This window comes from Rhipicephalus microplus, chromosome 6 (assembly GCF_043290135.1).
Source record: "Rhipicephalus microplus isolate Deutch F79 chromosome 6, USDA_Rmic, whole genome shotgun sequence".
NCBI lineage: Eukaryota > Metazoa > Arthropoda > Arachnida > Ixodida > Ixodidae > Rhipicephalus > Rhipicephalus microplus.
In genome coordinates, this window is record NC_134705.1 from 89,915,734 (window position 1) to 90,183,889 (window position 268,156).

Here is a 268,156-nt window from a genome sequence, read left to right on the forward strand (position 1 = left end):
TAATCATGTTGTTACATGGCACGCATGTCATGATTTTCATGTTGGAGTATGTCGCTTAATTATGTTCACCATGCAATCATGCTATGGTCCCGCCGCGGTGGTATAGTGGCTAACTCGGCTGCTGACTTGCAGGTCACGGGATCGAATCCCGGCTGCGGCGACTGCATTTCCGCTGGAGGCGGAAATCTTGTAGGCCCGTGTGTTCAGATTTGGGCACGCGTTAAAGAACCCCCTGTGGTCAAAATTATCAGCGCCCTCTACTACGACGTCTTTCATAATCATATGGTGGTTTTGGGACGTCAAACCTCACATATCAATGAATGAATCAATCAATCGAATTATGTTACACCATACCAGTTTAGCAACATGCCCTGTGAACGAAATCACCGCAAGAGCTGCAGGACCATGAAATGTAACTCATGACATTTATGACATACATTTCATGTTTTTCATGTTATGATTAGTCAAATATGTTCTTCATGGAGTCATGGTATGCCATACAAAGTTTGACATCGATACCATTATCTAAACAGTCAGGAAACCTGAAGTCGTAAGCGGCTAGATATAGATAGATACGCTTAAAATCGCCGAAGTTCGCTAAGAAATGCTTCGCAGTTAAAAAGTCTGTTGTCGGTCTCTTTAAGAATTGAAGTGCATATTTTATGCGATATTAATTTTTCAATGTAGTGGAACTGTATACGGCCAGATAAACGCGATTAAGGCTCCTCGCGTGATCGATAAACTACAGTGCCGTGGTTGTACGCCTACCAAGAGCGCAAGTGCGTGGCCTAGAGCCTCTTATTTGTTTACAACCGAGTCGCTATAAAATGCTGCATTCCGACATCATTCAATGGTCCTCATGTTTGGGAGGATGCCAAGAGCATTTTACGATCTGCTTAAAACGGAAAGTGGCACCCGACCGGAAAGTATCCAGTTAAATGGAGGTACGACGACGTCAATCTGAAAAGTTTCACTCGCAATCCTACTACAATGCATTAGCAGCCGAGCAAGGCCAAATGCTCTCGTACGTCGTTTCAGCCATACGTACAAGCAGGTATACACTCGCGCTGACATCACCCGACAAATTAAATTTTGAGAATGTGCGCACATAGAAACGTGACGTGGCTAGCAGACGACGCATTGAGCAATACACACCACGGCCGCCTTAGAGTGCCTTGATGCCCGCGCTCCCCCGAGGGCGCTCGCATCGAGGCACCCTAGGCCGCCTGGATCGGGCCAATGCCACCTAAAAAAAAAAAGTTCCGTTCAAGAAGGCGCTGATAGGCGCGCGCCAGGCGGCCGCGTCCACTATGCGGCGAACAGCACCCCACTCGAGACGGTTGAGCCTCTTGATGAAACATGGACAAATATCATCATTTAAATAATCAGAGTTCCAGCGAATATTCATGCACTCCGAGCTGAATTATCGAATCAAAAGCATTTTCAGATGGAAAATTTTCGGTTCAATAATCTAGCTCCATGGAAATGCAACTTTTTTCATGCGGGGCTGGGGGGTCGCCAATGAACTGACAAACACGATCTGTCAGTACGTTTCTTCACTTCGTCCCCGTACTCTTTGCGCCGTGTCTTTTTTTTTCCCCTCCCATATAGTAATGAGCAAACTGTAGCTTAACAAGCCGTGTTGATTGTTTGCTTATTTTTCCTTCAGAAACAATGGCAGTGCGTGCCCTTGTGACATGAACTTGAGCACTTTCCTTTCTTTCTTTCCCGAACGCGTCGCTTACTTTCAGAATGAACGCGAGCGTGCGCGCGGGTACGTGGCGGCCTCTGGCGGCGGCCGCAGTGACCATGCAGCTTAGGATGCTCAAGTAGCCGAAGGCCGTGAACCTTGAGTTTACAACACTTACATATGGTCTTGGGTACATGGCATCATTTGTTGTTGAGAAAAGAGGGGTCATTTCATTCTATCTTTGTGAAATAATTGTAATTATTAGGCCACGTGCTACGCTACCATTTCTGGCTCGCATGTTTTCAGGAGCTTCGACTGCCGATCAGCATCATTTCACGATTATTCTGAAAAAGTGTTACGGGGCCCCTTTCCCTTTAGGATGAGCTCTAACCGTGACTTGCCCATTAGCATGCATGTTCTACTGCAACTTATCCTACTTGGTTTAATACACTCCCTTACTTTAGATGAAATATTCCTCCTGCTTAGATCAGATTTAAATGTATGTAACTTATTTTATTTGTGGGCTTTGTAGTTTGAACACAGCAAGGGGAATGTTGCCGATACATTGCAGACGCTTCTTAAAGCGGAAAAGATGAATTTCCAAAAAACTACCCAGTTCTTGGCCAACTTCCAGATGTGAGTGGGTGCCACAAGATTAGGATGATGCAGATCTCAACCATGCATTACTTTATACATAACCTCCAAAATCGCTTTGGCAGTGCAACAAAACAACGAAATAAACCAGAGTGCAGGACATTGAGGTGAGTGTGCCATCATTCAACAACGAAGTTAAGGGTTAGGGCTTTTGGTGTGTGTGTGATCAGAAGAAAATGGTCCACCAGCCTATGTTGGAAAGGTGTACAGAAAGAGAAAGAAAAGTTTGCCATCTCACTGTTGCTTTTACTGTCAAGAGCCTGAAAGCATCGATCATTTTTTACTCACTTGCAGACATTTCGCAAGCCACAGGAAGAAACATTTAGAAACTATCTTCAGAAAATTAAGCATAATTATTAATTCTGAGTATATCCTTTCTCTTGGGGCTTCTTTTCTGGGCCACAGCAACAGAAGCATCTGCATAGCAATTTGCAAATTTCTTAGAGACACAAGGTTTGCTTGTTAGGTTTTTACTAATAAATTTCTATATGTTAGTCATTTATTTATTTCAGTTAATAGTTCTTCACCTACTTTATTCATAGGTAATCTTATGATTGTCCAATTTTATATTCCCTAGATAACTAAGCAATTCTTTCTTTCTTCATCAAAATTTCAAATTCCCTTTCCCCCATTACATTAACCGCCGGTTTAATGGCCAAGTGAGGAGCTAGCTAGTCTGGGATGGTGCTAGAAGTCGAATACTCTCAGCACTGTTATGGGACCTCTGGACTGTCCCAAATGGCAGTTCGTACTTGTAGCTTCTGACAGTTTCGTCCCAGCTCGCTTGAGATTTCAGCTTCACCAAAACGTTGGCCGGACACAGCATGTGTTCAATGTTATTGAATTCATATGCATAGAAAGGGTATATATAGGCAGTACGTCAGGGTTGATCCTCTGCATGACTGTAGGCGTCGTGTAGGTGCGTGTCAATAGCTGGACGACTGCGATTCACTGTGTTCTCTCAAGATGTACAAAAGAGCGCGTGTATGTGTTCTGCGAATGTCTTATTTTCTTCGTATCCACGGTGGCCCGAGCCCGCAATAGCAAGGCTAACATTACGAGACTAGATTACTGAGGAAAAAAATAATAGGTATGTCGTGCCATCTCATCAAAGAAAGGTACAAATGAAAACACGCTACGCAGAGCACAACATCCATGCTACGGGCTAAATGGGTTTATATTGTGAGAACTGTGTGAAGGTCACTCAAATTGCATCACTGATTACGTGAGGGACGTACATATAGGTATTCAGTTAGTCCAGGTTGCGCATTACTGCAAGTGCGAATGCAAGCAGCTGATTGGGTGGTGTAAAGCTTCCGACCAGACAGGAGCTTCTAATGCAACTATACTCAAACCTATACATAACGAACATGTATATAACAAAATATAGGTTATAACGAAGTAAATGAAAAAAGCTCTCCAATACAGTGCTAGGAATAATCTTTATAATGAATGAACCTAAAGAAGACATGACGCTCTTCAGTCACATCATAACTCTTATTTACATGCAATCAGTGCGGAGAAAGTCGGCTCAGTGAATTGAGTGAACTGCCCCAACAAATGCAGAGTTTGTGCCAAAACAGCATTTTATTTGACGAGAACCAGAACACAGGGAACAGGAACACGACCATCAGCCTTCTGTACTGATACTGCCACATTCAATGCTTTAGTTCAACTTGAACAATCTCGAGTCAATGGGACACTGCGAGCCCCCCACTTCCCACACGATCCCAACCGCGACAGATACCTTAAAGTTGATTAAGAGAAAAATAATGCTGTGAAAAATGGGGCACGCGTATATGTTCCGTACACATTGAAAAAATACCACTTTTTTTTCTTTCAGCAACAAACAGATGTGAGCAACAAACCAACGCCATTATTGATTTGTATTAAGGACGAAGGAGTGGTCCAGAGGATTGGTTAGCCAAGCATGATTTGCTGTTCATCTATGGGCGAAACGAAATAGACTTTGACGAGTGCAATCTTTCTTAAGCAAGGCCTAGTAGGAGTTAACCCGACAGATGAAGCCATGATGCACTGTCACTTTTAACCCTTCCCACTCTGCGAAACAGCCAACGAGCACAATGTGCCTTTCTTGTGAGAGTTCATTGTCGTTTGCCGCAAATGAGATTTGGTGCCTCAGCTAGCGCACGGTTCTGCACTGCATGATGCAGAGAAGGGTAATGTCATCTGTGCAGAATGACAATGCTGCGACAAACACACCAAAAGTAAAACCTGGCCATGCTAGCACACAACATTTAAAACACACTATTTCAGATCTTAGTACTAATCGTCCAAAACATTTTCTCTAATTTAGTGCCAAGTCAAAACAAGGCCCAAAGCCAACATTCATGGCTCACGAGGTGGATTGCTAAAGATGTATTAATGCTGCACAAAAAGAGCTGTAAGAGCATTGCAGTAAATAAAATAACAATAAACTTCTAAAACTTTAACAATCACAATCACACGTTGCGATAATTGCGACCAATCGTGAATTTTTTAATGGTGACCGCTGTTTAGCAGTATATATGTGCGTTCGATCAACATAAATTATATGAAAATCAGAGAGTCGGTACACATGAAAGGAATGAATTAAAGAAATTCCTTAAACTCGTACAATCGCAAACGATGCTTTCGCATAAAGATGCTAAAATCTTCCTGCGCAGCAGGTACCTAACTAAAAACGCAACACGCGAATACCATTCTGTACAAGTGACATTGAATTTTCCTCGCATAATAGGGAGCGTAGGACCGGCTACGAAATACTAATGAGATTTCACGAGGGGCACAACAGTCTTCACGTTACGGGACGGAAAAGCTTTTTGTCCCACCCCTTGCGCAGCTAAAAGCCCGGCTACAACCTAAGGAATTCGAGAGCCTACGTGAAGGTACAAGGAGGCCTAACTTTGGTTTTTTTTCGAGTTGTAGCCCTGACTCGCACCCGGGAGCAGGAAGGAGTGTGCGTTCTGCTAAATTGAAAAGGACCGCTGTGACGTTTATGCACATTGAAATGATGTGAGGGTGTTTTAGCGAAGTTAATGAGGCTTGGTCTTTTTGTATGTTGCAAGGTATGACTGTCAGGGATGGGCACAGCGCCAGAACTTTTTTCACTGGATGGGCAGCTACGATGAGAAAAGTTATTCGGGAGGTACGTGTGAGGGGGGACGGGCACTGCCCCAGAGGGAACTAGCTATAAGGGCCAGCATTCTGGTGCTCAAGGGAAGGAGGACATTAAAACTTCAAATTTTTTACCCCCCCCCACCGCACACCGCCTTGGACAAAGAAGAGACAGAGTGCTTTAGAGCCAGGCGACGACGGCCGAGCAAATAGTTCGTTTCCATCACCTCCCTTATCTCTTTTTCACTTTCTTATCTCGCTCTCTGTCTTCAGTCCTGTGTGAGGAGGCATCCTAGCTACCAACAAGAGCTCTTTTTCTTTTCCTGCGTTCACTTGATTTTGATTTTATGCAGCTTCAGCTTGAAGCCGAACAGCTCGGTGAGTGCCGCTGAGAATGCCGAGAGGCAGACTACTTTGGTGATGTTGTACAGGTAGGGGTTGGCACAGAGACCCGATATCTTGAACGGACTCTCCAGCTCCTGCGAAAAAAAAAAAAAAAAAAAAACGCAACATGCTTCTTTACATTTGTTTTTCCAAAACGTAACGCTATATATACCACTGAACTGTGCTAATCGGATAGAAATTACAGGTATGATTCTGATAAGCTATCACCATGTCGTTTCATACATGTAATATACACGTTATACAACTCAATAAACAGACAAACAGAGGTTGATCAATATGTACCGTATTTACTCATGTAATAAATGCACTCGCATAATTAACGCACCCCTAACTTCAGTTGTGAAAAATGAGTTTTTTTCTTTTCCCGCGTAATAAACGCACCACTTACATTCGTTCGCTGTAGTACTGCTAACCAACGCCTGGTGCCTCTTTGCCTGTTGGATTTCTTCAGTTTTTCATCATTATGCTGACCCCCCTCAGCCACCTCGGCTCAATCCTCTTTCCCTGCTGCCGCACACCGTATAGTTTTTCTTTTTATCTGTGGGCCGCATGTATCCAGTCTTTCTTAAATATCTATGTGCCACAGCGGGGTTCATGAGCGATGCGAGTGTAGAGACATCGCAGGTGATAAGTACACAGTGACCAAAGGTGACGAAACTTGCTGCGCCAACCCACGGTTGCTTCCTGCAAATACGAAACTTTATCGCCAAACCACATGCACGCAATTTTCGAGTGACGACGACACGATTTCCTGTCACCACGGCTGTTGCGAAGGGCCAGTCATCACCATTGCGTCGCAGGTTTCTAGAAAGCCAGAAAGAAATACCTTGTAGTTCAGAAAAGATTGTGACTATTTCCACAACAAGGTCCCCGATTCTCACTCCAGTGGCAAACGAGGCAGCCGCCATATTCTGTCGTTAATCTTGTTATCGACGTTTTTTTTTATGCTTTGGTGGTAGCTTGCTGCAATGTTGGTTGCTTGCTACAATGTCAACGGTATCGTGCAAGGTCACCACAATGTTGGTCAATTGCGCCGTGGCGTCGCACGCTTCTGGGTGCCCCTCGAGATCACAGTAAATACCACTGCTGCGGTTAAACGATTGCGAGAAAAGATAGCCGCGAGACACTTTTATAGCTTACACGGGCGGCACGGAACAGCTTGCAGAAGACAGCACCTTCAACCCCCGAAGATGAGTAAAGCGCAACAAAGAAGCTGAGCGACCTAACTTTCTTCTTGATTTGCCGCATTTTTTGCTCATATCAAAAAAGTTTTCATAAAATTTTCCCCGCACAATAAACGCCCCACCAACTTTGCAAAGTGCACTCATTACGCGAGTAAATATGGTAAATATACAAAATGCAAGAGATTGCACAGAACACGTTCACAGTCACAAAGTAAACAGGAGGAGTGGCCGTAGAGCCAATTTTTTAACCGTGTTAGTGCACCTGGTACAAGTACACTTGCGATGCAGCCACCAAATCCATCATCCCTTAAAGATGTGGCAAAGTACCCACTGGGTGAATGTAAGGTAATGTGTACACCTGCACAGCTGCACGCTTTTTGCATACAAAATTATGCATCTGTTATTGTGACTCCTTGCGCGGCATGACGACTGTACGGGGTATTATTCTGAAAAACTTTCAAGCACTGATATGGCTCCATGGTAGGATACTTGACTGCTGTGCGCAATTTAACTCAACCCCTTCCCCCTGTTTTTTTTTTTTTTTTCTCTCGTTGAGTGCAACAGTTGCGACAGACACTGGAAGTGGTGGAAAGCCAGCAAAATGTGCCGCTGTCACGAGCTCATAACAGCATACGTCATAACAAATATTTCGAGACAGCCACACTTGAACTTGGGGCCTTCAGCAGAGATGCGTGATGCTCAAACTGCTGAATCACAGGCCCATGCTTCAACAGGCTGTATGGGGGACCCTTTTAAAGAGTCTTGCTTGCAAGCAAGCATGTTCAAACATTTCACATACAGTATAATCTCAGTAAGCTAAAGTCTCTGAAACGAAACTGCACCTTATGTGGAACAAGCACTTCCGACAATATTGATTTTGTACTTGTATTCTGCTCCTTGGTTCATCTCTCAGCGAATGAAGCTCCTATTAAATGAAACATATTCTCCTGGTCCCTCGAGATTCTAATAAACGAATCCGCAGTATTTCCAACAACGCCAAAGGTTTCTCGTCAGCCTCATTTTGTGCCTGCGCTTCGAGCATATCCCGAGTGATCTACTGATTGCAGTGGAGTCGCAAGACATTTCACAGCAGCCACGGCATCATTCCTTCAACACAGCAAGAGTTGCCTCACATTCTAACATCATGCCAGCATGTCACCATACCTCGCTGTCAATGTGGACGTCTTGCCCTCTGCGTAAAACTGTCAGCAATTCTATTGGAAGGCCTAGTTGTCCTTTTGTTATATTCGTAGTTGGGTCGAAAAAGTAACTATCTTCCACCTCTTCTTCAAAGTACTCTGGTGCACCACTGCAGTATAACGAGACACGAGAAAAATGAAACCTGACCTTGAGTAGATCGGCGGCCAGTTTCAGAACGTTGTTGGCAAGCATCAGCTCTTCCTTCTTATGTGGCTTTTGCTCCATGTGCAGATAGAGGTTGATCTGGAAGAGATTTGAAAAGTAAAGAAATAAATGAGAGCGGCAAAATTAAGAGGGGTGCAAAAAGCCCATAATTCGAGGAAGTGTGTACAAATATAAAAAAGTGCATTCACACGCTCATCCAAACGTGTGCCATTATCAGGCTTAATTATCTAGAACGTGTAGACACGACATCCAAATCATTATTGACATGTCCTAGAATGCGCAGCAGAGAAACTCAGAACTTCACGATTAAGCTCAAACTCCATTATAACTAAATCACATCTGCCTCGAAAACACTCCATTATATCCAATAATTAGTTATAAACAATCATTTGTAATGCTTTATATATTACAAAGCTATCCGTCACTTACTTTGTTATAAGAAATGTTTTGTTATATCTGAATTCATTATATCGACATTTGAGTAACTGCTTAATTCTAGAATAACCCTCCCCTTAATACTCCTACTTGAGTTGAAGTAGTCAAAGGCAGCATTATTGCGGCCACTGCCTCTGAGCCTAGTAGGCAGCGATTCTTGAGAAACGGGTCGTTTTTTTCAGTCGAGTGATGTGATGAACTTCAACTTAAAGCCAGCTACAGAGAACCTGCGGCTAAGTCCACCTATCCACTTCTGCTTCCTGTCTATACCACAACCTAGCTTTGCAGTTGAGCTAAGCGAGACAACTTAATGGCAGGAAGATGTATATTTAAACTGTTCAATGATGCTAGCAGAGCCAGGCCGTTACAGAGCATCATAGCTCATAAAAGTAACTGCTACATGAAACTCCCACGTGTAAATGCACATATATACCCCATGAAGTGCACGGTGGGACGACCGCCGCCATAGCTCAGTAGTAGAGCATCGGACGCGTTATACGAAGGTCGTAGGTTCGGTTCCTGCCAGTGGCAAATTATCTTTTCGTCCACTTTTCTTTCTTCACATTCACATTCCAATTACATCTAAAAAATCGCCTATACTTTCTTTGGAATCACTGTCAGTTAGTTCTCATTATATTATGTCTAACGCAAAAAAAAACAAGCCCTTAAATATCCACTTTCCTTCGCTACACTGCAAAACACACATATACAAAGGGGGAGAGAAGGCTTGCATGCCTTTTTTTTAGTCTGCCCATAGAACATGCTTTTTGTGAAAAACAGACCCTTTTTTACAATTGGCTATAATGCAAGCTAAGTTGTGGCAGGCATGAAAGCCCATAAAATGACCAGTAATGCAATATACAACATCACAGTAACTTTTCCAGTAGTTTTACATTCGCAAACTTGGCCTGATAAGGAAACATGTCCAAATAACCTTCCTCCGATCAGCTACCTTTCGGATGTTATTCCATTAACACAATCGATTCTACATGTCTCTGTTTTCAAAATACTGTAGTGGAATCAATGAACAACGACAAAACAAGACAACAAGGGCAGCCACTTAAATGCTCGTCCTGATCGTCTCGTTTTGCTCTTGTCTGCTTATTTTGCTGCGGTATTTTGAAGTTATACACCAACTCACCAATTCAACTAAGGTTGCATGACGGGCTTGTTGGTTATTTATGTTGTTCGAGGTATAGTGCATCCAGGATGGGACAGAGAAGAAGACACAGAAAGAGGGGCAGGTGCTAACTTCTCTTTAATCGCACCAACATAATCGGAAGAAGCACTAACCAAATGACAAGGCTCATTATAGAAGCGAAATTCATTGCTAAGTTTGGCGACGCTTGTATAAGCAAGCCATCGGTATCATTATCATTGAAAGAATCGCATTATTTGGATGTCGCATGAGTTGCAGTAGATCACAATTTTCTGGTTCTAGCACGTGGTTGTGACGCGCCATGTTTGGGTATAAGTATTGCTGTTTCTCGGATTAAACCACATTGTTGAAAGTTAGTGGCGTGTATGTGTTCTGTGTCTTCTTCTCTGTCCCGCCCTGGATGCGCTATACCTCGAACAACATCCCCAATTCAATTTTACCGGTCATACATACTGTCAGGTAAAATTCTTCCCTAAGATAGAATCTATCGAAAAACTCGACACAGCAGTTAGCTGTAGAAACAAAGATAGAGTACACATTTACTAGACAGCCGAAAAAAATTTACAAGAGACAGTCACGAATCACTCTCGGCCATGCAACAAATATCGCTTTTCTGCACGAAGAGCGTGAATGCCTGACCTGTTCGGTGATGAGCACCGAGAGGTTGCGGTACTTCTTGTTGATTTTGGAGCCGAGGATCATGAAGCGCATGAGGAAGATGCCGAGTGCCATGCTCCAGCATACCATCTCCCAGCAGTAGAGACGCTCGGCAAACTGCTCGTTCTCCTTAAGCCACTGCATTGGGGGCCGAGGAACACAAGAACATTCATCTTGTAACACAGCGTGAACAACTCGAGAACACAAGAAAGAACAGCCAGAAGAGTGCTGACTCGCAGCTGGTCTTTTATTCCAGATGAATAACATATGTAAGTGTCCAGAAGAAATCGTGAACTACTTTGATTTTTTTTTATTGTTTATTCAAGACAAAAGTGTTAAAAAATTGCCTTAGGGGACACGACTAAAGGCTGAATTAGTCATGCCAACCAGGTAGCAAGGTAGCTACGGGAAACAGACTATGTTGTATTTACGTGATTATAAGTCAATTCGACTGTACGTTGACCTCCCCCCCCCCCCCCATAATGTGTCCCCAAAGAGAAAAAAAAAAATGCACAAGTGACAAGAACATGTGGCGACGCGGCTGCTTGAAAACTACTATCACAAAGAGAAGCTGTTCCTTAGATCTTTTGTCGATTACCAATACCCTCAATTCGGCGAGCCGTGATCATATGGCGTTGTGGCGTTGTTCAGTACACTTCCAGACGCAACGGTGGGAGCATTATCGCTTCAAGTACGGTGGCACAACTTCTTTTAAAGTCGGCATCACCTTTATTGGAGTCAAAATGTATGCCATACGGTGAATCAATACGCTATGCATTTACCGTAACAATGGAAACGTAGGTGTGAAGTTGTAACCGCGGCTTAGCACCCCTGATTTCTCATTTCTTTTGCTGTTACTAGCCGTACACGGTTCCGTTTTGATTCTAAGTAGACCCCCCAACATTGGATTGTCAAATTTGAAAAAGTGGGTCTACCTACAACCGTGTAAATACGGTAGTGTAAGCACTATAAGCAGAGAATACAATACTACGTATTATTCTGCACAGGTTTTAAGATCAAACAGAGCTGCAACTAAAGCACACAAAAATATAAACACAGCGTTAGAGTGGTGACAATACTAACAAATGTGTGCTTGCAATAAAACTAATAAAGATAAAAATGCCAGAATAGTATACAAGGCATCAAACTTCCTACGATATTTATTATTGGGAGCTACTGTACTGCAATTGTTCAGCCATCATGGGAATCATGGGCAGTACATGGATTTGCCTAGTCTTCATGCTAGTGATTTCGAACGCACTTGTGCCTTCATTTATAGCCGATTTCCCTCTGATGCACAATTGTAGAACTATGATAGAAGGTAGAATGAAATTTAAGATGCAGAGTTTTCATGCTGTAACTACACGCCATCTAAATACCAAGCCTCCCCCACAACAAATTCAATGGTTGCTGGCTAACACATGCACTACCTCCTTTACTGCTACACTATGCAGCACTTCAACAATTTCACAGGTCGGATATGAAACGAAAGAGCATTAGCTCATCAAGTATCCGTGGCTGAGCTACAAGGCAACAAACATGACACATAGAACAACCACAAGTCTGGTTGTGAATAACACTTCCAAAACTTTTCGCTATGTTGCGAGACATAGCAAACAGTAAACTTGGTCACGTGGTAAGTTGTCCGTGTTCGCGTAGCTGTAAATTGACGCGGAACAAAAGAGAGATGCAGTATGTGTGATGACTAAGCGATCTATCTAGTTTTGCCAGTGCAGGTAGCAAGAAGCGAGTGGTGTAGGTTTCACTGCAAAACAATTCCTTCACCTTACAAGTATGTTTCGCTGCATAACGTACCTGCTTTACGGCAAAGTTCACCAACGCAAATCTGTCAATGAGCAATGTCAGTGAGACGCTTATTCCACAAGCCATTGATATTTTCAAACGCTCGCCTCGCTACTGTTCTTGCACAACACCAAGAAATATTTTTTTCGCTGTCAGTTAAACGTTTTGGTGGAAAAGCCAACTGATTGATAATTTAGCGCTGCACTCTGGTAACAAGTGTAAAACATGTAAAGATCAAATAAATCCACAAGAAATAAAAAAACTGTACATAACTGAGTTGATGGGGTATGTTAATGACACACAGCTGATGGAAACAAAGCTCCAAAATTTTTCTATGCAATCAATACAGGCTGTTGCGATGCAATGCTTTGAAACGCACCTGCACACAGAGGAAGGACAGGATGCAAACACCGATGATGAACGCTGTGGACACGATCACGTCCACCGATCTCTGGGGGCCGTGTTTCTGGAACGATCAGAAATGCAAAAAGATCAATAACACACATGAGTTGACAACAACGGCGCTGCGCCCACAGAAGCGGGGGCTGAGGACAACAAAGAATGCAAGACCCTTTCCTACCAATTAATAAGTAAGCATCCGCTAGTTGGCTGTGGATATTTCAATGTGCAACGGGTGCCATCAATATGGACAACAGTTTGGGCACGTTCAAAAACACAGCACAGTCCACCGGGAAACAAAATGATTTAATTAAAACGAAGCATGAAATATACCGGAGCGTGTCACCAGCAGCAATAAATGACATGCAAACTGAAAGGTTTGCACTAGTGCCAGGTTGCACGTATAAATATCAGAATATGAAATGGTAACCTTGCTCAGTCATCGTTTTTCAGATGACTAGGTGCATTCTTTATTGTAAAGCACTGCTGCATGTGCAGTAATCTATTTTCCTTTCTACGTATCTTTTTATGAACTTTCATTATGCCCCGCGTCCGCTGATTTCAATGTCTCATTAGCCCAGCCCCTGCATTGGGACTGGCGACTGCACTTCTCACGGTGGAGATCCAAGTGGCCACACAAAGCGTTCGATATGATGCAAGGGCGTTCTCAAAGCCTCCTTTCCACCGGCCGCCTAGCCACCGTGAGTTCTCCCACAAGGATTGTTTTCTTTGAAGAGACACTAAAGAGCGAAACTACTTTTTGCGTATTAGTAATGTACAATTTCCCAGTCTCGAAAACACCATTCTTACTACGACACGACACTTAGTAAGTGAGAAAGCGCGCAAAAAGAAAATGCAGGAGGACGCGCCACTCTGAGTTTGCCGCACTGAATGTCGCGACGTAGAAGATTGTGACGGCATCTGCTGGGTCCTACGTTGCTTCTAATCAGTAAAAATCAAGTACTACATAATCATCTTTGGGTGCCAAGACCTAGCATACGAAGTTTCACAAAGTTTCATCAAGCCACTGCCGCGAAAATACAACAGATACATTTTGAATTTTTTGATGGCACACGCGAAAATTTCAGCATGAAATGTAAAAATGAAACTTTAACCTTGATTTTCCATGCTAATAATTAACTTATGATAGAGAAATGTATGGCATTACAGTTCTCTAAGTGCACTTCATTAATATAAACCAAGCCACCTTTTCTCTTTCATGCCTATCTAAACATTCCGTGCCCATTTGCAGCAGTGTTGCCCGTCGAAATTCCCACTTTTCATCCACAATTTAATGGCCTATTCGGTTGGGCATTTTTTAGCGCTCTGGAGCACTCTGAAAAGTCGCTGCGCCTTCGGTTGGTAAAATTTGGGCACTCGGACTGCCATCGGTTGGTTCTTTCATAGTGTCAGCCTCTGACTCAGAGCGCTCCCAACCGCTCTGACTTCCAAGTGAGAGCGTGGCGCGATCTGACCGGGAGGACAGACCACATGACACAAGCCAGCCAATCACATGGCTGCCGGCAGGTGAAAGAGGTGAGGAGTGCGAGCGTGCATTCAGGAAGGGGGTATCGCCGGGCGCGTAATACTTCGTGTACATATGTGCGTTGTTAATGCCGTTCTCGCGCACGTGTGAGGCGAATTCACATCTACATAGAGATAAATTCACCATGCCAATAACGAGGTGGCTAGCGAAGGCAAAAGATACGTCAATGCTGTCATTACAGCAGCTGGCAGTCAACCTCGTGATTTGACTTGAAGATAGCAGCTCAGACGAGGACGATCGCCAGATGTGCTGAGCTCAGAAGGCTTTCGCTACATCCAGACATGTCAGAGAGAGAGAAAGAATATAACAAAGACCAGACATGTCAGAGATGTACACTGAATTGATCGGCACCATTTATTGATGTGGTGCAGCAATGTTTACCACGGCCGCCTGGATCCACCCGATCCAGGCGGCCGTGAGTTTACTGGGCAGCTTACCGCGGTAGCTGCATGGTGGCGCTACAGGCCCACTGCTCGGTTCGGACTGTCTCTGTGGATGGACGTGTTTTTTTAGCGCTCCCGATCCACTGCGCAGATAAGTTGTTTTGCATGTTTTGAGCTTGTTTTTATAAGTATAGGGCAGCAGTTAAAATCCCTGTAGCACTTATTTTATTGTACGGCTTTTTTGGGGGTCAGTCACCAGGTATTTATTAGTTTGTGTGTGTGTTTGATTTTTTGTTTTTTTTGTTGTTGTTGTTTTTGCCACCCCGTGGGGGAGGTGCACTTACATAGAACACGCAATTTTTTTGTAGTAGAGCTTAGACTTTCTCTTTTTCGTAGGGCAGGGCTCGAGTTTTGTAATTATCGAGTGAGACAAGTCATAGAACAATTGGTGTCAGAAACACATGGTTAAAAAGACTGTCAAGTGTTCAGGATGTGGGGTTGGTTTGAAAGTGGACCCAAGTGTAGAAGCGGAAGGAGAAGAGGCTGATGCGAAGTGTAGGCAATGTGAGGTCGAGGAAAAAATGGAGAAAATGATGGTTACCCAGAGTGACATGCTGGTGAGAATCACCGAGCTTGAGACTGCGTTGGTGACAGAGCAAGAGAAAACGAGGGCTATGGGAGAAATGCTGAAGTCCGCCGAGGAAGCACTAGCCAAGGTAAACAGAGGAGCGGCCTAGGGAGAGAACAGTAGGGAACCGGCAACCAGAACTGCGGAGAAGAAAGAGCAAGCAAGCTTGGAAAAAACAGGTTCAGCCGGTTCATTTGTCCCAAGGCCCAGCTTCAGCGAAGTAGTGGTGGGGCTGGGAGGGGACAAAGCAGCCGGCGCAACAGGTGTAAGTAACCCGCAGGGGCAGGACGCTCCAGCTGAAAAGTCACAGCATGTGATAATCGCCGGGGACTTGAACTTAAATCGATGCACAGAAGCCACCAAAGAGAGGGTAAGAGGTGGCAAGAGGGTTGCAGTAGGGGCATTCCGAGGACGCAAGCTGGAAGCAGTCATGAGGCAAGCGAGCTCAAAACTAAAAACTACAGCTGATAGACGAAACCTCGTGATAATTTCAGGCTGTTTAAACGATGTCTTAAATGAAGATACAGCAGGACTAGCAACTACACTGGCGAAAGGCGTCGATGACATGCGCGCCACTTCTCCTGAGGTACAGGTAGCGATATGCACGATACCGGAGGTACCGGTGCGTGATAACAACCTACAAAGAGCGGTTTTCAACGCAAACCAAGAGATATGGCGGATGAGTCGAGAGAAAGGCTGTGAGGTGGTAGAAATAAACAGAGAGGTGCATGGGTGGGGTGGTTTTTAACGAGACAGAATTCACTTCGATGGGCGGCTAGGTCATGAGGTGGGTTGGCGACTTGCAGGACGCGCAGTAGCTTTTTTTGGGGACAAGCGGGCCCTTAAGAGTGCAGGATAGCTAGTAACGAGGAAAACAACCAGGGAGACTCTTTGACAGATGGAATGGACAGATACGATTTCAAAGTGGCACCAGTATCTAAGATAGGTAGAGTCCGGGGCAGAAATAATTGTAGCCACGAGCGCCGAGCCAATTCAGACATAGGGTATATTAACATGCAGGGCGGTAGGAACAGGCTGAAGTGGGAAGAGATAGAAGAACAGCTAAGGGAGGAGAGGCCGATGGTATACGGTTTTGTAGAAACACATTTCAGGGACATGGAACAACCTCCTGACAATGCGGACTACACGTGGGAATATTGTAATAGAACAGAAGGCAGCAGAAAGGGGGGCGGTATTGGGGCATTCATTCATAAAAGTACAGACTGGCAAAGGCTCAAGCAGGAATGCAAGGAACATTTATGGCTAAAAGGGAAAGTGGCAGGTCAAATGACACTCCTTGGTTTCGTGTACTTGTGGATGGGAGCAAAGGCTAGAGAGGAAAACCAGGCAATGATAGAGTGTATATCAAAGGACATTCAGGAGTTAGGAGGAGAGTGCGAGATAATTATACTAGGAGATATGAATGCACACATAGGAGATATAGATGGGTATACCAACCCGACAGGCAAAATGATCATGGATATGTGTGAAAGGCTGGATTTGATCATTTGCAACAGTACCAAGAAGTGTGAAGGGCAAATAACATGGGAGGTAGGAAGGCTGCAGTCGATGATAGATTACGCACTGATGTCACATAGGATGTATGATAAGCCCAGGGGAATGCACATAGATGAAGGTGGCTCCAGAAATCTGGGTAGTGTTCACAAACGTATCAAGCTAAGTTTTGGAAGAGCAGTGAAAGTGGGAAGGAGCCAAGATGAGCAGCTAAAGGAAAATTTTTATTCAGAAAGGCAAATTGAAATAGCCACTAAACAAATTGAGAAAGTAATCACTGAGGATAATAAAACAGCGTGGACATACACGAATCTAATTAGACTGCATGAGCTAGAGCTTGCTAAGGCACGTGACAAGTCACCCCGAAAAAGAAGACACAAACCCAAAAGTTGGTGGGATGAGGAAGTTAAGAGAGCCAGAGCAAAACGTCAGGAAACCTCTAGGGAACACAGACATGCTAAGCAGCGGGGTGAACTGACAGATGATGTTGAAAGAAAATTGGGAAATCTTTCTAAACTGTAGAAGGGATGCCTCCCTTCTGATCAATGAAAATATTAGAAGAAAGGGAGCCCAGTGGCCGGCAGAAGTACATAAAAATAGAAAGGCAGCTGCGAAATTTTGGAACCTTATACACACCCTAAGAAACGAGACGAGCCTAGAGCAGAGGTTCATAACTACAGCTCAAGGTGCTAGGCTAGAAGGGGACAAAGCTATTAAATATATAAGAACAAGGATGACAGAAAAAGTTCAACAAGGAAGTGCCTTATGCACAACAATAGACAAGGATGGATCAAGTGTAGTAATGGCTCCATTTTCACAACGAGAGTGGGAAAGGGCTGAGAAGAGAGTTCCAAGTGGTACATCAACAGGACCAGATGGCATCCCAATTATGCTGATAAAGACATTGGGTCCGAAGTCTAAACAGACTTTGAGAGAGGCAGTGAGCAGAACAATAATTGATGGTGAAGTCCCCGATGGATGGAAACTTAGCACGATGAGCTTAATCTATAAAGAAAGGGGGACAAAGCTGACATAAACAACTACCGTCCTATAACAGTGACATCAGTGGTCTACTGGCTGGCGATGCATTTTATAAAGAAAAGACTGCAGGAATGAACAGAGGATGAGGGGGTGCTAGGGGAACTGCAGAATGGGTTTCGGAAACACAGGAGGTTGGAAGACAATCTGTTCTCACTGACGCAGTGCATCGAAATAGCAGAAAAGGAACACAGGCCCCTGTGGCTAGCATTTTTGGATATCAAGGGAGTGTACGCGTGGTTCAAGAGGAATCGTAGGGAATACTGGACACACTCGGCGTGGAAGATGTAAGTACTAATTTTTGAAAGGAGATCTATAAAAGTAACAAGGTAGTTACAAAGTGGGAAAAACAGGTATCTAAGCCCACAGAGGTGAAACGGGGGCTTAGGCAGGGGTGTCCTCTGTCACCATTGTTATTCATAATGTACCTACAACGATTAGAGGCCAAATTAGAGGGAAGTGGACTGGGCTTCAACGTCTCTTTCGTCAAACAAGGAAAACTCATTCAACAAGTACTACTAGCGTTGATGTACGCAGATGATATAGTGGTAATGGCCGACAACAAGGAAGATTTGCAGAGATTGATAGACATTTGCGGTAATGAGGGAGATAGGTTAGATTTCATATTCAGTAACGAAAAATCAGCAGTCATGATTTTTAATGACAATGAAGGTAGTGAGCTTAGAATACAGGAGGTCACGCTAGAGATAACAGATAAATACAAATATCTGGGCGTATGGATAAGCAATGGGGCCGAGTACCTAAGGGAACACGAAATATACGTGTCGTCTAAAGGTAACAGGAATGCAGCGGTAATGAAAAACAGGGCACTGTGGAATTACAATAGGTATGATGTTGTGAGAGGAATATGAAAAGGGGTCATGGTTCCTGGTCTGACGTTCGGCAATGCGGTCTTGTGCATGGGATCAGAAGTTCAATCAAGATTAGAAATTAAGCAACGTGGAATAGGTAGGCTTGCCTTAGGAGCTCACGGGAATACACCAAATCAGGGAGTACAAGGTGATATGGGATGGACATCACTTGAGGGCAGGAAAGCTAGCAGCAAGATAAAATTTGAGAAGTAATTGAGAGAAATGGGGGAGGAGCGTTGGGCTAGGAAGGTATTCAGCTACTTGTACATGAAGAATGTTGATACAAAATGGCAGAAGCGAACCAGAAAATTTACCGGTAAATACTTAGAAAACAGCAGGGGGCCAAACCAAAAAGAATTATCGGTTAAGAAGAAGGTGAAGGAAGCTGAGACCGATATGTGGAGAATCGGTATGATTAAGAAGTCCGCACTAGAGATCTATCTAACTTTTAAGCAGGAATTTTTTTTTTATTTTTTATTTATTTATGAGATACTGCCGGCTGCCTTTTGGAAGCCATGGCAGGAGTGGGTACATCACATTACAATGTTACACATTGCATCGTTTCAGTCGACAACCGAAATAAAAAAAAAAAAGAAAAACAGAACAAATGCACATATGTCTAATGATAACGACACATGCGGCCGAATGTGAACTCAAGACGCGAACATAAAAAACAAGCCCAACAGCATTTGCAATAATACACTGAGGTAGGACACGGGAGCAAGAGCACGTACAGGATCGAGTGATTGAACACCCGAAAGACGCATACAACATTTCAGAACATGAGTGAAACGGCCAACGAAACTAGCACAGCCATGGTGTGCGCATAGCAGCGCCGGACCAGCAATGTATCAACGTAGTCAGCAGAATGAAAAGAACGTTTATTCAAAAGTGTATAACGTATTTATAGGCAGCGTAGTGTTAGCCAGATAACGATGTGCATGTGGTAGTAGCAAAAGTCCGATGTGGTGCAGGCGGCCAGCTGAGGCGTCAACAGGTGCGCGCGCACACACACACAGAAACCGCGAAGACACAACATTCTTTCCCCCTTAGAATTGAAAGCGTTGCACTGTCTTGCGTTCTCTTGTTGAACGTCTGAGGGCCTGTTGGGCGACACCGGTACTCATCGGGATGGCCGTGATCTTCGGTGATGCACGTTGTGCAGAACCAGCATCATTAGGGATGAGCCGAGAAGACATGCCTGCATTCGAGCTTACCGCTTCCGGAGGCGATGGTTCCGTTGCTTGGTCCGACTTGCTGGGACTTGTGGCAGTTGTTACTGGTGGCGAGTCCTGTCGCAGGCGAAGTTGATCAACATGCCACTGGACGACCCCATCCAGAGTGTTCACGGTCACCATTCTCGCTCCAGACGTCGCCTTCACATTGCCAGGCGTCCATTTGCTCCCCGCACCATAATTGCGGGCGTATACGTCACTTCCTGGTAGCGGCAGCCAGTCCTCTCGGTCTTCTTTTGATCCTGTAAGGGCTGGAGGAAAACATGTGTCCAGCCGTGAGCGTATTTGGTAACCCAAGAGCAACTCTGCTGGGGATTTACCGCACTTTTGTGGCGTCCTCCGATAGTTAAACAGCAAGCGTATCAGATTCTCCTCTAGCTTTCCTCTCCTCATTTTTCAAAGGCCAACTTTTATAGTACGCACTGCCCTTTCCGCTGCACCATTAGACTGGGGGTGGTAGGGCGCACATCGGAGGTGCACTATGTTGTTGTTTGCTACGAATTCCTCAAAATCATGGCTGGAAAACTGAGTCCCGTTGTCGGACACGATTGCGCGTGGTACCCCAAACCTGCTGAAAATGGCACGTAAGCAGTTAATGGAGGTTTCCGTTGAAGCATGTGACAGAGGTACGGCTTCGAGCCATTTCGTGTGGGCGTCAGCTATGACGAGTATCATTTTTCCGCCGATCGGCCCCGCGTAGTCAATGTGAATGCGGGACCACCTTTCGCCGGTTTCCGGCCACTTGACAACGGGCGCCGCAGTTGGCATCGGCAAATTTTGAACACAGTTCTGGCACTGAGTAGACACCTCTTCAATATTTCTGTCTAGGCCTGGCCACCAAAACAAAGAGCGCACGACAGATTTCATTGCCAGCGAACCCTGGTGAGTCTCATGTAAAAGCTGCAGCACTTGCACTCTTGCTTCGGCTGATATTATGACCCTATTGCCCCAATAAACAAGGTCATGTGCAACGGATAGCTCTAGCTTACGGTAAAAAAATGGCAGTATGTCCCTTGCCAGCCCGTTGGCGTGTCTGGGCCACTTATGTAATATGTACCGTTTGACTTCTGCCAGGACAGGATCCAAAGCGGTGAAAGCCTTCAGCTCACGCGTTGTCACGACACCGTTGTTCAGCTGGTTTAGCGAGAGTACATATTCGGGTGGCTCACCGTCTTCGTCAGTTTCCGTAGTTTGCAGCGGCAGGCGGCTTAAGGCATCAGCATTCAGCATCTGTCGTCCTGAGGCGTACTGCAGCTGGTACCGGTAGACCCCCAGCTGAAGCGCCCAACGTTGGATCTGGGCAGCGGCCATTGTGGGCGTCTGCCTGTCTGACCTCAACAGGCCCAGCAACGGTTGGTGGTCAGTCACCAAGGTAAATTGCCGACCTAGAAGGTAGTCGCGGAATTTAGTTACGCCAAATACCAGTGCCAGTCCCTCTCGCTCGAGCTGTGAATAGTTGCGCTCCGCCTGTGTTAACGTACGCGAGCGAAAGCCGATCGGCCTGTGGACGTTTCCTATCGTGTGAAACAAGACCGCGCCCACTCCGTATGGCGACGCGTCGCACTCAAGTTTTAGTTCCTTCGAAGGGTCGAAATGGACGAGAACCTTGGCTGCTTTGAGGCTTTGCTTAGCAACCTTAAACGCAAGCTCTTGAGGCTGTTCGCAGTGCCAGCGCGCATTCTTTTCCAGCAGCTGATACAAAGGAAAAAGTGTGGTCGACATGTTAGGCAGAAACCTCGCGTAGAACGTGATCATTCCCAAAAAAGACCGCAGTTCGCTGACATTACGGGGGCTCTGGGCCTGCATGATAGCATCAAGGTTTTTTCTCTGTCGGATGAAGCCCATCGCGATCGATACGATGCCCGAGATAGGTAACTGCTGGGCTGCGCAGCTTGCACTTATCGTGTCTCAACTTTACGCCTCTCTCTCGAAACCGTTCCAAAACGTTTTTCAGCCTTTCACCACTGTCGCTTGATTTTTCAGAAATGAGCACGTCGTCAAGGTAAGCTTGTGCACCCACCAGACCAGCTAGAACCTCATCCATTTTTCTTTGGAATATCGCGGGTGCAGAGGCTATTCCGAAAGGCAGTCGGTTGTAGCAAAAAAGCCCTTTTGGTGTGTTAATGACGCAAATTTTCTTTGCCGACTCATCCAGTGCCACTTGATTGTATGCGTCCCGTAAATCCAGTGTGCTGAAACAATCCCCATCGTGTAGTTGCGCAAACATATCTTCAATGATAGGCAAGGGATATTGTTCAGTGGCGCATGCGGGATTCACTGTGGCCTTGAAATCACCGCAGATTCTCACTGCGCCGTCTTTCTTAAGAACTACGACTATAGGTGACGCCCATTCCGAGTGTGCCACCGGTGATAACACGCCTAAGGACACTAACCGATCAAGTTCAAGTGACACGCGGTCGCGTAGCGCATATGGAATGGGTCTGGACTTACAGAACTTAGGTACGGCGCCTTCTTTTAGGTGCAGACTGACCGGAGGGCCTGTGATGAGCCCCAGTTCCTCGGAAAACACGTCGTTGAAGTCGTTGAATATGCTATTCACACTGGACTTGCCCGTTTGTTCTGTGGGCTCAGAGTCTCCTGCAACGCGAACCACCGGAGCACCAGCGGCGTTCAGCAGCTGAATTAAATCTCGACCACAGAGGCTTGGTCCCGCACAGTCTAACACGGTCAGCGCACACTCCGCCGTCACTCCCTTATGAGAAATACTGAGCGCAAGCTCCCCAAGCACTGGAAGTCGTCCTGTGTAGCAGGATAATTTCACACTGGATGGTCTCAGTTTCGGCCATTGGTCGCCGTGCTTCTCGTACAGTTGACGTGGGATAACACAAACGGGCGACCCAGTATCAACTTCCATGGTAAGCTGCACACCACACCAAGAGAATGTTCGGCGAATTGGTGGCAGCAGACAACTCTTCCGTTCCGAGGCCAAGGCCCAGATGTGCGCTGCTGCATGTTCGTCGTCTGTCGAACTTTCCGTCCCCGTGAGAATGTTGGTTTGTGCCCTGCTTGCTGTTCCTTGCTCGTGAGGACCGCAGCTTCGGCATTTCCTCGCAAGGTGACCACGTCCTCCACAGCGATAACAGCGAGCGTTAGACCAGGTGCAACCGCTCTCATTGTGCTTTGCACTACCGCACCTTGAGCATTTTCGACGTGTAGCCCTCCGTCTCTCGTCTTGCGGTGTTTTCTGCTGATACGCTTGTACTTTTAACACTGGTGTCAATCCAGATCCGTTCATGTTTTTCACGCCCCTATCTGCAGCTTCAGCTGAAAGGACCATCGCTTCAGCGTCTTCTAATGTTAATTCCCGCTTCGCAAGTAGCTGCTTCTGTAGTGCACTTGACCGGACACCACACACAATGCGATCTCGTAGCATGCGATTTAATGCACTGCCAAAATTGCAATTATCAGCTATTCGGCAAATGTCGACCAGGAATTCATTAATGGGCTTACCCTCCGCTTGACACCGACTGAAAAACTTGTAACTTTTTGTGATTTCGTGTCGCTTGTGGTCGTAGTGCTCACTCAACACTGCCACGACTTCTTCATAAGTCAGCGCATTCGGCTTGCGTGGAGCCACCTTCCCTGCCAGCACTTGTATCGTGTGCGTGCTTAAGGCAGCAACCAGCAATGCTCTTTTCTTAGTCGAGTCTTCAGTGGCATTCGCTTCAAATTATGCTTCGACATTGATAAGGTATGGCGTTCACTTATCTTTGCTCTCTTCGAAGTCCGGAAGCTGGTGGTGAGCCATGATCGCCTTGGTTGCTCGATTTTTCGTAGTGTCAGGTTCAGGGTCGTCTTTCACTGCATGGGTGGTGAACATCCTCGTCGCCACTGTAGCATAGCCATGGTGTGCGCATAGCAGCGCCGGACCAGCAATGTATCAACGTAGTCAGCAGAATGAAAAGAACGTTTATTCAAAAGTGTATAACGTATTTATAGGCAGCGTAGTGTTAGCCAGATAACGATGCGCACGTGGTAGTAACAAAAGTCCGATGTGGTGCAGGCGGCCAGCTGAGGCGTCAACAGGTGCGCGCGCACACACACACAGAAACCGCGAAGACACAACAGAAACAAATAAGCATGTGAACCGAAGAACAGCTTACGTCAACAGAAGAATATCGCGAAATAAATGGTTACCCGCATACATTTCAAGCTGTAAAAGAGAAAGAATGACAAGAACAGCGCATAACATCAGAGATAATCTTGCACGGCATTTGTGAACGCATGAACTGATGATAGGCCGACTATGTCACATGGAAGCTCGTTCCATTCTGCTATCGTTCGAGGAAAAAACGAAAATTGATATACCTTCGTTTTAACTCGTGGCCTTACAATCGTCTTACTGTGCTTCCATCTTGTTGGCCTTGCGCTGTTATACTGCATGTAATCAGTGAAGCCCATTCTAATGTTACCGTTTACAATATTGTAAAACATTTGCAGTCGATGCAGTTTCCTGCGTGATTCTAGTGTTGGAAGTTTGCTTAAATGTCTAAGGTTAGTAATGGACACATGCCGGCCATAAGAGTTGAAGATGAATCTTAGCGCTTTTTTTTTAACGCGTTCAATGCAATCGATGTCACATTTGGTGTGCGGGTCCCAAACTACGTCCGCATATTCTAATAGCGGTCTCACTAATGTCGTGTAGGCCACAAGCTTAGTTTTAGTAGTGCAATGCATCATGCAATTTCTTAGCATGTAAAGTTTTCTCAAAGCCTCGGAAACAATGAATTGCACATGACCACTCCAGCTTAGCACAGAACTGATATGCAAACCCAAGTATTTACCGTAAATTGGTCTACTGAAGCTAATGGAACATTATTGATGCTATAGGTGCAAACCAGGGGCTCCTTCTTGCGTGTAACACTCATCTAAACACACTTGGAAACGTTTAAGCGCATCTGCCATGTTGAGCACCAGTTGCTAACAGCTGCTAAGAAGTTGTTTAGTATTTGTTGATCTTTCACTGACTGAATGTGCATGTATGCAACGCAGTCGTCTGCAAATAAACGGCAACATACTGGTGATGTAATCTGTGAATCATTAATATAGATTAAAAAGAGTAACAGGCCGAGCTCCGAACCCTGAGGAACGCCTGAAAGAACAGATGCGAATTCTGAGTCCGAATTGCCTATGTGAACAAACTGCCTACGCCGTGTAAGATATGAGTCGAGCCACTGTACTATCCGAGGATTGTCGAAAAGGCATCGGATCTTTAACATTAAATGTCGGTGTGACACACAGTCGAAGGCTTTTTCAAAATCAAGAAAAACCATGTCAATCTGTCCGCCCTTGTCAATAGCAAAGGAAATAGCAAAGTAAAGGATCTATGATAACACTCGGGGTAGTTCTCTACTGTTTGAGGCCAGGACGAGAGTATTGTGAACAAAGAAATATCCGGCCAAATACGAAGGGGCAGACACAGTATGCAGTGCGTGTGGAGAGGAAGAAGAAACTGCTGAACACTTGATAATGTTCTGTAAAGCGCTTCACCCTGTAGTTCAGGTTGATGGCGCAGAGTTTTTCGAAGCACTGGGGTTTAGGGACAGTGAGGGCAAAATAGACATTAAGCGGGTAGAATTAACTAGAAGGAGGTTATCTGATTGGTGGCTAAAGTCAAGGCACGAGTGAAAATTGAACCCTTCGCTGCAAAGTACGAATCCTCAACCTCACTATTTAAGGGAAAAAAAAATCTAGTTTTTGGTTCATTAAGTATTACGGCTTGGTGGTGTTAGCCACTGCCCGATCTAAAGGATACAGCCATATCCATCCATCCATCCATCCATCTAAGCGCTCTAAGATCGCCGGTGTATTCAGTTGGTACGCTGCCTCTCACGCTCTGATTTCTAGCTGCCTCTGCATCTGGTGACTCTGAGCCAGAGGACCAGAGCGGCCACCCAAATACGCCGTAACTAGATTTAAGAGAAATGACATGCAATCGAATTGGTTTTGAACCTTTTAAATGTTGCCCTGTCAACTGCCGAATTTTGCACACTGTTCATTTACTATAGTACTTATCAGGCAGCAAGTTATCTTTCCTTTTCAAATGATATTTTTCGATAGAGCACTATTTCATTTAGGGATGTGTTAAAAACACATCGAACGCTGCCAAATAATTTTTAACACAAAAGTGTTTTAAGCTGGGGCTTGAGGTGGGCGCTGCAAGTTTCGAGCCGCTGCTGCTTGCCGTTCCTTGCGTGACATCGCAATTTGCTTCTGTAGCATTCATTCCTTTATCCTTGTGCTGGAAGCATGCACAATGAATGCTTAACTACATTTGTGAAGGCACGTTTCAATTTCATGTTGTACCGATTCCTAAAAAGAGGGATGAGCGGAATTTTTATATTCCATCTCTACCCTTCCACTAATTTCTATTTATCTTTTACGTATTTTCTTCTTTGTTTCTATTTTTTACGTTGCCTTAGATTTATGTATGTACACATCTCATGCGTCCCTTCTTTTTTACTTCTTCTGCATTTACCAGCTTAACACTACACCAACGCCATTCACGGCACCTTGAAAATTCCTGGACTTATCTAAATTCACTCTTGTGCACCCCCATAATTCTTTTTTTCTTTCCTGAGCCAGTTGTTCAGGGCAACCCTTAATTGATCAATGTCATAGGTCCTATCATGGTAGTATAAACAAAGGTTGACAGTCGCATTTGCTTCTCCATGTTATGAGAGATCAAAAGAATTGTTAATGAAGTACAGAGACAAATTTTTGAGTCTTGTGCTTTTTTTTTGCTGCGATACGTTTCTCAGGGCCTGTTAGCCATAACACGACAAATCATTTCCTGCAGTGCGTGACAGATAATTATTACACAGTCGTCATCACCGATCAGTGTCAGTTTCGATTTCAAAAATGACAAGCTTCCGAGTGCAACTATCACCACCTACCGTAGCACATGCAACACTCAACCGTGTCAGCACACAAAACTGTGACGTACTTTTGCACAGTCCACATCAAGAAGTATTTTCGGACAGGAAACGGGACAGCAGTGTTGCCAAACTCAAAACTTCCAACGCGTGTGCCGCGGCCACGGACTCGCAAGAGGTTGCCAAGTAATAGCCTGCCAGTCCGAACGTGGCAAAAGAAAAATGGCAGCTATGACGTCGTCATAACTTGATGCAGCATGGTCGCGTGAGCAAAGTAGTGGGGAGTCACCAAGGGTCACCTTTGAGGGTGTCGATTATGAAAGAGAGTCGATGGCTCATGCAAACATCAAAATTAATTTTAAATAGTTTCCAAGGTATATTGACTGTTGATAATTCACAGATGATATACACATGTTATCGGGGATCAATACCGCAGGCTATATTGACCGTGAAATTTCGTCAATATAACGAACACAGATATAGCCAAATGGTATCAGCTTATAACGAGGTAAATCAAAGATGGTCTTGCAATGAATATACTGTTAGAAATAACCTTAGTAAAGAATTTTCGGATATAACAAACTTCTTTTCTTGTAAGATGCGACCTTGTTATAATGAGGTTTGAGTGCACCGGTAGACTTTACCTTGAGGTAGGAGCGCACCGACAACCAGGTTTTTATGTTGCGCACTTTGTTCAGCCGGAAATGAGGAAGATCCGAACGCAGTGCCCTTCTTGCTGAAGTAAGATGGCAGAAATACTTGGCATAGAGAAACCTCTGCAAGGTGAGAAAGAAGAGTGCAAGCCACAATTACAACCACAGTGACAGTCAGCAACAAGTGTGCTAAAATTGCAAGCACCGAGTGCTCGAGTTACTAAAACAATATTTACCTATTTACAGAATACCTGCATCATGGGTAGGACAATTTCCTAACAATGCATTACAGTGTTTACATTAATATAAGCAATAAAACAAATGAAAACAAAGCTAACATTCTCAAAGGCAGCTAGAAAGGTCCCACAAAGTTAAAACAATAATACACAAACACATCATCATCAGCCTAAATATGCCCACTGCAGGGCAAACCACCAATCAACCCAGTCTTGTGCTTTCTGCTGCCGCGTTACACCTGCCAACTTTTTAATCTCATTGGGCCCCCTAACTTTCTGTCTCTACTTCGTGCATTTGCCTGCTTGGGAATACAGTCAGTTATCTTGTCTACCAGCTACGTGCCCGGCCCATGTCCATTTTTTCTTGACTTCAACTATGATATCCATAACCCCCATTTATTCCCTGACCCACTCTTCTATCTTCTTGTCTTAAGGTTACACGTACCATTTTACTTTACATTGCTCGCTGCGTCATCCTCAATTTAAGCTGAACCCTCTTTGTAAGCTTCTAGGTTCCTGCTCCGTTAGTAAGTACCGGCAAGATGCAGCTGTTATATACTTTCCTCTTGAGGGTTAGTGGCAGATTACCATTCATGATTTGAGAATGCTTGCCAAATGAGATTTACCCCATCCTTATTCTTCTAGTTATTTATCTTTCATGGTTCAGCTCCACGGTTACCACCTGTCCTAACATATTCCTTGATAACTTCCAGCGTCTCTCCACCTATCGCAAAGCACTGTTTTCTGCCAAGACCATTTCACGTTACTTAATATTTATGTATATTTATTTTCAGACCTACTCTTCTGCTTTCCGTGCCCAGTTCAGTAATCATGAACTGTAATTCTCCTCCCCCGAGTTACTCATCAAGGCAATGTCATCAGTGAATCACAGGTTACTAAGATACTCTCCATTAACTCTTAGCCCTAACGCTTCCCAATCTAGGGCCCTGGAAACCTTCTGTAAACACACGGTGAATAGCATTGGAGAGATCGTGTTTCCCTGCCTTACACTCTTCCCTATTGGTATTCTGTCGCTTTCTTCATGAAGAACTATGGTGGCTGTGGATACACTGTGGATTTCTTAGAGTATGTTTATGTAGGGCACAGAAAAGTATCCTTTGTAAAAAGTTCCACTCTCTTACAGTTTTGACAGGATAGATTTGGAAAAACTGTTTCTAGTGCAACTGATTGATATGTTACGTAACTTTACCAAAAATTATCAGATGCCACTATTAAGGAACATTAGTGCAAGACTGTTATTATTGTTCGAAACATACTTCCTTATATCATCCCGTGTCAGTGGCTAACACTGGTACAAATGTGAATCAAGAACCATTTTTTTAAAAGGGGGGGGGGGGGGGAGAGCTTAAGCAGCAATCAAATCATAACAACCACAGCAAGCATGGCCGCTGATTGTCGAATCTAAACTTGCCATTCAAGTCCATTTCCTATTTATTCCCATCTACCTGTATGTTCCAGAGCAACTGCCTATGCTCAGACATATTTCGGAATTTAGAATGCTGTTTGAGACATACGTGCGATTTCATAAGACAAGTATCTACAATTTTACAGAAAACTGAAAAAAAAATTGCAAATTTTTCAATCTCTATAAGTGCGTCTTACACCGAACGACAGCATGGCTACCAATAATCTGGCGTCTTCAGCTCTCAGAACCTCATTGAATTCTGTTTTTGTTCCTTGTGCTTTTTTGCTGATGGGAAATTCTTGTTGTTACTTGAAGCCCCTTCTTGTCATTTGTGCAACCACTGTTATTAGTTCTAATGTTATTGCCTTGTATTGTTATTAGTTATTAGTTGCTCTGTAGTTGCTTTTTGTAGTTGCTTTGTATTGTGGCAGAAGTATCACCTACTAGCATTCTTTCCTATGTACCCCCCTTAGTCTATGCTCCGTAATAGAGCCTGTAAGGTACTTTAAATAAATAAATAAATAATTAAATAAATAAATAAATAAATAAATAAACAGGTGTCGATCCTAAATACATGTAGTTCTACTGCAAGGCCTATTTCCACAATCATTCACAACAACTGGAAAGATGGCTTGTCCCATGGTTTTATTTGCATTTTTCTGAGAACACAGTGTTAAGACATGTTCTTATCCTCCCCTCCCTTCCTTACTTTTTTTCAAGAAAGCTGCTGACTGTAAGTGAACGAAGCCTCATTAATGATTCAGCCAGAGTACGATGTTCTCAAGTGACCATACAAATAGGTTTCAAGTAGGGATGGACAAACAGCAAAACTAAGATTCGAAGCGAAATCGAAGTTACTAGTGATTTGATGAAATACTATCGAATAATGTATATCACATACTGGAATGAAAAATGAGCATCTTGGCTCATGACTCACCTAACTTGCACAACATATTATAAATATTGGAACTGGGTATGTGTGAATGATCACTCTTTTGGTCCGAAGTAAAGAGGGAGCAACTTCGAATGGTACTAGCATTTGAAGAGCAGTAGGGTACAAGTAACAGGCAGTAGAATAGATTGTCTGAAAGTTTACTATGCTTGATCTATAAAAGCCTGTACAACAAGATTTTAAAGTTCAAAAGTAATTAATCGAGGTGAAGGTAATATGTACATTTAAACTTGAAGTGTAATAGAACACAGTGTGGATTTTTCGTGGGCAGGTGGTTTCACAGCATAGCCTTTCTTATCGCAGCAAAACTGCCTTTACAGTGAGGGGGGGGGCAAATGCAGTCAAGTATACAAATACAGTATTGCCATTCACTTTCAGTATCTTAAAACGACATCAAAGCGAATTCGAATGATTGAATGATTTATGTGAAGGGTTTAACGTCGCAAAACTACCATACAATTATGAGAGACGCTGTAGTGGAGGGCTCGGGAAATTTTGACCACCTGGGGTTCTTTAACGTGCACCCAAATCTGATCACACGGGCCTACAGCATTTCTGTCTCCATAAGAAATACAGCCGCCACAGACGGGATTCGATCCCACAACCTGCGGGTCAGCAGCTGAGTACCTTAGCCACTAGACCACCGCGGCGGGGCGCGAATTCAAATGCAGTAACATTAGTTTGAATGTTCTAAGCACTTGAATCTTCACGTATGTCTAGTTCCGACGAGCATTCAATTTAACCAGCCATATTTGAATTGCAAGAGTAACACGAGCAGGATAATCAAGAAATCAATGTATCAAATTAAATGCTGTTGAAAGTACATGTCATACCTGTTTAAAGGTTCTCTCAGCAACTGACAGCAGGAAGAAAAACACGGCTCCGAGAAAGAAGCGCTCGATGAGTGAGATTGTCAGAAGCGTGGACGAAACACTGCAAAAAGGGAGAGAAATTGAAAATAAGCGTTTGCCTTGGTAGCATGAATACGTGTACAAGTGTATGCAAGTACTACCATACTTACTCACAAAAGGCCTGCTTATTATCATCAGCATCATATCAATATGAACGTTTTGCATGTACCCAAAGACTGCTCATTAGTGTGAAGGTAAGTACCGAACCGGTGATTCAAGGGTGCTCCGAAATGCACATCTGCCGCCCTCTGAGGGGGCATTCTAGAACCTCACCCCAACGGTAAGCTTAGGACGGCACCTCATGGACTGCTTCGGCAAAATCGTATACCGTGGCAAAATAACACGGTATCTGAGGAGCTGAGAGAAGTTTTGTACGTCAGAATACTATCCGCGTGTGATAAATTTGGAAGTGGAAATGACCGGCAAGAACACACACTATGTATCTTCACAAAGGAGCGCAAGATGTGAAGACTACGCAGCTGGCATGTGGGTATGCAGTGTTCTTGAGCGTACATTTGGCCATACGAATTGGGCGACTGTTACGAGTACAGGCCGGAAACAAAAGATTCCAACTTGAAGTATCTGGTTATCGAGCCTTCTAAACTACTTTACACTGGCAATAACGCATGTTGAGCGCGGCCAAAACGTTTCCGCAGGCCAAATGAAAGCTGTGCGTGCAACCGGAACGACGACAGAGACAAAATGACGACTGCCCATGCTCACCTCCACCGGGACTGGTTGAGAACATCTTGTATCACCTCGGGAATCTTGCGCACTTCCAACGGAAGGCCCAACACCAAACTGTCTGCGTCCAGCTGGACGTTTTCCAAAGCCGACGAACTCTGCAGCCTGAAGAGCAGGGGCAACGTGGCAGTCACTGTCGTCAGCACCAGGCCTAGCAGGACGTACTCTCCGCTGTGTATCATGCAGTCCACCTTTAAAAAAAAAAAAAAATGTGTGTGAGGCGAGTACCCTTTCAGACGCTTTGTACAAATTTGTGTACATCACTTTTTTTTTAGTAACTCTGCTGAATAGTGACATAGAAATGAATTAAGAATCCTGCATAGTAAGTGTGCCTTCAATTAACTTCATTTCAAAGGGCACTCATGCATATGATCTTCTATCTGAAGGCACTAGCTTGTTCAATGAGTCTGAAGGCACTAGCTTGTTCAATGAGTCCATCAATGGGCCACTTTCTACAAGACAAGCCGAAGTGTAGTTTTTCTTTGTTCAAAATGGACATTGCTGAATATTAGGTTGCACAATACTCCTACCCTGAGAATTTGTTCTCCTTATGAGAACACAAATGACTTCCGGGGTATGGTATATATAATCATCAATTATTAGTTATTCTAATACACATAAATCAAAGTATCGACATTATTTTTGTTGCAATAAAATATAGAGTGCCTCAAAATAGCACAGTGCAAACTTGATGTATTTTTACAGACAGTTTTTAATAGTTCCTGGAAAGGTTAATGAGATCAAAATAGCTCGCCAGAGTTTCAACAGGGCTGAAAATTGGTCTAGGCCGATACTGAGGAAGCGACTTGCGCAAGAGAGCTATTAATTGCGATTCATAAATTTCAAACATTAAGGCTCAATTCTCATAGAAAATACCCGTGTGACAGAGATATACTACCATGACTGCCCCTTTTGACTGTGATCAATCTGCTCGGTAATTACAGCAACTTTTAGATACCACGGCAATTGAAGTTGGCAGAAATTAACCACACTGAAGAGAGCACTAAAGGTAAATAACATTTTATATCAAGAGTAAAGGTCAATGCTTGAACACACCTAAAACTAAGTAAAGGTAAATCTTGGCAAAATTTGCACCATGAGTGGGACATTTTAGAACCCAGGCCTAACGACATAGTAGGGTCTCAGTACAATTATTTGCAAGTGCTCAAACTATATACGACAAGAAGGAACATTTTGATGCATTATAAGACGGAAACTAAACAGAAGTTGACGTTACCCTAGTGAATGATGCAGGATCCGTCTTCGCACGGCTGTGGTCCCCTATGCCACAGTGCCGGCTGTTGAGCAGTTTGGCCAAGGCGAGTGCGACGTCAGAAGGTTGTTCTAAGATGCAAGCGGTTCGAATTGTGCTAGCAGTTTGAGGTCTACTTATTCCCAATTTTTTTTTTTTCTTAAACTAAACGTTTACTTAGTACGAAGCCAGCATAAAGAGGTTTCTCGAACACTTTAAACAGACCACATCGACTGAGCATTGGCCTTTAGTGTCCCTTTGATAATGACCGTTTCCAACTAGCCCTCTAAATACAACCGATACACTTTAAAACAGGCCGTTGCCATCACACCCAAATGCACTGACACCTCACAATAACCTGCTACAAAAGTGCAGGCATGAAAATGGAGTTTGAGTAATTAGTACCTTGTGAACTATGGCAGATGCAATGTCCATCACAGACAGGTCAACCTTCTTGCACTCTCCGTTTTCCCATATCGTGCAGCTCACTGCAAAAAAAAAAAAGCATTTGAGGTCTTCACACACTTCATCCCGCTTACCTGTAGGACCATTTCAGACTTGCACGAGACCATTAGAGACCATTGGTTTAACTTGCTGCATAAAGGAGTGCTGATATGTTTGTAGACAGAGAAGAAGCCTTATCAAACGCCATTTAAGCACTACACTGCTTAAATTTGATGTGCCAAAATGTTGCAGGGCTCACTTACTGGGTTCACTTTTCATTTTTCATGACACCGACGAGTAGAATTCAGTCGAACACATACTGTTTTGTAACATTCTCAAAACACAAGTGAGAGATAAGAACTGATCAGGAAAGCCGTCATGTCTCAGGAGATATATAGGTCTTGGCTGCATATCAACTAGCTACAATGCTATAATCTAAAGTGCATGAGGTAAAAAAGATAAAAGCTGAGCTTGGTAACTTGACAACATTTTCAGACAGCACTCGTCAGAGCTTTCTCTTTGATTTTGTGATCAGAAGGCAGTCAAAACATGCATGCCTGCTCACCTTTGTCAAGGCTGGCCTGTCCCCCAGCTAATGGACCAGAATTCTATAACCAGAAGGAGGAAGAAACAAAAAAATGAGACAGATTTAAAATTCCCACAACAATGCCAGAGTCATATCAGAATGACCGGTTAACATTATAAGGTACATCAAATATAGCATTTGTTAACAACGGTCTCCAAAGGTTAGTAAAAAGAAAGGAGATAAGCATAATGAGGGTGATATTTTGATTTTTTAACCTCAAAATTTGAAAAACTCACAGAGTCCCTTAAATACTCGTTTAGGATTACTCGAAGGAAAAAGCCATCATCTTTTTCTTCTAAGCGTTTTTCTTCTAAGCCAGTGGTTCTCAAATGGGGGTCTGCGAAGACATTTTCATGATCCGCGAGAGCCTCACCCGCATTTTTCTTTTAGCGTGACTGTGCCGTATTGATGAACTGTCGAAAAAAAAAAAGTGATGTGGCACATTTTTTTGGTGCCTTTGGTAGCAATAAAAGGCACCTGTTTTATGCTCCAGTTGTGTTAATTTACCTATGTACCCCCCCCCCTCCCTTCCCTTCGCTGCAAGGGGTCCCGCATCACTTCTGCCAGTCTACAAGGGGTGCCCAACACATCCATGGCTGAGATCCACTGTTCTAAGGCATCGCACTACACCTCCCCCATCCACCTTCAAAAGTGTTCTGCATTTAACCATAGTTGACATTGCCTTTAGGATTGGAGGCATTGCAAACTGTCTGCATCTTACCTGGCTTTGCAAGACCTCCGTAATTGGCCAAAAAAGCGACGATGTCATGTAACACCATCTCGACGTCACAAATATTAGTGATGTATTTTAACGATATGTGAATATTCAATATGTGTCACCATATGACTTGACTACGTCAAACGGTGACATCATTAGGATTTCTCGCCTTGTGTTGGCGCCGACGCCGATGGCCAATTTTTACTCTTGATAAGGCATCTAAGGTTTTTCTGCCTTAATAATCAAACTGACTGCTCACCTCTGCATTGTCCAACCCAAATGAATCCTCAGGAACATCTTCCTCGTCCCCGTCGAGCCCTTCGGAACTTGAGGTGTAGCCATTGCAGTCGGTGTTTGAAAGCAGGGGCCATTCAATATCCGATGCAGGAGGCTGCAGTATATAAATAACCAAATTCCAACGTTTTATGCACAAAACCACATTATGATAAGGAATTGGAGAAGAGGGATTGATTGAGATACCGATTTTCGTTATACCATGTGAAGCCAAATGATAATGAAGCCCGGGAACCGAAACTTGGCGCAAAGCAACACGAGGACAGAGAGGGAGGATGCAACATGTGTATCATCCATCAACCTAGGCCAACCAAGTTTCACACAAGTTGAAAGTGAGTGTAATGTTGTGCCCTTTCTTTCTGTGCTTGCGTTGCTCTGAACTAAATATCCTTTCATGCCTTACCAACAAGGCCAAATCTCTCCCCTTGTGCGAGCCAAGGAAGGTATGTGGGACATTAGCTGAAGCTATTAACCAAAGTGTACAATCGTATGTTGCGAATCATAAGTCGACTGCGATTATAGAACGGCCCCCCAGCTTGCAACCCCTTCTAAGGGCAAAAAAGAAAAGGTGACTTCAAACACAGCCTCACGCTGCAGCCATAGCACACCAGTAGGTCTTTCAAAAGAGCGAGTGATGCAAAAAAACATTTATTTGACCGTGAACCATCGCTTACGACTCTTCATGGCTTGAGAAAAGGATGCAGCAGTCACGGTCATTGCCATCGCGTGAGGAACTGCTGCTCGCCGCCGGAATGCTGGTGGTACCGAGATGCAGCACGTGGAAAACGCAGGAATGAGTGCTTTGCCTTTAGGTCACTCAAGTAGTGAAGAAACGTGCCATGATTTTTTCCGTAGGCTTCGGGCAACCTTTTCCATACAGTTGTGTGTTGTTTCTTAGGCTCAGGCCGTTCTGTTTCAAAAATTTCATGAACCATTTCTTCGATACTTTGAACTTGGTTAGCAGGATGTACATATCCTTCGCAACAGCACGTACTTTTGCTTCTCTGGTCGTGAACAGAATCTCGAAGTGCCTTCTCAATGGCAGGGTATCGTGCACACTTCGGTCCACAAAAGTAACAGTGTGTCACAATGCACGTGAAGATCTTCGTCCATTGTTTTCTCCTTTTCCTAACACACTCTTGCCCCCTTTTCCAACATCTCAAACTTCCACCCTGCTTCAACGCTGATTTCTGACTCTACATAGAGGATTGCTTATCGCTTCAAAGCAGCGCTATACTGTTGTCAGTGTAGCGGTGGCATATTGGCAGCTTAGCAAATGGTGCACACCACTGTTCGTGAGCGAGGCGAAATGCAGAAAGGGCGAACACGCTTGAGTGCAAAAAGAAATGCAGACACTTGCGGGCGTATGTGACTGGTCGTGTGGTTTAGTTACCCCCGAGGTGTTGCCAGCCCACACGTTGCTGCCAGCTTTTCTCTAGAAAGCCGATGGTGCTTCGTGGGAAATTTTTTTAAATGCCTAGTCGGCAAGCACTGTGAGGGCACGCTGTCCATTAAAACGAGAAACGTATATCACGTCTTTCGCAAGATATTGCCACAAGACAGTAGTGGGATTTGGGCATAAAGCGGTAGAGGGTTCCTGGCTGAAAGAAAAAACTACGAAGTGGATAGAGACTGGTTCCAGCCCGCCAGTGCGCCAGGCATTGTCATCGCGTGTAATCGTTGTAAATATCTGTAAATATACGTTTTCTTGTAAGATTATTGGTGGAGGTGCCGGGGTACGCCTACCTGGCTTTTCCGGCAAACCAACACGGAACTTCGGAGTGGTCGCCACCTTCATTTTTCTGCAATGGCTCAACAGGCTCACCCACAAGAGCAACAGCAGCCGCAGCTGCAGCTGCAGCAGCAGCAGCATCAGCAGCACCAGCACCAGCACCAGCAGCACCAGCACCAGCAGCACCAGCAGCAGCAGCTGCCTCCTCTGATTCTCCTGCCTCCACGAGACCCCGGAACCTTCTCGGGCACAGGCAAGGACAAGGTGAATGTTGAAGATTGGGTCGCTTTGCACGAGCGCGTGAGCGAATACTATAGGTGGGACCCTACGTTGATGCTGGCCAACGTTGTATTTTACTTGCGGGATACGGCGCTCACCTGGTATGAGACGCATGAGTCGGAGTTGACCAGCTGGGACGTTTGCAAATTGAAGCTTCTCGAGTTATTCAGCAGGCCATTTGGGCGACAGCAGGCCGCGAGGAAAGACCTGGAATGTCGCGTGCAGACATCGACAGAATCTTATGTATCTTACATACAGGACGTATTGGGCCTCTGTCGAAAGGTGGACGAGAACATGAGCGAAACTGACAAAATCGCTCACATATTGAAGGGAATTGCCGATGACGCCTTCAATCTGTTGATCGTTAAAGATTGCGCCACCGTCGACGCGGTTGTGAAGGAGTGTCAGCTCTTCGAGCACGCCAAGAACCGTCGCATAACCCGCCAGTTTGCGCGTCTGCCTGATACTGCAGCCACTTCGACCTGTGAAGACAGCCCCAAGTTCACGCAAGCTACATCGTCCGAAAATGTCACCCGAATCGTTCGTCGCGAACTCGAAGCAATGGCTCCTGCAGCCATCGCCTATGATGGTCCTCAAGACAACGCATCCACCGTCTCCCTCATCCAAGCCGTCGTTCACCAAGAAATAGCAAATCTCGGCATCACACCTGTTTGCGCTGTTCGCACCACTGAGAGCTCGACTTCTGTTAACCAGATTCCGGTGTACCCTTCCCGCTACCGGAACCCTGCTGAATGGAGAACGTCGGATGATAGACCGATCTGTTTTCGTTGCTCTCGCGCCGGCCACATTGCACGCTACTGTCGCAATCGTTGGTCATCCAATTCATCCACAGCCTGCTCCACAGCCTGCTCCTACTAACGTTCAGGGCCGAAGGTTCAGCCTGTCACCATCACCCCAAGGCCGCCGATCTCTCTCGCCGATGATTTCTCGATCCAGGTCCCCTGCACAACCTGGGCCCTCAACCTCGGGAAACTAGACCATGCAGCTCCTAAAGGTGACGCTGCATTAACGACCTATTCTGCAAATCCTCTGTTGACGATTCCTACACGCCGCAATATTTTGGACCTTTTGGTGGATGACGTTACCGTTACAGCCCTCATAGACACTGGTGCACAAATTTCAGTCATGAGCGCTGCTCTCTGTATTAAACTGCGAAAAGTGATCACGCCTCCTAATAAGCGTGCAGTAATGCTTGCCGATGGGAGCACATCTGCCGTTCTCGGCATGTGTACCTCTCGCGTGTGTATTGCTGGGCGCCAGACCGTCGTATTGTTCACCGTGCTTGAGAAGTGCCCACATGACGTGATTCTTGGCCTTGACTTTCTCTCTGCGCACTCCGCCCTTATCGACTGCTGGACGGGTCTTCTTCAGTTGGAACTGCCTTTTGACGCCGCTGTTGCCCATGACGCTCAAAGTCGCCTTTGTGCCACCGAGTTCCTGCATCTTCCGCCGCAAGCCACTACCTACGTGCAGCTCGTGTGTGATCCGCCTGTGCGCGATGGTGAATATGTCGTTTCACCTATTACCGACGTTGTGCTAAAGCACTCCATTGCTGTCCCGCACACCGTGGTGAGAGTATGCCACAATCAGACCCATCTGTCTCTTTTGAACTTTGGTTTCTCCACGCATGTGCTGCCTGCTGGTATTAAACTAGGCATCATGTCGTCGTTGCAAGAGTGTGATATTTCTGAACTGTCGGCTCAGCAACCTACTCCGCACGTCAACTTGCTCACTGCGCCCAACCTGTCAAGCATTGACATTGCCAAAATGATAGCGCCAGATCTTTCGCCCTCCGAAGCACAAGACCTCCACCGTCTGTTGACATCCTATGCGGACATATTCGATCTTGACAACCGCCCTTTAGGCCAGACATCAGTTGTGACCCATCACATCAACACCGGCGATGCCAACCCAATTCATCGCCGCCCTTACCGCGTCTCCGCTACCGAAATCTCTGTCATCCAGAAAGAGGTCGAGAAAATGCTCGCCAAAGGCGTCGTCGAACACTCATCTAGTCCGTGGGCATCCCCGGTCGTGCTTGTCAAGAAGAAGGACAACACATGGCGGTTTCGCGTCGACTATAGACATCTCAACAAGGTCACTAAGAAGGACGTTTACCCTTTACCAAGAATAGATGACGCCCTTGACTGCCTTCATGGCGCAAAGTTTTTCTCGTCCATTGACCTTCGATCTGGTTATTGGCAGATCGCTGCTGACCCACGGGACCGAAAAAAAACAGCATTTGTAACCCCCGATGGGTTATACCAATTTAAAGTAATGCCGTTTGGGCTTTGTAATGCGCCGGCCACCTTTGAGCGCATGATGGACTCCCTTCTGCGCGGCTTCAAATGGTCGACTTGCTTATGCTACTTAGATGATATAATTGTTTTTTCACCGACGTTCGCAAGCCATCTAGAGCGACTGTCCAGTATTCTCCAAGTATTTCGCAATGCTGGTCTCCAGCTGAACTCCTCCAAATGCCGTTTCGGCCGTCGCGAAATAACTGTACTTGGTCACCTCGTTAAAGCATCTGGGGTACAGCCCGATCCGGACAAAATTCGCGCATTGACTCAATTTCCCGTGCCCTCTTCTCATAAGGATGTCCGGAGCTTCCTTGGTTTGTGCTCCTATTTTCGCCGCTTCATCCGAAATTTCGCCGATATTGCGCGGCCTCTCACCGAGCTTCTTAAAAAAGACGTCCCATTTACTTGGAATTCGCCTCAGAGTGCTGCATTTTCGGCGCTCATTGCAGCCCTCACGACTACGCCAATATTAGCCCACTTCGATCAGACTGCCCCGACAGAAGTTCGTACGGACGCGAGTGGCCACGGAATTGGTGCTGTTTTAGCTTAGCGTCAGCATGGACGTGACTGTGTCATCGCCTACGCCAGCCGCCTTTTATCCCCTGCCGAGAGGAACTATTCCATCACCGAAAGAGAGTGTCTTGCTCTTGTTTGGGCTGTCGCTAAATTTCGCCCGTACCTCTTCGGCTGCAGTTTTACTGTTGTAACTGATCATCATGCACTCTGCTGGCTTTCCTCGCTAAAGGATCTCACGGGACGTCTCGGTCGTTGGTCTCTCCGCCTCCAAGAATACACCTTCTCGGTCGTGTATAAATCTGGTCACCTCCATCAAGACGCCAACTGCCTGTCACGGTATCCAGTGGATCCACCAGACGCCACAGAGAGAGCTACGGAGGCTTGCGTCTTATCAATATCAGACTTTCTTGATATCGCTTCTGAGCAACGCCGCGACCCGGATTTACTTCCCATCATAGAAAGCCTGAGTTCCGCTACTCCACCCACTTCTCTGAACTTGTATTTCCTTCATGAAGAAGTTCTCTACCGCCACAACATGCGCCCTAATGGTCCTGACCGTCTTCTCGTCGTGCCTTCCCATTTGCGTGTAGATGTTCTCCGACAGCTTCACGATGAACCTGCCGCTGGTCACCTGGGAGTCACCCGCACTTATGATCGCGTCCGGCGCCGTTTTTTCTGGCCACGCCTATATCGCTCTGTGCAAAAGTATGTCGCCAGCTGCGACCTTTGTCAACGTCGAAAACGACCAACATCGCTTCCAGCTGGCCTTCTTAACCCTGTTGAGATCCCTGCTGAACCATTCTACCGCGTAGGGCTCGACCTTTTCGGGCCATTTCCCACTTCTGCATCCGGGAACAAATGGGTTGCCGTGGCGACCGACTACGCGACACGTTACGCGATCACCCGCGCTCTTCCAACCAGCTGCGCTACCGATGTCGCGGACTTTATGCTACATGACATCATATTGCATCATGGCGCTCCTCGACAGCTCGTTACTGACCAAGGCCGATACTTTTTATCTCGCGTCGTCCAGGATATCGTACGTTCCTGTTCCACGAACCACAAGTTCACAACGGCATACCATCCACAAACTAATGGACTTACAGAGCGCCTGAATCGCACTATCACGGACATGTTGTCAATGTATGTTTCTCCAGACCACCGTGACTGGGACGCAACTTTACCCTACGTCACCTTCGTTTACAACTCCTCCAGACATGACACCGCAGGCTATTCCCCGTTCTACCTTCTTTATGGACGGGAACCCTCTCTGCCTCTTGATACACTCCTTCCTGCTGGTTCAAGCTCCCCTGTCACATACGTCCGCGATGCAATAGAGCGAGCCGAGGCAGCACGACAGATTGCCCGAGAACGACTCATGCTTTCTCAAGTCTCTCAGAAATATCGATACGATCGTCACCACCGCGAAGTTTCGTATGCACCAGGTTCTCTCGTACTCTTGTGGACCCCATGTCGTCACATCGGACTCTCAGAAAAACTTTTATTTCGCTATGACGGACCATACAAACTCCTTCGCAAGATCACCAACCTCACCTACGAGATACAGCGAGTCGTCGATGAAGCGCACTCAATGCCACCACCATCCACTGTTGTGCATGTCGTAAGAATGAAGGCTTATGTGTCACCCAACACTTCCCTTTCATGACAAGCGCCGGGTCGGCACTTTAACGCCGCGGGGTAGTGCCACAAGACAGTAGTGGGATTTGGGCATAAAGCGGTAGAGGGTTCCTGGCTGAAAGAAAAGACTACGAAGTGGATAGAGACTGGTTCCAGCCCGCCAGTGCGCCAGGCATTGTCATCGTGTGTAATCGTTGTAAATATCTGTAAATATACGTTTTCTTGTAAGAATATAAGCATCACCTTTTGCGAGTGAGAGATGCATGTTGAGTTTTTCATGACAGTTAAACGTATGTCAGGTTGTTAGCCCTTCTTCGCCCTTCTTGGCAAGCAATATTCACGGTCATACCCATATGAGGCGAGTGCCGGTCTTGTTGCCGATCTCGCCCGACAGACATGCCGATGACGTGGCGCTACCATTGAAACCGTGATGCCTTTGACGATGCATCATGAAAAGATGCTGTATCTCCAACGTGCCAATGCTGACACCTCCTCGTCTAGCCACCATAGCTATACATGGCATGCACATGACCTCACTGGTTGTGAAAGGAACTGGGACTCCCTGGTGGCGGCTTTGATGAAAAACATGTTGCATCTTTAAAAAAAATGGTTCGGAAGGAATGTCTCTGTGCATGAATAATCAAAGAACCTGCATATGATGTTTCAATGGTATTAATTTGATATCAAAAATGTCTCGCCCATACTTGCTGTTTCTACAACATGGTGGTTTCAGTGACATCAGTGCAAGCCATCTATGCTGTAGTTTCGTGATCGTCGCAGTAGATTGTAAAAATGTCCGGCTCCTAAAGTCGTGCACACGCATTGAGAGATAGCAGTTCCCGCCACTCCATTACTTCTGCAGCTAATGCTATCGATACGTCAAATAGCAGTAAATCTGAGGACAATGAATGTTCATCGGGCCCCTCAGAAAAGTCAACTTCGTGATTCCAAGTCCACTTTCATTCTGCATATGGGTTGTCTCTAATTATAAGTTGACCCTTGAACTTTAGAAGGCCATTTTATAAAAAAAAAAAGTCGACTTATAATCGGAAATATACGATAACTCTGAAGCAAATTGAAATGACAGTGAAGGAAAAAAGACTAGCCAACAGTGGGAGTCAAACCCAAAACATTTGTATTACGTGAGAGAACAAGGATTCAATCCTACCTAATTATAAAATTGTATAAAGAAAACTTTATAGAAAAGTTATGCAAAAAGTTCTATACGGCACTACATATACAGTCGAGCCCGCTTATAACCCACCTGAGCGTGAGGCGGCATTCATTCGCTGTATCCCGAAGTTCGTAGTAAATGAAACACAGCTTTTAAAAAATGTTCCGAGTGAAAACACCAATTTTTTTTGCCCCAAAGAGTCCGTGATGCGCGTGTTTCGAAGAGCAAAAGCAATAAGGGCGGTCTCGAGTCCATTTAAAACGGCAGAGTGCTTGTTCACCGAGGTCCGTGGCATAAGTTGCATAAGGCACTGGCTCCAAAGTTTCGTCGTTCTCGCAATCCAATTCCTCCATATCGCTCTTGCCACGTACTTCATTCAGCCCCGCCGTGGTGGTCTAATGGCTAAGGTTTTCGGCTGCTGACCCGCAGGTCGCGGGTTCGAATCCCGGCTGCGGCGGCTGCACTTTCGATGGAGGGGGAAATGTTGTAGGCCCGTGTGCTTAGATTTGGGTGCACGTTAAAGAACCCCAGGTGGTCGAAATTTCCGGAGCCCTCCACTACGGCGTCTCTCATAATCATATGGTAGTTTTTGGACGTTAAACCCCATGTATCAATCAATCATCACGTACTTCATTCACAATGCCCCAATCCGAGCACGGTTCCGCAGTGTCGGCATCATCATCGGCCGTAATTAAACCATCACAACAGATGTCCCACCCGCTCTCCCAGGTCAGAGTCAACGACACGCTGCCAAAAATCGCCGCCACAGTTCGGAAGCTTCAGGCTCAGCATCGAGCCCAACGCCGACGAAGTCAGCCTCGCGAAAGCAGTTTCGCGTGCATGTAGTCGTCACCGCCGCCCACTAAATATTCACCATCTCCACAGCTGAATACCGGGACGCCCGAAGCGGCAAGTAGGCTGCCAAGTGGTCAACAGCTATGAGCGAGCACTCTGCAACGCGGCATCTAACACGCGGTTTACGTTCAAGCCAAGCGGTCACACTTTCGACGTTTTGTTGAGCGGCAGGAAAAAAGCATGCTAGTCTTCCCGTCGGCCATCATGACCACACACGCACACCAAAAGCGAGCAAGACGCGCACACGCGACACACATCCCAGAACGCATGGAACAGCTCTGGGCCCGTTTGCAGTCAGAAAACGAAACTAATTCGAGCCAGCGTGGCGGGCACCGCAGAGCTGTGAAGAAGGGGGAAGGGGTTGTGATCAAGAGAGGAGAGCAGACTTGCGAGAGAAGGGCAAGGAGTTGAGATAAAGAGAGGGGAGAATGCAGCAGGAGGGCGACCTTGAAAACCAAAACACACGAGAATGAGGCAGGTTGGGTAGCTTGCTTGAAAGGTCCACGAAACTCTCACGTAGAAAAACTTGGAAAGAGTGCCTGCGCGTGCAGAAGTCAAAGCATAGTCGCCTAGACTAGTGCCCACGGCGGTGTTCGAAGAATTGGCGGCCGTGGTAAAAACATCGTTTTGTTGCGCCGGCGGGTTTGCGTGGCCTCACGAACTTTGATATTTTGCGATTCGTTTTGTACAAATTAACAGCTATTTTCGCGCTTCTGCACGCACACGGAAGGCATGCTGAGCCGAGTGCGAAGTGAGTGAGAACAAGTCCTCAACACGAAACAAATCGCAAATTATCAGAGTCGGTGGGGTAGCGTACGCGCGTGCACTATATGCAGACTATCAGATACAGTCGGTGGCCGACGATGTTGGCAAATGGTCTGGTCACTCCAGGCCGGCAACGCCAACGACAGTACCAGCGATCAAAAACAAGCTAGATGGCCGACCGGTCTTTGAAAGATCGGTGGCACTGTGAAAACACGAGCCTCGTCTGGCGATGCGGGGTGCTCAGAGTAGCGGGGAGACAAAGGATGGAGAGGTGCGTAACAAAAAGCAGTCAAGGCATGGAAGAAGGAAACAACTTTCCTTCCTCCATGGATCCAGGAGAGCGGCAACTAGAGGGTCACAAAGACAGGGTTGGCGTTTAACAATAAGAATGTATGGGCACCTCGCGGTTGCCTGATCCGTGGTCGAAATCGGTTTCCCGGAAAGTCATTAGAGCTCCGACTTCATTCGCTGTAACCGATCAGCGGCGCTCGGTGACGTTCATTGTAAGTGCGATTTTGTGCCATTGAACCAATGTATATTTTCACGGTCACGCGGATATTGTTCGTTTTAAGCGAAAGTTCGTTTTAAGCGGGGCCGTTATATGTGGGCTCGACTGTATATGTAAACAATGTTTAACTCTGTAACCAAAATTATATAATATATAGTTATTTGAAACGTTGGCAATGCAATCTGGCAGCACCTGGCAAAATGATAACGTTCCAACTTCACAGCCATGGCCACGAGTAATGCTGTCTAACACTACCATTGTTTCACATAGTATGAATACCCAAGAATGTTAATGTGGGTGCGATTGCTGTCATAGCACATGTGGTTATGCATCGCATTCGTGGTATACAAAACATCATGGGTTTTGGTTCTCTGTTACAAGTTGTCTTTTGGTGCACTTTTATTTCACTCGTTTTTGTACAAGCTTTCCTTCAAAAACCTCGAATATTGCCCTCTTGCATGCACAGTTGAATCTCACTATGTGAGGCACGCTCCTGGCAGCCATTCTTGTCTTTTATATGAGACGTCTCTTATAAGCAGGGTACCTGGTACGCATTTTCTCATCAATACGTATTATACTGTAGGGACAACAGTGTCTCTTATCTTATATCAGAGTCTCTTATAAAGGGGTTCGACTGTATTGTAGCATCATTGTGAAGTAGCACCGTTATAAAGCATAATGTCCGCATTGAATAGGCAACAATCTGGACGCACAGTGCAGCCGTTCATTGCTGCTTTCTCGTGTGGAGCATATAGATGATGCACAGCACACACAAATGCCATAAGTAAATTAGTCGGAAATGGCATTTAAGTGCATAAGAGACACCCTAACTACACTGCCAGCCACATACTTATTTGAAACAGGCACACAGAGCACACTCAGGCTCGGTGAAGGAATATATTTTGCGCTTAGGGCTAACTCAGACTCGCAGCTTGATCCAAGTCTGACAGTGAACCAACTCATGAGTGCGTTTGCTGACCTGTGCACACACATAACAGGAAATGCAACCTTCTGGACACGTCATCCGAAGACTGCAGTTGTGGTCTCTCCACTTGAATTTCTTCACATTTATACCATAGATACTACAATACAGTCAAATTACTACAAACCACATCCTCTACACCTTCCTTGACTTTACCGTCTGCTGGTTGTCACAATGGTTTCGTCGAAACAGTGGCTTCAGCTACGCAGCTCATCCAATAACTTCCAATGATGTTGCCTCAGTACGTACCTTGGTGGGAGTGTTGGGGACGGTGGTGTCTTTGTCGGAGTCGCAGGAGCTGTTGTAGTCGCACTGTGCCAGGCTGATGGTCGGCAGCGTGGGGAAGATGCTCGCCGACATGCGACGGTTCCGGAGGCTTGGCTTTAACGTCTTCTTGGGAGGGAGGTCGGGCGGAGACGAGCGGCGCCGCTGCGGTGCCAGCTTGTCCTCGTCTTCCTCGTCGTCTTCCACGCACATCCGGCTCACCAGACCGAGGCCCATCGCCTCCTTGCTGACACCGCCGTGGAGAGGGCTGGTGTCGATCGGTGCTGTAGCCGAGCACCACTGAGTGGGGTAGCCGCGTGCGTCGCTGGCCTCCTGGCAAACTGCAAATAAAACGTTGGACCGATGAGTTTAATTCTTTCCCTGCCACGGGGAAAAAAAGGTTTTCTGTGAGTTACACTAGATCTAGGAACTACAGCACCTAATGTTTTACAGTTACACCCCTTTATTAGAGATGTGCTCTGGGCAGCAGTTCTTGTCTTTTATATGAGGTGCCTCTTTAAGTTTACACAAGTAAGGACTACAGCATTTTCCGTCTTACTGACCCTCTTCTCTTAGCAAGAGCTGAGTTTTACCCAACAAAGAAATCAATACACCCATCGAAGTTTATGTCACTTTTTCGTTCAGCCTCCCTTCAAGTTGAAAAACAATGAGAGTGTCGCTTACTGTCGTGGCTTCGGGAACGCTGCTTTCTGGCAACAAAGAACTCTTCGTCGTCAGAGCTGGGCTCTCTCTTGGCGGACACAGCTTGGCCATTGGCTTCCAAAACTGCGGAGTGGGCGCAGCCGCCACTCGGCTCGACGAAGGTGGACAGCTTGTCCTGGACTTCCTGGGGCACGTATTGTTCCTCGGGACCATTGTGGTTGGAGAGACTCTCGAGACCGCTCTCCTCGTCCGAGTTCTTTCGGTCTTCCACGTGATGAAACACTGCGAACAGAAAAAAACACGGTTGATCCCTCTGTCATAGTGGTATGACACGAAAGAGTGAACCGTGTCTTCACAGGAGTAGTTGATTGTTCATTATACATTGGTGCACAATGGCTTGCATAAAGTCTGTTGGTGTTAGGCAGCTACAGCATCGTTTGTCATGAATGCACCCGCGTTGACGCCTCGTGACCCATATCCGTCTGGACGACTAACGCCAAAGACCATGATTCAACTCCAGCGGTTAATGGAGCTGTTAACAAACACCAGGAAAAAGCATATGCTGAATCACATGAACAAGCACATAACACTAGTACTCGATATGCACTGACTGGAAAGTGTCGCCATTTGCGGACAGAAACGACAGGGTGTGCACCCTCCAGTAATGCATAACCCAGTGCACTACCTTGTAAGCCATGAACACGAGAAGGCGTTCCGCTTTTCACTGGAGTATCTCTCGCTGCATTAAGAGCTGAAACTACCGAAGCGACAGCTGTCAGCGGTGTCGTGATACAGTACTTCACTTGCCCGATCCCTCACGGCATGCACGAGCGTCGGTAGCACAGTTTTTAGAGCGCTCAGCACCCATCGTTGTCAGTTCATCTCCTAGGTCCTACAAATGTACCAAACTTTTTTCTCTGGTTTTTCTGTCATTCATGCTCCACTGACCAATTTGCATGAGGCAAACACGACAGTGAAGTCTTGGTAAACTCCAGCATAAACGCTTTTGTGTTAAGAAACGGGAACGAGGATTCATCACCGCACATCATCACAACGACAACCACTAGCTCTGCACAATGAATGGCGAAACAGTGGAGCAAAAACAACTCAAAAGACAAAACAAACGCTCGTTTGGCCATCCCAAAAAAGTCTCAGTGCCAACACGCCCTGTGGCCGGTGTTATTGTAGCATGTGTGCTACACCATATAAAGCATATATTGTAACACATTTCAAGAATTGTCTTCTTCAACCAGACTGCAACAGAATCTGTTTGATGCCACTAAATAATTCTCATGGTTGCAAAGATAAGAAATGAGTCGTAATCATCAGACTCAAAGGAACACTAGTGGCAAATGTTTAAGTTGGCATTGATTGTTTAAATAGCCGCCCGGAAACATCATACTGCTACTTTTGTGCCAAGGAAGTGCTTATTTTTATATTACATTATGTTTTAGTAGTCGGCACTGCGCTAGTGCACTTCAAATCACCCACCTGAAAGCCGTCTTTTTGATGTCACTGTTACAATGCCCAATGTTGCCTGCCTTTACTCTGATGTAAATTGATATTTGCCTTTAGTGTCCCTTTAATGAGGATCAAATTATAGATCTTTGACTACATATGCATGGTACATTGCACAATAAATGCACTAGAAGGGGCTGTACAATGACGCCCACATTGTTCAATTAAAATTTATTCAGTTCCATGTTTAATTAGTTTAAAACAAATCTTATGTTCTAAACCGAATTCTTCAGGAGTATCCGACAGCCCAGGCCTCTCACTTACCGTCTCTGTCGGGCTGATTATTCTGGATGTTGGATCCACCGACAACGGAGATTCGACTTGAGTTTCTGACTGGACGTTTCATGTTTTCAGTGGCGGAGCCACAGGACGCCCTGTTGGCTTGGAACTCCGACCACAAGCTGTCGGGTTTGTCTTCTGACGCCGTCCCAGGAGAGGACTTTCCTCCATAGTTGCTCCGCGAGCGGACCTTGCGCTTTGGCCTCTTCCTTCTGCAACATTCAATCAATGTCGTGCAGGCACTGTAAAACATATATGGAGTGGTGGGAAGGAAAAGACAACATTCAATAGATGCAGAAGAACCAGCATGCAAGGAATTGCTTTCGGCACGAGTAATACATCAATTGCCATACAGATTCAAACATTGGCCGCACCGAGAAATCTGTTACAGAGTCCCCAAAAATGCATATTTAAGGACTACCTGTGCATCAGCCACAACCTTAATTTTTTTAGATCGTTAGCAGTGGTATCTGTTGCACAGTATGAGAATTCTAGGATGGAGGCGAAATTGAGAACAATATGATTAACAAGGAGGCAGATGAAGGTGAGGAATAACATTTTTGCCACTGCATGAAAGTGAAAAAGGTGACAACGGCCAAGCTACTAACCATGATTAAGTAACAGTCCTTCGTTTGTTCATGTTCATATGATCATTCATGTAGCTAGAGTTGGGTAAACTGCAAAGTCCATTAATGCATGCTGGCATAAGCGCCAATCGGTAGCTCGATTAACGGCTTCATTCGCAAGCTTCGAGCACAAGTGGCATACACGAGAAAATCATGATAGAGAGGAACGCAGCAGATAACAGTGGAGAGGATGCTCAAGATTAGCGTTAATCTTCACAACAATGCCAAATTTTACAGCATTCTTTATGCCTTTTAGAAAACTTGAAAGCGGAAGCCACCTATTTTTTCTTTTCAGTTGATGCATTCATACTGCTTCCGCCAACCTTCGAAAGCTTTTTGTGCCTACCATGGCATTCTTTCCATTGCCTTCCAGATCGGAGACACCTTACCTGCTTTCGCATGGCCTCCGTCATCGTACCCTCTTTCATAAAGTTACGATGTCGTGTGACGATGTCTTTATGTGATGCTACGTCATGTGACATTGATCACCATGTTAAGATGACTTTTTAAACCACTCGAACCCGAGGGTCAAATTGTGAACTTGATGATGCATCTAAGATGAGAGACACGCACGCTTTGGTCCTCTGCATGGGTTTCAGCTGCCCATTGGTGGTGTATGTGGCCACAACTTGAGCATGCATAATCCCCAGCACCAGCATCATGGCTATGGGCGTCAGCACCTCCGTCAGCGTATTCTCCTGCATGCACACATAGCATATAATATGAACAGCATATAGAAAATAAGATCAGTTGAAAGTTGCGCTTTATCCCTCTGATCCTTTTTGTGTGTCAGTATTTGTGGTAATCCAAAAAGCATACATTCTCGCTCAACATGTACCATGAGATCGTTGGTTGTTGACGCAGAGTGAGGGACAGGCAAACCCTGTACCAAACAACAAAAAAGTTCTGCCGGCATCTATCTGGGAGGAGATTACGGGTACAAGGTTCAGAGGAGCGCATTCCTCTGGTCTCTTTAGGTTCCATTTATTAGAACCTGAAGCGTGGAAGAAGGTCAAAAGTTTGTTCTACCTGACGCACAGAAATACACATTGAAAGAAAGGAAAGTAAAAAGAAAACCTGACTTGGGAGGACTTGATCCCATGCACTCGGCGCCACAAGTGTAATGCTCTGCTCATAAACCAACACAGATAGCTGCTGCACTTATCTCTCCCCACCCCAACTTCCATCGATTGCGTTGACAAGTTAACTTCTGTCTTTCCCATCCTCCACCCCATCAGTATTCCATTCGCCCACGTAGCAATGTAACATTACAATAGCCTGCCAGACCGCAGCATTTCGTGACAATGGTACAGGCTGTGCTAAACATAATCTGTCTTGCACCATGGATTGACAGTGTCAATCCACAGCATGTGCATCTTGACACCTAATAAAGAAGGCAGCAAAAAGTGCTGAAATTTCTACACATCATAGGATTATCTAACAAATCAGCAGTACTCTAACGCTTAAATGTACTACAGTTGAACCCCCTTATAACAACAATGATCCAGGCAGCGATTCTTGTCTCTTATATGAGATGTCTTATAAGCAGGGTACCACATATGCCCTTTCTTATTAACCCGTATTTTACTGTAGGCACACTGATGTCTCTTATACCCATTTGTCTTTTATATCGGTGTCTCTTACAAAGCAATTCGACTGTATCAGACAAAATGATTAATTATCTCTAGATTTGAACACTGCATATTTATGGACTAGGCGGGACGTATGCATAAGGCTTTGCCATTCCCCCTCGCTTTGTTACTTCCCCATCCAAAGAAGTGTCTATATTTGTGACTGTGCATGAATGTACTCATGTTGTCAGCCAGCCCCAAATTCTGTCTGTCTTGTCCCATTTACCAGCACCGTTTCTCGATATGAAGCCATGCCAATAGGCTAATGTTCAAACCCTTTTTAAACAACAGATGTGTTTACAGTAGCGATTTCAGTGTTCACAGCAGCATTTGGAACATGAGGTCATAAATGCGGTGTCTCTGATCTTGTCTTTTGACTGGTGCTGTTGAAGGCCTTCACTCCCAATGGTGCGCCAACGTGTTCATATCGCCATGATCGCGAAGAGCGCGACAAAAACAGGGAGGCAGCGCTTACCGCGATGAGAGCATCATCTTGCGATGAGTGCAGGCAGAGCGAGCCCAGTTGTAAAAAGTAAAGGACGAGAAGAAATACGCAGATGCCGGTGCTTGTCTGCTGTTTCCACCTGGAAAGTAGACAAGGGCCAAATAACTTTGTCAACACATCCTTCAGTGGTTCAGTCTCGTCACCAACATACACACAACAGACACATGGTGAAACGCTGTGCCACAGAGAGATCTTTCTGATACGATTCTCAAATGAAGCCAAGAAATTGAATGCACCATCCTGAAATTGTATTATATAACAAGGGAACCAAGTTCGTGAAGTGAGACACGTAGAAACATGTCCATGTTCCTTCTTGATGCGGAACAAGTGCTGGATCTATGTATTACCTTTAATTTGGCATTGTCCGGAGTTGAAGTCCAGGCTTGAAGTTCAGCTCGGAAGTTATATGACTGGTGCACAACGAGGCTGTGTTGTTCGGTGGCTTGCAGTAACGTTTCGGTTACCGGTCAGAATGTGTACAGGAAATTGAGAAACGATGGCTGCCACGCTACAGGTATCTGGTAATATGCATCTTAAAAAGATTAATTTTGTCCCCTCTAGGTGCTTTGACATAAGCTGCTTGCAGAAATGTGATCCCATTCCTAGCCAATTTACGATCGTAAAAGCTTTTTTTAATTTTAGGATTTGCAGCAATTTCAGCTCACAAGGAACAGTCTGGCGGTTCAAAATAAGAGAACCCTGCTTTTTGATATCGGTGGATTCTATAGTAGCCTTTAAATTAAATGGGACAAAGCACATTGAAATCAGTGCTACGGATGTTGAGCAAAATATATTATCGATTGCAGTGTAGTAAGGTACATGGAAGCCCATGACGCGCTCAACCAGGAGTGGTATGGGTCAAGGGGACACCCACTAAGAGGGGCAGCTGGCCCCCTTTCCCCCACAGGTTAACCCCTGGTGAGAGAGATATTAAATTAGCATTACAGCAACAGCTCCATCCCTAACAACCTCAGCACAACAATTACAGATACATTTTTCCAGAATGCCTCTGTGCACACTCTTGCCCTTTTAATCCCCTTATGTTCCCCTCCCCCCTCCCAAAAAAAGAGACTTTTTTCACTGCATCTGCCCTGCCAAGGGAAAGATCCTGGCAACACTCCTGCAATAAACTTCTTCACAGAAAACAATACGCCCAAGTTTTTTTATAACAGCAATTAGTCTCCACGGTGTAATAGCACAATCTCTACTTCACAAAAAAATGTAGTCAGGAAGAGTTAACATGCCACTTCCCACTTCCATCATGATAAGCATTTAATCTGCCTAGAGAGAATATGCTACGGGTGTCGACACAGCATGACAAGGCTGTAAGTTGCGCCCTTGCTTGCCCCTGCACATTGTCGAGTATCTGATAACAGATAACCGCAAGGCCACACAATGGAAGGTGCCTCGTCTGCTGCGGCACAGCTGTACCTTTGGCCGACACGCTGCTGGTGCAAGATATTAGTACCAGACGGCACATTCTAAGGCGAACAATGATGAAATCCCATTGGAGATCAATCCATTAAAAAAAAAGGCAGCAGATATCACGAAACTGCAGTACCACCAGGAATGTGCTGATGTGCCATATAAAGCTAATTTCCTGACCAGCGTATTGGCAAGTATTTTTTTTATGCGAAGGAGCACACCTTTGACAATGTAGGAGCTGGGCAGGCAAATTTCACGTGGTGATGGTAGCATGTTGTCACATTTGACATCCTGTCATACACAAATTTTTATAGGTGCAAGTGGACAGCGAGTGAATAGCCAGATTAAAATCCCAACCCTGTTTAATTAATAAAAAATTACTCCATAGATGCTCAGTGTGGTAACTCGTTGCCTCATTAAGCTCAAGAACTAGGGTTCCACTTTCAGCCATAGTAGCGAGATTTTGATGAAAAAGTGCAAAAACAACTGCGTGCTTAGATTTAGAACAACACTAGGTGGGCTCTAAATGAAACGTAACCAAATCACAGTTTGCTGTCATTTCAGCCATGACACTGGACTTTGCTTCTCTTTAGAAGGTACAACCCACACACAAAAACATGAGCAAGGGACGTAGCTTCTTTCTATATGCTTTTATAGATTCAAACACGAACACATAAAACCTGAAGGTAATCGCAAAAGAGTTCGGTAGATATTAAATTTGATATATAACATATTTTACATATTGGAACTATATTCATGGGTGTTTTGACTGTTGAATATGCATACTAATTCATTATATGTGGGTTCAATAATGTGCGGGTTTTACCATATATACATACATATATACAGTACAAGCTCATTTATTTGAATTCAATGAGACCAGAATAAATGTCTGAATCAACTGAATTCCGAATTATTGAAAATATCAATAAAACAATACACAAATGTCTACTAAGTCAATACACTTATTTTTTTTTAGTAATACGTAAAACTTGTGCTTATTTGTGTAAGAGCACGTAAATAAATGCAATTTTCGCGACACGTGACTTCGTTCCCATGGCGACAGTGGCTCAAGACCTTCCTGTCTTAACATGGAGCACGCTAGCCTAAAATTAACCAGAAATACTATTACTGTGTGGTTTGTGTTGTTGCAGACTGTGCAACCTCGTACTAGATTGTCTGTGAATGCCGTTTTCGCTCTTTGTGTCAAATATTTGCAGTGCTTCGCGCTCTGTGAGAACAGTCTGAATGAGCCAGGTGGCCACCGAATGCGACCAATGAGAACTTGACAGCATTAAACAGTACATATGTTTGCTGGGACAAGAGAACATGTTCGAATTATCCAATTTTTTCAAATTAATTGGTGTCGAATTAATGAGCATTTTACTGTACCGTGACAAATCCAAGAGGGTGATGGAGTAAATATTTATGAGTTTATTTCAGCAAATAGAAGAGGTGAGTTCTTTAAAAAAATAACAGCATATCCACAGGGTGTATGATGGAGAGTGTGGCGAAGCATCTGCCCTTCATGCGTCCGTCTGTGTGACTGTCCGTGCGCCCATCCACCCGTCTATACGTGCGTCTGTTCGTGCATCCGCTCGTCCATCCTTGTGTTTGTCCATGCATCCGCCCCTGCATCCATCCATGCGTCCATCCGTCCATGCAGCCATCCACGTGTTCTTCCATGCATCTGTCTGTGTGTCCGTTCGTCCATCTATTCAACACTCCAAGTACCACCATCTCGCAACTTTTCATCACATATTTTGAATATAGAACAACCGCCATCCAGCAAACATTCCAAGGACTAAACGAGAGGTGGCACATGTACACTTTCTTACGGCTTGCGCTTTGTGTCTACTTCCCACCTTTAACCACCTCGAGTTCATGATATATACTAGTTCACTGTAATCATGGCACTGTGGCTCAACGCTCGCTAAACCTTTCTAAAACTAAGGAGGTTCCGCCCAGGGAGTATGATGTAGCAACCTTTTCCTGCCAGATAGTGCTCAATGTACATGCCAATGGCTGCTGATGGGGAATGAGAGACAGGAGAATTCGGCTTTTACTTTCTTACGGCTTGCGCTTCGTATCTACTTCCCACCTTTAATCACCTCGAGTTCATGGTATATACTAGTTCATTGTATTCATGGCACTGCGGCGCAACGCTCGCTAAACCTTTCTAAAGCTAAGGAAGTTACACCCAGCGAGTATAACGTAGAAACCCTTTCTTGTCACACAGTGCTCAATGTACATGCCCATGGCTGCTAATGGGGAATGAGAGACAGGAGAATTCGGCTTTTAGGTAACACGCACGCTGCGAATTATTTATTGTTCAGCAACGCACAGAAGAAATCTCCCACTGGCACCACCTTGCTGGTCAAAGCGCAAGACATGTTACGCACTACAACGAGGGACGAACAGGTGCCGCTTTAAAAAGCTTCGCCCCTGAAAACCATGATTATAATAAATTCGACTGGATGGTGTACACAGATCTGCAAGCACGAAGAACTGCACTGTACATTAGAATCTTCAGTGGCACACACTTACCAGCTGTAGTAGAGAGGGAATAATAAAACTCTGACGACTCCATTTGTTGCTAAAGCGAGCCAACTGTTTTGCGGCTTCGACTTCTTGAATGTAGAACCTAGAACGAAAGAAATTCCATGGTTAAGTGACGCGCTCGTCAATCAACAACCACTACAACCGGCAGGAGATTCACGAACCCTGCGTAAAAAAGGTTGGTTTCTTAGAAATAGAATTTCAACGTGATAGCATTACAGAGCCCGGTCCACAGTAATTAAAGTGGCAGCAGTGGCGTCTTTGGTTGTGAGCGGAAAAGCAGCGCATTGTACATGATCGAAAGTTCGAGGCATACAGAATGAACATATAGGCCAAAGGGCTTCCGCACTATGAATTTTTTTTTGCAGCGCGGCTTGGGTTTCCACCAAGAAGCGAATTTCAGGCTAGCGATAGGAAAGGCAATACAAACAAAGCCTTATTACCCTACGGCATTCTCCTGCCCTGCGCACTGCACCCAAGACAAGTAGGAGCATGATGTGGTCACACTATATTTTGGAGGCGTAGAAATGGTACCCCATGGTTCTGTAAGCTTTCTTCATTGTTGGTAGCCCATCGTTATACATGTGCTGCTACGATCCATAATCCACTGAAGTACCAATCAAGGTCAGAGCGCAATTCAATCGATTTCCACTCTATTCCCAACAGTCCCCTTCTCCCGTACCTTCAACTGGCGAGTGTCGCGGCAAGCAACTTTCGTGGCTTTTGGTGGGGCCACTCCCAAGTGCACATTTAAAACTGGAAGCAAAAAGGAAAATATAAGGTTACCTACCTCGAACTAAATCAATGTCAATAAGCTCTGCCTTAATCCTGGCAGTCTTTTTAGGTATCGCATTGACACCCTGAAAAGGCAATTTAAATAACAGCAATAAGCATGAGCATAATAGAGTGAACTGAGAGACACGCTAAAAATATAATGCTGTCAGTACAAACAAAGACAAGGCAATGGCAAGGTACACTTACTCTTAGGATGCGCTGCTCTAAATTTCTGCCCCATATGTCCTTGTCGTACGCACCAATCTGGGTGAAAAATCACAGCAATGCGATGGGAAAGCAGTTGGCACATGTCAGACCTATTCCGGTCATTGTATCAATTAGAACTTGGCAAGCATGATCAAAATAGCAGTACATCTTTCAGGCGAGCACCAGCAGATCTTCACTATGGCTAACTTGGTTGCACGTACACTCAAACCTCATTGTAACAAAGTTGTATAACACACGAAAATAAGCTCATTACATCCACAATTCATTGTGAGGTTAAATTCTTAGCACTATAGCTATCGCAAGACTATCTTTCATTTACTTTGTTATATAACTGATATTTGGTTATAACCGTGTTCGTTATATCGAGGTTTAAGTGTAGTATAAAGCACAACCACACCAATATTGGCGAATCCACAGGGCTATTAATAGGACCGCATTCTCATTAGCAGCTTTCAAAAAGTGCTCCTCTGCAAGACTAATGCAGGAACCAGGTTCTTCAACAGTGAGAAAAAGGGAGGGGGGCGCCCACAAAAATTGAGTTTCTTATATGAAGATGGAGGTGGGAAACTTTTTCCTGCACTTGGGGGCATAGAGATTCCTAGTACACTAGAGGGAGCTCTGGCACTAGTGTCTATGAGAACTGCAACACACGACACTTCAGTGAGCATGGCAATGACGGGTAGTACACGAACTTGTCTCATTTTCGTACTTTCGGTTCTGGTTAGTTTTGCATGACTTGAAGTTGCTTTGTCACGAAACGGCAATCAGCAATAGTTTATCAGTTATGCTTCACCACCTTAATCTTTCTGGCTCACCGATTCAAAACAGATTGCAAAGTTCAAAACAGTGAGTTCTTTCATTTGAAAAAAAAAAAACAGCAATAAACGAAGCCGAAATTTCATTTCAAACCTGCAAGCCCATTGGCTAGACAAATTCGTGTACTACCTTTCATTCCCCTCGAGCGCCAAATTCCCCTCTAGTTTATTTTAGGAAACTCCATGCTTAGGGGAGGAGGAAAAAAAATCTCGAAGAGGGGGGAGGGGGTCACCACTATGTGCCCCTCCCAATGCCACACCTGTCGCAGATGACGAATTCGCCTGGCGATTGTCACAACAACATATGTCTAGGCGTTTCATTTCAGATTTTTCAGCACTACCTTCTCCCAGAAGTCACACCAAGGACCCATGCATTTCATGTCATGCCAAAAATGTATTGAACAACTCTGGTCACATGCTTGCCATGCATCGCTTTTCGTAAGCCGTAGTGTTTGTGTTCAATTATCATCAGTTTGGGTATCAAAAACAGCTAGATTTGCCAACTCTCTGCAATGCTTCTGCTCTTGTTTCGAATATGAGACTCTACATGACTGGCTTTCCATTTCTAAGCAATCTGACAATAGGCCCTTGGTGCAGTCTCAAATTTAGTTACAGTTAGTGTAGTTGATAAAGAGTGTTATTATATCTATAAACATTTTACCAATATTGACTGGTTTACTGGAGAAATCAAACAGCAGCAACAACACTGCCAGTGACATCTGACGATGTTCGCTTGAATCAGAAACATACAAACCTAATCCTGAAGTGGTTTATGTTCTATAGATAACTCCATAGTACAATGAATTGATAGCAAAATAACTGTTACCCTAGATAACTCTCAAGCCTGTCAATCAAGAACACCAAAGTGACACAAAAAAAAAACACAACACACTGTGGTTTGTTAAATGCCACAAGGTGTAGCTGCCAGCCTTGTCAGTGCTGTTAGCAAATTTGGTAGTACCATAAAACAAAAAAGTTAAGAGATTTAGAGTCAAAATACAGGCCCCTGAAGTAAAAATAAATCTCACACCAACATCACAGAGACGCATTACATTGGACAGTCATCATTATGCTCACGCATACTGTGTTTGCGACTGCAGTGCTGACGCCCTTAAATGAAATGCCGAGATACAATTAGGCCAACCACCGCTACAGACAGTGGTACTCTGTAGCAAGGCGAACACTGTTTGGAGGTTAGGGACACCTCTACAACAAAAAAGGGCCCTATTGCATCATTCACAGCTCCCATCAGCGTTAACATTTGCTTGTCTTATTGCTGTTATGACTTCTGTGCACGTGTGGTTATGAGCGATAGAATGGTAACAGTACGAGGTGCCTATGCTTGCCAGAGTAATTTATAGTTTAAGCAATTGACTGCCGCTAGCAAGTGGATCTATTTGTTGACAACAGTAAGTCTAGTATAGCTTTGATAATAAAGAGCTAGGCTATTAAACATTGAGCGAAATGTCGTTGCTCAAATTGCAAACTGTTGTGGAATGGCCACGAAAAATGCCCAGTATTCTACGGCAAGGCCTTGAAGAAACAAGCACATTTCTTGCATGAACTAAAAGAATTAAAATACGAAAAATAAGTCCACCAGCATCGGTTTTTCGCACACTGAACACTTGGAGGTAACTGAGATAATACTTAGTAAATTTGGCATTTGTAAAATAAATGCAATATATTTTTGTTTTCTTTTGAGCTTCGTTCGAATGGAGCTTTCCAAACCAATTACTCGAAAAAAAGATGTTGACATACAAACGTGCAGCAGCGATCTAGTATGTGTAATCGTTTAGTACTGCTCACTAGTCAAATCGCAGATGGCTGCAGTTTGCTTTACGATTCTGCAATTGAATCTTGGGGGGAAAATTGAGATATGATTAGACAAACTTGTTTTTCATAGAAGGATACACATTTATTTTTCTCTTCTAGCTTTTTTTGTTGGTTCTGGATTAATTGAAACACTTCAGTTCGGTAAGTTGAGCGGGCTAGAAAGCGTCAAGCTAAGTGAGCCAGTTAATTAACTACTGTCACATACACAGATCACGCGGGTGTAGTGTGAGCCAATGTTAAGAAGTCCCCCATATAATTTAGAAAGCTCGTCTTCTGAGAAACAACACAGCTTTCACTGTAATATTTTAATCTTCTTCTTAATACCTTGGTCCTCACCTTTTTCTGATACCATACCAGCGTGTCATCGAGCCCCATATCATTATCCGGCTCTCAGCATTGAACCCACCTGCGCGAAAGATAAGGAAGTGATGCAGAATTAACACAGTTTTATCAGCTCTTCATTACAAGGCGGGCACTTCGCCACGACTAGGAGAACGTGGCTCGCTTAGAACTTTCGCAACGCTCACTTCGCAACGGCGCCGTGTGACCCCCACGCCGCCCCTTCTCCTTTCTTCTAAAATCGTTCCGCGAACAATCGCGCTCCCTTGAAGCGCAGCAACATCATTGCGCAATGCCCGAGTGTACGAGCCCGCACGGCTTCTTTCTTGGCGTGAACTTCACAACGTCTCGACTACGTCACTGGGTTAATTTCCTCTCGTCCCCGAAAGGAGACGTGAAGCCGAAGGCGCTTTCGGCCAGTTCGACAGCACCGCGAGTATGACCCGGATCCGACGACTTTGAAACTACACAGTGTCGAAGCTCTGTCGAGCGACAGCTGAGCGACGCATCGTCGTGTGCAGTTACAGCTGTGGACTCGGCGCAGCTGGTCTCTATAAGTGGGTCTTTTGCGCAACGACCGCGTGAAAAAAAAAAAAAAACGCATAACTTTCCCTGCAGAGCTCCGAATCAATATTAAACGCGTGGGAGAATTCCGTTACCTAGATACTAGCATACGCGCTAGCTTTTAGGAGGTGGTGTGTTGCTACCTGACCGGGAACCGATGCTTGAAGACCGCACAGCAAGGAAAAAAGAAACTGCGTCTTTTGCGGAATAAAAAGCTGTCACTCGTTCCTACAGAAGAAACATGTACGTGTATGAAAGGAGGAAGACATGCCGCGAGAGATCAATCAGCGAAATGCGGTCGCGTTTTTCTTATTATTCTTTATTTCCTGCCGCGGGAACGATTCCTCGGTGCAGTTCTTTCTCACTAGATCGTCCATAAGTTCACCTGTCCTAAATTGCAACTGTGATCACAAAACACGTAATAACGGAAACATTCTCTAATATCTTTAAAGTGGAGCGGTTTAACGATTCAGCACGCGTCAATCGAAGCTGTGATCACTTTCATTTTCCCACAGATGAAAATTCTCGATCGCCGCATGCGACGCGTCACATGCGATCGGCAAATATCTTCGATCGGATCCAACCATCGCGACTTGAACGCAACGGCCGCGATATCGAAGGCAACATTCGCAACCTCGATCGTGTCATCCGGTAGTGATTGACCGCTCTCCCGATCACTCACCTCGGTCGAAACCGCAGTCTCCCAGTGATCACAGATGTAACACCGAAGCAGGCAATGCACAATCTTCTATCGACGAAAGCAATTTCAGGTAGACGGCGTCGTACTGTCTCTCAGCTGTTCAGCTGACTGGCGATGAAGACCCCGGCGGCTGCCTTCGTGCTCTAGTCGATCCTGCCGCACTGAACCGCGGCGCTGTGCCGCCGTCGTGCATCAAAATAGGCGCAATAGAGCGCGCAAGACACGCCGTACGAAACCAGGAGACGGGAGGGTTGCGGGAGGGGAAGACCGGTTGCCAAGCCAACCAGGCCGCCTGGCCGAAGTCAGCCGGCGAGGCGCCTCCTCGCCATTATAGTGCCCTTTCTCACGCACGACTTTAGACATGTTGAAGAATAGTAAAACCACTACTAGCCGCCGCAGTACAAATTTACAATCATGAAATCCGCTGCACCTTACATTAGCGCTGCAGTCGTATCCGCACTTTGCAAAGCCAAAAATGAATTCTACGATTTTTGGCTGTAATAAGATGCGTTTGTGCGTGAACGCTGTTTTGCGAAAAAGAGAGCCTTCGTTGGTCGTAAGAAATGCTGTACTCGTCGCCGGTGTTTAAACGTTTACGTTACAGTTGTGAATTTCAAATGCTGCCCTTTTTCATGATGGAGATCTATTCTTGATCTATATAAATGATATCTCGGAAAAACTCCCTAGTGACGTGCATGTAAATTTATTTGCGGATGACTGTGTCATATTTAAAGAAGTTACCTCGCAGAATGATCACCAAAGCTTGCAGCAATCAGTCACAAGTATTTCAGAGTGGTGTAGACTTTGGGGAATGAAAATAAATGTACAGAAAAAAAAAACAGTTTCGACGCGAGTAACAAGAAAAAAAGAACCTGGCATATTTTCTTACGTTCTCAACGACACCATAATAACGAAGGTTGACCAGTATAAATACTTAGGCGTCACGTTTAATAACAAACTTACTTGGTCAGATCATATATCTCTAACATGCTCTTCGGCCTTGCGCAAATTGTGGTTTTTGAAAAGAAAGCTTAGCAAAGCTCCGGCGAGTACAAAACTTTTGACATACAACGCAATTGCGCGCTCAAAACTTGAATATGCAGCGGTTGTATGAGATCCTCACACCAAAAAAAGACATCATGAATTTGGAGCGTGTGCAGAGGAAGGCTGTTAGATTTATTTTCGGAAAATACAAAAGAGAACATTCCCCTTCACTTCTAATGCTTACCAATAAAATAGGTTCACCAGAACATCGCCGTAAACTTAGTCGCCTACAGTTCCTGCACATCACAATAAAAGGGAAAATTGACCTTCAGAAGCCTCACTTTTTAGTACCCCTAAACACAGTTGACTAGACACAAGACACAGCTTTTCTGTCACGCCTATATTCGCCAAAACCAAATCTCACATGAACAGTTTTTTTCCGCGCACCATAAAAGAATGGAACTCTTTACCTGTTCACGTCATACAATCGTAAAACTTTACAAAAGAATTGGAAAACCACTTCTCTTAATGTTTAGTATAAATATGATCAGTGTTAAATATTTCTTACAATTGTGTCGTGAATCCCAAGCTCTGTGTAGAGCTCTGTTATTGTCTTAAGATTTTTTTTCGTTGCTATCACTTGTGGAAATTGTTTTGCGAAGCAAGCGTCTTGCACTGTATGTTTTCTTCTTGCATTGTTAGTCTTTTTGTGAATGCCTTGTTATTGTATTTTGTATTTCCCCCTCCTGCATGGGCCAGCATATTGGCCTGCAGTATCAATAAATAAAAATAAAATAATAAAAGACGCACAATATTTCAGACGCCGGAAACAAGTCCTAGCAGATCAAACTTTTATGTAACTCTATGACACGTAAATTTTTGGAGCTCTTCAAAGAGACAATGACTTCAAAAATGAAAATTGTGATACCCGAAACTTGTCGCATCGCGGGTACCACGCCCAAGTGCACCGATGAGCCTTTTCTGTTTTATTTCAACATTGTTCCTACTGCATTGATAGGAACACGCTTACCACGATCATTTTTCACGTGTTTCCAAAGTGTCAGATTTCAAATACTTCAAGTTCGCCTGTACTAGCAACAAGTAGTTGTTTTATTTATAATGCAGCAAACAAAGTTTGCACTTCTTGCATTGCTGCTCTTACAAAACAAAGGCGGTCAGTCAACTGGAATGCCTTAATGACAAAAGCTAGGGCTATTTTCTAATCACACTCTGAGAGCCGTTAATAAATGTTAGCCCTACAAATTTGTGCTCAAGCACATCATACCCTATGACTATTTTTCAGTATTTTTTTTGTTCTAACACAATGGAGGTTAAATGCCTATTCTGTTGAGCCTTCCCATCAAGTAAAGCAATCAGTAATAAATATTAAGCCAGCAGATTTGACAAGTAATATGCATTAGCGACACAAATTACAATGTTAAATCACACAAGACTGCCAAATCTTTCTTGGAAAGACAAAAATACAGCCTGATAGTCATCCCATCGCGCGCACATATCAACATTGCTTATTCCCTTGCTTTGCAATTACATTGACCAAATGCCATTCTGCTCCCCTACAACCATTTTACCCCATTTACCCCGCTGTTTCCTTTTATCTGCCTGTAATTTTAGCCAGTCAGGTTGTTCACTGCATTGAGAACTACATGCATGTCGCAGATATAATAAACACTTTGTACTGAATGGTAAAGTTCAGTTTCAGTAACATATCACGTCAAAACATGGCGATTTTGGCGCTGCAAAAGACGCACACATGTGAGAGACAGACGTGCGCCAATGCTCCGTCTCTCACGTGCATATGTCTAAGGTAGCACTAAAAACACCACGTTATGTAATCACCGACTTGCCCAACAAGTAGTCCTTATTACGTCAGGAGTTGCATGGGTACCTGCGCTTCTTACTTTGTGTTCTGTACCTATGACATTTTGCTTCTACACGATGCTATCAGTACAACCGTTCGCAAAGAACTTTGTCTCCCGGAGAATTATGGAGGTGTGCGATATGTGAATCAGAGAACAGCATGGACATTGAACCCTTCAAACATGCATGCATGAACTTGAACGTTAGTTTTGAAAAATTAAAAAATGGTGCAGCTGCAAAGCTGGGTCACAGCAGAGCTGGTGAGCATGTAGCCGGCCCACAGAACACTGGCTTGGCTAGGTTTTTACCCTCTCACCTGCTTTTTTCCCAACACTTGCTATACTATACTATGACTACGCATGCACTTAAAAAAAAATTCTTTGAGCCTTTGTCTTTCTATCTCTTTATGTTCATTTGTTTCTTTGCTCTTTCTATTTTTTTCTATCTTTCTATAGTACCTCTCCGGCCTTCTATTTTTTTCACACCTCGATAATAACAGGTCTGTTGTAAAGCTCCTATAGTGCATATGCCAGAATTTTGGCAATACGACAACTCGCAACACCGGTCAATTAAACATCAACAAGGGAACAAACAGGCAGCAAACAAAGATTAGAGGCCACATGTTTACGCTTCTCTTAGACTGTGCTAATTAAGTGCTTCAGCAGTGATTGAGCTCATTAGAAGATAATACCAGTTTCCGTCATGAAGGCATTCCAGCTGACTGACCGCCTTTGTTTTGTGAGAGTAGCAAAGAAGTGTGACCGTTCATGATAACTTTCTCTCAGCAACACGCGACAAACATCAACCTTTACAGCTCTGCTGTAGACTGCTAACTGCAAGATCATCGTCAACCTGTGTTATCTCCAAGTGCTGCAAGAAGGCCCTTTCCAAATCATTCCAACCCAGCAGTATTCTGCCTCACAAAACTAGTAACCATAAAATATATGGGAATGCTATTATCTTCCAACTAAATATGGGGCACACATGCAGATAAGCTGGTTGCAAAAGCCAAAGGTTGCTGGGTTTAATTGAGTGGTGCCTCTAAATCCAAGAGTTCTGCCTTTTAGAATATTGTACTATATATTCAAAGTATATGATGCTTAGACTTAAATATGTTCCCTAAAGGGTCCATTGATAGTCTCTTTCACTGACCGTTTGAACAAATTAAGGTTTGAAAACATAGTGGCTCTGTTTGCTTCAGGGCGATGCAGAAGCGGGCAGAGTATGACTGCAGTGTAGCATAAGACTGAATGCCTGCAGCCGGTTTTCCTTGAAGAGACAAAGGAGAAAGACTCAAAGATAAATGAAAGACTGAGAGGTTAACCAGAGGAAGGCTTCTGTTTGCTACCCTGTACTTAGGAAAGGAAAAAAGGGGTGTAAGAGAATGAGAGTGAAGAAGAGGAGTTTGTGACAGAGCAAAAAAAAGTGTGCGTCTGTGGGGGGAGAAGGACCAGAGCATCGTATCAGTATTCATAGCAACATTGTTCACACACAGCGTCTTGCTCGGTCCGGTTGCTTGCAGCAACCATAACACCCTCAGAGCGTCTTGTGTTGCAGACCGGGCGGGCCAGGACCCCAGGAGTTTGTTCTCCGAGAGGAGGCAGTTGCGCAGCTGGCCCAGTCAGGCCAAGGGACCTGCTCTTTCACAGTTGAAGCCGCTGCAGTGACAGAGAAGGTGCGCGGCTGTTTTGATACACCCGCATACTTCACATGATGGGCTGCCAGCAATTCCTACCACAATTGAACAGCAATTTGAGAACGCCACTTCGAGCCATACATGGGCCAGCAAGGTACTGTCCCGTTGCGATAAGCTGGGCTAAATACCAGGCTGTAAAGTATGCAGCTGTGCCCTTGTGAATGTCAGTGAATACCAGAAATCCAACGTTAGATGATGAGCCAGCACACAAACTTCTTTTGCAGCGTCGAATTTTGAAAGGGCTGACACCATCGTGGGCAGATGCATCTGCTTAATCGGTTATTTCCCTAAATGCCACAGTGACTCAGCAGTCTCTAGATGATTACTTAGTACCCTTTTTAATTATTCACTGGTGGACTTGCCTGATTTTGCAACGAGCTGCTCATGAAAGCCGTGACATAAACTGGAGGGTAGACTTTGGAGGGCGCTGCTTTACTATCCCAAAGGATAGCCCAGGAATTAGGTGCCTGCTCTATAACAAACTGAAGAGCAGCACGAATGGCTATTAGTTCAGCAACTGTAATTGAGGTAGTGTGAAACATTTTGAGCTGTATTGTGATCTTGCTAGAATTATTACGGCAGCAGTTGAGCCTGTAGCCACAACTGAACCATCAGTGTAAAAGCACTCTACACCTCATGCAAACACAGTAGTGCAGCCTGTTTAAGTGCAATTGATGGCATAAAGACGTTCTTGTTTTCTTTATAACTTTATGTAGGTTGAGGTACACCTCAGGTCAATATAGGCACCATAAAGCAAGGAAGGTCTGGCTGCAGACATACGTAGTTTGAGGGCAGAGAAATACTACGGGCAGCAATAATGCGACTGAATGTTGTCCGCGGCTTTTCTGCAGGTAAGGATGCCAGATGGTGAGAAAGTACCAGGCCAAGGTGTCGAATATGTGCCTAGAAAAAATCAGCGGTTATGTATGTGGTACTAGGACAATCTCCACCAATGGCAATTGTTGCCATTGTAAATGCACATTACGGAAAACCGAGGCACGCCCTTGGAGCTTGAGCTGGCCGCCCACGGAGTACACGCAGGTTAGTTCAACAGCTATTCAGCACAAAGCTGAAAAATGACGCGTTGTAGAGCCGCGGCATTGACTGTACTGAAGTATCCTAACTTCCCACCCAGGAACTCCAGCAGGTGCCCTATGGTAATCAGCGGTCTCTTCAAGAGTACAAAATGTGTGGCGTCCATAATAATAAATCTCAGTAGATGATTATGCTTAAAAAGCAGCGCTTTCAGTCATATGAGTAACTTAGTCGTTATTTCGTACTGCCGCATTGTCTTGCGTGTAATTGCGACAAGGCAGCACTTCTCTGGTGACAGCTCTAAACTGATTTTTCAAGACCAACGCGGTCAGCGTAGCTGCCTTTTGTATCCTGGCTTATATTCGTAGGCGTGTCATGGCAAACGCCCAGATGTCGTCCGCATATAGACACATGGACCAGGGCCAAACCCAGGAGTTTTTTCCAGGGAATGTTTTTGTGTAGAACGGCGAACTCTGGCAACTGGTGGCGGATGTCAAGGCGTGTACATACTTCGGTATCACTCGAGAAGTTAACCCATTAAAAAATTTCGGGGGTGTCGGAACCCTCTCAACCCCTTTCTAGTTCCAGCCCTGACGTGGACTGTCTTAGGCAGACATTTGATGAGGCCAACAAGCAGAAGATGGAATAACATCGGACTTCACAGACCAAATTCTGTTTGATGGTAAAACGTGGCATCGTCCTCAGTGACCGTGAAAAAAATTCTACCAATCAAACAGCTGCATATCCACTTAAATGAGCGGCTGCCAATGTTGACTTCAGTCATAGTGTCCATAACTGCGTCATGTTACATTGTCGTAGGCGCATTTAAAATAACATACAACTGATCTTTCTCGACCCATTTCTTTACAGTGTGATCAAAAGCTTACCCTTCACAATGTTTGTAGTTGCTAGTTAATCCCAAAAGCACTTGGTTATTTCATGAGCAGTATTTTTCTACCTGAAAGGCTCTCACTAATGAACCTTTCCTCGAGCAACGCTGAGAATTGATAGCGATGTCACCAGCCCTTCTGGCGATGTGTGAAAGCTGTCATCGTTTTGCTTTCGCAAGAGTGCCTGTAACTATGCTTAACGAAATTTAGATTAAGCTTTTCAACAATATTTTTCAAAATAAGCTGTGACAGTGAGATGATGTGGCCCAATACATCTTCTCTGTATTTATACTGCACTTTGTGCACCTGCGCCCAAGGCTGCCTGCACCTGTGTCATGGGTGGCTTGTCCTGGTGTTGTTACTCTCTCGATACGCAAGCCAAGCCAAGTCACCGAAAATGTAACTATGCATATGCATGGCCGCGCCGAGTGGCACTGCATGTCGCTTCCGAGACGAGGTGTACGCAGCAAAATTATGTTGCTCCAAAATCTTAGCAACTTAGAAACTAGGCACACGGTTGCATGAGCAGGCTGAAAATTTGTTCAAGACGCCCTGACGAGGATGGGAGGAGAAGGTAGAAGGAAAGGCAGGAAGGTCAACTAGGTCAGTGTCCGGTTTGCTATCCTACATCAAGGGGGAAGGGAATTGAGGAATGAAAAGAGAGAGATAGAAAGAAGAGACCATAAAAACAAAACAGGCGAGCTTAAACTAGACTGCTGTGTAGCTTGACTGTAGTGGATGCAAATTTCAGGTGTATTACGTTCCACCGTAGGTAGTTGGTTCGTCGTGCCTACTGAAAGCTTGCAAGCACTGGACAGAGAATGTCCAGTACCTGTTGTACGGCCTCAGTGTGTGGCCATTTCAGCCTGCCGATGAAAACTTGAAGTGTGTCTAGCAGTGATTGAAGAACAATTAGTATAGGTCTGTCTTCTGGCAAGGCCGACGTGCGATGTGAATTAGTATGTCGCTGCAACTTCGGTAACGGAAGCCAAACTGTGTCGGTTGTGTCCTTGTTGGTGTCGACCATCGCTGATCTATGTGACTGCGGCTTTGGCAATGTGATCATTACATCACCTGAAGGCCGTGCCACTTGCATACAACTAACGCAGGTCTATACGTACACTTTAAAGAAGTAATATAGTTTAATATAACAAAACAAACAATACTTCAATTGTAACAAAAATATTGTCAATCAGGTACAGCAATCAACGGTCTTGTGGTCGGGTAAATTGGATATTTTATCTTTCTGCCCCCAGATGCACCACAGGTCATTTTTCGAGACATCTACAGACCAATTACAGGAGACCTGCTAATGCGTCTTGTTTAGCCAATTCAGTTGCCCTAGAAAAAATATATAGGATATACGATGTCCCAGAATGGTCAACAATTGATGTGCTTGAAGGCATGCATACCTCATCGATGTTCTGTGACTATTTCACCAACACTGGATACAGCATTGCCACGCACCAAATAAAGCGAGTTTAAGTGAAAGTCGCTGATAGACAGAGTGCGGACTGCAGTGAGTAGAATTGAATGTTTGTGACTGAGCATCAATGGAAGCAAGGAGAAGAAAGTCGGTGATGGCAGGAGCACCATTTGGAAAAAGTACAAGCAACAATCGGTTACTGCGAGAGCATCGTCTAAAGCGAATACAAGGGTACATTGGCGACGGCGAGAGCACTGAACGAAGTGGAAGTGAAAGTCAGTAACGCATGAAAGAGCCACTCGAATGAGTAAAAGCAATAGTCTGCATCAGCAACAGCACCGACTGGAGTGCGACTACACGAAACATGGCGATTGTTGGAACACCGAATGAAGTGAGCAGAAGTAAAAGTCTGTGAGTTATAGTGAGCACGAGTTAGTGCCAGCGAGTCGACGTTATCATAAACAAGAGTGGCAGCAAACTGAAGAAACAATGAACTTGTTTGAGTTTAAAAAGTACTTAATTACTGAAATACGATGAAGAGAAAGCCTAGTTGGTGCTGCATTAGAAGAGCACACGTACTGTCCCTTCTTTTTACGCGTCTTTCTCATGCTGTTCGGTTTTTCTAACAAATAGTTCAGTTATAAGTTATGACTGTGAGGCCTTCCGCAGCTGGGAGTATGTGGACCGATTCTGGCCGCCTTGGAGTTCTTCGATGTGCACCTGAATCAAGGTACGCAGGAGCTGCTGCCCTTCACATCCGTCTAATACACACCCCATGGCCGGGAGTCGAACCAGCATCCTCGATCCTTGAAGCATGTTACCATATTCACCAATCTACCATGGCAGGAGACAAATGTAAGTAGGCATGACTATGAACATGAACAAGAGTGGAGGCTTGGAAGCATGTATACTTGGACTGTGAAATTACTTGCGAGCAAATACACACTTGTACAGGCAAACTAAGACACGTAGCATACAGCAGAGCAGGGCCGGGTGAACGGACAACAATAAAGCTAGAGAACACGCAGAAGCTCAGTTTAGTATAAATTAAGCGTGTTGCTTTCACTACTTCTTTACAAACTGTGCAGTGCACTGACATTGCTGTGCATGTGGCAACTCCCAAAACGAAGAAATCGTAATTTTTATGTTAAGGAGAAACCACACCGTTTTCAGACTAGAGCGATGCACCGTAGCTATTTTTGCGATCGGAAGTGAAGCTTCGCCACATGGGAGTGAAGACACAGGCCATGCGTTTTGATTGATTTTAGGTGACAACTCGTTCCCAATACTCGTACAGTCGTGGACAGGCTACACTATTGTGCACTAAATATTATAAAGGCACTCTTTACATTTCCTTACATAGAAAATGATTTCCGCTTAAAAATATGAAAATATAAAGACATGAAAACAACGCTAGAAGTGCTGCATAACAGTGACCACGAGATGAGTCGTCCGGTACATCTCTGTAAGAGGCACGTGGTAATTGGAAATGGCTTTTGCAAGTCAGTGGGAGAGTGAAATGCCATAAAATGTTTCTCCTCCTCATTTACCGACGTTTTGAAAATGGAAGACTAGTAACTTCCATTACCATGTACCGATTTCCATTATTCTTTCTGCATTTATCTCTGTGTTCGGCACAACATGAATTCCAGTGCTGTAGAATGCAGACAAGAAAGTGCCACAGGGTACCCTTTGAGAGGAACCACTTTATGCAGTCCAGCTCTAGCTAACACACACCGATGACGACATCTACAAATGATTTGTCCAGGTGACGTGGAGGAGTTACCTACTGCCCTTACAGAGACATTATTAGTTATTTTTATAAAAGTAATATACACGGTTTTACATCCCAAAATCACGGTATGATTATGGGGGATGTCGTATTAAAGAGCACTGTAAATTCCGACCATCTGGGGTTCTTTTTATGGCCCCCAATACCAACTTTAGAAACTCGAGGTGCTTGAGTTGTTTGATAGCCCCTCAAGCAGGGCCACCACTGACCGATTTTGAGCGGCGAGCATAGCCTGGAAAATATCTTAATTGGTTTTTAAAGTAAAGGTGCATGCTGCTCCGAGTATTCTGGTACTATCAAGATTTTCTGTAGTTTCTTGCAGACCAGGAATCCCCTTGTGATGCTTCAGAAGTCAAAAACATTTGGAGAGTGCGCACAATACTCCGACTGGCACCCGTTGAGGAGTATTGTTCATCGCCCCTCTCGCTCTGTTGTCAGGCTACTACAAGGTGGTTTGGGCTGCTTAGGCAAGGAAATCTATTTTCTGAGAGGGACATGCTCAAAGCCCCCACATCGTTTCATTTTTCATCGCCCGCTGGTGATCCTATTTGAAAACAGCACGTTTCAGTGTCACCGAAGCTTCAGCACAAGTAGTCTCAAGCGCAGCTCTGCTGTGGGGCACCAGTTTCTCATGGCATTTAGGAAAGTGTTTCGTATAATGCGAAATCCATCTTGAATTAACGTTGCTAGGATTAATTATACGATGCATTAGAGCATTTACGATATAATATCTGCATTAACAGATGCAAAGCTACAAATTACTGTAAAAAACTCGCAAACAAAACTTGCGCTGTCGGAGGTTTTCAACATGGACTGACATTGCACTGTACATGTGCCCCTACCATTTCAACTCCACCGAAATGTGACCGCGCGTTCGAACCCGCAACCTTCGAGTCAGCAGCTAAGCCCCGTAACCACTGATACACTGTGGCAGACAGCTAGTTATTTGATGCATTACATTGCACCATATTTCACGCGATGGTTTGGTTACAAGAGTTATTTGCAGCTGATTTATGTAGTGTTCTTGGTATACGTTTTAGTGCCAGGTGCACATGTAAGGAAAAACACGTGCCACAAAGCGCCTACTTAAGCAACTTTTCTTACAATAAGCATTCGCATGAAGTTCAGTGCTGGCGTACGGCCTTTCATTTTCATGTCCTTTCACCTAAAGTGCGCTGCCATTCATTACGATGAGTCAGTCAGCCAACCTGTACATCTTAAGCTAAGAAACCTGCACTGTAGATTTCGAGAGACACTGCAGTTAATTGTTAAAAATTGTTTGGAACATGCATTCAAGAATGTCGGGTTCTCCATTAACTTAAAAGTAGATATTCCTTGAGCATATTAATGCAGCAACAGCAAAACTGTAGGCAAAGGGAAACAAAATGACGCAACTTCACAGTTTTGTCATCTTTTTCCTTCGTCATTCTCTGAGCGCTGTACACGTTACAGTTAAACCGTACCAAAAAGCTCGCTGCACCATTTTCTCAAAGCCGAAAGGTTCCCATGCAAATAACTGCAAAACAACAACGTGCCACAGGTCACCACCACACAATCACTTTCTTTTTTTTATTTTTGAAAGATGAAACTTTTGTATTATGGGTTGAAAAGCCCCGCATTTGCTTCTTTTGGGCAACTTTCTGTACAAGTTCAAGTTTGCATTTTTTTTTCTTCTGCATTGTCCTGCAACTTAACTTTCTTCACATTACTTTCATGGCAATTCATATTTTTTTTAGAGTTTGCACACATTCAAAACAATACAATATAGTGAAAAACAAAATAAGTGAAAAATAAAAAAGAGCACCTTAATCTATCCCAAGAGAATGGAAAAACACACACACACAAAAGATGACAGCAGGAATCGATAGAGGCCCTTCTTTTTTTTCTTCCCCCTTTATCATTCACCATCAACAAAAAGAAACTGGCGACACACCACTCTCGTTTCGCAAATGCCGATGAGAAAATTCTCTGCAATCACTGCCGCGTGCGACGTCCCCAACCTGACTTGCCAGGTCATATTAGTTTTGTCATTGCCTGTTGTCTCTACAAAAGACCGCAAAGACTAAGCCATAGGTTCGTTTTACGCGATGGTGACTGCATTTTTGTATGTAACTTCACAGCCTCTCTCATACTCCACTGTATGTTGTGATGATGCTTTTTTTTTTCTTGCTGAAGTGATGGGGCAATGACTTTACAAGCAAAGTGAACACAATGACAATAAAGTTTTCCGCTCTAAGCTTCTCTCACCAGTTTCAGAGTCGAAGATGACGATCGCACATCAATAGCACGAAACCAAGCAGCACAAAGTAAAAAAAAAGCAATGGTAGTAGTTGTAGGAAAGAAAGATGCAAGGGAAGATGACAAACTGAACCAAAATGACAAACAACACATAGCGTGATGCGACAACAAACAAGTGGCGTGAAACACCCACCACAAAACGAGTTGATAACTCTGGCGCACAGTCTGCCTGTCGAAACTGAGGCGCTTTCAGAAGGGATACGAACGAGATGGATTGTTTGTTGCGCTGTGGCTAAATCAACCAGGGCGCGCTGGCACGCAGCGATACACGCTTCCCTTTTAGCGATGAAAAAATTCATTAACAAAAAACTTACGACGCGGTTCACATGGCCACTTACAACGGCCACGCAATCCTGTATATCAAAGGAAGGCGACTGCTTAGACAAGGGGAGTCGCTAGGCAGGTGCTTTATTGGAGGGTGACGAGTCACCTAACGATCCCCTATGCAGTTTCCTCTCAAGCAGAAAATATGATGTCTGGAACACCAACCTTAAGTTACAAAGCTGTTGAGGGCATACGTCGTGCACTAGAGATACTCTTTGATTTATACAATTTAAAGCCAATTTTCTCTTTGAAGGTCCGACTACGCACTTGTCTCACCTGTGCTAATGTCTCCAACAAAACCCGTCCCTCCCCACAGATTTAGACGCTGAACTATTTAGCTAATTTATTGCAGCCCATTGCAACTACCTAATGCACCCATTACAACATGGAAAATGAAACCTTAAAGTGTCGCCTGATCACTAGCGTTCATTCTAAATGCGTCGCTGCTTGCGACTGTGCACAACTGCCGCTTTACACGGTGCTCCCCCCCCCCCCCCCCATCAGTAAGTTTTCGACAAGTGCCACTGCGACTGCCCGGATTGTGACCGGACTTTTTCAAGAGCTTCCTACGCCGCATTAAGAGTGCAAACGCAGTTTCGGCCCGCAAGAAACCGACGGCGCTGCAGGCCCCAAATCCATAACATTTCTACAAGTTAACGCTGCAGAACGAGGCAGCGGCGATTGTTCCCTCACAAGAAGAATCATAAGCCTAGATAGACAAAAGCCCACCTGCACTTAACAAACCACACAAATGTGCAACACTTCCGAGCGGTGCCACTGGAGAGACAAGTGTGTTCCGGGTGGTACGTTTGGCGGGAAGAGGGTGCTTTTTACCAACTGACAGAATAAAGGAACGGCCGGTCAAAAAAAGGGGGGGGGGGGGGGTGTAACGAAGCAAATAGACAGAAAATGGGGGGGTAGTAGAACAAGCACACTGCACGGCCCAATCTCTAAACCTGTGTATCCTAGTAGGGATAGAACCACGACGCCCTACGCGGTCGGTAGGCGCGTCGCGGAAAGCGGTAACCACCGCCGCCACCGCCTCCGTAGTACGTTCCGCGTCCGGGCCTGCGGAAACGACCACGCGGCGGCCTGTTAGTCGTGCTGATTCCCGGTCGGTTGGTGCGCTTGGTCATCACCTTGATCTGCCGGCCGCGGAACAGGGATTCATCAAGGGCCATGGCCGTCTGTATCGAGTCCTTGTCCGTGAATTCGATGTAGGCGAACCCTTTCGGGTGGCCCGAGAACTTGTCGCACAGGATGGTGACCCGGTTGATGGAGCCGCAACCGTGGAAGTGCTGCTCCAGTTCCTCGGCCGTCGCGCCGTAGTCGACGTTGCCGACGTAGATGGAGCGAGCGTCAACCTCGATCTTCTCTTCGAGCGTTAGGCCTAGCGAGCCGCCGCCGGCCGGGCTGATGCTCATCTGTTTTTCGACCTCGCTCTGCATCTGCTTGAGCTTCTCGGCCTCTTCCTCCATCTCGCGAACGCGAGCCTTGATCGCTTCTAGCTCAGGGTCGTCGAGGCTGTGCTCGTCGCCCAGGGTTTCGTCCAACAACTCACCGCCAGTCGAGTCGTGCTGAGGATCGCCGTTTTCTTGCGCCTCCGAGTCACCGTTCTCCAATGGATTGTCGGCCATGCTTGCGCGAAGTGTCTTTTTTTGTTGACTTCTGTTCCTTTCCGGGAGCACAATTAAAAACACACGTTCGCTGACTTCACGGGTGCTTCTTCGTTGGCGTCGCGCAGGCGTTCACTACTGCAGTTCACATGAAACACGTTTTTTATATTACTTTTTTTAGACGCTGTCCACGATCACACTCCAAATGCAACACAACCTTTGTCTTGTTGGTGGCAGAAAAAGCTTGTAGCGATGGCGATGCGGCTTGCCCGGCGTTTACCGCTCTTTTTTTTTCTTCGTCTGTGCAGCGCGGTTCTGCTTTTCTAAATTGCTACACAGTTTCTGTCGGGTAATCTTGAAAGTGTTACCATAATAAAGAGATAACTAGAAGCAAACTTGTTATTCAGAAAACGTTTAAAAACTCTGCACAAACTTTACTTTATGTTTTTTTTTTCACGCTTACGCTGGCTTGTTTTCACAAAGCCCACAGGAAAACTCATTGGCGAGTGCGTTTACAATACTCTTGGGCTTTAAATCTTTGTAATTTATTTATGTGAACACTGAATGATTCGAAAATTTCTGAACTAATCTAAAAAGACGCATAATATCATTGCACTGCTTGCCATACTTACCGATTGCAGCGCCACAAGCACAGAGTGGTTACGGTTTTACACCCAACGCTCGCAGGTGTTCTCTACGCGCAGCACAGCACTACTATTTATTTCATTCCACCGGTTGCAATCGAGGGGATTTCGGGATGTGGACTATGTGAACGCTGTGCAGTGCTGCATTGTTTGGCGTATGACTGCAACACGGCGCGTCAACTCGTGCCTGGAACCGCTCGTTACACCCCTAGAAGGCTTCATGGAGAATCGGCCTGCAAGTACAAGTCGACGCTGAACGAAGGGTGAGTAGCTGTGACTCTCACGTCTAGGAATATGTAGCTGGATGTAGTATGAGAACAGCTGACTTGATTCATTTTCGGAACGTACCCGAGTTTGCGTGTATTCTGGCGTAAGCGTCAAGTAATGTTACCTTAGAGGACACCTTATATGTTTGTTCTTTCTGTCGTTCTTAACATAAAACGTTGCGGCGCACCAGCTTGCCACCGCGTGTCAGTGAAGGATCCGTCGATGCGCCAATCTTTAAAAACGAGAAGTGTTTTTCACTTCATGTTTTCATGTTATTAATGAGTCCAGGCCGGATAGTCGCTCTAGACTCAACATCGCGTTGTTTTAACCCGTTATTATGTAAACACGAGCAACGATTTCAGCACTCAATTGAAACCTTGTGCTGATACGAGGCGGATAGGTCCAAATGAACAGATTGCTCTGCCTTGCCGCGTGCTTTTCTGCATCGTTCGTGATATCATGATACACTTAGTATTTTTGAAACTGTTTTATATCATCACACACGCTTCCGAGAGCAATGTCTTATACCGCTTGGCGTTGACGCAATCGGTTTCATTTACAACGCGATCGTACAAGCCGTGCGTCTGAGTAACGTTGTTTGTTTAATTTTTCTCGAAAGCGCGTTCTACCCCTCTTCAGCTCAGTCGTACACGCGTGTGATTGATTGACTTCCCCTACCAACTGCGCAGCAGGGATTTAAGGGTTATCGTTGATTTGTTCTACCAGCCCTCAACTTTCTGCTGCTCCTGACTATCTACTTTCGTGCAGTGCAAATACGCTGTGGATGACCTTGTGTGCGCGATCGTTTGGCAATCATCTCGTCGGTAATAGCCGTTCGCATCTTCATTTCACTCATACATTACGCGTCGAGGAAATGAATGGTAATCATGGAAAATTGCCGTACGTAGTCGGGTCGTCGTTAAGTAAAACTTTCCATTTGGCAACCTCGTAGGGATGTTCCTGGTACGTCAGTAAATGCTGACGTGATTATAACATGCACGCTATGTCAGCGTGCATGTTATAATCGTGAAATTTATATCATGCCGTACGGCTCTGTCGCCCTGTACTATTATTCCAGTGATACGTGTTCGGAGCAGTTATCGTCGTGAAACTGCGGGAGTTCCGTGATCAGGTCATGAAGAAAATATACTAAATAATTGTAGGCAATATTTAGCTCCTAAAACCCCAATATGATTATGAAGGGCGCCGTAGTGGAGAGTTCCGCAGGTTTTGATCATCTGGTGTTTTTTAACGCGCACTAACATCTAAATAATTGTACATACCCGGGCGTCTACCACTTCGCCTTCGTCGAAATGCAGTCGGGACTCGAACCCGCAACCTTCTGGTCAGCATTCGAGCTCCCTAACCAGACCACCGTGGCGGGTAATGTAAAGCTTAAGTACATAATCGTTAAGTATATCCGATAACGTTGGCTGAACATCCTTGAAGTTAATTTAGCTCAGGCAGTTTTTCCACAGTGTGTACGCAGCAGCTGTGCGGTGCGAGACCCTGCTTTGTTTTTTTTTTTTTCTCTTATTTCCCCACTACACATCTGTGTGGACGCTCGGTCGGTGGAATTATTGAAACTGTAGTTTTCATCTTCAGTTGATGCCTGTCAGTTCGGAGCGTATGATTTCCACGGCCAGCGAATGACAACGATAAAAAGAAAAAAAAAACACGAAAAAGACATTCGGAGCTGCGCTGACATGAAAAGGATGTGAAGAAGTTCCTCGCCACGCTTCTTTAAGGCACGGGTATCTGCACTGCTGTGCAAACAAGTACACATTGTAATACAAAGTGGCCTGCGCTCCGCTACCCTTTATTACTTTCTTATTTTTGCTATCATTTTGACTGTTCGTGACTACTGCCGCCAGATGGCTTCCTCACGCTTTTACCTAGTTTTCTGTTGTCTTATGTTTTTGCCTTTGCCAGATCTAACCCCGCTCCCCCTTTCTCTCAAGACAGGGGCGCCGAGTGATGTGTGATCTAGCACACGACAAAAATATAAAAAAAAACATGGAAACTGCATTTGTCTTTTTTCTTTGCTTTTACTCGCTCGCTGATAGAAACGCTGCCTTCGAGGTGTTATTTTTTGTGCTTCTAATGGCGCTTCGTGAATCACGTTTGCTCAAAAAAAAAAAAAAAAAACCCACAGTGCTCCACTTACTTGTACGCTGTTTGCTTTGCATTTGTACCGAGTTGTCACAGTCACATAGCTTCGAGGCTCGCTTGGTTTTTCGGTTAACCTCGTGGATGTGGGGTTTCGATGACGCGATGGTTGGTGCGCAGCGTGGATGATGGTGTGCAGAGGATACTCGAGATTGTGGTAACTCTCCGCAAAGTGACCGTGAGCTCCATGCGTCGCGACCGGCCTTGGACGCGGCTGAGTGGCTGCTGCGGAAGGCTTTCCGGAAAGTTTTCATTCGGAGTGATGCGAGTAACTTGTGTGATTCAGCGACCTCCGCGGCGTAGCGGCTTCTTCGAGGTAAAAGGATAACAAATTAAAAATATTAATAATTCTCTTAGGGGGTAAACCACCGCTGCAGCTTTTGGCGCGCTGAGCTGCCAATCCCGAGTGCGCGGGTTCGAATCCCTCCAATGTCGGTGGCATTTAGATGAGTGCGAAATGAAAAACAAAATAATAGTAATAAATTGCGTGTTCTTATGCGCACGTTAAAAAGCCCAAGTTGTCAAAATTTATTGTTTACCTCTTCCCCACTTTGGCGTACTCGTAATCGTAACATACAATAAAAAAAAAGGGGGGGGGGGACACTGCTTTTTTGACCTATCTACAATTTAAACATTGCTCCGAAACAAAGAAAGAATTGTTTCATTAACCATTGTACCCTATGAATTCTCACGCGTGCAGTAACGCGAAGTGAGAACGTATAAATACAAAAAAAAGTTACAAATATTTCACTGGTGTGCTCTGCCTCCCGTCTAAAATGGCTATACACGCAGAAAAAATACGGAATGGTCATCATTTCTTATTTAAAAAAACTTAGACGCAATCGGGGGACTACGTTCATTAGCGATAGGATACGGGCGATTTGGCTCGCTAGAGCCGTTGCTTCAATGCCAAGAAAAGCTTTCCGCGACTCGCTTTCTGTCATGTCCGGCTGGGCGTATATATACGCCCAGCCGGATAAAGCGACAAGTACGCGCTTGTCGCTTTATTCGCGCTAATTTATGCTCCCGTTGTTAATTCGTCGTGGCAAAGTTCCGCTGTATCGCGCTTTTTTTTTTTTTTTGTTCGGCTGCGTACACTTCATGCCACTCCTGAACGTTGCGTGTCACTGCGCGCGAACGTTTAAATGCCTTGTCACAAGTTGTCCATCCGTCGTCGTGGATCTTAACGAAACTGGCAAAGGCCTCGGAGGTATGGGTGGTGGGCGCAGTGTATACAGTCTCGTTGTCACTTGTCTATAGCGCCAAGGCGAAGGGCGAGGAATAGTAGGAAGTCCAGGTGTTCGTGAAGGTGAAAGCATTGCTTATCTTTCGAAGCATCCGCCGATGTTGTCAGCACGAATAGTTTGCCTGCCTATGATTGGGAGTACAAGCGGAAGTAAAATTACGGTGTTAGAAGTGTTTTTTTTTTTTTCTGGCCAGGCGGTACATTATGCGAAAGAAAGGGTTCGAGTGCGAGCACACGGAAGAGAGTAACCCGCAAGGCAGGAATGGTCCTGTCAACCTTGTGTGTTACTTCTTTTCTCTCATGCTCGCTTTTGCAACTTGCTGACACCGTTCCCTTCGCATATATAGTGAATCCACGTGCATTAAAGTGATTTGATTGCTGGGGGTTTAACGTGCCAAAACCACCGTACGATTATGAGAGGCGCCGTAGTGGAGGGCTCCGGATATTTCGATCACCTGGGGTTCTTTAACGTGCACCCAAATCTGAGCACACGGGCCTACAGCATTTTCGTCGTGCATCGAAGTGAATCGACATTGAACATTAAATGTAAAGAAATATGAAAGTTTATCAACGTCTCTGAAGTTAAGTGTGTATCAAAAAATGAAGGGATTTACTTGAGTGCAAATCAACAAGGAATCCAGAAGCATTGGGTATATCGTAGAAGTGGAGGGGGCAGGAGGAGCTATTCTATCGCTGGTTTTAGGGTCGCAGAGGGTATTCGCATTGTCACGGCCTATAGGTGACGCGCCGTGCAATTCAAGATTAGAGATACTTTAGAAAGGAGCATATACAGTAACTATATCCAAGATGACAGTGGGAGGATGATCAACCTGTGAACTCGCATCGAAATTGATAAGGCGCACGGACGTACGCCCCTGGCCGCTTTCACCGGATTTTATTTATTTATGCTTTAATGATTACCCCGCTTGGCCCGAAGGCGCTATAGCAGGGTGGTTAACAATGTTAAGAAAATACATCTTCATTTATAAGAATGGAGCCACTTGTTCATTACATAAGTGACTCCATTCTCTAATCGAACGAACAAAAAATGAATTAACATAAAGATTAGATCTGGTACGGTACTCTAGATTTTAGAAACAATGATCATTTCGCGAAGAAATATATTGAGGACTGTGAAGGTAATTTTCTTTTCGAATGCCGGTTTTACCATGAAATATTTGGTACAAGAGCTTTAGCCGTAGTTATTGACGCGATGAGAGTAATTCCCATCTTAACTAATTTTTCATATTGGTGCAGCTATCATTTATTGAGTGCCGACTTAGGACAAACCTTGCAGCTCTATTTTGTATTGTTTCAAGTTTGTCACTTAAAGTACTTTGCCAGGCGTCCCAGACGGCACAAGCGTATTCAAGCGTAGGTCGAATGTAAGTTGAATTCGCCGTTGATTTTAAACATGCCGGTACATTTCTCAGGCTGCGCTATATAAAATTTTGTGAGTTGGCAGCCTTTGCAACAACTGAATCAACGTGTGCATTCCATGAACAGACGGCTGAAAAAGTTACACCTTAATATTTATAATGTGGTTTTTGTGTTACTATACTATTGAAGATTACATACTCGGAAGGTAACTTGGATTTTTTTTTACGCGTGAAAGTAACATGAATGTATTTATTGGCATTTAGTGTCATTTTCCACCTTGAACATCATTCTTGAATGCGCGATAAGTCACTTTTGAAGCAGGGTGACGTCACTCTCATTTCTAATTTTCCTGTACATGACACAGTCATCTGCAAACAACTGTATGTTAAGAATCAATGAACTTTTGATCGTCGAATGAGCGTATATTGGACCAACGTACCTTTCAAAACGATAGGAACTGCTAAATGTTCGCTACCTCATTTCTTGCCGCAGTGGGGGGGGGGGGGGGGGGGGTCAGCTGATCGACCGTAGATCGACAATGATTTGCGCAATCCTGTGTGTGCTACAGAAAACTGCGCCAACTATAATTCACGTATGAACTGAACGACACTCTGAGATAATTTGTGCCGAGCCTGTCTGGCGGATTCGCCGCAGTATAGTATATAGGCCACTAGCGAATAGCTCGCCGTCGCGGCTGCACAAGACCTAATGTTTACCGCAGCGATGGTTTGCAAACATATTACGCCGTCGTCATTACTTGCGCTGTAAGCATCATGCAGCTGCTGCTTGGACGGAATACAAGCATTTAACTTCCCATTCAGTAGCGCTTGTGTCACAGCCATGATAAGACTCCGTCAGTGCGCAATTCGCTGCACTCGGATGTTGCAGGCTCTGTTAGCGTGATCGAAACAAGGATGTCGAAACGAATACACGCGTACGCTTTTCACAATGTCAAAAACGTGAAAATTCGTCGAACAACAACGTCTTTCGGACAGCACCTGTGAAGTGCAGGAGAAGTTAGCGTGGACTATAGTCGTAAATGCATATTTCATTGCGCTAAATATTTCGCTTCGCTGGTCAAGCTCGAGCGTCTTGGCGGCATGCGGCGCTTTGTAATTAATAGGCACTCTAATTGGGCTAAATTCAATGCACAAGAAAAAGTATGCTTCTATTTTGAGCTCGCTGATCGTTTTCATGAAATAAATACAACCGAAGTGACTTTGACTTACGAGCGTGAAAAAAAAAAAACATTAACGCACGACGGGACATGAGAGAGAGAGAGAGAGAGATTAATGAAAGAGGAAGAGACAAAAAGGACGCTATTTTCTGCCTCCCGTCGCGGGGGCACGGCTCAGCGCCTTTAGGGATCGGGGAAGGGGAAGTAAAGATGATAGGAAGAAGAGAGGAGGGAAAGAAAAAGTGAATGTCATGGCAAGAGAACGTCTTGTCAGTACAGTCAGTAGTGCGAGTGAAAAGAGTCCGTCTATAAGGCGGCGAGGTCCGCGCAAGCACAGAACTCGAGGAAGGCTCGAAGGGCTTTCGTCTTCGAGCGCGCGGGAAAAAGTATGTCTTCCATTGTTTCGGCAGGTAGTCCAAGCAGACGATAGCGGCTTACCAGTGCGCAACGCTCAGTGGCCAGGTCAGGGCAGGAGCAAACAATATGCTGCAGCGTTTCGTCATCACCGCACCTTCGGCACGCTGGCGATGAAGAGCGACCCGCGGAATACATGCGTGCCGCAGGCCAGACGCTGCCAGTACGCAGGCGAAGGACATGAAGTTGCATGTCGCTGCTCGAGAGTTAGCAGCTGATCGTTCACCGTCGCTGTATACTCTCAGCGTGTTGACAATCATCTATACGTCCAGTGAAAAATTCTTGGCATGAAGGCGGTTTCTTTGAACATCGCTGCTGAAAGTAATCTGTAGAATTCTTTCCGCCGAACGACTTCGATAGCACCAACAACGCATCGTTCACCGCGCACAACACCAGCATAGCGTCACTCACCACGTTAACTGGGGGTGCGGTGAACATTTTGCTCCGATACCCGGCAAGAAAAGAATCGCTTGCAGTGTGCTGCCATCTATTTGGAAGCGCATCTATGTGGAAGGTTTGTAAGCGCAAATCGCGTGCCTGCACTGCTTTCTGCGTACAATGGATATTATGGGATTCATGCACTACAAAAGCGCTGACGGATGCTACGTACCTAAAACAAGGCGAGTTTGGACTGCGAAGGTCAGACGTTAACATTTAACCGTCCAAAGTGGCCGCAGAAATTCTCGCGAAGCTGATATGTGTACTCAGCGGGCTATAAAAGCGTGATTTGCCATGCATTTTCAGGAGAACGTTGCGTCTCGCAAAACAAATCAGATTTATCGTGTCACGGGCGGTCCGGTATATATTGACTGATGCACTAAACACACAAAGTGGTTTGTGTTCGTTTCTTGCTGACGCGTCAACATGGAGGCTAGCGCCGCCGAACAAGGGAGCGTCTGCCTACTGATCATCCTTGACGCGCCGTAATTACAGATAAAAAACGACTTTTCGTACATTAGCAACGTCCATATCAGCTGCCCTGTGTGGCTCGACCGTCCCGAAAACGCCGTTCTCACCCGCGAGACGGCGCCTTGTAAGCGATAAAATGCCTGAGAAGAAAATGCGGGTGGAGCACCGAGGAAGGTTTTTTTCCTTCCTCCATGGAACTCCACCTCGAGATTCCCGCACCGTGACGTCATCATAGATTTTGAAGGCGCCGTACGTAATTTCTAATCGGTGAAGTTGAAGCGCGGTGTCATCGGTGGGTACGACTGTACATACGAAGTTTCCGGAAATTTTATGGAGTCCGAGTAACGAAGTATGAAAAATACTTTTAGAAAGTCGTGACGCCACCTGTGGAGCTCTCGGCGCGAAATTAAAAAAAAAAAATCGCCCTTCATTTTCTCCGCTAATAAGGAATTTACGATAGTGAAGCATGACATTTGACTCTTCAGATTACAGTTTATTGACCTAAACCAAGTCGTTGTTTCCGTTTAGCGTCCTTTTAAGGTTCGTTCAGCCTGTGGTGGAAATAAATTAGCAGGTTATAGCCGCTGCTCCTCTCTCTCTCTCTCAGCTGTGCAAAACGGAAAGGCGTGTTGTTTCAGAGGAACGCCTATACTGCTTCTTGTGTTGGCAACTTGGCGTGGGTTTGGAGTTTTGGCCGCTGCCGACGCCTGCTCGCGCGCTTGTTTCCACTGTTGCCGCTCGGAAGGAACGAAGACGGCCGCGGTCGGTGCCGTTGACCCCGCTGCCCTGTGTGGCGAAAGTGGCAGCAGCCCGCGGCCTTAGAGCTCTCTGTCGAGAAGGCGACGGCGCGGGCCCCTAGCGACAGCGGCCCTCCGTTGTTGCTGCGGTGGCCCCGTAGGGTGGCTTCACCCTTTCACGTCTCGCTGCTGGGTTTGCTCCGAGTCGTACTCCTTTGAAATCAACCTTCTCGTTTCTATTTCTCTTTTTTAAGCCCCTCCCGCTGTTCTTTTATTTTGAATCTCTCTCTCTCTCACCCCATTGGTGGCTTTGTCGCGAGGCTCGACCAGCAGAAAATAGGTCACAGAGCGTGGTTTTATGCAACGTACATTTATAAGAAAAAAATTTATAAGAAAAAAAAAGGTGGACGACAGCTCGTCGCGTGTGTTGTATGCACAGCTTATGCTATGGCCTTTTTAGACAATGTCCTGTGTAGGGCTGGTCCCGTTGTCAGCTCTGTATATACGCATATAGGGCTTTTTATAAGGGCCCTATATAGGGCCCCGTCCATATATATATATATATATATATATATATATATATATATATATATATATATATATAATATACGTGGTTGTAGGTCCGGTTCTTGATCTTAATGAGGGCAGTAGAATATCTCGCCCTGTAGTTAGAGCTTAACCGTAATCCTCATACGAAAACCCTCGTTTAACGTGGCATTTTATCAGCCGTGCACACTGGGGTATTTTCGGGGCGTTCCCTTTCTAGAATACTTTTCTCTTGCATTTTCAATGAAGAACGGGTAATGGGGGTGGGGGGAGGGGGGAGCGGGGATTGCGTAGATGTTGCGGCGGGTAATGGTCACACGAATGCGTATTTAGCATGCGTGCTCTAGTGAAAGAGAGAGAGAGAAAGAATGAGAGGGAGCTAGGTGGTAGCATGTGCAAGTATCAAGCGATGCGTTCGTCAGTCCATCCGGCGAATATTCAAATAACTATTTTTTTGCCCGCACCTGGCGTGCTTTTCGAAATGCACGGATGTTTGAGCGCCAGTCGTGCGCACATCCTCGCCGCATTCGTCCCGAGAAGTGCTAGTGTGTGCGTCGTATTCCTGCGTGCATATGCTTAGTTTTATTATTTCTCGTTTTATCGTGGCGAAGCAAGAAAGGTCTTTTGCTATAAATGTGCGCACCTGCCAGCGCTCTATAGCCATGTCCAGTTATTGTGGTCTTCTTTATTTGCTTCGTTATAAATATATTTTTTTCCCTATACGACCCAGCGCCAGTTCGCACAAGTTCGCAGTCGGTCGTCACTTATATATCGTGTGCTGGTGGGCAACGGGCGTTGTTTTACTAGTGCGCATGTACGTGATACGGTTACTTGGAGCTCGAGGGCTTATATTCATGCGCATGAGGGTGTGTTTAGCATACATACATACATACATACATACATACATACATACATACATACATACATACATACATACATACATACATACATACATACATACATACATACATACATACATACATACATACATACATTCGAACATACATACAGCCCCGCCGCGGTGGTCTAGTGGCTAAGGTAGTCGGCTGCAGACCCGCAAGTCGCGGGTTCAAATCCCGACTGCGGCGGCTGCATTTCCGATGGAGGCGGAAATGTTGTAGGCCCGTGTGCTCAGATTTGGGTACACGTTAAAGAACCCCAGGTGGTCAAAATTTTCGGAGCTCTCCACTACGGCGTCTCTCATAATAAAATGGTGGTTTTGGGACGTTAAACCCCACAAATCAATCAATACATACATACACACATACATACACAGATACACGCATGCATGCATAAACATACAGAGAGAGACAGTGAATGTTATTATAGTCCTGAGCAATGACTCGGAAAGTCCCTTTAATGGGAAGGGGCCGCCGCGGGCTCTTTCCCAGTTAAGAAAAAAATATTTTTTTTTTTATTTTAAAGGAGCACTGACATCAACTTTCAAGATCTAGATGTGCCCATCATTCGATCGCTTGGTATGCATAAGTCTTCTTGGATCAATTTGAATGACATTCGTCGCGTGGAAGTTAATTTAATTCGATGTCAAACAGCGTAGAGAAGCTACGGAGAAAAAAAAAAACGGAAAACAGACTGCCCTGCGACATCGACAATAGTGCTACGTGTTCGGTGTGATACATTCCACGAATACCATCCTGAGTGACGATACGCTAGTAACAATGACGTCGACGATCTGAGTGTGTTTGGAGCCGACTCCCGGCCATACCTTCACTAATGGCTTTCCTTTCTGTGTTAAAGCGTGCGCGCGATTGATCGTGTCGCATCGACTGATTTGACATGTGCTGAACAGCGTGAGTAAGATCATTCAGAGTGACAACTCGAGCCGCAATGTCGGAGAACCGCTGCGCAGTGGGAACCTGCACGTCGATCGAGGCGCGGAATGAGCGGAAATTGCGTGGCGTTTCATGCCTTTGCAAGCCACAAACCTCAACGCAGCCAGGGGCGATAGTTGTAGCGCGAGAACAAAACGACGACACAGAGACAAGAAGGACACGAATGACACTGTCTCTGTGTCGTCGTTTTGTTCTCGCGCTATAACTATCGTCATGCCATAGCAACTAGCCCAAGCTGCCACACTTCGCAGCCAGTGGGTTGACTTCGTACGCGTCGATGGACAGAGGGACTGCACGCCCAAGAACAGCCGCATTTGCTCGCTTCACTTTGTGCCGAGCTGCTTCCGGGGTAAATCTTGTGTTGGCGAACGATTTGGGTTTCACTGGCAGTGCGTGCGAGGCTCCTTCTCGAGGCTGGGGCTAAAGGTAGAGGGGAAGAACGAGTTGGCCCTACTTCACCTATAGCCGGTGGAAAACGCATGGGGGGGCTTTAGTCTACATGTAAACACACATGTAAATCATCTGATCACCGCATTAGCGCGAATAGTTGGTTTTTTTTTTTTAGAACAATTCACTTAATCCCATTGAGGTTAAAAATAAGTATGTACTATGCACTCTTCTATTCTAAAGTAACTTATGGGATGTTAGTCTGGGGAACGACATCACAAGGGAATTACCATAAGTTAATAACTATACAAAAGAAAATATTGCGCTGCTTTGAAAAATACAGGTGGAATCTACAAGACTTGCGCACTGCTCCACTATTCATTAAACATTCCATACTCAGAATCGATCAATTATATCATTTTAAATTGCTCCAGTTAATACAAAAGACTAAGCTATATGAAGAAAGTTGCACCGAAAGACCACACTCCAGTCTGCGAGAACAAAAGAAACGAGCTCCTAGAACAAGAACCAAGTTTGGAAAACAAAGTGTTGCTTACCAAGTACCTCAGGTTTTAAATACCCTTGCAGATCAATTGAACTTTAAGGCTAGTAGTGCGACTTTCAAGAAACAAATAAAGAACTTATTCATAACCACCGGTCTACACTATCGAAACTACGTAATGGAGTCTCATGCCTCTGCAAATGATTATTTGTTCATAAATTTCTATGTCAATTATACGAGTGTATACAGCGCAATTCATCGTATCCGCATGCATTTTGTGACTGTTTTTGAGTTGTTTCATTGATATCGTTTAGTTGTGAATTTTTACGAGAGTGACCTCTAATTCTTAAATTGTGTTATGTAAACTTCTTATGCTATGTATGTTTGAATTTTGTGTGTACAATTGCAGGTTGCTTGAAACCAATCTATTTAATATATATATATTGTTTGCCAGTGCTGATGTCTAAGCTTTGCACTGTCACGGACTGCGGAGGGACAAGGGCCTTTGTCAGGCTGTTCGCCTTTAGCCCTTTGCCCCTGCAGTGAGCTCTGTATCCGGCTTACTGTAAATAAAAGTACTACTACTGCTACTACTACTACTACTACTACTACTACTACGATTACTACTACTACTACTACTACTACTACTACTAACTACATCATCAAAGACGCAGCTCGACTGACTGCACGTGCGCTCCTAACAGACCAAATGCCAGTGTGCGTGACGTCACCATTTTTTGTGAAGGCTGAATCAGCTGTGCAGCGGCCTCGACGTGGCCGCGAGGTAGCGCCGACAGCACTACAATTTTGCAGGAAATCGCCAAGCAGGAAATTGCCAAGGAAATGATCTATGATAATACTCGGGGTAGTTCCCTACTGTTTGAGGCCAGGACCGGAGTATCGTGAACCAAGACATATCATGCCAAATACGAAGGGGTAGACATGGTATGCAGAGCGTGTGGAGAGAAGGAGGAAACTGCCGAACACTTGATAATGTTATAATGTTCTGTAAAGGGCTTCACCTTATAGTTCAGGATGATGGCGCAGAGGTTTTCAAAGCACTGGGGTTTACGGACCGGGAGGGCAAAATAGACTTTAAGCGGGTAGACTTAACTAGAAGGAGGTTATCTGATTGGCAGCTAAAGTCAAGGCACGATTGAAAAACCATTCACTGCAAAGTACTTAAAGAGGAAAGAGGAAAAAAAAAAAGATAAATCTGGTTGCTGGTTCACTAAGTAGTACGGCTAGGTGGCGTTAGCCGCCGCCCGATCTAAAGGGTATACAGCCACATCAATCCATCCATTTGGCGGGCTTCCGATCCATTTTGAACCACGTTCGATAGCAATGTATTAATCAATATTACCGATATTCATTCGTACCTCAGATGCGTTTCAGGTCGCGAATCGCTACTAGGGGGGGGGGGGGTCGATAGCTACTCGTTGGCGCAAAAATCTTGACATGAGTAAATTTGATGTCAGTGCTCCTTTAAGAGAAAAATTGAGCACAGAACTAATTAAGGCATCTTCGCCCAAATGGTGCCAAGTGGACAGCGCACTTCCTTGGGCAGCCTTCTTTGTCTTTGTGTGTTTTCTTTTCCAGTTCCTTCTCAGTTCACATCGTTATGTAAGGCGCGTGTACGCCATGTGTTACACGCGTACAGAGTCTTATTTATAGGCCTTGGCCAACCGCCCGTCTATTGCGTCGATGAATGTCGGGACACTTTTTTTTCTTCTTTTAGCGCTACGTTTCTTTGGCGGGGGACTTAAGAACATGCAGACTCACATCCCTCCCTCTCTGTGTGTGTGGCTCTGTCGCACGCAGTAATGTACAAAGCGGTCTATAAGCACGACGCCTCGTGCAGCAAGGCCCGAAGATAAGCCCGGAATGCGAACGCTCAAGTTCACACATTTGAAGTGGGTACGGCTCGATATAGCGCGCTGTCCCGTTGCAGTGCTTAGATGTTGGGAAACATACCGTTCCTTTCAGGGCCGTACCCAGTAATATATATACTTCTTTCTTTTTTTTTGGGGGGGGGGGGGGGGCATTTATGAGTAGAAAGGCTAACCTAGGCAACCATGGTAGTTTATCTAAAGGCATTTATCAGACCTGTGAAACGTTAGTATCACACCAAAAGTTGAAGCATAAAATTCGGGGTTGTCGGAACACCCTCATCACCAACCTATAGTTACGGCCCTGGTTTGTTCTGCTTTTTTTTAAAGACGATAGTCTTTCTTAAAGACCTTCCACGCAAAAAAAAAAAAAAATGGTCTGTCTGTCTGTACATTTGTCTGTTTGTCCACTCTTAACGGCTTATAGGGTACTTGAAACGGCCGACCCGATCCGCAGCGCCCAGCAATGTTGCTCAAAGTTGAGCGTTCATGCTTGTGGAATTGTCAAATAAGAAGCAATTATTGCGCATGTCTGGGGCACCATAACGACACGTGTATACTCTGCATGTGCGTATTTCACTAGAAAAGGCATACATAAGTAAAGTTAATACCGTAGTGCTTATCACCCTGCGCTGAGCATGCAACGCTTGCACGAAAAGTCTAGTGTTTCCAACGCTTTGCAAAGACGAGACGGTGGTGGCACCTACCGTCGCCTTGCGTTCTACACCTTATCACCTCTGAGATGGGCACGCACACCCGTCTCAGAGCCACTCGCTTTAATTTCTACGAAAACTGCCAGGTAGCACTCATGTCTCACGTGTGACGTGACCTGATGCGCTCGTTCACCTCCGCTGCACGCTCGAGGCACTCTAACGCAGCGCCTCCAGAATGCCATTCACCGATTTTCTTGCGGAGAACATCAAATAAACGTTTTGTTCACTCTCTCCACACGAAAGACTATCGTCTTCCGACGACGTTTGCAGATTGACATGCAGATACGGGGCCATTTTTTTTGTGTGTGTGTGTGGTCAATACAGAGTGCTTTATAAAAATGGTATGAAGGTCGCGCATCTGCCTTGTGATGTTGAGTCACGGATCTGTCTGCGCCAAAGTAAAAGTAATGTGCTGCACTTGGAGTTACACTGGAGGGATTAATTTACAAGGACCAGCTAATTAGCTGTTTGATTGTCGGCGTGAGAGTGGTCGTTACGAGTGTTACGCTGTAAGTGTGGCGTCGTCAGCTGCACCGAGACCGCCATTCTTGCTCCTCTGTTCGCCTTAAATGCAACGCTCGGTTCTCTATAGACTTAGTATGATTTGTGGCCGTAATCAATTACTTCATTGAACCTTGTGTTGTGTGCACTAAACTATGTTTGAATGTCGCAAGTATGCGTGTATATAGTGCACGGAGTAATCTTACTGTGCTGTAAAATTTGTGAGACCATTGTCAAGCGTTTCTCGCTTTTAGTCGCACACCTTCTGTGAAACTCTAATGTATAGATGGGAAATAAGTTATTATTATTATTATTATTATTATTATTATTATTATTATTATTATTATTATTATTACACGTGAGCCGCAGACCTCGGGCAAAGATGGCTGCCTCCTACACCAACGGTGAAGCGGTAGATACAAATAAGTAGGAGTGTGTGAACATTCGAAAGTTTTGTTATTATTCAACGAGTGTGAACAATGCTCGAAGGATTGAAACGTGGCAACAGCGAGGGGTAACGTTTCTCGTTAACAATATCCAATTATTATAAGATGCATGCGGCCCATACTTACGGCACTATATTCACACAGCATGAAAGCATTTGGCTTGAACCTCCAGTGTCTCCGCAACAAGGCTCGGCGATCAACTATCCTGACTGTGAAATTTATGATGATGTTAACCCATGAAAGTTGCTCAACATCCAAGTGTCAGTTTCATTTAAAAGCCGTTGACAAAATCCCACCTTCAATGCCGTTTTTGCGTCTCTATATCAGCCTGCAGTTAAGAAAACATTTCGAAGGTTGTAATTGCTTCTCAAATTAAAGTAATTGTAGTATTTTTTGCTGGTTCGAAATAATCGTACTGTTCCTTTGTCAGAGCTTGTGAATATTTCTTTAAAATGAAATGTTCTAGAATTTTCGGACTGTTTCGAAAATTTTGACCTTATACCCGTCTATAAAGCTGCTTTGCAAACGATTGCCTAAGCAATCGAATGCTACTCGAATCGTATTCGATTTTGTTTTAAAATTTATTATTCGCACCCCGTTAACGGTTGAGAATGTACTATCGTGAGCAATATGAGCCTGAAAACACGAGTGCATGGCGAGTATCCTCGAAGCCTACATCTCAGAATCAAAGTGGAAAGGGTGGCGCACTTCTTGCTGTTGACTCTCCCGCCTCGATATTGTTGCTGAAAAAATTCAGCTTATAGGACGTCTGTGGCTGCTAGCGGTGGCGTGGCCTCACTTCAACGCACACAGCCACAACCAATCGGGCTGTGCAGCCAGGAAAATTTTGGCTGTGACGTAGCCAGCCGTGATGCACAGGCCAAACTTCGCTGAACATTTTGATGCGCATCCATGCACATCTTTCACTTTTGTTTTCAGTGCATTTTTTTTTAGTGTTATCATTGCTAGCGGCCGACGGCACGCGATCAGCTGCCGTTTCGGAGCAACAATCATGCGGGAGTGCGAACAGTCAGTGGAAGAGCGCCCTCCTCAGTGTTTCGGCAGCGCCATCCACGCATCGCGTATCTCGGTTTCGAAGTCATTTTCCACGCGCTCGCGTGTTCGAGCTCATATTGCTCGCGAGAGTACTTTATCAGTTTACCTCTATACTATAACATCCTCTGCTCGATTTGCGATGACTTTTTCTTTCCATTCTCACACTCTGGAGCGTTCGTCAAAGTTATAATAATAATTGTTGGGATTACGTTCCAAAATAACGACACGATATTCAGGGACGCCACGGGTTTCGTTTTTGCTAAAACGAGTACACGGGCCTGGGCCGCCAAGGCCGGGTTTCGATCCCGCGACCTTCTCGTCAACGGTCCATAACCAATGGGTCACCGTGGCGTCTGAAGGAAGTGCTTGGCAATTTCGTTAACGCAAGGTGGAACAACGAAAGCGTATACCAGCAGCGTGGCGTTGACCGCCTCTTGCTTTTAGCAAGATTGACCGCGGATGATTATATAGAAACTGCCACGTGGGCTCGGAACGCGAACTCCTTTTCTTTTTTCTGTCTACAATATGCACGGCCGCGCCGCTGTGTACTATCTCTTTTGACACGCTCCGCCGGCTTGGAGCGATTGTTTTTATCGTATCGCCACCCAAAAGTGCGCGCATGTATACCGTATTCAAAGCATGCGTACATGCATCTGTGGTCCTCGCGTACGTGTACATGTCTGGGAGGGGTGATTCATGCCTGGGCCGGTGTTGATGCGCTATCCTCTTTCATTTTGTGCTATAGTCTTATCATTCAACGCTCGCGGCCGGTTGATTTCGTTGATAAGGCGGGCGCGTACCTCGTGTTAATCGCTGGCGAGGAGGAGGAAAGAACTTTATTCAGAGTCTGGAGAGTTGGTGGGGTGGGCCAAAAGCGCGAGTGAGTGAGTGAAACAACTTTATTCGGTCCACAATAGACGCGAGTAAACTCAGCGTCACCTGGCTAGGCCCACTCGGGGACCATCAGGTTAAACCTGACGGCCCTCGCGCGGGCCCTCTGGACGGCCAGGATTTGAGAGGTCTGGTCCTGGGCCTTAATGAGTCGCTTCATTTCCTCTTGGGTGAAAGGGGGACCGGCAGAGGCGCAGCCCCACAGTACATGCTCGAAGTCCGCATAACCGCCACACAGGGGGCAGTCCGGGCTTGGAAACCGTTCAGGGTACATTGTGTGCAGTGCCGCAGGGCTCGGGTAAGTGTTTGTTTGTAGCAGTCGGAGAGTAACAGCTTGGGGCCCTGCACAGCGAGGAGTGTGGCAGAGGCAGCAGTCTTCTTGACAGATAGTGGTGCTTGCATATCTCGTTGTACGAGCAGAGAGGCTCAGGTCGCCCAGGAGATGACGCATTACCCGGCACACGGTCAGTCAAACCTCGTGCAGCCGAGTGCGCCTCCTCGTTGGGATTGAGCGAGGCACCCTCAATGGTTCCAAGGTGCGCAGGAAACCAGACCAATGAGTGATCTTTGAGGTCCTTGACTTTTAGATGCGGAGCATCTTATACTCGCGCCTTGTAGTGCGCCGTCCGCGCCGTCCGCACCGCTTCTCAAACATTCGACAGCTGACGCGCGCGCATGCGCCGTCGCCCACTCTTCCACCATCTGTGCATCCCTTCCTCCTCTACACACCGCGCGCGCTTCACTCCTCCACCATCTGTGCACCATTCCTCCTCTACACACCGCGTTCGACATCTACAATTCTCCTGATTCTCCAGTGGACGCGCATGTGGCGTCGCGCTTCGAGAACATTCAACAGCTGACAGTGCATGCGCCGTCGTGCTGTATATATACTCAAGGTCGGCGCTCGCTCGCTCAGTTGCCGCTCGTCGGTTGGTTTGTACGGCGCGTCGACGTCCAAGGTCGCGGTGAAATGAATTCCAACGAATCCACAAACACAATGATCGACGTCCCTTCGACCAGCGCCGCCCTTTCGCATACGTGTGTACGTGTTCACTCATTTAACACCCCCTCCTACTACCACGTTAACCAATTTAGCCATCGACCCAAGTAAGTCGCAATTTAACACCCCATTTCACAACCACGTTAACCAATTTAGCCATCGACCCAAGTAAGTCGCACTTTAACACCCCGTTAACCAATTATATGGTCCGCATCCTCCTCAGTGTTCCCCCGAGGGAAGCTGCGGGCAATTTTTTGAATAATCTGTAAGACCTGGGGAGCCACCATGCCCATCTGGAAGGCCTTGATAGCGGCCTTGGAGTCTGAATAAATTGTGTCATGTACACCGTCCGTCAATGCAAGATCAATGGCAACCTGCTCTGCAACGCTGGAACTAAAAGTGCGGATGGTAGCGCAGCTGATGACTCTGCAATCACAGTCGACGACCACTGAGGAGAAGGCTTCTTCTTGAATGTACGAAGCAGCATCGACGAAGCAGGCTCGATCCTTGTCGAGCAGAGATTTACCCCTGGCTCGTCTTCGTGCTTCGTTGTAGGTTGGATGCATATTGCGCGGCATCCGCGCAATCTGGATCTTGGATCTTACGTCGTTGGGCAGCTTCACAGCGTCAGGACCGACAACCGTGGGGTTTCGTCCCAGCATGCCGAGTATGGCTCTACCCGCTGGGGTGCCAGACAGTCTGACAAACTGTGCAAACTCTTGGGCTTCGACAATTTCTTCGAACGTGTTGTGGATTCCCAACTTCAGGAGGTCTTCCGTGTGCGTTCGAACAGGAATGCCAAGGGCCAGCTTGAAGACTCTTCTGATTAGGGCATTGATTTTGTTGCGCTCCGACACGAGCCAGTTGTGCATAGCCGCCGAATAAGCGAGGTGGCATAGCACGAATGCGTGGATAATCCGGATCAGATTGTCCTCCCTGATTCCGCGGTGCCTGTTAGCGATTCTTCGAATCAGTCCGAGGGCGCTTTCAGTCTTGGAACAAATACGTTTGATGGCGGCTCCATTGGCTCCATTAGACTCGATAAACATTCCAAGGACCCTGATAGTGTCCACCCGCGGAACTGGGGAGCCGTTACCGGTGAATAACGTAATGTGGCTTTCCATTGCTGGCTTCCAGGACCGGTGAGAACCGCCTCTGGGCCTCTTCTTATACAGTAAGAGCTCGGACTTAGCGGGCGAGCACCTTAGCCCGGTGGGGATGAGATAGCGCTCCGTCACATCGATGGCCTCTTGCAAAGCACTCTCGACCTGACCCTCACATCCGCTGAGGCACCAGATGGTGATGTCGTCTGCGTAGATCGTGTGGTTAATGTTCGGGATTTTGTTCAAGGCCCTCGACAGGTTGATCATGCAGATATTGAACAGCGTCGGGGAGATCACCGCCCCCTGAGGTGTCCCTTTTGGCCCAAGGGTAATTTCGTGGGTCAAAAAATCGTCAATCTTCAGTCTTGTGGACCGCGACGAAAGGAAGGAGCGCACAAAATTGTACGCCCGCTTGCCGACGTGAAACTCAGACAAGCTCTTGAGAATAAAGGCGTGTGATATGTTGTCAAAAGCCTTTTCCAAATCCAATCCAAGAATCGCCTTGGTGTCGGTGGAGCCGGAGTCAATGACCTGGTGCTTGATCAGCTTCATGGCGTCCTGAGTCGAGAGCCCCGACCGAAAGCTAATCATGTTGTGGGTATAGCATTTGTTAGACTCGAGGTGGTCAGTGAGGCGGTTGAGCATGGCGTGCTCGGCCACCTTCCCGACGCACGACGTCAACGAGATTGGCCTAAGATTCTCGATGCTCGGTGCCTTACCCGGCTTGGGTATCAGTACTGTGCAGGCCGCTTTCCAGCTCTTGGGAATGAGACCGCTGCGCCAGATTTCGTTGATCTTGTCTGTAAGAAACTCGATCGAGTCGTCGTCGAGGTGCTTGAGCATTTTGTTGGTTACCCCATCTGGCCCAGGGGCGGATCTGCTATTGAGGGATGCGAGAACCCGCTTGACCTCAGCCACGGTGAAGTCCTCGTCCATCGATGGCGCGTCGCGCCCCTCGTAGTCGGGAAACTGGGGAGGTACCGGATCGTCCGTGGCCGCCAGGTACTTGTCTATGAGCTTCTCCGTGATCGCCTCATCTGGAGTTGAGTCGGTGGCCAAATGGACAGCTTTTGTCAAAGCTCTCTTCTGATTGGACTTGGTGTTGCCGTCGTGCAGTAGGTGTTTGAGGAGTCTCCAGCTTTTACCGGTCTTGAGTTGGCCCTCCATAGAATCACAGAGCTCATCCCATTGCTGCTTGCATAAGACCTTGCAATGATCTCCTACCGTTTTGTTGATTTCGGACATTTTCTTGCGCAGTCTTCTGTTATGGCGCTGAGTCTTCCATCTCGCGAGCAGTGCCTGCTTGGCTTCCAACAGATGCGCGAGCCCACTGTCCATCCTGTCCACCTCCAGATCGGTTATCACCTCTTTGGTGGCGCTGGCCACATCTTCTTTTAACCCGTCGCACCAAGAGTCTAGGTCCGCATCCGGGGAATGGGCGCGCTCGGAGCGGTTGGCTCGGAACAAGTCCCAGTCGATGAACTTAAAGGTCCTCGTCTTGTTGCGGGCAACCTCTATGAGCACTTCGATGATGCAATGATCGCTACCGAGGTCGATAGCCGTGTTGGTCCATTTGACGTTTTCCAGACTCTTGACAAAGGTGAGATCCGGGGTTGTATCTCGGCACACCGAGTTCCCTCTCCTGGTTGGGAAGTCCTTATTGGTTACCAGTGTCAGATCTTCCTCCGTTGCCGTGAGCCATATGTCTCTACCCTTCTTCGTATTGGTGAGGTAACCCCACGCCTGATGCTGGGCATTGAAGTCCCCCATGACGACAAGAGGTTGACAGCCGGCAAAATGCACGGCCTTCTTCAGAAGACCACCAGCCCTGGCTCTGTGTACGCTGGGCCTGCAGTAGACATTTAATATGAAAATACTGTTCCTTCGTAAGCACCGCTTAGGGGGGTCGACTAGGAGTTCCGTCATGACGTACTCGACCCCATTGTCCGCTGGACCGAGGTCTCGCTGAATGCACGTGAACCTTTTACTGACCAGAGTGGCCACCCCCCTTCCCCCTTCAGTGGAAGCCACAGTGACGAAACCAGGGAGCCTGATGTGTGATGATGTGATCGTTTCTTGCAAGGTGATAACTTGGGGTTTATCCTTTATGCCTTTTAGGTATTGTCGCAGGGTCGCCCGTTTGCTGACGAACCCTGCGCAATTCCACTGCCACATTGTTATGACGTTAGTTTCGTTATCCATGTTTGGGCTTGGGGATGGGTTTCGAGAGGGCCGCCTGCAGGATGGCACCCTCTGTCGGCGGGGCAATGACACTGTTCAAGTTTGGGACTGGTGTTGTCGATGTGCTTGGCAAAAATCCGTGGTGGGTCCCCTCCAGTCTAAGTATTCTCTCGCTGAGGGCGACCAGACCCAGCTGGGGGTGCGCGATCATTTCTTGTACTTGAGAGAGGCCTGACTGTATGTTGGAGATGGCCTTCTTGAGCTCCGAAAGGAGCTCCAGAGTCTCGTCTTCCCTTGAGCTATCCAGGGCGCGACGCTTCACTTCACCCGCCTTGGGGGGAGCCTCCGCCGTGTCCATGGCCGACGAACTCGTGGCGGCCGGAGGAGCCGGCGGTTTGAGCGCCAATTTTCGTATTTCGGCTATCTCGGTGGCTAGCCGACTGATTTCCTGCTTGAACTGGGCGTTTTCTTTCCTAAGACTATCATTGGCACGCCTAAGCTCTTTGAGCTCGTTCGTGAGACGCGGGTCGTGCGAGTCCTGGGAGTTGGACGCCTGCGCTTGGTTGCCACGGGCCCTATCGGCCCACGTTAGATAGGACTTGCCTTTACCACCGGAGGGGGTGTTGGATCTTGGCCTGTTGGACGAGCCGCTCCGGGTGCGGGACGTGGAGCGGCCTCTGGAGCCGGAGCGCGCTGGAGAAGGCGATGATGGTCGTGATCTTGGGGCAGAGCGGCTTTTGGAGCCCCGTCGGCTCATGGAGCGACCTCGCGAGCGCGAGCGTCGTTTTCCCCTAGGGCTAGGGATACATGAGGCTTGAGAATAGGAGGATCGAAGGATCGACTGCGGGGGGAGCTCCTCTTGCTGTCTGGCGCGCTCGAAGCGTCGTCGGCGAACAATGTACGGAGTCTTGAATCTATGCGCACATTCTTTACTGGCAGTAAGGTGCGGACCGCCACAGAACTTGCATATTGGGGTGCATTGGTGCTGCTCATCAGGGTTTGGAAGGCCGCATCCCCGACAGACGACGTCGCTAGGTGTTGGACAGACATCGGTGCGATGCCCGAGTCTTCCGCAGGCGTGGCATACGTCCACTTGCTTTCTATATAGGGAACATTTCAACAGGAGCGTTCCGTACCTGACAAAATTCGGTACCCGGTGCCCGTCAAAGGCGATGATCACAGTCTCCGTCTGAGCAATTCTCTTAGCTGCCAGTGCTGTGTGAATCCACATGTGAGCGAGCGTTTGCCCTGACAAAGGGTTCAAACAGGTTTGCATCTTGGAGGTTGTTCGGGTTTTGGGAAGTAATGGTGCGACGCAGTATAACCGCCTGGCCCGCCGCGGTGGTCTCTATAGCGCTGTTCGACTGCGCGGATCCGAAGGTCGCGGAATCGAATCCCTGCCGCGGCGGTCGCAAGATGCGAAAATACCTTGAAGCTCGTGAACGGTGAGGTAGCGCACGTTAGAGAACGCCCGATGGTCGAAATATTCGGAACCCTCGAATACGGCGTGTTTCATAATCGCATCGCATTATACGTACGTAAAACCCCAACAGTATTTATTATTATTATAATTAGCCATGGCCGTCGCATACTAATTGAGTCCACCAAATGTTGCTTCAATTCATCTGTACACAAATCTTACCTCACTCACATTACACACAAACATGAATAGTGAAAGGGTAATAATAATAATAATAATAATAATAATAATAATAATAATAATAATACTCAATTATTTATTTAACGTGTATATGAACAGCCATAAGGTCTTTATGCAGGCGCATGCAAGAATAAAACAATACAAATAAACAATACAGTCAACGCAAAAAAAAAATCTAATAAAAACAGCGTAAACATACAGGCAAACAGAAATCAGCGCGAAATGCGAAGTATAAAACGAAAGGCCTAGACGAGATTGATAAAATGGCAGTGAGAAATAAAAGGGATTCTACACAACTATGTTGAAATCTTCTGAAATACGGAAAGGGAAGGTTCTACATGTACATAATATAAGACTACCTTAAGACAGTGCAAAGCCGAGATCAAAAGAATGACAGTAGATTGTGAAAAAAAAAACACATCAAGATCATGAAAGTTAAATATATATAAACTTTGTATTCGGTGAATGGTAGTGTGTTAAACGAAGTTGGCAGGTGCATAAAATGGTAGATTATCTCTTGTTAACTTACGCCGAATACGAATATTTGAACAGCTGAGAAGCAAAGGGCCGTATATACTATGAACTAGTTTGTAAAGTAATAAGAGGTGAGCGCGATTTCGTCGGTAGTGAAGTGAAGGCGGTGATAATAATCTGGCAGTGTTAGAACGACATCCAGAGTCACTTCTAACAAAGCGATGGTTCTCCATGCTTATGTAGTTTTTGTGGACTCGCTCAATGGCGCCACTGCCAGATTTAGCGATGCTATTCCGGATCACAGATGCTTACTCCAGTTGAAGAAGACATATTGCGGTGTACTGTTCCTGGAAGGCAGTATAGGATAACTGATTACTGGAAAGATTCTGCAAGCACAACCGAGAGAACGAAGGCCTCGCGTGGCAGTAAGTTTAGTTGTAAGCAGAAAAATTGAGCATGCTATCAAAAAGAGCACTGATATCACTGAACTCATAAACCCTACATAACGACTCGGTATTGACAGAGTAGGGAAATGTCACGATAGATGTTTTGCGAGATACACTTATGAACTTGGTCTTTGAGGTATTTAGGGAAAAGTTATTGTTATCACACTACTCGGAGAAAGAACACAAATATGACAGCATCAAGCGACGGTCATTAAGTGAATGAATTTCTTCAATTATCTTGATGTCATCGGCATGTAAAAAAGAATAATAATGGATTGCAAAAGAACTGTTAACGTGAATTAAAAATAAGAGGGGGCTGAATGCCGACTCTTGAAGGACCTCACTATAGTAACTTTGTACAAGAAGACGTTTGGCCTATTACGGTAACGTACAGGAAAGTACAGGAATTCAGAGTGTCGCTGCAGAACAGGTACTCGGCTCTTAGTGAGGAAACCAACCTTAGCGTAGATACAATGAATGATAATCTGACGAGTATCATTACGGAGTGTGCAGTGGAAGTTGGAGGCAGGGTAGTTAGACAGGACACTGGCAAGCTTTCCCAGGAAACGAAGAACCTAATTAAGAAGCGTCAAATCATGAAAGTGTCAAGTACAACAGACAAAATAGAACTGGCAGAGCTTTCGAAGTTGATTAATAGACGTAAAGTATGCGATGTAAGAAGGTATAACATGGAGAGAATTGAACACGCTCTGAAAAACGGAGGAAGTGTCAAAGCATTAGAGGAAACTTGGGATAGGCAAAAGTCGGATGTATGCACTAAGGGACAAAGAAGGCAAAATAACTACCAATATGGATAGGATAGTTAAAATAGCGGAGGAGTTTTACAGAGATCTGTACAGTAGCCGAGACAACCACGACCTTAATACTATAAGAACTAGCAGTAACCCAGATTACACCCCACCAGTAATGATAGAAGAAGTCAGAAAAGCTTTGGAGAGCATGCAAAGGGGCAAGGCTGCTGGTGAGGATCAGGTAACATCAGATCTGCTGAAAGATGGAGGACAGATTGTGTTAGAAAAACTAGCCACCCTGTTTACGAGGTGTCTCCTGACGGGAAGGGTACCAGAGTCTTGGAAGAACGCTAACATCATCTTAATACATAAGAAAGGAGATGACAAGGACTTGAAGAATTACAGGCCGATCAGCTTGCTCTCTGTAGTATATAAGCTATTTACAAAGGTAATTGCTAACAGAGTAAAGAAAACATTAGAATTCAAGCAACCAAAGGAACAAGCAGGATTTCGAACAGGCTACTCAACAATTGACCACATTCATACTATCAATCAGGTAATAGAGAAATGCTCAGAGTACAACCAACCCCTATACATAGCCTTCATAGATTACGAGAAGGCGTTTGATTCAGTAGAAATATCAGCCGTCATGCAAACACTGCGGAATCAGAGCGTAGATGAAGTATATATAAACATTCTGGAAGAAATCTACAGGGGATCAACTGCTACCATAGTGCTTCATAAAGAAAGCAACAGAATACCAATCAAGAAGGGTGTAAGGCAGGGGGACACAATTTCCCCAATGCTATTTACCGCGTGCTTACAGGAGGTTTTCAGAAGCCTAGAATGGGAACAGTTAGGGATAAGAGTCAATGGAGAATACCTTAGTAACCTGCGCTTCGCCGATGACATTGCATTGCTGAGTAACTCGGGGGACGAATTGCAACTCATGATTACGGAGTTAGACAAGGAGAGCAGAAAGGTGGGTCTTAAAATTAATCTGCAGAAAACGAAAGTAATGTACAACAACCTCGGCAAGGAGCAGCGCTTCGAGATAGGTAATAGTGCACTTGAAGTTGTGAAAGACTATGTCTACTTAGGGCAGGTAATAACCGCAGAGCCGAACCACGAGATTGAAGTAACTAGAAGAATAAGAATGGGGTGGAGCACATTCGGCAAGCACTCTCAAATTATGACAGGTAGTTTGCCACTATCCCTCAAGAGGAAGGTATATAACAGCTGTATCTTGCCGGTACTTAGCTACGGAGCAGAAACCTGGAGACTTACAAAGAGGGTTCAGCTTAAATTGAGGACGACGCAGCGAGCAATGGAAAGAAAAATGGTAGGTGTAACCTTAAGAGACAAGAAGAGAGCAGATTGGATTAGAGAACAAACGGGGGTTAAGGATATCATAGCTGAAATCAAGAAGAAGAAATGGACATGGGCAGGGCATGTAGCGCGTAGACAGGATAACCGCTGGTCATTAAGGGTAACTGACTGGGTTCCCAGAGAAGGGAAGCGGGTTAGGGGGAGACAGAAGGTTAGGTGGGCAGATGAGATTAAGAAGTTTGCGGGTATAAATTGGCAGCAGCAAGCACAGGACCGGGTTAACTGGCGGAACATGGGAGAGGCCTTTGTCCTGCAGTGGACGTAGTCAGGCTGATGATGATGATGATGATGATGGTAACGTAACATGATATATTAAGCAGACAGCTGTGCAAGAGATTTACAGCAGACGAGCCAACTTCAAAGTTTGCAAGTTTAATCAAAAACAGTGAGTGGCTGACTACATCAAAAGCCCATGCTCAGATCACGGTAGACTGTGTCAACGTGTTCCTCTCTGAGAGATTTAGGTGGGGCGATATGCGTTATGAAACTAGCAATATTTGTGGTAGTTGAGTGGCCAGGGAGAAACCTGTGTTAATTAGAAAACAATGAATTTTTCACGCTAGCATACGATTTGTTGCGAAGAGTCAGCTCAAAGATTTTGGATGTGCACGCACACAGTAGAGAAATCGGGCGGTAATTCGAGGCATCAGTTTTGCTGCCCGACTTAAATACTGGATAGACACGCGCAATTTTTCATATGCTGGCAATTGTGGAAGCGTTCGAACAGTCAGTACTGGGGCAAATACACTACCATAAGCTTTTAATATGGTGGAAGGGATGCTTTTTTAGCCACAAGGACGGTTTTTAAGCGCCCTAACGCATGAACAGATGAGCTTTTCATCCAGCGACAGAACACTATAGATGTGCTAATTGTGTTGTGTTGTTATTATTAGTGTTTATACAACAACAACAACAACAACATCAACAACAATAATAATAATAATAATAATAATAATAATAATAATAATAATAATAATAATAATAATAATAATAATAATAATAATAATAATAATAATAATAACAACAATAACAATAACAACAATAACAATAACAATAATAACAATAACAATAACAACAATAACAATAACAACAATAACAATAACAACAACAACAATAATAACAATAACAACAACAATAACAATTATTATTATTATTATTATTATTATTATTATTATTATTATTATTATTATTATTATTATTATTATTATTATTATTATTATTATTATTATTTCTAAATAAATATGGTGGTAACTCAACCGTGTTGCAGTAGAGAAATGAGAGTATAGATGGGGATAATAGAGGCCCGATAACTCAACGTCATCTTGGACTTGAACACCTGCACTCGCTAAACGCACGCTTGCATGTGCTTCGATCCGCGAAGTGTTCAGTTCCTCCATAGTGTGCGGTAGTGCGTGGAAAATACTACGTGCCAAATTACGCGAAGAGTACACACATGGTTACGCCGCGAACGTACTGCGGTGCCGCATCGAATAGAGTATATGCACCACGTATACGCTATACGTACACGACACTGAATGGACGCTGTGAAACGGGGAACGAGGAAGCGCGCGCGACGCGGGCTTTTGTTGTTCTGGGTCCGTCCTTTCAAATGTCTTATTCCGACGTCATTCGTTCTGTTTATCGGATTCGGCCTCTGCGTCGTTGCCTTGTATTCCCGCTTTTTTATTTCGTGCACGCTGTGCATCGGTCTTTCCTGTATCGGTCGGCGGCGTATATACGGCCGTTAGTCCGCATATAGCGTGCCTTTCTCGCGCACCTCTGTGGACTGTTATACACGAGATATATGTGGGCGGCGCGCCGTCTCGGGCTGTTAACTTGATGTTTTCTCGTGTTTGTAGATTGCGACGTGAATTAATAAAGCTATTAGACATCGTGTGCCCCTGCTCGACCGTTTTCATGAGTGTGCGTCTACCGTAACGCTGTTCGTTCAGTTGTTAAAGATTCAAACACAGAAGTTTGACAGCCCAACATGGCGGCAATGAAACCCCTCCGTTGCCCCGCCGCGGTGGTCTAGTGGCTATAGGATACTCGGCTGCTGACCCGCAGGTCGCGGGCTCGAACCCCGGCTGCGGCGGCTGCATTTCCGATGGAGGCGGAAATGTTGTATGCCCGTGTGCTCAGATTTCGCTGCACGTTAAAGAGCCCCAGGTGGTTGAAATTTCCGGAGCCCTCCACTACGGCGTCTCTCATAAGCATATGGTGGTTTTGAGACGTTAAACTGACATATCAATCAATCAACCCCTCCGTAAAATAGTCCATTGGTCTCGAGGGTGACCACTGGCTGGCGCTCCTGCCGCTGTGGCGTAGTAAATGACATCACGTGACTCGCCTATGCCATCGCGCTTTCTTTCAACGCCGAGACAGTTAGTTTTCTAGCCTACAGGCTTGTTTACTGCTCGATACCGCAATGCCGGACGCATGGAAAGAGAACTTTGAAAGAGATCCGCATTGAAAGAGATTTCGTGGTGACGTTGTCGTACGCGAAGCAACCCCGCGCCACGTCGGCGAGCTATCAACCTATACCGTGTTTGTGAACTGTAAATACCCACGATGCGCCATGCTCGTGGCAGCTTTGCAGCTCCTGCGCCAGTTGTCGCGTGATCATATAGAGGGCAGTGGCGAGCTTTGGGCTGGGCGGAACCTGCGCGTCGCTACAAGCGCCTCGGTATGGTGGCGCCGGCTACCCCTGTTTACAAACATGGAGGCTTTAGAGAAATGCAGCCCTTCAAGATGTAGTTGGTGAGATAATGCGCTCTTTTCCAACAATTTATTCTCACTCGATCGCGGACTCGTTGGTGATCAGCTGATGGTGATGTAGACAATCTGATGTTTTATCCAGATGTCTTTTCATTTCGCCTTTTATTGCTGGGGGGCTGTAAGCTTTAAATTCGCTGGACATGACATAATGGTAACTGTTGGTCTTTCACGTCACAAAACAATGATATTGTCACCAATCTTGTCTTACTCAAGGAAACCTTCCGCAGAACTGCTCGTCAAGCTAGGAAAAACAAAAGCGGCCCAGTCCCAACTTCTTCGTCCTCTTCCACACGAAAACCACGCGAATTCATGCGGCATTAGTCCCCCCTTTTAAAAAGCATCGACTCGATGCTTCTAAATAAAAGAAGAAGAAAAAAAAAAACCCATAATTAGAACACGCGTTGACGCAGAGAATCACAAAGTGAGTGCCAGGGAAAACAAAGAGGGCGCACAAGCACTTGGACCATGCGCGAACACAACAGCACCAGTGGAAGAGTCAAGAAGAAAAAAAAAAACACCACATGAGATCACTGTCACGTTTGCGAAGTAACTCGCAAGCACAGAGACTATTGTGTGTAGTACGGCTTGAGTCGTACGACATGCACAGTTTCGGGCCGATGTTGTCGACGTGACGACACTGTGCCGTCCGGAAGTACTTCGTATGTAAGGTCACTCACACGTCGGATAACCTTGTATGGTCCGAAATAACGGCTCAGAAGCTTTTCAGACAAGCCTGGTCGTCGGACAGGAGTCCACACCCACACTCGTTCACCCGGGTGGTATGCGACGTTTCGACGGCGAAGGTTGTAACGTCGTGCATCTGCGTCTTGTTGGTGACCGATGTTCACGCGAGCCAGTTGACGAGCCTCTTCGGCGTACTGCGTGTATTGCTCGGCTTCTGGAGAAAGAGCATCGCTATTATCGTACGGCAGCATAGCGTCAAGCATCGTTTGTACGTTGCGTCCATAAACAAGGTGGAAAGGTGAAAATCGGGTTGTTTCCTGCATTGCCGTATTGTATGCGAACGTGACGTATGGGAGGATATCGTCCCAGGTTTTGTGCTGCACGTCCACGTACATTGACAGCATGTCCGCTATGGTCTTGTTGAGCCTTTCCGTCAGTCCATTACTTTGTGGGTGGTAAGCCGTTGTTTTTCGGTGACTCGTGCAGCTCAGTCTGAAAATGTCCTCTAGCATTTGTGCCGTAAATGATGTTCCTCTATCCGTAATCACACATGACGGCGCGCCGTGCCGGAGGACGATGTGCTGCACGAAGAACTTCGCCACTTCAGACGCCGTGCCGCGGGGTAATGCCTTTGTCTCAGCATACCGGGTCAAGTAATCGGTTGCCACTATAATCCATTTGTTACCAGTGGCCGACAAAGGGAAGGGTCCTAGAAGGTCCATTCCCACGAGGTCGAAAGGTGTCCGTGGTGGTGTAATAGGGTGGAGAAGGCCCGCAGGTTTCACGGGTGGCGTCTTGCGACGCTGGCACTCGCGGCAGCCTTGCACGTAGCGGTGTACACTGGTCGAAAGTCGTGGCCAATAGTACTGCTGGCGCACTCTGGCGAGAGTCCGCGAGTAGCCCAAGTGTCCCGACGTGGGCTCGTCGTGGCACGCGAGTAGGATGTCATCCCGCATGTCGGCTGGTACAACGAGGAGGAAGGCTTTGTTGCTACCTCGAGCATTTTTCTTGTAAAGAATGCCCCTCCTTAGACAAAAGGATGACAATTCGCGAGCGATGCGCCGAGGAGTGTGAGAATTTCGGCCTTCTAAGGAATCAATAATAGGGCGCAATTCCTGATCGGCTCTCTGTCTAGACATAAAGTCAGAATCACTGAGGGCTCCGAGAAAACCATCAGCATATTCCGAGTCCATATCAGGATGTCCCACGGGTGCTCGAGAAAGTGCGTCGGCATCTTCGTGCTTGCGCCCAGACCTATACACAATCATGATGTCGAACTCTTGTAAGCGTAAACTCCACCGAGCGAGACGACCAGACGGATCACGGAGATTGGCCAGCCAACACAGCGAATGGTGATCGGTCACCACCTTGAAGGAACGGCCGTAGAGGTAAGGTCGAAACTTTGCCGTTGCCCACACGACTGCGAGGCATTCCTTCTCTGAAGTGGAGTAGTTGGCCTCGGCTCGAGAGAGAGTACGACTGGCGTAAGCTATGACATGTTCTACGCCGTTGTGCCGTTGTACAAGGACAGCGCCAAGTCCGACGTTGCTTGCATCCGTGTGAACTTCGGTATCAGCGTCCTCATCAAAATGCGCAAGAACAGGTGCCTCTTGCATTCGCTGCCGTAACTCTGTGAAAGCTGCTTCTTGCTCTGTAGTCCAGGCAAACGGTACATCATCTCGGGTGAGTCGCGTGAGCGGTTCGGCTATCGTCGAGAAGTTGGTAATGAATCGGCGATAATAAGCACACAAGCCGAGAAAACGCCGCACCGCTTTTTTGTCTGACGGCACAGGAAAGGTGGCGACTGCTGCAGTTTTTTCTGGGTCAGGCCGCACTCCATCCGCACTCACAACATGTCCCAAAAATTTCAGCTCATCGTAGCCGAAATGGCACTTCTGGGGTTTTAGCGTGAGTTCGGCCGAACGAATAGCTTCCAGAACCATTCTTAGACGCTTCAGATGTTCTTCGAAACTCTCGGCAAAGATGACCACATCATCAAGGTATACAAGGCAGCTTTGCCACTTCAAGCCAGCGAGAACGGTATCCATCATTCGCTGGAATGTTGCGGGAGCCGAACAGAGGCCGAAAGGAAGAACTCTGAATTCATAAAGCCCATCGGGAGTTACAAACGCTGTCTTCTCTCTGTCTCGCTCATCGACCTCTATCTGCCAATAGCCGCTCTTCAAATCTATCGATGAAAAATACTTCGCGTGTCGTAGCCTGTCGAGAGAATCATCAACCCGTGGGAGCGGGTAGACGTCTTTTTTTGTGACGCTATTGAGTTTCCTGTAGTCAACACAGAATCGCAGCGTTCCGTCTTTCTTCTTTACTAGAACGACTGGCGAGGACCACGGGCTGCTCGACGGTTGTATCACCCCGTCGTCAAGCATCTCCTTTACCTGCGTCTGTATAGTCTCGCGTTCTTTAGCCGAAACACGGTAAGGTTGCTGGCGGATTGGGCGAACATCATCGTCGGTAATAATTCGGTGCTTTATGAGGGGTGTTTGACCGACTCTAGATGAAGAGGCGAAGCAAGATTTAAATTCCTTCAGCAGGGTATGCAGTGCGGCCTTCTTCTCGTCCGAAAGCTTCGAACTGACGTCGATGTGGTCCAGAAACTTATCTCCATCAACCATTTCCTCGGATGCGAAGCACTCGGTGACATCCGCTACACGGTCTCCGAAGGCCACGGTGGTGCCGCGGAAAAGATGTCGGTGCTCGAAGTTAAAATTTGTGACGAGTATCTGCGACCGTCCGTCACGCACACGCAGAATGCTTCGCACTGCACACACACCTTGAAGCAGTAAAAGGGATACGTTGCTCTCGGCGACCACGTCACCGTCTTGGAGGTCTTCACAGGTGACTTCTACGAAAGCAGTCGCTCGGGGAGGCAACGTCACGCTTTCGTCGGCAACACGCAGCGCAGGTCTACGACAGCTATCAGCGCCTCGATCGGTTGCAAGTTGCGTCGAGAAAGTCACCATTCGCTCGCGGAGATTTATGATCGCGCCATTCTCTCGAAGGAAGTCCATTCCAAGGATGAGCTGACGAGAACAGTCGCGTAGTACGAGGCAGGTTACCACAAACGTTGACTCGCGTATTTCCACTCTTGCGGTACAGCGACCCAATGGAGTAATAACGTGGCCTCCAGCAGTGCGAATACGCGTCCCATTCCAAGGTGTCATCACTTTCTTAAGACTGGTTGCCAATTTTCCGCTCATAATAGAATAATCTGCACCTGTGTCCACCAATGCGCTAACCTGAAGACCGTCTATCAGCACGGGAATGTCGAGTGAGACTCGGCCACTGGGTTCAGACGCACAATCCGGCATTTCTCTCGCACTGCACTCAGACGTCAATTCAATGTCTGCAGCGTTTTGTGGAAGCGTCGATAGGAGGTCTTCCGCACTTTTAGTCCCAGCGACCTCGCCCCCGAAGGTCGCTGCCTTCAGTTTTCCCGACGAGGGCTTGGGGAACGTCCCCGTGCCATCGTACTGAGACGTGGTCCAATAGCTGCGGGTCGTCGTGGAGATGGAGACCGCGATTGACGCCGTGAGAAAGGCAGGCGTTGCTGCGCGAGGTAGTCCTCAATTTCTCTTGGCCTCTGACCAACTAGGGGACGAGGCGAATGAATAGAGAAACCGCGCAGTCCAAGTTGTCGGTATGGACATTCCCGGTAGATGTGACCGGCTTCACCGCAATGGAAGCAGAGGGGTCTTCTATCCGACGTACGCCAAATATCGGACTTCCGCGGAGGGGCACGGCGACCGTCGATGTCCAAACCAGCATGCGCAGATTGAATTGAAACTGGCGGCATCGTCTGGATTGGGACTGCAGGGCTTGAGACCGGCATGGAAGTGCGCAGAGCTTCGGCATATGTGCGGTTCCCAACATCAGTGGACGCAGGAGGTGGTTCTAGATTTGTAACCGTTGGTTGAGGGCGACGGCTGTGAAGCACCTGCTGGACCTCGTCCCGAATAATATTGGTGATGCTGCTTACCTCCGGCTGTCTCGCCCCGTGTAGTTTCGCGATTTCCTCGCGGACGACGGAGCGGACGATTTCGCGAATCCACTCAATGCTGTTGCTCCCGAAGCTGGCGGAAAATTCAGTAGGTGATGCAGAATTCACTTGCCGGTTGAGTAGGGCTGACCGCTGATGAAGTACCCTCTCCATCGTAGTGGCTTCGGTCAGGAATTCTGCTACACTCTTCGGAGGACTCCGCACTAGACCAGCAAAAAGCTGCTCCTTCACGCCTCGCATCAGATAGCGTAGCTTTTTTTCTTCTGGCATTGCCGGATCCGCTCGCCTGAAAAGCTGCGTCATGTCCTCCACGTACATGGTGACGGTCTCATTAGGCATCTGGATGCGTGAATGCAATGCACGTTCAGCACGATCGCGGCGGTCGGGGCTCCGGTAGGTCTCCAAGAGGCGATGCTGGAACTCGCGCCAGGATGTCAAGACATCACTTCTGTTCATGAACCACGTTCGGGCGCCGTCTTTCAAACACGCGTAGACGTTGCGGAGTTTGGCGGCTTCGTCCCAGTAGTTGATCGCTGCGACGTGTTCGAACTCGCTCAGCCAGTCGTCCACATCCTCAAACAGCTCTCCGTGAAAGGGACTAGGCATCAGCGGGTTCTGGACAGTGCAATAAATTGGTGCCGACGACGTAGGAGTTTCCATGACGCCTTGAGGCGAAGTCATAGTCGCTCTATGGATAAGCTGTGCCGGTGTCTCTGGTGGTAGGCCTCGTTGGCGGCGGCTTGTTCTGTGAACTGGCGTGTCCACGGGCACAGGGCTTGTGTTCCGGCTCCTGGGCGGGCTCTTGTGCATGGGGTGCGTCGTCAGTTGTCGTACCCAGCACCTCCACCAATCTTGTCACCAATCTTGTCTTACTCAAGGAAACCTTCCGCAGAACTGCTCGTCAAGCTAGGAAAAACAAAAGCGGCCCAGTCCCAACTTCTTCGTCCTCTTCCACACGAAAACCACGCGAATTCATGCGGCAATATCATTAAGGGACGTTTCTAAAATTCTGACAGTTTAGTGTTCTTCAATTGACGCGTGCCCAAAATCTAAGTACTCTTGCCTCTAGCATATTTCGCCTCCATCGAAACAAGGCGGCCACGGCCAGGATTCGATTCCGGGACCTTCTGGTCAGTGGTCGAGCACTATTATAACTATTGGACCACCGTGGCTGGTGCTCGCTCGGTGAGATTGCTCCTTGGGTGCTGCGGACCTGCAGGTCGCGGGATCGAATCCCGGCTGCTGCGGCTGCATTTCCGATGGAGGCGGAAATGTTGTAGGCCCGTGTGCTCAGATTTGCGTGAACGTTAGAGAGCCCCAGGTGGTCGAAATTTCTGGAGCCCTCCACTATGGCGTCTCTCATGATCATATGGTGGTTTTGGGGCGATAAACCTCACATATCAATGCTCCTGAGGTGCAGCTCAGCGGGACAGCTTGTATAGTTAAAATGTTAAAACATGGTCGTTCACAACGCGGTGATAATACAAGCGTCACCCACACAAAAGAGAAAAAGAGCCTTCATGCAAGGGGGTGTTACACAATAATTAAATAAACATGCACGCGGTTAGATGTTGTCGGTGCTCTTCTCGTGTCACACCGGGTTGTCTGTCAACACAGCTATAGCCTGCGCAGCTGTGGCGCAGCCGGCGGTTGCCCGAAATGTGCTTCGTCACCGCTCGCAGCTATCTCTGCCTTGTTTAAAGCGGTGCCACTGCCTAGGTTCCCGCGCGTTAGAACCCGCTGTTAGAGGAGACAATGCCATCACGGCGGGCTGTGTATGCACCTGCCGCGCCTGTTGCGCCACATGCAACGCTCGCCGCACGTGTCGCAGCACGCAGTGGCACTGCGCCAGCACACCCGCCGCGCGGGGTATATACGCTCGCCATTCGCGCGATCGTATATAGAACAAAACAGCGGGCTCTCCTGTGCCTGTGCCAGCCGCGATCGCATCGTGAACTGCTAGAGGTGCCTTCGGGTATACTGCTTCCTATATAAGTAGATTGGCAGGGTACTGCGTTCGTTTGTTGATTTCAACGTCGCCGGTACGATTCCCAGTATAGCATTCCATCGCGTGCGGGAGTGATGTCTACGCCAGTTCGAGCAAAGCTTTGCGGTTTCTACCGTGTAGAGACGTTGCCCCCTCCTCCCTTTCGGCATTCATTCATGAGCCTTCGCGCGACGGAGGTGGTCGGCACGTTTTTCAGCTCCTGTTTCAGCCGCGTCAGTTCTCGCACACTTTCCCTCGCACATAGAACAAATGACGTGCAAGGTGATGCTACATAAGGTTGGACCTGGTTGAGAACGTGACGGCGAAAGGAAAAAAAATTCCTCAAGTGTCCATATGATTGCTATCGAAATCAAATCACGACTCGAAGAAAAATGTGCGAACCCTAAATAATCTGGACGTTGTCGACTTATAACTCTGGGTCCAGGGTTTGCCACATCCAGCGAACACTGGATGCTGGTGCACGCTCCAGGCAATAAGGACAGGCTCGTCGCTGTAGTCTGGTCGTTCCTTCCAAGTGGCCCACAGTCCTCGGTAAAATACTGCTCTCTATATATATTGGTATATATCTCCATCTCGTGAAAGAAGACCGATCGGTCGCAGTGCTTGTTTCTCGTATAGATCGCTGTGTAGTATATGATTTTTTCCTTACTATTTTGCTTCTGCAGTGCTGTACCTCGCCTCTACCCCCTTATTGTCCTGGTAGCTAGCATTCTTTATTTAACTGCACAAAGCAACGGCCGTGTGACTTGCACAACCTGCTCTACTTCGAATAGTCTTCTTCGTTCAACGTGGTGTTTATTTTTTTTAGTTTTTTTTTCGCTGCGCGAGCTGTTTTTTTTTCACGACCAAGCCGGGATGGGTGCCGAGTTTTGTTTGTTTTGTTTTGTTCTCACCTGTTTCTCTTGCTTTCATTGGCCCCAGGTGCGCAGTGCTCCGTGAGGTCGTTTCAGCGTGCGGGCTGTGCACTGTGTCGAAGCTATGGCGCGGCCGTTGGCTGTATCGTCGTCTATTCTATGGTGCAGAACGAAACAGAAGGAAATGAATTGGCCCCGCATCTGCATGTTACACCGCAAATGTCGTCGAAAGACGATAGTCTTGCTTCTGGAGAGAGTGAACAAAATGTTTATTTGATGTTCTGCGCAAGCAAATCGGTGAATGGTATTCTGGAGGCGCTGCGTTAGAGTGCCTTGAGCGGGCAGCGGAGGTGCATGAACGAGCGCATCAAGTCACGTCACACGTGAGACATGAGCGCTATCTGGCAGTTATCCGGGAAAACGGGACGCGCGCCGTGCGCGCCCGTCTCTGAGGTGATAAGGTGTAGAACGCAAGGCGACGGGTAGGTGCCACCACCGTGTCGTCTTGGCAAAACGTTGAAAACACTTGCCCTTTCGTGCAAGTGTTGCATGGCCAGCGCAGCGTTATAAAGGCTATGATTCTTAAAATGATGTATGCCTTTTCTAGTAAAAAGTACACACACATAATATAGACGTGCTGTTATGGTGCCTCAGATATGCGCAATTATTGCTTTTTAATTGACAATCGCACAAGTCTGAACGCTGAACCTTGAGCGATATTGGTGGGCGCTGCGGATGGGGTCGGCCGTTTGGAGTATCGTTGGTCATTTTGGTGCCGTTTAGGGTACCGTTAAGGGTCTACAAACGTACAAATGTACAGACAGACCAAAAGTTTTGCGTCGAAGGTCCCCAATAAAGACTATCGTCTTTGAAAAAAAAAAAAGCACGTCGATGGGCCGTGCTGTGCTGTTAGAGGACCATGACGCGGCAATGGCTTAGTGATGCGATGCCCGGTAGGTGCTATAATGGATTAGTGACGCGAATGCTATTTCTGAGCACCGCGAACGTGAATGCGCCGTGTTTGCTTGTGCTTGCGCTGATGCAAAGTACGTTTAGCTCAACATTTCATGGTAGCGGCTGTTGCAATGTAGCACATTTAGCTCAGTCGTAGAGGTACTCATATATACCGCGCAAACAAAGACACACCACAAAGGAAGACACGACGCACTTCTTTGCGGTGTGTCGTGTGTTTGCGCTGTATACCTCTATGATTATGAACCAACTAGGCCCAAAATAAGTTTTTACTTCAGTTCAGTAATCCATCGTAGCACCCAATGAGGTTTTAAGAAGGAAATGCGGCATCGGAAACTCTCAGAACTCTTTACCGGCACAACTATAGTAATAATATAATATAATCACGCGTTACAAAACCATGTTATGATTATGAGGGATACCGTATTCGTGGGGGGCTCCGGGAACGTCGACCATCTGGTGTTCTCAGAGGCGCACTGACTTCGCTCAGTACTGTAGGGTGTCTACCGTATCGCCTCACCGGTACGGGACCGCCGGGGTCAAACGCGCGACATTCTGTTCAGCAGCCGAGTGTCGTAACCGCTGATCTACCGTGGCTGAAGTACCGGCAAATGTGTTAGCCAGCTCTTTCCCACCCTTGGCCTCTGAACAGCGAAGGTATACTTAGCTGCTGAACCGTGAATTGCGGGATCGAATCCCGGCAGCGGCGGCTGCATTTTCGATGGAGGCGAAAATGCTGTAGGCCCGCGTGTACTCAGATTTGGGTGCGCGTTAAAGAACCCCAGGTGGTCGAAATTTCCGGAGCCCTCCGCTGCGGCGTCTCTCATAATCATATGGTGGTTTTGGGACGTTACACCCAGCATATCAATCTCTGAACCACGCTTTTTCCGGGTAGTTCTCGCTGATATATCGCATTGTATTGCTTTGTTAATGTGAAACGCTAAAGGTTGATTTTCAAGTGACATATATGCGGTTCCCTACGAAAAAGCCGTCGAGATGACTCTCGGTGACTTGAACTCCGATAAAAATTTACCGAAAGTAAAGGGGTTTCTTGTAGAAACGTGTAACACGAAGACGCACATTGCGCTGTATCTGTGCAAAAGAAAAAAAACAATCGTAATCTCGCAGGGCGTGTTATGAATTGATTGATTTGTGGGGTTTAACGTCCCAAAACCACCATATGATTATGAGAGACGCCGTAGTGGATGGCTCCGGAAATTTCGACCACCTGGGGTTCTTTAACCTGCACCCAAATCTAAGTACACGGGCCTACAACATTTCCGCCTCCATAGGAAATGCAGCTGCCACAACCGGGATTCGATACTGCGACCTGCGGGTCAGCAGCCGAGTACCTTAGCCACTAGACCACAGTGGCGGGGCGGGCGTGATATGAAAAACAGTCTTTTCTCTTCGCTGAACGCTGTCGTTGCATCCTGCCCCGACTAAGACGGCGGCGGCGACAGCCATTTTAGTAGGGCGTAATTTTTAATGCAGCAGGTATTTTCAAACCTCCTTGGCAGCTGCACTGGCAAAGCTAGAATTAGGGGAAAAAGGGAATGAGGTTGAACCTTCCCCTTGTTTCCGCGCTGTCGAAATTTTAATATAGTTTGTGTGCATATGCACACAAACATACATAGTGACATATTTGCGAACTCGGATATAATAAAAAATCGCACCCCGCCCTCCCTCCCCGAAATGAAAATCTGGCTAAGCTACATTATTACGACTGTGCAAAGAGTACCGATTATTAAAAAAAGAATAAGAAAGGTTGTATTTTTAAGACTACTGTCATGTTTGCGAACTGACGAGTACATTTATGACTAAGAGCATGTCCACGAGACGGAGTTAGAAGAACCGCATTTTGTTGCTCATTCTGTAAGTGGCAGGCCTCGCGAATATTGAGGTTTCCAAACAATTGCATGGACCATCTTTTCTATTGATTGATAAATTGGTTGATTGATTGTTTGATTTATTGATATGTGGAGTTTAACGTCCCGAAACCACCATATGCTTATGAGAGATGCCGTAATGGAGGGCTCCGGAAACTTCGATCACCTGGGATTCAACGTGCACAAAAATCTGAGCACATGGGCCTACAGCATTTTCGCCTACATCGAAAATGCAGCTGCCGCAGTCGAGATTCGATTCCGGACCTGCCTATAGTGTTGCGCAAGTGCAAGCAACTGACTATATAAACGTCTGCAACTGTTCAAAATATGTCTGTGCCTTACTGCATCTCGCCTCTGATGTGCGCGAGTTGGCCGAGAATAATGTGGATGATGAAGAAAAACTTTCGTTTATTTAGATTAGAGAATCAGAGTAAAAAAGACACATCGCTTTGGTCGGCAGCAACGCTGTGGACCTCGGCCAGGTGAAGGTGACCACTCCTTCAATGGCTGCTTGACTTATATAGCCTTGAATCACGTCACTTCCAGTGAATCACGAACTGGGGCGAATAATATCAGGTTTGTCCAATCGCCAGTGCCAAACAGATGTCGTCACTTTGAACCAATGGGAGACCCAGGGCCGTGTTGCCGGGGGCTGTACTCCTTGCGTCGTTGCTGTACTGTTGCGCAAGAACGCACCTAAAAATGGCAATGTAAGCTTGCATCTTCTTACACTTTGGCGAGGCCATCGCCCCTGGGTGGTTCAACGTGGAACATGAACCACCTCGGCTACGACGTGGAGGCGTCGCTCAGAGGATGACTCACAATGCCAGGCCTCTGGGGAAAATATCGCCCTTATGGGCTGAAAAGCCGAACACTGAAATGGTGCACAGTCCGTATCTAACAGGGTGCAAAATTTGTACATATATTTAGCGTCATTTCATAACGTGTCGTTCATTAAAAAATTACAACGTGGTCACCTTCCCTCTGCATGCTTCGCATAACGTCGATTCCCAAGGTACGTGGGATCTGCCGAATTTTTTTCAGTATTGTATGCATATAATGACGCACACATACAAAATCGTGCACGAACATACATGAAGTATGATTGTATACACCACCAACACCACCCCTGTATCACCCCCCTCCCCTCTAAATGAGTATTGTGGCCGTGCCATTGGTGTTGGGCTTAAAGGGGGGCATGTCATCGTCGAAAATGTGAAGATATAAACGAAACAAAAAAGAAAATGAAAATTAATGATAATAAAAAGCTGTGACACACAGATATCCGCATCGCTTAGCCCCACGACAATCTTCCCACTTTTCGGGCACGTGTTAATCGGTCGGAATTCACCGAGTGTCGGTCGGAATTCACCGGTCGGAATTCACCGAACTGATCTGGGTCCCCGCCCACTCGGGTCACCCCGGCAACGAGACAGCTCACCAACGCGCTCGAGGATTCGTCGACCGAGCGGTGGGCCACTCAGAGTCGGACGCCCTGGTGCCGGAGCCCCTGGTCACCTACCACGACATCACTCAGCACTATCGCCTCGAGCGATATTTCTATTCACATCCTCACAGCAGCCTTCCCAAGCGGTCCGAGATCGCCTGGCGTCGCCTACAGACCCGCACCTTCCCGTGCCCCCTCGTGTTTTCATACATGCACCCAGGTGCCATCGATCCACGCTGCTGCCTGTGCGGCAACGTTGCCTCGTTGAACCACACCCTCTGGGGCTGCCCGGAGGATCCCCCGCCCGCCGACCTCCTTTGCTCACCCCCCACCGAGGGACAATGGGAGGCCCTTCTCTCCAGCAACGACATAGACATCCAGACACGGGTCCTGAAACGAGCGGAAGAAGTCATCGAGAAGCACAGCCTGGCAGCCTTCGTGGCTTAGCCTCCCTTACCCCTCACCCCTTCGACTAATAAAGTTGTTACTCACTCACTCTTGTTCAGTCTTCTTTGAACGCGCACCAAAGGGGCGGTTCGAGATCGCGCACCGTATTTCGCCTCTGTTCGTATAGACACCGTGTCCTCAAGGCTCAAGCATCGCCGCCGGACGTATTTTCTCATTTTTTGTTTTGTTTTATGCCCGTCTGTAATTAACGCAGTGGCGTGCTCTTGAAGAAAGGGTTAAACCTTGAGTCGCTTCCGTTAGTCGCTGGAAAGAAAGAAGAAGTCATTACCCACTTTGAAGGTAAACTCTCTGGGCTAAGCCAATGTAACTGGGAGAGGGTGTTAAAGGTTGAACGCATCCGCTCGAGCGATGGGCTGTCACCTCAAACGACGCCCGTCGACTTCCGCTAGGCAAAATGCTTAGTGCCGGTTGACTGGTTACGCAGCCGACCGGGGCGGGAAAAAAAATGACGTAACATCCGGTACAGTCTTTAAAAAAAAGGGTTAATGAAAAGGTGGTAAGTGCAAGCAAATAGGTAGTGCACTGTAAAAAGACAATGGAGAGTATCGTAGGAGTAAAAAGGCCAAGTTACACTTCAGAGTGTTCTTTAACTCTCGCAAAGCATCAGATAAAGTGAAATTCATTTTCACTCTGCAGTGTCAAAGGAGAGAGCCGAACTGCTTTCTACTCTACCTTCCTCTGAGAAAATGGGAAGCCCATATACTCTTCAGGCATCAGAGAGGAAAACCCGTTTATACTCCTCCTCCTGATTCGCAGTGATTCGCAGTACTTCTCAATCACACATATATGCAGTAAAATATACTGCATCTGTTTGTTGTGGCGTTTGACTTTGTTGATCGTGTAGAGATGATGAACAAAAAGAACAGCGTTTCCAACGCGCGCCTGTGAATTTCAGCGCACTGGCAGACACTTAATAGTCCGCATTTTTAGCTTTGGATCGGTGTATACATAAGCGAATATGACCCTATTCAATCGGTCACGATCGAAACTGGATTCACACGGATATTGCATCATTCTTATATTATAGTTAATGTTTTTCGCGATGACCGTCGCGCAGAGGGGATCCTGCCGTAAGCCTATAGCGTACGGTACGGCTATATACAGTGAAATTGTGGCTTTACTCTTAGAACGTGAACAAGAATGACCGAAAATAGGTCCAAGGGGGTGAATAAAAACTAAATTGCTCAGTGCATGCTTGAGAAGTGTGATGTTTCGTACACGTAAATGTCTAATAGTAGCGGGTCTGTGCAAATGCCGTTCATATAATCGGTTGCGCTAATATTCATTTTACTACTGTAAAAAAAACGTGCCGGATAGGCGTTCTAATTTCACGAAGCACCAAACAAACGCAGTAAACACATTAGCTACACTCTGGCTGGTTTTGAGAAGCGCGGAGACACAATATATGAGAAAATGCAGACATGTCACCAACATTACTTATACATGAAGAAATACACGCTCACGAGCCGCTTTTCAGTGTGGTGTAGTGGTTAGCGTGTCGGGCTCGCAATCTGAAGTGCGTCCAGAGGTCGCAGGCTCGAGTCTTACTAAGTCGTCTTGTTTTAGATGTGAACCAGCTTTTTGACTAGCCTGTGTAACGCTGTCTTTCCGTACGAACGCGGCGTGTGCCGCAGGTGCTGGCGCGGTGCCAGGTAGGTGACGCCGCTGCTACGCGTTGACGTCATGCTCCCCTCTCAGTGCGCGCGGACGTCACTCTCTCTCTTGCCTGCCTCGGCGCCCGCAGCTGCTGCCCCGTCCGTGCGTCCGATACACCTTGTGTTTTCGTACTATTTCTATCGGTGGGGTCATGCTACTCTGCTTCGGGCAGCGTCATGTTACTCTGTTGAGGTGGAGTACTTTGACTTTTCTGGGGGAATCACTATAGTCTGCCTCCAAAAGAGGAGATTTACTGTGGAAAAGAGAGTGGGATATGCGACAAGAAAGTACTGTCTAAGAAAGTACGCTCTAAAAACTAAAAGAGTGCAGTGTAACTGCAGCGTTCAGTAACTTTTCTGGACCGTTATTAGCTTTTGAAACCTGTTTACTACCTGCGTCAGTAAAAAGTTGCTAACTGCATGCAGATGGCTAGAAGTTGCAGCGGTTAGGTTTAATGGCTGAGGCACATCGGCTGCTGATCCGCAGGTCGCGGGATCGAATCCCGGCTGCGGTGGCTGCATTTTCGGTGGAGGCAGAAATGCTGTAGGCCCGTGTGCTCAGATTTCGGTGCACGTTAAAGGCGTCTCTCATAATCATATGTTGGTTTTGGGACGTTAAACCCCACGTATCAATCAATCTGATAATCAATCAAGTTGCAGTGGTTACTAACCTTCTTGGACCACTACAAAATTTTGCTATCCTTTTACTGTATACCTACATTACTTGACAGTTGCTATACAGCTGCAACCATTTTTATCTGTTCTTACCTTGTAGGAGGAGAGTGCTAATGTAGTATGGGAGAAAGGGTGTCGAGTTTTGATGTGGCTTGAGGGGGGCCAAAGTTCCTTTTGCACCCTCTTCCCTGATGATGCCCATGGAAAAATACTTTGCTTCAGTAAAATCACTGTCGGTAGTTCCAGCTTTGCGCACTTCTGCGACTTTCTCATATTTCGTGGTTTTGCTCGCGTTTTCTTCAAGTAACAAAACAAATCAACTTGCTGCTCACTTGTGGACTCTTCTGTTCATTTAGCAGAGCCCTCCACTACGGCGTCTCTCATAATCATATGGTGGTTTTTGGACGTTAAAGCCCACAAGTCAAGTGTTCATTTAGCAGCGCTAATTTCTGAACCTTGCTTCTAATTAGTCGCAATCATCATCTCGACCAAATCACAATATGCCCAGAAGGCACTGTGTGCATCATTGGCTGGAAATGCTGCCATTCGACAATTTCGCGATACGGAGGAGTTTTGACGAATCGCAGAATTACGGAACCGGTTTTGACAGGCACAATGGCTGGCCCGTGGGCAAATATGTGGGTTCTTTGGCGTTGCGTCCGTGCGGCCTCAGTTGCGTATTTCGACAGACGACAAAGCACGTGCATCCATTACATATACCTAATGGATGTGAGATTCTTCGTTTCCTCCGGAAGGTCGCCGCCAGCGCTTGCGAATGGCTTTCTTTTTCCACGTGCAACGTTTTGCCGTCATCATCTTGTATAGTGTTTTGAATGGCGTTAGTAGCGTTGTCGTGCGTGTGCAGCCATTAAAGAAAAAGAAATGGGGGGGGGGGATGCTCTAGCGGTAATGAAAGGAGAAGAGGTACTTATTTAACGAACTCTGAGCGTGTATAAGCCGACTAAACGACGAGGATTTGTTACTGTCGATCGTGCGTCTGTATGTGCGACGTCGTTGCCCAGGAGACACATATTCGTTTAGCGATAGGTCGAATCAAACGAGTTGAAAGGAAGGAGAAAAAAAAACACCTCGGGGGAACTAATTTTGTAGTTACAGTCTCGCAGTGGCATTGCTGTGCCCCTTATCTCTTTCTGATACGTGCTGTATACTTATTGCGGCGTATGGCCTCCATTTGTTAGATATAGTTTGCGCCAGAGCCCTGTGTTCCCTCGGTCCGTCTTCGTCAGTGCGCGCTGTTTTCGCCTCGGTGTGATCAACCAAACTAGCATGAGACGTTTTTTTATTTATTTACACTCTGTTCACATCGTGTGCAATGCGTCTGTTTTGAGATGATGAATTGTTGAGATGGTTGGTCGTGCGCAACTGGGTGTGGGTTGAGGCACGTTAGCACGAGGAATACAACGACAAGGTTCGAAGGTTGTGGGTTGACGTTCGACCGACGAAAAATGTGTTTTTTTTCTTCTTGTCAACCTTATGGCATTCTAATATACGTCACTATTACAACACTACAGTTATGCGTGGCCTTATAGTATGCTCTCCCTTACCTCATTGTCTGTTGGATTCGCTTGGTTGTGCCTATAACGAATGAAAAAAAAAACTTGCTCTTCCGTCGTTCAACCACAATTGAAAGGAGACTTGTAATTGTAGTTTTTATCCCTCGTGCTTATACGTTTCGGCCAGGTCTTCAACGAGAGCCGAGAAATATATCAAAGTGAGACGAAACAGTGCGAGAGGGAAATGAAAGCGGATCTCCGGAAGCGGTCCAGACGAGGTGCGGTACCTCATGCACCGTCTCCGTTTCATTATTGCTCTTGCATACATGTTCGCTGTCTCTGAGCTGTTTGTTTGCGCTGTTGGTTTCTGTTGTCTAGTGCACACTCACTCGTTGGTTCCGCTCTTCTTTTATTCTTTCGCGTAACAAACCGATTTAATCGAAGAGGACGTCTCTCTGCAGAATACTCTTTATTCTTTCTGATGATTTGTGATCGAACGGTCAAAAAAAAAAAAAAGAGTATGTGGGGCTCCGTCACCGTAGACCTGAAAGAGGCACTTAAACTCTCTTGCGGGTCAAATGACTTTACGGAGAGAGTGTACAATGACCAATCTAGGAGAATTGACGTGCATCTTTAAACAAAGTCGCATACGTGGCCAGCCAGAACTCTCAGAGAACAATCAAAGGTGTCTTCTCTCTCTCTCTCTCTCTCTCTCTCTCTCTATATATATATATATATATATATATATATATATATATATATATATATATATATATATATATATATATATATATATATAGTCTTGCTCAAGTAAGTATATATATAAAAAACAATACTCGAGCGTAACGCCAAGATATGGCGATAAAGCATCTTATCTTGGCGTTACGCTCGGGCGTTTATACTTCTGAATACGAAATGACCTACCTTGAGCAGGAGAACCATGTATGAAAATTTGGTCCTGGACGTTGCGGTGGTGCTGTTTTATCTTGGCGCTACGTTCGGGTGTTTCTCGCACGCTCGCGCAAAACTACGTATTTGATGCGATTTGCCAACAACAACAACAACAAATAATTGGAAGTAAGCGCACTGCCTTTTTTGTGCTGGCCGGCCGGGCGGGCCGTTTATTCTTTCGCGTTACTGGACCGTTTCGAGTACGACAAATCAACTCGCCCAAGTTTCAACACCCGTTGTACTTCTGTTGGCATGCCGGTGGTACAACTATTTACGGCGTTCATCTGCTGAACCAATCTTCGCCGGCTCGATCCCGGTCTATAGGTGGTTGCACTTTGACGGATGTGGAATGGTAGAGACTCGCGCGTGTTGTGCGACGCGCGTTGAAACGACCCGAGGTGGTCGAAATTAATTTCCTCCAACTCTCCGCTCCGGCGTTCCTCGTAATTATAACCCCGTGTTTTCGAAAGTTATCTACCTCGAAATTTCTGTTTTTTTTATTTTGTGTAAATATGCGTGTCGCAATAGACGCGAGCATATATGTATACGTTTACTAGGTCCTTATTTTTGGTTGTTCCCTGGAGCGTCTCCGCAGCACCGCCAAGAGGCCGTATAATAGAGAGTTTTAGTACTGCGTACGTGGCGGCGTTGCGTACGTAAGGACGCCACGTTCTGCGTAGTGCGCATGCGCAGGCCGCAACGCGCACGTATCGCGTTACGTACGCAGCCGCTACGTACGCACGCATGAGATGCGTGCGTGCGTACGTATGAGGTAATCGCGCCGCTCTCTAACAAGTTCGCGACAGCGCGAGACTTCGTTTTGCAAAATGGCGGCATCGAAGGCAAGCACCGACCGGCTCTGTGGCTACAGTGTACTAGAATAGAGGCAGTGTGCTCACAGGCGGCGGTGGGTGACTCACTTTGTGTCGACGCCGAGAGGCGGCGTGGTTCGCAGCGTCACCTGAAACTCCTTTGCGCGCCGAAGTAGAGAGCCACAGCGCAATTGTTGAAATGCCAGAAATTATGCAACGTTCGCGACATGCAATGCACGACACTTCTTTTGGGGCATCTTATCAGTGTGCAGGGCGTGAAGCAACTGACATTGTATTATTTTCCGGCCGTTTAAATGTTCAAAGTGGTTTCGCTAATGCAGCGGTCATGTCGATTGCGGTTCCGAGGTGCGAAAAACACTACGCACTTTTTTTTCGCAATGTCAAAATTAAAATTTTGGAGTTTAACGGGCCGACGCCACACTTCCGCTATGAGGTGCGCCATAGCGGAGGGCTGCAGGTTAATTTAGATCCCTTTAGAATTTTTAACGTCAGCCGAAATGCCGACGCACGGCTTGTTTCGTTTTTCTCCTCCGTCAGGAGAACAGCCACCACGGCTAGGATCGAACACACGTCCTTGGGTTCAACAGTACAACGCCTTAAACAGCCTCCACGCCGGGTTTTTCTTGATTACGTGCCTGCTGCAGGAATGCGCGCTCTAAACCCAAACTTTAACCACCATGACAACCACGCACGACGTTTAACATTCTAGCATCCCTGCTTCGAGACTTTAGGTGATGATTGGTGTGTAGCGTGATTCTTGCTGTAAACAAGACGTAGCATCATTATTATCAACAGCCTGTTAGGTCCTGCAGGACGGAGACCTCTTTCATTGATTTACACCCGCTCCTGTCCTTCACTGCCAGAGTCCATTCCATTCATTGCCTCTGAATTTTCATATTTCGTGTATCCATCAAGTCAATGACGTAGCAAATTAAAAAGAAATGATAAAAATCCATGTAAATGGATGAAATAATGTTTATTTACAAATAAGTGATGAAAGAATTTGCACAAGAAATATTAGGGTAAAAAAAAGGCTGAATAATGGCAAATCGAGACATTTACACATTGATATGCACCATTACTTGCAAGGAGTCTTTAAAACAATAACAAAACGACAAGCAGTGCTCGGGCTCCACTGGAACGTCATCGTATGTCAAGTCGCAGTCCTCCCCTGAATCACCAACAGCAGCCCGTGGAAATTCCGTGCAGTCAATCTCGAGAGCACTTCGGCTCTTTTTCTTTGCGGCTGCATGTTCATTTTCGCACATCTTCCTTTTAGCTCTCGGTTTTGGCATCTTCTTCGTGAGGTACTGCGGCAAATTTGGAAGAATCGTGGGGACGGCGTTTTCCGACAGCGTCGGTTTATCACGAGGAATACGTCCCTCTTTGCCATCTATATGGTGCACGAACTCCTTGATAACGAAGCTCGGTTCGAAATGCAGTTCGCAGACCGCAGAAAACCCGTACAGTTTCTTATCTGCACGGTGGGGATTTCTTTCCCACTCCTTCCGCCGTTCTTCATCACGCGGGACGCTGAACAAAGACGCCTGTGGTGCATCCTGCACACGACTGTACCCGGTTCGACAACCGGGCGCAAAACAGTAATTTCGATGGCGGTTAGGCATCTTCACGAACACATACTACACAATGATCCAAGCATAAAGCACAGAACACGCACACGGGGTACCCACGTTGATCCAATCGAACCGATCGAACTGAACTGAGCGAACCAGCCCCGTCCGCCAACACGGCCAACACGAACCAAGCGAAGTTTTTCAGGTGCGTCAAGCGTCAGCGCCCCTGGTGGGCATCGTGGAAGTCGACACAGAGTGCGCTACGGCGGAGCGCCGCAAGGATAGGGCAGTGAGCACACTGCCCCTATTCTAGTACACTGTACTGTGGCTTAAAATATGGCCATAATCTGGCTATAACACTTGAATTGGCTCACATTGGCTGTCAACAACACGTGCTTCTATTCTGATCTACCAGATGACGCAACACGCTTCACGCTCGTTACGTACGCGGGTACTACGGCGTACTAACAGCCGATTAGTGGCAAAGGACGCTACGTAACGCAAGGCGCTTGCGTGATGCGTACGTAGCACCATTCCGCAGTACTAAAACTCTCTAATGTATGTCGTCACGCGCCCCCGGGAGTATACGCCGACCTCTCTCGCTCAGTGCGTGACGAGCCATTTGTGCGATCTATACGAGATAATATTGACGCGAGGCTGAGTTCATATCGGCCAAACAAGTTGCTATGCAGTTTAAACGATGCGTTTTCGATAAAAAAAAAGACAACGTAAATTAGCTGTTGACATCGGAGTTTATCTGATAAATCTGGATTGTAAGAAATTTAACCGGTGATTGGTCATCGAAAACATGGAGTTCGTCCAACCGTATATCGCAGTTTTGGAACTCAGAAACCCAGAAATTCGTGTTTTTTTTTATTCTGTTCGTTGATTATTTGGTAAATCTTTTTTTTGTAAATAAACGGCGAATGTTATTACTACTACTACTACTACTGCTACTACTACTACAAGTAGTAATAGTGGTAGTAAAAGTAGTAGTAGTAGTAGTATACTTTTACATCTGCTTCTGCTCCTATGATACGTGTATTAGCAGCGTGCCATATGCGATCGTTCAATATGGCCACGTACCGTCGTTGGAAGCCGTGTGCCTGTGCATTCCGCTTTCACTCGCACATACCAATTGCGGCTTCGGTGTCTACGGCATGCGTATATACGATCTCAGCGCAGCGCTTCGTCGTCATTTGACTCTGCCGACGTTACGCGGATGCGGCGTGCGTAGTGAAAGAAGCGTAGGTATTTCGATTCCCCTGCCTTTTGATGTTTTTTTTGTTTACTAGTTGCATGGTTGTGCGCATACATACACACTCCAGCATACACGCACAGGTGGGACGAGGGGGTGTCACGTGGTCCCCTGAAATAGTATCCTGGCTATGCGTGCCTGCCTTGCGCTCTTCTCCCCTCCTTCCCTCGTCTGCGCATGTCCGTCCACATCCGGTCTCACGGATGGACTGTTCACGCGCGTCTCGGGTGTAATGTGGGCCGGTGTAAGTTTATTGTTTGTCGGCTCCAGGTATAGGCTGCTCCGACCGTACTCTTTTTTTCACCCACCTTTTTATTTTTCTGGAGGGAGGCTGCAGACGTTGTGTAGCAGTTGCTTTTCATTTCCCACGAGCAGTTTTTAGGCTGTCTCATCTTCCTCTCTCAGTCATTGTCTTTAATGCGATTTGGTAATCGCATAAAAAGCGCTAAAACGTGTGTCACAGGCTTAGCTAGAAACGCAAGATGCAGGGGGCGCTGACATATGGTCGTTTTTATAGAACGCTAAAGAGCAAAACGAGTTTTTGCGTGTTCCCAGGTGGTCGAAATTTCCGGAGCCCTCCAATACGGCGTCTCTCATAATCATATGGTGGCTTTGGGACGTTAAACCCCACATATCAATCAATTTTTCGCGTGTTAGTTTAGTACAATTTCACAATCCCGAAAACACCACTCTTGCCGCGATGCGACGCTTTTTCCCCCACCAAACATCGTGCATCGTGACGTCAGAGGTTTTGAACTCGCCTACTGGAAAGTACGTAGCATCCAATCAATAAAATTGAATTGCGTTCTCACGCCCCGCCGCCGTGGTTTGGTGGCTGGGGCACTCGGTTGCTCACAGGTCGCGGAATGGAATCCCGCCCGCGGCGGCTGTACTTTTGATGGAGGCGAGGACGCTGTAGGACATGTGCTCAGATTTGTGTGCACGTTACAGAACCCTAGGTGGTCGAAATTTCCGGAGGCTTTCACTACGGCGTCTCTCATAATCAAAAGGTTGGTTTGGGACGTTAAACCCCCCCATATCTATCAGTCAAATCAATTGAATTACATTCTCATTTGTAGATCCTCTAGACCTAGCATGTGAAGTTTCAGAAAATTTCATCGAGCCGATGTCATGAAAACACCAAAAATAAAATTTGAAATTCTGACGCAATGCGTGGGGATTTCGGCGCAAAAGTTCAAAATGGAACCTTAACCTTAATTTTCTTCGCTGATAATGAACTTGTGATAGTGAAACGTTTGGCATTAGAGTACTCAGAGTAGGGAACATGTGGCATTTGAATGACCGATAAAGAGACTAGTATTCACTAAATACTCGTCATCGTCCCCAACCCTGTTACTCTTTCAAATGGGAGACAGCGTATAGGAGTGACCTCTGTAACTCCGTGAAAGCGGAACACAGTCTACAGTCGCTGTGCCGCGAACAAGTTCAAGGCTGGCTGCGCGGCCGTTACGCTACGCCGGCGACAACTGCCCGACCTGCAGACCGAACAAACCGACCGCGGCAAACGAGAGAGACATGAAAAAAGGCGGCCAGTCGAACGGCTACGCGAGACGCGCCGGCGGGCGGGGGGGGGGGGGGGGGGTATAGTTTCGGGGTCAAAGGAGAGAGAGAAAAGCTGATGCAAGACCGCTGACAGCCCATATCTACGGGCATGGCACGTGCAACTGTTCCGCGCGTATCTACAGCGCAAGGTCTTCAAAGGGAGCGAAATTCTCACCAGGGGACTCCTGTCGGGGTTTAGTCACTTACGGCCTAAATAATAATAATAATAATAATAATAATAATAATAATAATAATACATTCCACAGGGTCTTTCATGCACACACGTAAGACGACTCGATGGCAAAATCCATATTTTGTTCTTGTTATCAGTCGACGTATTCAACCTGCCCCTCCAGAGAAAGCTTCCTGAACCTAACGTAGTTTTGCACTGCCGCAAAGATCGGAAGAAGCTCGCCTGGTTTTGCATTGCCTCCGTGATTGGAGCAGTTTTGATCAGGCTAAGATGTCATACCATGACGCCCCCTTTTGATGTGATGTCACAAATCATGACGATATGCGACTTCACCTTGACGTCATCAAGTGACAATGATAATTTTGGCAGGTAATGTTTTCGTCCACTTACTTTTCTTACTTTTCATTTACATTACAATTACTTCTAACAACATCCCCTATACTTTCCTTGGCGTCATTTTGTCTATTATTTCTTATCAGTTATTAGCGCTTTTTAATGTGTACGATATTCCGGTATACTTGAAGGGGTTTACGGAAAACCAGGTTACTGAACGATGGTGACATCTTGTGACGCTTCACAGAACCATAACTATAGACACGTTTGTTTTTGCCGAGCGTTCTTGAGAGAAGGAAACGTTATAAAGGCAACTCATTCAGTGTTAGTCTGCAACTGAATATTTACACCAACCCGCTAGTAGAATGCACAATGTCTTTGCATAACAATTATGTGCTTGCTTCGTTCATGTTGGCCCCGCCATGTGGCGTCACCTGTCTGGCCCTTCACGTTTGCGGCTACGATTGCACGGCATAACGCTGACGCAAAGAAGATTGTGGACATCCTGAAAAAAAAAAAACCTTTTAAAAGTTATTTGGTTTATTTTTCGGCAAGAGCATTCGTTGAATAAAATTTAGTGTTATGTTAGTAACTATGGTTAGACGAATAGAGACGAAATAATGTCGCTAGAAGGGACTGCCGTGGTGACCCCGTATTCGGCGAACCCCTTTGGTGATTCCGCAACACCGCTGAAGCTTTCTGTTTTTCTTTCTCTGCCGCCCACGCTCATTGGCTCTTGTGGGCGGAAGAGGTCTCGGCGACCTTCGTGAAATTCCTGCGTAGTCCCAGCTCGAGCGGCCCGAGGCTGCCTGGAGAACAGCGGGGCGGGGAAAGGGGTTGGCCTCGATTGTCGAATGTTGGTCAAGTCGCGCGGTGTGTGTCCAGCGTAGCCGCCGACCCTTCGCGGGCTAACGCGTCCACGCACCAGGGTACTTATGTTCCAGAACCATATCTTCGCATTCCTCCCCCTAATTTGAGAACCGGCTTCGGTGTCATGGCCGACCGTAATTACTGGCATATTCGTAGTTACGCTTGTCGCAGTCCGACTATAATTTATTTTGCGTTTGTAAGTGTCCGTGTATATCTGTGCAAGCAATATAGTATATGCAAATTTCTTAGGAAGAGGTGTCTTTCGAACTATATATATATATATATATATATATATATATATATATATATATATATATATATATATATATATATATATATATATTGTGTGTCATAGAAAGCGCCATCAAAGGCCTTCCAAGATATATAGTGGCATGACCACACTGTGTGGTTTTGCCATATATAGTTTCATTGGAAGCCATATATAGATTATCCATTCGATATGTGGCTCCATTCGCGTCTATATGGCGATGACCCTAATAAGATAAGGTTCCATATGCAGTCATGTATGGTAACCCCGTAAGGATGGCTTCGCCAGTAATGACAGGGTCCTCACATTATATAGTGGCCACGGCACGGCGATGTGCCATTGTCTTCCGTTGGGTTCCGAAGCTCTTGTGTACCATTGAACTCTCCCCGTTTGATTTTGTTCGACAGCCTTATACCCAATGAGAGTGTGGTATAACGCAAAAGGTGGAGTACGGAAGCCGCTCGCGGACTCCGGCTGTAGCGCTGTATGAAATCTAGACAGCCAACGCTCGAGGGGACGCTTTTCGGTGCTTTTCCCGAGCGATTACGTAGGCGTCTTGTGCTGGTAGAGGGTGCGTGGAAAACAACCCGAACCGAGTTGGTTGCCAGCGATAGATGCCTTGCTTTTTTTGGCAGTAGGTACGTAGAGGGTCGCGACGATTTCTTATCCCCACCTTTGTCTCTTTCTTTCGCATTTCTTGATCTTTGTTATTCCTCCCAGTTTTTGTCGCGTAATAGGTATAGTTTTCTTACAGATTCGGCGCGCCTATAGTTGAAGATGTACGCAAACCTCCGGATGTGCTCGATAATTCGAAGTGGTGTACAACTGATTGCAATGTCCCTTGTCGCGGCTCGGGGTGCTGAGTCGTATCCCACCGCTGACGACCAGTTGTCGTGATCCCACCGCTGATCACCAGTTGTTGTGATCCCGGGGTGCTGTGGTAGCGTGGTGTAGCTTCGGGTTGAGGAAACGACCGCTTACAAGATGGGGATACGAAAAACAAACAAGGTTTATGGCACTATTTACAAATATTTACAGCATGGGGTTAAGAGTTCACAAACCACGAGCGTGGTGGTTAAACCTTTACTTGGTTCAGAGCGACGTCCTGCACTCTGCGGCGCCGTTATAAGCCCTGTCGGGCTCCTCCTTCTTCAGTGGAACACCAATCACACACACACACACAACAGGTGAGGGGTACGAGCATGCACGGCGCACGTGAACATCCAATTTCGAGTCAAGATCACTGCACTTAAAGGTGGCGCCAGAGAGGCTCTTGCTCGTCGTGTATGTCGCTGGTCGGGGTTCCAAGCTTCGGACAGCAGGCATCAAACGGTCCGCCAATCTGTCCGCTCAATTAGCAGGGCACTTTGTGGCGGCGGTCGCCGTTTCTTCAAAGGAATACTCTGTCTTTGTTGTCCCCTCTGGAACGGCTTACCGCTTCGTGGCGACGTGACGTCTCATCCGCCGGCTAGCAGGGACAATACCTGGCGGGCATGGCTACCTCTTTGAGGATTAAAAGAGCGCCGCTCCCCCGTCATTTCTGGACGCTGGTTCCGAGAAAACTGGGTTCTAGGCGTGGGAACGCTGCCCGGCTACGCTTTTCAGCGACAGCATGGCGCCTACCGATGGCGGTCATAACAGCTTCCCCCTCGCCAGATGAGTCACGGAGGGCAGCGGTCAACACTGCTGCTCGCAGGGACGACGAAAGGGTCCGTAGTTGAATGCCAGAAACTGGCCTTCGCTTGTGGCATGGTCCGGGTAATTGCCGAATCTTCGACACTGTTTCTGAAACTCGACCACAGGCACAAGCAAGTACTCGGCCCCCTTCGAACAACCAAGCCAAAAGAGGGATGGCAAACCAATTTTCTTTACTAGCTTTAACAAAAAGCTCACACTCAAAACTCTCAGGATTCACTTGTGCTGAGAAATCAAACGTGCTATCTTAAACCTTCTCATAATAAGATGCACGACAAAAAAAAACTAAAATATCAATTTTGATACATAAAGAGCACCCCAGAATGGCTTAGAAAGAGCGGCTGAGCGCGTCAGCGTTTCCATTCAATTTGCCCTTTTTTTACCTAATGTCAAAATGATATTTTTTTTTCCTTTAAGAATCAAGCTCCGCCTCACAAGGCGACTGTTCTTCGAGGTCATGGTTTGCAGCCAAGGGGACAATGGTCTGTATCTACTTTAAATTTAGCCCATCTGAGATAACACTGCCACTGATGAATGCTCTACACAATGCAGGCGCACTCCTTTCCTGAAGCGCAGTACGTTATCTCACGAGAGCCCAAATTCTGGCTCAAGTAGAACGCATCAGACTCGTTGCCACTGTCGTCGAGACATATAACGGCAGCCTCCTTCTTTTTGTCGCTGACTACTTACACGGCTCTGTCCCGCTGAGAGCATCGGTTCGGTTCCGGACTCAGCGAGCGCTAAGATTGTCCTAAAGTCCGTTTTTGTTTACGTGTACCAATAATTGTCTACTACTGATACAGTAAGCTATCTAGCTTTCCTAAAACTTTTGCCTAAGTTGTGGACAAAAATACTGTTCGTTCACTCAACCTGAGAAAACGTTTACCGTTCCGCTCACTTGATCAATTGTCTTCAAAGAAAACCAACAAAACAGTGACAAACACTTCCTTCTAGAAGGTTGGTTTGGTTGAAGCAAACTGCCTTTGCTAATGCCTCTGAGTAAATCTCACTGGGCTCTCCTGAGCCTTCAATTACTCTCATTTCTAAGCATTGCAAAATACATGGCGCTATTAACCAAACGCTTAATCCCTCACACTTTGTCTTTCTTACGTTACGTTGTAACACACCGTGTACAACGCAAAAATAACCATAGGTAAAAACACCTGAAAAGCACCTCACAACAATCGCGAAGGTTTTTTATAAAACCGTGTGCCAATGGCTCTCAAGTCTCATAACGCGCAACGACAACTGCACTGTGTTGCGCCAAACTTAACCATTTTACGAAATCATCTGGTCTATGTTAATATCTTCTTCCCTAAATGCCAATTCACGCCACATCCACATGACAGTAAAGGCATACGATATTAAACTAAACCTTTGAAACACTAAAAAAACAACAATTCTTTTAGTTTTTACCTTCTCGGTATATTCGTACAAATGATTAATGGACTTCAATTTTCAGCCTTTAGTTCGGCGGTTTTCCTTTTCAAAAATTTACTCCGCATCATGTGACTTACAAACTTAAACAGACCAATATGCATCTCCAATTCAATAATCAGTAGCCATACTTAACACGCACGTGCAACCATTGTTAAAACTGACCGCCCCTTTTTCTCAACTAGATTCCTCTGAATCGCACCCGATGGGGTCGTGGTCCCGGCAGTTTCCGTTTCTTCAAAGGAATACTCTGTCTTTGTTGTCCCCTCTGGAACGGCTTACCGCTTCGTGGCGACGTGACGTCTCATCCGCCGGCTAGCAGGGACAATACCTGGCGGGCATGGCTACCTCTTTGAGGATTAAAAGAGCGCCGCTCCCCCGTCATTTCTGGACGCTGGTTCCGAGAAAACTGGGTTCTAGGCGTGGGAACGCTGCCCGGCTACGCTTTTCAGCGACAGCATGGCGCCTACCGATGGCGGTCATAACACCCTTTGGTCACGGAAAGACATTTGTGTGCGCAGTGTGTACAACTCGCTGTTGTGCTGTGCGCCTCTCCTCAGAGCAGTTCTTTTCAGGCGGTGTTCTTGTGCTCGTGTTCTTGCCGAATATCGGTTTTCGTCAATCCGAGCTTGTTCGCATATGCATACGTTCGCGTATGATACTTCTCGCAGACTGCGAGAAACAACGGTAGCACTGATTTGTCCGTGTGATCTTTAATATCCCGCTCTTCGCGCCGCGGTTCCCGAGATGTCACCTTTAACCCAGCAGAATTGTATTCCTTCGATCCCGACCTCTTGTGCGTCCTGAAATCCGATTGCGCACGCGTGGCAGTGTGTTTGTCCCTCGGCGCGAGCATACGCCTTGGCACCGAGTCGTTGGCACAGTGCCTCTTCTCTCCTCCTCGCTTCGAAGAGAATGGAAGTGGTGGGGCAGGTTCCATATAGGAGAGAGATCGTTCGTAGTGTTTGTTGGGGGAATTCCTCTCCACCTGCCGTTCCACTCGAGACGACGGAGCCGCACCAGCTGCGTTTCGTAAGTTCCGCGGCTGCAATCTGCACTGACCCTCCTCCCCCCTCTTTCTCTTCCTCGCTTGTCTTGGCGGTGCTGGCGCCGGAGCGTCTGGCGTAGCCTGGGTAGTCAGTTCCATGCAGCGTTGCGTAACCTACGACGTACATGGAACCGAAGTCGGTAGGGCGAGTGTATGTCAAGGTTGCCCTGATCCCGATGCTCGACGCAGCTTGCTCCAACTCCACGTCGGCTGCGCCGTCAAAAGCTGCGTACCTCGACCCTTTCTCCACCAACGGTCGGAATGGTAATGTTGCCTATCTCTTCACTATACGTCTTTATACCTTAGTTATCCAATTACAAGAAGGAACGAAGAAAATAATTTTTACGGCTTGGTTTTACATGTTGCCTCGCCATTTCTTATCTCACATAAGTGAGGACACTCTTAAAAATAAAAGAAAGTTTATTGCGGAACTAACGTCTAGCAACACTCGTTTTTTTTTCCACACAATCTCCCGGTGGAATGGGCTTCCACAGGAGATGTCGACTGCCGTACTGAAACATCGTTCAGAGACATACTAATAGTTACATCTTTTGATTCTTCTGTTTTTGCGTTGATGTTTTTTTCGTGGTTATTCTTTTTGTATAAGAATATATTATTCTGTCTATTTCCCCCTGGATTGCCTTCAGGCGCTGCAGGTAATTTGAATAAATAACAGTCATATGCGTAAGCGACAAGTGCTCAAGAACATAGCGTGAGGGTAAGGAAAAAATTAATAAAAAGAAATGCGCAATTTTGTCCGGCGTATTTCAGCAGCTTCGAAAAGGGGTTTTTTTTTTTTTGCCTGTAAATAACGACTGTACTTATTCCAAAATTCTTATTGCTGACCTCTTGTAGTGTACTGAACTGTGAGTACTTATTGCAACTTTGAGTACAAGAAAACAGAAATAATAAAAGGGAGGATCTCTTCTTTTTGCAAACTGTCAGGATACAAGGTATCACAACCTGGTATGCCTTCGTGGTGTATCAAGTCGCTCTAAATTCTACTACCTGGTCCTGAAACCTACAAACCCATTCTGCACGCAACTACGTCCGAGAGGTGAAGTCGGGCCGGTGTTCCGAGCTTTTAATTTCGTTCGCCCACCCTCGTGTTGCGTGTTTGCTTACCGTTCCTCGCGCACTCCTGCTCCGCTTCTGGCTTTCTGTCTACCGTCATCCACCCACGCCCTCTCGGCATCCTCCTCCCCCACCCGATTTGACTGTCTCCTACGTCGTCTGTGAAAGGCTGTACGTCACCGACCCTCCCCAGCACTCCCTTGTTGTGCTCTCTCCGTCTCCGCGTTCGCCTCATGTGAACGGCAATGCGCACATCCATCTTCTGGCGTCGGCTGGCGACTTCCCCGCCCTTTTGTATATATTTGCTTTCTATACTGCGGAAACGCGTGCTCTGACTTCACTCGCTGCGTGCTACACTATCGGCGCCGCTTCGTTGTTTACGCGAACACACCGTGTTACCACTGGAAGTGTTTTCTTGTATCGCGCGTTCTCTTTTTATTCTGCGCAAGCGGCTGTCTTGGCGAACACCCTCTCGGAGCTCTGTAGGAGGCTTTCAGTGTCACAGAGAACAACACGGTGTCGGGATTACAGTAAGGTGGCCTCTACCCGTCTGTCTGGGTCGTCGCACCAGACGAGCGAGAAGAGTGTTGCTCGTAAGAGCCCCATCGCGTGAAGACCTCTTCGAAGCTTCAGGAATTCGGCTGTTACTTGAGTATCTCCGAAGAGCATCCGCCGGGGCAGTAGCCTTTTTAAGGCTGTTGGTGATTGGAAAACCTCGCTTCACTGATTGACTCCGGCTTTGAGCTTCGCGTCGCTGTTACGGCGCGGGACACTTGTACTGTGCCTGAGAAACTGTTGCAGCAGTTGGTTATTTCGCGGAGTCGTGGTTTCGAAACTGTGTTGGCTTTCAAAAAAGTTGTTCGTTCCACGAAACGAGTGAACCGACGTACGCGGCCTCAACCCTTCGTCGCAGTTTCTCTTCGTGTTTTACAGACTGTGTCTGGGAAATTGTTAGGTATTGTTAGTTTCGGTTGTTTGCGTAACCGTCGCGAGTGACGTGCGCCCGCGTGGCGTGGTGGACGGGACGCTGCAGCGATGGATCTGGACCGCATCGTGCCCGCGCGTAGCGCCAGCCCCACGGTGCACTTGGCGTACCAGTGCCTCGAGGGAATCATCCAGAACAGGGACCACGTGTGGAGCCTCCTGGGAAAGGTACGCTGCCGCCGTGCCTATTGAATGTTGTAGTGTAGGGAGTGTACATGTACATCTGAGAAATGACTTATGCGGAATTCCGCCGGGCTGGGTATAATGCCCAATTTATGTCTGTGGTTGAGTATGATCAGTAATGGTGCACCAATGTGCTTGCCCGCTGCAAAGGTCCTCATTGTCACCATCGCGGGCCCTTTGGTTCGCGATTTGGGGAAATCCTGATCGAGTTTCTCGATCGTAATTGACTCCTATATACGCAAGCTGCTGAGGGAGCCAGTCTTTGCCAGTCATGTGATCTCGATCTAGCTCAAATAGTATTATCCGCGTGCTGTGTATGCCAGTATATAAAGTAAGGAAAAAAAAAAGAATGTTCTCTTTGCACCATTCACATTTGACCCCGCACGAATAATCCCTTCCCTTTCGTTAGTCAATGAGTATGTTTAACTTCGAGTGCGAGGCTCGTATATAATTAGCTCACTGTCTAAACGCACACTCGTGGACACATGAAACGAGAACAAGGATTCGCAAAGCGGAACAGCTTCAACGACTTCTTACCTAAAACAACCTGCAAGTGTACCAATAAAACGCTATCATGAACTGTGCATCGGTCGCAACGAATGGATATATAGCTTGTTTCTTTCTCTGTGTGTATTGCCGCCAAGCTGCTTCAATATGTCAAGTGGCATATGTTACGTACGTGTATGGACTTGTGTGTGTGCTGCTCGTTCCCACAAGTATATTATAGCCGAACAACATCGACTGTCGAGCAATATCCTTTCTTTCTTTCTTTCTTTCTTTCTTTCTTTCTTTCTTTCTTTCTTTCTTTCTTTCTTTCTTTCTTTCTTTCCTTCTTTCTTTCTTTCTTTCTTTCTTTTATCGTTGTCCTCCATATCTGAAAAAATGCCAGCTCTGATTGTTTTCATGCATCGCCTCTGCTACGGCATTCGCCTTCGTGGAATATTAGTTCTTTCGTTATCGATTCAATCGTGGCGCTGTCTGTGCAGTCCTTGTGAGCAGCCGTCTCTCCCTCTCTTTTTCTCCCTGTGCCTCTCAGACCTGTCGTTGTGATCGAGTAGCTGTGTACTTGCGTGACATTCGTTTCGCACTGCGTGGTCGTTACGTTGCGGCCGCTGTCAATCTTGCTCCAAAAGCGACATTATACTACTAAGCGATGTCGACTTCGGGAAAAATGCATTCGCGCAGCTGCTTAGACCGTGTTAGCCGTCGCATTTATTCCATGACGTACATTGGGTATATGGCGCGGTAATTTAGCGGGAGTCAGGCTTTGTGTATAGCCGAATGGACTGCTGGTATATACTCGGCTGCTGACCCGCAGGTCGCGGGATCGAATCCCGGCTGCGGCGGCTGCATTTCCGGAGCCCTCCACTACGGCGTCTCTCATAATCATCCACATATCATCGACAGCTGCTATATATATATATATATATATATATATATATATATATATATATATATATATATATATATATATATATATATATATATATATATATATATATATATATATATGTATAATCGGCGTTCTGAGACAACAGGAAATCTAGTTACGGGAAACTGCAATCTTATCGCGACTTTCGACGTGATCGATCCGCGTTTTCTTCAGAGACCATAGTCTTGACACGCTTGAACACAGATATTTGGTCTGTCTATCTGTCTTTTCGTTTGTCACATGATTCAGTCACCCGGCTGAAGTTTAAGCACTTGCCCAACGCCCAGCAGACATCTTGGTTCATACTAGTGAACATTGTCGATCAAAAAGCAAATATAACGTATCTGAGGCGCAACACCAATACCTAAGTATTGAGTGGTGTGTTCCTTTACTCGAAGATACATATATAGATACATAACTCTAAGGACCCTAGTGTTTGTTGCGCTGAAAATGTGGCGCTGCACGAAACAAGGCCGGCAGGAGATATATCGTCTCTCGACGACGCGACATTCGCAGCGCTGAACGAATGTAGGAGACAAATTTTTATTTTGTTTAATGTATGTGTGGCTTTAGGTGCTTGTTGGCGATTTCATGGTCGACAATTAGCATTACTTCAATGCAATGTCATGAGTGACTCGCAAGTTACGGCGATACCTTTCGTCAACTCGTATCCCTATCATAGGGCCCTGAAAGCCTGCAGTGTGAGCACGCGATGAATAATTATCATTGGGGAGATCGTGAGCTCCTGGCCTTACGTTCGTCTTCAAGCTTCTTCGCTTTCCTCACCGAGGATTATGGTGAGTTGTGTTGATGGAACGAGTGAAGAAAAAGGCTAATCTGAATTAGCCCTGCATGATCGCGGTAGAAAGCGAACATCGCTCTCAAGAAAAGCGACGGTCAAGATTTAAATAAGCTTTCTCTGACTGCATTTCAGTCATTTGCGCTGTGTCAGATTGAGCTGTGTGAGTTGTTAGTGGTAATGTAGTATTTTTATTTTATTTCCTTGTTTTTTACATATATATATATATGGGTTTGGGATGTTAAACCCCACATATCAATCAATTAAATATATATGTGCTTCTACGGATGTCAAATCACTTAACGGAGCGTGCTGTAATAGAGACCTCAAAGTTAGATCGCGTTGAAGTTATCTATAAGCGTACTCGATGGGAGTTACTCATATCGCATATGCAGGCCTCGATCTGAGTATCCGCAGCCATGCGGCTGAGATATCTGATTTAAAACCTGATTGGCAATCTGAGCACTGTAGAAGGTGTACACAGATATATTACATGTTCGCTCCCAGGTGAGCGTGACGCCCACCAACAGAGTTAAACGTTTACAGCAAGTTGTTCGATGAAAAAAGTTGAATGTAAACATAGTTTGATATGTCAGTCATCGGAAAGATTGCGTCATTAATTTAGTACATTTTGCGCAGGGAAATGCAGATTGCATGTCCTATATTTATACGCTCACGCTAAAGAATTTCTTCCAGGTGGTCTAAATTCCCAGAGCCTAGCTTCTACTACGGGTCTCTCATATGGTGATTTTGTGGCGTTAAACTCCACTTATCAATCAATCAATCAATCAATCAATCAATCAATCAATCAATCTAGTTATCAATATATTTATTTATTTATTTATTTATTTATTTATTTATTTATTTATTTATTTATTTATTTATTTATACGTTCGTACTCGTCCCCCTTTTCTTGTTTTATAAAGGGCCCAAGCCATATATGAAAGTAATCAGTAGAAAATTGCGGCTTCCGGCGTTGTCGTGAACACGAATGGTATCAGGAGTCTTCTGACGATCCTAATGATTAGAAGTAGAAATTGAATTCAATTGAAACTGACCCTAAATAGAAAACAATTTTGCTCTTGAGTTATATAAAAGGGAAATGGTGAATGCTTGTTTATTCAATGATCAGTTGGAATACGCATGTATGAATGTGATCATAGGCGTCGGTAATGTTTCCCACAGAGCCTCGACGTGACTGTTTTTCGAAAGCGTATCCCGTACACCCTAGACTCATCCCCTGTGGATTGCCCTCAGCGCACTGTGGAGTGCCCTCTCGTGTGCGCTAGCGTCGCTTTTTATAAGTCACTGCGCGTGCATCGGGGGAACCGATGGTCAGTTGTGCCCCCACTGGACTTTCGGGACACACTCGACCCAGTTAGCTCGCCGGCGTTGTCAGTGAACCTGGTCATCTTTTACGGTCGCCAGCAAAACGTTGTTGCCGGAATTAGCTCTCAATTCGTGCGTGTCTTTCCTCGTCGTGGTTTGTAAACCGTCGCTATCTGCTCCTTCTTTTTCTAATCTATACTGCGTTAGCGTTTATAGTTGGTCTAATGTTTCTCAATGTGAGATTGATTGATGTATTTCCGTACTCTTTTTCTCTGTCTCTATTTGTAATGCGTGGCCGTTTACCTTCAACAGAAACGTCAGATCTTCTCCGGACGATGTTACTAATAAAAAAGTGGCAATGCCTCTCCCTTACGGTTCACAGTTTATAGGTAATCAAGTATTAAAGGACGCCTTGTTACCCGCGATATGAACGTATACAAACCACAAAAAAAAAATAGACACGAACGAATGCCAAAAATAAGCGAGCATACCGCAAATAATGTGCATATGCAGCGTGAAATAATCGGAGCGTTGCATCGTAGAGATGGTTTGTGCTCGCTAATCGTCGCCAGGACCGACGCGTACTTAGAGACGGCTGAGCCGGAGCGACGTTTTCACGTCGTAGCTGCCCAGCTCTCACGTGACGGAATTCGCGCGTGACGTCACGGCGCAGCGTACCCCTCTGACGAACAAAAAGAGACGCCACGCCACAGCTTCGTAAATGACCCCACATTAAACTAGTTTATTCATGGTTCGTGGTGTTGTCTAGGGCTGCAGCCAATACTCTTTCTCTACTACCCCGACTTCCAAGACGCTAACGCTGGAACAAAATAGCCGAAAAGGTCGTGTTAGTGTTAGCGTACGGGATGCGAGACGAACCTACATATCTTAGAAAGGGTGCTCGCGTGCCCCACAGCAAGTATGAAGACGAAACAGCTTCTGGGAAACGGACGTTTATGATGTGTGTTCTCGTTGTCTCTTTCTCTTCTGCTGGGTCTCGCGTGGGTGCCTGCTATCCTCGATTCGCGATGGATCGATACTTCTTTCGTATCGCAGAGGGTGCATGCGGCCGCGAAACGAGCAACAAGACGACACACAAATCGCAAAACTACCAACAGGAGTCTGTTGTTGCAGACGACGTTCGCACAAAACGCCTGCTTGCATCGAATGTACAACATTGTAGTCTGAAACAGAGAGCTCCGGTTGGGGATTTCGCTATTTGTGTGTCGCCTTGTTCCCTTTGTGATCGATACCCTCTGTGATCACGAAGACCATGGGCGAACAGTTCCAGATATCCCCACTATCTTTTTTGTTTGTTTCTCCAGCGCAGCGGTTCTCAGCGACTGATATTTCGAAGCGCCCTTGTGGACCTGTGGAAGTAATGAAGGGCCCATTGAAGTGAGAGAAAATTTGTGTGCGGGGGGGGGGGGGGGCATCGTCAATCAAACAAGACGCAGCGTGAAATAGACGCCTTTTATTTTTGCTTAGCAAAAACTTGGTATGGAGCCACATTAAGCCTATTTTCTAGCCATGCTCGCAGCGCAGTCGCACCAAAAGCTAGAGGAGCGGCCTTTCAGAGCCTTTTCTAAACACTCAATGGGTATCTACTGCAAGCACACTTGCTAGATGCCCACTGGGGCATTAATAATGAAATTTTTCGGGTAATAGGTCGGCATTCGCTATGCTATTTTTCATCATTCTTCTGAGAAGCGTGGTATCCACTAAACACTTGCAAGGAATGTTGTGCCAATTGTTCATGCACTGGCAGACGACGATGAGGAATTATGGCTGAAGTAGGTATGCGCCACAGTTAATAGGGGAACAAAAACATGGTTGTGTAATGGGTTGGAGCATTGGACCGCCCACTCGTTACGCTATTTGCATTGTGCGACGACTGGTTGTTCTTTCGTTTTTTTTTTAACGCTTTATAAGTCGTATTAACGCGATTGCTTTCCCGACGTCAGGTCTGCCTAACGCAAGTTTGACAACTAGTCACAAGCACCGGGGTAGCTCAGTGGTAGGATACTGGGCTCGCACCAGCGGACCCGGGTTCGAGCCCCACTGTGCCACTGGTGCTACGTCAAGCCTGCCTATAAGGCAAGTTTGACAAGTTACAAGTACCGGCGTAACTCAGTGGTAAAATACTGGGCTGGCACCCAGCTGAACCGGGTCCGAGCCCCACTGTGTCATTGGGGCTAAGTTCTTTTTTCTCATTTCGCGCGATGTGGTTACGGACACCGGCGGCGGCGGCGGACAACTGCGCGTGACCCGAGTTGTGATCTCGTAACAGCTTTCGCTGTAATATGCTAGCCTACAAAAAATATTAGAGGAAAACACAGGTCAGCTTCGCCGCAATGCAAGAAAGTTATGCGATGAAACATACCAAAAATCGGAAAAGGCCTCTGTTACGAGACATAGTGTGCCTTTAATGAAATTTTTTTTGTTACTATTTTTCCCTTTTTTCTTCGTGGATGGGTTTCGCGGGCCCCTCCACAATGGCTTCGTGGGCTGCCGTTTCAGTACAGGCGTTCTGGCCGAGCCCGGTGCTGCGTCGTTTCCCTCGCGTCGACGTTCGTGGCGCCGTGCGCGCTAAACGAGCGTCGTGCGTTGATCTCTTTCGCGGGAGTGTCGACGGGGGAAGCCCCTTCTGTGTGTGTCCTTCCTAGTCTCCGCTGCTGCGCGCGGCAAGCCTTGTTTCGATGCAGCCGCCCTCTTTTGTTTTCGCCGCGCTGCGACCTTCCCCTTCCTCACACGTGGCTGCTTTCTCTTTTATCTTCCTCGCGTTTGCAGCAGCTTGGCTTCCTCCTTTCTTCCTGCTCGTTCGTCGGCTGACCGCGATCACGCGCTGCTTCGCCTACTTCCTCGCCCAATGCCGAGGCCTGTGAAGAGAGAGAGAGAGAGAAAGAGAGCGGTGAACGTGGCGTAGTACTTCCGTGTTTTCCGCCATCCAACAACCTTGCTACTGCGTGCGTCGACGACGTTGAAAGAAGCCGTCTTGCGGTACGGACAAGTGCGTCGTGGCCGTCACGGCTGTGCTGTGCTGCCCCCCTCCCCCCCCCCTGCGTCTACAGGGTTGTGACAAAATTAGAGCTTTAGAATAGCGTGCGCAAACCTTTGCGTTTGCGTTTCGCACCGCGTGCGTCATATGCCAGCCTCTTGCCGGCTCCCGTTTAGTGACGAACGATAATGCTACTACGCCGGCAAGCTTTCCGTTCGGCATGCTTAAAATTCCTCTTCTCGTCTTGAAGCATGCAGCGTATTGCTAGCAAGGCGCGGGGAGCAACGCCTTTGCCTCCGAGTGTTCATGGGGTATCTTGTTGAAAGGGGTTTGGTATCGCTAGCACTAAAGCTCTCTAATAGAGAGATCTAGAGCTGGCGACCCCAAGAGGTTTGCTTACGCACGCTCTTGCGTTCCTTTGTACGACCAGCCTCTGCCGCGCCCAAGGAGAATACAAAGGAACGCAAGGGCTTATTTATGTACGCATGTCGCTTTGTGGCTCCGCCGCTAAAAACTCTGAAATGCGAGCGTTCCGAACGCCTCCTGGGCACACGATAGAGTGTTTAATGGCAGCTGCAGCTCCGTGGCTTATGTGCTATAACTATCTCTAGTGTAATCCCCGGGTGCAGGCCCGTAACCAGAAATCTTTTTCGGAGGAAGGGGGGGGGGGGGGGGTATTTGCTGAAAGATTTGGCACTTTCAGAAAAACGACATCTTTATTACTTATTAGAAAGTTTTAGTGCCGGGTATCCCAAGCTGCGTGCGTGCACACGCTCTCGCGTTCCTTTGTATTCCGCGTAGGTGCAGCTGGGAGTACAACGGAACGCAAAAGGGGCGTGTAGTTCGTGGCACTAAAACTCTGTAATTCATTTTCTGTAAAACACCCTCTCAATCAAATACTCGAGGGGTGGGCTAGGAATCCCCCCTCCTCCCACTCGCCCTCAACGGCCGGACCTCGAGTATCCGCAGCACTATAGAACCAGATTACATTAAGGCTTTTGCAAACGCGGATGTACCCTACATTGAAAATGTTACACATCATGTACCCTGACCTATACCCAAGTAATCTTTGTCCACATTGTGGGGAAATAGCTTCATTAGAACACATGCTCTGGCAGTGCACCAAATTCGCTCATTTATCGCACATCACCTCTGCCAGATGGGAGGCGGCAATCCGCAGCTCGTCCTTGGCAGATCAGCTCTGGGCTGTCCACCAAGCCCGCGAGGCGGCTGAGGAGCTTGGCATCTCAGTCCCCACGTGGGAGCTGCCCGCAACACAGTGATCTGTGTTTTGGAGGACCAAATAAAAGTTTATCCAATCCAATCCAATAGAACCAGAGTCCATTGCTAAAACAGGAACGTCTGGTGGCAACGTTGCTTCCGAGACGCTAATATCGAGGCAACCACCATAGGGAAGATTATCTGCTCGGTAATTTGATCGGCTTATCTCAAGCAGGACAGCCCTGGATCGACGCCGCCGCGCATGGCGTGTGGCCAGCTGTTACGGACAGCCTGTTCACATATGTATGTAGGCAAAACACGAAACGGAACGCGCATTTGTAAACAACGTAGCATCGTGGGTTGCCTGACGTCGCCTGTCGGAGCGCGTGCTCTTTCTTCGCAGCATGCATGCAGCAGTTGCCGTGGTGTGCTGCGCGTCGCGATAACATGTCACTCACGCCGTCAGAGGACATATGTAGCGCTACCAACACTCTAAGGTTAACCGGAACACTTGAACTTCTGTCTTGCAGCATCGCACTATGACGAAAAATTGAGCATTTGGGGAATATTTCTGGCACGCAATTATATAATGACAATCTACTCCGCGTGACCATCGACTCCTTGCTTTATCATGGCCTGTCTTCAGCGTTACTAATATTCCTGCGTTTATCCTCCGTTTTATCAGCGTGACATGTCGTCGGTTATGGACAAGCTTCGCTTTAAAACGCGTTGATTGATTGATATGTGGGGTTTAACGTCCCATAACCACTATATGATTATGAGAGACGCCGTAGTGGAGGGCTCCGGAAATTTCGACCACCTGGGGTTCTTTAACGTGCGCCCAAATCTGAGCACACGGGCCTACAACATTTCCGCCTCCATCGGAAATGCAGCCGCCGCAGCCGGGATTCGAACCCGCGACCTGCGGGTCAGCAGCCGAGTACCTTAGCCACTAGACCACCGCGGCGAAGCATTAAAACGCGTTGCAGAAGTGGCAACATTCTAACTGAGATGTTATTCTTAGTGGAGCCCCTCGTGTGCAGTGCCCGTCGGAGTGGGATTTATTCCCCAAGAAGTGGGTAATTCCCGCATGCGGATATGTGCCATTCCACCCATCACTCCCACGACTGACCGTTACGTTCTCTACAGAAGGCTCCGGTGACTCCTCCCACTTCATTCCCACTCAAAAAAAAAAAAAAAGTCGATTATTTTTGGAAGTGTTTCTGCCACACAACAATAATCGCCATCTACTTCGAGTACTTTCCTCGCGTTATCAACGGTTCCAGTCAAATCGCGGTCACGAACGGCGCTCGCGTTATCAGTGTGACATAGCGTTCCCGACCGGAAAGTGGTTATGGCGCCAGGTTTTCAAGAAAGGAAACGCGAGCAAGTCAGATTATGATTACTGCTGTGTATACATATAGCAGAACTACTCCCCGAATGCTCTTATTAATATTTTTTTCGTAGTGTTTTGCAAGCCCACCGCACACCACCAGCTTCGCTATTTAATCGTTGAAATGAGCCGGCTTAATTTTTTGTAACATTTAGCATAATCCGGTTCGCGAATGCTTCGTATCACGTATATGTATTTCACGGTGCGCTTTAGATCTACCGCGATTAATTATTCATAAAGTCAGATCCCGGTCCGCTAGCGCGCGTTCCAAGTTCCAGGAAACAGCGCGGCAATCGTCGTTAGCTCAGACCGTTCGTGACGCAACTGGAAAGGAGGATGAGAGAGGGCTATCTTTCTCTCTCTCTCAAGGTATTCCCTCAAACCTCGTCCGGCACTTCTCTCTCGCGTGACTGCGGGAGATGTGTGAGCTCGACGGCGACCGCTGCTTTTAGCTGGCCAGGTTCCTGCGGCTGTGACGTATGCCGCCTGCCTAGGAGATTTCGTCAGGTGCGTGTGACGTCACGACTACCGCGTGCGGTGAAGGGCTGGCCGCGGCTCTTATCGATTTTTTTTTTTCTGCAGCTTCTCGCGGGGAAGCCGCTCACGTTGACTTCGCTCTTTCTGTGTCGCTTCTTTCATTTTTAACAGAGGCAGTTGACCGAGTTGGTGTAAGCTCGTAGTTAAAAAAAAAAAAAGCGTGCTCTTCCCTTCGTTCTTGTGGCTTTTTTTTTTTCGCGCTTTCTTTAGCTGAATTATTTTGTTTAATTAGTTTAGAGGCGGATAATGTTACTGAAGACATTTAAAGCTGGAGCTGCATGGTTCAGCCCTGCATGGTTCAGCCTTGCGAGCTAAGAAAAGAAAACTTGCGCGCATTCGTGTCTTGGAGATGAACGAACGGCGCCATCGTCTACGTCGCGATTCCGTGCTTAATTTATTCATTTTCTGGCAGCGTTATTGAAGACCTCCCTCTTTCCCTCTTTTGTGTCTCTCAGTGCCTCGTTTCTCCATTTGATTTCAATTCTCAGTTCCTTCTTCTCCACGTTTCTTGAAGACGTGTGTTCGAGACTTCTGTTGCAACCTAACGTGACCGTGCTTTCAGCGAGGTAGGGTGGTTCCTTTATCGGTCAACCGTGGCCGCTCGGTAGTCGCGAGGTCTCCTTGATTGCGTTATTCCTTCTTACGTACGTTCTCTTTCTCATCTCTCTCCTCACTAACCGTTCGACCGCGCGTGGATATCACGCGACTTTGCGGATCGCGAGGTCTTTCTTCTTTCCTTTTTTTTTTTTTGGCACCGCCTCACTCGGCTCTTTCTGTTTCGCGAGTCTCTCTGGCACCCTGACGATCGTGCGATGTGGCCCTGATGATGCTTTTGCACAACACAACGTACGAGCTATAGACTTCACTCCCTTGTGATCATGAGATCACGGAAAACACCTTTTGGTGCGCGTCATTAGGGAGGCCGTGGGCAAGGGTGGAGATTGGGGGGCGTTGTTGCAGGGGAAGAGCGTGGGAGGGGAAGGGGCATTTCTCGTGGCTGGCGAAATTCGACGTGAGCGCTCCGATCACGTGCTTTAATTGTTGCCCTGCAAGTTTTCCCGAGCCGACCGACCGAGCAAGCTAGCTGGTACAGCTGGTGTATAAATTTTAAAATATTGCTCACTAAATAAATAAAAATAATAATAATAATATTAATAATAATAATAATAATAATAATAATAATAATAATAATAATAATAATAATAATAATAATAATAATAATTGTAAGGGTGTTACGTCTCAAAACCCTGGCGTGATTCTGACACGCGTGTGCCACGGTAGAGGGCTCTTGAAACATTCGACTATCTGGTGTTCTTTATTGTGCGCTTACGCCCCGCCATGGTGGTGTATAGCGGCTAAGGCACTCGGCTGCTGACCCGCAGGTGGCGGGATCGAATCCCGGCTGCGGCGGCTGCATTTCCGATGGAGGCGAAAAATGCTGTAGGCCCATGTGCTCAGATTTTATTCCACGTTAAAGAACCCCAGGGGGTCGAAATTTCCGGTGCCCTCCACTATACAGTGTCTCTCATCATATGGTGGTTTAGGGGGGGGGGGGGGGTTAAACCCCACAATCATCAAATAATTATCGTGTGCATTTACATCTGAGCACACGGCATTTATTCATCTGCATTTATATCTCTATCGAAAATCCGGTCTTCGCGGCCGGATGATCAGAGAAAGCGCTGTGTATTGTGCGACTTTAAGGGCCGTACGTCAGCATTGACCAAATCTGATTCAGATCGTAATAATGGCCTTGGCCCAGGTTTCCCGGTATTATAGTGTTTACGAGTATAACTTTTCTGGTTGCGGTCGGCTAAGTTCGCGCTTGCCGCTTGCAGCTATCGTCATTGGAGTCGGGTGCACTCTTCACTGACGCGGGCGGACCATCGACACGACCTTTGCAGTTGGAAGCTTGCCGCGAAAGCGAACAATCTGCATCCGCAACGAGCAGGCGACGTATTGTACAGCTGGAGACGTGGGCATCAATTGCGTGCACATTGCACGTCACGCATCGTGGCATATTATCAGTACGAACGTACGAGGTTTGCCCCCGTATTCACAAAAGCTCCTTCACTCAAGAGCTCTCCTCGACTTGAAAAAAGTCGACGGGAGCGCCATCTCTCGACAGACGAACTCACTGCATATCGGCAATATTCTGCAGCGATTTTGGAGAAGCGCGGCGTCAATTTCAGTCGAGCAGCGGCGCAGTGCTCCACTCAGGCAAGTGAAGGATGTGATTCGAGTCGAGGAGCGCTTCTGAATACGGGGGCTAGACACTTGCAGGATAGCAAAGAAAGCTCGATGGGAGCATTAGAAACAAAGCAGAGTGCGATGAAAAAATATTTATGGTTGGTGCGGCATTGAGAGATTGCAAATTAGGTGGATGGATCAGGAAAGAAATTGGCGTTGCACATGGAAAAAATGAAAAAAAAAAGATGAATAAACAGGAACCCTTGCTATTTTTGGACAATAGTGGCAAGAGAATTAAGTTTGGCTAATTTGTACCTACCTTTGTTTCTGTTTCTTTCTTTTTTTCTTCTTTCCTTCCTTCTTTCCCTTTTAGTCTCTTTCCTTTTTTGCATTTTTTTTCGTTGTAGAACCACTATTCGCCGTGACTTCTGTTTTTCGCTGTAAGCCACGAATCGTTGGGTGACCTATGTCGTCACCCCTTTAAAGGGGAAAGGGATAGCGCGAACAGGTGTGCAAGTAGTACTGTCAATGGCTCTGTTATTTATTAGGCAATTTTTACAAAATTTTCCAAGTTGCCTGAATGGGGATTTCGCCATATTGCTTGTGAATTTGGCAAGAAAATATTAAGGTGTTATAAAAATAAAATTTTTGATTGTTCTTACTTTTGAAAGAACATTTGTGAAAAGGTATTGCATTGAAAATGGTCAGATCTCTTCTGGTTATTACATGTGCAGAGAGTATCCTTCTGAACCAAAACAATAATTATATGCATGACTTTAATTAAACATGTAAATGTCCCACGACAAGAATTTTACGACATTTTGCTTAAAGAAAAGCTTTTAAAAATACAATTCTGGTGGCAGCAGCATTATTTTGTTTCAGAGAGAGCGCATGGTATTCTAAAAAAATGTCACAAAACTTTGCATTGCTTTGCTTCAGCGGTTACAGAGAAAATGTTCCTTTACTGACGAAAAGTAGTGTTCGGAGAAAACGCCACTCGAAGGTCGAGTATCATCGGTGCAGTCACGGGATCAGCAGCGTTTGGGGCCCATTTTCAAATGCTTTCCACTGCGCATACAAACTCGCCACTGCGTGATGGAAACACATGCTGCAATATTGTGCTATGAAATTGAAGAAAAATCGCACTTTCAGTCGTCTTTTCCCTCCATTCCTCCGTTAATTGGTTATAATCCTTGAAACGGGCTCGGAACCACACAGCGTAAGCGGTGACCGGGCTTACATAGGTCTCTCTATAAACAAGGTCTTTTGGACGGTCTATAAATGACAGTCGCTTGGCTCCCCCACTCATAGTCGTTGTCGTCGGCCTTCCGGGAATCCTCCAGAAGGACGCGAAGAAAGTTTGGCCTGCATACATACGTACACTGTCGTCAACGTTGGCACACACACACACACGCTCCGGTTCCCCAAGGTCCCCGTTGTTCGCATAGCTGTGTATACACGCCGCGCCTTGGCTCCGAGGGCGCCCGTGAAACGCGTACCTATATAAAGGTCGCCAAGCAGCAGCTGTTGCAGCCATATATATATGCCTTTGTGTGCGTGTGCACACACACTTGTCAATCGTGTACGACTGCTCCGTGTGCCGCGCCAGTGTCGTACAATCTGATCACGCGATCTTCCTCACTTCTCTCTTTTGTTTTCGTCACTTAGTCTTCTTTGTTGCTTCGAGCTACAGCTGGAAAAAGTTCGGAGCTTCTGTGGAACGCGAGGAACCCACTGTGGCTGCAGTTACACTTCAAAGTACGAGGGTGGTCTGAAAAGTTCTCGGCCTCAATAAGAATCGTGCGAACCCCGCCGTGGTGGTCTAGTGGCTAAGGTACTCGGCTGCTCACCTGCAGGTCACGGGGTCGAATGCCGGCTGCATTTTCGATGCAGGTGGAAATGTTGTAGGCCCCTGTGCTCAGATTTGGGTGCACGTTAAAGTACCTCAGGCGGTCGAAATTTCCGGAACCCTCCACGACGGCGTCTCTCAATCATATGGTGGTTTTGGGACGTTAAACACCAGATATCGATCAATCAATCAACTCCACAAATCAATCAATCATAAGAATCGTGCGAGCTAGAACTTGCAGCACTCATGTACACGTTCTTCATACAGTTCTCCGCAAGTCTCGGATAAAGGGCCATCTATAGTGCCCATTATCAGTTTGGCGCTTTGACAATCGATCCCTATGGGTGTAGTGTGAAGCACCGTAAGGCGTGGAGAAGCTTCAGTATCGTGCGGTGATAAAGTTCTTTCTTTTCAAAAGAAGGTTTATCTGCGAACGAAATTCACCAAAGTTTTGTTGAAGTTTTTGAGCAACATTCACCCTTGTACTCCACAGCCAAGAAATGGCCTGCTGAGTTTAAGCGGGGGAGAGAGAGAGATGACCGGCACGAAAGGCGCCGAAAAAGTGCAACAACACCTGAATTGATCGACCGCGCGCACGATAGGGCTTTGGAGGACACGAGTGGGAAGTTGCGTCAAATTGCCGAAGCTGCCATGGCATCTCGGTGGAACGTGTAGGTCGCATTTTGCACAACGAACTACACGTGAAGTAGCTCTGTGCGAGTTGGGTACCGCACATCCTTACCCCTAAGCAAAAACGCAACCGCATGACGATGTCACAGCATGCTTAGGAGCTGTTTAACAAAAATCCAGCGGGCTTTTAGCGCAGATTTATAACAGTAGATGAAACTTGGATTCACTATTACAAACCGGAATTGAAACAACTATCAAAAGCGGACTGAAGCCGGGTCCTCTGCACCAAGGGAAGCCAAATCAGTTCCCTCCGCAGGAAAAGTGATGGCAGTGGCGGATAGAGGGAGAGGGGCAGTAAGGGTCATCGCTCCCTCCCTCTCTGTCAGCACCCCCTCCCTCCCTTCAAGTGCGTGTAGCCAACCTTCTACCACTGATTTGGACAAATGGTTAACACCGCTGTGAGCACACATCAACTGTATTTATGCTGCGAAGGGATTTTTCTGCTAGTAAAAACAAAAAGAAAGGCATGCCCACGCTCCTCTCTTCGGTGCCACATTAGGCGACCGCCCCCCCCCCCCAAAAAAAAAAACAAAAAAAAAGAGTCGCTTGATTCGCCCCTGGGCGATGGCCTCTCTTTTTGGGACGTTAAATGTATTCTGTTTGTCGATTATCATGAAAGAAGTAAAACCATAACGGGGGGGGGGGGGGTACCATTCCGACCTTTTAGCTCAATTGGATCTGAAAATTCTTGGAACAAGACCTGGTTTGGCAAAGAAGAAAAATCATATTTCATCAAGACAATGCACCGGTGCACAAAGGGCATTTCGCTATGACATAAACGGCACGACGTGAAGTTCGAATTGTTGAAGTACGCACGCTATTCTTCCGACACGGCCCCGTCGGCCTACCACTTATCCCAAAGCTTAATATCTTTCTTCGTGGACAACGTTTTTTGTCAAATGAAGAAGCGTGGCTGCTGCTGTGGTTCAGTACTTTTCAGAACTTTCACAAAGTCATTTTAAAGACGGGAAGCGTGGCTCTGGAACATCGATAGACCAAGTTTGTAGAGCCGAGAGGAGACTATATTGAAAAATAAAAATAACATTGAAGGCCCAAAACGCTTTTTTCTACATCAGGTCGAAACTTTTCAGACCACCCTCGTAGTTTGTGCTATACTCCTTCTGATGAATGAAAGAAGAGGCGAAGTTTCATGCTGTTTTTTGTTTGTTTGTTTGATACAACCTTAGTGAAATCGTGCAGCTTTTAATAAAGCCAAGTAAGATGTAAGCGAAAAAAAGAAAAGAAAGCTCTTTCCGTCGGTTGGACCGAATCGCGTTTCCAAGGTTTTGGGATCAACATGGGAACCGAGTAGCGAAAGAAGACGGCTTTCGTTTCAACTCGTCCTTTCGGAATGACCCGATGAGCCTTGTGTTACGCAGTCATCGAAGCGTTATCGCAGACGTGGACAGATTACTTGGCGAATGCATAATCGAAAGAATACAGGCGACATTGCATTACATGAGGTCACTACCCTAATAATAAACTGAAATTCGCAGTGACAAGAAAAGTACCGAATAACGGTGGAACGAAGCTTTACGCAGTTTTACATTAGAGAGACAACTATGGGCACTCCAACGGGCCCGCGAGGTGGCTGAAAAGCCAGGTCTTTCGGATCTAACGTGGGAGCGGCCCGCTTCGGCCTAGGACAATTGCGCGACCTATTGGACATTAACAAATCTTTTAGGGGCGAAGCTCCTTAAGGCGTGGGCTGTGCGTCCCCTGTATGTAGCCACTTCTCGTTTAGTTCTTGCAGTGTCCACTAGATGGCGGTACCGTCTCCTGTATGTCGCCTCCTCTCGTTTAGTTCTTGCAGTGTTCACTAGATGGCGGCACCGTCTCCTGCATGTAGCCACCTCTCGTTTAGTTCTTTCAGTGCTCACTAGATGGCGGGACTTGTAGCTGATGATGAAAAGATGCAAGATGTTATAAACTAGACGGCGGTACTTGTAGTTGATGATGAAAGATGCGAGATGTTATAAAATAGGAAAGATGTCACATATGGCACATGTCATTGGTGGAAGGCAATCGTTCGATTTAGTGCGGCGACGTACGCTAGGGGGAGCATTGTAATAAAATCGAGTAGGCAAAATGTACGGAAGATTCATGGTTTACCAGGTTTTCCTCCAGAGCTTCGCCCACTCATCATCATTCACTTCGTGGATATGGCGGCACTTTTTCATGCACCCATCGATCCATGGCTGGATTGTACATGATTGCCTTCAGGGATGGCGTTCTATCCGTTGTAACGACCCGATAGTTTTGCGCTTCGTCGTTACCTTTGTCAGAAATGAGCCGGTATACCGCGCGGACCTTATCGCCGGCACACCGTGGCCCACTTGATGCTACGCAGATAAGAAAAATAGCCGAGAACGCAGCCGCACTCGAGATAAAGATATAGATAAGTGTACATTGCGGGAGCGGGTCGAACGAGGCCTCTGAATGGAGAGTTGCGAATTTTTCGCGCCACGTGGGGATCCTTAGGCTCTTAAAGGCCTTTAAATGTGAGGCTGAAAGTTGGCCTTCGATTAAAAGCGGCACTGAGGTAAATTGTAGGATCTCGTTACTTTTCGAAACTGCATCAGTAACTTGGATTGGACCTGGCATAGTGGATATGGCTGCGGAGTAGCTCTGATTACCATAGTAACATTGATTGCGAAGCGTGTGTGCACGAGTGCTTGCTTGCTTGCTTGCTTGCTTGCTTGCTTTCTTTCTTTCTTTCTTTCTTTCTTTCTTTCTTTCTTTCTTTCTTTCTTTCTTTCCTTCTTTCTTTCTTTCCTTCTTTCTTTCTTTCCTTCTTTCTTTCTTTCCTTCTTTCTTTCTTTCCTTCTTTCTTCCTTTCTTTCTTTCTTTCCTTCTTTCTTTCTTTCTTTCTTTCTTTCTTTCTTTCGCGTTTTTGTCCATTCGGAACGAAGCAATAACGTTTACCGGGACTCGCACTGTTCTATAGGTTTTATTTATTTATGCATTTGTTTGTTTATTTATACATCACAAATATTTATTCCTAGAAGCTACAGTACATGGCCGCATCAGAACCGGGTCATGCATTATAGCCGGTATCGCAGCATGGGCGACCTTGAACTAAAAACCTAGAGCCTTTGTACGTATACATACGAAGGCTATGTTAGAAAGGGATGGGAGGTGGAGTTATAAGCTTAATACACCCTGCGTTTCCTGCTATACTGTGCAGCAGCAACTATAGATACGTTGGTATGCAGTCCGCCATGCATATGACTCGGTAGCAAGGGTGAAAACCCGGATGTAACCAATGATCACCTGCTAACCGCCTAATGTAATCCACCATGCGGGTATATACTGTGCCAGGTTATTTTAACTCGCGCGGCGGCTGCAGCTCAAAACGTTTCTCGGGCTGGCGCGCTCTAACGTTCCACGCTTCGCCTGCTGCGTGAAATTGTATTACGTGTACCGCCGTCGTTGGCGCTGCGGTAGGGTAGCATTAATTAACCCCGTCAAGGTTCGGCTCTCATTTGTCACGTAAGGCGGCCAAGCTATTCTGTGAAGCTCACGCGCGTGTTCTAGAAGGACGCTGTGTGTCTCAGTGCGTGCCATGGCTTCAGTTGCTACGGTAAGGTGGCGGGCTCGATTCTTCGTACCGTGAGGAGGCGTGTTGTCTTTCATTCGCATCCAGCGGTACAGCTGGAGTTTGTTGGTGTAGCCATTTGTAGGTGAAAGGTCGTGAATAGTGAATAAAAAAAAGAAGAAAGTTGGTTTATACTACAACGCTCTTGAATCTGTTTGACGAAAGAACGGTGCCCGCCTCGTTCTATACTATAGCTAAAGTTCTCGGCTGCTGACACACAGGTCGCGGGATCGAATCCCGGCTGTGGCGGCTGCATTTCCGATGGAGGCGGAAATACTGTATGCCCGTGGGCTCAGATTTGGGTGCACGTTAAAGAGCCTCAAGTGGTCGAACTTTCCGGAGCCCTCCACTACGGCGTCTCTCATAATCGTATGGTGTTTTTGGGACGTGAAACCCCACAGATCAACGAAAGAACGGTAATTTTTAGGGGCTTCTGTTCCTTTGAGACGCAACGTTAAAGGGGTACTGACACGAAATTTTGCAAATGCATTTTGCAAATGCATTTTGCAATTTTGCGCGTTTCATGCCTATGTATATTAACCAGGGTGAAACGTCCGATACAGGTTGTCTGACGTTTGTATGAACTGATTGGTCAGTATTTGTCTAAAGGCCCGCGTATCTGAATCAGCACGCCCGAATACTTCTGACAAAAACACGCCGACATAATCCAATGTGCCCGCGTATAGTTTAGTCGGTATGGGTGGACATATATGCACTGAGTCAATAGTATTGCAATGTAACGTTCTCAATATGGGTCAACATATCGAGATGAAGGCGTCCGCATAAGTATATAAGGTCGACGCGTTAAAGCGAACATGTGGTTCACCCACCGATATAACTGAAGCCGTGTTTCGACATCTTAACCCTGTTTGCACAACTGTATAAGAACTGCGTGTTTTTCGCGTGCGCGGACAATGGTATTAGGGTGAAGCACGTGCTCTAGTATACTTATAAGTCGGCAAAAGAAAGCGGACCTCTCTCGGACTCACTCAAGAATTACATATTGCTCTTTGGGCTTACGGGGGACTCAGACTCGCCAAAAGTTTCCTGGGCCGAGCTTACTCGGACTCACACTCACGAGAAATTTTCTTGCAACCGGACTCACTCTGACTCAGACTCACCGCAATATCACTCACCCGTACTCATTCAAACTCAAGGCTTGATCGAAGCCTGAGTGAGTCGACTCATGAGTAAGTTCGCTGGCCTATACTTCGACAGTATCAGTAGAGGCCCGGTGTAACTTCGACTACCCGTGTCCCTAACGTTCACCTGCATCTATAGATGCCCCAATGTTGGAAATTATACACGCGGCCGCCGTGGTCCGACAGGAATCGAACAGTTCTCTTCGTAGCTGCGCAACACCAGTGCCCTATCCAGTAAGTGGCGAACCGAGCCCATGCCTCTCCGAACGTTTTCCCCGTGACATAGAGAGCTAAAAAAGAACCATTTCAAGGGGGTGCCCCCCTGCCCACTTTTTTATACTTTTTATTTTAGTTCTGCTGATGCCCCTGCAGCACATATACCTGCCAAGTCACAGCTGGTGATCACGTGTGCGACTATCGCGCCACTTATATTTTTATGTTGCTTTGGGTATTTTTTTCTTTCAATTCTTCGAAGTGCGGATATTGAACAAAAAAAGTTTTATTCATGCTTACATTCATTCTTCTTTCGTTTCGTTCTGTTCATAGTTCAATCTGTTTTGTTTTGCGTTTTAAACTTCAGTACATGTCGTGTATAGCGCAGCCTTTGTCATGACGTTCTTGTTTAACAACAGGTAAGCTAGGCCTACCCGCCTCGGTGGTTTATTGGTTATTGTGTTCGACTGCTCACCCGAAGATCGCGGGATCGAATCCCGGTCGCGACGGCTGCACCTTCGGTGGAGGCGACAATGCTTGAGGCTTACATTTGGGCGCACGTTAAATAATTATATCGTGGTTTTGGCTCGCCGAAACCCAACAATTTTAACTATCAGAAAAGGGGACTTATATCTAGTACATATGCACTACACCTCTATACCCTCTGCTGTTACGTCGGCTCTTTAATTTCAGTGCATGTTAAAGGGCTCTGCAAGGCTTTTTGAGCATGGTCAGGAAACGCTTTCGATCGGTAGTCGAAGCTCCATAGCACACGCGAGCGGAAATAGCGCAGTACGCGGCCTGGTATTCGCAATAAATTATCGAAGGCAGCTGGATTTTTGTTTGCTTTCTCTTCTCTCGACATATGCCCGAAGAAGCTCGAAAATAACTCGCGAAAGGCCTTCTATCAGTTATTGGCTGATTTGAAATATGGCGTGCTTGGTGGGTCCAGGGAGTGCCGCGGAGGACGCGACTTGTGCGCCCGTGATCACACTGAAAAAGCAGTGTATTCGAAGAAAAAAACAGAAAAAAAAGGTCCTCAAAATCACGAGGCGCGCTTCACGTATTTTTTTTTTACTTGCCACCCCCGCCCCCCTCTTTCCGCTTAGCTTCCAGCGCTTTCGTCTGGACGAGAGACGAGAAAATTCTTAAGGCAATAAACTTTCTTACTGAATCCATTCCATGTTTCCTTGAAAAAAAAAAAATGTTCCAAGGCCATTTTCAAAAATACCGGATAATCGAAATTTCTGGACCCCCCCCCCCCCGCTACGGCGTCCCGCATAATCATGTCGTGATTTCGGACGTAAAAACCCAGATATTATTATATTGATCATCATCAACCTAACTACGCCCACTGTAGGCACAAAGGCCATTCCTATGTTCCGCCAGTCAACCCGGCCCTGTGCTTTCTGCTACCACGTTATACCTGCAAATTTCTTGATCCCATTTGTCCGTTGCATCATTATATCGTCGACTAATAAACTTGTGCAGCGCTGCATGCACCATGTCGAATTCGATAATGTGCGTCGTCCGCGCGCCAGCTGGCTCGCGAGGGAAAAAAAAATTTAGAACTAAACATGCAGCTGTTGCGCATGACTTCGAGAAGGAGGCGTTAGTGTTGCCGCAGGTATGTATGTATTACGTGTGTGAGCAGCGTACCGTGCAAGTGCCCACGTGTTATGTTGTGCGCCTGCGCAATACCCCGAACGAAGTGAATTCCGCGATGGCGCTTTTGCAATCGCGGCTGTTCGAGTCTGCTAATCGGCCTCGTGGAATCGGAAACGCTCAAATCGATGCAAATGAGAGGAAGAGAGAGATGCGTGAAAGTGGGGAAGGGAGCATGTACCGTGATTCGCTCTGTACCTGCGTCGGACGCGATGAATATGATGCATAACAGTTGTGGAAGTAAAGAAAACTGCAAAGTTTGGAGTCTTCCAAAAATAAGTTTGTCGAAGTAAAGAAGACTGAAAAAATTGGATTCTTCCCAAAATAATGATGTCCTTATGAGGGACACCGTAAGACACGTTTTAGAACAGGCAGAGAATCTTTAAAATCAAAAGCTGCTTGTTGAAGCAGCGGCGAAAATATTCAAGCTTTTTTTTTTTCCTTCTCCAGGCCCATAAACTTCTGACGCTTATTTTACTTGCAGTGTAAGAAATAAGCGTAAAAATAAACGTGCCCGCTGTTTCTTGGTGCGTGGTGACTTTCATCATATGAAACTCCCTTTAAATATTCATGTCAACTTTTCTTGAGAGGCGCGCGCTCTTGCCATGACTCTCTGAAGGAAGTATGATGATGCTCTAAAGGGGGTGAACGTGTGTCTCTAAAGAGAGTTGTGTAATGTGAAAAGCCAGGACTCACCTTCACGAGTAACATTTTTTAAAATTAATCTTGAGGTGTGGTATAACTCACAAACTAAGGTGATACGCTTGGCTGTGCTTGAGGACGCGGGCTCGACTCACTTAATTAGACGAAATGCATGCGAGAACACCCATGGGCTGAGATTTACAGGTGCACGCTAAATGAACCGCCCCCCCCCCCCCCCTCCCACCTTCCCCTACGTGTTCAGAAGTTAATCTGGACTATCCTTTGCTGTACTCGGCGCGCCTCATAGTCGTCTATCTCTAATTAGACATGTGTGGAATTAAGTCTGCCAAAATTTAGTCCGCTTCGGATAATCCCTCGAGAACCGCGCTACCCTTTCAGAGCGACCGAGGCAAGGTATAGAGTGTATTTATAGAACGGGCAAGGAGCAAGTCGCTGCCTGCGCCTTTTCTACAACTAGGTTACGAAGATGCATCTCTAATGGTGGCTGTATAGTATCTTTCTCTGTATCAGCGAGAGGTTACATGTAGGCGCCGCGCTGTTTATCGGATGAATGCCCGCGTGCGGCTAAAAACGGGGCTTTCACGGCGCGTGTGGGTGCGCGTACGTGCCCTCAGCGTAATCCTGCGCTATAGTGTGTGTGTGTACAGGTGCCGCGATTGCCGAATCGGATCGAACACGTGCCTTTGTGCAGACGGCATCTCGGTGGTGAAGCGCGTGGCTGTGCGCACTGTTGCTGTGCGCAGCTGCTGTATATTTCGGATTAGCTAGATCCTTCCGCTCGCGTCTTAAGTATAGCACAAGGACCTATAGCATGCGGCATATATTTGGTAGCATTCAGGCGTAGATTTTTGCGTATTTCGGCAGGAAACAGCAGCTCGAGTTCACGATTCCGTCTGTTTATATGCGTGTTACGTGCGTGTTTCCTTGAACGTGTGTGAACGCACACACGGACTCAACACACGTGCTTTCGTAGACGGAAGCACGTGTGTTCTCTCTGTTGCGTACAATGTTGAGTTAGAGAAAGTGGTCGGAAGGTTAGCATTATACATTGTGTGCGGGGCTTATGTCTTTGTACGCTCTTACCCCGCCGCGGTGGTCTAGTGGCTAAGGTACTCGGCTGCTGACCCGCAGGTCGCGGGATCGAATCCCGGCTGCGGCGGCTGCATTTCCGATGGAGGCGTGAATGTTGTAGGCCCGTGTGCTCAGATTTTGGTGCACGTTAAAGAACCCCAGGTGGTCGAAATCTCCCGAGCCCGCCACTACGGCGTCTCTCATAATCATACATGGGTGGTTTTGGGACGTTAAACCCCACATATCAATAAAATCAGACCACATTTTTTTGCTCGGGTTGTAAACACAGCAGTTGCGTGAGCGCTTGTTCTGGCTCCGATTAGTCCTCCGAGACCTGCCCGAGTTCAGTGGGATAAGCGACAGAAGGGCTGCACATAATTGTACGCGCATCTTCTCGGCTTCTCCACTGATCGCTGGCCTTTTGCGTGGCCTAGTTCTTTTTTGTTCTTTTTTTTCCCACTGCTGGTTACCCTTACCTCCGCATCGTCGTCGCCCCTTCCTCGACCCCTTGCCCACGCACCTTCTTGAGATCTCGACTTGTTTCCTTGGAAACCATATGGTGTTCGCCTGTATTTCATTTCATTTCATTTATTTTGCCTTTAAAGGCCCGAAGGCATTACATAAGGGGGGGGACAAGTAACAAGATAGGGTACAATGTTCAAAAAAAGTAAATAAAAATGAATAAATATTGTATCGGTGTAGCTCTATGAAGCGCCGAGTGACGTCCCTGAAAGATTACGCAAAGGACATCCGCTTTTTTAGCTGCGCATCTTCATTAATTATTATTAGTAATAGTAGTAGTAGTATGTAGCAGTAATCCAAAAACGTTTGCAAATCTGGGTGAGTTCATGATTAAAAATGTGTACTTTTGACATAATAATAACACAATATAACGAAAACCATGTAGTTTTTGTTATATTTTGTTAAGTCGGAATACATATTTTTAATCAGTAGCAACAGTAGTAGGAATGTCCGGTGGTTCTGACCGTTCGTATATCTTCTCGGTGAATGCTCGTCTTCATTTTATTTGGTGTTGTTCCTTGCCAGGTTGAGGGACTGATTGATCGACTAATTAATATGATTGTTCGTTGTGTAATAGCGCTAAAAAATACGAGGTAATAAGAAAGTCAGGCGACTGCCTTTATGCAGAGAAGCAAGGGAGTAGAAAGGTCTGAATTGTTTGTTTGTTTTCGGAGGGGGACGAATAGCTCCTTCCGTGATTTATGTATACGGTCGTGCGTGCGCTTGTATGTGTGCGTACGTACGTACATAAACACCAACGCAAAATCGAATAATTTACGTTTGTGTACGTTCAAGAAGCTACGAAATCCGCGTGGATTTCCTAGCAAAAAAAAAAAAAAACTTCGAACTATCCCTCTCATCTCGTGACATTCCGTCAAACCAATTTGCAAATCTGAATGTCATTTACAGCGGATGACATTCAACAAAAACGTTTACGCGAGGATTTACGGTATACACTGAAGTGCGGTTAAAACACGGACCCGCCGCGCACACTCGGAGACACAATGACAGAACATATACTATAGAACATGCAAAGCTCAACCTCGACAACGCACGTGCAGACATATGCGTCTGTACAGTGTATGAAGAAAACAACTTTGTGGTTGTTTCAATGTTACTTCCCGACTGTTTCGGCCGGTGAACCGGTCTTCGTCCGAGCTTATGCAGAGGGCAATAACATCCACATATCACAACGTAGACATACTAAACATACATGTGCAAATGGCGTACGGACGCACGCCCGCACATGAACTCGCGCGCGCTCTTGAGAATTCAAGCGCCCAACTCAGCTGCACAGGTATACATACACATGCGAAAATCGAGCACGTACAATACACAAAGCTCGCGTATACTGGAAACACAACCATCGCAAACTCGCAACGAGAGCGGCCCGTGGAGCGATGCCAGCGGTTCGGCTTGGCAGGGCTCCCCGTCGGATTAGCAATGCAAAACGGTCAAGGTGCATGGCGCCACAGGTGGCGAGGCGGCCCCTCTGCATATCGCGGAGCCGGTTGATTTGTCTCGGCGGAGGAGAAGAAGGGTCTTGCATTTCGTGCCCTGGATTCCCGCACGTCCGTGGCGTGATTCTCTGCCGCTGTTGCTGTACACCGTCGTCTTCGGCCGCCTCTTCCTCCTCGGACAGCGCTATCTGGTCTAAAGCGCGGTGTTAGGGAGCCTATAGCGGTGTGTTGTTGGCACTGGGCCGACCGAACGCGTTTCGCGCCATTTTACGAGGTTGCTGCGTACGTGTTGAATGGATTCCTGCGTTAATCAGTCTCACATTTTTTTTTTTTGAAGAATGGCGTTACATTGCTAGACGAAAGGAAGTTTCCGGTAGTTAAATGTACGCGAAAGGCGACCATCATCCCAAGTAGGTACGTGCCGCAGATATCGGGCGATCGCCGCTACTGGCCAATTCCCCCCCCCCCTCCCCCAGAAAAAAAAAGAGAAGTTGTTCGCAAGCAAGAACGTATGTGCCTGAGAAATTGGGTCAATCCTATTATATTCGCCACTGGTCTGCTCACTGTGAAAGCAAATATAAAAACAGGGAAAATGGACAAGCGCGCGACACACTCCAAGTAAGATTTCTGGACAGACGATACCAATGAGTGAAAAAGACTTCGATGAATGATAGGGATGAACATATTGATAAACACTGGAGCCGCGCTCTTATATTTAGCTGATTAACCATACGTGCGAAGTCCTTGGGCGGAGAATTTATGTGCTTTCTTTATATGTTTATACTTACTCTGGGATCCTGTAGTCCTTTATCGAGCTCCTCCCGTGCACAGTGTCCTTGTAAATACCTTTTCGTCCAACTTCTTCACTTATTTTGTTTAATGGAGATGCGTTTAAGCTATTCATATTCCACGAGTGTTGCTGTTGCGCATTATCTGGTTTATACTGTGGAATATATACATTTTTAACGGCATAGCGGAGCTCGAGTTGAAGAAACAAAGCCAATTCTGGTGTTTTACTTTACTAAAGCGTGGTCTCATCATGGGCCGTGCCCTGGTGTACATTGATTTTAACTCTTAAGCGATTTCGTTGATGCTGCACATGTTATATACGCACTTGTGCAACAATTGGCGGTGTCCTTACAGCTAATTAAAAAAAGAGAGAGAGACATCAAGAGAAACATAATGAAATCCCGCTGATATGTTTCAGTTCGATCGCTAGAGAGTGCAATTTAAATTACATCGCTGAGAAAGGTACTTAGTAAATGCACCTCCTTTAATTAGCTTGTCGCCCCTTTTCAAATGTGCAAATCCCATCACGATGTCGAATAGCGAAACCTCCATTCTCGGGGAGTAGCACTAATAACATTTTTCGATCTAAACTGAAGCTATACGTGCCTGGGTATAATCCACCGCCGTGGCACATATCTGACGTATGTGCATGTGGTACAACGCACACGTATACCGTAGAGGTTGAGGGTTCGAGCGATTACGATGGGAAGTTCATTGTCTTTTATCTTTTGTGCACTCTCGCGGCCCTTCGTAACATACCGATATGGAGCCCGTAATCTTTTTTTTTTTAATTTGTGCATGCTTACCGGTGATTCATAATATCAACATGGGCTGTAAAACTAGCCACGTCTGCATGTGCAGTGCCTTGAAAAGAAAGAATGAAAAATACGCCGTTAGTTCGCCTAGTAATGCAATCAGTCACGCTCTCATAAGTCGACCGTTCGCTTTGCGCAATGCCTGGTTTGCATTATGCTGACTCATCTATAGGCTCCGGTCGCGAGTCTGTCTCTTTACGAACACACGGGTCCACTGTAGCGCGCAGTGTTAGGCTCTATGCGTCAGAGAGGGGGAAAATGATGGAGAAGGAAAGGCAGGGAGGTTAACCAGTCTAGAAAAGCCAGTTTGCTTCCCTGCACGGAGGAGTGGGAAGGGGGAGATTGATAGAGGTGGAGGATAGAGTGGAACAAGAGAAAAATAGCACATAACACAGCACACACGCACAAAGATGCAGTCAGTTACGGTCAGAGCTTTAACTACTGTATGTACGCATCTGTGGATATATGAATGAGTGAATGCAACACAGGCTGTTCATAACGCTAAAAGTTCCTTGTGTAACCTTCCGGACCTTGTGGGAAAAAAGAAAAAAAAGAAGGAAGGGTTATGAAGATAACCTTGGCTGGTTAGTGCGCTGGTACGTGAACAAAAAAAAACAAAAAAAAACAACGATTTCTAACAAGTCACACAAGAGAGCGGTCTTTTGTGCCGTCAAGTACCTGATCCCTTTCAAACAAAGCGTTTCGCCTTTGTTCCGCTTTGCGTATTCTCCACTCTGGAAGCTAATGTCCTTTGGTAAACATAGGCAGCACGAGTCCAACTCTTTCGCTCTCCACTACCTATACATCTGCTTGCGTAGCCTTTGTTCTTGCACGCCGCGCCCCGCTGAACGAAGCCATGACGGATGCCTCGATCTGGAAGAGCGTGGATGAAAAAAAAAGGAGACAAAAAGTTGGGCGAACGTGTTTAGTTTTACTTTTTTATCGTTCACACTTGGCAGGACGAGAGAGGGGTGCCGATTGCGACCGGAATTTCCAACCTCTCGTCGGGACGCCTTACTTCGACAGTGTACGTGCGCGGAGCAAAAGGCGAAGCCACCGACTAGTGTGCTAAACCGAACGGAAACCGGAACACGAGCCTAGCGCGTGCGAGGTTTCGTTTTTTTCATTTTGTCTTGCGAGTTCGTATTTCCCGCGCTCTCTTCATATTTCCTTCATGCATCCACGTCTTCCTCTTCCCGGGAAACGTCGGTGATCTGTTGCTCGCGTTTTTTTTATTGCGTAAAAGCCCCGCGCGCTCTCTCTCTCTCTCTCTATCATCTGTCCCTGCGGCGCTTTTCTCCTCTTATGGCGCCTTACGCAAAGCAACTACGTCACATGACGCCACAGCTTGTCGCCGCTCTGATTGGACCGCGCGACGCGCCTCCAGGATCGGCTGATTTCTCTCCCTCTCCGAAGGGAAGGCGCGTCAGATGTGCGTGCGTGCGTGTGTATTTGTTTATGGGATGGTGTGTTCGTGCTACCGCCACTACCGCGATCACGCGATCGACGGATGTGATCGGCTTGGCAGCTGCTTCTAGCCGCCCAGCGCGGCCGGTTCGCGGGACTCGCCTTTCAGTTCGGCGAGCGATCGTCGGCCAAACTCGCGGGGGCCCGCGCGGTATCTTTCGTTTACACGCCGGGCCTTTGTGCGAGGCAACGTGCTCGTCTCGTGGTCTGCAGCTGCCGTGCATTGTGTGTGTGTGTGCTTGAAGTTTCCGGACACTGCTCGGCGTTTCATCTTCATGATACGATAAGGTGTGGAGTTCCGTTAGTCCTTGTGCGTCCTTCGCGCGCAGCGCAGAGATAGCGCTTCCTATCTCTCCGCCTGCCCAGTGGTTGCGCGGTCCTCTAACAGTGCCGAGCCCCCTCCCGCCAGTGTGATTGAGTGGTCGGTTCCTGGTCACTGTGACTGCCGTTCCTTTTTTTTCGTGGGACACCACTGGTCCAGATAACGGCACGTTGTCGGCTTCGCCGTCAGAACGAGACGGAGCGATTTTCATCTTATCGCACGTTAGGTTTCTCCTAGTTTGGTGAGTGTCTTGTTTCTTTTGAAGTTTTTTCCTTGTTTGTAATTGGTTTTCGCGCCAGGTTCTAGAGAGTTTTGCTTTTGCCAGGTATGAGTTCGCGCTAGACAGTAGAATCAATGAAGTGGCCTTTGTGACATGTGGCCTTTGTTACAAAAACGCCGTGCGCCTTATTCACGAAGTTATACTAATGATAAAGGAAAGGTTCTGCGGTTAACGCTTGCTGGCTGCCGAGCTAACTGAGGAGGAGGAGGTTATAGTTAGTTATCTCCACTTGGTTGACCCGTTGTGATTGACTAACAACTAACCTATCAAAATGTGGACTGGCTAACGAGCAATCAATTTGGTCCAGCCCCCCATTTGTGATGTATAGCGTGTAGATAAGTTATTGTTCAATTTGTTAAAATATTTTAAACGAACACGATAGCTGCTCGCCTGCGTACTCTGCTCAATTTATTACTTTCGTTTTCACCCTTGGAAATTCCCTATGACTCATGCATACCCTGTGTACCCGTCCCAAGATCTTTCTCAAAGCACTTGAGGTATGCGCTGTTGCTAAGAGCATTGTCCCCCGCGCTGTTCGCGACAGCTGTACGTGTTGTGCGCGAAAGCCAGCTGATTGCCCCCGCAATTGCCGGCGAAAGTATTTTCCTCACCATCTGGACTCTGCGACGTCGCACGCTCAACTGCAGGCGATTATGCAGTCATTCCACTTCGCAACATATACGACGGCACTTTTCGATATCGCAACGTCAGCGCTCCGTGCGCGTCGATTATAACGGCAGCACGCACGCGCTCAAACACGGCAAGGTCGCGGGTTCGATTCTTGGCCTCTCTACTCGCTCGCACTATCCGGCTTATTTGCAGGCACCGTCCGCCCCACCCCTCCCCCCTACCCCAACTCTCTCTTCTTTTACGGAGTACTTCCCACCCATTGGCATTGATTGAACCGCTTGAATTTATTTGTGAATTGGACTATCGTGGCGATCTCGCGCATGCGCAGTCGTCAACAGTGGTAGTACGTTAAAAAAAATGTTTGAAGCTGTTATATCAGATATTACGTAATACAACAGGAATTGACAAAGACAATTACTTAAAAGAGCCAGAATATATATATCTGAACTTACAGATCACATACACAAAATAAAGCCATACCGATCCACGACGAGCCTGTACGCAAATTCGTTTTTTTTTTTGTGTGTGTGAAAACAATTAATCAATGGAATAGTCTGCTGTGTGAGCAAGTGTACAGTGATAATGAAGATGTTCGTTTTTAGAGGCGAAGCTCTCTAAACAGCGAGGGTCTGTTGCTCCTCCTTATGTATGTATATATGTATGTATGTATGTATGTATGTATGTATGTATGTATGTATGTATGTATGTATGTATGTATGTATGTATGTATGTATGTATGTACATATATGTGTGTAGCCACCGGTGGCACATACCCGCTTTAGAGTGGGTATGTAAATTTTTATTAGGCATTAAAAAAAAATTTCGAAAAAAAAATTTTTCCCTCCCCATCTTGCACCTGCTGTTAAGTCGGCACAGTGCTTACTAGTAATAAGATTCACAGACTTGCAGGTACACATAGTATCTAGTGTTACTTTCAGTTATTTACAATAAATTGCTTTCAGATTAGGAGGCCACAGCTTTGGTGCTTGCAAACTGTTGGACAAACAAAATAAATCTATGAAAGTACAAAAGAATGCATAGGACCTGGAAATGCTGACTGTGTGCCCCTAATGTTCGAGTGCCTTCACCTGAACTTCTCTAATAATTGGCCACCATCTGCCTATTGGTCTGCGTATAAATCGCTCCCATTTTTCATTTGGATATTGCAAAGACTTTTTTGCTAATGTTCAGAAATTTTTTACCTTGCGTTTCAGAAAAACGTACATGGTCGCCATTCCCCACACTTAACAGAGGGAAATTCTTTTTTTCGCGTGCTGCTTTTGCGTGCTTGTTTATTGCTGAGATTTAATCTACGTCAATTTGCATGACATGTGACAAGAGCGTAATTGTATAAGCTTGCATTGTGCAAGCGTCTGGTCTAAAGGGACGCTGAAGAGCAAAATGGAACTTCGGACAGGTAGGCAGAATGCTTTTGGCATTATTTCAGCATTCATTCAGAGAGCTAATTTGCAGGGTAAGTGGAAGCGGCCATCTGCTCAGAAATTCGCTGCCACAGTTTTGCCAGGCTCTCCAAAAGTATTCGATAAAGGATAACTGCGTTGCAAACTCGAATAATGGCGCTGTGTCCATGTTATCGATTTCGTATGCTTGTCTTAAGGCTGTGAAACTGTTGCGACATAAGTGTCGGCAGTGCAAAAAAAATGCTGAAGCAGGAAATTCTCTACTAGGAAGTTACAAGATAAAACACACCATTGTAGTTTGAAAAACATTATTGTTAGATGGAATGACAATGCTAGCAAATGTCGTTCAGCAAATGCTAGCATGAGTCTTCATTTAGCCGACAATAGTCAACTTTTCACCAACACTAGCCATCACTTGTGGTTTTTTAGTGAGTGTTAGCCAATGCCTTCCGACGCAAGCCATTTTTTTAGCCAGTACAAGCCTTTATTGTACAGTTACTTGTTTTGCCGCCTGTTTGGTATCGACATTTGTTGCACTGACCATATCATGTCGTTACTTGTTGCGTAGGCTGCGTGATGTGGTTGCTGGGACAAGTAACATTACCGCTTCTTTTTTTCATCAAGGTGTCATTAATGTGTGCTTACCACATATATTTTTAAGAACTGTGTCATGTTACCTGAAGGATATGTATACAGGCACTTTTCCCTAAAATGCATTCTGTAAAAAATTTGTTTACTGTCATTGATTGCTATGATAGAGCTGACAGAGCTCTTGCATATCTCTACAAGAACACCTAATCAAAGCAATGGTTTTGAATGATTGAGAAATTCTTCAGAACTGTTCTCGTTACTATATGGCTATGCTGTAGATTGCTAGTTGTGGAAAATGAAATAAATGCCTTTTTTCTCTGTACCTTGCATCAAACATTCGACACTGACATGCAAGCGATGTCTAATATTTGAAAGAAAGAAAAAAAAGGAACATCTAATAAAATTGTTTCCATCAATTGTGTGTCAATTAACATTATGGTTTTATCGAAATATTTGTTTTCTGGTGCTTTGAGTAAAAAGTTTATTTGTTTGTACTACTTGAATAATTTTCTTTTTAACATTCCTTTAAGGGTGCAGGCTGGTCTTAGACATTGTTTTGTTTATTTTTTCAGTGATCTTGATCAAACTGCACAGGATTATGAACTTTTTTCTGCTGATTTCAAATGTTTAATTGGTTTGTCCATTACTCATCTTGTTCCTGAGATAACTTAAGTTCACCCCCTTTTGTTTAAGGTCGCCGTAGAAAAAAAGTGCTTAATTAAAAGTGATATTTAAGATAGGCCAACATAGACTAATGACTATAAATTGATATTATGCGAGATTTTTTGTTTTTATGCCTTTTTTGACTATTTTACAGCAAAATGAACTATTCCTTTTCAAAAGCAGTTGAAATTGTGTTGGAATTTTGATGAGTAAAAATTAAAGAGGCTTGTGCTCTAAATTCCGCTCCCATATTTGCATTCTACACACATACAGGTTTCTATTGCAAAAAGAATTACTGTTGTACCTGCCTTAGCTGCAGAGATATTGAGGCCTCAAAATTAAACAGTCATACATTTACGTTTCTGAGTAAATTGGAAAAAACTGAAAACACACAGCTTCTTCAAAAAGCAACAGTCATGGTGTGCATGTTTTGCCATCCTCATAATAGGACTCATAAATTCGTAGCCGAGCTTTAAACACAGGTGCCAGCAAATTATAAAAAAGCCTCTAAGTTGGTTCACCATTTTTTAGCAGGTTCTGCATGTTAATAGCACCAAGAATCTGGACAGTTACAATGACATTACAAAAAAATTGCCACTTCCTGATGTGTGAAAATTTGCAGAGAGATAGGAAAATACTTGCACAAACCAAATATGTCAATCTTAAAAACTGAATTTTTTGTCACTTTTTGGTCCCAAAGACCAGTCTGCCCCTTTAATGCATTTCTTCGCTCTTGCTATAGCTGTTTGCCCATATTGTTACACCAAAGATCCTTTGCAAAGCCGAGTTTGTGAGTGACCCCCTTTTCTCTCTCTCTCTCTTTTCTTTTTTCTTTCTTCATTCAGGTGAGGGACGCCCTATCACCAGCGCCCTCACCACCGCATTCCGCTGGCAGGATGAACTACATTGGCCGGATTATCACCAACGTGCGGGAATTCTGCAACGAAATCAATTCGGCGACGCTAACGGGGGCCATCGATGTGGTGGTCATCGAGCAACCCGATGGGTCCTTCGCCACGTCGCCCTTCCACGTGCGCTTTGGCAAGATTGGCGTTCTGCGGAGCAGGGAGAAAATTGTGAGCGTTTTTTCTTATTCAACGTTGCTTGTGTGTCATAGTGACGTTCGAGATGTGTGGCAAGTTTATGTTTCGCTTTGTTGTATTGAACATTCTGGTGATACATTTCTATATTGGGAAGCAGTGAATTTCGCGGTTGCAATGTCTGGCTCATTTCAGGCGTCTTAGTTATTGTTGCATGCGTGTCGCTATACGGCAAGTGTTTTGTTTGATGCAACACGAGAGATAGGTGGGCTACTTGGTACTTAATATTTGTTCAGTGCAGCGGGAGCGCGTGAACGCACCACAGACAGAAAACAGAGCCACACTGTGCTCGTGCTGTGTGGCTTTTTTTGTCTGTTGTGTGTTTTTGCGCTCCTAGTTTGCTGAACGGATACTTTGTTTGATGTCTTACTTAATGTTTGGGAGACTTCTTATTGCAAATTAAATCTCTTCTATTAGCAAAAGCCAGGAAGGAGTAGTATATGATAAAGCGTGACGCCACTTGGTTGTTAGCATGTTGTGGGGGCTTCATAGGTGTTTATTTAGGCGACAGCTTTCTGGACATTCTCGTTTAACTACAGGGAGCAGACATCACTTGCAAAGAAAAAGTGATATATATAACTCATAAAAAAAGTAAGTGATTAACCTTTTAGTTGATTTTCCTACTACACATCCTGCAGTTTTGTTAATTGTTGAGAGTGAGCTTGCATTTCATACATGTTTTGAGGACGGCATCAGGTTTCAGGCGTTCATTTTAGGTAGGTAGGTATAAACTTTATTTTTCCTTTGTAAAGGAAAGGTGCAATGGAAGAGAGATGAGGAGAGATTGCTACGCTCGATAGTCCTCCGCAACCCTCTCTGCCCAACCCAGGATGGCCTCCTGGACGTCGGGTTTCAAGCTGCGCATGGCAGCCTCCCACTGCTCCTCATTACTAATTAGTTTTCGAAGGGACGGTGGAGGGGGGTGCTTAGGGCACCCCCACATGATATGATTAAGATTTGCTTTCTGTGCGGAGCAATATTTACAAAAGTGTACGATGAATGCACGACTGTTTGGGCTTGACTACCGTATATACTCGTGTAAGGGCCGCACTTTTTTTTCGAAAATTTTGCTAGGTGCGGCCCTTACACGAATCAGGCCGATTTAGTACAGGCAGTACAGGCCAAAGGTCTGTACTGTTTATGCAACAGTAGCAGAGTGCAAGAGTCACAAATGACATGCCAGAAATGTTTTTATTCGGATTCCATTTCGCTGTCCTCGTTCTCGGAGGAGCTCGCCTCGGCGTCCGCGTCTTCCCAGAGACGGTCATCTTCGGTGCCGTTCATGGAGTTCGAAATTCCCGTTACCTTGAAGCTTTTAGCAACTACTTCTACTGACATGGCACGCCACGCATTCAAAATCCATTCACACACCTGTTGGAGCGACGCCCGCTTCAGCCGTCCTGTAGGGGTCTTCTCGTGGACGCCTCCAGCCATCCATTCAGAGTAACATCGGCGAAATTCCACTTTGAATGGTCTGTTGACGCATACGTCGAGCGGCTGCAGCACACTCGTCAGGCCACCGGGAATGACGGCCAAGTCCGTACGAGTTGCGGCAACTCGGTTCTTGACGCGGTCGGTCAAGTGGCCCCTAAAGCTGTCCAAAACAAGGAGGGCTTTCCGTTGTAACAGCCCTCCAGGTCTGTTTGCCCAGACGGTCTTAATCCAGTCAACGACCAGTTCCTCGGACATCCAGCCCTTCTCTTGCGCACGTACGACGATTCCCTGAGGGAACTTCTCTTTTGGGAGAGTCTTCCTTTTAAATACGACGTACGGCGGAAGCCTCCTGCCGTCTGCCGTGATGCACAACATCACAGTGCACCTTTGGCGTTCTGCACCAGTCGTGCGCACAGACACACTTTTCGCACCTTTTAAATCCACTGTGGTGCTTTCCGGTGCATCGAACCACACAGGTGTCTGGTCCGCATTCCCAATTTGGGACAGGTCGTATTCATGCTCCCTCCTGAGAGCATTCACGAAGCGATGAAACTTAATGACGTGGTCTTCGTACTCGCGCGGCAGTTTTTGGCAAATCGTCGTTCGGCGCCGAATAGAAAGCTGGTTACGGTTCATAAACCGCGTAGCCCAGCCCCGACTTGCCTTGAATTGTGCCGGGGGTATTTCCATGTGGCGAGCGATGCTGAGGGCTTTGACGCGTATCATGTCAGTCGATACGGCGTAGCCGTCCCTTCGTGTGTCGACGACGTAGTTGACGAGCTCGCTTTCGAGTTGCGGGTACTTGCACTTTTTCCCGCGAAACGCCTTTCGGCTCCTGTTAGTAGCGGCGAGGGCATCTTTCTGATTCATCCAGTAACGCACGCGCTTCTCATCGACGTCGTACTTTCGTCCAGCTTCCCGCTTCCCGTGCTCCTCGGCATAGTCAATCACTTGCAGCTTAAATGCTGCAGTGAATGATCTCAGATGCCGGCCCATCGTCCGTCACGTGCGCTGGCTTCTGCAGGGTTCACTACAACCAACAAAGTGACACCGACGACACCGATCTGAAGTCGCGCTGCCAACGTATCGACACGATGCTAGGAACGATGCCAACAAAGAGGCCGCACAAGGCAAATATGGCGGCGCGCTGTCAACAGCGTGGTCTAGAGTGTACTAGAATGGGGGAGTGGGTCCACTGTGGCCGGCGGCAAGCGGTGCGGGTGAAGCAAAAACGGCGGAAAATTTGGTGGCGCTGCAGTAGCCTTCTCCTGAAGTGACGTCAGTTTCGGCGGGAGCGTGCGAGTCGTGCGGCGGTTCGGGCCGCACGACGCGCTGGCGGGGACGCTGAGCGCTCGATGTTGTCGTCTGCTCGACGCGCCGTCGTCTGTTCGATGCACCGTCGTTCGTGCGCTGTTTTCACAATTTGTCTCCTGGTTCTTTTTTTACACATTATTAGAGACAAAAACAAGTGACATGAAATAAAATGTATGCTTTTTTTCGTGAACGCGTAGGTTTGTATTTCCCTTTGAGCAAAGCCGTCTGGACAAAGAATACGCGGCAGACGGCACGTTTGCGTGCGCAGATATGTGTCTGCTGGTTGCATAACGGAGCGTTCCAAGCTGCTTCAAAAGATTAGAGGATGAGCACGTCTAGGCGTAGAAATTACTGTTGTGTCGTAGGCTGCCAAACCGGATACAGCAGAGTTAAAAACCAGCCCAAGCTCTCACTCTTTGGAGTACCTCAAGACGAAGAAAGACGCCGGCTATGGGACCAGAATCTCAACCGCGCTGATCGGCCCTTGCAAGTCACCGATGCCATTTGCGAGCTGCACTTCGAGCAAAAATACATACTAAGGCAATATGTACATATTATCGAAGGCCGAGAAGTATATATAGAGCGGGGAAAGCCGGAACTTCGCAGTGATGCTGTACCCATAATTATACCTCATCTCCTGAAGTGTCCTGACGAGCAGCCCACACCGGAGCAGTCAACGAAGAAGAGAGCGGCTTCACCACCAACCTGTGAAGACCAGCCGTCAAAAAGAACTGCGCTGCAATCAGTTGAGCCGCAACTGAGATTTGAAGATTGCGAAAGTGCGAGGCAAAGCGACAACGCATTTGAACTTGAAGACGTTGTCCGGCCAAACGACCACTGGGCAATGCACAAGTTTCGTCATTATGACGGAATTGCTTATGTTTCGGCCTCCCTAAGTCGTGAACTCGTAAGCATCGAAAAGACTGTGCTCATGAATTACGGTACCGACCGGAGTGAAGTGATTTGTCGGACATATGTTCGGAAGACGCTGATCTCCGAAAAGGTCGCCTATAACCTTGAAGATGCCAAACAAGTCCTGGACTGCGCAGAATCTCTTCACCCTTGCAGAGGAGCAGGTAGGGCGAAGGACTTCACCTATGACGTTCTTACGAAGAAACTGGAGCAGCAAATCTCTCATTCCGACGGCCTTGTCTTCAGTGTCACGTGCAAAGGAGCGGTTAAACAACAAGGTGAGTGCGGCAAACGTTTATTGAGACGTCACTTGTAATTGTACAATTAATCAATCAGTAACCTGTTTAATGCTAGAACATTTGTGTGGCCCCTAATTTTTGTAGTACTCATTAACATTTACGAAAGAATAGTTTGCCTACAGAAAGTGAAAGTGCATAAATTGCGTTTCAAACATGCATGGTAAAAAACTGGAAGCTCTTCATAATTTTTTTCTCGTATACTTCCAGGTTCTTCATGCATTTCATGCAAGTACGTGAGGAAAGTAATACTCACCAGAAAAAGCTACCTAAAACGAAAAGAGCGAAGAAACTCAGTCTCCACCAAACTGCGGGTCCTGAGTCAGAGAAACAAGCGGATGGCGACAAGGCTGTTGGACATTGCTGGTCGTCTCGAAGAGATGAGGGCAAACAATGCGAATGTCGCGGATAAAATACTAGAGGATAAAATATCGTCACTACCGCGAAAGCAGCAGGCAAGTGTTCGCGCTTGCTTTCAAGCTGCCAAACAAACCAGCAAGCAGGGCATGCGCTACAATCAGGAGTGGATCCTCGAGTGTTTACTCATGAAACTAAAGAGTCCCCGGCTTTATCAGCACATCAGAAAGAACGAAATTCTCATGATGCCCAGCAACACTACTTTGAAAAGATACTTGAGGTCATACGAGTCGGCCTTCGGTTTTAATCAAGCAGTAATGAACACTCTAAAGAAAAAAACCGCGAGCATGTCAGACCTCGAAAGACACGGCGGACTATTGGTGGACGAAATGAAATTGTCAGAACATTTCAATGTGACGGCGTCTGGCCAGATTCAAGGCTTCGTGGACCTTGGAGAATTTACGAAGCCCGAAGACAAGTACCAGCAATGTGATCACGGCATGGTCATCATGTTTGTGCCTTTCGCTGGAAAATGGAGCCAAATTGTGGGCGTTTTTGCGACAAAAGGAAATGTGAGAGGAGACATTTTATTGAAAATTCTCATGGAAGCTACCATCCTCGTGGAACAGGCGGGCTTGTTCGTCGACCACATCACTTGTGACGGAGCCCCCTGGAATCGAAAAATGTGGAAGCTAGCGGGGGTGTCGGCGTCATCGAAGAAAATAAATGGCGCCATACAGCATCCTGTCGACGAGATGAGGAAATTGCACTTTATCTCCGATTTCCCGCATCTGCTAAAATGCCTCAGGAATGGTCTTCTCCAGAAAGGCTTTGCAACACCAGACGGATTGGTACGTATAGATTCATGGTTGACATTTTACAAAGATTGTGTTTTTTGCATACATTGCATTACCTCAACCTATATTTCTAGGTGTCTGTGCATCCGGTTCGGGAGGCGTACCTTCTAGACAGAAGTGTTAGGACACTGAAAGTTATGCCCAATTTGACCGAGACGCATCTGGAACCAAACTCATTTGAGAAGATGAGAACCCCTTTCGCCTTCCAACTATTCGGTCCATATGTCCTACGGGGCCTGGCCTTCTACAAGGAGGACATCGAGAGAAGGTGTGGCAGCATCGAGGCAACTCAGCTGTTCTTCTCGTGAGTTGCGCCTACGTTCCAAATGAATTAAGTGTAATCGTAAACATCTCAAACGCATGATGAGCGCTCTTCTGACATACATTCTTTTTGTTTATTTTGCAGGAAGATCCAACGACTGATCACCGTGATGACTTCCAGGTTTCGGGCCGAAGCGCTGAGACCAGCTTCTACAGACGTGGCATTCCTGTCCAATTTTCTGGACTTCCTGAATGACTGGGAATCATTCAGTGACAACAAGCGGCACTTTCTCAGCGAGTCCACTGCCATAGGTTTTAGGGTCACTATAGCAAATACCCTTTCATTGCTGAAGTACCTGACAGAGAGCGTTGGATTCAAATATCTCATGACATCTCGACTTAGCACCGATCCCGTGGAACATTTCTTCGGCATCGTTCGCCAGTCAAGTGGCTGCAACGCGCACCCCTCTCCGGATGAGTTTCTAATAACCGTCAACTGCTTGTCCTTTTATAACTTGGCGCACAGTGTGGACAGCGCAAACGCAAACCCTGACATGATAAACGCTCTTGTCACTGTGCATGACAGACAGGGTCTAAAGGTCACGCACAAAAAAATTGATGATCTTATATCACAGGGAAAACTTGGCGAGGTCGAAAGCACGATTGCCACGATGCCAGAAAAGTTTGCTGACCACATCGATGTGACTTTGGAGAAGAGTGACTCGAGACTCATTTACTACACAGCAGGGTACGTGGCCAGAAAGTGTGTATTGAAGTTGGCATGCGTACAATGCAAAGAAGTGCTTCTGTTTGAGAAAGCTGTCGCGGTTGCTGAACAGCTCCCTTCGCAATTCACGGAGCAATGCGACTGGGGTGGACTTCTGTACCCCTCACGACAGCTGTATGATTTCATTGCCTCACTTGAAAACTTGTTTACTGAATGTTTCAGTGTTTCCATGTTGCACACAGATAGCATCTCTGACATCCTTTCATTGGTGAAAACTAATTTTCTGAACTCGAAAGCGGTCGGCTGTCCAGACCACAAAGATGCAGTGAGCACAAAGCTCGTTTCGTTCTACGTGCTCACTCGCCTTCACTTCTTAGTGAAGGGAATGAACAGGGAAAACGCTTCGAAACGAGCGAGAGCAAAACACTTAAAGCTTAGCAGGACAACATAGAGCCTGACGTTCCTTGAGCGACGGTGTCGAAGTCTTTCGATGATATTTATTTTGTTTTTTATATTTATGCGAAAAGCTTGCGCAGTCAATTTAAAATAAAATATTTTGCGCATATCACTTCTTTATTGGTGTCTTTCAGACTTCCTATCTATAGGTGAAAACACGTTCATGTTTCGAGCAAATGTTTGCATGGACACGTACCGCAGGCACGAAGAGAAAAGGTAAAATATAACATATTTCATTAATACCTACAACGTATACCAGCACTAGATGCCGAACAAAAACTCATCATAAAACCACCGCGACGGACGTGCGTCCGCCCTATAAGTCATTTCCTACGAATAGCACAGTTGCCGTCCGATGTGACTAAACTTCCTTTGCCAACACCCTCACGTAATCGCAACAGGACTGGTTCAGTTTTTCAATAATATCACGCGTCCCTAACGAATAGCTGCAAATTTGCAGAAGGGTTCGCATACTTTAGCTTTAATTCTCGTGATAACAGCTGGTAACTTTAGTCTTGCATCATATTCAATTTGCTGCCGTGAGTCTAAATTTGCACCAAACGCAAACTTACTTATATATCCCAGTTATATTGACATTTTTAAAAGCATCGCAGTTAATGCTCATATTACACTTTCGATGCGTACGTTTTCGCAAAAGCCAAATTCAACTTACGCTCTTGATTGTAAACAATTACCGTGGAAATCACGGTACTTGCGTGCGTGACTACCTATACGAGCAGGGCGTTTCGCAATATAAACATTTAGATTTTGTTGAACTGGCGCGGAAGCACGGTGCGACGCCGTTCACGGCCACGCACGCACGAACGAAGCAACAACGCTGCGAGACTGCGCCAGACGCGCGAGCAGCACGCGAACCGCGCGAACTATCAGACTACCCACCCGTCGCGAACCGCGTGGCAAAGGGGACTTGTAACCATGGCAACCACGGCTAAGTCTTCAGGTGAAGGCGATGGTAGCGCCACCTGGATTTTCCGAAAAAAACGCCTCAGCGTGGAGCCTTCAGTGGACCCACTCCCCCATTCTAGTACACTCTAGCGTGGTCGGCGCGTCGGCGGAAGTAGAATAAAAGCGGAAAAGCGTGCAGCGCCATCTGGCTGTAAATGAACTAACTACACTTTTCTGGCGGGACATTTTGAACTTTTGTTTTTTTTTTTTCGAAATATCCGCTTTCAAAGTTGGGGTGCGGCCCTTACACGAGGGCGGCCCTTACACGAGTATATACGGTACGTAAAGCGGAGGTCTCAATAAAAAACAATAATCAATGATGAATCTCTTACTGCAGTATAATGATTTATACCATTAAGCCCATGGTGTCCTAAGGGTTGATTCTGGATAGATAAATCTTTCTAACTCATTGGCAGCAATTTATGTATAATGACATGTTCCTTAAAGCGCCTGATCGATACAACAGCACTCCGACAGCACATATGGTGATGGCTTGGCGACTGTGACTTTCTTCAACTACGATTTAGGTCATGGTTTTGATACCCTGCCCTATTTACATGACGTAGAAGGAAAACGCCTCGTTACTTAGATTTATGCAAGCATCACAGCTGGTCGTTGGTATTTATATGGAACCTTCAGCAATGGCATCCGACAGCTGCATTATTGTTTGACAGTACGGTTTAATGAAAACAGATCTGTTGTAATTGAATCTCCTGTAATGGATGCTGCAGTTCGGTCACGTTGGCTAGGTGACTAATTCAAGGAACAGATGCCATGCGCAGACAATTTGTAGAATGCGATGGGAAGATATCTTGCTAATTGACTTTTGTAACTAATTGCTTTAGAGAACGCCCTCCAGTGGCAAGATGTAATGTAAAAAAAGGCAGTGTGCTCTTGACGTCCACCCTCCGTCCACGTGCGTGTTGCTTGCGTAAGACTTGTCATTATGTCAGAACTCACCGAGCTCGAAGCAGCTGCAACAGTGAATTTGTATTGCTTTGTATTGCTTAGGAGTTGTACGTTAATTGTTGACTTTAAGAAGTTGGCGCTCAAAGTTTGTGTAAATACATTGACATTCCAGTTAACTAGCCAGCTCTTTATTTGATAATCTATGTATTCCTTACAGTACAGCTAATTAATTATTCAGCCTTTTTTTGGGACAGGATGCTAAGCTTTAAGTGACCTTTTAACATTTGTGAATGAAGGATAGAATTTTGAGTGTTTTTTTGTTTGTTTGATAAACCCAATGAAAACCAGCAGATAATGACTCCTGTGAAGGTCTATGAGATGTAATTATACTAGTTAAACTTTATGACAATAATTGTGATTCAGATATAAAGACAGTATAATGGGCAAAAAGACCACTTGCAGCTGGCAGAGTCTGAGCCTGCAGCCTTTAGATTAAACGTCCGATGCTCGTACCAACTGAGCTATGAGCGGTGGTCGTCGTCCGTCCACCTTATGGAGTATTTTTGCACATGCAAAGCCGGGAGTGTGCCTTGTAACCATGACAGTGAATGTGTAACACTGTTCTACTTGACAGCTGGCGCCGCGTATCACGTGAACACATTCATTCTTTAGTAGGCATTGCAATGCAACAAACAACACTTATATAAACTTTTCTACTCTGGCTCGCATTTTAAACTAAAATAAAAAGAGTGTGTATAATGTAGAAAACAAGATATTCCTACGCTAATGCGACAGGGAGGACAGAGAAGAGGAGGACAAAGAGTGCTTGTCTTGCATGTGGATTGGTGCCGGGCTGCAGCCATTCAGCCCCTTTCTATCAGCCCATCTTCAAATAAACATCTTTCATCGTAACAGTTCGGTGTAGGTGCTGGGTACGACAACGGCACTCCCTACAAACGATGACGCACCAACTGCAGAGAAGCAATACGTGGTGATTTGCCGAAGTAGACGTATTGCTGGTGTGCCGCCAGAGATGGATTCCGACACGGACAAAAAGCATCTGGCATCTGCTTCCGGTCTCCCGACACCGGTCGCCTCCAGTCACCCATGGCAACCTTACATCGAGCCACAAACCTTAGCAGGAAAAGCTGGTGAGGATGTGGACGCATGGCTGAGCTTCTACCAACGGGCAAGTCGGTTTAATGGTTGGAATGCCGCTGGTCAGCTCATCAATGTCGGCCTCTTTCTTAAGGGAACCGTGTCTGTGTGGTATGAAAACCACGAAGAGAGCTTGACATCGTGGCAGAAGTTTCTCGACGAGATTAGGAAGTGCTTCGGAGATCCAGCGGCCAAAAATAGGCGTGCTGAGCAAATGCTAATGCAGCACGCTCAGGTTCCTGGGGAAACCTGCACAACGTACATTGAAGAACTGCTCAAGTTGTGCAAAATCCTGGACCCCAGGACGATCGAAGAGGACGAAGTGGGTCACCTTCTGAAAGGAATTGCAGAAAACATCTACCAGTACCTCATCGCGAAACACAGTCTGGAGTCAGTGAGTGACGTCATCCTGAACTGCCGCACATTTGAAGCTTTAAGAGCTCGGCGCATCACACAGAAGTTCGGCCGCTTGACCAATGTAATGACTGTCGCCAGGGTTGATGTCGCTCCAGCCCCGACTGGCCTCGCGACAATTATCCGCCAAGTGGTGCGGGAAGAGCTCGACCGACGAAAGCGGCGTCTGCTCTGTCTCCTCGGGTTCGGGAGCCTCTTCCTCCGTGCGATCCAGGGGTGATGCTCATCAACACTGATTCCGTTGAGGCATACAACTTGTCACCTTGTCTAATGATACCAAGCCCTGCAATGAACGCCCATCTAGGTTGCGAAGTCTACGACAGCTTCGTACACGGTCCATCTGCAGTCTCTGAAGCGTGGGACAGCCGTGCCAATTATCCTCCCACTGGCAATCGCAGCATGTCTCGTGAGCGTCTGCTTCCAATGTGGCGTTCGCGGCCACGTTGCCCGGTGTTGTCCTGAGCGCTGTCCCATGTCAGCACCATCAAGGGACCTACTATGCACTTTCTATCGGCGCAACAATTACCATGGTGACGGAGGAGCCAACTGGCCTTGCGGCCCTGATAGCAGGACGCCCTATCGTCCGAATTACCGCATCGACTCGCCAGTGTATTAGTGGACAATGTTGCTACGTCAGCCTTAGTAGACACGGGCGCGAGTGTATCTCTCATCGGTCTGGATTTTAAAATGAAACTCGGTCGTAAAGTAATGTTTCGCTGGGACATTTCATGCTGTATAGGGACAATTGCATAGACCCCTTGGTGTGTGCACTGCGAATGTTTATTTCTCTGACAAGTTATCTCAAGCTGAATTTGAAGTTCTTGCTCAATCTACGCATTATGTAATTCTCGCCCTCGACTTCCTACAGCAGTGTGGTGCCACGCTTTACTGTGTGACCGGCAAGCTTTCCCTGCCCCCTCTTGCCGATTAACCTTCTACCTGTTCGCGCACCCTTGCCTTCCTTGAAGATGTCGTCCTCCTGGCACATTCCGTATCCAAAGTTCGAGTAGCTGCTGATGGTGTTGACATTGATGCACTTGCTGCTATTGCCAAACCTGTGTATTCGATCATAACGAAGAAAAGTGCATTCGTACCTCGACACGTCATCTCTTTGGCCCGCGGAACAACCACACTGTGGGTGTCAAATGTATCTGGCGAGTCTGTTGTGCTACCCAAGGGTATGAGGCTTGCATCGTATGAAGGGGATACCAGCATTGATATTGCAGCTTTAAATAACGACACATCGCATGAAGCCCAAGCACCTGATATTATCCCTTCTGTTCCTCAAGACTCCTCACTTTTCCTGAATATGGTCAACAAGTCACTGACTTCCGACAAGCGTCAAGTGCTAAGAAAGCACACATCACTGTTTGATTTCAGCCAGGAAGCTAAGGAAGTGCGCATTCCCAACATACGGGCTCGTCACAGGATCGACACCGGGTTAGCACATTCAATAAGGCAGAAGCCTTACCGCGTGTCGGCGTCGGAACATAAGGTTATCGCTGACCAGGTGGATAACATGCTGGCCAAGGGCGCATTCAAGATTCTTCTAGCCCTTGGGCTGTGCCAGTCATACTCGTGAAAAATAAAGACGGATCCTGGAGGTTTCGTGTCGACTGCCGGCGCCTTAATTTCGTGATGGAAAAGGATGTGTATCCACTTCGTCGTATCGACGAGGTCATTGACTGTCACCACTCGGCATCCTACTTTTTATCTCTGGACTTCTAATCAGGTTACTGGAAAATACCAATGCATTCCACTGATAAAGAGAAAACAGCCTTTGTGACACCCGACGGCTTCTTTTAATTCAACGTTATGCTGTTTGGTTTGTGCAATGCGCCCGCAACGTTCGAAAGATTCATGGACATGGTTCTCCGTGGCCTAATTTGGGAGATTTGTTTATGCTATCTTGATGACGTAATTTTCGGTCGCACTTTTATAGAAGACAATCAGCGACTTGACGTTGCTTTGACGTGCCTCGAACAGGCTGCCCTTACCCCGAACGAAAAAAAATGCCAGTTTGGCCACCGAGAGGTGCTAGTACTTGGGCATCTAGTGGACAAGCGCGGCGTACGGCCAGACCCACAGAAGGTCGCCACAGTGAGCAAATTTAAGCAACTACAGTCACAACCCTAGTTAAGAAGCCTTTTAGGTCTCTGCGCGTACTTTCGACGTTTTGTGCCCAGTTTTGCCGACACTGTGTATCCTCTGAACTTGCTACAAGGGACACGGCTTTCACCTAGACAACGGATTGCGAATCTTTGTTTTGGCAGCTAAAGTTCATGCTATCTTCCGGACCCACACTCCACCATTTTGACCCTTCTGCCACAACGAAAGTGCACACCGATGCGAGCGGCAAAGGCGACATAGTTTGGCTCTGAACGCTGTTTCGCAAGCGTGGCCTGTGTCAAAAAGTTTCTGGCCTGTTAGACCGGCCTCTTCGTCATCGTCGATCGCCTTGGTGACCTGACGTACTCGATAGCTCATCTCCTCAATCACGGCTATCGTTCTCGGCAGACACAACTTGTTCAGGTCGTACGCCTAAAGCGCTCTCACCCGCGCGACTCCTCGTTCATGTAGCCGTTACTCGCCTGGTGGGCTTCGTCTGTGGGGGGAGGAGTGCTACGCTAGTGTGACAGGGAGGACGAAGAGCGCTTGTCTTGCGTGTGGATCGGTGCCAGGCGGCAGCCATTCAGCCCCTTTCCATCAACCCATCTTCAAATAAACATTTTTCATCGTAACAATATCAATGTGCTTAATGTTAATTGGGCCTCAGTTAAGCTGCAAGGTATAACGTCTGTTGTGTTGTGTCACAAATGTGAACCTCTGTACTGATGAGTGAGGAGAGTGATGTATTTGTACTGCTGGCAGCCATAGAGCATGGCTCTCACTCCTTACGGGTTACACAATAAATTGTGCTCATGACTTCAAAGCTCTGCAAGAATAAGAAGTATCTTGAGGCAGCCATATTTTTGAGTTGTAAATGTAATGAGCATAGTAATATTTATTCCGTAGAAGGTGTTCCATATTTAAAACACCTTCACATTCAAACTGCACGTCATTGCTTTGTTTTTTAATTAATTTATATTGCCATAATTCATAGAGGTAGAAACTATGTGCATCACTAGTAAGTCTGCCCCGCAGGGGCGCCTGCGAAAGTAGGCGTTTGGTGTGTAGTGACACCACGGACCCGAGCTAACGGGGGAGTTTCTACTCCCTCCCACGCCTAGCCGTGCGTGGCTTTGCCGTGCCCGGGGAAAAGGGGATCCTGGGGGTTGAGCTGACGCTGGGTGATTGGACCTTTAAGGCCTCCCGGCAGAGGCAACACACCCCTTTGGCCCCGGCTTCACGTAGACGGCACCCCTGGGCTGGCCCACCCAGGGGAAATCGGCAGTCGCCTTTTCCTATCTCTCTCTCCCTATATCTTCGTCTTTTGTTCTCACTTTACATCTTTCCTGTCTTCTCCTCACTTCATTTTACTTCCAATTTTTCCTGGCGGCAAGGGTTTACCTTGTGTGGCTATCCAAACTAGGGTAAACCATATTGGGTTATAGTAACTGCGTACTGCTGGCGTTGCGCAGGCATGCCCACATGCTCTGCCACGTCCCCTTGTTGGACTCCGTGGTGAGTGGTAGGCGCCGTTACCGAAAAATACACATTTTCCCATGGGATCCTCGACCCCCTCTCTAACTGATCGTGCCTCGAAAAGGGTACGCACCGATGCAACTTCACTACTTTGGTCAAAAAACAGAGAAACTTTCCCAAAATACCATGTCCTCCTCTGCGAACAATCATCTACAAAAGCTAGAGCAATCTCACCATTCCTTGTGGCCAAGTGCTTGAGAGAAACCATTGGAACCGGTTATAAGGCCACGAAGATGGCAAGTGGAGATCTGCTTCTCCAATTAAAAGACAAGGAACAGTACCATAAACTCTCGCACCTCGTAGCCTTTGGTAACATCCCCGTCTCTGTGAGTGCACACCGTACAATGAATACAGTGAAGGGTGTGGTATCGGATGAAGATTTGATGACACTGAGTGAAGAAGAGCTTCTTGATGGATGGAAGGACCAAGGTGTAATACATGTCCAGCGCATCATAATCAGACGCAACAACAACGAAATAGCAACAAAGCACTTAATACTCACCTTAAACTCAACCACTTTACCTGAGACTCTCGAAACTGGCTATATAAAACTCCATGTCCGACCCTTCATTCCGAACCCGAGGCATTGCTTCAAATGCCAGTGATTTGGTCATGCATCACAGAGCTGCCGAGGGCAGCTGATCTGTGCTAAGTGTGGCACAACCGGCCACAGTGCTGATGAATGTAGTCATGATGAGGTCCTCTGTGCTAACTGCGAAGGTAGTCACCCCGCATACTCCAGAGCATGCCCAGCCTGGAAAAAAGAAAAAGAAGTAATAACTCTAAAAGTAAAGGAAGATATCACATTCAAGGAAGCAAGACAACGGTTCCACTAACATTGGCACTAAAAACACCTTTTGCCGAAGTGGTGCAACGAGGGGCGGCACCACAAAGGCCCTTGGCATTTGCCCGGACCTCGCCTAGCGTGCCGAGGTCAATGCCACAAGCCCCTACAGCGGGAACAGCTAGCGCTGCCCTGCCCACATTCAGCCAGTCCGCACCAGCGACCTCGACAAGCTCTAACGGCAGCCAGGGCAATCACGAGGCCAAGGGGGCTTTATCGACCCCCAGCTCTGTGGGGACAAAGACTTCGTCGATCGAGGCGAAGTCTAAGCGACGCACAGATCGCTCTGTAGAGCGGGCGTCCAGTGCCTTGCAAGAGGCTATGGACACCAGTTCATGCCAAACGGCGCAGGGAGCGCCGAAGGAGCGGCGAGCTTCTCTCGACCGCCCCAAAAAAGACAAAACGCCGATTACAGGGCCTGACAAAGGCCCTGTAAAATGAGCTAATCTCTGTCTTTTCTGCACACAGCACTTTTTCCCTTTTTTTTTCCACTATGGACAAAATCATACAGTGGAACGTAAGAGGAATACTTAGAAATTTAGATGACGTCCAAGAACTTCTGAGTAAGTTTAACGCGAAAGTGCTATGTGTGCAAGAAACGCACTTAACTCCTAAGCACAAGGACCTCCTACGGCAATATATTATTTTCCGAAAAGACCGGGAGGATGCTGTCGTACCATCTGGCGGTGTAGCCATTATAGCTAATCGTAGTATAGCATGCCAGCATTTGAAGCTCCAAACAGCCCTTGAGGCAGTGGCCATTCGAGCTGTACTTTTTAACAAACTCATTACCATATGTTCTGTGTACATACCACCGCATCAACAGCTACACAGACGTGACCTAGAATCATTATTAGATGAACTCCCAGAGCCGTTTCTGGTTCTAGGTGATTTTAATGCACACAATGTCCTGTGGGGCGATGCTCACTGTGATGCGCGAGGACGTCTCATTGAGCAGCTTCTTTTCTCTTCTAGTTTATGTCTTTTAAATATGAAGGAGCCTACGTATTTTAGCCTTGCAAACAACACGTACTCCTCCATAGATCTTAGCATTTCATCACCGTCCCTTTTACCTGTTTTTAAGTGGAACGTTTTTAAAAACCCTTATGGGAGTGATCACTTCCCAATCATCCTGAGTGCGCCGAACAAAGATCAACTACCCCCGCAGGTTCCTCGATGGAAGATTGACTCAGCTGATTGGGAAGGGTATAGAACTCTTACACACATGACATGGACTGAGCTGTCTGCCCTGACCATAGATGACGCTGTCACGTATTTTACAGCTTTTATACTTGATGCTGCATCTAAATGTATTGCCAAAACGAGTGGCATGTGTTCTAAACAGCGAGTCCCATGGTGGAACGACACATGCAGGAAAGCACGGACCACTCAGAACAAAGCATGGGCGTTGCTTCGCGATTCCCCTACAGTAGAAAACCTGGAAAATTTCAAGCGGGTCAAATCGCAGGCAAGGAGAACGCGCCGACAAGCTAGACGAGAGAGCTGGACAAAGTTTATATCGAGTATCAACTCGTACACAGACGCGGGAAAAGTGTGGAATAAGATAAAGAAAATTAAGGGCCAACAAACGTATTCTCTTCCACTAGTTAATAGCCTCGGGGAAAGCTTGGAGGATCAAGCCAACTTTCTTGGCACACATTTCGAACACATATCGAGCTCCTCACACTACTCCGAATCCTTCCAGAATTACAAGGCACGAATAGAAAAACAAAAGTTAGAAAGAAAATCCCCAAGAAATGAGGCATATAATGCACCATTCTGCTTAGCAGAACTGCGAACAGCACTCAGCTGCTGTAATACATCTACCCCAGGTTCTGACAACGTAATGTACGCGATGCTGAAGGAACTACCCTCCGAAACTTAAGAAACCCTCCTCTCTCTTTTTAATCGCATATGGTTTTCGGGTGTGATCCCCTCCGCCTGGAAGGAGGCTGTTATAATTCCAATTTTGAAGCAGGGAAAAGATCCCTCTATTGTATCAAGTTACAGACCTATAGCGTTAACAAGCTGCCTCTGCAAGCTATTTGAAAAAATGATTAATTGCCGCTTACTCCACTACTTAGAAACAAATAAATTGCTCGACCCATACCAATGTGGCTTTCGAGAGGGTAGATCCACCACCGACCATCTGGTGCGTATCGAGGCACAGATCCGAGACGCTTTCGCCCACAAACAATACTTCCTCTCTGTGTTTCTCGATATCGAGAAGGCCTACGACACAACATGGCGTTTCGGCATATTAAGAGACTTGTCTCACCTGGGTGTGCGCGGTAGAATGCTTTCCATAATCGAGAGTTACTTGTCCAATCGGAAATTCTGTGTCCGTGTGGGCAGTATTCTCTCCCAAACATTTGTGCAAGAAACGGGAGTACCGCAAGGTGGTGTACTTAGTTGTACACTTTTTATTATCAAAATGAATTCCTTGCACCTGTCCATCCCCCGCAACATGTTTTATTCCTCATATGTAGATGACGTCCAGATTGGCTTTAAGTCATGCAACCTAGCAATGTGTGAGCGGCAGGTTCAGTTAGGTTTAAACAAGGGGTTCAAATGGGCAGAGGAAAACGGATTCCGGTTGAACCCAGAAAAAAGCACCTGTGTCTTGTTCTCCCGAAAGAGAGGCGTGCACTCAGAACCTGACATTGAACTGAACGGTCAACGTCTGTCTGTCAATGCAGAGCATAAATTCTTAGGCTTAATCTTGGACAACAAGTTGACCTTCGTACCGCACATTAAGTATTTAAAAACAAAATGTTTAAAACCCATGAATGTTATAAAAGTGTTGTCACGTACCACTTGGGGTAGTGATAGGCAATGCCTCATGAATCTGTATCGAAGCCTCATTCGCACCCGCTTAGATTATGGGGCCGTTGTTTATCAGTCTGCAACTCAAAGTGCTTTGAAGATGCTGGACCCCGTGCACCAGTTGGGCATCCGCCTTTCTACGGGTGCTTTTCGCACCAGCCCTGTAGAAAGCCTTTACGTTGAGTCAAATGAATGGTCGCTTGATCTACAGAGAACTTACATGTCCTTTGTATATTTTCTTAAGGTGAAGGCAGACAAGAAGCACCCCTCATACTCTACCATTATTGATTTGTCGAGCTCCATTCTGTTTCAAAACAGGCCTTCGATGAGGCAGCCCTTCTCAGTTCGCCTGAAGGGTCTAGCTGAGGACACTGGAGTGTCACTTGAACACAGTTTAATGGCTCCTGTAGCATACCCGCCACCGTGGCAGTGGCAGACTATAGATTGCGATGTGTCTTTCCTAGAAGTTACTAAACATGCGCCTATTGCTTATATTCGAACATACTTCCTGGAACTTCAACACAAATACACACGTCCTGAGTTCTTCACAGATGCCTCTAAGTCCAACACCTCTGTGTCCTACGCTGTTATCGGCCCTTCTTTTTCGGATGCTGGCCCTCTACATCCAGGCACAAGTATTTTCACAGCGGAAGCCTACGCGATACTTGTGGCAGCTAAGCACATCAAATAATTAGAAATACAAAAAGCAGCAATTTATACAGACTCCCTCAGTGTTGTAACGGCTCTGCACAGTCTTAAAAAACAAAAAACCCTGTCCTCGTCTCACTTCACTCTATTTTATGCACACTCTACACACTCAACCAACGTGTTGTAGTGTGCTGGGTGCCAGGGCACCGAGAGATTCAAGGCAACGTGATGGCGGATCAGCTTGCTGCATCCGTCCGCGAAATCAGTGCCACTACACCCATATCGATCCCGCCCTTTGATCTTAAGCTGTCTCTCAAACGAAAGCTCGGGGACTACTGGCAGAGCAAGTGGGATAGACACACACAAAACAAGCTACACGTTATCAAGCCACACCTTGGCCATTGGCCACCAGTATCAAAATCGCGTCTAACAGAGGTAACACTAACAAGACTCAGGATAGGACACACATACATGACACACACACATCTTTTGTCCGGTGGCGATCCACCATTGTGTGATAAATGTGGTGAGACATTAACAGTTCTTCACATTTTAATCCAATGTAAACAATTAGACACTCTAAGAAGACAACACTTTCCATTACCCTACCGACAACATATACCATTACACCCCGCAATGTTTGTCGGTAGGGAACCACTTTTCACCCATAAATCATTGCTAGCTTTTTTAAAAGATGTCGGTTTTTATCATGTAATATACCCAGGCATTGTGTAGCGTGACCTCTCAAGAGAGGTTGCTGCTGCAGTGACTATATTTAAAAGCACTTGCCTCACAGCCCTTGGACACAAGGGCGCTGATGAGGCACTTGTGCTAGTGCCAAATATTTTTGCATGCTTTTATTATCAAAACCTTTGTCACCCTTTTTACTATGCATATCACGCCACTGCCATGATCTTAATACTTATGTTTTTACCCGCATTATTGCGAGGAATTTTAAGGCCCCTATACAGCCACGCAACATATCATTGTCCGCATCTCTACTCATCGAAATGGCGCTCTTTGGCCATCATTGGCCCTTGCGCCACAAAGCACCACACATCATCATCACTAGTAAGTCTGCTTGGCTGGTACCTGGTCCAATGGAAAAATCATATATTACCCTATTTACAAGTGTATAAGTCACACCTTTCTTTAAGATGCACCCCATACTTCTTACGACTTTCAAAGAGAAAAAAAAAAGATATATTGGGCACATGATATATCAACACCATGACACACGAAGAGTTTATTCATTGCGAAATGCAAAATCTCACACAGCATTGAATATCCATCAGCAGTTGCACAAAACTCGTAACGCTGTCCCAAAGCATAGAAAACCAATATTTATTGCTCGAAGTCGCATTCTCTAGTGCACTGTCTAAAGTTGTTCTGCTTGGGCACCATCTCTGGGTTGCTGCTGTCGGCCCCTGAGTAACCCTTTCGCGCCGCGTCGTTAGTACCTCGAAGCACATCACCGTTATTGCCTCTACGGCAGTATAAGGCTCGGGGGGAACACATAACTAACCATTTAACCAACCATCGAGCCGCATGGTGAACTCCAAAACCGCCGAAGCACACACACACAATAGCTAAATTATGACAGGAAGCTAGAAGCTGCAACTACTGCTGGATTGCCAAAAGGTTTCATATAAAACCCGCAGCATATCCACAGAGTGAATGATAATGAGCCGGGCAAAGTGTCGGTCCGTGTGATGGTCCGTGCATTCATCCGTCCGTCCGTGCTTCCGTCTATCAGTCCGTCCGCCTGTCTATCTATCCATCCGTGTGTTCGTCTGTGCATCTGTTTGCCCGTCCATGCATCCGTCCAACCTATTGCACACACTTCTATTGGACCAACGCCATCTGGAAAATGAGACGAGAAATGGTGATGAGACAGCACCATTTATTATACTCTCCGGGAGATACTGCCGGTTACATGTGACGCAGGATAATGTTAGACTAAGAGGAGCTTCGCCTCCAGAAGTGATGCTGATGATTACAAAATGTTGCTTTCATTTTTCTTACTGGTAGATCATGGGCGCAACAACATCATGGTAAATGGTGTGGTTGGTTATTCAAACTTACATTATTTAGTCCTGAAAGACACCACTAGTGCCTACATGAGATGCCTTTTTTATTTATGACATAGTAAGCTGCACGGGTTTCATATATCAAGAAGAAACAATTCGAACTACAAGATAGTGCATGTAATGGTGGCGAACCTGTATTGTGGACGTAATCTCCATGATCCCTGTGCTGCTAGGAGCATGTAGCCTCCATATGAGATTACAGTTGTTTCATTATTATAACAAGATTACGTATCTTCTTACAAATGCTTTCATGCACAGTTTTACCATACTTCTTAATAAAATATGGACATATTCGTCACTCAAGATCGCATGACATTTTCAGTGTACAAGACAAACTTTTGTATTAGGCGCATTAGCGAAAATTTCAGAAAAAAAATGGTGCGTGTTATACTAGTGAAAATATAGTACACACATTTGCATACACATTTTCTCAGTATACACATTTGGGTAAGCAGTAGGAAAACTTTGTACATGCTGAAGTTTTAATTTATCAACAGGATTATTAGTCTTCGATCGCACTACTTGCCTGGCCCTTGTAGGGTTGCTTGGTCAGCAAAATATGTGGAATGTGAGACGGCTTGCAGTAGACCAATCTCCAGTTTGCTACCCTTCACTGGAGGAGAGTTAAGGGGAAACAGAAAAGTAGGAAACAATGAAGGCAGAGAAGGAAAAGGAGTAATTTTAAATGAAGTAAGTGGCTTAGCCTCATACAGATCATAGCTGTGATGGAACAAAAAAAAAAGAAATAGTATCGGGAGGATAGGTCGGCAAAAGAAGTGGAACTCAGTCAGACTTGCATGGAAATATATCTTGCGCTCTGGACTCACTTGGGCTTGTCAAAGCTTTCTTGAGCCGGGCTCACTAGATAGAACACACTCAGAAAAATTTTCTTCAACCGTACCTAGTCCAACTCAAACTCTCCAAAATATTACTCACCTGGACTCGTGGCTCCATCCGAGTCTGAGTTCGCCAAGCTATGATCAGCAAAGTCAAACCTGGTGCCCGTATTGTAAGCGGCCTAGCAACAGCAGTATTACAACTCAGCGATAAGACCTCGTCAGTTATACGGCTCTTCGAGCCTTACCGATAACTTTCCAGGCAGGCGCTCTTATTGTGACGCTTTAAATAAACTTTTTATCTCTAGTATTTACCTTTCCGAAGATGGCAGTTTGTCCTTGGCATTACTGCGGCTTTAACGCTTTCCCTCCCGTTGACGAGGATAGGTGTCGGGTGACTGTACCAAACTTTGTGCCCTCTTCATCGATAGAGACCAGTCCCTCATGGAATCATTGACTACTGTATCTGTCATAGCTGTGTTTCTTGACACCAAATTGCTACAATTGCCCATGTTATGTCATTTGTGTCTTGGCTTGCGTTCTACAGTGGACTTTCGGTAAACGGAAATCTGTTAAACAAAACTGCTACTTAAATGAAACAACTGCCTGTGACGTGATTGGTTTCATACTTGAATGCTGGAACACAGTTCTCTTCTCGGTAAACGGCGCTCCTCTTATGCAAAACACATTTTCTCGGTCCCTTCAAGTTACGTTCAATGAGAGTCTACTGTATCCTTATCTTTCATTGTATTGCCATGCAGTGAAGCCATGTTAGAGCTGTGGTTTCAACGCAAGTGAGAGTTCAAGGGGCCACGACATTGAATCGAAAGAATGGTACTGTTTCATTCAGCAAAAAGAAAAAGAGCTTTACAAATTAATCAAAAAGTAAATTTCAGTAAATTAGGCACTGGAGAACTTGGGTTTGACCTAGTTGGTGGTTAGTGTTCGACATCTTGACCGCACAAAAAAAAAAAAAAAAAAAAAAACCAGGGACAGAGTGTGGTGTGATGAAACTGTGTCGTCGTAGCTCTCTCTATCCTCAAGTTTTTGTGAAGTCAATATGTCGAACAGTAAATTTGGCACAGTTTTCTGCCTTTTTTTACGTTAGTGAAAGGGTTAACTATTTAGCACTAGTGTCCAAACTGAGGTAGAACCTTCTTTCGGTTGTGTTTCATTTGTGTCCCGTGTGTTTTGCATGTGTGTGCAGGTCGACATTGAGATTAACGGGAAACCTGTAGATATTCACATGAAGCTTGGAGAGTCTGGCGAGGCATTCTTTGTCGAAGAGGTCACTGAAGAATCGGTAAGTTAAGCAGTGATCTTTTTGTTTTTGTTCTTACGCTTACTTTTTTTTTTAGTTTGTGAGTTAGGGTGATGTGTGGATGATACAGGATATTACTCTAGGTTTTTCTTTACTGGGTCGGTCCCACTTTGTCAAAACTGATTCTGTAAACAAACTTTTATGCAATATATTGCTACATGCATGTATATTGATGTTCTAGGAGGCGGCGCGCGTGTGTGCCTGACAAGGAAGACGAAGGGCAGTCTCCTCTCGATCGCTGGTGAACCGGTCACGCCATTACCGCTGGTTTTGAATATATCTAATCCCCAGCCTCGGCGATACGGCGTCTCTTCTTTTCCGTAACAAATTTGGTGGAGGTGGAACGTTCCCGATCTTCACTACGAAGCTTTGCAGTGGCCGCACCGGCCATGGCTACCAATGACAACAGCCCGTCAGCGTCTTCATCTGTAGCTCCAGCCCCTACATACCTGACGATGCCCACCCTCTGTGATCCCGGTACATTCTCCGCACAACCTGGGCTTGACGGTGACTACTGGCTCCGCATGTACGAGCGTGTTAGCCAGACACACTGATGGGACCCTACCATGATGCTCGCCAACATGATATTTTACTTGGAGGGCACCCCACGGGTCTGGTTTGACGCCCGTGAGACCAAGCTCACCAGCTGGGATACCTTCAAGGAGAGACTACACGACATCTTTGGGGACCCGTCCGGTCGCCAAATGGAAGCGCGAAAAGAACTCGCCACGCGTGTGCAGTCCTCACGTCCTGTATGTCACGTACATACAGGACGTGCTCGCGTTGTGTTGACGAGCAAATGACAGAGTGTGACGAGGTGGGCCACATACTAAAGGGCATTGCGGACGACGCCTTCAACTTGCTTGTCTACACTAACGTCACGACCGTAGATATGACTACGAAGGAATGCCGCCGCTTCGAAATGGCCAAAAGCCGCCGTGTTCTGCCTCAATTTACGTGGCTACCAAACACGGCTGTTACATCCACCTGCACCGATCTCGGCGCCACACCACCCATACAGGACAGCATGACACGAATAGTTTGACGGTAGCTTGAGGCGTCAAGTCCGGCACCATTTCCTCCACATCCGCTCGACCATGGCGCCGCACAAACGCCCCCGGCAGTCTCCGTTATTCAAGCCGTCGTGAGGCAGGAAATTGCAAAGCTCGGTTTTTCTGTGGCCTGCCCTGTCTCTCGACCCGTCTCCAGACCAATGACAACAAATGCACCACGCCATGACTCACATTTTCTTCCGCGATCCCGCAATCCGGAGGAATAGAGAACTGCAGATGACAAGCCGATCTGCTTCCGCTGCCACCGAGTTGGCCATATCTCCCGCTACTGCCACAGCATTTGGACGCCCTCGAACTGGAGCCATTTTACCTCTTCTCGCCCATACGAGGACTCCCATCGGTATTCGCCCAGTCGTGTGTACCCTTCTTCCGACGTCCCTAACAGCCGCTCTACCGCTCGTTCGCCGTCACCTCAACGCCGCCGTTCCCCATCGCCCCAACCACGCCGCTATCCGTCCGTCGCCGGTCAACTATGGATCCTCTCGGACGGAAAACTAGATCATGCAGCTCTGGGAGGTAGTGCTGCATCACTTGCGACTGGTCCAAATCCTCCGTTGACGCTCCCTACTAATACGAACTTATTGAGGTGTATGTGGGCGGTATTTATTTGATGGCGTTCATTGATACCGGAGCTCAAGTGTCCATAATGAGTGCTAATCTGTGTCGCCTGCTCAAAAAAGTCCTCACGCCTGCAGCAACTAAAGCCCTCCGTGTCGCTGATGGTGGAACTGTGGCCATCACTGGAATGTGTACCGTTCGCTTTAGTATTGCCGGCCACCATGTCCCCGTTTTATTTACGGTGCTTTAAAATTGCTGCACGACCTAATCTTTGGCATGGACTTCCTATCGACGCATTCTGCCCTGATAGATTGTGCCGCCAGTACTCTCTGCCTAGAACTTCCTCTTCTCCCAGATTCTCACCCTGAACTCCCGAACAGCCTGTGCACCACTGACTTCTTCCGGATACCGCCTAAAGCTCTCATATTCGTCGAATTGGCAACACTCTCTCCCGTGCTTGATGTTGATTATATCGTGACGCCGTTTGCTGATGTTCTCCCGGCACGTGACATTACTGTCCCACACTCCATCGTAACCATGGCATCGAACCGAGCATATTTACCTGTTATCAATTTCGGTTTCATGAAACAAGTGCTACCCCAAGGAATTTCGGTCGCCACGCTAAGACCCTTAATGGACGACCGCGTCACCTGTTTTAGGGCAGACGTATGTCCCGAGCACGCACATCGCTCGCAGGATGCCACGTGCCTTGATGCGACCTTACGTTCCATGATCGCCCCGGACCTCAAACCTGAGAAGTCAGCCGCGCTACGCCGCCTTCTGGCTTCATACCGCGACATATTCGACATCGACAGCCGTCCACTTGGCCAAACTTCACCCGTCAAGCATCGCATTAACACAGGTTATTCTCATCCCATTTATCGGCGACCATACTGGGTGTCTGCCACTGAGCGTAAAGTAATTAAACAAGAAGTCGCCAAGATGTTAGCCAAAGGAATTATTGAACTCTCTTCGAGCCCTTGTGCGTCCTCCGTTGTGCTCGTTAAAAGAAAGATGGCATGTGGCGCTTCTGCGTGGATTACCGTCATCTGAATAGAATCACGAAAAAGGACGTTTACCCTTTACCCCGCATCGATGACGCTCTCGATTGTCTCCACAGCGCCCGATACTTTTCCACAATAGACTTACGTTCCGGCTACTGGCAGATTGCTGTCAACGAAAAAGACCAAGAGAAGACTGCATTTGTAACTCCAGACAGCCTATATCAGTTCAAGGTTATGCCATTTGGGCTATGCAACGCCCCAGCCACGTTCGAGCGCATGATGGACTCTCTGCTACAAGGGTTCAAATGGTCAACATGTCTTTGTTATATTGACGATGTCGTTGTATATTCCCCAACATTTGAGACCCACCTTCAGCGTTTGTCAGCTATTCTCGACATATTCCGCACTGCAGGCCTCCAATTGAACTCGTCGAAGTGCCGCTTCGGACGCTGGCAAATTACAGTGTTGAGCCACCTTGTCGACGCCTCTGGTGTGCAGCCGGACCCCGAGAAAATTCGTGCAGTCACCAGTTTTTCTGTACCACAGTCAGCCAAAGAGGTCTGGAGTTTTGTAGGACTTTGCTCCTATTTTAGAAGGTTTGTGAAAGATTTTGCAACCATCGCTCAACCCCTCACAGAGCTTCTAAAGAAAGACATCACATTTACGTGGGGTACCGACTAAGCTGCTGCTTTTTCTCACCTAATCACGCTATTCACGCTCCACCCATATTGGCTCACTTTGACACATTCGCTCCGACGGAAGTTCAAACCGATGCTAGTGGTCACGGTTCAGAGCCGTCTTAGCCCAACGCCAACGGGGACACGACCGAATAGTCGCCTACGCTAGCCACCTCCTCACAGCTGCTGAGCGCAACTATTCCATTACAGAGCGTGAATGTCTTGGTCTTGTTTGGGCAGTCTCAATGTTCCGCCCATATTTATATGGCACTGATTTCTCTGTGATAACTGACCATCATGCGCTATGTTGGCTTAGGTCACTGAAGGATCCTACTGGCCGGCTTGGGTGCTGGGCTCTGCGACTCCAAGAGTATACTTACACAGTGACGTACAAGTCAGGACGCCTACATCAGGACGCAGACTGCCTGTCCCGCTACCCGGTTGCTGAGTCGAGCACTATGCCTGACACCGACACCGAGCCTTGCGTCTTTTATCTTTCGCAAATGACATGCATCGGTGGTGAGCAGCACCATGATGTGTCCTTGCGTGCTATCATTGAGTGCCTCGAATCACCATCTTCCAATCAGTACCATCGCTCATTCGTGCTCCACGATGATGTATTATACCGCGAAAGTTTTGAGCAGGACGGATTGGCTCTGCTGCTTGTCATTCCTAAACACCTTCGCTCAGAAGTTTTACATGAACTTCATGACCTTCCGTCTGCTGGTCACCTTGGTGTGTCACGCACTTACGACCGAATACGCCGACGCTTCTTTTGGCCAGGGCTTGCACGCTCAGTCAGAAGATACGTTGCGGATTGTGAGGAATGTCAGCGCCCCAAAACACCATCGACACTTCCCGCCAGACGCCTTCAACCACTTGATGTTCCGTCAGAACCGTTCTTCCGCGTTGGCTTGGACCTACTTGGCTCTTTCCCCTTGTCTTCCTCGGGTAACAAGTGGATAGCCGTGGCGGCCGACTACGCCACGCGTTATGCCATCACACGAGCTCTTCCAACAAGCTGCGCCACAGATGTCGCGGACTTCTTCCTCAAGGACGTGATTTTGCAACACGGACCCCACGGCAGCTGCTTACAGACCATGGCCGCACCTTTTTGCCGAAGGTCATAGCCGACATCTTGCAATCCTGTAAAACGAGACACAAGCTGACTATGTCATACCACCCGCAAAGCAATGGACTCACGGAGCGTCTAAATCGAACTTTTACAAACCACACCGACTGGGATCTCGCGTTGCCGTATGTCACATTTCCCTATAATTCTTCGCGCCGTGACACTGCCGGTTACTCTCAATTTTTCTGCTGTTTGGCCGAGAACCAACATTGCCTCTAGACACCGTCATACCGTCCCCTAAACTACTGACCAGTGAATATGCCAGGGATGCTATCACTTGGGCCGCTCACGCATGCGAAATCACCCGTACTCGCATTCTGACCTCTCAAGAGGAGCAACGGCGCTTGTATGACCAATGACACCGCGACGTACACTTTCCGCCCGGTTCTTTGGTTCTTCTCTGGTCTCCAACCCGTCAAGTTGGCTTGTCAGAACAACTGCTTACTCGCAACACAGGCCCATACCGAGTCCTTCGTATGGTTACTCTTGTAACATATGAAATTGGTCCTGCCACCCCGTCGCCTTCATGTGCCCAACAGGGTACCGATATTGTACATTTTGTGTGCTTGAAGCCCTACAACTCTCCTAGCGATGTTGACATTTAGATGCGCCGAAATGGCGCTTGTGCCGCCGGGGGTTATGCTACATGCATGTATACTAATGTTCTAGGGGGCGACGCGCGTGTGTGCCTGACGAGGAAGACGAAGGGCTGTCTCCGCTCAATCACTGGTGAACTGGTCACGCCATTACCGCTAGTTTTGAATATATCTAATCCCCAGCCTCGGCGATACGGCGTCTCTTCTTTTCCATAACAATATTATACTTATGAACTAAAAAGACACCTCTAATGCTTATGCACGTCCCGTGTCTTGCTGTTATGAAAGATACGCTAAAGTTACACAATCAATCAGTTTAGATTGGTAGCTTATTCTTTGGGTGCTCTATTGCTTTGGATTTCATTATCCGTAGGTTTGTTGTTATACGAGAGAACAAAGGTTAAAATTCACGTTACATTACTTTGCGTAAACTTTAGCACTGTGAAATCGTGATTTTTTAACTCTCTGTACCATATTTTGATCAAATTGGTTAAATTAACTTAACAGGCACTGGCACGAAATTAGACGGTTGAGATAGCCTGTGGGATCGGTTCTCGTGAACAAGCGTACATCATCTACCAAATCTCAAAATATTAATATTGCTTCTGAGGTGATTCATACCTGAATTTTAAAGCTGGCGTCTGCAATTAATTGCTGTGTGAGGCATGTCGCTGAATTGACAGCATTGTAGGTGACCTGAATGGTGACCCCGAACATCAGAAACGTCGCTACTGTGGCTGAGTTCCGAGCTGGCGCAACTAGAATTTTAGTCACCATTGTACTTTTGACGCGCTTGCGCCAGGAGGGTGCTATGTTGTGGCTGCTCCTGAGTTTATGCCTGTGGCTAACATGCTGAAAGTGTAGAAGCCTCAAAAATATTGTTTCATCATGCGGCGACAATGACGTGGCTCATGTGGCAGGTGAAAGAACGTCGGCAGACGACGCTGCGCAAAAGTGGGTCACAGTTCACGCTCTACATTTCATTGCATCCGGCAGCTTCTCATCTTCGGACCTCTCCTGAAGCGAAACTGAGATCAATCAGAGATAACCACGCTGTAAATCACTATCTGTCATGGGCTGCAGCAAGCAGTGTGTCATGTTAGGACTTATATAGCCCCAGCAAGGTATTCCAACTAAAAAGCGCCGAACTAAAATTTTTTGTGTCAGTACTTTTTCAATAAAAAATGTTGTTGGACTATGTGGTTCATGCTGCTAAATTAAATTTCCCAACTTGCTACCAAGTCTCTTGATTGCCTGGGGATCCAATGTAGTTCATGTTTAATGACAAACATAAAACGACCCCTGGCACCAAATTTGGAAACTCGAAATGCTTGTGTTCTTACAGAGTCATACGGAGGCTCTTCTGACTTATCATTAGTGACGAGCATTGCCTGTAAGATATTTTAATTTGGTTTTAAAGTAAGGGTTGTGCTTGTCCGAGTATTCAGGTACAACTGACATTTTCTGTGGTTTGGCGTAGACAGGGGCCCCCTCGTGACGTTGCAAAGGTCAAGCAAGTATTGTTGGCATCGGAGAACATTTGTGGGGAAAGCACAATGCCTCGACTGAGACTCGGCGAGGAATATTGTTTGTCCCTCATCTTGCTGTGTTTTTGGGCTGCTCTTAAGGTGGTTGTGGCGGGGTATTTCAAACTGATGCAAAATCAGTCTGTTTTAACAATGCTACCATAAATTATATGATGCGTTAGAGCATTTATGATTTAATTTTGACGTTAACATACGTGAAGCTACAAATAACTAAAAAAGTTGTGAATAACACTTTCACTGTCAAGGGTCCTTTAAGAAACGAAGCTTTGAGCAATGCTTTTTTCTCTAGAAACAAATGCAGTCCTGCCACATCAGTTTGGACACAAAATTGGTTTTCATTACTCCAAGCTGACCTATAATGTTCTTGTTTAGAATTACTCAACTGATCACGGAAATCTTTTCTGAACTTTTAAACAGGACCATGTACCGATTCACCTGGCCACGTCCCCGCTGCCCGACTGTCACGACATTGGTGAGGAGTTAAACAAGCTTAAGGCAGCGCTCAGCCAGCAGCTGGAAAACAACATCAACCGACCCGACTGCCTCCCGTTGGCCGAGTTGAATGTGGGGACAGACACCAACGATGAGCTGCCCACCATCACGGGTACAACGCCGGCAACGCCCATTCCATTAGCACCCTCAGCCGAGCCCCGGCGACCCTCCACAACGCGGGTGCACAAGCCCTCTCCCATCCTCGCGTCGATGCAGCAACCCCAGGAGTCTATCGGCGTGCAGACTGAGTCGGCCATCACCGGTTGTGAAGAGGAGCAGGACGAGAGGCCGTCAAACGAGGCGGAACAACCGGATGAACCGAAGTACGCCTCGTCTAACAGCCACCAACAGCAGCAGTCAGGCAAGCGGAGGCGGAAGAAGAAGCACCCCATCCGGCGGCGGTCACGCATCAACGAGGACCCGCACAGCCGCACATCTATGTCGGGCAACGACGACCAGGACATCTTCCAGATGGACAGTGACTTTGAGGAAGAGCGGAGCGGGAGTGCGGCGGCCATTGGCGTCACTGCGCCGTCGTCTTCGTCGCCGTCGCCACAGATGACACCGTCTACTTCCACAGCCCCAGCGACCATGTTCATGAGCCGGTCAGTCACCATGCCAGCAGACATAGGTGCAGCGCGCGAGGAGTGGCAGCGAACCATGACACCCAAGAGGCTGTCGGTGACATTTCCAGCGGGCGGGGCGTTCCACCCATACAGTGACGGAGACTTGACGCCACCTCGCAGGTACAGCAGTGCTGGAACGTTAGCGGTTGAATTGAGTGTACAGGAAGGCAGCTAATTTGAGTGGTATTTTAGCTACCATTTATACCTTGTGTGAACTGTTGGTTTGCGTGTCGAAGTGATGTTGGCTATATCACTTTTTTTTTCCTTTGATATGAATGTGAGCAAGTCATACTTATAGAAAGTTTAGTTAGGTAGACATTTTTAGTCTCAATAAAATCATATATAAGAGTTACAGGGAAGGTCAGAGCAGTGCTGTATCTGTGAAAAGTAAATGTACATAACACTAAATTACGATAACCGACTCAACTACAACCATTGTTACTACTGCTATATTATGCTCGACACATCAGGTGCAACACTGTAGAAGTGATGCAGGATGTCCAGTCAGCACAGGGTGCAAGTGTGGGCTAGTCGCGCATGGATTTCATTGCAAATGTGGTCCCAGCTGTGGCTGACTGCTACGGAAAATAACCCCAGAGTCCGTGCTCCGAAAATTAGGAGATGTTAAGTGACACATGATGAGGCATAAAACATCTTTGTGATTTGCTCATTAAAAGAATCGGCCCTGTATTTGCATGTAATCTGCAAATGTCGTCGAAAGACGATAGTTTTGCGTGTGGAGAGAGTTAACAAAACATTTATTTGACGTTCTGCGCAAGAAAATCGGTGAATGGTATTTCAAACGCACTGCGTTAGAGTGCCTCGAGCGTGCAGCGGAGGCGAACGAGCGCATCAAGTTACGTCACACGTGAGACATGAGTGCCATCTGGCAGTTTCTTTTGGAAAGCAAAGCGCGTGGCCGTGCGCGCCCCTCTCAGAGGTGATAAGCTGTAGAACGCGAGGCGACTGGTAGGTGCCACCACCATCTCGTCTTAGCATAGCGTTGGAAACACGCCCCATTCCGTGCAAGCGTTGCATGGTAAGCTCAACGTGATAAGTGCTACGGTCCTTAAAATTACTTATGTATGCGTTTTCTCGTAAGAGATGCATATGCAGAATATATGCAAGTTTTTATGGTGCCCCAGACATGTGCAATAATTGCTTTTTAATTGACAATTGCACAAGCATGAACGCTCAACCTTGAGCAACATTTGTGGTAGCTGCGGATGGGGTCGGCTGTTTCAAGTACCAGATGCCGTTAAGAGTGGACAAACAGAGAAATGTACAGACAAACAGACAGACAGACAGACCAAAATTTTTGTGTCGGAGGTCCCCAAGAAAGACTATCGTCTTTAAAATAAAGAACACGTGGTGAAATTATTTATCTATGTCTTGATGCCAATGTATCTATTTTCGATGCAGTCAAAAAATGCTCAAGGCCCGTGTACTCGGATTTAAGGGGGCATGTTAAAGAACCCCAGAGGGTTGAAATTTCCAGAGGCGTGCACTATGGCATTCCTCATAATCATGCTGTGGTTTCAGGTCATTAGGCAGTGGCAAATATAATTATTAACACATCGTCGGCAAAAACTCTCACTGACTTACATAGCACGGCACTTGACGTATGAAACTGAGAATGGGCCCAGAGTGAAACTGTTGTCGCACCCTCTCGCAGCCCTCACAACTCGAGGCCCTCGAGCCCAAAGTCTGACACGGAGTACGAGAACCAGATGATGGACGTCAACAGCCAGACGGAGGAGAACACCATCAGCTGGACGTGGGGCGAGCTGCCGCACATTCCAAACGCGTCGCGGTTCTCCCAAGAAGAGATAAGCGCGGCAACGTCTGCCATGAACGGCGGCGTCCTCCGGCTCTCCAGGGACGCCCAGGATGACAAGCACTTGGGCCCACTGTCCTCCGATGAAGAGGACGTTGGGGAGAAGCTTGGTGAGTCCCTAAAGACGCATCAAGAGTGTTCGACGGCGAAGCGTGGCTTAAACCAGACTAGTGAAATGTGCAAGAAATTCATTGTGATGAAAAAAAATTCAAAAGCCCCTGCCTTGGCATGTGGGATGCTTCAAGTACTATTTTTCTTACCTTCTTTCTGGCCTTCTTTCTTTCTTTTCTCTTTCTTTCTTACAGATGGTGAAATCCATCTTGCTTATTTCTTCCTTTATGCTAGGAACCCACCTTTTTCATGATGCCATGATGCATGTGTTCATCTTTCCCTAAACGTTAATGTCTCAAAACATCTCTTCATCTCGAAAGCTTTCATTCTGGCTTTGCCAGTTGGCCCCGCCCCTGCCAAGACCCTACTGGCACGGCAGAGGGCGGTACGGAAAAAATGTAAAAGGCAGAATATATTGTCATTCACGTGCTTGGCAGTGAAATGCTCGAGATGCCACTGGCAACAATGAAATGGGGCAGTTTGAAATAGCAAGTTGCCTCGATAAATTATCAGGTTGCCTTATCATACACAGCTAATCCCAGTCAAAAAAGTTCAAGTGGTTCAGTGGGAAAAATACCAATTGACATCAATTGGTTTTCAACCCATTAGAATTTCGCCACCAGTTGGAAACGTACCAATGATATCTCATTGGTGAACCAGTTCATATCCAATTGGTTATAACCATTCAGACAGAAGCGAATAAAGAAAAAATTCATACCCTTCAGCACACCGTTGAACAACTAGAAAAAACTGTCGCAATTCAAGGCAAGAGGCTTAATGACTATGAAGATAGGTCACGACGGAATAACTTAGTAGTATATGGCATACCAGAAGGCCCAAAAGAAACCAGAGAAGTCCTTGAAGACTTAGTTGTCCGACGGGTTTGCAATGATGAACTAAAAGTCGCTGTAACCTCTCTCGAACGCATTCACCGAATTGGTAAACCGCGAAATGATAAACCCCGGCCAATCATACTCAGGTTGTACAATTACAACGAAAAAATAGCCATACTAAATAACTGTTTCAAACTAAAAGGCAGCAAAGTTTCCGTGTCACATGACTACTCCCAGGCAACGCAGCACATAAGGAAAAAACTTTGGCAATCTGTACGTTCTGATAACAAGGCCGACAATAAGATAAAACTGGTTCATGATAAACTACATATTAACAACGACATTTATGCGTGGGACGAAGCAAAAGATTGCCGGGTGCTCGTGCGCAAAGGTAAAAAACGAGAACTGAGCACTAAACCGAAAAACACGAAAAAGGCGAACGAATGACTTCCGGATTCTACAAAGCAACAACCGAAAACATTGAGGCTCATTTCCCTTAATATGCGAAGCTTATGCAATAAACAAGGCGAACTGGAACACGTGTTGTTAACATATGACCCGCACATAGCTGTCATCTCCGAAACTTGGCTTTGCCCAGATTTGCCTGATAATTACGTGATTCCGTCTTCATATACGTGCTATCGCAAAGATAGACTTACACGAGGAGGTGGTGTGGCAATTCTTGTGAAGGCGGGCCTTTCATCTGTTTCACTGCCTGCTGTTAACCCTGACCACGAAAGTGTCTTTTGTAAAATAAATATTTCAGGAAACCATATTGTTATTGCGGGAATTTATAGGCCGCCGGGAGCTCCCTGTGAATTTTTACTTGAACTGTATGATCATTTGGCCGTGTATAAGGATCAGAACATTATTGCTGCGGGAGATTTCAACTTACCGCACATAGACTGGTGCTCGATGTCATCAGGGGGCACTGATACAAAGAACTCCGAAATCCTTCTAGATACTTTATTAGCTTACAACCTTACACAGACAGTACTATATCCAACACGGGTGACTAGCACTGCTTCCTCCATTCTAGATTTAATTTTGTGTTCAGCCAGCTTTACTGATCATACCACAGAAATTCACGAGGGAGTCTCGGACCACAAGCTCGTATATTTTTCCTGCAAGCTTCCAAACCGAATCAAGTTAAACAACGCTAAATTTGTAAAAGTAAAAAACTACAACGCAGCAGATAACCCAAACATTGCCCACCATTTAGAAGAAGCATTACTGACATTTCACGATGACGATGTTAACGTCTTATGGGCAAAGTTTAAGTCATGCTGCAATTATTGCATCAATAAGTTTATTCCAGATAAAATGAAAAAAATCAACAAAGCCAATCCTTGGATAACCAGAGAAATTATACATTTAAAACGTAAACTAAAACGGTACCGAAAAAGGAAAAACAAGGACGCCGCCCTCCTTTTTAATCTAAGTTCTAAGTTGAAATCTAAACTACGAGAAGCTAAAGAGCACTTCTATTCAACCACCCTTGGGCGCTTTGCTACTGAATCCCCTCACAAATTCTGGCAATTTTTATCAAACAAGGACTCGAGAAGCGTAGATCAAATAGCTGTTGGTGCTCGCATTGTTACAGATAAAAAAGAAATTGCTGATACGTTCAATTCCTATTTCCAGAGCGTATTCTCAAGGCCAGCCACGCTGGGTAATACGCCTTACGTCAACGATAGCAACCAATATATCCATATTACTGTCGAAGGTGTTACTGAGCTGCTCTTACGATTAGATCCTAAAAAATCCGCAGGACCTGATAACATTCCCACCGCATTTCTCAAAAGATATGCAGAGCTCCTAGCTAGATTCTTGGTACAGTTGTATTCTAAGTCTCTTGAAACTTCTTGCCTCCCACTTGAATGGTTGGTTGCCCGAGTGAAACCAATTTTTAAAAAAGGCTCTGTCACCGATTATTGTAATTACCGACCCATATCTCTCACTTGCACAGTTTGTAAAGTTCTCGAACACGTAATTGCTAAACACCTAAATGATTTTCTTGACAACAATAATCTTCTTACTAACGTACAGCACGGTTTTCGAAGAGGTTTTTCAACTGCAACTCAATTAGTAGTTACCGTTCATGAGATGGCACAGGTACTTGACGAGGGCGGACAGATTGACGCAGTTCTAATAGACTTCTCAAAAGCGTTCGATAGAGTTCCACACTCGAAACTAATAACAAAAATGAAAAACTTAGGCATTCCATCACAAGTCGTCAATTGGGTCATTTCATACCTAACTGGCCGCAAACAGTATGTTGAAATTGACGGTGCCTGTTCTCGTTTTCTTGATGTTTTTTCTGGCGTCCCACAGGGTTCGGTCTTGGCACCGGTTCTATTTAACATTTATATTAATGATCTTGGCCAAATTGTGAAGCCCCCTCTACGCCTTAAGCTGTTTGCAGACGATTGCATCATCTTTAGCCACATAGTGTCTGTCACTGACCAGCACGTTCTTAACCGTGCTTTGCATGCAATAACGGAATGGTGCAATAAATGGGATATGATTATAAATCTCGACAAGACAGTTTACATGTGCATCTCCAATAAGAATAAATCTCACTTCATGTATAGTCTTGGCAATTATCAGATTAAACAAGTGGAGGAACATAAGTACCTGGGGTTAACCTTGACGTCCAGACTTAACTGGTCAACACATATAAATAACATATGTTCCTCCGCGAGAAAAAAGTTAGGATTTCTGAAGCATAAATTAGGTGATGCCCCCTCATCGCTTAGACTCATTGCATACAAATCCATTGTAAGACCCACCCTAGAATACGGAAGCATTGTATGGGATCCCCATACTATCACTAATAAAGAAAAGCTTGAAAAAATTCAGAGATTGGCAGCTCGCTTTATTTATAAACGTTTTAGACGTCGCGACTCCCCTTCAGCTATGTTGGAGCTCGCACACCTAGAGCCATTGGCCAACCGACGTAAAAGTGCCCGCCTAAACTTTCTACACCAGCTATATTTTAATAAATTGGGAATCCAGTCGCAAGATTACATAGCTAATAACCCTAGTCGAGCGTCTCGTCACAAACATAGCCGAAGTATTACACCGTTCTTTGCCCGTACAGACCAATACAAATATTCATTTTTTCCCAGAACTGTTTCCGATTGGAATGTTTTGCCAGAGTGTTCACCCTTGCTGTCATCCAATGTATAATGATTGCATACTTACCTGTTGATTATGTACCCTCACATTCATGTGTCGATCTTGCATCTATACGCATGTCTGCTGGATATGTACATCCCTCTCCTGCTTGGACCTTTCAAGGTTCGCAGTATTGTCCAAATAAAATAAATAAATAAACTGGTGGCTAATTGGTTGACCAATTGATGTAGGTGGGGGACCAATTGGTCATCCAATTGAAGCTCACTGGTGCCCAAATGGCTAACCAGTTAAAGTGAACTGGTGTAGAACTGGTAATCCAGTTTATCGTAAATGGTTACCCAGTTGAAATTAGGTGGTCTTCAATTGTTTAACCAATTGGAATAGATGTAGTCATCCAATTGAAGGTAGCTGGCATCTAAATGGTTTGCCAGTTGAAGAGAACTAGTGTCCAACTAGGCGCCCAGTTTAAGGTACATGGTATTCAATTGGTTAAGCAATTGAATAGATGTGGTCATTCAATTGAAAGTAACAGGTGCTCAACTGGTCAGCCAGTTGAATTAGGCTGGTTGCCAACTGGTTAACCGGCTGAGCGCAAATGGTCATCCATAAAAAGTAAACTGGTGCTCAACACAAAGAGCCTTTATTAGACAACAATAGTTCTGCGAAAATGTCTCCTGCAGAGTGAACTTTGTAGTAAAACTCCCAATTTCTGCTAGTGAGGGTATTTGTAGTCAAACTGCCGCCTGTTTTGCTGCAGCTTCTGGAAAGGAGGTCGCTGGTGCTCAGTTTTTTTTCTTTGTTTCGAGTTGCATCGGGAATCATGCAGGCAGGCTGCACTAAAGAAAAATATAAGACAGAGAAAAATGAGCTACATGGCTGAAGTGAAAAGGTTAATACACTAGTCTAAAATGCTGTAACTGAACGCTCCGGCACTTTCCAGATCCGGTAGTTCGAGATACTCCACACGTGGAGAATTCGTCCTAAGCGGTCATGCATGCCAACATCGACAGTGCGATTCAGAGCGCGTCATTCGAGTGTTCCAGACGAGTGTGGTTACATCTGCATGAAAGATGGAAATGTTATCGTAGTAACAAGGCTTACCGTGTACAGTAGCTCCCACATTTCATGCTTGCTGCGCCCGTGCACCGTGTCTGCTGCAGTCCCGAGCCAACACTAGTTAGGGTAACGAACAAAATGTGCAAAAGGTGCTAATAATACAGCAGTTAAAGTGGTTCAAAAACAAAGTACTTGCCTTGATTGTGAAGAAATGGGGCTGATTCAATGGATCATGCCAACATGATTATTGCAAAGACACTGAATATAAAACATGCCGGTAAAGCTTATTTGTGTTCGCTGCGTTGGTGCGCTGCTGGTGACGATGCCGGTGGCACTTGCCGCCGCGCTTGCACTGTGAGCGCATGCACTTTATGAAAGTATAAATCACATGACTATTGCTTTGGTCAAAAAACAATGGAAAATTTTGTAATAAGAAATTTATTTTTAAAGTTTATTTTGACCTTACTGTATTGCTTCGAATGCAGCATTTTCGGAAGGCTTGTTAGTACTAAACCAATGCTTGCTCAGGCGCTTTCTCAGTGTGTTCTCTGATGAATAAACTGCGGCGGCTGCTCGTGTGATAAAGATGTCAAGTGGCAAGAAAAGTGTGCAGCAGTACTGTAGTAAGGTGTTTTATGATTTTTAAAAAATGTTACAAAATTTTTACCACTTTCACTCATTGCTGATTTCACAGAACTTGCACATATGGCACTCTATAGGTTCAACCAGTTGAAAAGAACTGGTCTTTAGCTGGTCAGCCAGTTGAAATTAACTGGTTTCTACTAGGTGGACCAGTTGAACACTCACAACATGAACTCTTTGCAACTAGAATGTTTCCAATAAAGGGTCTTCTCCAATTGGAAAGTCGTTTCCAATTTGGGTGTGCATATCCAATTGGACCAACAATATTTTAATTGGGAGGCCGATTGGAATTCACTGTTCCAATGGTTTATCAATTGGGATGTGTGCAACCAACTGGACTGACAAGCATTCTAATTGGGAGACCAATCGGAAACTGGTTGGCCTATTGGAGTGACCAGTCGTAACTGTATGGTCCAATTGGTCCTGCACATTGAAGCACCACATCCCAGTTGCTTTCCAATTCATTCCGTTTATGACCAGTTGCTAGGAACTGGTAGGACCAATTGGACTAATTCACATTTTTTGACTGGGAATCGCCATCGAGCCGGAAGTCGAGGGAGCATCAGTTAGTGAAACCGACTCGTACAAATACGCATGCTGTCTCACCTTCAACGGCTGCGTTCCCTTGCCCTCGTGTTTTCTTTCTTCCTTCTTTTGTGTATGTTGTCACATCCACAAGACAAACAATACTTCTGAGGCAGTACAAGCTTTGTTTGAATAGCGCAGACAGTTGGATGGTTAGTCAGACGTGTGGGCTAGGCATCGCACTGCTGATGAGACATTATGAAAGGCTTATGAGCTTACTAGTGCTACATTCGACTAGCTATTCCTAGCGCCCTTGAGAACTCTAGCAGTGCCCGTTACATCCAGCTGCTTGAAACCAAGTAGCAAAAAGTGTACAACAGGAGCCATGAACTGTGAAGTAATAACATGCATTGAAAACTGGGGAAAAGGTGCTGCTGAATAATAAAACAAGTCGCATTGCACGCATCTCATCGTTAGAAGAATTTATTGATAGTTTGAGGCATAAAGAACTTCTTAATGGAAATATGGCGTATCTTTCGTGCCTCTGGCAGAATTGTGTCTATTTCATTCTCCTGGACAGCCATGTGGTAGTCCACATCTTCAATATCACAATATCATTACGTCAAGTGTGAACGCATGCTCATTTTTTCTTAAACTTTCATTGAATTAGAAACAAAAGGGCTGCCATGTTAAGGTGTGTGTTCGCTCTTGCGATTTTTCTGGACTCGCACGACTGTTCCTCAGCATACCCAGTGCAGCTACGGTTTGCAATGGAGCATGCAGGAACATTACGGGTATGATGTGCAAAAGGGGCATCCTAATACACAGATGTCTGATTTTTGGTTGTAGTAGGATGCCTGAAGCGTATGTGTGAGATTATTTTAAGCAAGGAATGTATGAGCGGGGTTCTAGTGAATCGTGCTGTTTATACAAGGTATACGAGAGTGCTTCCTTTGCTTTGTCGTCATTTGCAGTTGGCGAAGGTGGCAAGCCCTCGATGCTGGGTGGAGTGCTAAACTTCATGAAGCCTACGAAAAAGCAGAAAGAGGAGACAACGGCGGCAAAGGAGGGCATCTTTCTAGATGATCTTGACCCTAGGGAGCTTGACCCCGAGGTGGCGGCCCTCTACTTCCCGAAGTTTAGGTAAAGGACCTTGTGAATCGACACGCTTCTAGTGTTGTTTGCCTTGGCACAAATATTACTAGTCATTGCTACAAGTGGAAACGTATGTCTCCAGTAGACATGATTTCAGTAGGCTTGTGAGAGTAACGTCATTACATGCAGCATTACCTCACCTCTAAAAAAGTTATCGTTATTGGCACAAATGATGGCTGGTTAGGTCTTTTACATGTTTAGGCTTGTTAGGTTTGTATTCACAAATCAACCTTATCCTTATTTCTGATTTTCCTTATTCTTGTGCTCTTAACGCATTAAATGCATCAAAACAGTAAGCAGGGCAAAAGATAACTGAGGTCAATTTGGGAAGGTTGCCTGCATATTTGTTTAGGAAGTGCATTAACTAAACAGAAATGACAAGTAGACCGAGCAATAAGGATAAGGTTGTTTTGCAAATACGGGCCTTAGCCTTGCCTGAGGTTTCCCTCTGGGGTTTTGATTTAGGTAATACCAGTGTAATACTGGCATTTTTGATCGTGATCAGAGTCCATCTGGATCAGATTTCTTGATGACAATCAAGAATTATCGCTGCTGTACGATCCAACCTAATCCGGATCGAGTTTGGTGCAATCGTCTGCCAAATCGTGATTCAGGAGCCAGATGTTGATGAGCGGATCGTGATGGCGTTGATCCTAATTGTGCCTGATCGCGATTAAGTGTGACCATGTAGCTGCACCTGATTCAGATTGAATGTAATGTGGATCGGTGCTGATCGGGAATAAAAGTGCCCTATGACACAGATGTAAGCCGCTTTGCATTGTGATTGCGCAATGTGAGCAAAATTTAAGTGTAGCAATGATGAAAATGGAGGTTGTTTGGCTGGTTGCTCCTCCAGGTCGGCACACTCACCAAGAGGCAAAGACGACGATGCGGAGTCCGGCAATGGGCCATCGTTGTCCCAGTCTCCCAACAGCGACACAGGCGCTGGCCACCTGACAACGCTGCACTGCCTGGACAGCGACACAGAGGAACGGCACAGCATATTTGACTTCTGCAGGTGATTACCTTACCATATCACTCTTGCCACCAAATGATCTTGCCAAATGCGGACACATACACAGTGAGGTGTGGAGGATCATTTGACACCGATAATCGGTGGGACAGAATAACACAGCTCAGCAATGTGTGGAGATGCTTAGTCGCAAATACATAAGCAGGTTGTAGGCTCAGGTGTGCTTAATGACATCAACAACCAACATTATGGTACCTATTTTTTTTAGCACAGCGGAAAGCCTACCGGTCGTAGTGTCTAAAGACGAAATTGTAATGCAGGAAAGGCTGTAGCATATCTATAATCAGAGCTTCTTTATCTACAGCATCAATTCAAGTTATATACAAACAATGCATGCCGCAGCCAGTAGGAATTGAGCGCAAAAGCAGTTCGTGCTTGTGTGTTGAAGTTCGATACGCATGAATCGTGTCTCGATATGTTCCACCAGTTGCCACGAAAGCAGTGCTGCTTCTCAGCGTGCAAATCTTTTTACCTAATTAGCAGCTCACCATAATGCAGTGATGGATAATTAATATACACACTCTAGTTTTGAGCAATAATTGAAGTACGCATGAAAGCATCAAGAGATGTACTGCAAAGTGATGAACTCCGTAGCCCAATGTCATGTTTTTTTCCGCTAAGCTGCGCGATGTACTGGTTTCCTGTGGCTTTTGAATATGATTAGAAAATTACACCACGTGCACTTCTTTTTCTATTTTATATGTAACTAGTTTGTTACGAGGATAACTACCGCCCTGCACAAATGGTGCCCCATTGTCTAGGAACCTTCCAGCTTATTTCAGAATTTTATGACTGGCTTGAGCGCACAAACGCTAACTATTGAGTTCATTCTGGAACTAATGCAGCCACCGGTGATAAAGATTGAATGCTTGATGCAGCATGTTTAAGTAGCGACACACGCTTCTGCAGATCAGATTATCGAGGACCAGTGCTCTGTTTGCCGCTGTCAATTTATGCCTTGTATTACTTGCAGTTCAGCTTTTCATTTCCAGGGCACAGGTTCGCCCAAATAGCAAGTTTCGTCTTGAATAGCGCAACTGACATCTTCTTCAAAGTCACGACCTTATGGTAATATAGACACTACTCTGATCACTAAAAGGATGCTCCATTCTGTAACTATAATTTATAGTCTTTTCATTTCCACCAGGATAATCTCATGTTCAGGTCGAGTGTTGATCTATTATACATTTTGTCATATTGAACTTTTACTTACGCCCGTTTCACATTCTCATTTTTACCCTGCATACTCACCGACACTCGCAACGCTCACTTATATTCGCACATACTAGCCCATCACAATGAAGTCCACTCGTTTGCACCGAGTCTCAGACCGATGATTCAGTGGGTTTGTGAGTTAGTACGCCTGTCCCTATTGTGGCACATCTGTTGTTCACAGATAATCTTTATATATTTATTTCATGCGACTTATTAAGGGCGGGTTTCCTAAGAAAGCTTGTGCCAATGAAAAATTGCGCCATCTACCGCTAAAGCGAGCCATGCGTAGATGCGAAGCAGCAAGTGTTGGCGCTTACAGTGGCAATGGCGTTGATGCGGCCTCTCATCGCAGCATCGCACAGGAGAGAGACCTGGGAGGTGCAAAGCATGCAGTGATGGACCGGTATTTCTTACTGGAACGTGCCAATCACTGCTAATGGGCATTGAGAGACAGAAGACTCTGATTGGACAGTTTTATTGTTTAACAACGCACTGGAAAAATCTTCCACCGGGGCACCACCTGGTGGCAAGCCTGAATGGCGGAAGATGAGAGAGAAGCGGTATTTTTTGGCATGTGGCCTACTTGAAGATCAAAAACTAGTGCCTATATATATATATATATATATATATATATATATATATATACATACATATACATACACAGGGTAGTCAGTGAAGAGTTGTGCAGCACGAGCAGTCGGTTTTTTCAGTCAAGAAAATCGTTAGCAGACGTTGCCTGTGTCGGCGTAGCGAGGTGAGAAAGGGAAAGCATAGGAGAGAAAGTGAGAGGGTGAGGGAATGGGCACGTGCAGTAAGTGTGGCCATGCCACACACCGGATTTAACCGCGCTCTCAGATGCTTCGCATCAGAAACATTTGATTTTTCTGTTCATGGTCTAGTTGGCAGTGTGTTGTGGTATTTGCAGAACAAACAGGGCATGCGAAACCACAGACAAGAGGGCTAAAAGCAGGCCTTGATGTGCACACATTTCCATGTTTTGCCCACTTACGTAAAGTTTGAAGAAAAGCAACACGGATGACGAGGCAGGGCTGTGTCTTTGTATTCGCTTTCATCTTACGGTTTCTGTAATCCACTTTATATTGCAATGCATATGGCATATTCATGAAGAAAAAAGGAGTTTTTTGCTGTGTTTGTTGCTTTGCCTTGTAAATATTTTGATCTGCACAGTGAGGCCTGACAATTGCGATGCGAAATGTACCTTCAATATTTAGTATTGTTGGTGTCTGGCATGTCCTGCACACTCATATCAGCAGGCAACATTTTGGGCTTGCTTTTTTACGCTAGAAAACTTTCTATAATATTTTTATTGCTTGCCCTGCTATAAAGTTTGACTTGCCAGAAACTGGAATTCAACTACACTTTGCTATCATTCACTTTTAACTAACAAACAAAAATTATTTCCTCAGCTGCAAGTTTGCTTTATAGTCTTGACGTTTCTTCTCTTTCGAAACAGAAACAAGTATTCGGACCTTGCCATGTCCCTGTGCGGAGGCCTGATGGACTGCGAAAAGTCCATGATGGAGGAGAAATTTGCCCACTTCCTGGTCACCTACGACACTTTTTGCGAGAACCCGGAGGTGATCAACAACCCCGACCTCGTCATTCGAATGGGCGGAAAGTATGTCGACTGGGTTGTTTCTTGAGCAATTGCTTAGTTTAGCCATTGAGATTGTAATTTGGCTATATAAAGTCCTCTCCCAGCAGCCTTCAATTCTTCACTGATCAAAAGTTAAATGTATGTAATTGGAATGTGCTGTCACACAGTGTGACAGCTTCTGGTAGTAAATACGGCTGTCGTCTATTAACCCGTATGCTAACTCGACATGCCCGATAGTGTGCATGATTGAAATTTTGCACGTAATATGTCATGCTGTCATAACTTTGAACTCGTGGTTTGCAAGTGTTTCGATTAGTCAGTGGTGTTGGAACAGAAATGTCAAAATTTTTTATTTCATGCTAAAAGCACTGAATTGATCTTTTTAGTAACCTCTGGCCATGCCTTAAGAGCTAAGCTAAAGCCACTCGTTAAACGCCAGGTTGCGAAGTTTTTTGTGTGGAATCTGTGCGTCCAGTGTCTCTCGATTTTTGCATTAAGTGACAACACTGTCCCAAACAACCTTTTCAGTCAGTTTTGTGCGGCACGAATGTTAGTCTCGTTGTCTGCAGCAGCGAGAAGAGTGTCGGCTGTTGACTGACGTGAAGGTGGGCGGTCGTTTGATGCTGACAGCTTCATCGAAATTCACATTCTAAGCGGTGAAGATGTGCTGCACGGCATGTAGACTACTTAATTTCTCATGGTGCCTTCAACTGAATTTGGTGCCACTTATTTCTTACTGTTAACGACCGACTGATCTTGTCAACATTACGGCACAAATGGCACATTGCTTTGACTGTCGATGTAGCGTAGAAGTTGAAGATAAAAAAAAAAAGGAATGGCCTAAGAAAACGCACTGCTGCTAGTATTATTATTAGCAGTATAGAAGTAGTAGTAGTAGCAGTACTAGTATTAGTTCAAGTAAAAGCAATATTGCTGTCTTTCTGCCTTTGGTGATTGATACAAGCTTGAACTGCTGGCAACTTTCGTGGTATTTTGTTGAAGGATTACGTGTTCTCATTGCCTATATGTCACTTAGATGAATCAGTTGTCAAATGGGCCTTATTACTAGCAAGCTATCTTTAATTCATTGGATTCACTGATTGTTCTGTACTTACTGTGATTCGTGCCCTGGCTCTTGGAATATGCCGGAAAGTTCTCTGTACGTTTTTTTCCTTTCTTTCTTTGTTTCACAGGTATTACAATTGGAGTGCCATTGCACCACATCTTCTGTCTCTTGCCATGTTCCAGAGACCCTTGCCAGAGGTGAGACCACGAGAAGCACAATTAAAAATAAAATATTATTCACCATTCTTTTGAATTTCACTTCTGGCCAAGAAAGTGTGATTCACGTGAGCCGAGAAATCTGTAGAAAGATGCTTGGGCCCGTTCTTGCGCTCATAGTAGTCGAAAAGCTTGTCCATCTCTCAACCTGTTTTAGAGTCCCTTATCTCAAGTGCACAGTATGCTCTAACCTCAGTATAATGAACTTGGATGTAACGAAATATTGGTTGTAACAAAGTATATGAATAATAGCCTTGCAATGGATACTGTTTTAATAAAGGATATACTTTTATAACAAATTTTTTGATATAAGATGCAACTTAGTTAAAACTAGGTCTGAGTGTACTACCAGTTGAGGGACCTCCACCACTCAAACATTACCATCAGCTCTCGTTGGCTCTAATTTGCTATTGCAACATACTGACTCACCGACGCATTCCAACTGGCACTTCAGCCAAGTTTGCGATCGTGAAATTCAGGCATTTGGCGCATTCGTTTGATATCGGTTCTTGTTTTGTTTTGGTCCGCCTTAGAAAACGCTGGACAGGCTGGCTGACATCCACATGCCCAAGAAGAAAAAGAAGTCCACCTACTCCTGGTGGTCCTGGGGCCGTACGGCAGGGGCCAAGCCTGACGGTGTCAACAAGCCCGGCTCTCAGGTGGGCTTTTCTTGTATCGTTTTACAGCTGAGCTGTATCAAGCTGAGAGGTGGAAAAAGGTTATGCTTGTGCGAATATTCAAATGAATATTAAGATCTTCTAATCCCCTTCGAATCGAGTTTAAATTATTGGAAATTTTGAAGTATTCGAAATGAACGAATAAGTATGTGTTAGTCTGTGTGTAACTCTTTGTAAAGGTGATTTTGCTGCAGTGAAGGGGTGCGAAGTCGTCAAAACAGCTCTCCAGGAGAAATCTGCATTGCCACGAAGCTTTACTTAAAGGTTAAATCACCACCACCGAGACATTTAAGGCCAGAAGGCTGCCAACCGTGACGTCACGAAGCAGCGGCGACAGCTGCTCTGCACCGAGCAGTCGACAAACTGCGTGAAAATGTTTTTAGTTTAAAGACCTCACATATATTAACATCTTTTCTTTTCTCTTCATGCACTAAAATGAGTGCTTCCTATTATGGCCTTATATTTATCGTTCTGTACTAAGCAGAAATAGATAGATGTGCAGGGATCCCACTTCTGCGCCAAAATGCACCAAACGAGACTTGCTGTGCCAACCTGATAAACTTGACGTAAATCGCACCAAACTGCACCAAACCATCCATCTCGGGTGTCCGCAACCTGTGGCCCGCGGGCGGCATGCGGCTCACTGGGTAGTTTTATGCGGCTCATGGCGCGACGTCAACAATCTTAAAATCGCTAGACACTGTAACTGCAGCAGTATTTAAATAACTCAAAATAATGGAGCGGGGTATGTTCGAATTAACCGGCACAAGTCTTGTGTCGAGGACTTGCTTTTCCGCGATGAACGCGTGATTCCCCCTGCTTCTTTCCGTAACAAGCTAATACAGCTTGCCCATGAGGCCCATCCAGGCATTGTCCGCACCAAACAGACTCTTCGAGACAGGTACTGGTGGCCAGCCTTAGACAAGCAGGTCGAGCATGCAGTTTACAACTGCCATACATGTCAGGCAGCTGACAAATCTGCCAAACCTGCATTTTCTCTGCTGCAGCCAGTCCAGTGGCCTGATCGGCCTTGGCAGAAACTCGGCATGGACATCATCGGTCCTTTGCATAATCTTCCGCAAAATGCCCGGTTCATTGTTTCTCTCCTCGACTACCATTCCAAATGGCCAGAGGTTTGTTTCACACGTACGGTTACTTCTGAGGTCATCATTGAGTTTCTGTCTTCAATCTTCAGCCGGGAAGGTTTTCCTGATGCCATAGTTACAGACAATGGTCCACAGTTTCAGTCCCAACATTTCGAGGCTTTTCTTTCACAACGAGGAATTCATCACTTGAGGTCATCAGTATTCTACCCCCAATCAAATGGGCAAATCAAGCGCTTTAATCGCGTTCTGAAGGAACATATCCAGATCGCCCAGAACACAACAGGAAGTGCTTGCGTGTTTGAATTACAGGGCGTTTTCACCCATTCGAATACACATAGCTTTGACGGGACCACAGTGTCGGCTCCAACTAACCAGAATTTCGAATTAAGTGTGTTTGAAATAATGAGATTCGACATCAGCAAATTACACTTTCATAATTCTAAAATCACCATGCTTGCCACGAGAACTTTTTCCGTAAGCAAGAAAACGCGCAAAAAGAAAATTAGGCTGGCTTCACATAGTTGCATTAATGTATCAATTGCCGTGACTTCAGAAATTTCGATGTTTCTTTACTAGATCCTACATAGCTCTACATAGCACTAAAAACAATGTAAACTGATTTCTGAGATGACTCTAGACTTAACGTACTAAGTCTCAGGAAATTACTTTGAGCGAATGCCAGTAATGTAAAAAAAAAAAAAATATGCATGAAATTTGTGTTATCGCGTGCAGAGGTTTCAGTGCCAAATTCATAATTGAATGTTTTACTTTTATTTTTTCCCCAATCAATAAACCTGAGGTGGTAAAAAGAATGACGTGAAAGTTCTTAAAGCCTTTTTAATCTTAAAAGACCCTTTATCCTAAATCAGCGTTCATTTAATATTAAAGTGTTTGAGGTACTTTTTTCTCTGAAGTGCTCCATTATGAATATATGTATACCAAAGTGTTCCTTATAGCAAGATTATTTGTTCCAAAATTCTCTGAAACTAATATTTTACTGCTCCAAAGTGCTCAAAAACTAATATTTTATTGCTCCAAAGTGCTCCAAAACTATTATTTTACTGCTCCAAAGTGCTCCAAAACTAAACTCCAGATTGACAGCCCCCCAGTGGGATCACTGTATGTGGCTCCACAAAACTCTACGAGAAAAAACAAAGCACACAGTAGACAAGCACAGCGCTGCGTTTGTGTTTTTTCCATCTATACTTGACGTGAGGGCAAAAGCACATACTTTTCTTTTTCCACACATTACTCATCTTGAGTTGCGCTTGCAGGCAGTGGGGAAACTAATCGGCAGGTATTTAATGAATGAAAGAGGGAAAATGTCATCACAGGTCGTGTGACAAAGCTTGCATCTCACAAATGAGAATAGGAGACGGATGGCACGCCTTCTGAAAAGCTTTAATTACGGAAAAGCCATGTCAAGAGCTACTTTCTCTTTGATTTAGAATGAGCTAGAAAATCTTATCATTTATTTCCAACACAATTTTTTTCACAAGAATGTTAGTGCTGCTTCGCAAGAGTGTCCGTTTTTGCAGCCATCAAATCTGACTACTCGTCGTTGCTTAGTAGCTTCACGGTGAGGTCTGTTACCACTTGACATTGGTTTGAGAGCTTTAAGAACACTTCTTGTTTTGATAGTTGCTCCTCCACTACTGGACTTTCAATGCAGTGCGAGAAAGTTGACTTTCTGTTTCTGATGTTGAAAGATAAGCTGCAATGCATTGTACTGTCATCATCATCATCATCAGCCTGACTACGTCCACTGCAGGACAAAGGCCTCTCCCTTGTTCCGCCAGTTAACCCGATCCTGTGCTTGCTGCTGCCAATTTATACCCGCAAACTTCTTAATCTCATCTGCCCACCTAACCTTCTGTCTCCCTCTAACCCGCTTCCCTTCTTTGGGAATCCAGTCAGTTACCCTTAATGACCAGCGGTTATCCTGTCTACGCGCTACATGCCCTGCCCATGTCCATTTCTTCTTCTTGATTTCAGCTATGATATCCTTAACCCCCGTTTGTTCCGTAATCCACTCTGCTCTCTTCTTGTCTCTTAAGGTTACACCTACCATTTTTCTTTCCATCGCTCGCTGCGTCGTCCTCAATTTAAGCTGAGCCCTCTTTGTAAGTCTCCAGGTTTCTGCTCCATAGCTAAGTACCGGCAAGATACAGCTGTTATATACCTTCCTCTTGAGGGATAGTGGCAATCTACCTGTCATAATTTGAGAGTGCTTGCCGAATGTGCTCCACTCCATTCTTATTCTTCTAGTTACTTCAATCTCGTGGTTCGGCTCTGCGGTTATTACCTGCCCTAGGTAGACATAGTCTTTTACAGCTTCAAGTGCACTATTACCTATCTCGAAGCGCTGCTCCTTGCCGAGGTTGTTGTACATTACTTTCGTTTTCTGCAGATTAATTTTAAGACCCACCTTTCTGCTCTCCTTGTCTAACTCCGTAATCATGAGTTGCAATTCGTCCCCCGAGTTACTCAGCAATGCGATGTCATCGGCGAAGCGCAGGCTACTAAGGTATTCTCCATTGACTCTTATCCCTAACTGTTCCCATTCTAGGCTTCTGAAAACCTCCTGTAAGCACGCGGTAAATAGCATTGGGGAAATTGTGTCCCCCTGCCTTACACCCTTCTTGATTGGTATTCTGTTGCTTTCTTTATGAAGCACTATGGTAGCAGTTGATCCCCTGTAGATTTCTTCGAGAATGTTTATATATACTTCATCTACGCCCTGATTCCGCAGTGTTTGCATGACGGCTGATATTTCTACTGAATCAAACGCCTTCTCGTAATCTATGAAGGCTATGTATAGTGGTTGGTTATACTCTGAGCATTTCTCTATTACCTGATTGATAGTATGAATGTGGTCAATTGTTGAGTAGCCTGTTCGAAATCCTGCTTGTTCCTTTGGTTGATTGAATTCTAATGTTTTCTTTACTCTGTTAGCAATTACCTTTGTAAATAGCTTGTATACTACAGAGAGCAAGCTGATCGGCCTGTAATTCTTCAAGTCCTTGTCATCTCCTTTCTTATGTATTAAGATGATGTTAGCGTTCTTCCAAGACTCTGGTACTCTTCCCGTCAGGAGACACCTCGTAAACGGTGTCTCCTGACTGTACCTGCCTCTTGTTCACGACAAGATGTTTCCGCTGATTCTGCAAGGGCCAGGCCTGGATAGCTGCCGTTTCCAGCCATTTTCACTTTAGTCCGAGCTCCCTCTTCTTGTGCACTCTTTGGAAAAGTAAGCTGGGCAACTCGGAAATTCGGATGGAATTATACCTGGAAGAATGCACAGACTGAGCAATGGCGTGGGCACCATGTGCCCCGTTTCTTCGTCAACATACGAAGCCTCTTGGGTTTTGTCTTCAGGCACGAAGTGCATATTGCACACCTACAAAATAAATGAATAAATACTTGTTTATCCCCAACCTTTCTGCAACACGACCTATGATATGTACTATTTGAAGCTGAAACGCTGTGTATGTGTAGGCGCGCTGTGGAATTTAAGAAAATTCTGCAAGACAACTCGCCTTTGAGTACTGCAATGGAATAAGGTTGTCTCGTGCAATTGCACACAGCCAATTCCTGCATAGCTCGTCGCCAAGGGGGAATCTGAAAAAGTGATTTTTGCATATCGAGCCCTAATATCTACGGCATTGAAGGACATAACACTTGTTTGGGATGAGGTCAATGTGCCACACACAGTACAGCACTGACGACGTCCTCACAATATCGCAAAGGGGGGACCGACGGAGATTGACATGCCTGGTGTGGCACCTAGAAGCAAACCGAGGTGCACGCTGTGCCACCACACTACCTGTCCTCCGTAATTGAAAACAGAACCCTTCTGACTTCAACGTTTCCTCTTTGAAAGTTGATATTTCACTAAAATATAACATCAGTGTGGTTAATTTGCAGCTTTGTTTGGGCTCTTGTCTCAATATTCAGACAAACGTAGGGAGTCCAAATGTCTACAGTGAAATCTCGTTATAGCGAACCTCAGTATAAAGATTTTTCAAATTAACGACTTTTTCAAAAGTCCCTCTAAATGTCCATTGATTTAATGTGAAAACATCTCAGTACTACGAATTTCAGAATACAGAATGTTCAGAATAACGTATAGAATTTCATCCCCCTTACATATTCACAAAACCTCAAAATAATGAATAATGGTTTCAAAAAGTTACTCGTGGCTGTAAAAACAATCCCCAGCTCCATAGCTGCCACTATCATCGTCATCAGAATGCTAGCATATTTTTCTATCATGCCTGCCCTTTTTAAATGTGAGATAGCACTATTATCATAAGCATTGCCTAGAACTTGTCTTTCGCATTGGGCTTCGCCCCGTCGCCCTGGTTTTCATCGGGCAGCTGGACCTGCGAGCTGCTTTCTAGTCTTTTTGTTGGTGGCTCAGTGCTCAAGACTAGATGTGGAATCAGCACGAAAGGAATGCTACGACAGTGAAAAATGCGATGTGAGTGAGCTGAAGTTGCCGATAGATGATATACCCGTGCATGCTCCATGAATCCTCAAACGCTATGCACCATGCCTTGATGAAGCATGCATGTGGCCTTTGCTGACGACCAGTAAGATCCATACCATTTATCGTGATGAGAAAACGGCGACGAGAGTGAAGGGGATGGTGAAACAGTGTGCGCAAACCAACTTGAAGGATTGGCATTGACCGCTGATGCTTCGCAGTGCATAAGAAGGATGCGTGCACTGAAGAGTTCGCCTTTCAGCAGTCGAGCTGCCCACAGTCGGGCTGCCTCTTCCTCAAATAAACGTGCATTTGTTCCGTGATATTTCGTATTTGTTTTCTCGTGCTTATTCGAGCATAACACACAGGCAGGTGACTTGCGTGTTTGTCTTTACGATTTTTGCACATACTTTTAATACTTTCACTATAACGACTTTTGAAAATAACGAATGATATTTAGCAGTCCGTTAAGATTCGTTGTATCGAGATGTTACTGTACTAGCCCACATGTCTGAGTTTGTTTTCATCCGTGATTAGCCCCCATCTTTAAAAGCGGCTCGCCCGAAAAGCCGGTTTTCCCTGCCGTCATGGCCACCGCTGATTGGTGACGCCAGCACTCGGAATGCAGAGAACCCTTCGGCCTTGAAAGTTGAGGTGGTGTTGGTTAAATGAACAGATTACCCTCGCATTGACTCATCATTTTCTAAGCGAAGCTTGTTATACTAGTTTATATGTTAAATGTCATACCAGCTTATATGTGAGTGAATAGTAAATTTCAAAATGTAATATAAATTACATGTTATTACTTGCATTCTAGAAAGGGAAATCTTTCTAGTATTCAAAGTTGTTTTCATGTGGTTTGAATAAAAAAGAATGACATTCACACAGGCTTTGTCTAACCTGCACAAAAAAATATTGTCCAGGTTAGTTGGGTCATGATAAAGATGCCCATTTTTCTTTATGATATGCCATATATACTATCCGAATTTGATTCGAAATTACTGAACCAAAATCACTATTTGCTTTGAATTCGCCTTGAACGTAAAATTCACTATTCGCACAAGCCTAGTAAAGGTAGTGTCTGCAGGTGCACAGAAACTATAGTGCAGAGGCAATGCTAGCACACACCAATTCCAAGGGCGCTTGTACTAGTTTCTCTTCCATGATTTGTCAGTAGGTACACTCTAATCTCTGTATAATGAACACGTATGTAAGGAAATATCAGTTATAACGTTTTTTTCTTTATTCACATGCGAATAATCTTTTTGCACTTTTTGTAAATACTTATTGTTGCCATTGTATCACACTTTGTCAAGTTTGTATTGAATTACTATATATGCCCTCTTGCTATGATCCCTCCGGGATTGGCAGTGTTTTCAAAAAAATAAATAAATAACAAAGTAAATTGAGAAGTCTTGCAATAGTCATAATGTTAGGAATAAACATTTGTAACAAATTTTCAGATATAGCAAACTTATTTTCATGTAAGGTGCAACTTCGTTATAATGAGTTTTGAGTGTGTGGGTAGGGATGATAGCTGCCGCAGCATGAACTTATTACCCATAAAATCCTTATTTTTCAAGCCAATGTCACCAAACACGAAGTCTGAAGCATGCATCTCTTAAATGTGGGGGTAGAAAAATGGAAAGATAGAACAGAAGACATTTTGACAGACCCCAGCTTGTGGTAAACACAGAGTCCACACGTGTCAGCTTAGCTAGCTGCCTAGCCACCTTTGTGGAGTGCTTGGATCGTGACAATTTTTAAGTTTTTTTCTTCTGTTTTAGGGAAGGATGAAAAGTACTAAAAAGGAAGTTGAAGAAGCAGTAGATCCTCCTCAGTTTGAATGCCGGGCCAAGTGGAAATTTGTCCGAGTAACCAAGGTTTTGAACTATAAAAAGCTCTTCTGAACGGAGCACCCAATATCTTATATAGCAGCTGACAAGACAGTCTGCCAGCACTCCCTACCTTTCAGATATTTTGCAGTGAGAACGAAAACTCAGATTGGTTATGCAGAATAGCTTTTTTTTTTTGAAGTTTGCAATGCGCTCATTTGCATTCCATTTTGTAGTGTGGTGTAATTTTCATTTTATTGTATTGTTTACAAATGCATAGATTTTTTTTCTTTTTTTTGCCCCATTATTAGATGTACCGCTCTTAAATGCTGCGTAGTTTATTTGTTTTTCTGATTGTTGATTATGTTCTTGCAGCATAGCGACGAGAACTTGGGTGTCAGCGATGGCAGCGAAGGCCTGGACGTCGTCGTCGTGAAGACGTCCGAACCTGCGGTTGCTCCCTGCAGAGACGAAGTGATCCTTATAGATCCCCCACCCACTGTGCCACTCGAAAAAATGTAAGAAACAAAACTTAACCTTTTTTACTCTGCAGTTTATTAATCCAGATCATAAGTGAAGTGTACAAATGGATCTGCCTGCACGGCTCTCTCGTCCCTCCATTCAGAGATTTAAAAACTTGAGGCCGAACGTATTGTAACTACATGTTTTTTTGTAAACTGGCACTTGTGTTCAGTTACTGAGCTGTGGGGTGCTTGAGCTTTGTTCGTTTTTTTTCTGCCAAATGACTCGGCCCTGTTTTGCGAAGTTTTATGTTTTTCAGCGATAGAAGGAATACTGGTTGATTTGTGTGCCTTGCAGCGAAGTGTCGCCCGAGTGCAAGGAGGAGCAGTATGCGTCGACGTCGAGCGAAGCGGAGACCTCTGATGCACACGGCGGGGCGAGTTCCGAGCACCGCAAGGCGCCCAGGGAGAAGCGGCCCTTCTTCTGCGACAAGTTCAAGAAGTCCCTTCGCCTCTCGTCCGACGAAATTGTGAGTCCCTTGCGTCTCATGTCTTTTTCTGTTTTTGTGTTTCGTGCATCACCTCCTCGTTCCCATAGTTATCACCGTCATCAGTTCTTTGTCGTTTCGTCTTTGTGCGGTACTCATTGGAGAACATTTTAATACTTATAGGTAGGTTGTCATATTTTTTTTGCCCCTCAACTTTCATGCAGAACGCATAGTGGCTGTAGTGACATGCTGCTAAGCACAAGGATGTGGGTTTGGTTCCCAGGCACTGCAGTTGAATTTCAATGGAGGGAGAAGGAAAAAAAATGTACATGTGAAAAAATATAGGTGCACATAACCACTTGTGGTCAAGATCAATTTAAAGTCCTCTACCACATACTGCCTATTAGTCGCATATTGGTTGCGTATTTAACAAACAGCATAATAAAAATGATACAATCAATTTAAAATTCTCCACAACATAATGCCTATTAGTCGCATATTGGTTGCGTACTTAACGAACAGCGTAATATAAATGACACTAAAAGAAAGAAAAGCACGCGATAGCACTCATCCCATGATTTTTTTATTTTTTTTTAATATTTGGTCTTGTTTTTTACAAGCTGTCCATCAAGTATGCAACTGTACGAAATTGGCCTCTTCACCACCTTTTTGATGTTTACATTTATATTCGGCACGCAAGCAAAAATTTTAAATAACCTGCCAAATTACTCAGCCTTTTGAAAATAAATTATTTACTGTAGTGCGAGCGAGGGATGCTGCTGCGACTTTGTTCTCGTACAGTCTAGTGACCTGATCGGATATGTTTGACAGCGAGGGGGTCTTCCTTTTGTTTTTTCCAGGCCAGCCTGAATCTGAAGAGTGGGCGCAACGAGGCTGTGTTCAGCGTCACCACGGCCTACCAGGGCACGACGCGCTGCATGTGCCACATCTACCTTTGGCGTCACGACGACAAGATTGTCATCTCGGACATCGATGGCACCATCACGAAGTGAGTGTGGCTGAGCTTGCCTGCGCTCGATGCTCGATGCATGCAGTCGACAAAGATTGCTGGCCAACCTCGCTGCAGTTTCCCCTTTCGAATGGTAATGGCACTTCATGGTGGATAATGAAGTCCGTTTGCAGGGTTTTGTGATCCAGCATCCAAGTTTTCTGCAGAATAGCAACTCTGAATTGCTGCCCTGACAAAAATAAGTCCACTTGTTGGAATGCCATCCCTAGTGTCATTCTCGGTTTACTGATTTTACACCGCATATTTGAATTGAGGGTGCGTTAGCAGTGAGACATTGATGTCTTTTGCTTTCGCAGCTCCTAAATGTTTTCCAGGGCTTGCAGTGCACAAAATCTTGGCATTCAAGATGGGTTTTCATTACAGTCGAGCCAGCTTATAACGAACCTGAGCGTGATGCGGCATCTGTTCGCTGTATCCCAAAGTTCGTAGTAAATAAAACACAGCTTAAAAAAAAGCTGCGAGTGAAAACACAAATTTTTTTTGCCACAAAAAGTCCGTAATACACGTGTTTCGAAGAGCAGAAGCGATGTGGGCGGTCTTGAGTTCACTTGAAACGGCAAGGTGCTCGTTCGCCGAGGCCCATGGCATAAGTTGCATGAGGCACTGGCTCGAAAGTTTCGTCGTTCTCGCAATCCGATTTCTACAAATCACTCTAGCCACGTACTTCATTCACAATGCTTCAATCCGTGCACGGTTCCGCAGTGTCTGCATCATCATCGGCCGTAATTAAACCATCGCAGCAGATGTCCCACCCGGTCTCCCAGGTAGGAGTCGACGACGCGCTGCAACAAATCGCCGCCGCAGTTCGGAAGTTTCAGGCTTGGCATCGGGCCCGACGTCGACGAAATCGGCCTCGCAAAAAAAGTTTCGCGCGCATGTAGCCGTCACCGCCGCACACGAAATATTCACCATCTCCACAGCTGAATACCGGGACGCCCGAAGTGGCAAATTGGCTGCCAGGTAGTCAACAGCTATGAGCAAGCGCTCCGCAACGCGACACCTAACGCGCAGATTACGCTCAAGCCAAGCGGTCACACTTTAGACGTTTTGTTGAGCGGCAGGAAAAAGCGTGCTAGTCCTCTCGTCGGCCATCATGACCACACACTCACACCAAGAGCGAGCAAGACGCGCACACGCGACACACATGCCAGAACGCATGGAACAGCTCTGGGCCCGTTTGCAGTCAGAAAACGAAACTAATTCGAGGCAGCGTGGCGGGCGCCACAGAGCTGTGAAGAAGGGGGAAGGGGTTGTGATCAAGAGAAGAGAGCAGACTTGCCAGAGAAGGGCAAGGAGTTGAGATAAAGAGAGGGGAGAATGCGGTGGGAGGGCGACCTTGAAAACCAAAACACACGGGAAGGAGGCAGGTTGGGTAGCTTGCTTGAAAGGTCCACAAAACTCGCATGTAGAAAAACTTGGAAAGAGTGCCTGCGCGCGCAGAAGTCAAAGCATGGCCGCCTGGATCAGTGCGCACGGCGGTGTTCGAAGAATCGGCGACCGTGGTCAAAAAATCGTTTTGTTGCGCCATCGGGTTCGCGTGGCCTCACGAACTTCGATATTTCGCGATTAGCTTCCCGGCAAATTAACAGTCGTTTTCGCGCTTTCGCACGTGCGCGGAAGGCATGCTGAGTCGAGTGCGAAGTGAATGAAAAGAAGTCCTAAACACGAAAGGAATCGCAAATTACCAGAGTAAATGGGGTAGAGTACGCGTGTGCACTAGATGCAGACTATTGGATTCAGTTGGTGGCCGACGATATTGGCAAATGGTATGGTCACTCCAGGCCGCCGACGCCAATGACAGTCCCATCGATCAAAAACAGGGTAGATGGCCGACCGTCTTCGAAAGATCGTTGGCAGTGTGAAAACACGAGCCTCGTCTGGCGATGCAGGGTGCTCAGAGTAGCGGGGGGACAAAGTACGGAGGGAGCTTTCCTTCCTCCATGGGTTGGAGAGAGCGGCAACTAGAGGGTCGCGGAGGCAGGGTCGGAATTTAACAATAAGAATGTATGGGCACCTCGCTGATGCCTGATTGGTGGTCGAAATTGGATTCCCGGGAAGTCGGCAGACTGCTGACTCCGTTCGCTGTAACCGATCAGCAGCGCTCGGAGACGTTCGTTGCAAGTGCGATTTTGAGCCATTGAACCAATGTATATTTTCACGGTCACACAGATATTGTTCGTTTTAAGTGAAAGTTCGTTTTAAGTAAGGCCGTTATATGTGGGCTCGACTGTATTTCGAGGGCGCGGTCACCTGGGGTGTGCAATCCAAACACCACATTCGGGTCTATGTTAAAACTGCAGTAAGCACTCTCTCCAATGTACTGTATTTTCTCACGTATAAGCCGCCACTCAATGTAACCCACACGTCCCTAACAACAAACTGTAAAAATAATGCCGCCTTCCTGTCGTTGCTGTGAACAAGTGCAATGAAACTTGACTCTTGCACCGAAATTTACGTATAACTTGCATTTAGCTCTGAGCTTTCTGTATATTTCGTGCGCACTTGAACACGAAAATGCAGCAACCGTAAAAAAGGGATGTCGCAACGCTTTCGCTACCTTTGCAGGTCGGACGTGCTGGGTCACATCATGCCCATCCTGGGCCGTGACTGGGCCCAGTCTGGGGTGGCCAAGCTGTTTACCAAGATACACGCCAACGGTTACCAGTTCCTGTATCTGTCGGCGCGTGCCATTGGCCAGGCGCACCTGACGCGCGAGTACCTGCGCAGCGTGCGCCAGGGGGACCTTTGGCTGCCCGACGGTCCGCTGCTGCTGTCGCCCACCTCGCTCATCAACGCCTTCCACAAGTGAGTGCGCCAGACCTCGACAGCTTTCAAACCATTACGTGGCATCGTTTTCAGAAGCTGAAATACCTCACAAAAGTAGTTGCATAGTCCTACAGTTTAAGAGGTTGGGACGTTGTGCAAGCTGTTACATCATCCGGAGAAAGAGCGCACAGAACGGGAGCGAGTTTTTTTTCTCGTTCATAAAGGGGGTGATAAGTGAATGGCCCAGCTGTCATTAGCCTTGCATAAAGTGTAGATAAGCTATTTGGAAGCCTACCTAATGTAACCGTGTCATGGAGGTGCGTAGGGGCTTTCCAATTGATGGCCAGAGCGTTTTCTTTTTTTTTTTATCTGTTCTAGTTTTATTTTAAAAAAGTGTTGGTTGTCAGCTATCGTTTCTGTCATGGCCTCTTTTGCCGTGCTTCCCATTTTTGTGCGTGTGCTTCTCTGGGTTGCTTAGCATGTTGTTCAGACAGGACAAGGACAATTTGATATACAGTGACACCTCGTTAAACCGTACCCGCGTAAACAATAGTTTCGTTTTGAAAGTAGTGAAGTAAAATCCCCGACTCGGCGGCCATTGAACATAATGCATTTTGTATCCGTATAAGCCGTACCAGCTTATCGCGTATGTATCGGTTAATAAGTAGTTTTTCCAATTTTCATTGCGCACTCGCCGCGGCATGTCGTCCTCGACTGGGCGTCCCGACAGAACAGCAAGCCCCAGAGATCGAAACACGCCTCGCTTGTTTGTGTTGATGATGATGACGGCTGTGTTGGTGAGCGCCATCTCTTGCACTCGGCCGGCTAGGCTTTTAGTGTTGTCCACGTGATGGCACTTTGCACAAACACGCAAACACGGTGTGCGCTTGCTTTGCTTTTTTTGTTCCTTTGGCGCCGTGCATAGGTGTCCTCTGGTTCATCCGTGCCGTACAGCTCTCGCGTCGTTTTTCACGTGTTGTGTATGTGTGCTTGTGATGCTTCGTACTTGCGTCATGCCGAAGCTGGGACAAAAGCATCGAGTGCTGAAAATAGAGGAAAAATTGGACATAACTCGTGCTATTGAAAGTGGCATGAAAAAATCGGCGCTGGCACGCGATAAGGACCTGCCGTTAACCATGGTGTGTGGAATTTATTATTCTAGAGAGAAGTTGCTCGGCAGTGCTGCTGCAACTGCGAAGAGGTGCCGGCTACGCGGTTCGGCGTTTTCGGATGTAGAGGAGGCGCTGGTGAAGTGGCTAAAAGCTACACGGTCAAAAAAATCTGCCTATCAGTGGACCCCTGTTCGTGGAGAAGGCCCTGGTTTTTGCCTCGCAGCTCAACCATGACAACTTCCTGTGCAACAATGGCTGGCTGGCCAGATTTAAGGTGAGGCACGACATTACCACGAGGACTGTTTCGGAAGAAGGTGCTGCTGCTGACGTGGATGGCGCGAAGCAGTGGCAAAATGCTCAGCTGAAGAACATCTTGGAAGACTACACACCTGATGACATCGTTAATATGGATGAATCGGCACTATTCTTTAAGCTGCTACCAGACAAAACGCTCGCGTTCAAAGGCGAGACGTGCACCGGCAGCAAGCATTCAAAAGACAGAATATAAGTGGCGTTTTGCGTAAATATGACTGGAACCGACAAAACTACGCTCCTTGTGATTGGAAAGTCGGCGAAGCCTAGATGTTTCAATTGCACCCGGTTGCCATCAGGGGTCATCTATCGCAGCAACACCAAAGCATGGATGACGGCAAAACTCTTTGAGGAGTACGTGCGCCTCATTGATCATCGTTTTATGGCTAAGAACAGAAGAGTTGTTATTATTTTAGACATCGCTTCGGCGCACGTCGCCCTGGACAACCTGACGGCTGTGAAGTTGGCGTTTCTGCCACCAAACACAACAGCAATTGCCCAGCCCTTGGACCAAGGCATCATTCGAGCTGTAAAACAGCTCTACAAGAAGAATGTGCTGCGCAGATTTCTTCTCTCCATTGAATGTGGCAAATTATTCTCCATCGACCTGATTGGCGCGATTCACCTGCTCGAATACTCGTGGCGGCAGGTTGAAGCAACGACAGTTCAAAATTGCTTCAAGCATGCTGGCTTCAGTGTGTGTGCGGGCGACGCAGATGACGCCAGTGACACCATCGACCAGACTTCGGACATCGTAGACGAAGCTTGCAAAACTCTGCTAGCTGAAGTGCTGGAGTGGCAGGGCGTTACGGAAGGCATTTCCTTCCTTGACTTCAGAGACGCAGACAGCGATGTGCAGACAACTCCGGACATGTCCGACAAAGCCATTGTTGCCTCGGTTGTCGAAGTGTCGCCAAATGATAGTGATGAGGACGACATGGAACGCGACAACACGGGTGATCCAGGTCCGACAGTGGCCGAAGCTGCGCATTGCGTCAGTGTCCTGCGGGTATTTGCCGAGAAGAGGGGGCTGGCGGAAAAGCTGGCTTACAGCATAAGTGGGTCTGAAGCCGCTGTCGTTGCTGCAAGGCAGCCGCGTCGTCAAATGAAGATTGCAGACTTTGTCACGCTAATTTAATAAATTACTGCACGTTTTTTGTTTTTTCATCGCACTACCTGAAAGTTTCTTTTTTTGGCAGGTAAGTGAGCGACCTGACGCTATTTCAGTTAAGCAGTACTACCGTTTAGTACGTAGATTTTCCGAGCTCCGGCCAACTGCGGTTTAACGAGGTTTCACTGTAGTGCATATCGGTGCAGGCGGCTTGCGAGTTCAGATTGCCAAAAATAGGTGCATTGCGACTGTTATTCGAGGAATAAATTCACCCCCATTCGACCTATTCCTTTTTAAGCTTAGTTCGTATTACGTACGTGAAGTACACTGCCCTGTCTCTCCTAGATCGTATCTCACAAAAACGAATATTATGGACTCATTGGGCTATCTGTGGAGAGTTCAAGTTAGTAGTCGCTGCTGTTAGATGAAATTTCTGACAACAGTAGGAGTACAGTTGTAAGCGTGCTTTGTCATTTCGTCTCTGCAGAGCAGCCATGACAAGTCCTTTATTAAGAAAGAAGAAAATGCCGGGGACTGGTACGAAGAACCTGGCTATGCCCGTGGCTATTTTGTTGTCTTGGCGTGCCGACAGGCACCTTCTCATTGGCTGTCATTGCAGCAACTCTCGTACTGGGTTTATGGCACTGTGACTAGTGTGTTGATTGTTGAACTAGGCCTTCTTTAACAAGCTGCAGTGTGTAGCAGGTTAGTTTATACTCGGTAGAGAAATACGTAATTAAGCTCATGGTCAATTCTGAATTTGTGTGCTAGCAGCGATTTTAAATCGGTCTCTCCATATGAGAGAATCATTTCTTGTCAGTAACTCTATATCAAGCAGCGTTTGTGAAAGCATTTTCGGGGATCTGCAAGACCCTTTCCCACACACCTCACCCCCCTTAGCAAGTTTCTTGAAGGCACGCTGTGTTTCGTGACAGTGGTCTCTTGTGATTTTTGGTACGCTTCAACGCACACCTTTGCATTGTGGCGAGCTTACTTATGTTTTCCCTCTTCCATGATATGGCTGTAAAGCTTTTTTTGCTGTTTCCTGCAACAAGTGCGCACGAGCATTCTTTTTCTAGGCTTGAATATTTGAAGAGCACACACGTAGTTCTGTACTTTTTGTTCGTAAATTACATTTAATGTAAACAGTTACCTTTTGTATATTCTTTCCATTATTCTTCTTTTCATATATTCCCTGATTTGTTAAGTTCTCACTTTTCTTTCACTCTTTAACTGCTATTTACCATTATATCCAGTTTATGTATATTGACAAACGAATAATAGGAAGCCCCTCTGACAGTTTTGTAGCTCCTAGACCTCCTTCTGTACCAATATTGAATAAAAAAATTCTGTGTAAAAAAAAATGCAAATAATTTGAATGTAGCTGCTAATTGCGCGTCTTATCACCAAGCTGTCGAGATTGAATTGGCATGGCACTTTGACAGACCAATGAGAGAAAGGTATTTCACGCTGCATGTTAAGTTTATCACCTCCCCCCCCCCCCCCACTTCTCTCACTGCAAGGGGTCAAAGGGTCCCCAAAACATCCATGGCTGAGAACCACTGATACATAGTAAAGGAAATAAATAAATGTCCACTGAATAGGTTTGTCAGCTCAGTGAGTGAGGAATAGTACTAATGGAAGGGAGCCTGCCAGTTCGTAGAGGGTGCAGTCCAATAAAGTCACATGTGTCGCGTTTGTAGATACACTTATTTCAACAGCCTTTTATGTGTAAATTGACTTTCAGGGAGGTGATTGAGAAGAAGCCTGAGGAGTTTAAGATCAGCTGTCTGCGGGACATCCAGACGTTGTTCAACGTTACGGGAAACCCATTCTACGCCGGATTCGGGAACAAGATTAATGTGAGTATGCATTGGAAAGTTGGGGGTGGGGGGGAGTTTATCGTCGAGTGATTACTAATCAGCAAAACAGTAGTTTCAAGAAGACATTGGAAGAGCCTCTATGAAGAATGAACACCTATGTTTCTAAATAAATGTTTTATTGAATGCACATGCATTCACCGCTTTTGCTGAGCCATAGGGAATCCTCGTGTGAAATTTTGTGTGTTATGCCTAGGAGGAAAGATGCTCCTCAAATGTTTTGAAAATGTGTGACAACTTGTTTAACCCAGCCCTGAGTAGTAACCACACTGTGAAATTACTAATAAATCGTGCACATGTCTCAAGACTGCCAGAACAAGTGTTCCTCGGAAACACTGCTGCAATATTCTGTGGCGCACAACAGGTCGGAAAAAGATAAGAGTAATAAATTACAGGAGGGGAGCTTGCTCACTGGCGCATATTTCAAATCTCTCAAAAAGGAGAAGGGGGCACCTGATCGAGTAGAGGCCCTTGCTTGAGACCTTACAGTAGTTTGAAAAAAAGCGATCTCTTGGGGGACTAAAACATATACTTGAACTCGTGTCCTAATCGATGCACTTTAACACTGAAATGCAGTCACAGTCTCAAAGATACCATCTTGATCTCAATTCTTCGAACATTTTTTGTCTCTTGGCAGGACACGCTGGCGTATCGTGCGGTGGGCATTCCCGTCTCGCGCATCTTCACCATCAACCCCAAGGGAGAGCTCAAGCTGGAGCTCATGCAGAACTTCTTGTCCTCGTGAGTACACAGCCTTGTACGATTGTCGGTGTCTCTAGTGCCCACTTGCGGGGCACTGTAGTTGCAGTACTCTGCTGCCATCCACAAATCTGAAAAATTCAACACCCGTACGTAGTAAAGGCATTCTGGCAAAATAGGAATACAAAAATCACTCCATATTCACGGAGTGAATGATGATGACTGGGGCGAAGCGCTGGAGGGTTATACATACAAACGCTGTATACCGTAATTACTCTAATCTAACGCGCACCTTTTTTCCGGTTAAGCGAGTGCATAAATTGCATGCGCATTAGAATCGAGTACGAACAAAAAAATTACGGTCAATCTATTGCCATCGGCAAATCCAAAATGGCCGCCCCCTACGTGCGTCGGCATGGCGCGTCGGCCATTTCTGCCTATGTGTTTCCCATGTGCGGCACTTCGTACGTGTGCTGAGGAGTTCGTCATCTAGTAGTGCATTAGCATCGATGGCGTAGAAGGGCGGACTCCAAAAACCCGAGTGCACCACGATGCTGCTTTTAAAAGAAAAGTCATCGCGTGTGCAGAAATGGACAGAAATCGGGCCGCATCGCAATCGTTCGGAGTTCCCGAAACGTGCGTGTGAGTCGGCGGAAACAAACGCAGAAGATTGTCGACAGCGAAGCTTCACGCAAAGGCTTCAGTGGACCACAGCAGGGTCGGTTTCCGCAAATTAAAGAGCTGCTCGGCGAGTATGTGCTTGAACAGTGAGCGACACAGCGGCCCGTGACGACAGAACTGCTCCAAGTGCGGGCTATGCAATTAGTCTTGGAAAAAGGTCTAATGCAGAGCCAGTTTAAAGCGAGCAGGTGCTGGCTAGCTAACTTTATGAAGAGGAAAGGCTTTTCCCTCCAAAGGGGAACATGCATTTGCGAAAACTTTTGCGAAGGAGTACGATGAAAAGCTTCACAGTTATCAGAAGTTCTTCCTAAACTTGCCGCGCAACAACGACTACCTGCTTGGGCAAATCGGGAATGCCGATCAGACGCCTCTTTACTTCGACATGCCTGGCACCACAACCGTCGAGAAGAAGGAGGCGAAGCAAGTTCGCGTGCTGACATCGGTCCACGGTAAAACTAGAGTGACGGCAATGCTCTGTCACACGTCAGATGGGTACAAGCTTCGCCCGTACCTCATATTTAAATGGAAGACGCTCCCGAAAGGAGTAGTTTTTTCTAGTGGTGTGATCGTGCGGGCCAGCGAGAAAAATGGGTGCGCGTTGCAATCGATGTCTTAGGTTTTTTTTTTTTTTTTTTTCGCTGTGGAAATCGGGTGCGCATTACAATCGAGGGCGCGGTAGAATCGAGTAAATACGGTATATTGTGAGCACTGCCTATATACTTCATCTTCAACTGTAGGACCAAACCATTGTAGTGATCATCATCATATGTAACGCGGGCTGGGCCCCTTTGGCTTGTGCGTATGGATTGATAATATAACATGGTTACTGCCGTATCGGACGTGGTCTCATAAGTGGTGGAGCGTGCTTTGGTTCCCACGTTCTCCTGCTCTACCCGTCACCCCTAGAGCTCCAGTCTGGTAGACGGTTGTGCCCTCAAGCAACAGCGATGGCAGAACCCACCGCGTCCGCTGCTGCAACCGCTCCTTCTCAGCTACTTAGGCTTCACTACACCGTGAGTACCTCTCACTGAGACCCTCCGGTATTTTCCGGCCTTCGCGGCGAAGACGTCGAAGAATGGCTGGACAGTTATAACTGCACAAGTGTTTGTAATTATTGGGATGAGGTGCACAAACTGCGCTAAGTTCTTTTTTACCTCAATGGCGTCGCTAAAACCTGGTACCACAACCACGAGAGCGACTTCTCCAATTGGTTGGCCTTCACGGGGCATCTCCGTCCGATATTTGGCACATCTGCAGGATGCTCTGCGGTAGCGAAACAGAAGCTCGCAACCCGCATCCAGGGGGGCGACGAATCATATACGTCCTACATTGAAGATGTTCTGGCTCTCTGTTGCCGAGCACAAAATGACATGATGAAGGCCAATCGCATCCGACACCTACTGAAAGGTATCAACTTTGTGGCCTTCAATGCTCTCGTTATCGAGAATCCAACTAGTCCGGGACGTCATCACCACATGCCAACGCCTGGATGCGCTTCATTCCATGCGCCTTCCACACGCCTCCTGCGACGCTCGCTTTACTGGAGAGCACGAATTGCGAGTCCTTATCCGCACAATTGTCAGAGAGGAACTCCAAGACCTTATTCCAGGCAACCTAACCATTGCGTCTGTCCGCACTCCTCCTCCCAATCTGTGTGAGATAATCAAGGACGAACTGGCATGAGACGTGGGCTCATAATATTTATACAAGAAATTCTAAAATTCGTAAGTGGTAGCTATACGTCACTTCCGTTCCCCCTTCATTATAATGACATTATGGGCGATGAATTTATGGTCCTTGAAGTGGTGGATCGGTGATGGGGCATAGTGGGATGTTTGCAAGGACAAAGTAGTGGGCAGTTTGCAAAGGTGGAACTATAGGTGGTCACCTACAAACAGGGGCTGGACACTGAGTGACAATTTATAGTTCTTAAACGCGCACCTGGATACAATGCGCAGCCATATTGCATTTCATATTGGCTACTTCTCAACAGTATTTGCTTCATGGTCGGTGAAGTGGTGGATCAGTGATGGGGCATTGTGGGATATTTGCGAGGGCGAAGTAGTGGGCAGCTGGCAAAGGTGGAACTATAGAAGGTCATGTGTGCACGTGCCCGCACGCACACGCGTGCACACACACACAGACACACAGGCAGACAGACAGAGAGAGAGAGAAAATAGACAGACCCACGCCTTTAGGAGCTTTGCCCCTAAAATATTTGCTGCTTGTCTCAAGCTCTGCTGGCGGACCTCAGACAAGGGTGCTAGAAACTGAGGTGCTTAACCCTTTGAGGGTCAAATTTTTTTGCAAAATGTAGTCTAAATGTCTGTAATTCCTTTATTACTGGAATAAATTCATAAGACGAATCTAGTATATGAGAAAAAAAAATTTCTAAAATCTTTTTGTGTAACGGTTAAGGGACAAAAACGTTCTTGTCACATACGCATGGTTTATCCATAGTAACATGATGCAAAAGTCTAAAAAAAATACACTTAGAGGCTTTTTTTAGATATAATTTATGCATTGTATTAAACATAGCCCGCAGAAATACAAAAGTAAGTGCACCAGAGTACTTTTCTGGTGGAAAATTGTTTTTTCCCTAACAACAAGCACTTAGGGACACATTTGATACAATCCGGATGGTCTCACTGTTTGAGATGTCGCTCTTCCATCGTTCGACAAGTCTGATCTCGTAAGTTAGTCCTCGTGGTACGAACTAATAAAATTCAATGAATCAAATTCTGATTTGTCACTTGGAGAACAGTACACATCGGAGGCATCGCCGCTCAGCTCCCTAGTGCCGGAGCAGCGGGCATGAACTTCTTAGTATAGGGAAACTGTGTAAGTACGCAGAATTAAACTGTGGTTGTGCGGCCTGTCTGGAAAACAAAACAGGCGAAAAAGTAAAATAATCATTTGCCTTGTTGCTAACAATACGGGAATTTCCCTAAACAGGCAGCACAACCAGGTTTCCATGAGTCTAAGTTCTCAAACTTTGTGCTTACCAATGTAATCTCGACACTCACGTGTTGAGCTAGGATATCAGTAAATTGTGGCTATTGAAGCATATACTGGGCGTTTCCCCCAATTAATTCAAAATTGAACCATAACCAAGACATTTTTCTGAAGATGTATTGTTTCCTAAAGTTTGTATAAGGAGAAACATTGCGTCTTGAACATTATTCTTCATTATTGTAGTTCTAGCTTCTAGTGAACCGCACGCTTACGTTTAATTAAATCATCCTTTTAAGCACCCAGGTGCAGCTTTTATATTCAAAGGAACTTGAAATAAATCGATTCATTAATCTTTCTGGGTGCCCTGTGTTTGTTGCCCAGGTACCACTGTCTGAGCGATGTCGTGGACCACGTCTTTCCGCCGCTGCACAGCACCCTCGAGATGGGCCGCTGTGGGGCGCAGTCATTCTCAGCTTGCGAGGAGTTCAGCTCGTTCACTTACTGGCGGGACCCCATAGCGCCCGTCGAGATTAAGATCGAAGAAGAGCCGAGCAGTAAGCCCGGTGGCAAGCCCCCCTCCAAGTGAGGAGGCGTGCCCCGTCCCCCTGCCCCTTCAAGGGTGTCGCCAACTTCCATCTAGTCGCCGGGTGAGTGTTGACGACTTGGCAGTGTGCGGTTATCACATGTACTCTGTTGAGATCTACGGACTCTATGCAGACGTGTCGACTCAGGACGGACTCCATATGGAATACATACGTACTACGTGTAGTAAGCATTCGCACTCGGTATGAAATGCATATGCACACTAGAATATATTTCATAAGTGCGTGAGGCAGCCAAACCTCAATGCAACAAAATGGGATATGACGAATTACCAAAGGGGCTGTATAAACTTGTGTAGTATAAAGGCCACGTTTCTTTTTCCACAGTTGCAATGAGGAGCAGCTCTTACACGGGAATCGGGCCATCTTTTTCAATTTTGCAGACTACAAACATGGAGCTCACCATGACCTACAGTATACCTTGATGGTCGCGTGCTGTCGCAAAAGGAAACATCGTCCTTTCTTTCAGAACTTTATTCAATCGTTCATACACCCCATGCGATAGACTGCTCATCTTTATATCATGGCAACTGCTGCTTATAGGTTTGCCAACACATTTTTGTATCGAGTCATCTGGGTTGCCGTTCATCTACTGTAAAGCTTTTAACAATTATTCAAAATTTGTAAGTTGGCTTGTGTCATCGCTTGGAACCCATTGGTTAGAGTTTCTGTCAATCCTTGCTCTCTGATGAATTTGTTCTTTGTTCTTTTAAGATTTTGGGCTGCTATACTGGGGGTGTGGCCCTTCCACAAGTTTATGTATTAACGAAGTTGTGGAGCGCTTATTTTATTTTTTTCAAAGCTAGTTCTCCTTTCCATCGAGACTCAAAATTTATGCATTGTGCAGTAGCCAGTTGTGCAGGTTGCATTGTTGCTACTGAAAACAATGAAACTTTGTCTACACTGTTGTTATATTATAAATATGTGCTTATAATGTCCTATATATACAATGAAGCCACTGTTGTGCAAGACGACATTTCCATGATGAGGTTTAACTGAGCTTGTTCGATGAACAAAGGGGTGAGTGGACACGAGTACAAACATAAATGTTGCACTTGCAGATTGTTGTACTAATTCTCTACATGCTCAAAGTAATGCTTTGACGTACAGTTGAAACTTAATTTAACCAAAACCGATTTTACGAATACTCCGATTGAACGAACAAACTCGAATTCCCCCTATAGTTGCCCATAGGCTATTTTGCTTCCCAATTCAACGAAGTTCCCTCTTTAACTAAATGATTTGGGGGTCCTCTCAATTTCATTAAATTGAGTTTTAACTACAGTCAAACCTTGTATTATTTCATTATAACTATTAGTTCGTTACAGCCAATATCTATTTCTACTGACAATTAGCCAGCAAGAGAAAATGTACTCGCCACCGAATATCACAGCTGCCGTCCGCGCAAAGAAAAACGGCCATCGAAAAGAAAAAAAGCTACCAAAATAATAAAGAACAATGCACTTTATTTCCGCCAAATTCAGCACACCAGCTGACAGATCATTTCGAAGAAGAATAGTCCTCAATAGACTTTTGCCGACTCTCCCTCGCGCAGATGACTGCTTTTTCAGCTGCAGAGTCCGTCCTGGCATCATCCTAAGCACCAAAGAAGCAGCACAGCAAGTCTGTCGCATTCAGCGCTCGCGCGGGCGTCGGTACGTCGGGTTCGCCAACATTAGGCTCAGGGGTGTCGACACATTCGTCACTGTTGTCATGCACGCCTGTCACCGCGGGCACAATTTCCGCATCTGACTGTGTCACCATCGACACCGATGCAGAAACTGTTGCAGTCAGGCACAACCCACAACGTCTGGGTTTAGTCGCCCACGGCACCCACACATCGCCAAAATCTTCAGCCACTTTTTTTTTCTTGATGCCAGACTTGAGGGCTTTCATCATTGCCGACTTCTGCTCGATTTTTTTATATTTGTGCTTACGTTTGCCGCGGCCGTTGTCCATCTCGTGTCTAGCGGCAGAAACTGATATGAGGTGGTGTTGCTCTTCCACAGCGTACGACAAAGAAGAAAGCCACAATCTCCACCGCCCCGGCGGCGCGCGAGGCCCCAGCTCAGAGCTGAAGGGGAGAATGAGGTCAGATGGGCGGGCGGTCAAAGAGTTCTACAGGAGAGGGGAGGCCGGCTGACGCGCACACTCGCGTGAGTTGCTGCACGGGCGAGTGCATTAGTTCAAGAAGAGAAGGGAAGCAGGGAGACTCGCTCCCACACGCGTGATGGCAAGCAATTCCCGGAAAGCGCGAGGCGCGAGTTTTGAATTACTGCGGCCGTGATGAGACGTAATTCGTTCGTGCTATAATATATTGAGAATTGACGTATACCAAAATGATCAGGAAATGCTCATTGTGGACGAGAAATGTTTCGTTATATCTATAATGGGGAAATTCTCGCTTCGCTAAAATGAGGTTTTAAATACATGGGCGTCTATGGGAATTTCAAGGAGAATTACAATTGGTTCGTTATATCCATCAGTTCATTATATTCCACTTCATTGTAACAAGGTTTTACTGTATCGCATTCACGACTTGTGGAACAGGGCTGCCTATATTCCTGTGAATTCGATGTCACCAGGCTCTAGAAATGTTTCTGTCAAACTGTTAAGGCCATCTTCATCTAGTCCCACTTACCGTTGAAGGCATAGAGTTTCATACAATAATGCTTAGAGGGGAATCTGGCGCTAGCGTCTACGCAGGCTCCTTCAGCGGCACTTGTACCCCCACGGGAATTATGGGAAGTACAGCCTTCAGATCTGCTTCGGATGGATCACGTTCGTGAGTTTTGCAAGGTTTCTTTTTAGAGTGCAAAACAAACTGATACGAAGGTATTTTAAACGTTTACCTGCTTCAATCTTTTGTACATGAAGCTTATTGCAAGAAAGTTTCCATGACGATGAGATGGAAGTGAAATATGGAGAAATTTAACCACCAGGGTATGCATTACTCTGCCATTGCTTTTCAAGTTTGACACCAAGAGGCTATGAATTATTTTTTTACAACACTTGAAAACAAAGATGCTTCTTTTTGCCATGAAAGTAAACATTATTAATTCATTTAAATGAGAGTATGGTATAAGGTAAGAAACACTAACGTATCGTCTGCTGCAATGCCAGGTGTGTCTGTCCAAAGTGGCCTGCCCCCAATGCACCTTTGGTTTTGTTGTGAAGTCAAGTCAGAGGAGCATGATGGTGCATCTGCTTAGCTTTGCCATCGTTTTGCAGTCAACTTTAATAAGTTTTGGCAAGAAATGATTATGAAAAAAGGTTAATTCGATGTAACATTCTGCACTAGCATGGGAGGCTACATCTGTGTGCAGCGGTGAGTAGACGACGCTTCGCTTAAACTTAAATATAAGTTCTAAAGCTCCAACGTTGCAGCAGATCAAGAGACCTAGTGGTCTTGAGCCTCTTTGAACAACAAAGGCGCTGCTTCACTGCTTTCCACCGCACCCCACTACCCGCCCTGTGTGAAAAACGAAACTGAATCTGTAGAAAAAAGTCTGTAGATAGTTCGCTAGCTAACACAATCCAATCCGAAGCCTGTACTTCCCATAATTCCCATGGTGGTACACGATCGCAGCGCCAGATTCCTCTCTAGGTGTTGTGGTATGAAACTGTATGATTGAAGCCATCAAAACTGAAAGCTAGGCAAGTTCAAGTGCATATCTTTACTAAAAAAATAAGTACGAGAGGCTGAGACAGGTAGTCACATTTACTATTTCTTTTGCACTGACTGTGCTCGCTTCATGCCACTATGTCTTGGTAATGAATGTTGGACTTAGCAAATAAAGTGTGTCGATTGCAGCTTTATTTCAATAAGATTTCAGCTGTTTTCAAAACGTGACGCTAGTTTCCAGCCTATATGACCCAGTTGTGCGGCCCTTTCATGCAGGTTCTCAAAGTCGCAGCCATTCATGCGCCATCCTCCCTCCTGCGTCTTTTGAGTGAGCCAGGAAAATTGGTCCGGGCGTAGCAGCACCAAAGACTCACCTCGTCCTCTTACCATCCTTCAATTCACCGTCTTCTCGCCAATCGCCAGCATCCTCCGCCATCATCGTCGTCTTTAAAAACATTGCCACTCAGCCGTCTGAACGAAGACGTGAACAAACTGTAGTCTCTGCATTGCCTGTCCGTTTGCTTTTTTCTGTGATACTTAGGTGTTTTTCCTTTTGCTCATAGTTCTTGCTTTCAACCTTCTTGCTTTGCTGCGATCGTAGGAGCGATCTGCAAAATAAGAAGGAACATTGAAGTGGCGGTAAGACGAGGGTTTCGAAGGGCTGGACCTTTCTGGACCCGAAGCGTTTTCCAAACTAACGCGACAAGTCCCTCATCGCCAAATTAACGATTAGTATATGAGATTTATTCTCAGCCCCGGTTATGCTGCGATCGTAGAATTAAAATCTTTCGACAGAAGCCCTGTTGTGAAACACCAAAGGCATTGAATGGCCTTCCATTCCCCATTTCGACTAGTGGTGTACGAAAACTGTGGAACGTTTTTGTTAGAAAACAACACGCACGTAACAGCGTGGCGCATTTTCGACTGTACATTGTTGAAGTGAAAATCATGAAAACAGTACCCATAATTTGTTTTTTTTCTGTTTATCACACTTTGTCAGCTGTTACGAATAGTTTCTGATCTCTTTGAATGTAACATCTTACAGCCTCCCGAGATTGTGCTCGTTGTTTGAAGGTAGTGTCATCACAGTTGCTGAAAGCCATCAATGCAATGCTCATTTCATCTTTCCTTTTATTTCTATTATAATACTACTTAAGCTCGATATTACTTCGATTCAGCACTTTACGAATTATCGTCATTATCAAATTAATATAAAAATACGTGTTCTCTGAAACGTAATAACCAGCCATGTGCGTTTCATTCGGTGCTTTCCGTGTGAAGGCTTGCATTTGATGTTTCAGTTCCTCGTTTACTGTTGTATTGTTTTCACCCTGTGATGTGCTCATTTTGGCACTTAGGAAAGGAAGTATCATATATGTAATAAATATAGTCTACATAGTTTAAGAACTACTCTGCTTTTAAGTAAGAACTATCAGGGTCAATGAACGATATGTGAATGTGTGAACATATTCATAATTAACGGATTCACATATTGTTCACAACATGGAATATTTGAAGATTATGCGAAATAGGCCTTTAATGAATAGCCTAATTCTATTAAGCCTTTTACCAGAGGCCCAATGAGCTTTTTTTGTTATATTTTTATAGAAATGTCACGTTCCATTTTCTTGTCCAAATGTCAACACAAGGCTGGTACCTGTGTGTGACGATCAGTTATAGCGTTCTGTTATTTGTTCAGAAAAGTGTGGAGATGTTTGTACTTTATTTTTCTTCTTTTCTTTATTGCAAGTTCGAGTAGGTGTTTGCGATTTTATTTCTTTTCCTTGATGAAGCAGCCGGTTACTAGTGTAAATATTTGCAGCTCGCAAAGACACGCATTGTTTTAGCCCTGTGATGTACAGTGGCCATGTTTTTCTTTTCCCTTCCCCATCACTACTCGGGCGTGTTGTGTGTTTCTTTATGTTAATAAATGTTGTTATTACAAATAAGTTATTTGTGGGCAGTTTCATTAGGCTTAGTTTACCCTCGCCCCTTTTCTAACATGATAGTGTTAATGAGCACATTTCGTTGTAACTGTGGTGTTGGTGTCGTTTGTTGTTGGCAAAAAATCAGCATTGTCGCTGACCAGAGAGTAAAAAAGGGTGCAAATAAAATAAGTATTTTGTTCGAACCCAGGCCTTCTGTGGGCCAAGCAGGTATTTTACCACAGAGCAACACCATTTTTTGGAACCTCTTGGGAAAACAACAATTTATCAATGTTATGTAGCAGGAGGAGAGTCCCTAACGATCATGATAACATAGGGGGTGCGATAAATACAGCACAGAAGAAAAAGGAGGACTTGGAACAATGCAGTCACCTTGTGTCCTGTATTTTTTTGTGTGCTGTGTTTTTCACTGCCCTAAGCTATCACGAACCAACACCAACTTGCCCAAATTTTTTTTTATTGTGATAGCAATTATATAGGCACCTTGGCTGGGTTTTGCCGTTGCCGTCATATGTATACATATCTATATATATTGGAAAAAGAAACAAGAAAGAAATCTAATCCAGAAAAGGACTCTGGCGCGCGTGTGAGTGCGAGTCGTTATTCACTGAGCCACGAAGGAGCACCGCCTTCAATGTTGAAACGGCAAGCTATTTATGTCTACGACTTACTTGTGATGATGGCTATCTTGGGGAACTATCGTGTTTTCAGCATTACTAGCGAGATGGCGCAATGAGTGCGCATCACCAGATCGTCGCGATGTTGCACACACTTATCCCGTGGTGGGGAGAATCATACGCCTTGGGCTTTCACCTGAACGATTCTGTTGTAGTTACCGGGTGCACTAAGGTCGCTGCGCAGTCTCCGTTTGCGAAAAGGGTACGCTTTTTAAGTCGCAGCGAAGTGACAACTGAGACGCTTATTCCCATTCATCTGTACCCGTGAGTACGTTTAGTGCGTCATTTGTGCGTGAGAAAAGCGGGGCACGTTTCTATTTGCTTGCCCTTCTTCGCATGACCTTCCTACTTGTTGCTATTGAGTTCATTGTTTCGCCTTCCCGGCAAAGCTGTGCCTTTTTTTTATCTCACTTTCCTTAATGCGTGTTATATTGCATGGGTATTAATGCACCAGGCATCGAAACGTGAAATGTTCTACGAGTGGATGTTCTAAAGAGCCACCATATGCAAAGTGCTGAGAAGGCATCAGCAAAAGCAGAACAAAGCGAGTAGCTGCGTATGCTTGCGTTTTTGCGTTACTGATACGGGGTGTGGGCCCTTCGCTGATTCGCAAAAGAGAGAACTAGGGCATTGTGGAAACTATGTAGACATTCCAGAATGGTTTGAAGAGCCCAAGGTTACATGCGAAGACATTTTTTTCATTACAATACAGTTGAGGCATGCACTGAGAACTGAAGCCAGGCTAGCAATTGAGAAGGCAATGAACACGAGGCCCGATTACGCCATTGCGTCATATCATTGAAGGCGAAGCTGAAGCGTCTTCCAATTTTGTTAGAGCGCTACTCTTAGGTGCCTTTTACTGCATGAAGTGGTGTCGCCGTTTGGGATCATATGAGCGATTGACATGGAAAAATAAAATGATAGAAAAAATACTCGGAATAGAGTGTGATTTCAACTCGGGCCCTCTGTGTGGCAGTCAAGTATTCTGCCACAGAGTGATGCTTGCGCTTGAAACTCGTTACTGCAGGGCCATAGGTAAAAATGTTTTTCGGAGGGGGGGGGGGGGGGGCATCTTGATTTCGGGAGGGGTGCACCTCCTTAAAATGGTCTTTTTTCGGGCTGTGACCGTTCCAAATTTGGGAGGGGGTATGTACGGGCCGCCCGATGTGCCACCCCCTGGTTACGCCACTGCTGTGTGGTCATGTCTAGTGGTGGTGGTAGTGGCCAGTTTATAATAAGAAGGCACCTAGTTTCTGCAGCCCGGTAGAATTTAGAGATGCTGTATATGCCGTAGGGAGCGAATACAGTATCTCTAAATCTTACCGGGCTGGATGCCCCCACACACACACACACGCACGTGCGTATATACACACACACACACAATGCATTTTTGCACAGCTACTATTTTTAGGCAATGGATTTCTCGTCCGACTACGTTAGACTTGAACAAGTTATGAGACCTAATACTGTCGACAAAGTGACATCTACATTGCGCACTTGTAGAGACACGCTATATTCAGCTTCGCAAGTGCTAGCCATGGCAGAATTATTATTTTTTTTGAGGGGGTGGGGTGTGCAGCAGAACGCTTACTTTGGCTCTTGGCGGTCGCTGTGAATGTGTGTAAATATTTTAGTATACCCTGAAAAGAAATTACGGAAGCATTTCGTGTTGGAAGGGGTTCAGATTCCTCTCCCCTCTTAACTTATGACTGTCTGGTTCTGCGTGTGTGTGGCTCAGTATTTGTTTTTTAATCTCAGCTTTCTGAGCACAGCTAGCTTCCAATAAATCGGCTCACTTATTCTGAATATTGTAGACGCCTGACCAACGAAGAAAGAGTTAAGAGAAAAGATATCTGTACAAGACACACCCTTTCTGAATTATTTTCCATCTCTCCCAAGGGCTTTTACGGAGCTCAAAATCAGTAGATTGGCGTGTCATACTTCAAGGGCTATGACATCATGTGCTAGACATGAATGATGGGCAGGTACGAAGAAATCTGCTCCAAGAAAGCATCACGGAAGAGCTGAAGCGCATAGCAATTCCTGCACGCGGCTCTTTCAGTACTATTCGACTGCAGCGCCGCCGCAGCAGGCAGCGCGGAAGGGATCAAGCGGCGAGGTGCAGTCACGCCACTCAACACTTATAGTACACTCTAATGCCGAGGCTAGAGTGTACTAGAAGTTTAGGCGGTTTCGACTGGCGGCGGCCTTGTCGGCGCACGCCGGGTAAAATCATCGGCAGCGGCGCACGGCCACTTTTTGTCGACGGCGACGGCGTGGAAACCGAAATGAGAAATTCAAAAAGCTCTTTACTGCGCCTTCTTTGCTTAATTAACAGACTTTCATATCTTTTTTTACACTAACATCAGGAAATGGCATATGAGATTACTAGAAGAGAGTTGGCAAACGTTTCGTAATTGATTTGTTTTTGAGCATGCATAATGAAAATTCGAAAAAAGAGAGTGAGGCGAGGGGGGGGGGGCGTACTTTTCTCAAGTCGTGTAGAGTTTATTATTATTTTCCGGGGAGGTTTTGAACACCCGTTCAGCGTTCGTCAAAGTGCGATTACCGCGGCTGAGATCGAGCATGCACCAGAGCACCGTGCCACCACGGTACGTATGTTAAATGCAACGTTTTCAGATACTGTTGGTTTAATGTGCGTTTATTGCTTCCACCAATGTGCAGCATTCTTTTTTTTTTTGTACCGTGCTTCCATATGTTTCATAAGATTCATAGTGGCAAGCTGCTGGCATATCATTTGAAAGAATGACAAACATAGCCGTGAAGGACGCGCGCACACAACAGGATTCAACATGTGTGCAAGCTTGGACTAGGAACTCTTTAATGAACTAAGTATATTACGCGGTAAAAAAACACGGATGGGAAAAAGACAAGGACAAGCGCTCGTTCTTGTCTTTTTTGCATCCATCTGTTCTGTTCTGGACGCTTCTGTACGCAGCAATAACCTGAGCGCTTCTGCAGCTTTCTTCTGCCATTCAACCGGTATCAGGCGGTTGTTTTAAAATACCGCACCCTTAATCGTCGGTGACGGCTGAGCTAGCAGCGATTGATGTTGCCCTTAAGTGCGTACAAGAAGGGTTACCAGCATCGAAGGTTGTCATCCTCACCGACTCTCGTGGTGCCCCTAGCAGACTCACCAGCGAAGAGATCAACAGCCCTATTCTGAGCAGCATCACGGAATCCATTAACAATATTCTGTCACGTGGGGTATGCCTAGCTGCACAGTGGGTACCTTCGCACGTGGGTATTGTGGGCAATGAAGAAGTGGACCGCCTTGCTTCATCATGCAACCATGATGGCTGTGACTGTCCGGGAATGATATGTACGATGGACAAAGCTCGTCTGCTTATACGCCGACACCTCCTAAAGCAGCACCCAGACTAGCGTGTGGCGAATGGACAGTTCCCTCACCGTGTTCATGGCCGTGGCTTGCCTCGTAGTTCCCGAGCGCTGTCGTACAAACTAAGAGTGGTCTCTGTGCTTATGCGTGAACGATTGCACCGTTAAGGGCGTGTGGACAGTCCGTTCTGCGCAGCTTGTGGCTCCTGCGAAACACTTGAGCATCTCGTAGTGCACTGTCCCACATTTGCTACGCAGCGGTATTTGCTGATTAAAGAATATAAATTCCTTGGACTGAAGTGCGCGACCCTAGTCGACTACCTCTTTCCGAGTGGTAGTGCTTCCCGACGCGACCAGGCCCACCGAGCTCTCCTTACATTTATGAACCAAATGGACCAGGCCACCCGTTTATAGACGGTCTCTTTTTCTTTTTTATTGTTTTTATTCTTTTACTCATACTCGTCAAAGTCTTCGTCATTCTTTTCCTTTCTCATTTTCCCTCTTTCTCCCCTCTAATCTTTGCTTCCTCTGTTTCTTCCCTCCTCCCGAAAGAGTGAGCAGGCGTTGTGCCCCTCCAGGTGGCTGTTGCCAGCTTGTTCTCTCCCTCTCTCCTCTGTGTCCTTGTGTATCTGTGTATGCAAATCAAATAATAATAATAATTCTACCGCGAAGTATGCTTAGTTCATGTATCACGGACTGTCCCAATCGTCCACTTTGATATTTATTGAAGAACGCGGTTCGAAAAGAAAACCAAGATGCACATGCGCTTACACGTGAGGCAGCTGGTACAGATGAAAACACTGCGCATGACACGGTCCGATAATAGTTAATTACCAACACGCGCCCATGTGATGTAAAAGCCATAAAAAATTAACGCAGAGCATGATAAATTCTAAATTACAAGTCTCTAAAAAGATGATCAGCCTCTTTTCGTGATAACGCTACGGAAGGTACACGATCAGGACCATGTTTCTTTTTTCTTTGCATTTATATGCTTCAGTCAGTTCCCTCTCGTATATCGTGGCTTTATGCTTCCATCAGCTCCTTCTCGCATTTAAAATATTTCATTGCTGGGTATAATTAAAATCGGGTGAGCATACTGTTGTGACCGACGCCAAAGCTGACGAGGGAGTGGCGCTCTTTTAATCCTCAAACAAGTAGCCGACCGGCCAGCTGCTTATGCCCGCCAGGTGTTTTCCCTCCTAGCCGGTGGGTGAGACGTCGTGTCGCCACAATGCCGTAAGCCGTTCGAGAGAGCGCAACAAATACAGCATCTTCCTTGGAAGAGACCGCGGCAGCCGCCGCAAATTGCCCCGCTAATTAAGCGAACAGATCGGCGGATCCTTTGATTTATGCTGTCATGAGTGTGGGACCCCTCGACCAATGGCACACACACGAAGAGGAAGAGCACCGCTGGCGCCACCTTGGAGTGCAGTGATCACGCCTCAATATTGGACGTTCACGGGGGCCGTGCATGCTTGTCCCCCTTGCCAGTTGTGTGTGATATGTAATGGAACAGTACCATCTGCACGTGTTCCCTAATCTAAGGATCTGGGGAGAACGTACCGTTTATAATGAGCCACCCGGCTCATTCGAAGGTGCGCCATATGAAGGAACTCCAGATTCGAGAGCTATCCATGTAAGAAAGAGCTCGTCCTGTACGACAGCTCACCATGTACATAATGTACACCCTCTTCAAGTCTCTCTTCCTCCAGCCTCGACAACTTCATCCCGGACCCAGGGTGCCTGCAAACCCCGGTAGTAACAACTGGCGAGCAGCGGTGGGATACGAAGCTACATATTCATCCACCGTGCGAAGCTATAAGTGACAACAGTCGGCCCACGGGAAGCAGCTGTTTCGAGAAAGGGATCACGTATGGGATCACGTAATTTCAGAACTGGTACTACTTTGCTGAAGTACTCCGTTTCGCCGTTTCGGGAAGTTTTATTTTTCGGAAGTAGCGAGCACTCAGTACAATCATGAACTTACGTGATCTGCAGAAGCCGGACTTGCTGCTGTTGTGTGAGGAATTGGGGATCGATACGAAGGGTTTGGCACGAAAACCCATAATCATACAGGCAATTATTGATTTGGGTGCTGAAGATGAGGAGCTCTGTGAAGCATTGGACCTCATCAAGCAAACAAAGAAAGAGGAGAAAGAGAGGAGTGAATGCGAAAGAGAAGAACGTCGCTTAGAACACGAGCGTGAAACAAAAAGACAGGCGCATGAAATCGAGATGGGTAAACTAGAACTTGAGTTAGGAAAGAGGTCGGGCAGTAGTTCCCACGTAGTGATTGCTCTTCCCAACAGGGAGGCAGAGTTCAAGATGTCTAAGTACATCCAGCCATACGTGGTATAAGGGGATATTGGTCTGTACCTGGCAAATTTCGAACGAATGTGCGAGAAAATGTCGTTTGAGCAAGACACTTGGTCCCAAAAGCTACTCACGGTTCTGCTCTTAGAGGCAGCGGAGGTTGTTGCGCGACTCAGCAAGGAGGGCGCAGGCAACTATGAGAAGTTCAAGGCTTGCCTTCTAAGAAAGTATAGACTTAGCGCAGAGGCCTTTAGACAAAGGTTTAGGGGTGCTAAAAAGTCTAAGAGCGAGAGCTATCCCGACTTTCTGTACAAAATGAGAGCGAATTTGACAGAATGGCTTAAGCGCACCGAGTCATACAGTGACAGGAGCGCTGTAGTGGAGAGGATTCTATTAGAACAGCTTTTGAACTGTCACCCAGAGCAGGAAAAAAAAAAAACTCGTTACTGGACTGGGGTGACATAAGTCCTGCGACGAAAGCTGCCGAACTCGTGGAGGAGTACGCGTCGCGACATTAGAGCAATAACCTGCGTGCAGATGGAGCCCACAATTCCCAGCCAAATAATAATAAAGGTACGGAAAACATTTTTCGAGCTCTCGACATGCAAAAGGGGAAAGAAGTGTTTCTTCTGACAATTTTCAAGAGAAGGACGACAGTGAACCGAGCGAGAAGGGGCAAAACGCGGGAAAAGTGAAAAATGTTTTTGAGGTTAAGAAACCGTTTACTTGCTTCAGATGCAATGAGACTGGTCACATAGCCGTGAACTGCCGAAAAGAAAAGATGGCGTTTTCATTTGTCAGTGACTGCGAAGACAACATGAGGTTACTGGAGCCTTACATGCATGACCTGGTGGTGAATGGAAAGCCATGCAAAATGCTGCGCGACTCGGCAGCAACAATGGATGTTGTCCACCCGTCGTATGTGTCATCATCCGACTACACAGGACAGTGCTCGTGGATCCGCCAGGTGGTGGAAGAGCAGAGCGTATGCTTGCCCGTCGCAACTGTTGTAATTGTGGGCCCCTTTGGTAAACTAACAACCGAAGCGGCAGTTGCAGAAAAACTCCCTAAATTTTATTCGTACTTGTTCTCAAACAAGTCGGATATGTTATTGCGAGAGAAGGGCATTCTCTTCGGTGACAGGGTAGTTCAGGCGTTAACCCGTTCAAAGGAGCGAAAACTGGCAACTCAGCTAACCTCGGAGCAAAATACCACCGAGGAAGCGCATAACGTAACAGTGGTGCAAACAGAGGAAGACATTTCAGGCAACCGTGGCAGCGAGGCACCCGAGATCGGTCAGCCGGAAGAGGAATCTCGCGATGATGAACTTGAGTGTGCGCTACTGCCACCAGCATCAAACAGCTTTACTTTACTTCTGAGTGCGAACAGGGATAAATTGGCCACCGAGCAGTTAGAGGATACCACCATTCAGGAGATCAGAGAGCGCCAAAGAACGAGTAAACAGGCCAGGAAAAATATTTCTTTCCATCTGAGAAATGGCGTGTTGTATCGCTCATACAGGGATAAGCGCGGAGTGGAACGAGACCAACTAGTCGTTCCCCAGAGATATCGCGCAGACCTGCTGCGACTTTCACATGACAGTTCGTGGTCGTGTCACCTTGTACACAGGAAAACTAAGCTGAGGCTATTACAAGAGTTTTACTGGTCTGGCTGTTTCGAGGACGTGGAAAATTATGTGTGGTCGTGCGACACATGCCAGCGAGTTGGAAAGGCGCAGGATAAGTGTAAAGCTTGATTTGATTGATTTATTTGTGGGGTTTAACGTCCCAAAACCACCATATGATTATAAGAGACGCCGTAGTGGAGGGCTCCGGAAATTTCGACCACCTGTGGTTCTTTAACGTGCACCGAAATCTGAGCACACGGGCATACGACATTTCTACCTCCATCGGAAATGCAGCCGCTGCAGCCGGGATTTGAACCCGCGGCCTGCGGGTCAGCAGCCGAGTACCTTAGCCACTAGACAGGATAAGTGTAAAGCACCTATGGTGTTAGTGGCAACCATTACCGAGCTGTTTCAATGGTTCGTGATCGATATAATTGGGCCACTCCCTGTGACGAAGACAGGATGTCGTTACATTCTAACTATTTTATGCCCAGCCGCTAAATTTCCTGAGGTGGTGGCACTGCACGAGGTAACGTCACAGAGTGTTGTGGACTCCCTGTTGTCCGTCTTTTCGCGAGTAGGATTTCCTTCAGAGATACAGAGTGACCAGGGCAGCTCATTCATTAGTGTCCTCACGACCTCCTTTCTCGAGCGATGTGGCACAAAAAAAGTGCACAGCTCTAGTCGTCACCCTAAGAGCAACAGCGTAGAGAGATGGCATTCCGTCCTGAAGCGCGTCCTTCGAGGATTGTGTTATGAGAACAAACGAGACTGGGACGCATGCCTCCCAGCGGCACTTTTTGCTTTGCTGACGGTACCCCACGAATCCATTGGTTTTAGCCCGCCGAGTTGGCGTATGGTAGGTCATTGCGCTTACCTTTGAGAATAGTGCGCGATGTGTATAGGAAGGACATAGAGAAGATCCTGCCGTAGTAGAGTTCATTCTGAATCTACTGGAGCGTTATATAACGCTAAAGAACTTGTGGAGATCAGCATGAAATCAGCCCATGGCCGATCAAAAGTTTGCTATGATAGAACAGCTCGTCAACGAAGTTTCAATATAGGTGACCGGCTCATGTTGTTAAAAGTGTCAAGGCAGAACAGGCTCGAAGTACAGTGGGAAGGGCCGGCGGAAGTAGTTGCAAAGCTGCCTATGGCCAACTAAGCGGCGAAAATTCCAGGTAGACGTAAAGAGGTGCGCATTTGTCATTGCAACCTAATGAAGCCTTATGCGCAAAGAGAGGCTGCGGTGAATACGACCCTGAACCTTCCTGAAGAGATGGAGGATAACGAATTTGTTTGTCTAAGTGGAGGGGAAAACAACGCTAAAGAACTACTTAGTAGAACTAAGCAACGAGAGGAACTAAAGGAATCCCAGCTCTCTGATCTCTGCGAGCTGATAGGAGAGTTTGACGACTGCTTTGTCGACAAGCCGAGTCGGACTGATTTGACTGAGCACGACATTGAGTTGACTTCCGAAGAACCCGTGAATTCAAATTGTTATCGTTTATCTCCACTACAGAAAGATATTCTCAATAAAGAAGTAAAGCGCATGCTGGAGTTAGGAGTAATTAAACCCTCAGAGAGCGAATATGCTTCTCCAATGATCTTAGTAGAAGCTCCGGGCAAAGACCCGAGACCTGTTGTTGACTATCGAAAGTTAAATGATCGCACAAAGGATCAGGTGTATCCGATTCCGAACATAGAAGAGAGAGTGGAACAGGTTAGTCGAGCAGCTTATGTGACTACGTTAGACCTCACTCGAGGTTACTGGCAAGTGCCGCTCACAGAGTGAGCCAGCCGATACGCGGCTTTCGTTGCTCCAGCGGGCATCTACCAACTCACTATGATGAGCTTCGGTCTTAAAAATGCTCCGTTTTGTTTTTCGCGCCTTATGGACGAGGTTTTAAGGGGCTGTGAGGCATTTGCCATACCTTACTTCATTGGCATCACTGTATTCTCTGATGCCTGGGCGTATCATTTGATGCATTTAAGGGAGGTGCTTGGCCGGTTGCGTCAAGCAGGGCTTACCGTAAAGGCTGAGAAGTGTTGTCTTGTGAGAGCAACCGTTTGCTATTTAGGCCACAACGTAGGACAAGGTTTCAGGAAACCCTGCGAGCTTAAGATCTCAGCAGTAGCTGACTATCCCCGGCCGATAACAAAGACCGATGTCAGGGCGTTGCTAGGACTCACAGGCTACTACAATCATTTCCTCCGAGATTATTCAACGTTGGTAAGCCCTTTGACCGATGCTCTCCGCGAGACAGAGCCGACGAAAGTGACCTGGGATAAAAAGAAAGAAACTGCCTTCTTAAAACTGAAGGCAGCATCGATCAGCCGTCCGGTGTTGAAAACTCCTGATTACGACTGCGAATTCACGGTCCAGTGTGATGCTAGCGATCGAGGTCCAGGAGCCGTTCTATGTCAGAAGGATGACGATGGTAAAGAACATCCCGTGTTCTATTTGAGCCGGAAATTGAGCTCTCGTGACATGGCGTACTGCGCTTCAGAAAAGGAGTGCGCTTGCATTGTGTGGGCTATTCTTAAGTTGCAGTGTTACCTCGGAAATGCTAAATTTACAGTAAAGACAGACCATTGTCCCCTCACCTGGCTGAAAACTGCGACATCGAAGAACAGTCGCCTTTTGAGGGGGAGCTTGATTCTTCAGCAATATCATTTTGAGATTAACTATAAAAAAGACAAATTGAATGGAAATGCTGATGCGCTCAGCCACTCTTTCTAAGCTATTCAAAAGTGGTCTTGAAAATTGATATTTCAGTTTTTTTTTTCATGCAAGGTATTATGTGAATGTGTAAGGTACTATGTGGGCTTTCTCAGCAGAAGTGAGTACTGAGAGCTTTAAGTGTGAGCTTTTTGTTTAAATCTAGTAAAAAAAAAATTGATTTGCCATCCGTCTTTCGGCTTGGTTTCTTCGAAGGGGGCCGAGTGCTTGCTTGTGCATGTGGTTGAGTTTCAAAGACGCTGTCGAAGTTTTCGGCAATTACTCAGACAATGCGACAAGCGAAGGCGAGTTCCTGGCTTCAACTACGGACCCTTTCGTCGTCTTTTCGAGCAGCAGCGGTGACTGCTGCCCTCCGTGACTCATCTGGCGAGGGAGAAGCTGCTGTGACCGACGCCAGAGCTGACGAGGGAGTGGCGCTCTTTTAATCCTCAAACAAGTAGCCGACCAGCCGGCTGCCTATACCCGCCAGGTATTGTCCCTCCTAGCCGGAGGGTGGGACGTCGTGTCGCCACGACGCCGTAAGCCATTCGAGAGAGGACAACAAATACAGCATCATCCTTGGAAAAGACCATGGTGGCCTCCGCAAATCGCCCCGCTAATTAAGCGAACAGATCGGCAGACCCTTTGAAGTATGCTGTCATGAGCTTGGGACCGCTCGACCAGCGGCACACACACGACGAGGAAGAGCCCCGCTGGCGCCACCTTGGAGTGCAATGATCACGCCTCAATGGTCGTTCACGTGGGCCGTGCATGCTCGTCCCCCTCGGCAGTTGTGTGTGATCTGTGATTGGACAGTACAATCTGCACGTGTTCCCTGATCCAGGGATCTGGGAAGAACATACGCTTTATAATGAGCCACCCGGCTCATTTGAAGGTGCGCCATATAGAGGAAAGCCAGATTCGAGAGCTATTAATCTAAGAAGGAGCTCATCATGTACAAGAGCTCATCATGTACATAATGTAAATAAACCTTCTTCAAGTTTCTCTTCCTCCTGTCTCGACAACTTCATCCCGGACCTTCGGTGCCTGCAAACCCCGGTCGTAACAACACACACTCTGCAGTCGAGCAGGTGAGTCTCCTCGCGCTGATGTGATGGATGTTTCATGTTCTTTGAGTGTCCCGCCTGTCTTATGGACACTCTACCACAACACAAGGAATGGTTAATGTCCCTGTCCTTCCTTTCATCTTCCTTCTTCTCCTACAACAAGGAAACGCTATGCGATATACATATGACATCTAACAAAACAATGATCTCTTATGTATAGACTTCCTTCCTGGCATTTGCGAGTAATTCGGTTAATATATTACACGGCAAGTAGAGCAACTGCTCCTTGATTTCCGGTTTTTGATGATCTCACAAAATCGTGAAAGTCTTGCACGCTACGAGAAATTACTTCTACTCGCATACTGTACCCACTTTTGCGCGTACCTGAAGTTCCATCTGATTCTTTCTTTAACTTCCGTTTCGACCCAACCCTGCGGCCTTTCAACGGGTGACCCAACGCTGCAACTTTTCAACAAAGGCTTTCAAAGTGCCGCCTAATCCCCTCCGCGATGTTGGAGGTATGCGTAACCCCCCAGAAAAGAAATGCACCTTCGTTCTCCCAAGAACCCTTCGGAGCAAAAAAAAAAAAGGGGGGGGGGGTAGACAGGGGTTACTGAACAGTACTTTACTTTGTCAGTGTCAAAAGGGATTACCAGCTTTTCTTTTATTTTTTCTTACAGCTTAGGATCTTTGAAATCGCACGCATGTATTTCTCGATGGGACACCTTGTTGGTATCAGCGCCGAATCAATGGGAAAGCGGTGTCCCCTTTCTCTTTCCTGCTCCTTCTACTACAAGGGACAGGTCGCTGAAGGGTTGTGGGCCTGCTGATGGCCGTCCAACTATGTGCTCCCTACACGGGAAGTGGGGCGCTGGACTCGCTAGCTGGATTTCGGGCCGACCGGTTGTGCCCTCGCAATCTCCGACGGCAGTGCAGCTCTGGGCGACTGGGCTCGCCCTACGCCATCTCCTGGCGCCGATCTCCGACGACAGCGCAGCTCTGGCGGACTGGACTCGCCCTGCGCCATCTCCTGACGCCGACAAGAGCTCTCGTCGAGTGGTGCCCGGTTCTCAGACTCCTGCAACCATGTCTATCTTTCCCATCTTCTCTTCCGTCACTCGCTGTCCCTGCACCTCGCTCGCTCCTTCCTCTCTCTATATATATTTTTGAATCCCATCCTTTTAATCCCTCCTTACCCCCATCCCTTGTGAGCTACTGTTGAAGTGTCGTACTCTTATGCAGACAGATACGGGGCTCACTTTTCTCTTCTCTTCCCTTTAAGAATCACATAAGAAAAGGGGCGCTATGCTGGCCGACGAGGCGAGTTGTTGAACGAGAACTACTGCAATGGTTCCCGGCCACGACATTCTGCTTGAGGAAAGTGGTGTCAAAGCAACAACAACCAGCCCCGCTAATTGAGAGTGGCGACCAGTGGTCCTTTTGTTGCTCCGATAGTACGAGCGTGAAACCTATGACCCAGCCGCCTTCTCACATCAAGAAAAGGACATGTTGGCGTCATAGGTAAAGTGTTGTGGCAATGCCTATAGCGTCGACCTGGGCAGGCTAGGGCTCAGTGGAGACGAAATATTCGTCTGGTTTCATGATGTGTTCGTCACGTAGCAAAACGCTTGTCCTGTAATTATCCTTAATAAGCGTCAAGTTTCATTCAGTATCTTCAAGCTGCCTCGACACCGTCGCGCTGAATCTCTTGTGCCAGAACGACCGAACACAACACCTCAACAACCTCTAGAAGCACTTATATATCTCTATAGAGTTAAATGCCATTTCGTATTCTGTGACATAGGGGGCTCTTTTTTGTTTATTTGGCAGTTTTATCAATTATTATATTACTCTAATGTCAGTGATCTATGGTAAATCTCCACGAACAATTCAGGTTATCCTTCTGAATATCTCATACAACTTGCGGAAATGAGGTTGATCGGTCTTATATATTCTGTGGATGAATGGTGCAATAGATCATGTCGCGCGTATATGAAGTCATTTCGTATATGTGCATGATGGGAACTTTTCGGGAAAAGAGGAAGGGTGTGAGGATGGTTTTTACGCCACTTGCATGACGATAAGCGTAATGATCTTTAGCGAACTATACTTTTTAAGAAACCAATCAAAAGCACGAACACAGTGAAGGAACCAGACAGGGCAAGTGCTGGACTAACAACTAAATAGTAATAAAGAAAGCCCAGCCCCAACATGCATGAACTATCAGCGCATGCGTAAATAGGCTAGCTGAGCTTAGCAGCGTTGCAAATTTAACAATGCAAAGCCAAGAATTAAGCATGTCAAGCAAGTCAAGACGAACAGCGCACTTCCACAAAACGACAAAATATGAACGCCACGTGTACCCCTTGACTTAAAACTGAGGGATCACATAACACATGTTACTTTGCCATTTTTTTGTATTATTTCGAAAGGCTTCGCCACTTTCATGTTAAATGTTATTTCTCAATTCCTTTTTTATCACACTTTGATTTGAAATCAAGGGCGCAGCTACAGTTTTTGCAGCACAGACGTACATGAGTTTCGAAATTTCCCTGTCATGCGGTCGTGTCTAGAAAGGTCAGAAGAGCCGATCAGCTTCAATGACAGAGTGCGTGAACACCGCATTATACTCTCTACAGGTACTGGTAGAAACTCATCTCTGCACTGCAATGACTCTGCGTCTTTGATTTCAAATCAATAAGTGTCATTGGCAAAGGAATAAAAAATAAGCTTGAACGTAAACTTTCAAGGCCTTTAAACTGAAAGAAAACATGGCAAAGCGTCATGTGTAAATCATTCATCAGTTTTTCCTACAGATAAATCATTCGCACTGCTACATTGTGATTGCACGGTGGCGAATATAGTGTTTCATGAAAATGTGCTGTTTTTCAACACCTTAATAGCTGAGCACTGTAAGGTGTGCAGCTATGAAATGACTAAGATCGTTTATTTATGCACGCGTTGCTGGATATGTTTGGGTGGGCTTTTTGCAATAAACATTGTGTTTCACAAGTTCAGCGCTTGTTCTGTGTGGTTGTTCTCCTAGCTGTGCTGTCTTCGTGTCTTTCGTTGGTTTCCTCTTCCGAATGTTATGAAGCAACTCGCACAGCAAGCTGCGTTAGGTATGTCCTGTTTCAAACATCATTGTGACAAATCGGCATCTAGATCTAGTGAGTCGATTAATCGGAGATAAAAAAACGAACGAAATAAGGCACTGATCACTCGCTTTTATTGTCTAGCGAGTGCATGATAAATCGGAGAAAAGGAAACACAAGACGTTACACTCCCACACTTTAGTGTTTTGTCCGCATGCATTCATGTTCTGTGCAGTACTTCACACGAAGTTTATGGCGATCCCAATCTCACTCAATTGTCGACCTTGCTGAACCCGCCAACTGCATGGATTGTTTATTTGATAGAGTATATTTCATCTGTTGTGTTTGTCCCTTTCTTTCTTCGTTTACTGCTGCGTTACAATTCCTTTACTAAATTTTCCTAAATACGTATGCCGCAAACAGCTTGCTCTTGCTCGTTTGGACTGCTGAAAAATACGGATAGAAGCGCTTCTATATGTATACATTAACTAGCGCCGATCTCAGAGTCCCCTTTGAACTGTAGCTGTTCCTTAACTCGCTTTCGCCGTCCCGTGTGCTTAGATTTGGGTCCACGTTAAAGAACTCCAGGGGCTTGAAATTTCGGAAGTCCTCCGCTACGGCGTCTCTTATAATCATACGGTGGTTTTGGGACGTCAAACCCGACATACCAATCAATCAATCAATCAATCAATATATCAATCAATCAATCAACCAATCAATCAATCAATCAAATCACTCGCCTTCGCAGTCGTATTGATTCTTATTCTCGTACTGACTTTCCACACCTTTTATTCATACTTATTATGTGAAAGGGAATATATAGACTCGATCGTCAGCCATAAAATATGCTGGTGTATAGTCCTCGCCAAACAACGCTGTTGGCGCTGTCACCAACCTGTATTCGCTTAACCACAGTGAACTTGAAGTACCTTAAAATGAACATTTATTGGAAGTCCAACACTACCTTTCTAAGTTATTAGGAGCACTGAACAAGTTCTTCTGATCCAGTTATTTACCTGTAACTGGCAGGCGAACAGATTGTGGTGCATTGGCCAGAACCAGAAATAAGAAAGGACTGACGATTTACTGGTGACAAAATTAACTGCCAAAGAAAGGCAGGTCTAATGAAGAAAGTTTTAACGTACATAAAGGGCGCGCGGAAAAATTGGCAGATCCCACGTACAGTGGGAATCGATGATATGCGAAGCACGAATGAGAAATGTTGATATGTCACTTAAAATCAGCACAACGTTACGAGGTGGAGGTAAATGATGCCGTACATGATTTCCGTGTCGTTATTATCATGTTTAGATGTTTCGTTTACCTTCGTCATCTATTTACGTCACGTGATACGAAATTTAGTATATGTGGAACTAGCGAAACAGCCGCGAGCACGCTATGAGCGTGGTATGTTGTCATGTTCTTAAATGACACGCTTGTCCGCATTATCATGTTTGCACCAGTCATATATTTTGCCATCCATTGACGTCACGTAACATCCAATTCGGTATATGTGGAGCATGCAAAACGGCCACGAGAGCATCATGAAGGGCCCAATATACTCCAATGTAGCGTTGACGCGCGCGCACGCTTGGCACAGCGACGCTACGTTAGCAAAACGAGAGCACTATAAATAGCGTCCGTCGGCACGGCCCGACGGCAACCGGCGCGAAATGCGACATGCTGCATTTGGCGCCGATGCATTACCCAGACAACACTGCGTCTCCTTTTCCTGGCGGGGTGGGATCCCGGACGCGCTGACACGCGCATGCGTCAAAGCAACGTAGCGTGGCGCGTGCCTGCGAGTATATGGCAGGACCGTCGCCTGGCGTCGAAATGAACGCCGGCGAACACGAGCACCGCGTTACGTCGAAATTTATTGGCGCCTTGACTGTGGCATGTAGTGATGTTCTCACATGACATGAATTTCATGATTATCACGTTTCCACCAGTCGCATACCTTCGACATCCATTGGCGCACGTAATACCAAATTTGGCATATGTGAAGCTAGCAAAACGGCCATGAGCGCATCATCAGTGTGGCATGTATTCATGTTGTTACATGACACACATGTCGTAATTATCATGTTTGTATGCGTAATTTACCTATGTCGTCCGTTCGCGTTGCGTAATACGAAGTTTGGCACATGTGAAGCTAGCGAAACGGCCGCGAACGCATAATGAGCGTAGCATATAGTGTCACGAGTCCCGTTAATTAGGGAGGTGATCGCCGGGCTAATTCCAAGGGCCGAAGTATCGGCCCCCCGAACCGCACCACGAAAGCGTGGACAATTTAGAAGTGGTCCTATTTGGCGCGCCAGCGGACGCCGGCTGTGGCCCAAAGAACAAGTCAGAGCCGAGAGTTGATAAACAAAACATAATTATATTCTCAATAATGGCAGATCAAAAAAAATTCCGCCATATCCACGAAGTGAATGATGATGAGTGGGCGAAGCTCCAGAGGTAAACCTGGTAAACCATGAATCCTCTGTACATTTTGCCCACTCGATTTTATTACATCGCTCCCCCTAGCGTACGTCGCCGCACTAAATCGAACGATTGCCTTCAACCAATGACACGCGCCATATGTGACATCATTCCTATTTTATAAGATCTCGCGTCTTTCATCAACTACAAGTACCGATTTCTAGTTTATAACATCTTGCATCTTTTCATCATCAGCTACAAGTACCACCATCTAGTAAACACTACAAGAACTGAACGAGAAGTGGCTACATACAGGAGACGGTACCGCCATCTAGTGAACACTGCAAGAACTAAACTAGAGGTAACTACATACAGGGGACGGTACCGCCATCTAGTGAACACTGCAAGAACTAAACTAGAGGTGGCTACATACAGGCTACAGGGGACGCACAGCCCACGCCCTAAGGAGCTTCGCCCCTAAAACAATACACAAGTATGCACACTCCACAATAGTTGCATACAATATGTCACCAATCAAACAACGTACTACACAGTACAATCAGCCACACTCGAAACAACGGACACAGACAACAATACGCACAACAATGCAGTCGCATGCATTGAACAACCAAGACACTTAAAGACTAAAGAGATAGAAAACCTATTCCGTCCAAAGTTCTTGGAACAAAAGTCTGGATGATACTCTTCCGAGAATCACTCACTCAAAGTCCAGCGTTGTTGTCGTTCCGCTGCCCCCGAACTTTCTCTTCCAGGAAACCTCGCGTCTTCAATTGGCCACTCTTCAAGCTTCAAACTTCTTCGCCGGAAACACGTCGGCTTCACACACGCAGCTGTTGCCACGCGTCTTCGCTTGATAGCGGTAGACACACACTCTTGCCTGTAGCTCTAGCTTTCACCCCTCATGTGGAAATCCTCTTCTCCTGCTTTGCACCTACCGACAAAACGTTCGCCGACTACACGGTGGAATCCCTACGCGCCCTGGCGCTAACTTCCGTCTTCTCCTAATCTCCCATCTCGGCTGCTTGATTAAATACCTTCCGCGCGAGATTCCAGAAAGTTCTCATCATTTCGTCGGCGCGATATGCAGCGAAGGCTGGGGAGAGGGCGAGACGGTTCGAAGGCCGTCCGTGACGGATGACGCAACCCGGCATCACCCCGCCCCTTTCCATCTAGAACATTCGAGGGCTTGCTCGGGCGCCGATGAGAGGAGGTTCGTCGGCGAACCCACGCTTCCGAGGGGAGAAGGACGCGCGCCCGGGGAGTCTTCGGATGCTTGTTTTATTTAATTTTTTCCTTTTTTTATCGTTGACCTCTCGGCGCTTCGTCGCGAGAATTTGGCGACGCGCCCGGTTTTTGAGCGCTCGGTTTGTGACACTGCCTCCCACTTTAAGAATATTATCTCATAATATTCAAAACCACACAAACGAGCGCGACCAGTCCCCACACTCTCAAAGACTGTAACATAATCCGTCGCTCATGACACTTCACATTCACAATAGATCCCTCAATTCAATTGTACATTGCAATTCAATCTCGCAACACATAGAATATAGACACAGGTACATGAATAAAATACTCCATTACATACTTCAAGCAATACAAATGTACAAAGGTCTGTCTTTACAACAATTGTACCATACTATACATCACATCACCGTAACAGAAATTTTGATTCACTCGACATACAGTTGTGACACAGGACAACATCCACATTAGCTTAACATTTAGCACTGTCAAGCACATTTCGATTCGTCCTCAACACTTATCCTGTGCATTTCGAACGGCGCTTGCGCCCTTTCTTGCGGTGCTCGCTCGATCTCTTCTTGTGTTTCCACGTTCTTTTTCGGCGAGCCCTTTCCAACGGCGGTATCTGAGGCGGCGTCTCAGCCATCGTTGTCACTTCCGACATTGTTAACGGGTCATGACGCTCAACCGATCCTGTCCGGTTATTCACCCGCTTGTTCATGTCCCGACATTTGGCCTGGCTGGCCGACTCCGTCACCTTTGCACTGTCGGTCGGTTGAGGTCGTGCCGACGTACGTCCAGCTGCCCAGCACGTGAACTCATTCAACACGATCATCTTCTCATTCATTGTCTCTTGCGCCCAGGCTTCACCTTGAGCTCGAGTGAAATCCTTCACAGGATTGTTCTCCGCTGAATCTCGCGGTCCCTTTGTCAGTGGAAGCTCCATCTTCGGGACTTCCCCCAAACATTCTGGATCATTCGGCCCTCGCGCCCCGTCGATGTTTCCGATGACGAGGTCGTACAGGGGGGTCGTCATGCACAGAGCGGTAACCTTCCCACTGAAGTACGGGGTTTCAACCTCAATCTCTGCTTCGGGAAGCATTCGAACCGTACTGTCAATTACGCAAACCGGTTTCGTTTTGCCTGTCAACTCACTTTCCCGTACCAAATTTCTCCGCACGATAACAGTGGAGCTACCGGTATCCCTTAACACTGTAACCTTTTTGCCCGCAACTTTTCCAGGCAGCGTTGGCATTCCCTTCGGAACACCGGTCGGCTGTTTTGTCATTACAGCAATTACAATAGGAAGCTTCTCCCCAGTTTTCAATTCTACGAATCCGTTGGTGCCGGCATCACCATCGGATTTCGGTGCTGCTAGCACACAGGATACCTGGTGAGTTTGACTCGCTCCGTTACGACATGCATCTGCTTTGTGCCCAGTCTGACCACACTTGAAACATTTTAATACCGTAGGGCTCGTAAAGATCGTTCGACAGTTGTTCGCGCGATGACCCACTCGGTTACACAGGAAACATCGCGGAACACTCTCCGGTGCACGCTTCTTTTGTTCGCGTGCCGAATTTTTCGAATCTTCGGGACACTCCTTCTTGACTTTGGCCAAATTTGTGCCACCTTGCGCTTCCAAGAACTGATCAGCCAATTCAAGCATGCCTTCAAGTAACTCAGCCTTCCTCTCTTTCAAGTACAGCGACAGGCTTGGTGGCAACTAGTAAGAAATTGCTCTCTAATTAGGAGCTCTCTAAGCTCATCGTACTCCTGCGCTGTCCCTGAAAGTTCAATCCATCTGTCGAAATAATGGCAAAGTCGGGCGGCGTACTGCGTAGCCGTCTCCCCATCAGCTGGCTTTCCTGTCCGAAATCTGTCCCGGAATCCTTCCACAGTAAATCTAAATCGCTTCAGCAAAGCAGCTTTCACCTTTGCATAGTTGGCTGCATCAGTCGGCGTCAGCCTACCGTACACACTGAGCGCTTCACCACTCAAGCAAGTACTCAAAGCAGTTGCCCATTGATGTTCCGGCCAATTCTGGCTCCTCGCAATCGTCTCAAATCGGTGAAGGTACGCGTCAAGGTCGTCCTTCCTTTCATCAAACGCTACGAGCAGCTTGCTTGGGTTCAAGCGGAAGCCGTGGTCCTCCTGTTCGCTGCTTTCAACTCTAGCTTGGACCGGAGTTTCACTTGCTGTTGCAAACGGAGCCGCTCGAGTTCGATCTCGTGCTGTCGCTGCCGTTCCCTTTCAGCCATCTCCGCTTCTCTTTCTTCTTTCAGCTGTCGCTCCTTCGCTTCTCTTTCTTCTCTCGCCCTTTCACCTGCCAACTTTTCTCTCTCCAGCTCCAACTTCAATTGCTGCTCTCTTTCTTCTTTCGCTCTCTCAGCTGCCAACCTCTCTCACTCCAACTCAGCTTCTTTTTCCGCTTTGGCTCTTTCGACCGCCAACCTTTCTTTTTCCAGCTCAGCTGCTTTTTCTTGTTTGGCCCTCTCTTTTTCTTCTTTCTCCTTCTGGGTGACCCACTTCCGTAGTTCGGCGCCTGAAAGACCCATCTTCTCACCAAGAGCTACAAACTTTTCGAGATCCATTGTGTCTCGCAAATGAAGTCTTGCCGCGTGCAAAAAGTATCTGCCTAAATCAGTCTATCGGAACACTCTCCTGCACTCGTTAACGAGAACACTGAGCAACACGCAAAATCGTTCCGATAGCACTATCAACAACTCGAGGCTCTTTCTCACTACTTTGGACACACGGTGCACCAAAAGGTCCTGTCGCGGACGCCAGATTAATTGTCACGAGTCCCGTTGATTAGGGAGGCGATCGCCGGGCTAATTCCAAGGGCCGAAGTATCGGCCCCCCGAACCGCACCACGAAAGCGTGGACAATTTAGAAGTGGTCCTATTTGGCGCACCAGCGGATGCCGGCTGTGGCCCAAAGAACAAGTCAGAGCCGAGAGTTGATAAACAAAACAAAATTATATTCTCAATAATGGCAGATCAAAAACAATGCAGAACTATGCCCACTCCACAATGGTTGCACACAATATGTCACCAATCAAACAACGTACTACACAGTACAATCAGCCACACTCAAAACAACGGACACAGACAACAATACGCACTACAATGCAGTCGCATGCATTGAACAACCAAGACACTTAAAGACTAAAGAGATAAAAACCTATTCAGTCCAAAGTTCTTGGAACAAAAGTCTGGATGATACTCTTCCGAGAATCACTCACTCAAAGTCCAGCGTTGTTGTCGTTCCGCTGCCCCCGAAGTTTCTCTTCCAGGAAACCTCGCGCTCCGCTGCCCCCGAAGTTTCTCTTCCAGGAAACCTCGCGTCTTCAATTGGCCACTATTCAAGCTTTAAACTTCTTCGCCGGAAACACCTCTGCTTCACACACGCAGCTGTTGCCACGCGTCTTCGCTCGATAGCGGTAGACACACGCTGTTGCCTGTAGCTCAAGCCTTCACCCCTCAGGTGGAAATCCTCTTCTCCTGCTTTGTCCCGACGGACAAAACCTTCGCCGACTACACGGCGGAATCCCTACGCGCCCTGGTGCCAACTTCCATCTTCTCCTGATCTCCCATCTCGGCTGCTCGAATAAATACCTTCCGCGCGAGATTCCAGAAAGTTCTCATCATTTCGTTGGCGCGATACGCAGCGAAGGCTGGGGAGAGGGCGAGACGGTTCGAAGGTCGTCCGCGACGGATGACGCCATCCGGCATCACCCCGCCCCTTTCTATCTAGAACATTCGAGGGCTTGCTCGGGCGCCGATGAGAGGAGGTTCGTCGGCGAACCCACGCTTCAGAGGGGAGAAGGACGCGCGCCCGGGGAGTCTTCGGAAGCTTGTTTTCTTTTTTTCCTTTTTTTATTGTTGACCTCTCGGCGCTTCGTCGCGAGAATTCGGCGGCGCGCCCTTTTTTGAGCGCTCTGTTTTACATATACTCATGATGTCACATGACACGCTTCTCATGTTTATCATGTTAGCACCAGTACCTTCGTCATCCATTCACTTCCCGTAATACCAAATTTGGTATAAGTGAAGCTAGCGAAACGGCCGCCAGCGCATTATGAGCGTGGCATGTAGTCATCTTGTTACATGACACGCATCTCATGATTATCATGTTTGCAACAGTCACATGTCTTCGTCATCCATCCACGTACTGTAATGCCAAATTTGTTATATGTGATGCTAGCGAAACGACCGCGAGCGCATCATGAGCGTGACATGTAGTCATGTTGTTACATGACACCCATGTCATTATTTTCATGTCGGGGTCTGTTGCTTGTGTTCGCCATGCAATCATGCCATGTGATGCTAGTTTTGCAACATGCCATGTCAATGAAACCACCGCAAAAGCTGCAGGACCATGAAATGTAAATCATGACATTCATGACATAGATGTCATGATTTTCATGGTATGACTAATCAAACATGTTCTACATACAGTCATGTTAAGCCATACCCAGGTTGGTATTGATACCATTTTCGGAGCGGCCAGCAGAGCTAAAAGTCGTAGGCTGACAGACAGACAGACAGACAGACAGACAGACAGACAGACATTTGTCTGTCTGTGATAGATAGATAGATAGATAGATAGATAGATAGATAGATAGATAGATAGATAGATACGCTCAAAGTCGCCGAAGTTCGCTAAGAAATGCTTCGCATTTAAAAAACACAGTTGCAAAGCCATGCCAGTTGTTGGGTTGAATTTCAGGAGCGCAGGGTGTACGCGAAAAAGCGACCGCATAGAAGCGATGCAACTGCTTTAGCTCTGCTGTGTAGGCGCTTCCGTCCCTTTTTGAGCCCGAAGATCATGCGCCGCGTGGTGCATATGGAGCGATATTTTTTGTGCATCTTTCCTTTGATTCCCTTGCTGTTCAGTCCACCGTACGCAGATTTCACCGATAAGATGGCAAAGAACGATCCTGTGACGTAATAGCGCCATCAGAGAATCGCCGTTAAAGAAATGCTACATGTGGGCTGCCCACCTTCATATTTCATTCGCTGCCGGTCTCGCTGCGTATTCTGTAGACGGCAGTTCGTCGGTGCCATGTGCAATGGCTTGGTTCAGGCACGGGGCGAGTGATAGTCGTGATACGTACGAGTTGCGTTTCAATCCACTCCCCTCCTTTTTTTGCGCAAGTTTGTGTAGACTTTATCTGTGGACATTACCTAGACTTTTGAATCTGTGCACGTCGCCTGATGTTGGAGGACCACTGCGAGCTTCGTCTTCGGCATCAAATAATGAGCCAGTAAGGTATACTGTGGAGCTAGTTTGTGTGTAGCTGTGTAAAACATCGTCGGCGCAATCTTGAAAGAAGACGAAAGAAGAGACACGGATTGGTGTTCATGAAGAAAGGGATCTTTGAAGTCAACGCCACTGATGCCAAGAACTTCAAGGAAGTGCGAGTTTCCGCCCCCAAGGTTAAGTGTAAGGCTGTTGCCTTGTGTAATGAGCCCGGGCTGACTAGGCCGGCAAAGAACATTTGTGAGTGCAAGAGAGATAAGCTGTATTTCTTAGCGCTAAAACTCGCAAACGAGAGATGCCTTTAAGGATTGTTGTAAGCGAAAATAGTACGTGACAGGTAATGGTGAGTCGTTACCTCTTGAAACAATTTAACTCTTTTGTTAGATGACCCTTTTACTGTCAAGAATTCCTGTGACATAATTGAGTTTCTTCAAGACAACAGCTATGTCCGATATCTTTTCTCTGTTGAGGTCGAGGATCTTTTTAGGGGCGAAGCTGCTTAGGGCGTGGGCTGTGCGTCCCCTGCATGTAGCCACCTCTAGTTTAGTTCTTGCAGTGTTCACTAGATGGCGGTACCGTCTCCTGTATGTAGCCACCTCTTGTTTAGTTCTTGTAGTGTTTACTAGATGGTGGTACTTGTAGCTGATGATGAAAAGATGCAAGATGTTATAAACTAGAAAGCGGTACTTGTAGTTGATGAAAGACGCGAGATCTTATAAAATAGGAATGATGTCACATATGGCGCGTGTCATTGGTTGAAGGCAATCGTTCGATTTAGTGCGGCGACGTACGCTAGGGGGAGCGATGTAATAAAATCGAGTGGGCAAAATGTACAGAGGATTCATGGTTTACCAGGTTTACCTCCGGAGCTTCGCCCACTCATCATCATTCACTTCGTGGATATGGCGGCACTTTTTATTCTGTCGGGCTTATTCACTCGGGTGTGTGCAGTTCTGCATAGAGAACAATGGGTCTGTGTCTTTCATTAACCATGCCGGAGTTCTGGTAGACAGTTTTTTGGCCCTTTTCGATTTTTATCTCGGAGCAACATTCATTTCTTTTGAAGACGAGTTGTTTGTACAAAAGGAAGGTGTTTGTATAGGTTCGTGTGTAGCACCTGTGCTGTGTAATATCTTCCTGGCTCAGATTAACCGACACCTGGACACTGCTTTGTCCGAAGACAAGGTGTAACGCGTTTTTAGATACGTGGACAATTTCTTGGTTCTATTGAAAAACGAGTCAAATGAAGTTTACTCTGCGTGCGTAACGTTCGTTTTAGATAGGTTTAGAGCATTTGGACAAGGGCACAAGTTTACCCACGAGCTTCCTATCAATGACAAATTGCAGTTTTTAGACCTTCATCTCATGCTTGACAAAAACCATGTGTGTTGAATGTATCTCCCTCGTGCTCAGAAGGTTTTTTTTTTTTACCGTATCACTCCGCCCATTTTAAAGTAGTGAAAAAGGGTCGTTGCCAGTACGAGCTTACAGAATGCTCTTACGGCAGGTCTTGCCACCACGTTTTTGAGGAAAGTTGCAGGGTGCAACTATCCAGGCTTGTTTCTGCGGTATTTCCATCATTGGTTTTAACGTCAGTATGTGAAGCTTTATCGCGAAAATTTATGACGCCACCAGCGATTCAGGTACAAATGAAAAAAAAATGCATAAGCGCCCTGTTGTAATTTCCTGTGTACACAGAGTGACTCATTCTTTGACGAATGTCGCCTCTCGTTTTGATGCCCCTGTCGTGTTTTCGGCACCTCGGAGGCTTTCGCGTATTTGTGCTCGATCGTGTGGCGCACCAAGTGCTGATTTTGTAAAGAATCACGAGAAAAAAAGTTTTCGAATTGTGTGGTAGCTGTCGTCTAATTGATTCTGCTCAGTTCTGGCAAGGCGTACAGCGCCAATTATTATGAAAGGGAACACGGGACAGCGCGGCCTGCGCGCTCCGGTGGCTGCTGGCAGCGCGTTCAAGCGGGAGTGGGAGCAACCACATCCTGTTTTCGCGTCATCTCGCGGCGAGCAAAACAACCATTTGTTGCTGATATCAAACGGCAAAATTGCAACGCCTTGGCTCTCGCGTAATCGCCTTGAAGGGGGAGGGGGCCGCAATATCGCCGCTGGTTTCATACCGACTGGTTCTTTTCCTCGCCACGACATGACGCGAAAAGAGACTGTGGTAGCCATTGCTCCCGCTTCAACGCGCCGCCAGCAGCTGCCGGAGCGTGCAGGCCACGCGTACCCGTGTTCCCTTTCATTAAAAAAAAATGCCAGATCCCACGTACAATGGGAATTGCTAATATGCGAAGGGCGAATGAGGAAGGTTGATATGTGACTTTAAAATCACCACAACGTTAGGAGGTGGAGGTAAATTATGCCGTACACGACATCCGTGTCATGATTATCATGTTTGGATGTGTCGTTTACCTTCGTCATCCATTCACGTCACGTGATGCGAAATGTAGTATATGTGGAGCTAGCGAAATGGCCGCGACCACGCTGTGAGCGTGGTATGTCATGTTCTTGCATGACGCGCGTGTCATGACTATCATGTTTGCGCCAGTGATATACCTTCGTCATTCATTGACGTCCCGTAACACCAATTTTGGTATATTGTTACACGCAAGAAGTACACGCGGCCGTTTCGCATGGAGCAAGCGAAACGGCCGCGAGTGCATCATGAAAGGCCCAATATACTCCAACGTGACGTTGACGCGCGCGCACACTAGGCACAGCGACGTTATACATTAGCGAAGCAACCGGCGCGAAACGCGACATGCCGCATTTCGCACCGATGTGTTACCCAGCCAGCACTGCATCTGCAGACAAAATATTGTCACCGCCAATATGCTTAGAAGTGCCTGGTGGAAGCAAGACATGAACACTTTTTAAAGCGAGTGGAAACAGAAGGAATGCCGCGAGGACACAGATTCAACTTCCTTGGACTGAATTTGGGTTCTCCTCTTGTAGGAAGCTACAAACGTCAAGGCTGAGGATAATGAGGATGACCCATCTTATTTCAGTGAAGAATGGCGAAAGAGCGTCACAGCCGCGTACAAGAGAGAGCAGACCAAGACAGAAAGAGGCCGCTGGTGCTTCTGAGGTAAACGAAAGCAAGACAAGAAAATCAAGAAAACTGTCCAAAGCGAGCTACAGAAAAACATCGTGGAAGAGACTGCATCATAGTTCTTCATGTGAACTTAAAGTGCTCATCGAAAGTCCACCATGGGGAATACGTTCGAAAGCACGTATTTGGAACAAGGATTGGAAACACCGCTGGAAGAGCCGGCACAGCAGAAAACTTGGATTGTCCCACATCGACTGACTTGTAACTCTTATAAATACTGACTAGTATTGTGTACTAAGAATCGGGTGTGTGTTTAGTGTTCTTCGTCGTCATGCGTCATTTCGGGGTGCGGAGGATGTTAAATATATTATGTATACAAGAAAGAGGGCAGTATCATCATCAAGATTAGTGCTGCATACGGAATAAAAAAAGAGGTCAACGGGTGGGCTTCGCCATGGGCCCGGCGGCTCGTCCTTTTGTCTACACCTACCACGCGAAATTATTAACGTCGGATATGACAACACCATCGCACTTTTGGGATGTATGTCGATAGTGTACTGTATTCTATGGTGGTCTATATTCCAGTACACTATAGTATGGATAGCGAGTGTGCGAGAGCCTCCACTGGAGCGGCCGGCACTGCGATCGTTTTGACGTCATAGATGTGCTCGCCTTGATGCGCATACGTATAGTTGTTGTGCAACGTGACGTTCATTCAGGTGTGCTTTTGGTGCCCCACATTTATTTCTCGGAGTGTGAAGCTTAAATTGGTCTGTCGGAGATAATATTGCCCTGTAGACAGTGCTAGGTTGCGTGCAAGTAGCTTTTGATATTATATAAAAGTGTGAGGTTTTACGAAAAAAACGTATTTTGTGAGACGCCGTAGCGGAGGGCTTCGGAAATATCGACCATCTGGTGTTCTTTAACGTGCATTGCACAGGGGCTTCCAGAATTTCGCCTCCATCGAAATGCGGTCACCGTGGCCGGAGTTAAACCCACGACTTCAGCAGCCGAGTAGAGTAGCTGCTACAACACCGCGGCAGACTGCAAGCAGCTTTAGCTTGTTGGTGTACTGTCAGATGCGCCAATGCTAACTCGCAGGACCGCAGGATGCACTTTCGTGACGAAGATTTCGCGTACGCCGTGACAGCTGAGGTGTTCGGTAACAGCTGACGTATGTTCACAAGCTCTCAACAGCTCATCACGTGCGTCTACCAATGAATTTACTGATTACGAAAAACGACAGGCTCGTTGTTAATTAACAAAATAAGTAAAAAGGAGAGCAGTACTCACGTCTCGAATGCCTCTCTCGGCGAAGTTCTTAGAAAATAAACATTTTGCCACAATTACCATCCCATCAAAGGCACTGGAAATCACCGTGCGGCAAAGTAACATCGATAGGTTGCCAACAAGTGTGAGGAAAGGCGAAAACGAAATTGATGTATAGTAAAAAGAAATGAAGCGCCGATGACCATCAATCATATATGGAGCACAACCAACAAGCGCAGTGTAAGGCAAGCGAATTAGCCTTTCGTTTTTCAGATCCTAGGAGCATTTCTAAGCATGTGTGGCGATCCCCTCCACTCACCCACCATTAATTCCCAAGAGTTCGCCGACAGTTGT

General features: G+C 46.2%; 4 protein-coding genes across 11 annotated transcripts; 1 reads left to right on the forward strand and 3 right to left on the reverse strand.

Annotated features, from left to right (window-relative positions):
- Positions 1-5,483: 5,483 nt before the first annotated feature.
- Positions 5,484-65,175, reverse strand: phtf (putative homeodomain transcription factor). 4 transcript variants are annotated; one of them, XM_075866174.1, is made up of 20 exons: positions 65,049-65,175; positions 59,427-59,496; positions 56,422-56,478; positions 56,231-56,300; positions 55,429-55,525; positions 51,427-51,535; positions 49,894-50,018; positions 48,680-48,906; positions 46,919-47,179; positions 46,220-46,575; positions 35,163-35,294; positions 34,165-34,207; positions 33,561-33,643; positions 31,883-32,094; positions 31,082-31,181; positions 27,626-27,757; positions 12,849-12,935; positions 10,649-10,804; positions 8,398-8,493; positions 5,484-5,940 (listed from the first exon to the last, which is right to left on the reverse strand). In XM_075866174.1, exons 2-20 carry the CDS (start codon positions 59,463-59,465, stop codon positions 5,791-5,793), a joined length of 2,532 nt encoding a protein of 843 aa, XP_075722289.1. In that variant the 5' UTR covers positions 59,466-59,496; positions 65,049-65,175; the 3' UTR covers positions 5,484-5,790. The 4 variants fall into 4 exon arrangements, with proteins under 4 accessions (XP_075722289.1, XP_075722288.1, XP_075722290.1 ...); XM_075866173.1 differs by lacking the exon at positions 65,049-65,175 and adding an exon at positions 60,676-60,866; XM_075866175.1 differs by lacking the exons at positions 5,484-5,940; positions 8,398-8,493; positions 10,649-10,804; positions 12,849-12,935; positions 65,049-65,175 and adding exons at positions 20,108-20,336; positions 60,676-60,866.
- An 8,599-nt stretch (positions 65,176-73,774) lies between these two features.
- On the reverse strand, positions 73,775-74,836 carry Pabp2 (poly(A) binding protein nuclear 1). Its single transcript, XM_075866177.1, has one exon. The coding sequence runs from the start codon at positions 74,651-74,653 to the stop codon at positions 73,982-73,984; it is 672 nt and encodes a 223-aa protein (XP_075722292.1). The 5' UTR covers positions 74,654-74,836; the 3' UTR covers positions 73,775-73,981.
- A 566-nt stretch (positions 74,837-75,402) lies between these two features.
- On the forward strand, positions 75,403-238,201 carry Lpin (phosphatidate phosphatase LPIN). 5 transcript variants are annotated; one of them, XM_075866171.1, is made up of 18 exons: positions 75,403-75,539; positions 167,189-167,419; positions 189,601-189,696; positions 196,719-197,539; positions 199,095-199,366; positions 206,539-206,707; positions 207,576-207,737; positions 210,442-210,606; positions 211,779-211,848; positions 212,400-212,525; positions 220,349-220,491; positions 220,793-220,964; positions 221,783-221,931; positions 224,518-224,757; positions 229,001-229,115; positions 229,771-229,874; positions 233,850-234,115; positions 237,972-238,201. In XM_075866171.1, exons 2-17 carry the CDS (start codon positions 167,240-167,242, stop codon positions 234,052-234,054), a joined length of 3,189 nt encoding a protein of 1,062 aa, XP_075722286.1. In that variant the 5' UTR covers positions 75,403-75,539; positions 167,189-167,239; the 3' UTR covers positions 234,055-234,115; positions 237,972-238,201. The 5 variants fall into 5 exon arrangements, with proteins under 5 accessions (XP_075722286.1, XP_075722284.1, XP_037274872.1 ...); XM_075866169.1 differs by lacking the exon at positions 75,403-75,539 and adding an exon at positions 132,596-132,616; XM_037418975.2 differs by lacking the exon at positions 75,403-75,539 and adding an exon at positions 134,002-134,578.
- On the reverse strand, positions 91,208-96,232 carry LOC142765939 (uncharacterized). The gene is made up of 2 exons (XM_075867747.1): positions 95,182-96,232; positions 91,208-91,302 (listed from the first exon to the last, which is right to left on the reverse strand). Exons 1-2 carry the CDS (start codon positions 96,230-96,232, stop codon positions 91,208-91,210), a joined length of 1,146 nt encoding a protein of 381 aa, XP_075723862.1.
- Positions 238,202-268,156: the final 29,955 nt, after the last annotated feature.

Coding starts and splice junctions, on each gene's coding strand:
- phtf (XM_075866174.1), bottom strand. CDS start 59,465: ATGGGGCTCGATGACACGCTGGTATGGTATCAGAAAAAG. Junction 50,019..51,426: donor AAGATGATGCTCTCATCGCG/GTAAGCGCTGCC, acceptor GTGTGCATGCAG/GAGAATACGCTGACGGAGGT. Junction 31,182..31,882: donor CTCAACCAGTCCCGGTGGAG/GTGAGCATGGGC, acceptor CCCTTTTTGCAG/TGTTTCGTCCACGCTTCTGA.
- Pabp2 (XM_075866177.1), bottom strand. CDS start 74,653: ATGGCCGACAATCCATTGGAGAACGGTGACTCGGAGGCGCAAGAAAAC.
- LOC142765939 (XM_075867747.1), bottom strand. CDS start 96,232: ATGGGGGACTTCAATGCCCAGCATCAGGCGTGGGGTTACCTCACCAAT. Junction 91,303..95,181: donor AGTACTGATACCCAAGCCGG/GTAAGGCACCGA, acceptor CAAAATGTTCAG/CGAAGTTTGGCCTGTGCATC.
- Lpin (XM_037418975.2), top strand. CDS start 134,462: ATGGATCTGGACCGCATCGTGCCCGCGCGTAGCGCCAGCCCCACGGTG. Junction 197,540..199,094: donor GACTTGACGCCACCTCGCAG/GTACAGCAGTGC, acceptor ACCCTCTCGCAG/CCCTCACAACTCGAGGCCCT. Junction 220,965..221,782: donor GCCTCTCGTCCGACGAAATT/GTGAGTCCCTTG, acceptor TGTTTTTTCCAG/GCCAGCCTGAATCTGAAGAG.